This window comes from Lagopus muta, chromosome 2 (genome assembly GCF_023343835.1).
Source record: "Lagopus muta isolate bLagMut1 chromosome 2, bLagMut1 primary, whole genome shotgun sequence".
In the NCBI taxonomy this organism is placed as follows: Eukaryota; Metazoa; Chordata; class Aves; order Galliformes; family Phasianidae; genus Lagopus; species Lagopus muta.
In genome coordinates this window covers 88,520,662-88,809,019 of record NC_064434.1, presented here as the reverse complement: position 1 = coordinate 88,809,019, position 288,358 = coordinate 88,520,662, and the positions used below count along the sequence as shown (strand labels likewise).

Here is a 288,358-nt window from a genome sequence, read left to right as displayed (position 1 = left end):
ATTCTGTGATTCCATGATGAAGTAGACTATAAAGTGATAACAGACAAGATAAGATAAACAAATAACAAGGTAAGGATCCAGACAGGATTAAATAAAAGAGTTCATCTACAAAACAGCAAACTACAGATCCAGTAGGTTAGGATATCTGTGGCACTAGACACCAGAAAAATCTCGAGGGATACCTGATAGAAGATAAGGTAAGATACCAGATAGGGCACTGTCACCTTAGGAGGACTTTCGTTCACTACTTTTTTTTGCCTAAATAATATATTCAGTATGGTATGTGACATACTATCCCAGCTCTAATGAGATACATGTCTTCTACAGAGAGGACATAAAGGATGAGCTTCATGTCAGACCAGGACAGCTGCAGGGCAAAGTCCATGCTGGTCTTGCAATCTGATTTCCATTTCACACTGCCACAGATAATTTTTGTACGTTTGGAAACCAAAGGCTTTTTCTGTAAATGTATCCTATTCTAAAATGCAGCAACTTGATTCCTTAAGATGTTCAGGAGGCAACTCAATCACTCCTTCCATTGCTTTTCACAGTGGTAGTTGTCCTGCAGTTTAAGAGAGTGAACAGGCAGCTCATCAGAACTGAGACTTAACCACCTACAATTAAATTGCCATAGGAACCAAGCTGAGGAAATCATGTTGTTCATCTTTGTGCTTTTCTAGTACCTAAACAATTAAGTCATATCATGAATATAAAAATAGAGTGGAATGAAATATTCATCTTAATTATGCAGAAAGATGGAGAAATATTGTTTCTGCTGATCTAATTTTTCATTGGGTAATATTTAGTTTTCTTATGGCAAAACTAAATATCTAAAAGAGTTCATTGTGAGTCTTGGTTTATGAAAGCAAAGAATTATTCTGAGAAATAGACAGCGGAGTAAGTAAGGAAATGACTATTAGAGAAATGAAGAAGACTACTACTAACCTCAAATTGCTGTAAATGAATCCTTTACTGCCAGAGATTTGAAAGCCCACAAGCCATAGCATAAGTGTAGGCAGAGCAAACAGTGTTTATGAAAACTTTCCATTGCCTTTCTCCAACAGCGATTTATCTGATTTCTTTGCTTTAAGTTCTTTCCAGGCCTCTTTAGCCTCAGTAAATTGGTATTCTAACAGTTGTTTCAGGCACTTAGGCCTACAATAAAGTTATATTGATTTTTAACAGTCCCTCAGTAGACCTTTACAAGGGATTCTGTTATACTCCATGCAGTGAAATAGTCCTTGTCCATCTTCAGGTGTAAAGCAGCAGAGTCTGCATTTAATAAAGCTGCTAATTTGGGTACTGGCCACAGTAAAACGAAGTTTGCCCTGTGCTTCTCCATACAGCTGTAGATCAGTGTCTAATAAAATATTTCCTGAGTAAATAATGACAATGAGAGGAAGTCCTGAACAGACTGATCTAATACGTAAGCTAGAATTCTCTACAGAACAGGCATTCATTCCTCACCTTTTCTTTAAGCACTTTGGCTCTCTCTGTACAAATGAACTGGAATGGTACAACAGCATTTGCTTGGCAGGAACAGGGTTAACACCATGATACACCTTGATCACCAGCAGGTATCAAACTTTGTCAGGAGAGGAGATATCCTCCAAACAGGAAGAGACAAAGCAGTGCTAAGAATTCCTCATCAAATACAATAGAATATGAAGGTACAGCTCAGTTTTTCAGCTCTGGCATCCAATAACAAGTCAGAACCCTGAGGACATTGTCTTACTCAGAGATGTGAAATGCAAATGAAAAGTAACGTTGACAACTCTAGACCAAGCACAAAACAAAGGACTTAAAAGCTACCTGGAAAGGTCTTGCATGAACACACAGCCTTTTTTGTATTTTTGTGGAGCAGAAACATATTCATTTATGCGAAGAAGGTAGAGAGGTAATTTTACTGATCATTGGAGTCCCTGAGAACGTTGAAGCAAAGAAAAAACCTTGAGTTGGTAACATACAGAAGTTGTTTAACAGTGAAAGTCAACAGAAGCTCAGAAAAACTGGTTCAACTCAGAAAGTTATGGTGCGTGTAACAGAATGGATGAATTCACTTTCCTAAAACTCAGTCATGGGAAATTCCAAAATCCTTTCATTCTTGAAAATTTAGTCTTTAAAGTGAGAATAATCTAAGCTAAATCTTCCTGCCTGCCTCTAGTGCCCTGCCCTAGACTATGAAAGTCAGAGTAACACTGTTTCTGCCTAATTTTCCTTCAGATCATGTGCTTGTACTTTTCTACAGCAGAACTAAATGTCTGGAAAAAAAAGTCAATATGAATTTTGGTTTATGGAGGCCAAGTATTCTCAGTAAGCAGAGAAAAATACCAAAAAGTCATGCAGATAGAGACAGAAGTATTTTGATGACGCCTGCTCTGTTCACCCAGTGGGACCCTGGGGGATGCCATGCAGATGCTTCATCAGTGGGGTAGGCGAGCGTGCTGCTCCCATGCCTCACCCCCCGCCACATCATTGGCAAGGCTGAGCCAGGAGGGGGGACAGCCCCCAGCCCCGAGTCGTGATCCAGCCTGAAGAGACCTGTGCTGATTTCCCTCTTCAACTCCCAGGCACAGAGCAGTTTCTCAACAGCCCTCCTTGTCACCACCATATGAAGAAACCAGAAGGAATTCCACAGAGGGAATTCGCACGCACCCCACAGTGGCCTATCACAGAGCCACCAACCCACTGTGCATCAGTGGCCAAGAGGAGAAAGCAAGAGGATTGCAGAATGATAGAACTGCTTGAGTTGAAAGAGACCCTTAAATGTCACCTTGTCCAATTCCCCTGCGCTGAACAGGGACACCTACAGTTCAATCAGGTTGCTCAAAGCAACCCCAGCCTGACCTTGAGTGTCTCCAGGGATGAGACGTCTGACATCTCTGAGCAACCTCTGCCAGTACCTCGCCACTCTGACTGTAAAAATCTTCTTCCTTATAACCAGTCTCCCCTCTTTTAGTTTGAGACCACTTCCCCTTGTCGTATCACAACAGACTACTGAAAATGACCAACAGTCTCCTGCTTAGCACACTGCCGAACTGTAGTAGTCAACTTCTACACACATCACTACTGAAACCTGTGAGAAGTTTGCTACAGACCTAATAACAGGAGGCTCTGGGATGGAAGTTTGTTGCAGAATGAAATGCTTATAAACGCTCCAGCAAGGAGAGGCCAAATTTCAGTAATGAAATGTCAAGGCTGGATTTGACTTTCTTGGGGTAGGCTAGAGGGCAATGGGTGTCTTCGGACAGAAGCAGGATTAAACTCCTCATGAGTCAATACTGTCTGATCTAAGGTGAAGGATGCAAAAAATGAGTGCAGTGCACATGATTTCACCCCAGATATGACTTTTTTTCCAGCACTTTGGGGAAAAAGATGTTTTATTAGAAACTGAGACCAGGGTCATCCAAGCTTGGCCTATGTTATCTGAAACATGAATACAAAAACTTACAGCAAAACTCAGGAGACATAAGGCTAATAAAAGATACAGTCAAATCTTTTGTGAACCAAAGACAGGAGAGTGTGAGGAACAATAGCTTCAAAGCCAAGTGAAGGGTAATTATTTACTGCTAAACTGGTAGAAAATCTAGTGGGGGAAAGATGTCAAAGAGCAGTGAACTAATAAACATATGGAACAGAAATACCAAGTCCTTCCTGGACTGCAAGCACTCTCCTCTTTTCTTTTTCTCTTTTTTTTTCTGCAGCAGCTGGTACATTTCCTGCTTTCTTGTCCTTGCGTGCTTGTGCAGTAATATCTCTCAGGGGTTTCTTTCTTAGCTAGACCGCTTGGAGGTAAATTGGGAGGTTCAAACAAAGTGTCTCTTTGCTGAATGATGTAGGGACAAAAGAAAACAGAAAGTAGTTTTATGGCACAGCAGACAATTCAGCAGGGTAAAACACCTGGCATTTGGCATTCCAAATAGCTGCCTTGCATATGTCCTAAAACAAACATATGCTTATTCCATCAAAAGTTTTGTTGAAGTTTTTGCCTCTCTTGCTTCCTCCACCTTCCTCTGGTCCAAAGAGAGGAAACATCTTTGCTGGTACACAGGCCCTTGCATGAAGGCCAGAGACCCTGTCAGATGCCCACTCATGTCCCTGCAAGTGGCTATTCATTTTCCACTGATGTCCTCCTTCCCACAACAAGAGGGTTGAGTTGTGAGCTGCTGAAACTCTCATAGCTCAGTGTTCAGTTTGCACTTGAAGCCTACTGCTTCCTGCTGTTCGCACAGTGTCCAAAGAAAGTTGGCTGCCAAAGTCAGATACGTTAAGAACTTTGCGCTGGATACCTTGCCCCAAAAGCAAGTTTTAATTATTAGAAGTGTCTGACTGATGCCGCATGATGAATTGCTCTTTTGGCTGTGTTGATTATGGAGTGAGCATAGACACTTGGCTTAAGAGCTCTGCATCTCTTTGTGAGGGCCAGTCACTTACTTGCCTTGTACAGCAGGGGAAAAGTTAGACTCTAAACAGGGTAGTCTGAATCTAGCATTTACAGACAAGGAAATCTCCAAATACAATATGTGTTCCTATAGCTCTCTCAGGACCTGACTCTCAGAAAAGCATCCCACTGCTCAAACAATACATCTGAGCACTTCCATGTGTTCTGCCCACAGAACGTGCCTGAGAGTCCCTTGAGAACTACATGGGCAAAAGCATACACCGTTTAGCAGATACATCACTACACACAAATGTATTTCATTCCTTTCCCAATAAGGTCTTTTGAATTTGTTAAAAAGTATTTGTAGAGAAAATGAAAGGAGCCCCTGGCATCAGAAGTCCTTGGAGAGAGCGCTGTGCACTGGCTAAAGGCTCTGCTGATCACAGTTGGAAGGACAGCCTGACTTTATCAGGAAGATCAAGGAGAAGAAGAGATGGAATATGGGAAAGGTTGGAGGAAGATAAAAAGGAGGAATTTATCCATCAAGGTCAGCTAATTGGAAAAAAGTTTCTGCATTGGGGTAGCTGGAAGCAGTATTAATCCAAGCCAAAATTTTATCCTTTGGAACCTTGTGCATTCCTCATGCAAGGTTTTTTACATTGCCATAGAAAAGAAGGGTCTATTTTGGTACAGAATCATTCTGGGGCAGGTTTTACTCTCCATATGTTTGCATAAATCTATAGAGGGCAATGGAGTTACACCACTGCGTGTTGGTGTGAGATCAGAGGAAAGCTTAGTATCTCTCACCTTGTCTGACAGACTCTTTGACCCATTTCACTCTTTTTTACTCTGTCAGCGTTCCAAGGTCAAAGACCATGCCCAAATCTAAAGCAGATCATAACTCGGATGCAGCATTTTAAAGACATAGGCTCCCTTTTTTAAAATAATACAATTTAAAATATACTTTCCTTTGTGTTAGCTTTTTTACTGCATTCAAATGATCTTGACTTGGGCTAGGGGGCACACATGTTTCCGGGAGGAGGGATCCCATTTCCTTCACACCAGTTTCCGTGGCATCATCATCATCATCATCCGCTTGTTTCTGCCCTTGATCACATCCTCTGAAAAGCTGGCAGATGTGAAACCTGAGCTACCCATGGGCCTCCAAACATCCCATAGCAATAGGTAACCAAAATGGTTCGGATCATCTCTAATTTCTCTGTGGATCACATGTCTCCTTCAGAAAAAGGGTGGGGAGCAGATGTGCAAAACAGAAAGACAGAGACTACGGTAATCATATTTCTCCTTCACGGAAAGGAGGGGTGGGAGGGAGAAAGAGATATCACATGCAGAAGGACTGCAGAAATTTAAAACGCTGGTCAGACTGGATATGTTAACTGTGTGCAAAAGTTTCCTAGTGAGAATATTTCCTTTTGGATGATTTAACAAATGTAAGCTGGATCGAGTCTACATTATGCAAGAAATATGTTAGGTTTCCTCTCTAGCTATGCACAAATGGCTGGGAAAAGCTGGATATAGCCCCATCCTATAACTGGAATCAGAAATAAATTGAAAGATTTATAAATTGGAGGTGCAATTCTTCAGCTACATTGGTTTAAAGATGGTGAAATGAATGACTAAAACATTCCCTCACAGTGTTTTATGAAGCAGATCTAATGTGCAGGTTTTGTGACCTGCAGTGACTTTAACTTCTCAGTAAATCAAAAAGCTTAACAAATATTAAGATGGCAAAGATTACCTGTGTGTGCCAGATTTTATCTTTTATCCGTTATCATTTAGGAAATGAAAAGCTTGAGTCGGAAATCAGACAGCTGGTCACGTGGCTGCGGCGGTCTGGCAACCCCACAAGACAAGAACCTGCAGGAGACACAGAAACTACACATTCCCTGATTAGTTTTTAGATCTTAAGAAATGGCTCTTTTTATTGTTATTATTATTAGCAACCAGTGAGCTTTAGAATCAGAGCAATTCCTTCCTAAATTCCACTGCAATGAAAATTCATTATCACAAGCTCAAAGAAGCAGCTGGGCATACAGCTCAGCTCGTGGCCAGGCTTAGGGGCAGCTCCATGCATTTGTGAGCTTTGGAGGTGTGGAGATCTGGGATATGGAAAAACAGCACCCACTTGACAATGCAGAAGCCAAAGAAATCAGCTTTTGCAAATCAGTTTAGAGCAGCAGGAAACATGTGGCCAGACAGGATCCTGGCTAAGCTACGGGTGAGAGGTCCACAGAGCATGGGGAGATCAGCCCTTCTTCAGGTAGAGTGTGCCCTTGATACCAGCAGAGACTTGCAGTTCATTCCTGAGTGTGTGGGAGTTAGCTGCTATAGTACATGCACTTGCTTTTCATGGCTATAGAGCTCCAAATATGTCAAAGACCTTGAGGGTGAAACAGATGTCTGTATTTTACCCCAGTTCCCCACATTCTCCAAACTGGTGGTTGAGGAAATGTAAGATTATATCTAGTGCCTACACAGAGGCAGACTTCTTCAAAACATTTTAAAAACATGTGAGATCTATTAAATTAACATTGTGTGTACTGGTGGGATACTGAGGTGGAGTGGAGAAGGTCTGCTCCAAAGTCACAAAATATAGCAAAAATCAAATCACAACAAAAGTTTGAGCTTCTCTAAATTCTAGCCACAAACCCAAACACTTCATCAGTTCTATTAGCTTGCCAAACACACATGAAACTTTTCTTCCTTTCTTTAAAGAAATTAAGATAATCCCAAAGGTTAGACAACATCCTTAGCAAAATCAGGTCTGGAACACATCAACTGCAGATGAAACCCTGTGTTCTGGGTTCACAAATTCTTTGCTCCAAGAAGGTCATAGAAGCATGGAATCATTAAGGTTGGAAAAGACCACGAAGATCCAAACCCAACCCATCGCCGCCATGGTCACTAACCATGTCCCGCAGTGCCACATCTGCATGTTTCTTGAAACCCTTCAGGGATGACAACTCCATTGCTTCCCTGATGGCCTTCACTCTTCTCACCCCTGCAGTCCCTTTACCCACCTACCAAAGGCATTTGTGGCTATCCTCTCTCTCCTCTTCCATCTCACAGCTGTGATTGAACACATATTGAACATATATTGTAGTGCAATAGGAAAGAGAATGGAAAGTGAAAGTTTCATGAAATGGAAATTCTTTTCATCCTCAAAATAAGCAACACCAATTTAAAAATAGCTTTCTAAGAAAATGCTTTTCTTCAATTCTGAACCAATACTATAGGTATTTAACAGTAGGGAGGTGTTGGTTTAAAACAGAGCAGTGAAAAAACTATTTCTCCTTTCAGCTGATACACTGTTATTTCCAAAATAATTGGCCCTCTATCACAACCTGAAAAGGGCCATTGGCCAGAAGCCGATGAAATCCAAGTGCACCATTGCCACTTCTCCTTGTGCATGGTCAGAAAAAAAAGAAATGTCACCAAGAAACCCTGCAGCTGTTGTGAATCAGCTTCCTTCCAAAAGCTTAAGCAGAACATTATCAATCAATTAGGTTCAACGTGTAATGCAAAAATAATACTGTGTTGAAAATAAATTACGGAGTAGTTTAGAGGTAAACCAAGAGAGAAGCTTATATATTAATGGATAAAAGTGTGCAATTAAAGGAACAAAGCAGTTCAAGTGGGAATAGAATCAAATTTAATATAAACAAACTGCAGGACCATCTATGTTAAGACAACAACTTTGGTGCAAGTCTGAATATGTATTTTGCCTCCATTCCATCACATCTGTGTTAAACCGGGAGTGAAAAATAAGCATTAAAGACTAATATTCATCCTGAAAGTCAGGCCACCTCCCCTGGAAAGCATGCAAATGCAAGTTTCCAGGACTGTGCAGAGGCATATGTATTATAGTATCTTCTCATTTTATATTATATAATGGATATGTTTGATATAATTAATGAATAATAATATATTGACGAGATCCTTGCATCTGCCTCCTATTTTTAAACTTCTGGATTTAACATTAAAGGAAGTCATGAGCTAACGTCTCCATATTGCAGTGTGAACAGAATAAACTCTGTCAACAACTAGCAAAGGGCTAAAAGGTAAATGTACAATCTGCTCTGAGCAAGGGGTGCTGTGTATCTCTTTTCTGCCAAAAGCAGATTGCGACTCAGCAAGTCAGTTTTCTACCCTGCTCTCCCTGACTTTGGGAAGTAAGTTATTTGACTGCTTTTCACAGTACGCAGTCACCCCTGCCACATGCCAAGCCTGACACTTCTGGCCAATGGAAAGAGTATAGGGATAAGGGCATCTTGTTTTCCATATCCTGCTGCCTTCCATCTCAAACCTGCCTTGATTGCTGTGGGAGAAACCCTTGTTCTTCCCATCAGGAACATGGCATCTCCATCAAATTAAGACCAAAGGCATTACTGACAAGTCTTATTGCACTTACAAGACCTTTACTCCAAGGAAAGTTAAAAAAAATAAAACAATACAGTGCCCAGTCTCACTATCACTGCCTGCTCAACTTAATCCAAAGCCTAGAATTGCTTACTAAGGTAAGCTCACTATTAATATACTAGTGTTAGTCTGTGAACATAGCAGGATGGGGTGAAATTCTCTTTTGGCACGGGGGACAGCATTCCTTCAAGAAGCACAGCTGTTTCATCAGTACATATATCAGAGCCCTTATTTTCACAGCCCTTGTTTAAACTCACCTAAAAAAAGGACATCACCACATAGCTCTTCATTCCCATTCATCACCAGAATCAGTTTTAAATGGACTTTAAATCAGTTTAAATGGAGTTCACTGCTGGCCTTGTAGAAGCTAGGGAATTGCTGAGGAAAATCAGAAGCTGTGGTGTGAAAGCAGAGAACCTGAAGAAACAGAGGAAAAGAAGAAAATGGACAAGTCTGAGTAAAGGTACAACATATCCAAGAAGATTTGTATATAAACTGCATGTAGCAGGACTGTGTTCTTTCTAGCTGTGATACGAGTCACTTTATGAAAGTTCCTCTATTAAATGAGCTTTAATAACTAAATGCACTGCTATGTCTTCAGTTCTTATTAAGATTCAATTTACCTATTCATTTTTCTGTTCTTTGAGTTCTTAATAAAATGAATAGCTGGCATCTCCTAGGTCTGCTCCCCTTTGTATTCTTGCCAATAGAATAACCTCACAGCATTTTGCAGTAATGTTTTTTGGGTCATTTATAGATAGAAAATGTCAAGTACCATTTATATGCAATTTTAATATTTGTTTTACTCTCCATTGTTTCCAGTATCCCTTGAGAACCTTGAAAATAATGTTATTTCCTTAACAAGTTTGGCCTTTCTTCCTTCTACTTCATAAACTGTTTTCTTGAGGCCTTATTACTTGCCATTATAGACTATGAGCAACTTCCGCAATGTTCCACTAACATTATTGGTAATATATGTCTGGATAGAAAAAAGAATCAATCAATCAATCAATAAGTGTATATCTTGTTGTCTTCCTAGTTGATGCTCTGCAAAGAAGAACAATGGAGAAAAATTCCCTATCTCCTCAGCTGTTTCCCACTTGATTAAACTTTCATTACATGAGAGAAGCCCCTTAACAATTTGATTGTGCAGCTATAAATATAGGTCTGTGATGATAATCCTATCCCCCCTTATTATTTAAAATAAGAGGAGCAATAGCATTTACTGAAAAATTTCATTAAAACCTCCTCAAATTTTGAGAAAAGTTGCTAAACTGGAACATGGGAGCTCAGTTTGTGAGCTGGATACTACCAAGGATACTACCAAGGATACTACAGGGATATAACTTAGGTTGATCAAGTGGATCAAGTGGATGCCTGAGCTTTTGTTTTTCAGGTTGCAAAGCTCAATGCTTTAGCTTCGTTTTCTTCTGTATTTTTTCATTGCTGTCCTTTTGGTTTTGGTGGCTTTTGTTTTGTTTTGTTTTAAGAATATAAAGATTTTCACTTAGAAATATCTTTGTAGATGGCAAATGTCTTTTTGTTGTTGAGTGCCAGGGCTTACATCCCTCAGAGTGGAACAAAACAGAAACTCCCTAGGCAATGTCCCCTAGTATGTATCATGTGGGGTTTAGAATCTTTCCATGAAGCCTATGTGGGTTTAAAGTCTAATCATTAGGCCCATGAGATATTACAGAGCTAGTGATAAGGGGGCCTGGCTTCCACTGTACCAGCCTTTCCCTTCCTTTTAAACCTATTTGCAAAGCATTCGGGGGACTCGAATCCCCTGGATTCCCTCTGTCTATTCCCTGCTTTGTCTTCCAGCCTGCCAAAAAGAAGCTGTTTTCAAGCTTTCTCCTCTGCAATGTCAGTGACAAAACAGACAAAGGTAGTTAAAGGCAAGAATTTACTTGCGACAGCAAATCTGCACAAGTGTACTCCTGGACAATATTTTTTTTAGCACATTGTGATTTTTAAGACTGGCATATATTTAAGACCTGCACAGACTGGAAGCTCCCAGCAATTCCTTCATTCAAGGTTGTGGTGAGTGGGGGGAGGAAGAAGGCTGAGCTGAAGTGTTTATGAGAGGTAATGCATGTAATTGAATCTCACTGGAGTGCACACAAACTGTCCAGGATGCTACTTGCACAGACAGGGACAACAAAGAACAGCACACCCTGTTCACACTGCAGAGGTCTTTGTCGGTTTGCTTCAAATGCTGCGTTCTAAAGACAGGACATGGGATAATAACTCATCCAACAGGCCAAAGGAGTCACAATGGCTACTTAATTATGAAACTCTTCTAGGCACTTATATATTAATTCATGGTCTAATGTGGTGTCAAGCTGAGGCGAATAAAGGTTAACATATTCTATTAGTCCCAATTGTCACAAGAATTTCATTGAACAATATGGTTCATTAAATGCTGAATCTAATAATTGTGTTCACCATAATAGAAATTATTCATATGAACATGATCTGAATAGTTGTGATTTATTAATTTAGACATAAATTTAATTAGCAATTGATTTCAATTGAATCTCACTCTGAACAATAAGTTGTGTTGTAAGCCATGTACTGGAAACAATATCTGAAAAGAAATAAGGAACACTGAGGCAGGAAGCTTGTCAATATTTTTCGTTCCTACTGCTGCTTCCCACTGTGTAAGAACAGCACTCCTGTCAAGCCCAGAAGTCACACACATATACACACCTCAAAAAAGAAAAAAAAGGGGGAAAAATGTGTCTCTCACCAAATACCAATGGTTCGAGATCTCTTTTTGAGAGTATTCCTGGGTAGAAGTTAGAAGTGCTCCCTCGGGACAGAGCAGCATGAAGCAGTTCAACCTCTGTGGATGGGAAATGCCATACAAATTCCACACTGAGAAGCTTCAGTACAACACAAGGCAAGATAATGAGACAAAACATAAGCACTAAGCCATCGAGCCTCCTTGTCACCTGCTCCCAAATAACACAGCGGTATCGCTCCTTCCACAGGTATGCCCAGGCATCCCACGAAGCTGTACCACACATAGTACCACCATGCGTTGGCCCAGCAGGGCCACCTGAACTCTTCCTGACTCAGTTTTCCCCCTCCATGAAACAGGGATAAAACTGCAGTCTTGGCAGAGATCTGAGAACCTTAATTCACTAATGTCTCTAAACCCCTCTGAGGTTCTTATTTGGAAGGCGCTGTAAAAATGCAAAGTATTATCACTGATTCAAACTGACCTTCCCCTTGAAATATCACCATTTGAGCTATAATTCCAAATCCTGACTCTAACCAAGTGCTACGCTGTGGGATTAACCACATTAATGCTTAAAGCTGTTGCTCTTTTTTTTCCCCCCAATGTTCACAAGCTAATGCTTGTAGGGGTCTAATCTTGGACAATTCCTTAATGATACAGATTTTCAGATGAAAATTACTGCTGCATTTTCCTAACTTCTAACAAATTTTAATCTCGTTGCACCTACGATTTGTAACATTCTTTAATTATAATACAGCATTCTCTGGATACTCCTTCCTAATTTGAGTGTATATCTCTGTTGCTTACATACAAACTGTAAATCATTGTATTAAGAGTGATTACACACCCACTGACACAGAAAATTCATGATCGGGTTGTGAGACATAAGAGGTTTACCAGATTGAATGTGGCATGGCCACATACTCTACAGAATTTATTATTATTTCTAATCAATCCTCCTCCCCTAAACAAAGATCCCTTAACTCAGGCTCCCACTATACTCTAGAAGAGCATTTCAAATGGATACATTTTTAAAATACAGATGAATACCTACCTAGAGGAATGCCATGATGACATTTTAAAGCGCAGGGTTATAAGTGAATAGTTGCATTTCCATAGTTAGACCAAATCCAGCTTTACTTGTATAGGGCTAGGATCTGGTCTGATTATACATTAACTGTTTTATACAAGCAAAATATGCCAAATTTTGAGATGCAAGGTAGAAGCACTGTCAACTCTACTTTTGCAATGCATTCATCTGTTGAAGGGTTCTGCCCAGGCAGAGTCAGGCTTCTCCAACAAGTAGTCTTGAGTCTGCACAATTGAACAGCACTCCTGATCTCTGCCTGAAACGCAAAACTTCTCTAATTTAGTTAGTTGCCTAAAATGTAGCACAGGGAGATCATTATTACGATTATGATTAAAGGATTAAAGAGTTGTGAATCTTGTTAACCTGTGAGTCCCAACAAATAAGCAGATTAGACACCTGTGGTAAAAGACATAATGCTGATTTTAGCAGTGGCACACATAGTTGAGGCAAAAGGTGCTCCACATCCCCATCAGATGCCATAACAGCAGTAACATTGCTAAAAACAGCCCACTTACATTGTTTTACCACACAAAATGTTGGTCTGGCCAACAACACTGATCTCTGAGATGGACAGGCATGTGGAGAGCAGGACTGCATCCTTGCCTACATCCTGGTGAGCCAGTGGTGTGAAATGCTCTTCTCGCCACTGTCTGTGTGGCTGCTGTCAGTGACTGAAGACTGGCTGTTCCCAAGGGTTCTTGGGGATCCCTGCAGTGCACAGCAGCACTGCCAAATGAAGTTCTGTGGAATGCCATCCTGCCCCAGGCATGATTCCAACTTTAGGGCAGAAGAGGCAATTTGGCCCTTGTACCAAAGGAAGAAATCTCTACAGCTTACTATGTTCAGCTTTGGGGCATACCAAAATACCCACAATACCTTACAAAGCGGAATTTTCTCTCCTGAACTATGCTCTCTCTTTTTCACTCACCTAGTAAGCTTGCATCTTTCAGAGCATCCAGAAATACAGCATTTCAAGAAACAGCCAAAGGGCACAGACATCTACATATTTTGCTGCAGAGTCTTGGACTACAAAAGCCTGACAAAGGACAGACAGAGGATGAGTGAGATTAAGCAGGCCAAGTAGGTCAGGACCAGTAAAATTCTCAGGCCAGTACAACACAGCACATTGAGAAAGTATACAGAAATGGATGTTTGAGACAATGAATGCCCTAATTGGAAGTCCATTCTCACCGCTTCCCTCAATTAAGGAGAATCATGGATAATTCTGCCAAGATATTGATGGACAATGTAAGCATTGGCTTGAAAACTTTTGCTATTTAATGAACCAAACTCTACTCAGCTGTGAATTACAAGTGATCCAAAAATAAATACAGTTGAATACAGTCTAGTGATGATTAAGTCAAAAAGTTACAAAATGATCAATCACTGAATCGTAATAACTTCTCATAGGAGAGACTAGAATACAGAGCTTTTGATTTCATGTCTTGGCTTAATCAAGTTTTCTCAAATGTTGAAACACTGGTTATGTTCCAGAAGACAGAATAAGCAGCTGCATTCTCCCTTTAAATTAAGAAAAAGGAGAGCCAACATTTGCTCAAATTGTAGAGGAGTAATTCCACTGACAGTCACACAAAAGGACTTACAACTCAAACACTGAGCCAGTTGTAACTACATCTTAGCCCTGAAGTAAGAGCTAACTAATACGACTTCTCTATAAAATAACCCACAGTAACTAGTACATACACTTTGTGAAATAATAGCATAGTCATCTTGGTGTCCCGCTACACCATAACAGTGTAGAATCATAGAATCATTTCAGTTGGAATGGACCTTAAAGGTCACCTAGCTCAATTTCCCTGTAACAAACAGGGATACCTATAGCAGATCAGGCTGCTCAGAGCTCCCTTAGCCCGACTTTGAGCATCTCCAGGAATGGGGCATCCACTGCCTCTCTGGGCAATCTGTGCAAGTGCCTTACCATTCTGACTGTAAAAAACATATTCCTTATATTCAATCTAAATCTCTCCTCTTTTAATTTGAAGCCATTTCCCCTTGTCTGATCACAACAGACCCTACTAAAGTGTCTGTCCCCTTGTCTCTCATAGCTCTTCTTCATCATCATAAAATCCAGGCTTTGGCATTACCTCCAAATCCTATCTTCTTCTTGCAGCAGGAAATGGCAAAGGTAGATGTGAGCACAATACCAGGGCCTGGTGCAACTAATTTATTTAGCACCAAGACAGAGACAACCCAGGAACAGAGTAGACATGAGTCATATGTTTAGTGGAAAAAACTCCAATGTGAAGCTATCTAGAGCATCTGCATTGTGCACTGGATGTCAGCAGAATCTGCAGTGCACAGAGGGAAGTTCTTCCACTAGCGTTATTCAGTATTTCACATTCTAATGCCAAATGAGAAAGAAAAATACTTAAAATATAAATTGTCATCTTCAGAGGAACTCCAATATATTAAAAGAGGGAAGGGAAAATAGAGAGGCTCCAGCATCAAAAACGACAGCACACACTTCACTAAAAATCTGCTGCTCTGATTTCATTGCAGACCAGGTGGTATTTGGCTGTTCCCAGTGCAGAATGGTTTTATGCTAGTTGAGAGCAGTCAAACCCCTTGCTTCATAAAAGAAATGGGAAGATTGGCTCAGCAACATCATTTAAACTTGCTCTCAAATGTTTGCAGATAGACCTTGAGAAAAAGGATGCATAAATACATGACCTTGGATAACAGTCCCATTCCTCTGGCTTCTTTGCATATAAACACAGGCTCTCAGATTTATCAGTATTATATTAAATACATTTTTAAAGATTCTTTTCAGTCTACAGCAGCCTTTGACTCCCAAAACTTGGTGCACAGTACGTTACCATGAGATAAAAATGACAAGAAATGGAATGGTTTGGATTTCCCAAAGGGCAATAGTAACACTCCAATACCTATACTCTCAATTGCACCACTGTTTTATCTGATGTGCACATAGGAGCATTTAAAAAATACTGGAAAGTCATGACTGGCCTGGCGCCTGGGAAACATGACAAAACAGCACTGATAGGATTACAGACTGCTGACAGCAGCACTGAGAGATGCATTTTACTGAGTACACCAGGGTGATCAGAGCCGTGCGATTAGAACAACTGACCAGGAACATGGAGAGAGGGCACAATCATCGACCTAGAGAGCCCTTGCTCAAACAAGAACATCCAGAGAGCATTAATTAGCAAGTGAGCTAAAGGGCAGTGAGTAAGAGTCTTCAAGGTGGGGCACTGGCTGGGTGCACCAGTCGGCCTGGCCAGCAGCACAGCAGTCAGAACGAATTGCAGAAGACAAAGCTAGAGGACTCCCCAGGAACCACAGCTCAGGCAGCTGGTGCAAGGTCTAGGTCCATCTTTGCCCTGGGTGATGGAAAGAAGGAGATATCACACCGAGAGCGCCAGTGCTGCAGAGGCACAGACTGAATAGTCTGTAAACAAAGAGGAGGACAAAACAAGATGAGCTGCCTGACAAAAGATGCCACGAGGTATCAAAAAAAAAAAAAAAAAAAAAAAAAAAAAAGGGGGGGGGGGGGGGAGCGGCTTGAATTTTGCTAATATGAAAGACTTGAAATGTATATTTTGTATATTTTCATTTCATACAGCTACATACTTAGGACAGAACTGAGCACCATCAAGCATTTTAAACCATAAAAAATCACGTGTGTATGATCTAAGAAAAACTTTCTGAGAGAACTCAGAAAATAAATCACTTGTGGTAGTTATATCACCCACATTTTCCTCTGATTGCTAGCACTCAGATGTTCATGAATTGTTCATGATTTGGGAGGGGTGATATAGAATCATTAAGGTTGAAAAAGACCCTCAAGATCATCAAGTCCAACCACCAAACTGACCTACTGAGTACCATCACTAAGCCACGTTTCTTAACGTCTGCATCTCTTGAATACCTGTAGGGCTGAAGGCTCCACCACTTCCCTGGACAGCCTGTTCCAATGCCCCACCATCTTTTCTATGAAGAAATTCTTCCTGACATCCAGTCTAAACCTCCCCTGACACAACTTTAGGCTGTTTCCTTGAGTTCCATCCCATATCCCTTGTGAAAAGAGATCAACCCCCTCCTGGCTGCAGCCTCCTTTCAGGCAGTTGTAGAGCAATGAGGTCTCCCTTCAGACCCCCCTTCTCCAGGCCAAACACCCTCTGTTCCCTCAGCCTCTCCTGATAACTTGTCTTCTACTTCCTGCACCAGCTTAGTTGCTCTTCTCTGCACACAGTGTGTAAGTACATAGGTATTTGGGTGCATACATACACAGAGACATCATTGTGATCATTTTGTGTGGTTGTTTCCATTTTTTTTAAACAGTAAAAAATAGTCTGGTGTTTCCAGAAAATAAAAATGGTTACAGATAACAAAAGCTATTTTCATATTTTAAATTCAAATGAATATTCTTCCCTTGCCTAGCTCTGAGGTAGCGTTCTTATCATGTGATCACAGAAACGTTCTTGTTACTCATCATTGCTTTAAATTTCTTGAGTATCCCCATTGGTTTCTTTCAGTCCCTTACAAATTTTACAAAACTGCATACACTTAGCAGGGCTCCCTTTTCATGTCTCTCTTTCATAAAAGCTGCTCACTTATTTTAAATATAACTGCAAGCCAAGAGAAAATGATTACAAAGAGCATTATCATTAGTTTTGTACCATCAGGACAATGTTTATACGAATTTATACTACAGAGAAACTCATATTTGAATAACACATGCACATTGTCCTCAGACAAGGAAAAAATGTCCAACCAACCATGTAAGCCAGGGCAAGAAATTTAATTAGGAAGATAAGAGTTGGGTTTTTGTTTTTGTTTTTAGGTTACGGAAAAAAGATAATTTTAAGCATAGAATTAGCATCTTCTAATAATCTTAGACAAAAATGATTTTGTTTTGCTTTGGTTTGTAAATTAGCTCATGATTAAAGTATCTCTCTAGTTGAGCTCCATTGTCTTTTTGTGCTTATTTTCTGAATGCAACCCTGACCTGAATACTCTTGTAGCTCAAGTACAAGATTTGAGAGCATGAGAGGAACAATTACTATAAAGTGAAGTACTTACAGTTTTACTGCAAAATCAATGAACTTTCAAGTGATTTTTATCATATTTTGCAGCTGTTCTGTTTGCTTTGAATGATGTTTATCACATCAAAAACCATAGCACTTTTAAAGGATGCTTTCTCTGGAAACTTCCTCCACCTTTATTTCCTAGCATCTCCCAACACTGTAAATCTCCTTCCCAAGGATATTTTTACCCTGCAATTCTCCCATGCCTCAGAAAAGATCTTCCTCAATACTTAGGCCGTGACTTTGCTCGGTCTCTGCCCTGTTTTCTCTCATGGTTGCTTCAATGAGGAAATGTTTCAGGTTCCCAAGTGCCTAACTTAACTCACAGCTTTGCAGCAGTTCAGCTATATGTCACCATTCAAGGCTTCCTCTCTGACACTTTTACTGTCTGAAGGAACAGTTCCATGTGACCTAGGTGTGCAGGAACTCACAGTGTCCCACCAGTGAGAAGCAGGGAGGTGACACTCTCCCATGGCACCTGATCCATGAGGTCATTTGTGGACAATAGATGTAAACATTACACTGACTTCAGCACTACAGGGTTAGTGCCAGGCAGTATTCACTATATGCTGCTGCTGCTTCTCAGCAGCTATGGGTTGTGCTGGATATCAACAAGCTAATGCCACAAACCTTCCTTCCTGGGCAGAGCTCCATTAGCAGTCCCTTGGACTCCAACACGAGTGATATAATTACTGTGGTACTCCACTGTATCAGTCACTGCACACACACTTACTAAGCGGATGGCCTCTTACTTCAGATAATTTACAATCCAGGTTACAACCAGATGCAACAGGGGCAAAGCAAACATGCTGCGAGAGGAGAGCTGAGAGAGAATGAGGCGACAATAAAAGGCAAACAAACAAAATAAACCCAAAACATATCTATCAACTGGCATGTTCTTATGGGCATTGCAATGAGAGAGGGTTTATTCACGGTGTTATACCCAGCAGCACTGTATAATAAAATTATATTTTGTACATTTACCAGTACATAAAATTAATGCAGCTGTGTAATTCCTATTATTCTTCCTTATGTAATTCATATCATTCCTATCTCCTTTCTGTTTAAACCAACAGAAATTTAATTTTATTTAAATGCTTGCTTATCAGCAGTAAAACCGTTGCTTTTCTCTTTTTAACCTGAATTATTTGCTTTATCATAACACAAAGATGTACTCGTGTTGCTTCACAGGGCAAGCAAGCGGCACTCACATCTACTTTTAAATTACTTTTGACCTTCTAGACAATATTCTTTGATACTTTTGACCAAACTACAGAAGTCTTAAAGTGCACCGTTGTGCTGCTCAAAGACAGCTTAGAATAGGAGCAGTGAAGCCTTAGTGTTGCTGTACTGTGGTATCTGCACAGGCAGGTAGTGTCTTTGCTCAGTGAGGTAAAAACACATCAGCTAAGAACAAAATGAAGGCACTGACCACACAACTAATATGTGACAAATTGATCACGCATCTCAGTCCAAAGGGGAGGATGACACTGAGGGACTTTATAATCAGAAAGCACGAGGCCCCCTGTAAGTTACATGCAAGTCAAAATGGTGAAAATACTTTGAGGGATTGTACCAGCAGTGACACCATTACAGGGGTAGCCATGTGATGGGTCAGACCCTGGAGCACTAGAGCCATCTATTACATGTTTTCCCGTCAAGGAGGATGATACCTCCATTACAGCCCTCCCCTGGGGCTGCTTAACAGGCCTGCACTTAAATTTAACTGGTTATAGCCCTGTAATGACAGTTTCCAGTCTTTTGTTTTGTTTCATCTTTTTTTTCCTTCTTTTGCAAAACTGTTAATTAAGTCTAACAATTGACAGACATGAATATGAGACACCCAAGTGTGCTTATGCCTATGGTGTAAGTGACTTCAAGTGAGAAACAAAGATTTTTTAATCCTTGCAGTGCAAATCTCACTCTTCCAAGCACAAAAAAAAAGTCACAATTACAGCTCTTCCAAATCTCATTGATATTTCTACAAATAGCCCCATCTTGATGCAGGTAGAAAAAAAAATAGCGAAAATTTTATCAGAAAACAAAACGTAAAATAAAAATTCAACTTAGAATAGTTTTAATTTAGGATTTGTTTAATTTCAGGATGTTATTCCAAATCCTATTTATGTTACCTTAATCTATTAGTATTTACTCTAACATGTCAATATTTATAGTGCACTACGCAGACTAAATATAGTTATATTTGGTGTTTGTGTACATTACTATAAAAAGGCTGAGAGACCTGTTACTTAATCCTCCCCAAATAAAATCTCATTCTCTCCAGATTGGGTGTCTTAAAACTGTGTGGCACTAAAGCACTCCAAGTCTTTAATATTACGTTTTTTTAAAGTTCTGTTATTTTAGACTTGTAGAAACACCATGTGCGTCATAAAATAAATATAAGGATATCATGAAGAATGAAACATTGCTACTGACAAAAATTCTACAGGCAACGAATACAGATAATGCAAATCTGACGTGGTAGGACTTGATAAACATCATAGATTTTAACACTAGGCATGCACCAGGGTTATCGCTGATTTTCATTTCTTCCATACCATCTGAATGCCTATTATTTCCCATTTTGTATCCAAAAGCCATCATTAAACTGAAGCACATCTTACAGCACAACATGCAATATTTTTCAGTGACAGAGAAACCACTTCAGCCCTTAAGTTGTTGGAACAGGTAATTATCCTCCCTGGTAAAAAAAGTGCCTTATATCTAGTCTAAATTAGCCAAGCTTCACCTTCTAGCCCTGGGCTCTTGTATATCTTTTTACTAATGTTACTGCTTGTATTTTTTCTCCTGTAGATATTTTTATCATACTTTAACCTTCTCTTTGATGAACAAAATGTATTAAGATCCTTGACTCGTGCATTCCAAAACAGGTTTCCATTCAGATAATTGTTTCTGTCACTCTTTCCTGAACTACAACCTTTTTAACTTCATTTTGAAGCGTGGCCTCTCAGAGTGGACAGCACAGCAGCTGCTCTCAGAAAAGCCTTTCCCTCTCTCTAAGTCCAACAATTTGTTCTTCTGGCCACCGACAGCTATTTGCCCACCCGTAATCCAAAATTTCTTTGCTGGGACTTCAGCACATCCCAGTATCGTGTGACATTTCAGAGACAGGCAAAAAGAAAAAGAAGGAAAGTTGGTTTGTTTCTGCTGCTGTTCTGACCTCAGCTGTGCACAGGTATGCACAGGTACACCTCGGAAGCTGCTCTCTGCAGCTCTGAGGCTTATTTGATTGGCATTACCAGTGTTACAGGGGAGCCACGACATGAAAATACCAAAATGTGAGCATAGGCAGCATCTCATTAAGATGGCCAGCATCAGAAACCATTTTAAGGCTGTTTAAAGCAAAATCTGCAGGAACTCATTAGATGCACATAGTGTGTGGGTCCTCAAACATGAGCACTAAGTTTGGGAAAACCTGTTATCTGTCACAACTTCTAGAATGAAGTGCTTATCTGAGCTAGTTACAGTACAGAAGTTTGACAGAACATTAAGAAGAAAAATGACATTGAAAACGGTTCTCCTTGCATCATTGCCTGCTCTCAGCTGAGCTAAAACCCCTTGTGATTTCATAAAATATTATCAAAAACAAAATTAAAAAATAAAAACAGTTTAAAAAAAAAGATCTACAGCAAGTAAAGAGCCCTCAGGGTCTGGGCCAGAAATTCATGCTGAAATGGCACTAGTAGTGACTCTAAGCACTTACAGAAGCTTGCAGAAAACAGGAAGGTATTCACATTGCTTCCAGTTTTTAATGGATTGTTTGTCTTTCCCAAGAAATGACTTGCAGGGATGAAAGCAAGCACTGCCAAAGCTGCTTTCACAGGTCTCACTGCCTGGCTGCTCTGTGCAGTCCCCACAGACCCTCCTTAGTTTGTGTAAACTCAAAGCCATCGCGTGGTGCCAGGGGATGCTGCAACACAGTCTTCACAAGGATTTTTCAAAATCTAAAACCTCTCCCCCAAACCTTTCGTGTGAAGTATTAACAAGTCCTTTTTCTGAATAAGCGCCCTCATATAGATCAATGCTGTCAGTCATGAACTTTCAGATCTTGAATTAGGTTCCCTACAATTATCAGGTTGCCTTAAAAAGCTTTTACAGTTGACATACTTAAAGCTGAAGTAACATATTTGATGAAATTTTATTTAAATGATACATTCTCAGGTGCTGTATGACATCTTGTTCATTGCAGCAGAGTTGGACTAGGTGACCCTGAAGGGTCCCTGCAGGCTCAAACAATCCTATGATTCTGTGATCGTTATTGAAGTGTACCATGTAAAACTATTCTGGACCATAGAGACAGCATATAAATGAGCAGGGTCTCCATTACTCCATGTAGAAGATGGCGGTGGGTTGTGAGAGTGGCTGCTTGAGACATTAGGGAAGGCAGATTCCAGGTAATTAATAAATTTATTTTCTGTGTGTATTGCCTTCAGAGAAGGTTAGAAATTTCCCTTTTTCACTAGCATTTATAGCCCACTCAAAGGACAACATTTCTGGAAGCACAAAGTAACAAAATCACATCTTAAAACCCAAACCCCTGAGCTTCAGTGCTTAAAAAAGGTGGCAGCTTGACAGACCTGGAGACTGACAGCAGCAGTGTCAGCTTTCCTCACACTTCCCTGCCAAAGCACCTCAACCTTGACCTGAGGAGAAAACCATGGAGGGTTTGAGCGGGATTTCATGCCCATTCACTCTGGCATCTCTGCTGAGATTGCCAACAAGGGGGCCAATTAGTGCCTGCTTTGGAGGACTGTTTTTTCTCACCGTGTGGAAATGACACCTGGCTGCTGGAACTGGGCAGAAGACCACCAGTTCCCTGGATGCTGGTGACGGCACGGCCACTGCACAGGTTACCACTCTTAGTTACCCCACACACCCCAACACACAGCAGCTCCAAGTCATTGTCCAAGAGAAAGCAAACCTGTTTTTCTTTCCTAAGAATTAGCTCTTTCTTGATTGGAGATAGCAGCCTTTCGTTAAAGACTGAATTTGTAGGGGAATTGTTAATATTCAAGGTTCTAGGATCTCATTGCAGATGTAAAAGCTGGGTTTGCCATGCAGCCAAGTAAAACCCCATCGAGAAATTGCAGGAGGGCAGAAGGAGATGAAGAAAGAAGGCTCAACCTTTTTTATTAAAGAGAGAAAACACAACTTTCCTGTTGGATTATTCCCAACTTATTTGTACTCAGTTTCACAAGATTTAACTGGCAAATGTCTTGAGTATTTGTTTGCCTCTTAATACAATAGCAGCTGCCTTCTCTGCATACAGAAGAAAGTACTGCAGGAAAGCTGCCCCCTCAGCAGGAGGCGGACAGGCTCAAGCACACTGGTACCAAACAAAGGGATGTATCACAGACCGATGGGTTGGTCTAGCAACCATGAGGGGAATAGTTGCTACTGTAATATGTATAGACATAGGTCTCTTGAACTTAGGCACTATAGAAGTCATCACACTTTAATTAATGACCTATCAGTGAAGTTTGAATAAGAGCCCATTTGTAATGTAAGCTGTTAAAGTACTGCTTAATGGAATGGGTAACTTCATTACTAATTAAAATAACATTCTAAACATATTTGTCATAAATTCCAATTCATTTGACTTCATTTTGTCAGGAGACAAAAACTAAGAGCCATCCTCTTTGAAATCAGACATCACCCTTCAGTTCATCTGTCACCAAGTCAGGCTTGCTAACATCTCTAAGGATGTCATCTGACTAGAGTTTTCTATCACTCTGTCATTCCAGGTGCACTTCTTGACAATTTTTTTAGATCCTGGTCCAGAGTCTCCTTCAGAAATCTAGAAGGACCATGAAGATTGCATCAAGGACTTGATTAAACAACAGATAACATGCATAACCAGCACACTAACCTCATTTGCAAGCTCTCACAGTAGATGATTGACAGCTGATGCCCTAAGCAAAACTGCTGTTTATAAAGTCCTTTTCAGTCTAGCTACATTAGTCTCTCTGCATAGCAGCAGTCAGTACACTGCTATCAAAACCAAGACTGTGACTGATAATATTGAACTCTTCATTACCCCAAGTGTTGCTGCAAGTAATACCAGGAGTTTGTACACCACCGTTCAATAGAGGCTCATTATTATAAATATTCAGCTTATGTCATGATGAGAACAAACAGCTTTGCAGCCAAGGTGAAAGGGGTGAACTGCAAATAGGCCAAGGTTATGGTAGAGACAGTGCCCTATTTTTATGATGTGACCTTGGAGTCTAGCAATAGAACGCAAGTTCAGTGAAATACATGAATCCTGTGTATTCAAACAGAGCTGGTTGGTTGTTACCAGCTTTTAGAAAAAAATAAATCATAGAAGGAAGAAGCACTGTCAAATGCTGCAGAAGGGGATTCTTCTGCTGATTAAGTCTGGTATTTTAATACTTCAAGGTTCAAATCTTAGGGGTTTTTTGTTTGTTTGTTCTGTTTTTTTCAATCCTATAATTCTTGAATTAGATAAGATACACAGATACACAGATAAATTGTGTCTGGCATTACAGTTCGTGAGACTCGTAAGAACAGAGATTTGTCCTGGCCTCCTCTCCTAAATTCAATTTCCCTCCACTCCAAAGGTGGCTGCATGTGGCACAGGCTGTTTAGAGCTGGCTCAGCACCAGTATCTCTCAGCAAGAGAGCTGCTAATCTCTCCCTGGGAACAGCACCTAGATTGCTCTGCCTAAAGTCACAACACACCCTTCTGCTTCCTTTGTCCACTTGGTATTTCAGCCTAATTAACAACAAGTTTCCAATGATAAAAGAATGAAATTACTTCCCAGCACTGTGAATATATTGATTCACATGAGCCATGCAGTACCTCTGACAGCTTTATTGTAGAAGGAAAGAGGAATAATGAAGGAGTTTTATTTAACCGAGTTTCTTATTGCACTTGCATGCTGTGTGAGTCAAACTAATCAAGAACCTCCATTGGATCTGCTGCTGGCTTGTTCCTTGAAAATTCAGAGTCAATCAGATACTTGATCTTCTGTACAGGATTACTGCTGTACTACCACAATGTTTACCAAAGTGCTCAAATCCCACAGAGCCTTTCAGAACACAGCAGAGATGAGTGACTCCAGGAATACACACGCCATACTCCCATTCCTTTCAGATTGTTCCCTTTACATTAATTACTTCATCAGAGAGCACACTTACCCCTGCCACAGGCTTTCTAAGGCCCTTCTCACAATGACTGACATGCTCACAACTACGCAAATCATGTCCAGCCTAACAAAGTACAAAAGTGTTGTGACGATGCACAAAGACTTGTGTGGGGAACCAAGACAACAGTGAAACACTGTGGTCAAACAGGAAACTGAATCATACCACTAGTGGTCAGTGTTTGCAGAGCCATAAGAACAGGTTGTACGTACATTCCTGAAATACTGATAGCCAACAGGACCAGAAGTAATATGGAATGCAGTGCAGGAACAGAGGATGAGCCTTTGCCTCACCTTGCTAAGAAACAATTAGAAAAGCCAGTCCAATCTTATTCATCCATAGAAAAAAAAATAGTATACTCAAGACAGGAAAAAAGGAGAAATAATCACTTATTTATTAAGGAACAGCAAACTCTTGAGTAGGAGTGCAATGAATATCCACTAATAACCAGACAGAATGGAGTGACTCAATCACACTCTACGAAGAAAGTCTTGTTAAAAAAATTCCAATATTTTTGAGGTAATGAAACTGAAATCTTAACTGCTTAGAGAAGTTCTCGAAAAATCACAGAATCACAGAATTGTAGGGTTGGAAGGGACCTCCAGAGATCATCGAGTCCAACCCCCCTGCCAAAGCAGGTTCCCTACAGCAGGTCACACAGGTAGGCATCCAGGCAGGAAAAACCTCATAGCATCTTTCTCACTAAGAAGGAAAGAAAGTGTGTGCTGAGGATCTTTCAATACTCTTTTTACAAATTAAATCACTAGAATATTTTCCTTTCCGCATCATTAAAAAGCTGCAATACAGTTTCTTTAATATTGAGGTCATAGTGAGAGTGTTGAAATTGTAGTGCCTTCATCACCTACAGCTGGTCTTGCACATGGTTCCCAAAGTCAAGCCAGTTGTGCAAACTGTCCTTCTGGTCTGAAATCATGCTAATTTTCCTTTAGGTATTGGGTGTCTTCTAATAGGCTCATAACAAACAGAAGTGACTTCTGGAAGATCTGTGTAGTTTAGACAAGAGCTGCGATTGGTTATATCAAACCGGTATGTCAACATAAATCTGACTGAAGAGAGTTGCTGAAATTAACCCCAAGCAGTAGTTAAATTAGCAGCAAGGGTTCAAAAAATATCACTGTCCCCTGGGCTCCCCAGTACAAAAAAGTCAGGGATCTCTTGGAAAGAGTCCAGCGGAGGGCCACAGAGATGGTGAGGGACCTGGAGCATCTCTCCTATGAAGAAAGGCTGAGTGAACTGAACTGGGTCTTTGATTCTCCCTGACTGACTCCTTCCACCAAAGTTACTGATCTCAAAAGACATCAGAACAACCTAATTGCCATACCTTTGTGGCTGCAATTCAGTATGGGATCTCAGATGGAAAGAGGTGCTCATATGGTCAAAGTGGCAGATGAAGGACACATATATGTTTTAAGTGAGTTACAACACAGGTGTGGACTTGAAGAATGATAGCTCCAACTTTTTAACCCAGTGCAACTTAACTGACTCAAGCTGAGTCAGAATCCAAAGTCAGCAGTCATTTAAAACTAATTAGTTTAGTCTGACAAACATACAACTCCTGGGTAAATACAAAGCCTGATCTCACAAGACTTTTCTTTTGTGATAAATTTTCCAAGCCAGGGGGGAACCTAAAAGGGAGGGGTGCTTTCCCATCAAGTTATCAGAATAAACCATGGAATCAAGACCTGTTTTCCTCAGCCCAATTCAGTACAGCTTCTGAAGTCTTTCATAACCACTAGTCTGCTTTGACCACCTTACATTACCCAGTTGAGAACCCTCTGGTCTGACAGACATTGTAAAAAGACATGGTGTGTCCTATCCAGAAAGTTTACCTCCTCATTCGTGTACCAAGTTCACTTCCCTCAGCACAGGGGCACAAGTCAGAGTTCAGCAATAACATAGGTCATTCCTGCAGCTCAAGCCACCTGAGAGAGCTTTCCCACCAAATTAGTGCCAGTTAATGTGCACATATGCATGAAGAGGAGAGTCATATTCAGCAGCAATACCTAAGGAGTGTCAGAAAAAACTTTTCAGCCCAGCAGTGTGGTTTTGTGTCATTCTCAACTTACTTCTGAGCCTTTCCAAATAACAGGCCCACACGTGGCCAGCACAAATCCCTGCTGTATCTGGCAGAGGCTTAGCAAAGCCCTGCAGCACCAAACAAAGCAATCCTTGAATAGCATTTGCTGATCCTGTAAGCAGGGGTGGCAGTGATTCCTGTGTAGGATTGCTGTAGGATACCTGACTCTTGGTCCAGGATCACCCAGTCTGAGATTGGGAATAATAATCTCAGTGCAGAGGAGGACCAGCTCTTGAACTACTGCAATTTTCAGGCCAAAGCATGAAAGAAAACCAGAACCAGTGCCAGTTTACTGTAATATGCTGGGTTATAAATGGTAACAGTTCAAGAGCTGCTCAGCCATTCCAGGTCTGAAGTCAGCAATGTCAGGAGAAGGAAGTGTAGGGGAGGGTGGGTGGTGGGCAGCAATGACACTTCAGCCATACAAGTTTAATCTGAAGCCATAAGTGAGTCAACACCTCCGCTAAAGTGATGTGTCTGGCCAGAGATTGCATAGCCTTTCCCCCAAAGAGGTCACTAGAGAGAAGGTGAAGATAAAACACACGGAACACAAGCATGTGAAATAACAGCCCCGCAGTCCTTATTCATTCAAGCCATACCCTGAAGAATGCCACTTGAGTGAGGACAGCATGCATGAGTAGAGAGCCTGAGTTATTTAAGGCCCTGTATTCATCTCGATAAACAGGTAAACACTCAGACAGTTGACAGGGCTACATTACTATACAGCACTGCCTAAAATCTTGCTCTGGTTTTGCTGTCAGTAAAAAGGAGACACAATTTTAGAAATGCAGCTGAGAATCCATTGAAGGTATTTGGTGAAGGATTTGGAGAACCTAAAATGCTAGGTTCCATTAGGCTGCAGAATATTATTTAATAACGCAATGAGCAAGAAGCAAAAAATACAAGACCTTTCTGTGCAAACGCAACACAGGAAATTGCCAGTGGCAACAAACTGCCAGGGTCAGCTAAACAGCCAAACAAAGGTAAAACAGGCTTGGCTGTGTCCATCCTCCGGTAGCATTGGGCTCATAGCCACAACCTGCACTGATGCGTCTCCTCCTCCCTCCCCCTGGGACAGGGTGGCCTCTTCTGGCTGTTCACACGATGAGTGTCAGCATTCAGCATTGCCTACACTGTGGAGAAACCTCCAACCCAGCCTGTATGTAATCATTTCCTATGTTAAGAATAATTCACATGACAAAGAGACACTACCTTGAGTAAGCCATAAAGGACTAGGTTCACAGCTTATCTGTTATGTCCAAAATAGTATTTACACAGTACCAGAAATGAGCATGAGAAGAATCTGCAAGTTGGGGCCTTTGTCCAGCAATCAATGCTGGCAGACCTGTAAAAGGGTTTGGACATAGTACAGAGAGTGATATCAGTAAACACTAAGAGAGAAGAGAGTGAGGGTCATAACTGCAAGACCATCTGGTTGCTTACATTTGCTGTGTACACATCTCGTTACTCCTGCAAGCTAGTAAGACAGAGTTGTGAGAGTATCGAGTTACTAATGAATAGCTGTACTTGCATCTTCTACACTGTAACTGACATCAATAGTTGTGGCAGCATTTAAAATACTGGCTTCTGAAGGTCAAGGTGTTAATATTCCTGACTGACAATATATCAGTATGCAAAAAACCATTTGGTTCATAGACAGGTCTAAGAATTCTTATTTTGTGGTGGATGTTTTTCCTCATTCATTAACGTTTTCTTTAGAAGTCCTTAATTCCTTTGCTGGGATCATTTGCACTTGGATGGTCAAGCCTATGAGCAGCGTTCTAGGTACTGAGACAAAAGAATAAACTACAATAAAATGAAGAATGCTGTACGTTGTTTACAAGGATGCATGAAGGAAATTGGTTTATTTGCAATTAGTTAACATAGATTAATATTAGATTTATCTGTAATGAATCTCCTTTAAGCTTCCAAATCAATGAAAAGAGAAGAGATTGTGCAGCTGCATCTTGCTCTGTTCTCTACCTGCAGCCAGATGTGGACTTTACTAAACCACATGCGGGAGCGAAAACAGAGCCAAGGGCCCTTCTCAGAGAATCACCTGCCACTTGACCATATGGTTTCAACCTTGGAGTCAGGTAGCAAGGGCATTCCAGCCTTCTGCAATCTGCAAGAATCAGAAATATTGTGAACTATCCAGGAAGGGCAGAACCAGGGCTGGAAGAGGAAATGGCACCTCTCACTGCTGAAGAGAAAATTTGAGGAATTTGAGTACCTTCTTTCTTAAATTAGACTAGCTTGGCAATAGCTCCATAAAGCCCCAGAGCACAAACCTACAGGAAATAGAAGATTTAAGCCTGAGGTTTGGTTTGAACATCCTCCATCTGATTTCTGACAAGGATGCTCCTCATCTTAGATATCCAGAAAATTCCCTCCAATCTGGAAGAAGAACTCTCAGCTTCTCAGGAGATAAATCCCACTTTCCACACCACTATTTTAATAGATAGGATGATGTAAAGCAGACTGCCAGGGGGCTCAAAGGGCTTCGTTTCCTTCCACACATTTTTCTTCACCAATCCTGAACAGACCCCAAAACTCAGACTAATTAAAGACAAATAATTAAGCACATTCAGACCAGCAAGGTTGGCAGACTCCCACTGTATTGTGAGACCACCTTGGCACTTAAATGGTTAGGGACTATATCCCACAACATCATGCTCATCTCATTGTGGTAGAGAGCTCTTGAGAATGTTATTAGCTGGGTGTTCGCCTTGCCGTTTTTCCACATGAGGCAGATGGGTAATTACGAAGCTAATAGTCTGATTGAGAGAAATCAGATGCAGTGGTTTGCCCAATTAGATGATACATTAGCTTCCTTCTTTGTAAGCAGCTAATGTGTGAAGCAAAGTGGTATTTTTGAGGGTCAGAATCCTTAAACAAGTGCCGAGTTGCAGATTATTGTGTCTCTCTTTTTTTTTCTAATGGAGGAAAAGTGCTAAGTCTTCATTACTAAAAGCATAGAAAATGCAAATCAGGCTCTGAAACAAAAGAGTGAAGGGACAGGCGAGAATATTTGGTGTCCAATGTGTCAACCTACAACATCAATTACATTGAAATGCAATGCATGGGAGCCTAATCAAGGATAGTATAATTGTAATAATTGCATGCTTTTGTTGGAGAGCTGCTGCCATTGTTATTGTCAACCATTTGTTTTTCTCTATTGTTTAAAGGGGAGAGTATTTAAAATATATATATGTGTGTGCATATATAACTGTGTGTAAATGACTGAAGAACATCACAGGTAAAGGTTGTGTCTTTCCAAGGAAGTCTTCTCAACCCCACTCTTCAGATGGCAGAAGATCAAGAGGCTGAACTCTGTGAAGGCAGGTAATGCCCAAAACTGAGAAACAGACATTGACTTACAATCTGTGCCAAACACTGAGAGTTACTCTTCTTTTAGTTGACATGTCCCCTGATCCAGGGAAGCGAGTTATTCCTGGTGACTGGCAAGTCATGAAGAGAGCCACTAGTAAATCATCCAAGCAGTCCCCAAGAAACCTCCAGTCTGCCTTCTTACTTAAGGAAAAAAAAGGTAGAGGTCAAAATAGACAGTTTCTGCCTTGTTATATTTCTTCCAGAGCTGCAGTCTGTTTCTGCCATTTGAAAAGATATTTAAAAATCTACATTGTTGACAAAAATGTTCAACGTTCAAAACAAAAGGACAGCATGAGTTTCATCAAGATCTTATTAAGAGAGAAAAAGGGAGCAAGAGCTTCCCATAAATAAATAAGTGGTACTTTCTGTATCCTGAAGTTGGGCTGGAAATTCTTATGGCAAAGTGCTCAGCATTCAGATCAAATGAGAGGTTTATTTTCTCTCATCACTTGGGCTTGCCAATAGGTTGAAATGGAGGCACAATAGAAATGGGCTAAAACATTTAACATAGCTGTTAAATCTCATTCTCCATAGCTAAAAAAGAACAATGCTGTACTGTCTTTACTGAGAATACACTCTCCTGCCATAGGAGGTTTTTCATGTATTTCTAACAATCCTGTACATACTCCAAAACTCACACTAATTAAAAGCAAATAATCAAATACATTCAATTTGAAAAGTTGGCAAACTCGCTCGTATTATTGTGTTAGCACCTTGGCACCAAAATGATCACATTGTGCTAATCTCATTGTGCAGGAGAGCTCTTGAGCATGTTATTCAGTAGGTCTGCTTCCCACCTCCCACCCCCCAGACCCATCCCATCATCCTTCACCACCAACACTCCCTTTCTTTAACTGGATAAAGAAATGAAAACATAAGCAGAGATAAGCAAACCCAGGACTATGTTTTCATTGTATTACACTCAGGCAAACTTGTGCTACCTTTTGCAAAGATCTTTCACCCTGGTTTCAGTTCATCTCTACTGATACAGCTGATAAACCTAAAAGCTGCTTTAAAATTAACTAAGTATTCTGCATTTCTTTCTCATTAGCTCTCAATTATAATATTATACTATTGTACATAGTGCTTAGCTACTACAGCAATGTGTAGAGTATAAATGAAATAAATTAGAGCTTTTACAAGACTTGGCAGCATAAGACTGACCAGATGAAGAAACACAGAAGTAAGTATCTTGGGATTCCTTCTCTTTGGAAGCCTTATTTTACAGGTAAGATTTCTTTTCATTTGCTCTGGGATAACAGCAAAGCTGTCCTTGCTAACAACCGTAAAATACAAACTGAAAAATAATGTTTGTTGTAGTTGTTTTGTTTTGTTTTTCATACACTGTGCAGAAGAAAACTTCTTTTTCTTGTCAGGTCTGATTTATACAGACAAAGCTTTGTAGTGAGGCTTATAAAATCAGACATGCCTACCCCCTTGGTAAGAGGCCACCACTTGTATGTTTAGAATGGATTATATTACTGAAAGGCTGCTAGTTTTTATGGCTGAAAAAAGTTGCATAGGACAGCTTACGCAGCATTGCAGAATGGACGAGGCTGGCAGGGACTTCTGGTGTGCATCTGATCCAACCTCTGCTCACACAGGGACACTCATAGCAGGCTGCACAGGTCCACATCAAGGTAGCTTCTGAAGTTCCCCAAGGAGGAGACCCCACAGTCTCTGGGCAGCCTGTACAAGTGCTGTCACTTGCACAGCCCATAGGTGCTGCCTGATGGTTAGGAGGGAACAATCCGTGTTCCAGTTTGTGGTCATCACCTCTCCCCTTGGCACCGGGCACCACAGAAAATAGCTCAGCATTTGTGATCTCTTTTAGGTTGTGAAGTCTTGCGCATGCAGGCCTTACTGTGTATGCACCTGAAGCTCACAACTGACCTCCTACAAATGCATATTTGTGTGCTATGAAATAGAATCAGTTCAATTTTCTGGGAGGAATTTTCCCCAAAAAGTCCAACAAATCAAGACTGAACAAATGGCCATAAATAAAAATGTATTCACTCCAGTGTTTCTAGCTGCCATGTCTTTTACAAATGCAATGTTCACAAAAGTACCTATGAACAAAGGGTGGGTATGATCATGAGCCAGAGTAGGTATGACCACTCAGCACTACATTTTCTTCTTTGATGGAAAGACAGGCTGATTTTTTCTCCAAACATAGTCCTGTTCTGAGCTAAGGAGGGTGTAATCCGTTAATTTTTTAAGTGAGGTCTTGTACTTCAGTATGTACTTGATTATTAAACATGTGACCTGCATCTACCATCCACTGCTTGCTATAGCCTTTGCCTGAGTTCCAGAACTTCTCCTGAGAAAGTACTCTATGTAAAGAACAGTGAGTTGAAGATCTATGTCAGGAGACACGTATTTTTTCTTAAGATTTATTAAATAAAAGAATAACAAAAAAGAGCATATTTCATGCTGCAGAACTGCAATGCAAAAGACCATTGTATTTCATAAAAAAAGATGTGGTGTCACTGAAGGTTCTCCTGAGAAAACTAGGAAGGGTAGCACTCAGCTTTTAGCACAGAGACTCTAGTACTTCCTTAAACTGAGAAGCTACATAGTCCAAGCAATTTGTTACCTCCAGGACAGTTAGCTCCTAGCTGCACATTTGCTCTTCAGGATAGAATAATAACGGAAGCCAACCTGACAGAACCTCTTACAAAACGAAAGATTTTTTTTTTTTTTTTAAATCAGTCTCACTGAATAGTCCCTGAAGTTCACAGAGGTTATTCTGTCCTGCACTGCACCACCTAACATGCTCCATTCCTGTTCACAGAGACTGAGGGCTGCCCAAGAGCCCGCAGACAGGCCCATGTCTGGCAGGGCCACTCAAGTAAAACCAGAGTGAAGTAGCACAGGGTGCCCAAATTGTCCCAGGGTAGCACTGTAAAGAAACACACCTCCCATATATCCACTTCTAACTAGAGGTTTTAAATAGCTATAAGCCTGACATCTTAAAATGTACATGAATCTTTCTGTTGATTTCAACAGACACCACAAAGACAGGCCAAAAGACGTGTTGGCGATACTTACATCAACTGCTGTTACATATTCATAGTACAATGTTTCAACCATAATGTTTGCAGTTAAAGCTTGCTTAAAAGGAAAACCATGATACTCAACAAATAAATAGTTATTGGATTGAGCAAGTTTTAGTTTGCTGTTGAATTTCTGTGTCATAAAGAAAAATTGATCAGCCAACACAGTAAGTATCAACAACAGTACCCAAGCTTGAAAAGTCCTCAGTCTCCACAGGGAGTACTCCCATTGATACTACCAGGAGAAATGCTTGTAGACATCAGGATAGCATATGGCCTCTGAAATCAATATTGGTTTGCAGCCTGACATATGGATGGATAGATACCACAGAGAGATTGAAATAAATATGACAAACTAAGTCATACAAAGAAAAACATGTATACACAATCACACTCTAACAGATGCTTTGGCTGAAATAGGTGATTTAGAGGAACACATTGTAGATCTGAGAAATGGAAAAAATCATCTAAAACCTACAGTAGCATAATGCAGTTTTGCAAGTAAAAATTGAAGGATGTAGGGGAATTCCTTGGGGACAGGGCTAAGGGAAGATGCTGGTGAATAACTTGTTTAAGAACCTGTTGTAGATTTAACAGCAAATCTAACAAATATTTCCCCCTCCAGCTTCCACAGAAAGAGGTTTTTAAAAACAGCCCCATATCATAAAAGAGAAGGAGAAGATGGATTTCTCCCAGGCATTAAAACAGACTGATGCAAACACTTCAGTCTTGTTTGTGGTTTAACGCATTACCCCAGAGATCTGAATGTGAAATCTGGACTTCAGGAAGAAAATCCTCATTTAGCAGACAGCAGTGTGATAGCTATGTGTGAAAGCTCTTCCAACACTGTTTTCTGCTTGCCATATGGCCAACTTCACCCACATTAATAGCAACTACTGAGCACAGGCTCAGCAGTTTGAAAGAACGAGACAGTGAGAAATGCAGAAGTCTCATCAGCAAGCACAATGTAAAGAACATCCAGTTGCCTATTTATGCTGATACTTTAACTTTGCCTGATGCTACTAAGGCATTGATTTAGGGTATTCAGTTTACTCCTCCAAATAAAAACATCAGGAACCATCAGTTCCTAAATGTTTGTGACTTATGTACTTCAAAATTTATGCCACCTCATTCTTTGCTTCAAACCACTCCAGCAATTCCATTGCCTGGTGTTCCAGGTTCAGTGACTGTTAGAAATGCTTTGGTCTTTCCATAGGCTCATAAGGCTCAAGAACTAGTGGAAACATCCTCTTTCTGTTACATACATGCACAAACAACCATAAACATATCTCGGTCCTGAGCTGCAGGAATCAACTATAATGCTTCCATACTACTGAGATTTTCCCTACAAAACTTCCCATTGCTGTTACTGCCAATTGGAGTTCTCTTGTAGACAAGCAGTTCATCACTAACGATATTTTTATGACTGTGTCTTCTGGTCTTTCTGGCTTCCAGGTCGGATGACACTGCTTTGATTATTCATCATTTTTACTTCTGAGACCTGTGCTTGGACCTATTTAGCAACAGTACAAAATTTTAATGGAGAAAAAAGCTGTGCTGTTGTAATACCTGCTTAGCCCTTGCCCTCTCTGTTGGGAGAAAAGATGGCAGCTAAAGTAACATAGAGCTTGAAAAACAGAGCAGAGTGCACCCATTCATTCACCTGCTTCGAAGAATAACTTTCATTCAGTGTAACTAATGTCAGGTGTGCAAGAAGGTTAGAGCATCTGTGGTATCATAATCCATTCTCTAATTGTCCATGTCCTGAGTAAAGTGAACAAAATTTCTTTGCAAAAGTGTAAATGTTCCCTTTTGAACACTAAGTAAAATTGTTAAACTTGTGATGAAAATCAATAGGAAGCAGCACTAGTGCCATTCAAATCCAGACTGTAATTATATTTTGTGTAGAATTTGAGAATTTTTTCAGTTTGGGAAAAGGATTACCAAGGTAAAGAACAACAGCTATGTTCAGCGAGTATTGAAGCCCAGTAAATATTCAGTTTTTAATGGCATCCACTTCTATTTTGTGCACTGAATTATTGTGCTGACCTTAAATTAGAGATCTGGATGAAGCTGAATTGAGTACTCTGAAGATGAGCATAATTACTTTGCTTCCCTTTATTCCAATTCATTTTTATTTTTTAAAATTCTGTGACAAACTGAATGTCAGAGCTCTCGTGGATTTATACTTACAGTAACGGAGAGCAGTAATGATAGGCCAGACAGTGCCACACAGGAAGATATATCTGCACTGCTGTCAGAAGTGTGACTGCAGAGCCTTCCTGCCTTCCTCACTCTGAAATAATTGTAGTTACACCTACTGTCCAGATCTCATCATACACCAAATAAGGGTTCTGGCATCTGCAAACAGAGCCCCCGCCTTCCCAGTTAATCTGAAGGCTAGCTTGGGTGTATCTGCCCACCTCAGCCCACATCCTGGGCACAGACCTGGGCAGCTTTTGGTCTGAGGACTCTTCAGTGGCTGCGGAAAAAATACTTGGAAGCAAACAGATAGACTCTTGTCACCCACTGTTCCTTTGAGCCAACCTGTCATGAAGTCTCTGTAAGGAGGAAGCCACCTCTGCTCAGCTTTGCAGGACTCATACCACAGCTCACCTTAGTTCTGTCACCAGTTTGGTAGGCAGAACTAATGGATTTGGAGATCAGGACAAATAATTCCATAACAGACCTCAGTGTTCTTATCATTCTGCTCTTGAGCCTCCCTTTCATTATTTATTGTCAGCAACTCTTTACATCTTCTTCTTTATTTCCAAAACTTTATAAGGTATAGCTTTCCTAAGCTCCCCTTACAATTTAATACTGCTTGACCTCTACACATTTTTTGCCAACATCTTTCACAAATGCTTTTCTTCATTCTTCACCTCATTTTGTGAAGTTATTCCTCAATATCCTCTGTTAAGTCATCAAATAATAGTAACCCTCTCCACTTAGTTGGGGAAGCTGAGATTCCCCAGCAGATATACAAAAGCCTAGCAGAAGGATATGTAGAAGCAGAGAGACTCCAACTGGTTCATGAGAATCAATGCAGCAGGCAAAGGGGAAGAAACCAACATGAGCTCTTGATAGCCCTAAGAATGTGTGCGATAGCCCTCTCTGGGTTTGATGATAAATGTCACATCTCATGTCAGAGATTTATCCATGCCTGGATAAATAACCCCTGAAGACCATATTGCCTCAAAAGCTAAGTATTAGCAGCTGCATGCATGCCATTAACCCCTCACCTGCCACACAACTTTGAATTTGCCCAGAGCCAAACACTTTAAAGAAGGGTTGACTGACTTCAGAGTGTGGGGTAAGAAAGCTGCAGGACATATAATGTATAACAAAGAGTGCCCATGTACGTGTGCCCTTTTGTAGGACATTTGTGATGAGGGCACTGAGTATTCCAGTAATTTCAGCTGATTTGAAGGACAGTACTATTCATCTGCTCGGCTGAGATACAGACTGTATTCTATGTTCTCTCAACTATTTTTTGCAATTATATTTCTATATGTTTCCTTAATTTAATATTAAAGGTACAGGAGGTGACTAAATTTTCTAAATTCTTTTCTAGCTATGTGTATTTCCTGTTAAGTAAATCTGAAAAACATAGCTTGACCTGTAGAATTAAGGTAAGCATATGGAGACAGCACCAATAGAAGACTCATTTACAATACAAAGGGTAAATCTGCAAACTCTATTGCACTGTCCACAAAGACACACCTGGAAAACAAAATGCATCATTATCATAACCCTCAGCACAAACCAAGACTTAGTCTGCAGATTGCAAATGCACTCAGTGGTAAAAGCAGCCAGGAGAAGGGCATCACGATGCCTAACAAAAAGCTGTGGAAATACCCATGTCAAATCTAACCTGAGAAAATGTTCTCATAATTTTGTGCTGGCATAACAACAATGCCCAGGATTTTGTTTTAATCTTTCTCGTGATGTGTGAGATTTCACAATAATATTTTTAAAAGCATAATATTTTCCCTTTTACCTACAGAAACTTTAAAAACATTTTGCTAAGGCACTTGGCCATAAACTTCAACCCACAAATAAATTCACCATGAATGTGAAACAGTATGGAGGGATTTGCCCTAACCTAAAAAAAAAAAAAAAAATTTAGCTTCATGGACTCACACCAGAAGATCATTAAAAGGAGTGAACTCCAATGTTCCACAATTTCCTCTATTTCTTGTTGTGTTTCTTTTTGCTTTGTTTTGTTTTTAATCTTGGTTCCATTCTTCCTCTTGCCATTTGAAACACTTCAAAAACTGAGAAATTCATAAATTAAAAAAATAAATAAAAAATAAAAATAAAAAAATAAAAATAAAAAATAAAAAATAAAAAATAAAAAACAATCCCTGGCGTAATTTATCTAGGAAAAAAATATCAAACAGGTGAAGAGAAAAAGAGCAAATGGCAATCTATGAAAAATGTACCTTTTCAACTGAAAAGAAATTTTTAATTCTAAGAAAAATCAAAGAGTAACAACAATTAACACTGAAAAATAATTCCTTAAAAGTACTTTTTTGTTTAGAAATGTCAGACTTTTGTAAATATATAAACATACATATATGCATATACATTTATATATATGTGTATTTATATAGCTAAGACTTAATACAGCTTCAAGTAACACAGAAGACTTTCAAGGAATTGATTAAAATTCTCAGTCTTACCACATAAAACAATCAGGGCAGCTGGTCCAAAAGGGACCCCAAAAGGGAGATTTGTCAGTAAGAATAAGACAGAATTTTCAGCTGCGTTAAGAAGAAAAATAATGGAAAACCCCAAATCATGTTGTAACGGAACAATAAAAAAGGCAGAAAGCCAAAGGTCATTATAACTATGTAACAAAGCAGAAGTTGTATCTGAGAACACTAATGGCATCAGTACTTCATTTCTGAAATGCTACGAAAGCTTAACTTTCCACAGATCCTACCAGGTTGTCTGTACCTGAAAGCACAGGCCCAAGTACGTGCTGTGCAATACATAACGTTTAATAACTCCCAACTTATATGAGCAATCATGAAGGTTTAGTTTGATACTTCAAGAGTTCATGTTTTCAGGACAGCAGTCTCAGGCTGCCCAGTTCACACATACTGTCTTTTATACTACCTCATACAAAGTCTGTGTATTTCTTCCAAATTAAACAGCCTAGCACAGAACCATTTTGGCATAGTGAAGCAGTACAGTTAGGTAAAGATGAGCTCAGTGTGTTATTTGTTTCATTCCTTCCTAAAATTCCATTTAAATAATACCACAGCCTGATCTAAGCAAGGAAAAATAAACCATTAGAGACAGAATAAATTCTACTGTCAGTGGAGAAAGAAGATAATCGGATCTCTATCAATTCCAGAATACCCAAGACAACAGCAAGCTTCAGGACACTGCTGCAGAGAGGAGGTGGAGGAACTGTCTGTACAAACTCTAGGCATAGAGCTGGGCCCCACTGTTACAGTGTGAAGCTAATCACTGAAACACTCTGTTAATACCCAAGATAGAAATACACCTGCTAGCAAAATGTCTAGGGAACACACTGCACAAGACAATACAAAAAGCACAGATTGAGCTATGGTGGGAAGGGAAAGAGCAGAGGAGAAAGGAAAGGACAAGGAAAGTAGTATAAGCCAATCTATTTTTGAAAATCCTAAACATGCAAGCCCACATCAGTAATTTATTTACCTAAACCAGAGAGCATTCAGCAGACATACGGCCTCTCTTCAGGGACACATCCGTATCTGCTGAGGTAAGGAAAGGCGTTGGTCCCAGTGAGGCTGGTGGGACAGTTAGAGGTGCACACTCACACAGGCTATGCACACTGCTTCTCTGTGCATAGAAACCAGGGGAGTTTGGAAAATGCAACACACAGAAGTGTCTCCCTAGGCAGATACAGCGTCTGAGTCAAAGCTTTGGTTCATAGGAAAGTAGCCCCAGGTCCAACAGGAGAAAGCTTGGCAACAGCACTATAAACCTACAACCCATTGGTAGGGTGAGCTTTGGGAGATTACATCAGCACTAACATTCTTTGTGCATCTGTAGTACATCCCAGTATGGCATGGCAACAATAGTCTGACCAGAAGATTGTGGCCTTCATTTTCCATATTCTATTTCCTAGGCAAGCGCAGAAAGGAGTATGGAGGTACTGCCTTACTCTGCTCTGTTCTGGAAGCACTTGGAAGCTGGAATTCTTCTTGGGCTGCCCTAATTAAATTAAAGCACTGCTGGATGGATTTGCAGAGGGCTCACGGAACAGAAGAGTCAAAGCAAACCCAACCAACAGCAAATACTCAAAATTCATGTCAGAATGTCAAAGGCAAATGCAACTCAAAGAACACAAATGAAAATCATGCATAAAGCCTTGTCATTTTGCACCATTATTTCCCTCAATCTACTACAAGCTTTCAAAACATAAGATTACGCCATTTAACATAATAAAACTGCTCCATACTCAATGCTATTATTATTAATGGATCTGAACATGCTCAGCTATGGCAGATCTCTGAGCACTCAGTGGAGAAATACTCATTTTCACCAAGCCCCACAAACAAGAAAATAGTGTCAGATCTAATTCCTCTATCTCAAAGAAGCAATTGCAGTTTATCATCTTTTCTAATTCTCATTTAGAAGTTAATAGAGAGGCTTTTAATAGATTCTTTTTTTTTTTTTTTTTTTTTTTTTTTTTTTGCTCTTTCTAGAGCAAAACAGGAAATGACTAATAAACTAGAATGATTAACAAAATCATGAAGGAATATGCTAGAAAAGCTGTATTTCATATTCTAAATATTTCTTGACTGGTAGACTCAAGTATAAGGAAAAGAACTAATTCATTCTGGATGAACAGCATTCACCAAAACAGAAAGAAATTATTACCTGCAGCTTGACCACAAGATGATGTGCAAATCTGCAGTCTTGACATGCTCTGATATCCAAACTCAGGAATGTACCTTAAGTATCTGACCCAAAGTGATCATTCCATAATGCCAGATCCTACCAAGCACAGAATCCAGATTTTATAGCAGGAAGATGTGGTCTTGGCTGAAAAGTCATCCTTCTGAATCCAGGGTACAGCAGTCTTCTCCAAGACAGTGCATTTTATCTGAGCCCTTCCTACAGTACATCTGGCCCACCAGTAGCTTCATTTAAAGATTCCTGGGAGAAGGTTTTGGTAGATATGGGCTTAAACTGCAAAGTCTGGATTCTCAATTAAGAGGGCAGGTTTGTAACCATGGAAGCAATGGAAGAGCCAAATTGTAATGAAGTTTGTTCTGCAAATCCCTATGAAATGCAGCCACAAATGCTCTGATGTGTCTGTAGTTACCTCCACTTCATGCTGCTAGTAAACTCTGAAAAAGGAGATGATTCTTCAAAGGAGATGGCTCATTTAGACAGTGCATCAGTTTGTCTCACTAACCTCAGGATTTCCTTCTGCCTAGCAGTAAGACTTTATTACCAAGCAGCAGGTTTTGGTTTCATTTTTTAAATAAAAGGAAAGAAAGGAAAAAAGGTAGTATGTGATACTTTGCTAGCAGATTTTAATAGCAGCAGCTAAAAGGTGGTTGACCGCTAACCAAATTAGACAACTTAGAGTGTTTCTGACACTCTAGTACCTGTACCCACTCACACCGCTGTCACACAGCTGTACCTGCGTTGCAAACATCTAAGCCAGATATCCTGTGGCCCCCAAAATGTCCCAAGAAGACAAAGTTCCTCCCCAAAGCCAAACTGAAACTTTGCAGTATGAAATACAGGCATTTGCAAAGCTGCCTACAGCCTGTATTTCCCTTCCCTCTTCTATTGCCAGCTACACTGAACATACAGGAACATAGGTTGAGGATTTGTATGAGAAACCAATTTATTAATCGGACAAATTTCTGTTGCAACTATAGATTAAGAGGTGTTTTTCTGACTTCTTAAAATACATCAGGATAAACTGAAATGCTTGTAAAATACCTGCTATAGCCTGGTAGAGTCACATAGTGACCTGAATTATTTTCAGCATTAACCTGTGTTATAACTGTGGAATTATTGGGGTGAGATTGAGTTCACACTTCGCGTTGCCTTTGTTTCCAGTGGTCATTGATATCAAAAGCCATCCTACCCCTGCTGTGAAAATAAATAGTGTCATCATTGTTGTAGCCATTTTAAAGATATCTAAATACATATTTTCCCTAATAGACTGAATCAAAGCCCAAGTTCTAAAGAGAGCTTTTCACTGATTTGGTCAAATAGCAACTTCTATGTGCCTGAAACCTTGCCTATTATTTTCTATTATATCAGCTCATCCAATAAAAGCAGGACCTCTCTCCACCAATCTCTTAGTCCTCTCAAATATTCTTAGACTATCGTGGCTTTAACATTATACTTCATGTCTTTTAAACTAATATATTCCTTCCATTTCAAATAAAAACTAAAGAAATAGTAGAAAATAAGTACACTTGTTCTACTATTTGACCACATTCTGAGCTTGTTAACAGTTCAATATGAACAAAACTGTAGAAAAGTTAGATCAGAGCAAAAGAGAGGGGAACGCACTGTTTTCAACCAAACTCAAGCCATCAAAACCAGTAAATACATAAATCTTATGAACAGCATAGATAAATAAAAGGGTCAGCTTTAACTTCCTGATGTTAATGGAAAGATGACCTTTGTATCCAGGGATGGTAACTCAGACCACTGAAGCAATGGGAAGAGGTGCAGTACATTAAAGATGCCTCACTAGAATCCATTACATTAGAGGGCAGAAAGCTGATGCTGATAAGCAAAACGTATTATGTAAAAGTCAGGTATTTCCACTATTGGATTTGCACCAGTATAGACTCGAGCTAGGGATTCATTTTGCTTGTACATCTAAATTTACATTTAGATACATTTAAATTTAAATTTAGCCATTCTGCTTCTCTGATTCGTAAATTTGTTAAAGAAATAGTTGAATCTGTACCTCTGTAAAAAAGACTTTACTAATGTTTCAAGACATTTTGCATTAAGATGACAGACAAGGTTATCTGTATAGGGCTGAACTCAAGGTGCTCTCAATCACATCTCCTCGTACATCAGATTATTTCTGCCAAGCTGGCCATATTTTTTCCAAGCAAACCCTAACTATCAGGGAGGTCTAGCACACTGTTCCTTTACCATCAGCTTTGTTTTCAAACACACAATGGTTTGGCATGACTCCAGTCACCACCAGGTGATTTTTGGCCCTTGCCCTTTTTATTATCTGGTATCTCTTAGGGAACCACAGATGAAACCAATAGAAAAGGAGAGAAAAAGGAAAAGCAGGAAAAAAGAAAGGGCTTCTTCTTTGCTTTCCTGGTAATGTGACATCTTGCCCTCTTTGCATTATATATTTTTGTCCAGCTGATGCTTTGTCCTAGTGGAATCATGGTCCTAGTATTAGCTCCAAATGGTAGGCAGGCATTTTCATTAAAAACAATTACTATTTCCAAACAGGAGCCGGTTCCTCAGTTCCAGCCATTCTTGCTGTAAAACGTTCAGCTGAGAGGAGCAGATTGTTCCTGCTGAAAATGAATGGAATCTGGCAGGAAAACCTCATGTTTTTCCAATCCTAGTTTTTTACAAAGAAAACACTGGGATCTTGTTGAAAAATTGCAATTGTTTTGGTGGGCACATTATTTTTCTCAGCTGATCCATTTCCAGCTACAGAAGGCAAGTTTTATACATATATATTTGAGCCTGTATGAATATATATGTGTACATCTACAGACAGGCTCAAGTTTTTATATATAATTGCTATGTAGAAAATTATTAATCAGTCAAGGAAGAGTAAACACATTTTTGTTATTAAAAAGCATTTATGTAAATTGATTTTTTTAAAACAGCTTCCACATTATGAACCTTCAAAAGAAAGTCAATGAGTAAAATACTATATCATAATAACAGCTAGCTTAACTTTTAATACCAGGAAAAGAAAGAGGCCAAGGTGACTGAACTGTTTATCCTTTGGTTGTTCTCAGTAACTTACAAACATTGTCAGACTAAATTATTCTGATAAAAATATCAAAGGAGAGAAAACAGAAGACGCTATTACAGTCATCAAAGGAACAAGACACAGAGGTCCCCCGTATCGATTACCCGTATGGATGCTGCCATTTTGTAACAAGTGATTTTATTTACCGAGGATAGAAACAGATAATGGATCAGGGTGACCTTGCCTTCACATGGAGGTAGAATTGCCTCCTATTAGTTGTTTTCCCTTCCATATGAAGCCCTCACTTCAGGGCAAGAAATCAGTGAGTAGTGCGGGATGCTGGCAAGCCACATGCCTGCTGTACCTTTAGAGTTTAAGGGTGCTCCCCAGAGAAAGTTTAGCCACACATTACCAGCAACTCATTGCCACCTTCAAGTCCATCTCCTTTGTCAGCTCCCAAATCCTAGGGCCAACAAAGGGATGAGAGCCAGACATTGTGCTATCTCCACTCATAGAATCACAGAATCACATAATGGCCCAGGTTGGAAGGGACTTCAAAGATCATGAATCTCCAACTCTCCTGCCACAGGCAGGGCCACCAAAAACCAACCTCCCCTTTAATACTAGACCAGGTTGTCCAGGGCCCTATCTAACATGGCCTTGAACACCTCCAGAGATGGGACAACCTCTCTGGGCAGCCTGTTCCAGCATTTCACCACTCTCTCTGTAAAGAATTTCCCTCTGACATCCAACTTAAATCTTCCCTCCCTCAATTTAAAACCATTTCCCCTTGTCCTGCTGTTATCTAATCTTTCAAAGAGTTGACTCCCCTCCTGTTTATAGGCTTCCTTTAGGTACTGAAAGGCTGCAATTAGGTCACCCCGCAGCCTTACAATCTTCAAGATAATACAACTGCCTTGATTTGTACCTCTCAACCATGGCCAGAATGGGGCAGAGAAGGAACAGGGATTAATGTCTAGTTGTGCCAGGGGAAGTTCAGGTTGGATGTTAGGAAAAACTCCAAATGACTGGTTGGGCTCTGGAACAGGCTGTCCAGGGAGGTGGTGGAGTCACCCTCCCTGGAGAAGCTCAAGAAACATACAGATGTAGTACTTCAGGACATGGTTTAGTGCACAATATTTTTGATAGGTGGACAGTTGGACTAGATGCTCGTAAGGGTTTTTTCCAACATTAACGTTTCTGTAATACTACGAATAAATCTTCCCCTTCCAGAAGCATTCAGTAACCTAGTATTGGAGCATACATCAGCTCAAAAGCTGTTCACCCTTAGAATGTGCCACCCAACTCTCTTTCACAGCTGCACAAATATAACAAGCAAGGCAAAACCCACTTTAATTTCTTGAGGCTGAAGAACTGAGACCTCAGTGAAGCCATGCCTTCTGAGGTCATCTTGGAACCCAACACTAATATGTAACAAAGGAAAATTTAATAGAAAGAATGACAAATATTAGGATAACTGCTCATTTTAAGAGTTCCCAAGCCCTCAGCACACTGCTCTGCCTAAATCCCAAGACCTCTCTTAGATGCACAATGCTCTGCCACCGTCCCACCCTTAAGAACCCAGCTGCTATGCATTGCCCGAGAGTCACTCTCAGAATTTGAATGGCCCAAAATACTTCTAACAAGTTCACTCTTCTTCTCATTTCTTAACATAATTTAAAATCAGACACTAAATGAGGTGCTAGCAGGCTTCCCTCCAGGACCCAGCTGTTAAGTCTTTATTGTTGTGTTTGCTTTGAAGTTAAAAAAATGCCAGAAGAACCCTCTCACAAATAAACAAGTTGCAAAATAAATGCTGGATCCAAAGTGGCACAATCTGAATTATGAAATTCTGGAATAATTTTGAAATTTAATGTGTAAGATACACAAACATTCATAGACTACTTTCTGTAAATAAGATTAGATTTCTCCCACAGTCAGGGAGACAGATCAGAGGTTCAAAATGCCATTTGTTGTCAGCCACAAGGACTGTTCATTTTGTACATAGGTATGCAGCGTCAAAGAATGAGGACATTCTATTGTTGAGGAACTACACTGTGATTTCAGGACGGCACAGCTTAACTACTTCAGCCACTCGTGAGTTAAGAAGCCTGTGTTTGCCAGGCACTTGCACGTAGCACAGATAAAGTGCTCAAACAAAAAAAATAGTATTTTTCTGAAATAAATTCAGACTCGGATCATTGTTGAAGGTGCTCCCGTGTTGTTCCAACAACTTATTTATATTTTCGGTTTGTCTCAAGTTTGCCCAGTTTGTATCATTCTCCAGTTATTTATCCCAGCAGTGCCCATTTCACAGAAAAACGAAATACAGCAGGAACAGTAAAATAGCAGGTACGTGATATCAGCCCAACAGTTTTGTTACATGCACCCCAGCATTCATCAGCACCTGAACCCAGCTACTTCCATTAGAGCCTTGCTGTCACATGTGGAAGACACCTCATTTGCACTGTCTCTGTTTTTGGATGCAAGTACACACATTTTTTTGTAGGCACCTAGTAGGGCTGAAGGTAGCTCTTCAATGTACATGGGGAAAGCCTGCTCTCAGGTTGCTGTTTTAAATGTCCTTTTGGAACACTGCTGAAAAGAAGCAGAAGGTACAGTGAAGATAAGCTGTTGTATCACTGAGTGACCAGACAGAAGGGAACATAAGGAAATGGTTTTCCAACATGAACATTGGAAATAGTGATCAAACATTTTCAGTTAGACTCAAAACAAAAATTTTGTTGAGGCAAGCTTTCACAGCCCACACAGCGCTCTGTCCTTGTAAGGTTCATCCTGAGAAGGATTAGACCACCACAGTTCTACACACACATGCAGGCCTGGTAAGTACTGTCCACACTGATCACACTGAGAAGCCATGAGGTAAAGGTACTCTTCCAACTACCTAAACCATGGGCATAATGTTGTTTTCCTGACCCAGAGTTTAATGCTTACAGCAACTCTGCATCTCCAAGTTTTCACCTTATCTTGATCTTCAAGATACACAGCTCATGTGAGCACCTACTAATTCACTCCACATCAAATATCCCAGCTAAAAACACAATGTCTATTTCTATATACTAACCCAGATAATTTATCCTTAAAACAACTTAAGAAGTCAGAAGCACTGAGCTCTGAGAAGGACAGTAGTTTCTTCTATAGGCACATCTGGATCCAGAAGAGGACGAGCCCTCTTTGGTCATAAAGGTGAAAGAGCTGCGAATGCACTGAGCTATTCCATCCCCTGGGTAAAAAGTCACATTTGTTTTCCTGCAAGATATCTCCAAGCCTAAGCTCAAATGGAAGTCAGACTTCACCAATTCTGACTCTGTTGAAGTCAAAGGCAGTTTTGTCATTGACTTAAACAAAACTAGGATTCACCCTACGGTAAGGGGCATTGTGTTTTTCAGCAGCCACCCATGTGGAAATTTTGCTTAGATGACTGACTGCCTGGAAGGTAGCAATGTTAGGCCACAACGTACCAGAAATGTTTGTTAACCCATGTACTCCAGCATTTGAAACTGCAGAGATCTGAGTACAGTCATGTCCTTTAGAAAAAGGATGTTCCTATACCCTTGGCTTCTTTACTCCACCTGAAGCTGGTTATGCATCTGATGTACCTAGCCTGTTGTTCAGCTGTGCTACTGGGTCTGACTGTTTATCAGGCAACATCAGAGAGGTTTTATGTTCACACATTGTAAATAATGTGACAGACCTTGAAAATATAATGTCTTTTTATAGCTACTGTATGCATTGTGAACTCAAAAGAAAACATCTCCTGAAAGTAGAGTTGAAAATAGGTTATTACATTCATGTTTCATGTTCACTCACATTCTGATTTTAAAAAATCCACTCAGTGTATGTTCAGACTGTGGGGAAATACATAAAAATACAGGAAGTAGGAAGCTAAAGAAGAATTCAAAAGCCAAGAAAGCTAAGAAATTCCTAAACTCATCCCAGGAATTTATCTGGTACTCAGAATCTGGGCAAAATACTTTTATGTATGTTCAAATGAACATACATATGATGCAGAGGTATTCTAAAAATGCATCTTTGAACTATGAGTCTGAACCAAAGTTCCTGTTATTACAAAAATGCAACAAAACTCCTTGGTAATATTGCTTGCTTATGCATTGGCTTTTCAGTATTAGGAGCCCTATATTTGGCAACAGATGCATTTAAATTTATACATACACAGATTTAGTGTGCTATTAAAACTGCAGTGCAAAGCATGCCATGAAACGTATAAAATATACTGCAATATAGTTAAGCTTGTGCTTAGCTGAGCTGTTTTCACCTGCTCTAATTAGAGAAGGCCTCACACAAAACCATCAAATCAGAGATGGAAGCAAAGCATCAGAAAATGCAGAAAGGCTGTAAAAAAAGAAAAAGGAGGAAAGGCGTAGAGAGATCAAATTTCAGCCTTTGCATCTTGGGTTTCTTTCTAGTTCAGAAGCCTCCACAAAAGCTTTCCTGAGGTGGGTTGCTTCTTTCAGTTTCTTCAGTCTAGAAATTAAAGCAGGTACGTATCCACAGGCACCTTTTCACCATTCCTGTTTCTCCCATCTGCAATGAGCTTCTTAACAGTACTTCTGTGCTTCCACTTTTGGGCCAAGCTGCAGTGAGGTACTTCAGCCATCCAAAAAAACTAATTTTATTGTAGCAGCTAGAGGTGAACAGCTCTCCCTTATAAGATGAAGTAGGTGCTAAATTTTATGGTTCTGAAGTGAGGCAAAAAAAAAAAAAAAAATTGGGAACAGAAAATGAGTCAGCCTCCTATCTGCATCTGCCTGCAGGCACTGTTCTGAGGGACAGAATTTATGACCATGAATGCCCCTGTGCAATTCGCATGAAAAGAAGAACAAACTTTCCACAGCTACATGCAGGCCAGTCACGATCTTGCTCTGTGGAAGTATCACTGGCACCAATAGTACCAACACCTTGCATTCCTCCAGCATCATCCATCAATGGGTCTCAGAGCGCATTAGAGATCCCAGAGGATGAAGGGATGGAGAATGACTTAATGCCTTTCCAAACAGCGAACTGTTATTTTCATTTTGCAGATGGGATGCTGAGGGTAAAGGAAACAAAGTCACTTTGGCCCATATGACAAGGCCAGAAGTAACCTCAAATTTCCTGAACACCATTTCTAAAAAGTAGAAAGGGCCACTTGGCACTTTCACTTTCTTCACCCCAACAAAGACTTTTTCCACCACTAGAGAAATGAGGGAAGATATACTAATATGTTCCTAACCTCACCTTGAAATTGCTTCTCCTTGAGATATATTTTATTTCCACCCTCCTTCTTTCACTGCCAGAGGTCTTTCTACATCAGTACTCGAGCATTACAGAGGAACTGCAAAATCTTGCAGTACAGCAGAGCAGAGGTTATATGGCCAAGACAACTGCTATTTTCATCAATTCTTCAGCAGTCCAGCTGATCATAACAGCTATTCTTGACTAGCTTGCCTTCCTAATACCAGTCGCCAGGAGAACACAGCACATACTATTGGCTGTGGCCCTCACTAAAAATACAGTGCATTCTTGCACAACAACAAAAGCTCCCAGTAGAGCCAATGGACAGCAGACTAAAAACAGTAACCAAAGGCTTTAAATTGCACAAATTACAAAGGTAGAAGAACTGAAAGCAGCATGCCACTAAAAGCCATCTGCCATCTTGGCCCGCCCATGTGTCCCTTCTCCCCAGCAGTGTTTTATATTAGTAATGATGTCTCTGTATTATGTATGACAGAGTCTCTGCTGCTTTGAGCAAGCAATAATATAGATGCTCCTTCAGTCCACTGCTTTGCATATCCACACTAGCTGGGGGAGCAAAGGATCTGCCTCCCAGTCTCTCTTTCTGGACATAGTTCAATTGGAAGGCAATATGCACATGCAGATATTCTCCAATGCATGTACACGTTGTATTATCAGGACTCTCATGCACATTAATAATACACAGAAGTACATAGAAATAAGCATGGATTCAGACATGGTGCAGATTAGATGAGATAAGAATGGATCAGCAAATGGCTAGCCTGACTCCAGGCCCATCTCCAGGATATAAAAACATTGGTGTGCTTTTTTAATTTGTTTTAACTACTTCACTGGTAGGTTAATAATTTTACCTGTCATCAAAGCTGCCATTTACATAAGTCTTTGGAGTGAAGTCTCAGAAGATTTTTTGAAGGAAGATGAAGTCAACCACTGGATTATTCTAAAAGATGCCACAGAGATGGATGTGGAGTCAAGGCTGAGGCACAGCAGTTCAGTGCAGAGAAATAGCTGAGAACTCTCCATGATCAACCTCAGCTACTAGAAACAGCCTTTGTGGGTTTACATGCACTATGAGTAAAACAAAAATTAAAAAAATAAAAAATAAAGAAGAATTAGCCTGAGGAAACAAAGACTGCTTTCACTACTTGAGCTAACGGGCTAACTCATGTGGTCTTCACACAGTCCTGCCAATAACACCTGAGCCAACAGCCTGAACTAAGAAAAGAGGAATAACACCTGAGCCAACAGCCTGAAATAAGAAAAGAGGATTAATAGAAATGAGACAGAAGATGGAGGAGAAGGTGAAAACAAAGCATGTGAGTTTATATTGACAGATCCTTCTATGAATCAAAGAAAACAGTAGCTGATTCAAGAGAAATGACTACTTCCGCAGCTGACCTCAGAAACTATGGTGGGTTATCAGAAAGTTGGTGGAAGAATTCATTACAAGCTCATTTATTCAGATAATTTTGCAAAATACACTGTGTAGCCCACTTTCAGCTGATGCACGTTGAAGTCCACGAAAACAAAACATATTAGGCAGTTTGTGTATGGGAACCCCATTACCACAGCTCAGCTCACCTCAAGAGTTAGATGGAAGGCAAGGGATATAGAAGCACACAGACAGGGTGAAGGCAGGGAGGACTGAAGAAGTGAAAAGAGATAAAAACAAGGGAAGGAGGAGACAAGGAAACTGTGCAGAGAGAAAGGTGGAGGGAGAAAAACTAGCAGAGAAGAAGGAAAACAAGGGGGAAAAAAAAGACAGGTAAGTCAGAAGTAATTGTGGATAGCCAACAGGGTGGGGAAGAACAGAGTCTGCCAATAACTGGAGGCAGCTTGAGGCAGCTGAGCCTATAAGAAATGGGAAAGTGAAATGTGCTGTCCAGGTCAGAAAGACAGCAGCAAAGGACATGTAGTAAATGCATTTTTCTTTCTCCCTGTTAGAGCATTTATCACCGTTAGAGCAGAGAGATGGTAGCACATGTGAATCATTCCACAGCTGAGTTTTGGATCCGAAGCCAGCACATTCTGTATTTCAGCACAGGATGTTATATATTAGCAGAGGTTCTGATTTCCAGAGGTCCTGAGCTCCCAATCTGAAGTCTCACACATATCAAAGGCAGCTGCTTTCCCCTGAAAAGCTGCAACACTGCAGCTGAAAGTTATTTTGCTGGACTTCTACTAATGATTTTGACAAATTAGGCCTCAGCTTAGAGCACCACGGTCCAAGAACAGCCATTTGGCAAGCACATACAATGGGAATAAGGAGGAGTGAATCTGTTCTTAGAGGTAATGTACTTCAGGTATGCTTCCAGTCAAGCTCCTCAACTGTGTGATGCTCTATGCGTGTGCAGAGAGAGCATCTGATTCCCTAATTTCTAGGAATAGTGGTCTGGATTTGTAACATGCATTGAGATGCTCAGAAGAAAGGTCTAATTTTAAGTCCAGAGAGTTGACATTTACTTGATTTTTCCCAATCTGCTGTTTCTTAGAACTCCAAATCTAAAGGGATGGGATGGTGCAGGCAACTGGCGATATCGCTGTCATAATAGCTACATCATGGCACAGACAGCCCCAGCTCATAAGGCGGTAGGAAGCACACGAGTTGGTATATAAAAAAGGACTGGCAGCACAATGCAGTATGTGGATGCCAGATTCATTGCTCACTGAAAGCTACATTTTTAAATCCAGCATTTGCCTCGTGTCTGAGCTGCAGCTGATTGTTACAAAGAAAAAATACTGAAAAAGAATTTTAGCCCTGAGACTTTGTGTTGCTCTTGGTTCTTACGGCACCAGGAAGAAAGTAGGGTTTCTGTACTGAAATACTAGTGAAGTCTTTGTCTGAACTGAGGTTTCTGTTGGCATTCTGGCTGTTCCTGTCTTTGTAAAAACTATAAGGTAGGATTTTTTTCAGTGTGAAAGATTTAGCAAAGCTGCAGACATCCATTTTAGCCAAAGTGATTTCATCTCTTTTTCCTCCACGGCTGCCCAACTGAAGAATTATCAGACTTTTTTTTCTACTTATTGCATTCTCTAATGCCACTGGTTTGTACCAACCTTCTATTTTTTTCTATCAGCCCCTCCCCAAACTAGCAATCATCAAACAGTTCAGATGTTGACTAGGAAGAAAAATAGTACAACTTAAAATAAACAAAGAAAATAAAAACACAAGTTATTCTTCAGGGATCTGAATACATTCTGCTTCACACTGAATGTGTTTAAGAAAGAACAGACAACCTACTTCTCAGTGTCTGGGAACACAAGATTCAGATTCATGCTTTGGCCTCATTTTGAGCTAAGATAGCACAACTACAGGACAGAAAAAGAATTGCGTAAGGATCTGATTACAGGACTGAGAGCCAGGAAACCATGAGCATTGGTGCTGTCATCAGAATTTTCCTGTGTAAATCACTTGATTTCAATTCCTCTGTCTGTATGAAGACAGGCATATTTGCCTACTCTTAAATAAGTCTCAGAGTTACTGGTAGGTTATTGGCAGAGAAATCCCAAGGCCCAAGTGCAGATCTGATGGTGCTTGAGTGCTCATCAGGAGCTCCATCTGTAAATACTGAGATTGAAAAGAGAAATTGCAAGCAAAACGGGCACATCCTCCATCTCTGAAGATGGCAGCCTGAACAAGGTCAGATTTGATCTTGTAGGCAAGGAAGTTGTCCTCTTTCCAGTTTGACATTTGTGCTCTTTTCTTGTATCGCTGGAACAAAGCCAGAAGCATTTATTTTCTGCCACTTGGTTTTGCAAAAAAGGTTCAACGGAAAATTGTTCGCTCAACAACCAAAACATTTTTTCTTGCTCTTAAAAAAAAAAAACATTAAAACATCTTTTGTGAAAAAGTTCTAGAGAAACAAAGATATTTCACTTCTTTGCACAGAACCTAACAGATAATCTGAAGGAATTCATATCCCCGTTGGACAATATACTCTTATTCTATACATCTCATGGGGTGTTATAAAGGAGTTAGCACATGGACTGTGAAAGCTTAATTTGAGATTGAAAGCCTGCAGAATAAAACAAACACACACAAAGCTTCTGCAAAGTTTGTCAGCCATCTTCTTCGTCTCACCAAAGACTGGCTCAACAGATGCTTATTTTATCTGACATACTAAGCATAGACTAATAATCAAAATAAGTTAAAATCAGAGGGAATCTATATAAATTAATCATAGCATGAACTATTTATCAAGATTCATCACTTTTTTAAGGATATGCCACAAAGTAATTTTGTCTGATACATGGCACAACTATAAGTAGATATTTGAATGGTATAAAAACATAGATCATCAATCCATCAGGTACAAAGACATCATGCCACAAATCAGTCTTCAAAATGCGGATTATTAGGTTCTGTCCATATAGTAGAAAACCACCCAGCTGCAATTTCTATAAGATACCTAAATAAAATGAGAGGACTGAACTCAAGTGCTTAGGTAACAGACAAAACATCACTTGGTGGTACATGTTGTCGCTCCTGAAAAGCACAAGCAGAAGGTGAGGTTATGAAATCCCCCCAGATATACAGAAAGACGCTAAGTGAGACTTTGCTAAGTAGTAGTTACTGCAAATACTTTATTGCACTCTCAGAGCATAGATGTCTGGAAATGGTCTAAGACATTCTCATTTTACTGAGGAGAACATCTCCTGTTCTCTGTGCCTTCAGAGAGGGGCCCCACAATATCTGCTACATCAGGCTAAACTCATGTGAAAAACAAAAGTGAAAAGTGAGCTGAAGATGTTTCTGAACAAATTGATAAATGAAGAGTAACTAGTCACTAGTATCAGAAGTTACATATCCAGTGATTCTAAATCAAAGACATTACTAAGTTATTAATAGAAGTCTGTAACTAAGTCCTGAGTTCAACCCCAGTATCTTGAGGAAGTGGAAAAAATTTTTGCCACATAAGGACTCCACAGAAATCTTGGGTAACTACAAAACAGTGTATCTGATCTCTGCAGTGGATGAATTTCTAGAAACAACAGTAATGAATAAAATTGGTAGACACGTATAAATCAGATATGCGAGGGAAGAATCCAACAGTTTCTTTCAAAAAGTCATGTCCCAGAAATTTGATGAAATCTTCAATAAGCATATGGCCTAGGATGCTCTCTAGCCAATACAGCATAAGAAATCCCTCCTTGCACTGAACTGAACGTTCATAGATCAAGAAGTTAATAACTGGAAACAAACTGTACTATTAGTTCTCCCAGTGGAAAAAGGTTTTGAATGTGTTTACAACCACTATAACCACTATGTTTGTAACCAACCTGGGAAAGCACTACAAGAGAGGTGACAGGTTGCTGATGATACAGCACTGCTCAGAACAGGCAAAATTGTAGCTAATCGTGAAGAGCTGCAGAAGAACGTAATGAACTTAGAAGAAATTCAGTGGTGGTGGATGCAAAAAAAATAATACTAGTTGTAGACACACAGTGATCAGCAGCAATCTTGGGAAAGAAATCTTAGACTTAATTCAAATAATTAGAAAAGGTTCAGTGTTCAGCTGCTGTCAGAAATGCCCAGAGCAGCTTTTAGAAACTGCTAGGAAATAAGTTGAGAAAACAACAGAATGAATGAACAAATAAATAAATTCTGTCTTTCTGGATGAATCCACATGCACCTGCATCTTGAACACTCCTGTTCTCAATTTTAGAGCATATCATTGCTTGAAACGTTTTAAGGAAGCATGGAAAAGCACTAGAAATGCACTGCCACTGGCACTAGCTGACTCAAGGCTGCTGGTATGATAAAATAGGGGGAATGAGGAAGATGTCTGGTGTTGGGACCTATCTTACTGGCAGCTTGTCATGGGAGGAGAATGATTCACAGTACTTAAGACCACCATGTCAGAGTTTTACTCCTCATTCATGGAGACAGTTGGTGCACATCTAGAGGATGTTATGTTCCTCTCCACAATAAAGGACTCTCTGGCTTTGTAGCCAGGAGTGAGAACATCAGCATGTTTCAAACAGAGCACAGGTGATAGGTGGAGAAATGAGCAACTTAGGAACGATCTGAAAGGAATCTAAACTATAAGCTGCCCAATGACAGATAGGGAAAAAAAAGAAGGACCCTCCTGTTTTGTCACATCTCTTGCCACCTCTTGCCCTCCCCTATTAATCATTTCCCATGCACGTCATCTTCTTACTTCCTTGCTCAGTATCTGATATCACTTCTCCCTTTCTGACAGGTAAAAACCCACCACCTTGGATTTTCCAGGGTGGATTCCTAATGATCCACAGAAAAAAAACTATAAGGCTTTTAAAAATGTCCTAAACTACTTTGCCCTTCCTCTATTTAACTGATTTACATTGAAGAGCAGTACTTGCTCTATTCTCAAACACAGGGATCATTAAAGGCAACAAACATAAGTCATGATAAAAGAATACAGAGAATTCAAATACTTAATTCTCTGGATCATTTCCTTTTTCAATGGAAACTTGAGTTCTCCGTGGATAAAAAACAGTGCTTTGAGATAAATCTAAAATAGAGAACTGAGCAGAAGGAGGAATTGTACTGGACTTGATTGGGAGGTACCTGTACTGTACACCTTTCCTGTGCATGAACACAGCATTTCAAAAACATACATACAGAACCCATCTAGGACTACTCAGAATACAGCTTGAAATATGGGCATAGATATTGTCCTGCATTTTAGAAGAGATTCATCCAGACAGCCACTGTAAACACCTGAAGGTTTTGGTTGGCAGCAGCATTTTGGAGGTGCACACTGGAGTTGCAGAAGTGTGTAGTCAAATCACAGACACTACAGGTACATCGCAGCAGAGAACAGGCAAGAGCCCCAGCTGTAGGAGAGCAACTAGAGATGGATGGAGTCCAGCCATAAGTATTTCTGCCATAAGATTTTTGAACCTTGCATTTTTGCACCCTCTGGATTCACCACCTCCGTGAAATGTACTGAAAAAAGTGACATTTTGGCAAAGAAAAATTAGTTAGGTTTTGAGTGTTATGTTTCAAAACCACATTTCATATCAGAATAAATCTGCTTCTATTAGTGAAGAGGAACACGTTTTACAAGGAAAAGCTCCAAGCCAAGCTAGTACATGCAGTAGAAAAAAAAGGAGGCCTATTTTCAAGTTTCAAGTTCAAAACATCATACAAAAGCAAAGTCACGTCTCCGGCAGTTTTGTTGGGGTTGGGTTACATCCAGTTCCAACAACGCTATACAAGGCGTATGAGCCGTTACAATGGTACCTCACTTGATCTTACACGATAGAAAAGGCAGATTGCATGAAACAGGTGCTATGCAGTAATGCAGCTTCCTCAGTTATCTGCTTCACAAACAGCAAACTCTTTAGCCCTATTATTGCTTTTCTCATTTGCCACATTCCAGCTCCAAAAGCAACTCTAGTTCTCTAAATTGTCAGCAGCTTTTATAGCCAAAGATAAGTATCCATCACTTTTAATTTTCATCGTTGCATCTGTTTTGTCATTTAGCTGCAGCAGGTTGTATCACAATGAGACGATTAATGAGAAAATGGATACAAACATTTTTATTTCAAATAGCAGCTCCTGGACAAGGTCTGTAGAACAGAACCAAGCCATGTGACTGTAAAAAAAATAATAATAATTAAAATAAAAATTGAAAAACCCATGCATATATTTGTACACACACCTAAAGTGGGAGTTGTGCCAATGTCTATGAACACCTTAGAAATGCAACAAAGATAAAGGCATATTTTTCACATTTGCCTGGTTGGATTTTTTGTTTGTCTTTTACAATTAATTTGGCCTTTTTTATTTCACATAAATGCCCAGCTCAAGTGTGGTACATCAACAAATGGCATCATTTATTTTCCAGGGAAAAGCCAAACATTGTGCTTCCATTTAGAAAAGGCAGCATATACAAAGCGTACTGCTAATATCAAAGGTTTTGGGAATGAGAAACAGTAACTTCTATTGCTGTCTCTAGGAGATTTGCTGTAAAAACTGTTCATTTATAATTATATTGGAACAAGAATATTCTTCAATATAATTGTTACCTATAAACATAGAAGTCCTCCAAAATATTTTACAGTTTCTGCTGGATGGGAAGAAGAGTGTGATCTGTGAATACTATCTACAGAAAGCAGATAAGCTGTTTGATTTACCCACCCTCACCCACCCAAATAATCCTTCAGATTGAAAGAATTAGTTAAATTTCATTAATATTAACATTGTAGTCAGTTAAGATTTTGCTAGGAAAACAAAAAATATTCATAAAAATACAATCCCATGAAGCAACTATTTATCTAACAAACAGCATATTATAGTGAACAGCATATAAAAGTGAAGACTTCAATATTAGATTGAGATAAATATTCTAGCTGGAGACCTATTAGATTCTGCACTTTCATGTCAATGAAACATTTGGCCTACCGATGCATTTTTGCCTACTCTGCCAGGCAGGGCTCAGGCTCTGCAGGAGGATACAGCCGCAGATCTCTGCAGGAAGAGAAGACCTTTTTTTCCCCAAGTAAAATGTTCCCTAACTCTGCAAGGGATGTTGGCAGTAGATCTCAAACTCCGGCCTGTCTTTTTAATACCCCTACAATAGCTCAGTTGGATTGGGACCAGCTGTTGGTGCATTACCATTTGTAAATGCTTAAAGCAACTACTCCTTGTTTTCTTGGCAACATGTACTGTGGAAGGAGAAAAAAAAAAAAAAAAAAAAAAAAAAGCACTTTCATTCAGACATTAAGAATTACTGGATGCCAGCTTTGGCTTACACAAGCTATTGTTTGCACAGCTCTCTTCAACAAGTTTTCACAAAAAAAAAAAAAAAATCCTGTAGGGATAAATTAAGCCCCTAAAATTCTGATTTGCACCATCCACTCAGCCTTCATTGGAAACAAGATTCCTTTTCCAACCATTTCAGGCCACAGGTCTTTCTGAGTTTCAATTTCTGCAACATCCCCACAAAATCATCACCCAGATTGTCTTAGGAATGATAATTATAACTTCCTTACTCGCTGTTTTAAAATAACAGTGATTTTTTTGCCTCTTAATATGAGCATAAGAAAGAGATCTGAGCTGTCATTACCCGTGTTCTGAAATCAGATTCAGCACTGAAAGCTCGGGAAAAAAAAAAAGAAAACATTATACTTAAGCATTTGAGAAATACTGAAAGAGTCAAAATACCAGAAAGATCCCCGATTTGGCTGCCACGACAAAAAGAGCCCAGTCATAGTAGGGAACATACACCAACATTTTTGCTATTCAGATGAAAACAGCTCCAGTGACCTTTCACTGCCTCATCTCTTCCAACCACCCCTACTAGAGCATGGTGTACTGGAAGTGTCTAAGCACGAATGCTAGCATCTCGGTGGTTGCAGCTGCTAGTACAATAGGATTAATTTGCCATCTACCAACTCTAATGCCCTTCTGTTTCATCTTCTTTCCCCACCAGGGGCAGTGGTGACAGCATCTGTTCCACTGTTATTTTAGTGGCGCCTTTCGTGCTGTTATAGTTAAAGGTCTGTCAGCATTTCCATTACACACACTCATGCACACATTTCTTGAGGGGAGGGACAGCTCAAATCCCTCTCTGGGAAAAAAAAAAAAAATACTAAGAACACTGGGGCTGAAAATGGTATGAGAGTCTTAGAAGAAAACATTTATCTAATTTATTGTTAGAGAGAAAAAAATGGAGATACAAGAGGTTCCTAGTAAACTATTTTGCATTTATTAATGGAAAACAATGGTGAAAGTTTTATATGTGTTGTTTTATGGATTGGTCTTAGAGAAATATATCATGTCAAAAAAAAAAAAACAAAAAAGAAAAAAATGACAAAGCAGATAATTTCTCCCTACCAACGACACTCTTTTGTTAGTTTTTAGATGACTAATTTAGATGATAGAATATTACAGGATATTATTGCAGACAAGATTTGATGAATGAGCTGTTGATTGTGGCTGACCAGCTCTTAATAAATAACGGGTACCCCAGATCTCTGAGCTGAGAGAGATAATGGGAGAGAAGCATTGATTTCTTCAGGAGGTCAAATGCACCAAGAGGTAAAGAATCTCTCTGCTGGGCATGGGAGCCTACAAGTTGGTACTCCCAGCCCTCCTGATACATGTGGCAGTGATGGTTGCTGCATCCGACAGGACAAGGGTTCATCCCACCATCGTTTTGTGGCAGCTGTTGCCCATGAACAACTCTGAGTCATGAGCTTTACTTTCTATCCAGTAGAGTGGATAGGAAAAAAAAGCAAGTGCTGAGGCAATTAGAGGACAGGTCAGCTTATCTCAGCAATGAAAATCCTCTGGAAAAGCAACAGGTAGCAGGTTAACCAGCTCAGGACTGCTTCACAGACCCCACAGGTGTTTTCTCTCACTGAGCTATGCAAGCCTTTCCATGCGAAATTGCTGGACATGTGCAGGTTCCCCCTGGTGAAAGAGAACTTTGAAACAGTATAACTTATCTAAAATCTCAAAACCCCTTTCACTTGGCATGCTTTAATACTGCAGAGAGGTATCTCTTCAACAATAGAAGGGGGGAATTCTTATTTTACAAAAATCTCTTCTTATAGAGAGAAAATCATTGGCAATTGACAGGGCCAGCACTAGCAGCAGTACAGTGCTTGCCATAGGATGATTGACATAATCTGAGTTTTATAAGGGCAAGTTCCAATTTGTCTCCAGTCTGATCAACACACTACCATCACTTACAACTTCACTTTCTGTAAACCTCATCCTCTTCCAAGTTCTGAAATAACAGTGAGGCATTTATCTTTCTGAAAAATACATAAATTAAAAAAAGAAATTGGGGATTTTTAAATTCTTAGTACCCTAAGGAAAAAAAAAAAAAAGCCTCACAAGAAACAGCTAAGCAACATAGTTGGAGGCAAGGCTCCAAAGCCATACAAATTTCGTTAGTCACATTGATTACCATCACAGTCCAGTCACCATGATGGGAAACATTAATAACATGCTGTTTCTTTCACAAGTTACATGATCAAATACCTGGGTGTCCTTTGTCATATCACTTAACTGCTCTGCATTTCAGCATCCTCATCTGTGAAATGGAATAGGTAATTAAACACTCATGAATGCTTTGGGACTCTTTGGAGGAAAGAATTATGGTGTCTTATTACTGTGAGACAACATGCAATTGTCTCAGGTCTCTGTAACAGCTGAGCCTAAATGGTAAAGGAAAAAAAAATCCAAAAGCTCAACTGAGATCTTCCACCCTATCCTCTGCAAGATGCTGCTACTACTTAAATCTGATTTTCACGTTGGGGAAATCAATCTGAGGCTGGATCACATTGAAAAATATTATCAGGTTACATGCAACCAGGTTGGGTTGGAAATGAGGAAGAGAAAGGAGAAATGAAGAAACATATCTCCCAGAAATATTACATTCATGAGCTGCAGGAATTATTTAAAAGATGACTGAGCAGAGGAAGCTCAAAAGAAGGGCATGGAATACGCAGCCTTCCTCTCACAAAAAAAAAACACCACCCTAAAACTACCCCCACTGTGTAGTCAATTTCCCAAAAGCACATGGCAATGAAAAGCATTTTATACTGCCCCAAATTTGCCAGCAGTGAGATCTAGGTGGCTACTGCCCACCTCACAGCACTGCAGAAGCAAGTGCCCAATGGGTATAATTCTCCATTATCTCTCAAACCTTTGCCACCAGTGTACAGATAGAAGCGACGGAAAAATGAAAAGTGTGTATATTGTAAGCGTTGGTTAAACAACCCCACAGTAATTCTTATTTGCTGGAGGTTTTAGAGAGCAGATGTAGGATTGGCAGGGGCCAGGAGCTGGCTATATTGTTCTAGCACATTTAGAGCCAACACGGAAAGAACACGGAAAGCTGCATTTTTGTGTGTGTGCATGCGAGTGTGTGCGCGTACGTGCGTGTGTCTGCCTTTTGCCATCAACTCAGCTAAGGTTTCTTGGATTCACACTGACACATACAGGAAAAAAAAACAGTGGGTTGGTTCTCTTCCAAAAGAAATATGACTTATATCAGCTGCTGCATGAGAGTCTCTCAGTTGCCACTACTAAGCTGCCTATTTTGCAGTAGCAAGTGGCCATGTGCTGTAACACACTGATTGCCTGCTTTGGTGGTATCGGTTGCTAGAATAAGGGCAAACAAATGGGGAACCAAATATAAAAAGCAGCCAGCAGCACTGAAGAAGCATTACAGCTGCCAGGCAATAACTTAGATAGTTACAGCTGCCATCACCTAGTTCACGCAAGCTTTTTAATATCTTTTGGCAGCGCTTGGTGTCACAGCACAAAAGGAAAGTTGGCACTTCCTAGCATACTTTGTTTGACATAACTGTAGGCAGAACCCAGCTGATACCTTCATCAATGTGTATGTGTTTGCTCTTAAGGTACATTTTAGCAGATCAAACATTGTTTTTCTCTTTCTGTTGCACAAACCGCTGCTAAATCATAGGTTGGGAACCACACCAGATAAATGGGAAGCAAGCTGGAGCACACGGCCAGTCCCAGCAGCACCTCCGATAAGGAACACAAAAAAAATCCTACAAAAATATAGTACGGCAGGAGGGGTTGTGGAGGGAGGTTTAAAAAAAATAAATATACTGCTTTGCCAAAATGTTCTCCCGCCTCGCCAGTAGCAGCAGCAGCCTCAGAGCCAGGCCAGATTCTCTCCTCCATTTACCGTACTTATAAAAAACCCACAAGCACAAACACATAGACCATCACATACACATAATTAAAGCATCGACATCCCTTACTGTGATTTACAATCCACACCACCAGAAGTACACAGGCGCTCCCAGGATTTCATCAATGTCTCATCTGGTGCTCTTGGCAAACCCAACCTCTTCCTTAGACACAGCGCATGCTGCACCTCATTCTCTCAGAAATGGGGATGCAGAGCTCTTCCCCTTATGTGAACTAGGGAAGACAAGCACTAAATGTGTCAGCACTGTGTGATTTGCTGCCATGGGACCTCATTTTGCAGGAGATTAATAAAAGACTAGCCTGCAGCATTGACTCTTGAGACTGCTTTCTATCATCGTGAGCCTTCTATGTGGCCCACAGATTCGGGTTATAATATTGTACAAGGAACTGGACAGCCTCTGCATAATGATACTATTTTACAGCACTTACAAGCAAATATATAGAGAGAGAAGGCTCTGCCCCCAGGAGCCTCCATTGGCTTAAAACACAGCAAGCCAGTAAACCTCCGCTTGAAAGCATCCTGAGGTCCTAATAATGCATTGAGTTGATTTATTTGTATTTCATCCCATAAAACAAATGAATCCCTCTCTTAGGCCTCTGTTGCTTTAACAGGCATTAATAAACTACAGCACTGAGATGAAGAGCATTACAACGCTTTTCAGGTGTAACACTATCAGGAAGGCTAGCAATTAAACTTGACAAAAGGAAAAAAGGGAAGCAGAAAATATCATTATTTTAATTTTAAAACAGGAAACTGAGGCATGTGAAAGCAACGAGATTTCTCCAAGCTTAATCCAGGGCCGAGAACCAAAAGGCACATCTTCCCACTTTCTCGTTCAGCATCACACCCCACAGCCCTGAGTCAAGCAGGCTCCTCTCTGAGGAGCAGAAATGGCTCTGGATCCAACCTGCCCACTGCTGCACAAGAGCTAAAAACTCCAGTTGATCGTGGGTGGTAGAACAAGGCTCCAGAAGCACCACAGGGACATGAGGGAGGTGCTGAATATTTTCCTAACACTTTGCTTTGGGATCCAAAGCAACACTTTCAGAGTGGCAGAAAAGGAAAGCTGATCCATAGAAAGTCCATGTGGCTCCCAATTCGGTCCAGGCTACAAACACATTTTGGAAGCTCTTCATATGCTGTAGGAAGGGACAATCATTTAGGCACACGCATGCAAAAGGGCAGTCCCAGATTTACAGCCACATACCAAGGTAGAACAGGTGGCTGTAATACTGTAAAAATGTATTGTGAAGAACTTGTGAATTTTAAAAACAAGGATGCCTGCAGACATAATAAATTGATGCATCATTGTGTTAAAGCTAAAGCTTTTGCCTTATCTTAAAATGACAACGCAGGAGAATTCCAGGAAAGGGACTGCTCCATCATTACTCATATCACAGCAATTTACTCCATTCATGCAGGTCACCTCCTTGATCTCAACAGGACAACGCACAATGCCATGGCTTACATCTGCCACACAGGTAGGAAACCAAGACCAAAGACACCCAACAAAGTCAACCCCAGAGAATTCCTGGGGAAAATAAATGTTTCAAGGTCCTGGCAAAGAAACCCAAGCCCTTCCCTTCCTCTACCACAAGACATCTTTTCTTTGATTATTTTAAACATTTCAGTGGAGATGAGGCCATCTGTTAGCCAAGAATTGCTTCCTCTTTCCCTTGTGCTTTTAGTGACAGCATACAAACCTGGAAATACTACAGACTGTAGTCGCTTTTCAATAGTATGGGAGCAATAAAATAAACTGATAGAGTCCTCTGCTAGCCCCAAAAGCTAAAGAAAGAGAAAGAGTGAGCATCTAGATTTAACTTTGCAGGCAAGATGTATCCACCTCAATTAAGATGCAGATTAACAAGACAGTCAGCCTTATAGCATTTCACCAAACATTTTAACTGGGAAAATAAATAAATAAATAAGCTCAGGTGCAGTGGGATACTGAACAGAAAGAAACAGGGATAAATTGTCAATTATGATAAACTGGTTTCCTCGGTAACTATATTTATAACTGTAATGACATTGTTATTCTTTTAGTGATGAACAAGAAGGCTTGCTACAACAGTATATAATTCAGGTATACAACCAGCATCTGTTCCATTGGTAAAGCTGAATCTACATCTTAATGGAACATGGCAAACCTCTAAAAATTTTTAAATGCTTTAACATTTCTTCTAAATGTTTGTAGATTTCCTCCAATGGAGGGGAGAGCCCAAAGTGCTGAATTTCTCCCCCCACATCTGTGCCTGGCTTTATGAGGTTACTTCATTATCTTAGCCGGGCACTCCAGATCCAAGAGACAGTGGACAAAGGCACAAATGAGAGAAAGAGAAAAATAACAAATGAGAACAACTTGGGAGTGGTATTTGACTTGTTGAGCATACACGTAATCTTCATCATATGCACACACACAGGTGCTGTAATTGGACATTGCCTCCTACCTGCTTCCAAAAATGATTTCATCAATAAATCGTCCCATGTTTTTGAAAATGTGCTTGAATTTCCACTACTGATATCAGAAAATCAGTTCTCCTGATACCCTTTTAAGTGTCATTTTAACTATTTTCGTAAGTCAATTGAAATCCAGGCATCAATCACGCTCCTTCCCACAGTCTAGCCTTCAGCTGCCCAGCAAAGCTGTGGCACCCCATCCCTGCAGGCACTCAAGGCCAAGTTGGATGGGGCTCTGGGCAGCCTGAGTTGGGAGGAAAGGGGCGGGGGGGAGAGGAGAGCAGCCCTACCCATGGCCACGTGTGGTTCTGGGTTGGATATAAGGTCTCCTCTAACCCAAACCATTTTTTGGTTCTACAGCCTTTCATCACAAGTCACTGGTCCTGAAAGCAGGCCACAACCTGGAACAGCATCTGTCTTCTTCCCAGATTTTCCCCCAGTTAACACCAGCATTTAGGGATGAGAGGGTGTGAAGTCCTCTGGATTTCATCCAGACCTACCATCAGGAGGCAGTTGGATAACATGCATAGGTCTCCTAGCTAGACACATTTGTCAGTACCACAACTGGGCCCCATCAGTGACAGTCCCCACAGGGGCTTGTGATGGTGACAAACATGCTTCAGCATCACAGTACCCTTTCTCTCCAACATGCCCCAGAGCAGCTTATAGTACAGTCAGTCATCTGTAATCTGCCCACTTCTGCAATACTCTTAATCAGGCACTTGAGCAGTTGGTGTTGTTACTGCCCTCCACTCACAAGGAAGAGGAATGGAAATAGCAAAGCAAACCAAATCCTTTGGCAAAACAAAGACACTGTTCAGTTGCATCTGGAAGCAAATAAGCCTCCTGATGAACTACACTGTGGGCCGGGGGCTGCCTGTGTGCCTGATTGTGTGAAATATAAGCTTCCCCTGCCTAACTAGGCAGGCTTTTCAGTTAGATGCTCAGTACTGATTAATAGGAGTGCTAGAGCTAAAGCACTATAATGCTCACAGATTTTACCCTCCACTGTGTCTTTAGGCCATTGCCCCAAAGGCTTTCATGTTCCTAAAGCTGTCATTTAAAACATTTGTGAATCAGGATGTGTGGACAATGGAAGAAGCTGGTAGAGCCAGGGAGTGCAGATGTGAAATAATTCAATCAACGGCAATTTTTCCATTTACTTCAATGGGTTTTGGATCACCCGCCTCATGAGTGGAACACGTATTGAGGAGGAAGCAGCCCGAGCCAGATGAACAGCCAAGATACCAAAGTAACAGAGTTCCACCAAATAAGAGGATCCATAGCAGCTGCAGCTTGAGATGTATGATGCAAACAAGGACCTCGACTCAGCTAGCAGAATAGGAAAAGTGTACGAGAGAAAACTGAAAATAATCAAGGATTTAGCTATTTGAAATGCCACATGAGATGCTGAACAGAAAATTTTTGTAGGAGGAAACATACTACATAAAGGAATAATAATACTTGAAGGGCTGCACAGGATTTCTGAGGATGAAATGAAGGCACAAAGAAACAAAGTGAAAACTTCAGAACACTGAATTTATAATCAAATAAAAAACAACCAAAGAAAGAAATAAAAGAAAAGAAAGCCTGAAAGCTTTTTATTCCCTATATGGCATAAGCATCAGTCTGTGATGCTCACTGTAACAGTTATATCACACTGTGGTGCTGAGATCATTGTGTGCTAGATGACAAAGCTTGCCCTAATTGATGCCATTAAGTAATAAAATAATTATCGTACCTCAGACTATTGGCACTTCAGAAATGACCATTTCCACACACAAGCAGTGATGCGTTTCTGGCACACAGCTTGGTGCTGAAATGGTTAACACCATATAATATATGTCAGTAATGAAAACTAGCACTCAAGCAACGAAATTCAAAGCTAAGGCTGACACACCATCGTTAACGCAGCCCTTTGTGCTTAGCTACCACGGGAGTCTTGGAGCAGCACATGGTGTTGTACCCCACACAATATGTGCTACTACAATACCGCATTCACAACACAATGAATCGAGGTCAAGTGAGTGACCTTAAAAAGAGCTTTCTTTTAATTCTTTAAAGAAATGCCCCATGATATGTTGGAGCCCATTAAACAAAGCTGCAAGAAGATACGGTAAACTTTAATTAGCAGTGAAGGCAATAACCTCACTTTATACTTCATAATTTCTCCCACCATGTTTTATTACACGGAACAGTCATTTTAGTACCTTTGTACCTAAGGCAGCATCTGTGTGGTGTGGTAAGGGATGTGTTGTTGGATATTTATTGTAATGGGGCTTCATGTGGTTGGAGGTCAAAGTGTAGGACTTTCATTTGTACATCACTGCTCTACTATCTGCTCATGTCTCTGGGTAACCTGATGTTCAAACCTTTTGTAAGGCAATTGCTGAGGAGGTTGTTCTTATTGTTACAAGAACTTGGAGAAGGGATGCTGGGCCCTGGCTTCGGAACAAGCCTACTGTGTGACACAAGGTAGTCTGCCAAAATTTTTCTCACACTAATCCCAGATGCTTCCATTTTTAAGGGACTCAAGTGCAGCTCCTACATTCTGGTCTCAGCCTGAGAATCAGCAACTGGGCTTCTCTGAAACACTCAGAAGCAATTTCAGAAAAATCGCAAATTTTTACCCCCCACAAATCACCTGCGATTCTGAAATGCTGGCCTCTTGCCACTGACCTTTGAAATATCCCACATTAAATCGGGATGGTAATCACCTACCTCTTAGAGCAGATTGCAAACTGCAAGGGACACTTCTTTTTGTTCTTTTTATATTAGACATTTACCCAATAACAGGGCATAATATCTGAACTTGTGTATACAAGGGCACTCTCTGCATTTTACTGGTGGAAAACTCCAATACAAAGGGGTTCTGGACCAGATCCACAGCAGGGCTCGAGCAGCTGTATCCAGCCTGTGTGGAAAAGATATAATCCTCAGAACACCCAGGAGTCTTTTGGCACATCAATCAATTGCATTACATATTCCTCAGTTTGTACAATTCAGCTTCTGTGCATGCTTAGAAAATGCTGTCTTGAAAAGACTCAGTCACTCTGTGGTGATCAAGTATTTATGCCCCAGCAGGCATCCACACACCTCCATCTATCTCAGCATAACAGCCTGGTCTTACAGGTGCCTTTGGAACATGTCTACTGAAAGAGACTCGATACAAAAACATCACTGCTCTCAATTTCCTAGGCACCATGGCTAGAAGAGGAAGGCATGCCTAGCGGTAATGGCAGCACTTGATTTCCATTACATGCTTCACAGTTTCTGCTACAAAACCTTTCTTTCCCAAACAAGCACAGCTAACCACTGTGCTAGAGTTGGGCTATTTTTACATCCTTTTTCTGCCCCAATTAACCTCAAATTTCATGACAAGAATCACTTTCAGAAGCAGCATGAAGAAGATCTCTTCTGTCATCCTACCCAAGACTAGATGGTAGTTTGACGTGCAGGATCCAGTTCCTCCAGAAAACAGAATTATAGAATCACAGAAAAACCTGAGTTGGAAGGAACCCATAAGAATGAAGTCCAACTCCTAGGCAGGAATTAAGGCAGGAGAAATGGAAAATGAACTCAAAAATCCTAGATGAATGTACTAACCAGTAAAGCACCAGCTATAAATACTGCAGTTTCCTTATTATTTAGTTCTTCAGAGGAAAGTCAGACACCAATCTTAAGAAGAGATTTTGAGGCTGAAAATCCCATGTAGACAGAGGTAGAAAACATTAAAGAGTCTATGCCTGGGGGAAACACCTTGCAATGTTCTTCCACCAACCAGTTTCCAAAGTGCACATACATTTCACAAAAAATGACTGCACCTAACTCCAGGCTGCTGTCCTCACTGTGATATGAGGACACTGAGGATAAGTATTGTGACACCTGCCATTGCAACTGTCACTGTTGTATCTCCACAGTAGGACCAAAAGAACTTGCCAGTCCCTGTGCACAAGGGATGAGGCACCCTGTGTAAGATAAGAACTTGTCCTATGACATCCAGAATCACAGCAATCAAGTACAGCATTTCTTTTGGATCTGAAGCTACAGTTAAGGATTCACAGGGGTTGGAAGGGACCTCAAGAAATCATCAAGTCCAACCCCCCAGCTGAAGCAGGTACCCTACAAGAGTAGGGTACAGGTAGGCATCCAGACAGGTCTTAAGTATCTCCACAGAAAGAGACTCCAAAACCTCTCTGGGCAACCTGTTCCAGCACTCCATCACACTAACTGTAAAGATGCTCTTCAGCTAACATGCTGAAGAATGGAATTTCCTATGTTTAAGTTTTAGCCATTACTCCTTGTACTACTGCTACACACCACTAAGAGCCTGGCCTCATCTGTTTGCCTCCCACATCCATTTAGATATTTATCAGATTCCGTCTAAACTTCTTTTCCCCAGACTGAACAGACCCAGGTTATTCAGCCTTTCCTTGTACAGGAGGCAATCCAGACCCTTACTCATTTTTGTGGCCCTCTGCTGGACTCCTTTTCTGAACAAAGGAGCCCAGAACTAGATACAGTGCTCCAGATGTGGCCTCTCACCAGGGCAGAGCAGAGGAGGAGTTTAGCAGAACACAACCCTCATGACAGGAGATGGATATACCTGTGCATTTCATACATCAAAAATCTTCACCAACAGCTGTATCTACAGTGTTTGAAGGCCAGATTTTTCAGAATTCAGGGTATATAATTCTGCACAGGAACATGTTGGGAGCGTCAACTTGCTGGTAGGCATGCACCTAGCCAGCCTGAAGAATATCCAGAAATACGATGCAGATGGCTGGGAGCGGGATGCAGAGGCTGCTGGATCTGTAGATCTAAAAGCTGCTTGCTCTTAGTAGGACTGGAATAATCACTGAATCCACTCACAGGTCTAGCACAAATGCTTGAGAGATACTTTGCAATCTCAGGTGTCTGCATAAGTGAAAAATTGTGTTTTTAGGACAATATTGTAATGTGCAAGAAAAGCAAAAATATTTTAAAATGTGCTAACCACAAGGGCTGCACTGTTGTTTGGCTTCAGCAGAAACACTGCAAGCAGCACTTCAAACACAGCTAGAAGATTTATACAATCTCTCTCAACCGAGTCTTTCGAGAACAGGCGTCTTCACCTTCCTTCACCTTAGAAAAAAGAAGTTCTGAGCATCTGGAAGGCTGCACTGCACACACTGCAGCAAGTATGTCAACAGCAGGTGGACCTGCACTGAGAGCAAGTGCAGAACACAGGAGCTGCACGCTCTTAGCAGCAAGCCCTCAGTGAACACTGGGCAGGATGCTCTGCTCCAGCCCAGGCTACTAAATTGCCTTTAGAAGTAGTTCTTGATTGAGCACATTGCAGCAGTCTCTACAGGGGGACAAACGTAGAAATAATTGTCACAAGAGGAAAGGGCAGAATATAGACAACTCAATACAGACTGAACAGGCGCTTTAATAGGGAAGCAAATGAGAAAATTCAAGACAATTAATAGAAGATGGTTTAATTCTCTTTTTCTTTAAAGTCTGTCAAATGGGACAGTAATGACTACTGGTAATTAATTTTTCCCATTTTGTGAAAGCACAGCAATGACTCACTAGGTATCAAGCAAGGACCATGTCATGGAGGCCTTTTCCAAACCTGCATTGCAGACATAGATCTTTGTAGGGCCCCACCTGGCCAAGTGCCCTCTCAGCACCTTTATATCTCACTGTCTGAAAAACTGCTGTAGAACTTCAAGAATTCCTGAAACACTAAATTCCACTAGAAAGCAACTCTGCCAACAATTCCCTTTCACGCAACACATTTATTCCTAGAAAATATTAAAATATATTCATTTAGATTCACCCTTGATGCAATGCTACCAAGTTTAGCTGTGGCAAAATCAAATTAGGTGTGATTTTGTCTACATTTGAGAAACTTCCAGCGCACTGAGGCTAAAACACAGCAAGAAAAGAAACAACTAATCAGCTTCAGAAGTTCCAGGAATGCCTTCATCTCTGTGTTTTCCCTGTGTTTTTATAGTATATTGTTGCTTATGAGTTAAAATTTGTGAAAACATTAAAGCTGAGCCAACTACAAAATAAGCTAATATCTTGTGTTTTCTGAAAAATGCAAGTCTAATTAGAGTTTAGGTAATTAAAGCTTTCACAGTTATAAAAAATACAATACATTCATTTATGCAAATCTGCCACAGAGTGTGATTTCAGTAAAATACCATGTAATGTGCGTAACATCAGAATTTTGCTTACAATTGAAACGTCTGCAAAGCAAGTTCTCTTCCTAAATTTCAGGCACACGCACTGTAATTCTCTTGCATTATGGATTTAAAACTCAGATTGCTTTGTCTTCATTTAAAAATGATTAGTAGTTTACATCGGATTTATGTGCTGGCATAGCCTTTGTATCACTGAACGACTACAAGCTGATTTACAAAAGCCCAGATACACTATGTGTATATCTACGTAACTACAAAGTAATATGTGATGGCAAGCATAACCAGCACATAATTTATAATTATGTGATTAGCAATATAAGCCACTATTATTAATTAACGTTTAATGCTGACATTGTGCTTGGGGCTGTATAAACTACAGGTGTAAGGCAATTTCTGCCTTGGAGTGGCAAGGAGCTGCAGTAACACATCTCCCAGTCCTGCACCTTTTGAGGACCCCAGAGGAGCAAGCACACAGCAGGAGTCCTGCAGCTCTGCACAGCCAGAGCAGCACAGGCTGCTGCAGCTGCCTACCCCTCTGAAATAGCAGCAGTAGGGAAAGCTAAGCACCCTTCTCTATTAAAAAAAAAAAAAAAAAAAAAAAAAAAAAAAAAAAAAAAAGAATAGTCAAGTCTTACCAAAAAAAGTTCTCCAGCTTCTGTAACCCTGAGGCAGACTCAACAGATCTATTTAACACAGAGAAACATAGACCTAGAAACTCACCCATCTCACTAGCGAACAAGGAGGGACAGACAACTCTGGGGGCTGCACAGATTATTTTTGGTCCATTCTGTCACTGAAGAGCTGAGAACCGCTTTTCAGTAGCTCCAGGAGCCCTGACACAAAACCTTACTGAGCAGCTCTAGTCTATAGGGTACAACACACCCAACAACTCGGAGCAAGTTCTCATGGAACAGCACCCGAGACACATTTGGACAGCAAAACACGAGTGAGAACAGTGGTTCAGAAACATTCGCCTGGAACTGAGACACCAAAACCAAAATTAGATGATCAAGATATGCAAAACTGCAAGAACAGCCACTGTATGTTTAAGGGAAAAATATTTTCTAGATAGTGCGCGCAATTGAGTTTGTGGTTAGATTGAGATTTTCACAAAAGTCATGTGTAAAAGAGGTGGTGCTGCCTCACAGCACTCAAATGTTGCTCTATCTGTAGACACATTTCTTGACTATGCAGAAGGATAAGAGATATGAAATATCTTGCCATGAAGCCATTGCATCTCCACCAGCCCCCAAGAAGGAATAACTGTCCACTATGCAATAAAGAGAAGTGAGGAGAATTTTCAGTACCCTATGATGTGAAGCTAGCAGTAATTAAAACTGGGTTTAAAACATTTCTTTAAGTGGTGATTAGGCATTGAAAAACACCTCTAACAGATATTGTCAGTTTTGAAAATCCTCTGCTTCTTTCATGCTCAGTAGTCTAAATGGGAAATAATCCAACCTGGAAGTGTCCTTCATTATTATTTACATAGAGCCTTACCTGCTCTTTTGTTGATAAATTGAAAAGCTGTATTTGCAGCAAAATAATGATAATATACAGCTGCACAGACAGATTACAAAAAGCAAAGCAATCAGACAATTATTTACTGTGCTACTAGAAGACAGGTACAAACTTTCTTTACATCAAGTTTTAAAACTGTCACGCAGCTTTTAATTGCCATTAATAAGGTGGAGATAAAGCCCTCTGGGTCTTAATCCCATCATCATGGTGTCGCAAGTTAATGATACATTAGCCAGTGCTGTATATCACCAGCTTACAGAAGGGTCAGAAGGAACATTTCATCCTAGGCCATCAAGGCTGTATTCCATGGGTAACCTCTAACCTATTGGGACTGTCAATCAACAAGCAATATGCATGAATACCATGGTTCTGGTCTGTCATCATCCATTATTAACATTTCTTTCAGTTGTTACAACTAAACTGAGTTGTCAGATCTTCTCACGATAGAGATGGGTGATTTGCTATTGATCTTATCTCAGAGAATTAGTGATCTACTGCACGGCTCTGGCTAGCTGATAGCACTGCAAGAGGCACAAGATTGTTTGGCTTGCTGTAAAGGACCTCTGAAGATTACAAGAATACAGAAACCATAAGAATCCTATAAAATTAAAGGTGCTATCAAGGAAACAGTCCTTCAGATGGATTTAACTGAGAGATGAACTGAGATCATAGAAGTCAAGTAATGGAAACTAGCTGGGCCCCAATAATGAGCAGGACCTCAGAGGGGTATTGTCATACAGATAATAGAGATCTGCATCCAACCTACCACAAGATTCATTGGCACTTTGATCAGATTAATGCCACCAGTATAGATAAGGGCAAAAAAGAATCCAAAGCAAAGGACTTTTTCTATTCCTCACTATTGAAGTCTTTTTTACAGAAAAAGTACTCTGGAGACCAGGGGCTCTATTGAATAGTTTTACATAGGAAATATGACTAGAAGTGTCCTCCCAGGTCATCCCCTGCTATGTCTGACACATCATATCTCATTGATATCACAACATCACAATCTCATTGATAGATTTCCCAATTTTTTTTTCTTGAATCCAGGTAGTATTCTTGCCCCTGTGACTCCTACTGGAAGGCTGCCCCAAAACTTCATATTATTCAAAATCCTTATTCAACTTCCAAAGAACATGTGTTCAGAATTGGCTCCTATCAGTCATTCCTACAGCATTCAGTGTATATTTAATTTAAAGTGTTCTCTCTCATCATTTATCCCGATATTATATTTATAGGAGCAGTATACTCCTACTCAGTTTTAGTTTAACAGGCTTCATCCTCTTTGCTCCCTTCCTTCAGGTACATAGTTTAAGATCTCCTAAGCCTTCTTTTCTCCAGGCTTACCAGTCCAAACTCTCTAAGCCTTATCACATAGGAGAGATGCTCCAGCCCCTTAATTATTTGTGACCTTTTGTTGGACTCTCCAGCATCTTTTTCTCTCTTACACTAGAAAGCACAGAACTCAATGCAGTTCTCCAGGTGTGGCCTCAACAATACTAAGCAGAGAATAAGGATCAGCATCTTGACTTAATGCAATGGTTTGCCTAATGCAGTCTGAGATACATATAGCTGCTGTGGTTTTCTTTGCAGCACGGGCACGCTGCTGGTTTGTACTCAACTCTTTGTCCACAAGGACCTCTGGGTCCTTTACTGCCAGGCCGCTTTCCAGCTGCATATCCCCCAGCATGTCCTGGTCCATGGGGCTGTTCCTCTCCAGGTGCAGGACTTTGTACTTCTCCTTGTTGAACTTGATGAGGATCTCCCCAGTGCCTTGTACAAAAATGTTCAGGAATCCCACATGTTTCCTGGATATGCTTCCCCTCATGCAACATCCAGGGAAACATCTCAGGGAATATTTCCCTTCCCTGCTGTTGAAGAGCTCCAACAGTTGTCAGTCATTGTGAGATTCAGAAAAACTCTTTGCTGTTACTTCCAGCTGATGAGCCTCCTGCTCACAGCAAAAAAGGAAAACATCTGCATGACCTTGTGCTTTATTAGTACTTAATTTTATCTGTTTTCCATTTCTGCTGTTGTCAGGGTCAGTCCTCTGAACTGTCAAGGCCTTTCAGCTTTCTGTCACTTACAAACTTTTTAAGTGCTCGCAAACAAAAATGTTAAGATAGGTTACAAGACTGATCATTAATAAGCTGCTAGTTGCTGTTCTCGTCCCTTGGCAGTTCTTTCAACTATGTTCTCAGCAATCATCCTACAGCCATTTCTTTACACTTTCAGCAAAACTCACATTCTCCAGCCCAAATTATTTTCTTTCACATAGCATCCATTGAATATTTTACAGAAGCCTTGATTGAATTCGAGCTACCGTAGCTTTTGGTCACAAACTCAAAGAAAGATACCAAAGGAATGGGAGGCAATTTACCCATGCACTATTACAGTATTTGCAAATTATGTTTTCTTCCAACAGATACGCACACTTCCCCCAGTCTCACTCCACTAGAAATAAAGAGCTTTAAAAGTTACTGGAATTACTTTTACTAGTATTTTTAGCATTTAGTATTTTATTAGTATTTTTTAGTATTACAGTACATATAATTTTTTTAAAAAGATTTGAGACCTCACATGACTTGGAACAGGACAGAGTGTAAGCCCATAACTGTAATATCATGCATAACTATGGAAAGGATTAATTATCTCAAAATTATGACATCTCAAATGAAAATAACTTGAAAGATCCTACTGGCCTCCAACAGGTTTTAAAGCTTATGGCAGGCAGCTTCATTGGTCGGTGCTGATCTGAGAAAATACAGATCAATTGCAGAGAGCTGCTAGCTCTGGAGTCCACAGTGAGAGTATGATATGGTGTCCTAAGTTAGCTTTACCTTTGCCCCATCATTAATACATTAGTGTTGGTATCATCACGGGAACTTTTGGAAGGAAATAGAAGGAAATAACTGCCATCACTGTTCCTTTAGCAAGCCTAAAGAACTCCCAGGTGCCATCCCAGCTCTATGACCTTGTTCTGCATGATGGTGACTTCAATATTAAAAACATGCACAGTGCTCATGCTGCTGTGGGCCCTTTCAGACAGCTACTCACCCTGTCTGATGGAAAAGTAATATACACAAATCGCTGAAAATAACATTCCTTTGTGAACTCCACTGCTTCACCAGGTCAATTTAATTACTCAGAGAAGATTAACAAAGAAAGGAGTAGTATCACTAGACCCTAAACCATGTGCCATGTCCTTGCTGCAGAAGAAAGGATGATTTTGTGACTAAAACACAGCTGAGAGACTTACGGTAGGACTTCAGTGTTCTTTATAATGTTGCACAAGTCACTTGATAACTTGATTCATGACAGTTAATCAAGTCATGACAGTTAATCAAGTCATGACAGTTAATCAAGTCATGACACCAATAAAGTCTCCAATAAATAGTTCACAAAAAAATCAGACTCATTTTGAGATCTTACTTATTAGAGCTTTTGAGACACCTTTAGATCCTTAGTTGGTAGAAACTGTCATTTCAGTAAGTTTATTTGGATACAACAATTTCCCTATTTCAGCTGAATCAGTAGGACTGCTCCCCATAAAAAGCTCCCAGCTTAGAAGCTGCTCACATGGGTTTACAGGGCCCGAATTTCAATCTTGCTGAGGTAGCATGAGGAAAGTGTGCATAGCACGTGGAATGTTGCCACATTCACTTCTCACTGGAAGCTGATAGATTTAGAAAAAGATCGTGCAAGTGATTACAGACAGATACCCAGATACCCCAAACTTTGATAGAAGTAAATGGAAAGTTTTAGCAAGGTTCGTGCATTTATTCATTGGTCTAACACGATGAAGTACAGAGACCAGGTTGCACAAGAGCCATTCACCTGACCCTCGTTATTGAATTACTCAAAGCTGATTAAACAGTCTAAATCATCATCTTTACAATTATACAATTTATTTACTAAGCTCGTCAGACCCAGGCTTGTGTGAGATTCCAGGGCAGTCACCAAAGACTCCGTATGTATCTGCAGTATTCTTAACTGTCTTTCTGCTAGGTGAGCATAACTGCAGTTGTCTGGACTTCTCTAGAGAAAGAGAGCAAGAGGAAAGTTCATTGTCTCCCCGACAATTTGCAAGAATATGCGAATTAAAAATGGAAGTTTTGTCATTTGCATGGCAAAGAGAGCGAGGAAAGAGAGGAAGTATTGTTAGGTATTGGTAATGTAAAAACATAAGTATGCTGTTATTTATGTAATTAGTTATTGCTTTCATTATGGGTGCAGTCTTAATGGTTATAGTATTTATGTATAATTACCTTAATATTCACTGAAATTTCCAAGTAGCTCCCTAATTAACTGTCTCAAATATATAATTACATTGCATCTTTACGCAAGACTTGCCTAATTAATGTAGTTACACCACTTCTTTGTGAATGTGCATTATTAAATGCTCTTCGCATCATTCTTCTGACTTCTTGTAATTCACGCTTTACAAAAATTAAGACCCTGAATTAGAAACCTTCATGAGCAACCAGCTCCAAAAGCAAGCACCAGATGAGCTTTTCTTAACAAAAAAGAAGTCTTACTGAGCCTCATTACCACCGCCTTCAACAAAAGCTTTCCATCTGGATCTCAAAGAAATCTCAGGTACCATTGTTTTTTTAAGAGGGCATAGAAAACATGTTGTAATAGAAATACATAGTTGTAAAGAGAAAATTTTGCTGCCATCAAGGGTACAAACTCCAGACTCCTTAACTCATCTATCAACAAGCACATCTGGCAAAGGAATCAGACGAGTGCATGAGAGCATCCCAACCACTTAGCAATTGTCAGGTGGCATTTCCAAAATGCAGGAGGTAACAAGAAGTTTAAGACAACTCCAGAATCCTCCAAAATCAAATAGGCTGTGGTTTTAAATCAGGAGCTTTGACACTTTCTTGCTAATACCCTCACCAACTTCTACACTTTACACACTGCCTGCTGCTCTGAAGTGCCTACCGTGACACTGCCTGCCAGTATTACAGCTTGGAGGTCTTTCCTTAACCCTTAGCTCCACGGGATTGGTTATACAGTGGCTCCCTGGGGAAAGGAGTGCATTCCACCCTTAGTCAGCAACATGTGTGAAGTTCAGAAGAATTTAGATGCACTTATAGATTGAAATCTTCTGATCCCCAGCATCCTGGACTGCTCTGTTAGGCACTTGAGAAGAAAGAGACAAGAAAGAAGTTCTGGCATACTGTCCAGTGACAAGTGTCTTCTGAGTTCATTATGCCCACAGTCATCTGACAGAGAGGACATTAGAAAGGGACTGAAGGGACAGAAAGGCCAGAGGCAGTTCTTTAAAGCGGAGGTACACTGAAAAGTGGAGGAGCTAAAGAAATCTTGTCAGAGTTCTTACAAAATAGAACTAAGTCTGAAATTGCCAAAATGCAAAGACAGTACAGACACAAGGAATTTGATTCTGTCAGTTTCATAGGACTGATGTAGCTTATACTGTACTCAGCAAATGCTGTTGGCCATACAGGCATGATAACTGTGATAGTGCACTCCAGCAGCACAGAACTCCCTGCCCACATCTGGTCAGTATGTTTTTCACACACTGGATTTGTTTGAAACAATTGGGTATGCTCCACAGACATTTTATAAGGATTAATCTACCGGTTAAATAGTTTCTCCAAATCCTAATTATTTGGGTAAACTTTGCCAAATGTAAACTGTAGAACTGTTGTAGCAAGTGACACCCACCCACGTGGCAAGTGAAGTGAGGGAAGAAACACACTTTGAGGACTTTTACTGAGCACTCATCACTTGGAGAACAGAGGTAAAGATCCCTGACAGAGCTGTAATGAAGACAAATCACTGTCTGTTCCAGGTAGCCTGCTCCTTACATTAATTTCCCATTTCCATGTGAAATTTCACTTGGTATTTTTGCACAGCAACCAGGTCTCAGAGGTAAAAGGACAAAACCTTCAGAGCTTAGGACTCAGCTTTGTTTGTATCTACAAAGATTTCACCAACCAGCTGACACAGGTAGGCAACGTAGGTACATAGGACTGAGTAGACCATTCCATTTCAGCTACTATAGTAATCACTAAGTACTAGTACACAGGTGTATACTGCATATAAACCACACTACACTAGAAAAGAACCTACCCTTGATAAATCTGTGTGGATACAAATAGAACTACTTTGGTAGACAAAGAGTTGGCATTGCTGAGCTTTACAACACAGGCCAAAAGGTACAGTTAGGCACAGAAATAAACAGCTTGTCTTTCAGAAGTGCCAAAGGTCAGGAAGCCAGAATAAGAACTACTGCATACATCTTCAAGTATCCTGCCCTACATCCATATATTCTGGCCATTTCATAAGTACATCATAGGTTTTTTTCCATAGTTCTGAACTGGTTCAAGCACTGGAAAAAAAAAAAAAAAAAAACTTAAACTCCTCATTGCTAACAAATCAGTACCATTTTAAAAGAGCCTCTTTCTTTTTGAAATAACAGATACCAACTCATACACTGAATGGATACACTAATTAAGCACTACGTACTGCAGTATTTAGATAGATGTTCAACCTGTCAGTTGAGCATGTTTCAGTTGACATGTGACACGCAGGTGGAAAATAGAGTATCATTTCACCATGGGTTTTTTCCATTTCTATTTTTTTTCAAGCTTGTACGCAAAGAGTTACTGAAATAGCCAGTCATGCAACATCTGGGAGACAAAAAACACACACAGGAAAATACAGCAGAAGGGGAAGATTCATGAAAACAGGAAACATTAAGAGGAGAGTGAAAATATGTCAAAACAAAGGAGGCAATAGACCATCAGGACGAATGAGTTCACTGATCAGCAGAAGTTCCTCAAGAGCCTTTAGAGACCAGCGTGGTAACATAGGCCCCTCCTGACACAAAAAGGCCAGCAACCTTTTAAACCTCAGTTTTACACACACGAAGTTTGGTGGCCCGCTCACAGACACGCTCATTGAGAGAACAGTTCCATTTTCAAAGCCTGTGTTCATTCTAATGGGAAACATCAGCACTTAAAGAACACCACTAATAACAAATGCAGATGTTTACAGCCACAGGTGGCCAGAGTAGGTGCTTGGACCTACTCTGTTAAGTTAAAGCATCACTGGCAAACATGCATATTCAGAGGACTTTCTGCTCCAACTGCAACCAGGGCCTTTACACCAATGCTTGCACTAACACCCTTTTACTTGCCCAAAGCTTTGCCAGCACTCCTGTATTTCCAGTCATAAAATAGGATTCATTTGCATCTCTTGTCGTCCCTCACATTTCCACTCTGAACAGTTTAGTCACCCAATCTGATGCTACCAATACTATTCCAAGCACTGGAATAACTAGTTTCACAGCAGAATAAAAAACTGTAAGTACCTGAAGTGAGCAGTCCTCAGACTGAGCACTGCTCAGGCAATGTTTCAGTGACAAGTGTGAGTGCAAAAACCAGGACGTTGTGCAACATGAGGAGCTGTGAAAGCAAAGGCCATTCTGCAAGAGATTACACAGGCTGTAAAGCCAGCCTGTCAAAGTAGCTTTCCCCCGCCTTTCTGAGGGAGGCCTAAGATAGAGAGAGCCTTTGTAAGACATCATCAGCTCTTGAATCACTATAACATTAGACAGAAAAGCAGCCAGGTATCATCTGCACAGAGAGAAGTTCCTTGTGTAGACTTTCTCAGTCTTCTTATCACAAAACAATCTAGGAGGATTTTGACTGAGGAGATGAGGTATCTCAATTCTTTGCAACAAACCAAGCCCGAGCCTGTAAGAAATGAAAGATCTGAGGACAATTTAAAAAAAAAAAAAAAAAAGACTTCAGTGTAGCCTCACCCACTGACTTTTTGCACTTGCACCAAATGTGGGCTCTTCCCATTTCACAGCACGTACTTTCCTCAGACACAAAAGCCATTTAGATACACAACTCTTACTGACTTTCAGAGGAAAGGTAAGCACTTAAATGCACTTGTGCCTTCACAAATCTCCCCCTAGTGACACAGCAGTAAAATTAATTCTCCAATAGTTGCAATAAAATGTATTCACCGATGCCCTACGAAACATCCCAAATAAAAAAATCAGGCTTATGGGAACAAAAAAAAATGCACAGGGTAAATGCTCCTCTTCCCCCACCTGGAGAGAGGAGTGGAGAAACCTTTGGGACCAAGGTCAAAGGGGGCTGTGAACCCCATGCATGGGCTGAGGGGAGGCAAGAACTGAAGGCTGCGCATTGGGTTTGTAGCCAAAAGTTGCCATCAACTTCAATTCCAAAAGTAAAGATGACATCTGAAGGACATACCTTCATGAATCCATTCCAACATGTGACCTTAAAAAAACACTCTACTGGAAGTACCTTAAGCTCTCTGGAATAGCTACCCCAAAGGTGATTCATAAATGGCTGTCAGATGCCAGTCTTGGTGAGAGGTGGGTTCCAGCATTTCTCCTCCTCATCTCACCAGTCTCTGAAAGACAGGATGTTCAGGGATTCACAGCTATGACATTGGAAATCATGAGCTTGAGCTCACTGTCTGGGGTTGGGACTGATCTGCCACACCCATGGGTGTTTCATTTTACTTTGAAAATATATTAAAGCCTTTTACAAACCCCAGTTTAGGCTGAAACAGACCAAAAAGCCTGTATTGTACACCCAAGATCTAAACATCATCACAGAATAAAGCAGCACGTTGGGTATTTGTCAGACAACAGATGTGGGGCCAAAGCAGAAACTAGTACAAGGTTGCAATGAACTTCTAGGATCTGTAACATATCACATCATACACCGACCTGTCCATCACCAAACACAGACCCCCCCAGTTTCCAGGCACACAAGCAACACCTCATCTCCCCCAGCTGTAAACACACACACACGACATGCACTCCAGATCCAGCAATCAGAAGTGCACACGCCTGCTCCAGTCCCAGTGAGCACACAGCACTGTGCTCAGCAGGACTCCCACAAAGTGAATCCCTAACCACACATCTCAGTTTTAAAAAGTTAATTTTAACCATTACCTGAAAGGCAGCTCATCCACAAAGCGTAGATCATTCGCAACAACAACGACATCAGGAGAGAGAGAGGAGTTTGGAAGGGGGGAAGCCTCTTAATTACATACAGTGCTGCATGACTTCACAGAGCAAAGCTTTTCTTTAAGATCTTAAGACCACCCACAAGCATAACACATGGCCTGGAACCTGAAGAGAATATCTGAACAGGGGTCTCAGCATAAGGATGGGAGGCAGGCAGTTTTGCCTGGGCATATGCAAATGTTTGTTTCTATGGGATCAAATAAAAATTAACTATTTGTTGTGTCTGGTCAGCATTTGTCTGAGCTGGGGGGCTGCTTGGTAAAACATGGAGAAATAAACCTCAAAAACCTGAGACACGGGAGGATTATTTGTCTGTGCAAGGCTTTAGTCACGGTTTTTGGTGTTTTATGTATGGATGTTGCGCAGGAATAGGACAACAAGGGCTTTGTTCAACTTGATCATCTCATCAAACAAGGCTAAAAGAATAAAAGTTGGGATGCAAGACTAAATGGATATGATCTGAATGCATATTTGTGTTACATCTAATACAACCAGCATCATAGATGAACAAGATCAAATAAATGGTAAAACCTGACAAAGAGAAGAATAGATGGTGTGTGGAGCCATCTGTTTTGGAGGACACCCAAATCTGTCTGAATCAGGAAGGCCAAACTACCAGCTATTCTAAGATCCTCCATTCCAAGAGTGGCCTAATACGCAACTACACAATCAGCTTCTCTCACCATCACTTTGGCTGCAACTTTTTTGTGCAATTAAGTAATTTATTCCTTTCTTCATCCTCCTGATTCTAATGAATCCAAGCCACAAACAAGCCCCAGTTGCTCCTATTCAAGGAGTCTGATTGCATCTGGCAGTAATTGCTGAAAATCCTGAAGAGGAAACAGGGAAGGAAAGCATATTGTTTGTGGGGGTAATAGGTGAAGACCTGCCTCTCTTGACCTATAATACATTAGTGTCAGTGAACATTTGGCAGCCTTCAGATGATTAGCAATGAAGATGAATCAAGCAAAAAAAGAGGTAGAAATCTGCCTCATCTGAATCGCCAGAACTGCATAAATTTGCATGTTGATTAGCTGTTCTTTTGTCTGTGTTCCTAATTATTATGACACATTATGTCTTCATCATGCAAGATTCTGATCTGTCTTGTTCAAAATGCATGTAGAAAAAAGTGCTGTTTATTGATTCAACATGTAACTTTAATTTTTATGTTTGCTTTAATTAAATACATATTTGATTGCTTTTGACTGGTGTCTCAGATATTTTTTTTTTTTTTAACTCTTATTTACTTCATCCTGTTGACAAACAAACAGGTAACCTTTCTTTATTCTCAGATCACTTGCTGATTAAAATCCTCCCTACCCCCATCCTCTTCTTCACACACAACCACCTTTGCTTCCATGTTAGAGCAAAGATTATTTAAAAAAAGGGTCCTTAAGTAATGAGTGGTATCCACAGTTCTGAGCAGGACTGCAAGGACTTCAACAACATTAACAGTAGCAAAGAAGTTCATGTACAACACGGTCAAGTTAATTTTCTTACACCATAAACTCATTAGCATTACCACCAATAAAGTGTCTGGAAATGCAGACCTTCTGATCCACAGCATTAGTTACAGCAGGCTAGATACTACCCATGAATTCTTCCATTGACTTTCACAGTAGCAAGATTAAACTGTAGAGTTCCCAACACCAGAGGAAGCAAAGTCCCCACCATTCCACTGACTCTTGCGTGATTCCAACAACCACAACACTCTACCTGCCTCTGGTAACTGGGAAACTGTTTCTTCTTACAAGACTTTCTTGGTTAAGCAGCCAAAGAATCAAAGCCAAACAATAAAAAAAAACCAAAATAAGTAAACATCCATTGCTTTGACCTAAAACAAGCTTCCAGTATTCTTAGCATTTAAAAAAAGCAACATAAGATTAAATTTCAGTGAAAGATTTCATAGTATACTTCAACTTACATTTTATCTTTTTCAAGTTTTGAGATAAAATTGAACTCATTATGAAAGTTAGCAGCATGTTAAAAGGAAAACTGGGGAAACGTATTTCATTGTAGAGCACACTGAAATGTATAGAAATGTTGAAATGAAACATGAGGGTTTTTGGGGCTTTTTTCCCCAAATTGAAACAATTCTCTGAAAGTGGCACAAATTCACAATTTGTTTGACAGAAGTCTGCATGTCTTAACCAGAACCTCAGTTTCAGATTAAACATTTGACCTCTTCCCTGCCCACTAATTAGTCTACCTTCACATGTGTATTCATTTTGGAAATTGATCTGTACTGAGGTAAAAAATATTTCTCTGGATTTTTTGTTCCCAATAAAGAAAAATAAACAATCACTGTTGTAATTAGGAAAACTAAGTAGCCCACTGAACTTGGCAACAACTCCTCATACTGTGGGCCAAATATGAGTGTCAAGACTTTGGTTAACTTCCTTTAAGCATAAAAATTATGTGCTTTATTATTATTCTTTTCTAAAATCCACTCTTTCAAGGAAAGCAGCAAACAGCCTATTAGATTTTCTTTAACAGCAATAGGAATATGCTAGTCTGTGTACAGATATTAATCAAAACTGTACTGATAAAGATGCCTGTGGGTGATAAAAGCTGTATATACAAACAGTTGATTTAGCTGTTGGTTTTTTTTGTTTGTTTGTTTGTTTTTTACTGTTGTATCTCTGCCAAATCAAACAAGATTTAAAACAATGTTTACCATTTTTCACTGTTAATGGCACATGATTGGCTGCAAGGGTAATCGGTTGCTTGGTACCCAATAATCATCGTGAAACACAGGTAAATACAAATCCATATTTTTAAGAATATGGACACATAATTAACACATTGTTACAGCGTAATGACTTAAAGTCTTCGACATCAACCCACAAGGCAAGGAGGAAAAACTTGTTGCATTTTCAGGCTATCCATCTTCATTTTCCTTAAGTGCCAAGAGTATCTGATCCCAATCTAGAGGCAAGCAGTAACTACCACCCTGGACATCCATTGCAGTACCCAGAAGTAACAAAAGAGCTAAAGGAAATCTCACATGTGGACAATAAATAATAGAGATAAATCAAGTCAGCTAATAGACTCTTTTCTGCACTTTCCTTCCCAAAGCACTTCAGCACATGGCCCACACAGAGGCACAACAGTTCTGGGCTCACCCAGCCTCTACAGTAGCCAAGCACAGCCAGAGACAGGCAAGTGTACTGCAAACTAGAGCAAAGCACAATGGAAAAGGGTGCCCTGCTGGCATGACTGTCATGGGGCAAGTCAGTACTCCTCATCTCTGTCCTGGTAGCACTGACCTGAACACAAAGCAGCCACATGATTACCAGTACTACCCTACGTCCAAGACCACCGCAACCATCAGTACATCAAGGCACTGCAGGTATCAAAGAGGACACATGATTTTCATTCACCACACAAGAAATCATGCTGATGAACGGATGCAGTGCCCTCTCCGTGCTTTATAGTACCTTGGGAAACACCAGACATCCTCCAGTTCTCCTTTCCCAGTAGCATCCTCAGCTGAGGAGGGAGGCAGAATGCAAGGAACTCGGCAAGCAGAAGCTTATTCCTGTAGTACAGCCTCATTTCTTCCAGCAAAAGCTGTTCACACTATCCACTGACTTCCATCCCCTCCCATCATCCTTTCCTCCAACTTACTTAATCAACAGGAAGGACCCAGCCCTTCCTCACACCTGGAAATCAACCCAGCTGCATTACAAGAACCAAAGACCAAATAATTAGATCTTTTGTAAAAGCTTCCCATTCCCTCCTCCTCAGCCCATGAAAAAATAAGAGCCTTATTTTACATCTGGTCAAGTTTATATTAACATTAAAATCCCAGAAAATGCACAGTTGAATTGGGCTTCTAACTACAATGAATGCACCAAAAAGCTCCCTCCATTTCAGTATCCATTTGCCCTAGATTACACCTCACAGTACTGCTTTCTGTCCAGGATTGCTGCAGAGCCCAACCATAAGGCTAAAGTCTTGGAGGGAAGCTGGAGACACCAACCAAGAATTACCAACACACTGTGTTACAGTTGGTGTTAGAGCTGGAAAGATTGTCGTGTTGAAAATGGGACAAGAAACAAACAGGGAAGGAATGCTCACCTATATCCAAAGATCTAGGTTCACAGGAAAGACTCCACTGAAGAGGGATCTCCAGAAAGAAAACCTTCCCCAGCAGCAGTCAGCCTTAAATAGGGTCTAGCAGGAGGGGTGTAGCCAGGCTGCTGGTCACACAGCTGAATTGCCTTCACCTGTGCTTTCGTGGCTGAATCAGTCCTTTCCCCAGGTGATCAATCAGTGGTTCAGGCCATGACTGAACAGTTCCCATACACACTGGAAATTGACTGTGACTCAGCCTTGTGGAAATTCACTCTGCAGACATGAGTTCTTCCTAACTAACATCCAACAGGCTTCCCAGCTCCCAAGAAAGCTCTTACAGCTACTAGCCCAAGAGTGGCTGGAACTAAATCTCCTAAAAGTAAATCTTTTAGATCTGGGATGGTTTGGATTCAAGCTAGGATGTAGAAATGAAATAACTTGAGTTGCATTGATGTATGAGAGTCTCCTGTCAGTGGGGAGAGGGCATAAATCCATCTTCACCCTCCTTGACTTTAGCATTAACAATGAGATATTGCTGTCTCACCTGATGGGTGGCAGAAGTCTAGGATAAGGTACTAAAATTATTTTCAGTCTTTTCTGCTGAGACTTATCCCATGACTCCTGAAAAAAACCATTATCTTCAGCATTAAATTCCTCTCTCCTGTGGACTTCTGATCTGCATTCTTTGCAGCACTTCCCCATGTCTACACAGAGCCACTATGTGACATGACATGAATTGAATTGTCAGAAGTAGACAGGTGAAATATGTCTATACCTACATCTTGGCGAATATAAACACCCTGCTACCTCCAACATGACAGTGGAAGAAAAGCAGCTGGTTACATTCAAGCAAGACAGAGGTAAGACAGATGGGAGTCAGGAAAGCATCTTTAAGAGCTTCTCACTTGTGTGCAGTATGCCTGGCATGAGGTTGCATTTCCAGAATCGGGTGTTTGTTTCATAATTTAGGAACTGCTCTTGGATTTGCTACTGATGCTAAGATTTCCCACAGCAACCTATGCAAATAACACTTCTGTTCTCTTCCATTGGCTAGCAGGCTCTCTCCCATCCTGGCAGGTGATGACCTTGTCTCAGTTATTCATGGCTGTGTCACTTCTCAGCTGGACTGTAGTCATTTGAAATATGCAAGCATGCAGCATTCACGCTTAGAAAACTTCATTTACTGCTGCAATGCATCTCTTCAGTGACAATGGCATATCAAACCTGGCATTGGGCCTGGCATCAGCTTCCCATGGAATTCCTAATTGAGTTCATGGTCTTCATTCTTATCATCCTCGTCACATCTAACAAGCTGTACAAAGCTGCAATGAAGGGGCTGTTTGACAGATTTGCTCCTCTAGACCTATGAGCTTGCTGCAGATACACATCTGTCCAGAGCCTTCAGCCCGTGGATCAAACATCTTCACCTCTATGATAAGGCATAATTCTCTGACTTGCATAAATAATAACAGCAGAAACAAGGTTCTCCATTACACCCACTTTTCCCTTGGCAGAAAGGTTGGAGAGGCAATCCCATCAGAAAACCCTGATAAACTGTGTAGGGTCCTTTCCTATACAGCCTTTCCCACAATGCTTGTTCCCCACGACAGATCCTCACTCCACAGGCAGCACCAGTGTCACCAGCAAAGCTAAGGCCTCCATCCACACGGCACAGTTGGGTTAGCATGGCCCTGGCACCAGTTGCGCTTTGCTCAGTAGGTGCAGGGGCTGCCTGCAGGGAGCTGACCTGCCAAGCACACACTAAGGGCGGGGGCCCACACTGCATCCACCATGTCTTTCAGTCTGTGGAACCAACTGGAAGTACACCACATAGGTGGCACTCAGGTACTAAAGTGCATTATTGTCTCTATTTTTATTGTATACGTTGTTCCTGAACAGATAATGAATTTGCAGGAATTCTGTATCATGCCAGCTCTTCAGTATGAATATTATTTTAATTGTTTAAATTGTGAGTTTATACATTTCTCTCAGCTTGGCATACACAGTTTTAGAGGATGTTGACAGGTCACTTGGCCTTTAAGATCACATGTTCTCCGCTAGAATATGAATCTTAATCCAAATAGGACTTTTTATTTAATTGAATTTTCAAGTGCTGCAGTATTTTAAAGGAGCCTTGTTGTAAATCCCATCTTCCAAGTCTTGCAAGTGCAAAAGATCACATCTGATGATGGTAAGAAAGCAGGCCAAATTACCAGCAAGCACATGAAAATTATTTGCCATATGAAGGCCATGAAATATAATGAATATCTGCATAAAGGATGAAAATACTTTGCCTAAGAGCAATGTTTGCTGAAATCCACACTGATTAAACTACTGCAGTAAGAGCTGCCTACTGGAGGCTTCCTTTCCCATAGCTTACTTACAAGTCACTGATAGTGGAGCTATTACTAGATATGTTTATATCTATGGAATTGTACGCTGCATTGCACTTTTCTTGGGGGGAGTGGAGGGAGGCTGTAATTACTGTTTGTTCTGAGGAAAGAGTGAAGCTTGGTTTATACTCAGATTTCTAATGTATTCAGACAAATGCAATTCCTCAGTGTCCATCAAAATACAAGTATTTACATTACAATACAAGTATTTACACTGTACAGCTCTACTTGCTTTGACTCTATGCTTGCAATAAGAAATTACTAACATGCAGCAAATATCTATCAGCAGAATTACAACCAAGCAATGCAGGTTTTGCTAATTTAACTGAGTCTGCGTGGTCTAAGACCAAGATTAGATAAAGCCTGCTTAAACTGATGGCAGTTACGTGCTTGTGACCTTCCCAGTGGAGAGGGATTTCCAAAGCCACCAGTGTCACTGGTGGTACAGGTCTCTGCTGTGAAAACTGAAGCAGCAGCAGATACACTTTGAACAGACTCAGCAGAAGGAGCTGGCAGAGAAGCTAGCAGGAACAACAGCTTTGATTCTACCACATATATTTTCCAATCCTGAAAGCCTTTCTGTTATTTTGGTGTGGATTTTAGGGATAGGGGGTGAGGTTTTTTTTGTTTTGGTTTGGTTTGGTTTTTTTGGTGGTGGTGGGTTTTTTTGGAATTTCAGGTTACTTTGGCCATTTTCAACTATTTTCATTAGTGTGACTTGCTGAAATTTTAAAATCATGTGAGAGAACCAAACCTTTCCTCACTATGGTGGCAAAACTGAGGTTGGAACTTAAAAGCAGTAGTTGGCCATACAATTTTCCAGACATGATCCACCCACTCAACAGAAAAACCCACCAGACAGGGGAGATGGCATTTCCAAACCTTACCACATTCCTGCAGAAGAACCTTTCCTTTATCTTCCACCAGCCTGCAGAAGTCATGCCACCTCTTGCTTCTCCGGTTTTCCAAAGGCTGGAACAGATCAGAGAATATGTGGCTGCTGCTTTTTGCTATAATTGGTATGATTTTGGCTCTGAGGCATGGAGAACCCTCCAAAAAATGCTGTGAGCGGTCCACTCCTTGCTGCCTCCAGCCCTGAGGTCGCACAGCGCAGCCTGGCCATGTCCCCCTGGTGGTGAGGACGAGCAGGCAAGTTCACCTGCAGCTTCAACCATGGACTCTGGCAGGAGTGGTTAAATCGCTCTGAGGGATATTAGGGACAGTAGTACCTACCGATAAGTGTTGTCCAGTTCCTTCAAAGTGGAGAATTTGTGGGTGCTTCAGCTTCCCTCCTGTGGCGGGCCCCGTGTCCTCAGCAGGAGGGTTACCTGTGGCCCACACAGGCAGGAGAGGCGTAGCCATGCTGCTGCCATCAGCGCTGGGCTGCCACTGAGACAACAGCGCTTTTCGGCACAGATTATTGTTCCTCATATTCCTTTGTTTGCCATTGTAATCTCCGCAGTCATTCTCGTTGATAAACAAACAAGTGAAAAGATGCAATGAGGTGTAAGAATAGATTTGCACAGGGCAGACAACTGAACATTTAATTTATTTACCTCTCCTAACAGATACCTGGGGTGACATTTATTAATAAACGGCATTATCAGGTGTCTGATATGTAGCTCACAGAAATTAATTACCCAGCCCATGGTAAAACCATAACAAGCCTGCAGTGCTGTAACATTTGTGCTAATTGAAAATGAGATAAGTGCTGTGGGTGCAATTTGCATTCAATGCAGTGTATTAATTATCTTCAGTTCTCTTCATGATAAATATACCTGACTGAACCGCTCTGCTAATTTACTGGGTAATAGAGTCATAAGTGGATTCCCTTAGGTGACCAACCACCGGCACTGGGCTCTCCACAACATCAAGGCCTTCGTCTCTTCCACGCACTGACGCTGGTTAGCAGGCATGATATGATTTTCTTGCAGACTGAGTTGAAAGTACACAGCAGCAAACTCCTTTTGTGACCTCTCCGCTGCTCCATACGAAATTAGAAAACACATCTCCACACACAAGACTTTGTACTTCATCATAAAGCAAAACAGGACATATTTCATTTCCATTAATGACACGCCGCGAAGTTTGATGGCGGCTCCGTGAGGAAAGGCCTTTCCCTCCATGCTCCCCGTCCCTCCCCAAGCATTTCACAGTCATGTTGTTGTGAGATTTAATTAGATTTCTGTGTGAAATATAAATGAATTAACTCTTGCAATACCTGTAATGATCAGGACAATTCAGATTTAAAGGTACTGTGCAGTTCCAGCAGATTAAGGCATTAATTGTTGTGCTCACAGATGACGATTATATGGGGATCAAGTTACAAAACCAATATGTTCTTGAGTTAAAGCTCTGTGGCACCCTACAATTAGGACTAAAGGTTTTCATAAATGGGCCCAATAACGCAAAAAGCTCCATGCAAATCCCAGTCTTTCTACTTCAGAGGTCGCATACTAAGGCAACTGCTAGTACTATACGCGACCACCGTCCTTTATTCACCCTCCTCCTCTGTGACTTGGGCATCTGAACTTGCTGCTAACCTTGGAAGCACTGTTGCTAATTTCAGGGTAGGTGATGGCAATGCAAAGAGATCAGGGCCAGCGCCTCACTGCGCTGCCCCTGGAGCAGCCCGGGCACGCTGTGACTGAGCGGTGATATCTGCCTCCCCCAGCTCCCCTTCGGTTTGCAGGCTGCAGATGGGGTCAGCTTTTGGGCTCGGCTGTCAAATAAGCAGACACGTAGGGCAGCAGACGGATGGAGGTGACAGTCACACATGCAGCTGATGGTGCCAGAGGTGGTGAGCACAAATCTCAGCCCCAGAAGCACATAACGGAGGCCTTGTTGCCCAGAGGCAGCCCTGCAGGCAGGGAGACAGAGCAAGGAGGACACGTTCTGCTCTCCTTCATCCCTATACGCCACCGTCTCAGCAACAACTAAAGGATGAGAAATATCAATTCAGTGCCAGCAGAATCATTTAGCTATCTCAGAAGAACATCCTAGTGCAAAAGAGCTGGAGAGACAATACACTTCTGCCTGAGATATGTTCACAATGTTCCCTTTTTAAACAGAGGAGTCTCTCCAAACTGTTAGCTATCATCTGTTTCTAAACATACTAACTGCAAATACAAGTTTGTTTCTCAAAGTATTTTGTGTACTTACCCAAATACTCTTTGCATCTTGAGCTTGTGTGGCTCACTAAAAAAGGCAATTTAATACCAAGGTATAACTATAAAATTTTAGAGCTATTTTTCACAAGCTGATATGATCTACACACAACTTAGCAGTGGCATCTACAAAGGCATCAATTATATCTCCCCAGCACTGTTATTCTTCTCTGTTAAGAAATTATTTGGAAAGATAAAACTGAAGAAAACTTTTTTTCTTAGAAAGCTGTAAGGGAGAGGGGGTAGATTTGCAGTATCTTTTGGTTCAGATGATAGCCAAAATCAGAGAGAATAGAACCTTGGCTGTGCAGAGGCATGCGAGTTCTCCCAACCCAAACCTCCACTGAAAAAATTTTATGTCACTACACAGATAGAGGGCATGGAAAGGGATGTGGTGGTGTATGGGGTGGCTCCTCAGCCCAGAGTGAGGGCAGTTATCCCACCCAGACCCATTTACAAGCTGAAAACAAGCAGGCCTAAGCCTTAATGCACTGAAGGCACCTTTGTATTACTATCCTCCCCGTACATTCCCAGACTGTCCTCCTCTCAGCTGCAATCCCCCACATGGGCTATGAATCCTTTTTCCAAAGGGGGAAAAAGCCCAGTGTGGCAGAGGAGTCCTGGCATATTCATAGTGCTCAAGGATTCCAAGTGTAGACAACTGGGTTGCTTCCCCACAGAAAGGTGCTTCACTCCTCACCTCTTGCCAACACACAGCCCATCAACAGCTTCAGCCGTGCTGCATGCAGCCCACCCTGGTTTAAGCAGACAGCTGTCACAGGGTGCTGCAGGCACACTGGTATCCCCATGTTGCAAGCAAGCAGGACAAATCATAGAATCATAGAACTGTAGAATGGCTGAGGTTGGAAGGGACCTTAAAGACCATCGAGCTCCTATCCCCAGCTGTGGGCAGGGCTGTCACCCTCCCAACTCAGGCTGCTCAGAGCCCCATCCAACTCGGCCTTGAGTGCCTCCAAGGATGGGACGCCACAGCTTCTCTGGGCAGCTGTGCCACAGCCTCACCACTCTCTGAGTAAAGAATTTTTTCAGAACATCAATAGAACACAGAAATGCAGCTTTTCTGGGATGCTGCAGCAGGACTAAAATGAAGCCCAGGTCTCCTGCATCCTAGTTGTCACACCAATGTCCCAGGCCTCACTGCCTTTGCACGCACACAGTGGCCAAAGCACTTTCCTGCTCTTGCAGGAGGGACAGAGCTGCATAGAAAAGTACGTGAGGTGCAACAGAAAGAGGTGGGGGGAAAAACATGAACAAAAAGTCTTAACTTTTCACATGAAGCACACATTTGCTAAATAGAATCCTAATGGCATTATTGTAGCTAAAAACAGAGACTTGAAAATGCTGTATACATTATTATGTTCATTATCTACGAACTGCAAGAATGCTGTGCTAAAACTAACTCAAAACACCTCAGGTAAGGTAATTGCTACTAATGGATTTGAAGTGTGTAAAATTGAGCGTTATTACACAGACATCACATTCTCGACTTGGTGAAGCTGTTGGATACTGTAGTTACCAGCTCACTCGTCTCTCAATCAGGGAGGGATTTGAGGAAAAGGGCAAGCTCTCTTTCAGTCAGCGCTGGAAGAAAAATTCAACAACATGGTATTAAGGGCAGCCTGCACACACTTCTGCAGCTCAGATGGGTCAGTGCTTGTTTTATAAACCACTGCTTCAGAAAAACATCTACAAAAGTTTGCTCCAGAAGTAAATCTCTCAGGGGAGATCTGAGAGTAAACTTTGCCTTTTGTTTATACTTGCAGGTCTAGAGGAAAGAATAGGAGAGCAGCCTGCAAAATTAGACCTGAATAAAGAACCACGAGTCCATATGATGTATTCTGATGCAAATTAAGGGCTGGCTCCTCAAGATATCTTAAACTACTGTAAAGCCCTGCTGTCTAAAGACATAAGACGATCTTAATAAACTTCCTCCTATTTAAGGGGATGCCCACAGGCCAAGGACTGTGAACCTGAACCTTGCCAAAACCTAGGTGTATTTGAAACATCCCAAGTAACAAAATGTGTTTAATAAATTTAATTGAGTATTTTTGCACTGAGGGAAGGCAGGATTTATTTGCTTAAATGAACAATTCCGGATGAATACATGAAATTCCAAACACCAATTTAGCTCTTTGCAGTCACATCACCAGTCCACAAATTAACCTCAAAACAACAGATTTTCCTCTCTTTCATAAACATGAAAAATAAGCTTTAGGAGAACAAATGCTTTTTTTAATCTTTGAGAAGTTAGATTAAGTCCATTTCTTATTTTAGTTATAGCATCAGAGTTGCAAAGTGGTGTTTGGACAAAATGATGTAGAGCGTTGCCATTTCAGTCAGTATGCAGAAAGAATGTGTGGCTGGTACTAGTAAGTTTCAGTTCTTTCTGATTGTGATGGAGGAAAGAAACTAAAAAGGCCGTGTACGAATGGGATTAAAGCAGTCTCTATCCAAGTAAAGAAAGCACAAAGAAATCCAAACTCACAGCTGCAACTGACAGCAATGGGAGCTGTGCTTTGAACAGATAACCAGCTGAAGTTCTCTGAAAAATCAGAGCGTGCATCTCAGATTTCTTAAAATTAGTGAACACTTTCCTACTTAATCTCTTTCTGCCTGAGTTCTTCATCATGAAATGGGAATAATACCACCACCCAATGCCTCACTGCAGCGCAGTGAAAATAAGTTCATTAATGTTTATGAAACATTCAGTTACCATAGCGATGAGTTCTATAGAAAAGCCCATGTGGAAATTAATATTTCGGTCTTCAGAGCAGGGTTTGAATAGAACACATTTAATAAGGCCCAGGGCCACACAGTGAGGAGAAAGGAGAACTGTAAATATCTTGCCATTGAAAAATAAAAACAATAATCAAATTAAAATAGCTTGTTACACCTATTTTTATAGAAATTTTTCATTTTGGTAAAAGTTATTTGGTGAGAAATCCAAGATTCTTTTCTTGTTGGCTTTCTCTCCTCTAGTTTTCCCCTTTGCTTAGTACAAGGTTGAGGATTTCTTAAAGAGAGCTTCTGATGGCAAAAATTTGAAATATTGGTGACATTTTTAGCTATTTGCAAAGTGTTTTGATTTGATAATGCATTACCTGCCAAGAAAAATATGACATCAGCCTTGCCCAACCCCAGAAGGTCAAGACTAGCAGGATCTCTGGAAGAGGCATCAGGTGTACGTAGCTCCGTTCCACACCTGTCATCGGCAATCACTAAAACCAAATACAGATATATTAAGGGAATCGATAAGAGGAAATTGCTGAGGGTGTGCAAAGTCTTTAAGACATAGATAATGAAAAATCATTTGCTCTGTGCTCTCTGGAAGCAAGAAATACAAGAGAGTGAACCTATGCCACATGTGTTTTTTGAAATTCATGCTTTCAAAAGTGATGTGTTGGAAACAGAAATTGCATAACCTAAGCAAGGCCATATATACATACATTGTAAGCTGCAATTTTCATACTGAAAATATCCACCATATAGCAAAAAATGTAATACATAAAAAAAAATACTGAAATACCAACATATGATTTGGGTATCTAATTACAGAGAAGACACTTAACTAACGAAAGCATTTTACTTATTGAGCAGCAAAATAAAAGAATGAAATAGAGAAATTTACTAGAGAAATAAGATATTAACAAAAATCTTCAAGATGTTTCTATACAACATATACTGCATCTTCATATTCCAAAATTTGAATTCTCCATTCAGAAACTAACAGGAAACCTTCAGAAGCTCTGAAAGATTTCCATTTTAGGTTCCTGAACAGTTCTGAACTGTTCCATCCGGCAATTCTTCTCACCGCACACTCAGTAGTCAGTATGAAGATGGAGTGATATGGTTTTCAGATTTTGAACTGTAATGCCTGGTGCTTGGCTTGAGCTGGCTGCTTTCATATCAGCTAGAGCTAGAGCTGATACCACCACAGCAGTCAGCACAACTAATCCCTGAAGTTGAGTCATTAACATCTTGGTAATGAATAAATCACAGGCAAAACCAAATGAATTGTTTTTAAGTAAAAAAAGATGCAGTCTTTCCTTTACAAGAGAATTTTTGCCAAAAAGCAAGCAATGAAAAACAAAATCTACACTCTGCATTAAAACTCACCTAGCTTTTGTTGAAAGTGATCATTCAAGTCTTTCTCTGCTTTAGCTTTCCTATGTATTTCTGCCATTTTATCTAATAGAAAACAGTGGTAGAGTCTTTTGAATAACCTTTATTTTCATTTGGCATCCACACTGCTGTCTGAAAAATTAAGCTTTGAAACACTACAGGACCACAGGATTCAGGTGGTGGAGAAAAAAAACTGCTGGCTTATATGCTGGAAGTAAGTTTTGTGTTCATTTATTGAATCCGATACCAAGCAGGGCAGCTTTTGTCTCTGATTTTGTCTTTGCGTGGTACTGTTGTCCTGTTAATCAGCTATTTATGTAGAATATGTCTCCATATATGTATTTACAGAATGTATCTCTACTGTCCTTACAACAGGTAACAGATGAACCTGTTCATTCATGCTGAAAACGTCCATGGAACAGGACTCCCAAGGCATGTGGCTACAAGTGCTGTAACCCTCTAGAGGTGGGTACCTCTACTCATTGCCCGCACGGGCTGCATCTCATAATGCATGAGGCCACAGCAGGCACGGTTCTATTATGGAGCTACAGCCAGGAGCCAGCACTCTCAGCAAAAGATAATATTTCTAGCTAAGTGTGGTGTTAAATGGGCTTGTGCAATCCACAGCCAAAAATCCTGTTAAAACTAAGACACTAACAGGATTTTAAAAACAATAATTCAAGTAGATCTGGTGAAAGCAGTTCAACTCAACAAAGATAAAACAGGCATAATCTTTACATTTCAAAGCAAAATCTGAAGCTAATTGAATTTTGCAGGAAACTCCACCTACAAGAAAATCATTTCAGTTATTTACTGAATCACAGTATCACAAATGTGATTCTCAGACAGGCCTGATAGTGAATAGCAGTGAACGACAGATACTCAGATCATAGAATGATAGAATCATTAAGGCTGGAAAGGCCACTGAGGTCATGTAGTCCAACCCCTAGCCCATCCCCACCATGCCCACTGACCACGTCCCTCAGTGCCACATCTATATGGTACTTCAACACCTCCAGGGACTCCACCACCTCCCTGGGCAGCCTGTGCCAGTGCCTCACTGCTCCTTCTGAGAGGAAATGTTTCCTAACATCCAACCTGAGCCTCTCCTGGTACAACTTGAGGCCATTCCCTTTTGTCCTGTATTCAGAGAATATTGCTGTCATTTCAGAACTCCTATATTTCCTTATGGGACCACAGACTAGGAAATGGCAGCACTGTTAGCACTGTGTGCTTGCTGAGGTGTGCTGAGAGAAAAGAGCAGCTATGCCTTGAGACTTCAGCATCCTACTGCAGGGACCCACTGCACAGACCAGCCAGCCCACAGCTATAATTTGCTCTTTTGCAACAGAAAATTGTGCTGGCCTTTTTAACTAACTTTCGGGAAACTTCTTCATCAGGACTTCAGAAGCTTTTGTTTTCATTTAAGAAAAGCTCTTCTAAGCTAGGGAAGCCTAATTATGAGAGCTGCAGTCTGCTACACAGCACTCTTGTACCCAGAAATGATGTGAGGGCCAATTGCCAGGACTAAACATTTAACGCATCAACAGGTGTTACATGTTATGCATCAATGAGGTGTACATCACTGAAACATAAAGACCCAGCAAGGCGGCAGCACAACTATCAACCAGAACAACACAGCCATAAAATCCTAATTAGCCTCATACACTTGTTATGGACATTTTTATTTATTGACACGGTCAAATTAACAGGCAGCAGCATTTTATTTTAATGATAGCCTAGAAATCAGCCCAGAAAGAAAGTTAGCATTAATGTTCAGATACTGCCTGCCATTCACATTTAGCCACGTGAACGCATTTTTTTAAATACATAAATACTGTCACTCTGATGGAGTTACCTTGAGCGGGTACAACCAAGCTTTAAATCGATGCCTATCTTGTATATTCTCTTCCCAAGCTGTGCAAAAGAACTGCTCAGCCGCAGGCAGGCCGCAAGCTTCATAGCTCTCCACACACGTTGCCACAGGCCTGATCCCTGCCTGCCGGATGGAGCAAGTTCAGGCAAGATGGAGTGAGGCACGAGGAATCTGCGGTCTTTTATTTGAACCCAACCAGCCAGGGAACTATGTAAAAAGATGTAAAAAGCATCTACAGGTTGGTTGTCCCTACAGGAGCACTGTACTGATTCACACACTTCCAAAAAGCAGGTGTCACTGAGCACTACGCTACTGCTATAAAGATTTATGTCCATTAGCAGAGTGGCAGATTCCCGTAAAGCAGACAAGACAGAACAGACACTAAGTACTGGGGTTAGCCGTCAGCAATGGTTTAGAAAGCAGGAGAGAATACCTCAGCTTATGGTTACTGCAGTGGGGAGTTTAGGTGGTCAGCCTGATCACTTCTCAAGACACATAAAGGGAAAGGAACTGAACAGCATTGGGGTTATCAACTGAGTTAGAGAAGACGAACAGCATAAAGGAGAATGAAGATTATTTTCCAAGGTAATTTAAGTAAAATCCTATTTTGCTGAGAGTAGTAGTAGTAGCTTGGAGGTGAGCACTTCTGGAAATGAGATTATTTCATGGAGTTCAAATGTACTGAGTACAGCTGCTTTCCCAAACCAGCTTCACCATTTTCAAGCTCCTGATTTACCCACCTCATCTAAGATTGTACCAGAAATTGCAAAGGAATACTGGGAAAGTATCTGTGTGCAATAGTTGAACAAAACAGACTACATATTTTGCATGAATTACATATTATACCGCGCTATGCTTGTTTGTAAATCCTGTTGTATACAAAGGATCAGTGCTTCAAAAAGAACCAACATCCCCACTCAAAAGTGATTTGAGAGTCTAATTTCATAGTCCAAAGTGCTGATGTCCTTTAAAAACACAGCCTGCATTCCTAACTCACTTCAGCAAAGTACAGGCTTTTATACCAAATCCTGTTCTGTGGCTGAGATGTGGGCAGAAAACTGGAGAAAAACACTCCTAAAGATTTCTTGGTTCATTTGACTTGGTGTTTATGCATATGCATGAGGACAAACCCACCCGCGTCTATTTTTTGTTAAAAAAGAACCAGAAAATCCATTTTCACTTCAATTTTCATGCACAGAGTATGTTGCTTCAGGGAAAAGCAGGCCTGCAAGCTTACCCGAGAAAAAGTTTCACACTGCATTTTTAGTAACGGTGGTCATGACATGCAGAGAAGGACAGGACAGGACAACAAATCCTGCTTGCTTGGGTGCAAGCTCAGGCTCCAGTTGCTGCTGTGGGACAAGAGCTTCCAGAGTGGTTGCATTATCATCTCCACACCTCCCAAGCCCAGCCAAACTGGGGTACACTTTATGGCCTTTCTTCAAGTGATAGCAATATCAAGAGAATGGCCAAAAATGAAGGGGGAAAAAAAAGGAGAAAAAAAAGCAGTTTCCAGTATTTGTCATTATTATAGGTTATATATACAGAAAGAAAGTTAATTAAGCTTTAAAAAATCCATCACACATCAATGGCTGCATTTTAATGAGTACAAAAAGTTGAGGTGTTTACTGCCAATTAAAGTGGTTTTTAAATAAGCATTAATTAACACAGAAATTCAGAAGAAAGTTATACCTTGTCAAAGAAAGGCCAGTGCAGGCTATGCCCACTTCTGCTCCCATTCATACTCAGATAGTAATTACCACCAACCCTATATTTTCCATAATAATGAGGAGAGGCTGTCATGGCTGTCAAACAAAAACAAAACAAAACAAAAAGTAGTGCACAAAAATATCCTTAAATTGAAGTAAACTTTCTTTTAAGAGCCAAAACTGAAGGAGACTCCAGTCTGTACCAGGACAGCAAGTGGGGCTACAGGACCACTGCCTCAGGAGAATCACAGAGTCATGGAATAGCCCGAGTTGGAAGGAATCAACACAGATCATGAAGACCAACTCTGGCTCCACACAGCACCACCCAGCATTCAAGCCAATGTCTGAGAGTCTTTTCCAAACGCTCCCTGAGCTCCAGCAGCTCAGGGCTGTGCCCACTGTCCTGGGCAGCCTCTTCCATGCCCACCGCCTCTGGTGCAGACCCTGTCCCTCACCCCCAGCTGCCCTCCCCTGACACAGCTCCATGCTGTTCCCTCGGATCCTGTCACTGTCACACAGAGCAGAGCTCAGTGCTGCCCTCTGCTCCCTGAGAAGAGCTGCAGCCGCCATGACAAGACCGTGCTCCCTGCTGAACAAGAAAAGGAACCTCACCCACCCCTCATACACTTTGCCCTCTAAAATGTTCTCCGCCTTTGTTACCCTCCTTTGGACACACTGATAGATTTATACATTACAGAAGCATCAGAGATGCTCAAGGCAGAGCCAGCACCAATTTGGGGGTTTTCCAATCCCAAACCAAAGTTACAACCTCCCACTGAGGGAATTCAAAAGAAAGGCCAAAAGAGGAGCAGTTTCATCCCTGGTGCCTTGGGTCCTGGAGGAGCCAATTCCTCATCCTTTAAGGCTTTCTGAACTCTCAGCAAGAGTTTTGTTCTCCCTCAAGTAGTCCTTCAGCAGGAAGCAAGGAAAACAAATTCTCCCATTTTTGTCAGGTATACATTCAAAAATTTTGGGAAAACCTTCCCTACCCCAAAGCACATGTTAGGCATCAGTGCCAAGGAAGCTGCCTTACTGAAAATGGTGTATCTTCTGAGCTGCGGTCATACAAGAATGTCACTGCTACCCCAGCTGACAGGAGAGACAAGTCCAATTTCTAGCACTGTAAGAAATTTTGGACAAATCTTCAATGTAATAATTTTAAAGAAAATAAAAAAAAGAGTGGATTTAGAGATGCACAGCTCCCATTCCCTGTGTCCCTTTCCCTTGGCACGCCTCCTGTACAAGTTATATCATTTAGACAACACGCAGCCTTGTTGTAAAGTGCATTGCTTGCTTCTATCAGGCAGTATCTGGGTGCCTTTTTCCTAGTCTATGTCCTCAGGCAGTATCTGCAGTAAAATAAAAGGAGTACATTAAAGCCTGTGGAAGTTTTGTTTAACTCAGCTGAACTGGGCCTTCAGATCTTTCACTAATCTTTCTAACATATCTGATGGGGCTAGAGAGGAACATTTTATTGCTAGGAATAGTTGGGCGATTACTTCAGAGAAAGGACGGACGTAACACAAAAGAGTTTCCAAGTACCGACAGGAAAGAGTGTTGCTCATTCTAAATTCCACATTAGGCACTACAATAATAATAAAAAAAAACACCGGTCCTTGTGATGTCTGAACTCCCCGACACTGATGTATGGAGAGGGGAACAGGGAGGAAAAAGACAGACAGAGCAAAGCAAATACGTGGGGATGCTTACGAGCAGAATACAGAAGCCAAGTGCCACGAGTTGACCCTTTGTGTTTGCTCTGAAATTTGACCACTCCAGGCCAAAGTCCTTTAGCATTTTTATACCTGTTTTGATTTTTGTTGATAAAGGGCATTTCACGCAGCATTATGATATTTAATGTTGATTAATCAAGATTTCAGAGAAGGAACTGATTTTAATTACTAAAAAATCCATTGTTCACATTTATGTTTTCTTTAGATGTATTTGCCCCAGCTCTGATTAAAGGCTGCAACACATAAGCATTGTGCATACAGGCACGTAATCAGAATACATCTTGCTTCATAAAAAATGGCCATACACACCCAAGGAAAATGCTCAGGAAAATGCAGGAAAGCCCTGTCCTCTGCTAGAAAACCTCACAGACCTCCAAATAGCCTAGCAGCAAGTAGCAGCGACCTCAGTGGAGCCCTCTGGGTGCCCTTGGCATGCAATTGACATGGGGTTTAGCTTGCAGCTGCAGACACCCATGTGTGAAGCTCCCATCAGAGAGACACCTGAACACCAGCAGTTCAGGGTTTTTTGTCCACAGTTCTTCATCACTGAGGATCGAGGGAAGTAAGTCAGAAAGTTGTGCTGCATATAAATTACGTTCACCTTATATGTTACAGTGAGCGTGGCACTGGGCTTAGAAGTACAAACCAAGAGCCTAAAGAAGGAACTGAAGTACCCAATCCCAGCATGATCAGCACATAAGAAGCATACATAGTGAGAGAGGATGAGGCCATTAATTTTGAAATAACATGGAAGCTGTCCACTCTCCAAAAGTTTCAGATGCAGTTGGTTGGCCTAGACCATAGACAGAGCTGGCCACACTCATAAGAATGCACATTTATATTTACGTTGGTTAAACTAGTGCAAAAAAGTAACTATTTGCCCTGACATCAATGGAGCCTGAATTCATCTGCAAGCTGCAGCTAACAAAACCACACTACCAAGGAGACAAAATTTTTCACAAGTGTGCACCACACATGTGCAAATCCTCATCACAACTGGCCTCACGCATCAACATCAGTGTTTAAAAATGGCAGAGAGAATCACAGAGAGAATCTATAGAATCATAGAACATCCCAAGCTGGAAGAGACCCTGAAAAGGCACTGAACTCAATTCCACACAGATAGATAGCATTGGCTTTCACTGCTAGGAAACCAAAAAAACTCAAACAGTAGAAGCACCGTCAGGCTCAAATCCATCAGTAGGTACAGCTATAGGATAGACAGCTTGTCACCAACATCTTCAAGCGCCTCGGCACTTACAGTCTCTCCTGAAGGAAATGTCTCTCTCAGGCACAGGCACACAAGCATGCAGTGACCATCTCTAAATCCTGAAGTGGCATTTTTGCTTTAAGTCTTTTTCTGACTAAAAAAAAGCGTACATTTCAGTGAAGCATCCTCTTTTGATCAGCCCTCAAAAATAAACCTTTTGATTAAAAAATTATCCACACACCAAAAGCACTTTGAAAGGGCCACTGAGATACTACAGAACGAAGAGGGTCTGCAGGAAGTCTCAGAAGGCACCTCCACTTTGTTTCCTATTGACAGCGTGAAAGAAGCCCTGACTTTCAACACTTTCTCTCTATTTAAGTGACAAAGGTCATTTCAAAATTTCCAAAACAGAAGCAAATCTTTAATTTTAGACACTATATTTCCAAAGATGAGGCCAACAATGTGACTAGATAATATACTGGCATGAAGGCGGATATTGTTGTGAAAACGGAGGGAGGTCAAAAAGCCGCCCCAAGCTATGGACAGGAGGCGACCAGTAGCACGAGTTCCACACCTCAGTGCCAGAAAAGCCAGCCCAAAACATACACACATCCTCACGTGCCTGTGTGCACGTGCTGTGTGGGGACCATGTATGGGGCCGTGCCGGTGCGGGGGCACATCGTGGGATCTTTGCTCTGCAAGGAGACCTGAGAGCAACATGGTAAAGCCAAGCTGCCAGGGTTTTATTGTGCAAACAACAAATAATACTATTTCTAGGAAAAGAAAAAAAAAAATATATATATTAAAAAATAATAATAATAACCATAGTAGTACATCTCTACAAGTCTTTGAATTAAATGGCATCCTGAAAGTCTCACATTTGCATCTTTCATACGCATCATATTGTGAAGCAGCAGCGTAATTGTTTCAGAGCCCTGGATGAAACAACACCAATGATTAAACAAGCAGGTTTAACTATCTCGCACTGACGAGGCATTTGTCAACACGGTCCCGGCATTTGTGCGTGCCGGCGGCACGTACTGTGCGGCTGCAGAGCCGAGCAGCTGCCTGTCAGCAGAAAGGTTCCCTGCGAGAACACTGCAGTGCAGACTCCATGCGACCCTCGGAGCCTCTTTCAGCTGCCTCCTCCTTCCCCATCCCTCTGGAGTCCTTCACCGGCATGTTCTGAATTAAAAGGGGGGAAAAAAAATCGTATCAGAATATTTCTGTGCATTTTCATATTAAAAGAGACTTAACCTTAGGCAAGTCTGCCTACACGTGCGAGCCAGAGCTAAAACAAAGTTGGGGAAAGGCGGCTTTGATTCACGGCTCGCGAACAGCTCCCGACAATCCCTTTAATAGAGCTCACCACATTAATGCAGCCCGAGCCACTTGTGACACCCATTAGGGCTAGGGAGAGCTCCCATACATGTATTTCAAGTAAGCGGCGCATTCCCAGGTCCCAGAAGCTGTCTTCATTACAAAAGTCTAATATATCAGAAGACAGAGGAAAGCTCAGCTTTTAGAATGCATTTTTTATTATTCAGCCTTCAGTGGAAATGTCACCTTTCTAAAGCAAGCTGTTATCATGCGTTTCCCATGCCAAACACATGGCCTCCAAGGAGAGGGTTTTATCTCTACATTTCTAGTGATTTGTATTTCTCTTTCAAAGAGCTCCATGCCTTAAGGCACCCGAAACGCTCTCAGCACAAGGAGGTAAGGTTACACGAGACACCGTGGAGCAGGACAAAAAGCAGGGCCGGGAGTCCAACGGTGGCCGGATGATCCCGGACCCTTTGGAGGCGTTGTTGCCACCCAAACCCCCCGTTGGAGCCCTCATGCCCACAGCAGCCATGGCAGCAGGGCCAGGCCAGGCAGCTGCCCCACGCCTGCCAAGCAGCCAGATGCTGCCACGCGCTGGCATCTGGGGCCTGGAAAAGCGGCCACCGCCTCCATTTGGCGGCGAATCCCGACCCCTCGACTGGAGACAAAAGGAGGAGAGCAGGAGGGGGAGAAGGGGCCTCTCCTGACAGTCTCACTGGTGACGATTTAGACAAAAACCTATTGTTTAAGGGCTAGCCAAATGAATAACTTTCGGAGGAGGAAAAAAAAAACCCACCAACCTTGTGCATTCTCAGTGCTGTCGGAGTCCAGGGTACAAGTACAAGGGATTATTTATGAAAAGAAATAACAAGGAAACCAGACGCCAGCCTTTCTCTGCCCCACTCTCTTTGGTCCCCCGAAGGGAAAGGAGCAGTACTGTTATGGCAGCCTCTCATCCTCACAGCTCAGGCCAGACACCAGCACCTGTCCTCTTAGAGGGCCCATAGCCGGTCCCAGCTCCTGCCACCCCCACATGGCTCCGCCTGGGCTGGGGTAGAAGAGTTCAGCCCAGTCCAGGGGCAGCAGCCGAGTGCCATGCTAAATGCACCCTTCAGAGAACGCTTCGGCTTATTTCTCTGGGCTGTGTATCCCTAAAGCTGGAAAGCAAATATAATCTCTATACCTCTTTTCAAGAACTTGGCTTCTAAATCAAGGGCAAACTCCTGACCCAGTGAAAACTCCCAGCAATGTGAAGAGGGCTGGGATTTCACACTGTGAGCTGCATTACCCTGCAGCAGTGTAACAAAGATAGTGAAGGGCCTGGAGGGCAAGGTGTGTGAAAGCGGCTGAGGTCCCTGGTTTGCTCAGCGCAGAGCAGAGGAGCTGAGGGGAGGCCTGATGGCAGCTGCAGCTCCTCACAGGGAGCAGAGAGCAGCGCTGAGCTCTGCTCTGTGTGACAGCGACAGGGCTGAGGGAATGGCATGGAGCTGCGTCAGGGGAGGGCAGCTGGGGGTGAGGGACAGGGCCTGCACCACAGGGCGGTGGGCATGGAACGGAGCTGTTTGAACAGCACTCAGACACAGGGTTTAAAAGTTGAGCAGTGCTGTGCGAATCCCAGAGATGTGTTAGATGTTCCTTGTGAGTCCCTTCCAACTCGGGATATTCCATGATTCTGAGGGGCCATTCCGTTCAGGATTGAGGAGCTCACATTTGCTTGGCTTGCAGGCCACTCTGAGGGACCATGGTCTGGGCTCAGAGGACTTCTCTTGAGATCAAACCAGGGCTGGGGCTGGAAATGAAGGAGGCAGAGCAGTAGGGAAGAAGGTTAAAAAAAGCCTGGAGAAAGGATATACACCACTTGGCTCCTGATCTTCTCCATGCCTGGTTCGTAAAGGAAGCTTATGAGCATGCAAATGTCAGAGCACAGTGCTCAAACAGGACCGCAGGCAGAGTGCAGCCAGCCGGCAGAAGGCCCTAAATCACAGTGCAGCGCTGTCCTCTCTCATGGAAGCTTCTTCTCTGCTGTTCCACCACTGTGCTGGGCACCATAAAACTTTCATTACTTACATGCTTCTGGGGTAAGCTATTTCCTAGCCCTTTTACAAGCCCAGCACTTTCATTCTGTGGGAGCAATCCTCTCTGTTTTCATCGTTACATGGGTATAACAGCTGCATCTAATAATCCACTCCCAGGTCCCAGCACTTTAGGACAGCATATCAGAAGCAGAGGCACAAAAAGAGCAAGAAAATCTGTGGCCAAGGCTGAAGGACACAATGCAGGAGATGAACAGAGGCAGCTAGGCAAATCTAGACAATACCCTAGAGATAAATGGCTCAGGGGTGTGAGAATCCAGCAGAATAGGGCACAGAGGAGTTTAGCTGGGAGGGGAAAACTACTAAGCAAGTGATCAGAATAAAACCAGAGCTTATTCTTCTTCACCTCACATTATGCTGGTGAGGCTCCAGGGATGCCTCCCACTATCTCCAGCTGCCCCTTCAGCCTCCATCCCTGCAGCACAGGAGGAGCCATCAGGTAATGCAGCCAGCAGAGACACTCCTTTTGTCCAGCTACACTGAACCTATTTTGGTTTGTGGCTTTGTCCTTTGCCACCACACAGCTCCTGCAGTGAGATGACACTGAGGCACAACAGCTGTCTCCAGGGCAGAGCAGAACAAGGCTAGCAAGGCTTTGCAGAGGACTGCTGATCAACATCTGCTCCTTCCCTGGCTGGCCCATCTTTATTCCACTTTGCCACTTGCCAATCAGCTTGCCTTACTGCATTGCCCCCAGAAGGACGTTTCCCAGACTTGCCAAACTTGTGATCTCGCAAAGCATCAAGGCACCTGCCTGCAGCCTTCCCAAGAGGTTGCCAATTCCCTGCTGCCCAGCAGTGTGCACATCTCCAGCCCTCCTGCCCATCATGGTGCCACCACAGCTTTCCGGCAGCAGCTCTAATCCCTCCTGACAGGTCCCTGGGCCAAGAAGATGGAGTCAGAGCTGCCTTTGGAGGAGGAGAGCTTCTAGTCTGCCAAGAAGCCATGAGGTCCCATTGTGGCAGCACATGGAGCTATAGCCTGCTGCTGGAAGGCTGGACAATTCTCTGCTGTGCCTAGGTTCGCTTCTTCTGGCCCACAGCAGCAGTGCAAGGGATTTCACTGCACAGCACTAGCAGGTTGGACCAAATCCACCACTTCCTCCATCCACCAGAATTGAGGCTTTTCTTGGGGATGCCTCACATTTGGGTCTGGGCTCCCCAGCTCCACTCTTGCAGGTGGTCCAATAGTGCAAGAGATGGCTTCGTGCTGCCAGTGTGACACTGCAGCCAGTAGCAGCTGCACGGCCCCTTTGAGCAGGCACCATTCCTCTTCCAGGAGCTGGCTCTGCTCCCCCTCCCCAAAGCTTCCCTCTGCAGCAGAGCTGCACCAGGCCCCCACCCACATTTGGTGGAAGACATGGCCCAAACAACGGCCCAGAAAGGGCTGCATTCACCTCACAGCAAAATCCACGTGGAGAGCAGAGATGCCAAGAAATCAACAAGTGCACTTTTTCATTTTATTGCTTAAATCACTGCCATAAATCTCACCAGAGAGGAAGTTTCTGTTTCTCCGGCTTCCTACTTAGTGTCCTTGAAAAAAACAAATGACACCACACTCAAAAAAAGCCCTCAGAGGTTTACTTCGCACTTCCCTGTGCGTTGTTATGCTGAGTGCTTCATTTAGAGCAGGCTGACCTCCCAGCCTTCTTCATCCCGCTGCCCTTCTCTGCGGGGACGCACCAAGGAACAGGTTTAGAAATGGAGAAAAGAGCCGAGTCGATGTTCCAGAGCAGCTAACCCTGCCAACTCAGCATCCCAAAGGGGTGCGGGGAGTCAGCATGACAATAACTGCTGTCTGAGAGGTGATTTTCACAGGAGATAGAGGAGCTAGGCAACAAGCACAGAAGCTGTGAATACAGCCATATAAAGCAAACAGTGTTACATCCCCTACATTTCATGAGAGGCAGTTTCTCCCTCATGTTTTGAGGGGGCTCTGGTGTGCTTCGCAGCAACTCAGCTCAATGCCAAAGGTCAAAGATCAAGAGAAGCTCAAAGAATATTGAAAAAGCTCAAAGAGGGGGGAAAGAAGGTGGAAAGGGGACCATGAGCACTCAGAGGATGTCAAAGCAGGCCAGGGTCTGTCAGAAGAGCAGAGCAGAGATGAGCAGAGCAAAGATAAAGGTGTTTAAAAATGAAAATGGGAGAAGGGATGGTCCAAGGAAAGATACTCATGGGTGTCAGAAGTCCGCGAAGAGAACATTGGGCAACACAGGGAAAAAGAAGGTCAGAGACGAGCAGACAACCAGAGAAGGACAGAGAGAAGATCAAGAAGAGGAGGTGAGAAGGAAGCAGCGCAAGAAGACAAGAGAAGGTCAGAGAAGATCCAAGAAAAGCAGAGAAGGTCAAGGAGGGTCAAAAAAAAGGTGACAGCAGGCTGCAGACAGTCAAGAAGAGCAGGGAAGAGATTTAAAAGTGAAGACAGGAGCAGAGGGGAGAGGAAAAGGTCAGAGAAAAGATGGTCTTAGAAGGTCAAAGAAGGTCAGTGAACAAGAGGCTGGAGACGGAGCGATCAGAAGAAAGGAGGAGGTCACAGAAAACCAAAAAGAAAGAGAAGGTCACAGAGCCTTCATATATTTTCTCTTTGAGGTTTTTTCAGTAGGAGACGAAAACATAATGGAGTGGTTCAACGGGGTGCAAGGAATTATCACTTCCAGACGTCCAAAGCCCGTCATCTGCTTTGCCTAAGTAGATGAGGAAAATCTATATGTCTATTTTACTGTACGACATCGTCTCACAGGAATTTCTGTGAACAAACTGGCAGTAAAGTAACAAACGTTTGAAAAAGTAAAGTAACAAACGTTTACTTTGCTATCAGCTGTTAGGTGTAACAGAAGGTGAAATGGATGCTGCACTCCTCAGCAGTCAGCAAAACAGAGATGTGCACCACAGGGCCTCATAACAAGCACCAGAGAGAAGATAACTCGGAATATTTTCCCAAGTCATTTAAGCCATTGATTAGGTACAAAGGAAATATAATATGTAAATATCAACAAAAAAATAGAATCCACCACCTATCTACCTATATATAAAACCAAGATTTTTCATGTGCCATTAGCTCCAGACTGTGCTTTCTTTAGCAAAATCATTATCTGAAGCTGTGGTAAAGTTATGAATAACAGCAGCATCGCAAAGGCGCAGTTACAGCAAACTGTCCTATCAAATGTCCTGTTCCTTCTCATCTAGACTTCCTCGTAACTCAACGCTGCACTTGAAAAAGAAATATTTCATTGTGTCCTTACTTAAACCAAATCAGTGAGAGCCATTGGTCGTTTGGTTCCCGCTAGAGCAGCGTTTTCCTTCTGCTGCTTGTCCTGCTGTGCTTGCTCACACTGCTTTCACCTATAACCAACACTGGCACAATCTGAACAAGAAAATGTTTTAAGTTAACACAGAAAAACCCTTTACTTTTTTTTTTTTTTTGAAAATAGTTATTGCCAGGCAAACACAGTGGGACAGGCGAATGGAACCCACAGTACGACGAGGTGGCACCAGCAGGCAGAGCTGCCAGGATGGAGGCAGGTGGCAGAGGGATGGAGGCCTCCCCTGAGCAATGAGCCCTCCAGAGTCACAGCCGGGGCAGCACTGGAAGGAAGCTCTGCATCAGCTCGGATTCTGCATTAGAGATTTCCTACCCTGTCGGCGCAGGAAGTCGTTCCTGTGGCTCACCTGAGGGAGTTCCTGTTATGAAGCCAGAGGGTGGTAGGTTGAAGCACAGTTTCTGAGAGTGATGTAATCTTGGACAGTGCTCCGTAGGCGGTGATACCAATGACCTGGTTACAACCTGCAGTGTTGTTACAGCCCCTCTGCTGGCCTGGTGATCACAAGAAAGGGAAGAAACAAAAAAAGAGGGGAGTGGAATAATTTTAAAAGGAAAAAAAAGTTTCCAGATTTCCTTTGTTTAAGTGAAGCATTTTCCTTTTCCACTTTATTTCAATACACCAACCTGGTGTCTAACAGATGGAGACTGTGCAGATGCACTTTGGGGAATGCTCATAAAACGCGCTGCTAAAATACAAATGGAAGGATACAACTTCCCCCCCACTCCCCCCCCCCAAAAAAAAAGTCAATTCAAAAATCATTGCTGTCACCTCATTTTCCCAAAGGAGTCTGGTCTTTGTTCTCCGGATAAAGCTGGGGAGAAGTTTTATCCGAAGTTTAACAACAAGAGAGAGAGCAAAGGGAACATTTAGAAAAGAACACAGATCCATAATCTGTACAACATTACAGTGTGCAGTGTTTGTACATCGGGAACCTGTACAAGCATGGCTGATTAGCAGCAACCACAGCACACAGCACAATATTCTGCATCCCTTGTGTCCTTCTCCCATTCTCTGGACCTTACCAACAAGCAAACAGGTCAGCTAGCTGGCTCGCTCCAGGGTTTGCTCAGAGATGACACCAAGTCACTCAGTGCGAGCAAATCCCCACGCTCCTTCCTGCTCGAGCAGCAGAGTGGGTGAAGGCTTTCTTTGATTTATTCAGATCATTAACAAATAGAAAGTTCAGAAGCTTCCTCAAGCAGAAAACAAGAAGAAAGGGTTTTTCCTGAAGAAATAGTTAAAAATAGGACACTTAGAGGAAGTGAAGTTCATTAAGTGCTAAGTAGTGGCTACAATGACGAAGAGAAGAGCTTTTCCTTTTGTAATCTATACATTTATTTAGCACTGTGTCTTCTTGCTCCTTATCAAGTTGCAAAAGCAGTGTTTATCTGGCTGAGGGAAAGGTCTCCCTTTCTGTAGTGACGTTAACACGTAGCTCATCAAATATAACAGAGTCAAGAGTTTTAAACAGGCAGTGCCAGCCAACAAAGTACAACATTTGACAGCATTATTTGCCTTTTATATGCTCTTTCCACTGTTTGAAGTGATATGCCATTTTCAAGACACATTCCACAGTATTATGCAACAGCTTTCTTACTTTTTAATGGATATACTATTTTTAATGTGTCAAGTTTTGCAGAAAGCATTTTAGTATTTCATTCAGCATATACCATTAATAAATTATTTGTTCCCCTCCCTCCTCCAGCTGCACTTAGCATAGGGAAATGGTCTACTGACATACAGTATAAAAGATACTTTCAACTGGCACACTCTACAGACGCTTCCATCACCAGACAAAGCACCAGGAGGGCACTGTCACTTAGCTGACAGTCTGGCAGCGTGAAGCATGCTAGGCAGCAGTTTCATCACAAATCACCCTTTGGTGAAAAGACTTACACACACATAGCAGCCAGTTGCCATAAAAACAAGCTAGCACCCTGCACAATGGTGAGTCCTGTTAAAAGTGTTTGCTTTTGGCATGATTGGTCCAGCGTCCTTCAGTTAGAACGTCCAAGGATTTGGGACACCCGAAGGAAGAAAGTTGGTGTTGTTCTGTGCCAGAGAAAATTGTCCACTTGACCTGAGTTTGTTCCGAGGGCGAGCGCATCTCTCATTTCACCAGATCTGCCCATTCTATGAGGGCAAAAAATGGATGGGATTTGATGTCTTCAACACCAGCAACGCCAGCACCAAGACGCTCCACAGGATTAAACTGCAAAAGCTTGATATAAAAAAAAAAAAAAATATATATATATATATATGATTCAGTGAGTAAGAACAAAAACAACCGCTTAAAAGTTCCGTAAAGGTCTAAGGTAAAGGATATCCCACCGTTTTCCTGCTCTTTGAGTTACTTTCAAGAGTGTGAAGCACACTTGAAATTCCTAAAATGCAGTAAATGGAAGACTCTCTTTTCCTTGAGTCTCAGTGATACAGTCTTCAGAGAGTACTGATCACAGCATGCAATACCCTGAAGCACTGTACACTGGGACTTCATTTTAAGCATAACCTCGTTTTTAAAAAGAGAACAGCAGCCAGAGCCTACATCTGTAGAGCTCTGGCCACTGCATTTGCTTCATGTTAACCTTTGCTCACACCACTGCAATAAGGCTACATCAGGGACGCTGGTCTGTAACTTTCCATTTCATGAGTTGCCAGTTGTTCCTAAAATATGGCAGTCAGGTCTCTGTTTCTTTAAATAAAAAAAAAAAAGAAAAAGTTTTGAAGAGTTCTACAAATGCATTAAGATTGAATAATCAAAATCCCAGCGGTTAAAAAAGAAAACAAAACAAACAAAACAACAGCATAAGGGCTCCATGGAAATTTCCTGAGATTCAGCACCTCATTCCCTTTCTAGTTGTACATCACATGCTGAATTCATGTGCAAAGGAAATCACAATATTTACATCTGTTTAAAGATATCAATCCACATAAAAGGGAATGCAAAGGTAACACTCTGAAGATATTAATAAAGACACACAAAAATATTTTGCACTTCCAGAGAATTGTTTATCCTCTATTCAATTACACTCAGTACAAAGGCACGATTTCTTTCTTGCTCTTTCTGCAATAGCTAATAGGATAACTTCTCCCAGTTGTCTCCTGGAACAACATGTACTCATATCTTAATGCACTCAACATCTAAGTGAGTCTACTTCAATAAACACATGAATTTACACATTCTAAGATAGCTTTGCTATTTGCAATTGTAATGTCACATAGTAAAGGTAACTTGGTGACAGTGAATGGTGCTGCTCTGAGATCTTCCACAAGACAGCACAAGCTGCCACTGTCCCTCTGCCTTCTGCTGAACTGTAACTCTGTGTAGCTGAACACTGAGCCCAGAGAGTTATTCTGTGATGCTTTGACCTTGGCAGTGTAGGGAAGGAAAGTCGCAGTGACAAATTGCTATCCATGCCAAGAGAGCTTTCTTCCTTTTCCTGACAAGGCTTCCTCAACAAATGAATGGCAGCTTCCTTGGATAGTCACACAACAAAAATGTGATTTACTAGCTCATAGAGCTGAACCTCCACCTGACACGTCACCAGCCTGCATCAGAAGGCTTAACCTAACAGGCACTGGGGTGACTGTCCTCTGAACAGATTATGGTCTTGCAATATATCTGAAAGTGACAGATGTATCTCTTCCACTTACATTCCAAGTGGCAAAAAAGCCACTCTTTGGCATATATGAAAGCAGGCAACACATTAGTCTGCACAGAACAATCCCGTATTGACAGGGAAAAGTGAACTGGATGACTTCGTTTGTCTTCATTTTCAGTATTAGAAGGGAAGAATTCCCTTCATTGAGCTGGTATTGCTTTTCTTTATCCATTTAAGTCACGTTGCACTTGTAGGTGAGGGCAAAAGTTTGCCACCATCTAACAAAATAAATGCAGGTTCAACAAAAATGGGATTTTTCTTTCATCACTCCCCTTCCTATCCTTGCCAGAAACACAGAAATGCATATGAAAGCACTTTCAAATCTGGAGGTTCAAACTTCGGGTTGCCTGTCCACTCATCATTCAACACTAACAGTGCAGAAATCAGTCACAAGGGCTTTTGACTTGCTGAATATTCAAAAAGTCCTTCCTTCATTTTCTTCAGAAACTATTTTTTCATTTTCTTCCGTTCAGATCTTCATCTAGGAGATGTTATTTTGTACATATTCACTAGCCAGATACTCTCCACTCAAAGCTGAACACCACTGCTCACGTCTATTATTTATTCAGCTCAAATGGAATAGGTCTGATCTAGGCCCCACTTGCACAGATAGGTCAAAATTAACTACAGGGAGGAAGACAGTGTTACCTGAAATTCAAGACTCTACACAGACAAGTTATTTATTTTCCTCAGTTGTGACAACTTAAATCTAATTAGTTTGAAAATATGTGGTATAGCACTCTGGAAGTTTGTCTGTATTTTAAAGTTTCCCATTTAGCTTTTTGCCTAACCTAACAGTTATCTTCCTCTTACAGAAGTCAGACTATTCACATTTGGAAGTCCTTCATCCAGGATTTCCTGAAGCACAGCAAATTTTCAACCAGATTTTCAACAAGTGGTTGACACTTCAAATCATTGTCTTACGAGTTTCATGGCACTTTGAGCCATCTTGTTTGATTGGCTTCAATATTTTCCAGTTTAATTCATTTCATCACAAACGTTTCCAATAACAGCTAGGACAGAATTCCTAAAATGGCCACGTATCACCAATAGGTGTTGCCAAAGCACCCAATATTGACCAAACTTGTTCTTTGGAGAAACAGCAGAGCGCTCTGTTTTCTACAGATGCACCAGGAAACAGAAGTCAGTTTCCAGATGCAACAAACCAGTCAGGCAAAAATCATCAGTTGCTGACAAAAGACCCATCCACATTCCTATCAGCAGCTTTTTCTTTTTACAATAATTTCCACAAGAACAGCTCAGGTATATAAGTATTCATCTAGACTGCACATGTACCCATAGAAAATAATTTTTCCCCCGCAGTCACCTGCTGAATCAGCGACCTGGCTTCCTTTGATACATGGTCTGGTATACTTAAAGAAGTATGAGTGTTTATTCCTGATGGATGGCACTCGACCAGGGTCTGGAAAAAAAGTCAGATACATTTATTAACTCAAAAAAATGTAGTGCTGGACTATCTTCTAGTGTACATGTCAATTAACACACACGGCTAAAATGTCAGTGCTTCCTAGTTTGAAATATTGGTTCTGAAGGGAACCACTACAGATACTGAAGTACCCCTAGAGATTTGCCATTAGAACATTTACATCATAATGCTCTTGCTCTATTGCTCAAACTTGAAAAGTTTTGGAGTTTGGTGAATTTCGCTTTCTTCACATGGAACTGCCAAATAGCCACTATTTTTCAATTTGGCTGAGCACCCTGTCTTCACATACTGAAATCAGCATTCCTTAGAGGTGCTGGTATCTTCCTGTCTCAATGTAAGATAATTCTGCATCACCACACCAGTGTGAGACCTCCCAGTGCAGGCAACAAGAGAGTCTGCTCAGGCTTGAATTAATATGTCACTGCAACACACAACATTTAGACTATCCCAGAGAATAGTGCTGAAACAAAGATATCTGTCAGGGCAAAAAACGTACTAAATGTTCAGGAGGGATATTAGAGAGCTTCGATTTTACTGTGGTTGAGAGAACAGCATTGGTTTTGGCTATTTTTTCAGTCCTGAGCTTGATGTAACTTTATGAAGTTATTCTGAAGCTTGAGCGTGCTTAATTTCTCTGGCCATGAAGACATAGCAGATCAAGGATACTTTATAATGCAGCTTGTCCCCTACCTTCCCTGTGAGCAGTTCAAAAAGAATGGCACCCAGGCTCCACCAGTCACAGGCTTCTGTCTCTTCTAGGATAGCTCCAACCTCTGAACATGAGACATTTCAATTAATATTAAAAAGGTCAGTTACACCTTCAGAATTAACATATATTTACAAGGTGACTGTTTAATGCTGACAGAACATATACTAAATACCACAGAGCTTTCATTACGCCTGCAATTTAGTTAGCCCTTTAGCCACCTACAGATTGCATTGTTCAAACACAGCAACACTACACATTTCATGCATAATTTGCTTTTTCCTTGCACACACAGGCATTTTCAAGACTTTTAGGAATTATGGTTAGGATTCTGCTACACTGAAACTGGACAGTGACAGATGGTAAAGCAAAACACATTTACAGAATTTACTCTGGTTAGAAGAGCTAGACTGGCAAGTTTGACCTGAGGCATCCATAAAAGCAATACAAGAGAGTTTATAATCGCCAACTGCACACTTTAATTTTGTCTTGGAGGGCAGGATTCATCTCATGGCCAACCCATAGTCTGTGCTGTGAACACCATAGCAGGCTGTTCACAACAGCCTCCTGTCCGCTGAGAACTAGATGGAGACGCTAAATCTACTCCGCATAGCCTAGACATGGGCAGTAATTGCACTGCTACAGCTCAGCCCGAGCTCACCTTAGCTACCTAGGAATAAAAAGTTTTCCCTAGCAACCAGCAAGAATCCAGTGCCATCTTTTGCTGTCCACGATCCAGCAGTAGCGGAGAGGTGAGGTGGGACTTGTGTCAGCCATTGTGTGTATAAGAGCACGATGCACGCAGCAAACTTGGCCTTCAATGACTCAGGCTTTAAACTGCAGAAAATATTAAATACAAACACACCACACAGTCTGCTCTGTATCAGTCAGAAAAACAGATTGTAACGAAGATGAAATCTTCATTTTGACTGTCAAAGATGCAGAAGCTGTACTAAAACAGATTTGGTGGCAAAAGGCACACCAGATTCCCAACAAAGGACACCAATTAGCATACAATCACACAGCCATTCCTGTGAAAAGCATAAAGGCTCTTTAGAAAAATCCTGCTCATCACTTTATGGAGCTTACTGTGAACGTGGCCAAGGAGAGCTACAGATGAGTCAGACTCCAGCATCAGGGAAAGGAACATCATCATCCCAGAGCTTCCCTAGTGGTGTACACACTGAGCAGGGGGTGTGCAGAAAGCTCCCTTTGGGGGAGATGCTCAGGACCTCAAAGGATGAGCCTGAGGTCACTGCTGCAAGAGGCCAGAAGGATGGATCACACGTGCTTCTTTAGGCAGGACATCACTCACGGCGAAGTTTTTTGTACAGTTAATAGCATTTACCTCTCCAGTATATCACTGTAAGGGTGCCATATGTTGGCATTTATCCCACTCCTTACAGACTAATACTTCTATCAGTATTGAGGAACACTTACAAAGATATAACGGCAGTCACATGACAAACTTATTGGTTTAACTGTATTTCATACATGTTTTAAGATCCCAGGCATGCATCTAAAGAATCTCAATGTAAGTTGAGACAACTTATACGAAAATCAAAATCTGCTCCTACAAGTTAATTTTATTTTAGAAAGAGAAATCTTCATGACATTTGTCGTGTGAAAAAAGAAGGGAAAAAAACCCCTCAGGCCTTTCTATGTTAAATGCGTGGTAAAAGGTTTTTATAGCATCTCCCAGTAACACCTATACGGTAGAAATGCCTTTCCAGTCTGGCTGTGATTTCCTAGTGCTAAATGATCCAATGCTGTACATTCAAAAATAGCATTATATGTAAACTAAAATCTGAAGACAAACACTTCAGGCAGCTTTAGAGTTTTCTTTTCTTTATGTCTTCTAAACAAATGGATGTTTTTATTATAAGTTCAATTCCGGAATCATTTGAGGATAAGGACAGCTAAGCCAAGAGTTACTTACAACTGATTACTACTTCCTCAACTCCCATACTGCCAGTAACTTCCCCATATCGACATACCTTAAATTTTAGCATAATGCCCCAAAAGGAGGCAGTCTATTCCTCCCTAGTGACACTGAAGGAACCTCAGAACTAACATTTAAAGGGGATGGACCTCTTGAAAAACAGTCTAAAATAAACACATAAATAAATAAATAAGCCTCAGCCACAAGTGAAAAAAATTGTCCTTCTGATCACAGAGAAGAAATATTATAGAAAATTCATTTCTAATTTTTGGTCTTATATCCTTTCATGTTGGCAGTTGCAGGTGCTGAAGGTTCTTTGAAGCATCAAACTTACAGGTCACTTTTCACAGAAACACACTGTGTGTCACAAGAAGTTGATGTAACCCTACTTCACTGATCAAGCAAATGGACACAGAGCAAGTGTCAAGAAGTAAACTAGAGTCTGTTTCTCCAAAATCCAAACTCATACTTTTACAGAAGCATTTCCACTATCCACCAAGCCAAAATAAACATCACTACAGAACTCTTGCAAGAAGAGCACTGAATTCTTCCATCCCTCTTATCTGTGACAAAACAACAGAATTGGGATAAAAAGAGAATGGCCAAACTGTGCAGGCTGAGATGTATGGAAAGTCTCTGGCTGGGTTCTCATACACAGAACAGAAATGGGTCTGTGATAAGTCATCTAAACCAACACAGGAGAGAACATGGAAAATTCAGCTGAGAGGAACATCTAAATACCCTTTTTACAAAAACTAAACGTTAGCTCCTCTTTTCTCCCACTGTCTGCTGTCCCGCTGCTTTCCCTAGGTCCCACAGTTTCCTTACTTTGGACTAACATGAATGTTTTCCTTAAAAATAAAAACACAAAAATCAATGTGAATACTACAGATAAACATGTGTTGTTTACATTCCCTTACTTTGAACAGGTCACATTACTTCTGATGCAGTACACCGATCGTAACTTCAGGATATCACATCAATATTACTGCATTTTATCTCAACTGCACATCATGGGAAAATTTAGAAACTATAGATTATGAAGTGCTTTCAAGTGATAGAGTAGCCAGCTAATGTAATATACCACACAGGGCATATGCTTTTTTTAAAGCTCTAATGTCGCAATAAATCTGAACTACAATATCTGCCTTCACTAAGAAAACATTTTCATCTCAATCCATCAGCAAAGTAATTTAAACAATAAATGGTGGTGACCCATAAGCCTAAGTGAAGAACATGGGGATATTTGTGCCAATTCTTTACTTCATGAACCTTGAAATCAAGGACCTTGTCCACATTTGTACAAACATAAACATGCGCGCACACATGCATAGCGTTGGTGTTTCTAGGACTAACATCACAATATCTGCAGAAAAAAAAATATTCTTATTTTCAAATACAAGATCCTTTTGAACTGAATAAACAAAAAGCAAGGTGAGAAAATAAAACCAGTAGCTTTATCAATTTTATTCAACTTCATTAAAAACTTCCTTCTCTTCTTTTCCCAGCATATGTCCATACAGTAGCTAGCACCAACTAGCACACTTGCTCAATTCCAGCACAGAAACAACAGTAACAGCAGTAGTTCGGCTAAACTGAAGGGAAGAAGATTTGTAAGATGCTAACAGATTCAGACTGAGGCAGATGGTTCAGGTAAACAGCTTCTCTACCCAGCACTGTCCCTCTAGAGAACTGGCAAACTCAACTGAAAGGCTTTTTTTTTTTTTTAGTGTTTCCATACTTATCTCAGTATTTGCACCTCACTTCCTAATACGGGATCTGTAGCTGACAACGTGCTGTGCTTTCAAACAGAAGTGCCAATTCCAAAGCAGAAGAGCAGAACTTCACATCTTTTGAACACACACACCGCTGATAACATTATTAACAGTGATGCTGATATTCTTTATACTGGACCTTAATCCAAAATACATCCTTTCATTCTGAAGGATTTCAAAGGCTTTTACAACTATCCCTCAAATATATTCTCCTGAGAATTGTTTCTTCCAGGGCTCCTGATGAGCTCACACAGACACTAAAAAAAAAGAAGCCAGGCTTAAAGCTAGTCAAGTGGACTTGGAAATTCACTGTGCAACTGAGGCCCAGTCACTTGCAAACGATAAGGAGCATAAAGTCAATCAAACTTTTCAGGATAAACTGTAACATCCAAAGACGCATCCGAATTAGGAACAAGACCTGAAATCAGTTCATGACAAAACAGGGTCTACACGGAGAAACTGCTTATCCAAACACCTGAGAGTCAGGATTAGCATTGCACTGAGATGGAATTAAGAGGGCAGCATTTGAATCTCGATGGATTGATAAGATTTTCAAAAGCCATGGGATCCCTTTCCCTTATTCCGCATTTCAAGCAGAAACAGCATACCTTCAAGTACTGCTTCTGCACTGATAGGAAAACAAGGGCATCCATCTGAACTGCCATCAGGTGTCTAGAACAGTTAAGGAGGAAATGGACTTGTCCAACACTCTGAAAACACCAGACACAAAATTTTCCCTTCCGCTGCCATTAAGATAAACAGCATTGCATGAAAATCCATTAGAGTCGCTTCAGAAATTCTATTTACCTTACACTCATTTAATTTTAAAAGCTTACTTTTTTATCTTATTTTAATATCTATAAATGTAAAGAAGCATTTGCAGAGAACCAAGGAAAATGAACCCAAGCTAATTTACTCTATGTAGATTCAGTCAGCCAAGATATAAGATACACTCACTAAATAACATATCACGCAAGCAGTCATAATGCTTTGCCTAAAATGCTTCAGCAATTTATAAAGCACAGTACTGAACCATCTACTCTTAAATATAAAAAGTTTATCATGGCCTTTAAACAATAAAGTAGTGAAGCAAGTGCAATGAACATCTGCTAAGATCAAATGAAGTATGAAAATAGGAAGTTTCAGCTTAAAGGTATCAATAACATACGAGCTTCTACATTCCTCTTTGGAAGAAATTTCCTCACGTCATTAACAGAAAAAAAAAAAAAATTAGAAGCAACTCCTTTTTTTATTTTTTGTCCTCTTAGCAACCCAAGATGGAATTAAAACTTCCTTTAAAATAATCAGGTGGCCATAGAGACAAAGAAACCTTTTACCGCTCCGTTAACAAAAGAAAGCAAACACTGTTTAACCCTTCAGCTATCTCTACTTATTTTCGAAAGGCATCTTCAAGTTTCAGCTCCATTATTAAAACATAACAGCAACAGAAAACAATTGCAGGTAAATTACAGTTTCTTCCAGAGTTGTTAGATGCCCTTTATGTCAGCCAGATAAGAAAACTATAAATCAACAGCCTCAGTACATCTCACTGCTTACTAGTTAAAGTCTGCAAAAGCTGAAGGAGAAGGTATTTCAGCTACAACACACAGTGTACTTGCAGCACGCCTGAGTGCCCAGCCACATCGTGTTGTTTTCAGAAAATACCTGCTGCCCTCTCCAAACCTTTGCTTTCAACTACTTTCTCCAGGCTTACGACAGCTTGCTATTTTGGGAGCAGTCAGCTGTTATTGTTCTCTTTGGGACACTCCGGTGTCTTTGGAGAGCTGGACACCCCCAAAGGGTTGCACAGTCGTTACTCCCAGCTTCACAACCATCACTGCTTTTTCTGCAGCTTCAGACTTTTCCTCGTTATTCACAACAGCCACATAGTCGTCACGTTAATGTTCAGTCCCATTTCCTATCGTCAGAGCTTTTAAAATCAAGAGAGCCTGTCCTTTTACACTTGCTGCTCTAAATCCATTCATCTGCCCCGTTCCCCGACCCTTTTTTTCTTTAGGATCATCCTGAAACATTAACGTCACACAAAAAGCTACAACAGAGTCAGAGATAACATCGAGGAAGTCCAGTCTCGCACTAACCGTGAGACCAACCCACCCCTCGACACCTCTCGGGGTCAATGGCACTTTAATCCACCACCGCTATTTTGCTTCTTAAACAGTCTACTCCAAATTAAACCACTGTAATAGAGAACAGCAGAATTTAATGAGTGCTTGCAAATTCCTACTGCAAAACACATACACATACCGTGCAGGTTTTCCAACATCAGATATCTATTTGGTAAATAGAGGCAGACCATTTTTTGCTTTCTTCAGTAAATAAAAATTATAGCATTCACTCTGATAATAGCACGCTGGCAATTTTTATTTTAATGCCATATGTTTTAGGTTATCAGCTGCACTTCGCATCTGTATTTTCAATTGTCTACAAGTACATTGTTTGGGAGTATGAAAATCAGGTTGCACACTGAAACACACTGGTCTGCTTGGGGCAAAATCATTTACCTGCAAAGCCTTCCTTTTTCAGCTAGGTTTCCCATTGTGTACAATTAGTACCAGTTTCGATCTAACCAAATACATCACAGATTTCTGTGCAGGCTTCTGCGAAGGCTAGTTTGTGTAAATAAGGCTTGATTATAGCACACAGCTTGTGAAAGCATCTGACTGCATTACTGATGGCCAGTTTTCTACTTACATTTTCAATGACTCTAAGCTTACTTTTCCTACTTGCATTTTCAATGAATCTAAGCTCACTTTGACTTTACAATTTCAACAAATCTCCAGTTTTTAGTAAAAACAATCCAGACAAAACTAATGGTTTGGATAAGAAAGAAAGAAAAAAGACTCCAAAGAAAACACAGCTCTGAAATCTCATCCTCTAATAACTCTACAGGGATAAGACAGAACTCGCCTCACTGCTGGAAAGAGAACTTAGTGCAAATAAAACACCTCGTTCACAAATTGCATCCACGTGTTAGGTTAGACCAGCAAGCCACTGTAACATCCTGCTTTACAGGTTAGATTGAAAAAGTACCTAAAAGATTCCTCTTCATGAGTAAATCCTCAACACAATCTGCTTCAGCTGCAAACAGGCTCGACTAGTCTGTAGCTCTAGGCAATTCTGTCTTTCTCACAGGTATCAAGCATACTAGGAAGGGGCTCTCTGGGAAAAAAAAAAGTTACCAATTTTATTTTAAAACTCACAACTATCAAAAACGGAATATAATTACTACTCTTTTTAAAAGGTAACAACACTTTATATTTAAGATCACAAAGATGACAAAACCAATACTTAAGTAACAGAAGGTAATCATTTGCATTTCAAAATTCATCTCTTTTGCTTTTCCCTCAATTAGACCAAAACACGTTGATTCACAGGTTTGTGTGCGCGTTTGTTTCTTTTTTAAACTTATTTACAGCGCAGAATAATGGCCCCCCTGCTAGGCTGGCATTTGCTCAAGTTTCTGTCCCTGTAAATTGAATCTGTTACTGGAATTTTCCCCCTTCAGAATACCTAGGCACATTAACCAAGAGATAAAGAGATACACGCTGCTGATACTATCAGCCACCGGGTAGGTGGATAATGTGAGGGATTTTCTGTTAGTTTTTCTGGGTGGTTTTTTTTTTTTTTTGAACAAATACATGATAAGAGTTCTCAGGGGGCGCAGAGAGCAAAGGGCTGTTTAAACAGAAGTGAATCATTCTCATCTGATCTGCTAATAACTTTGTATTCAGACATCAGCACACTTTAAAACATTCAGAAAACAAAAGTACTTAAAAGAAGAGGAAGGGGAAAAGAAAAAAAAAAAAAAAAAAAAAAGCCAACCAAAAAAACCCAGGTGGATCTCACATCTGTCACCTTAACCGCGAGTGCAGCAGAACAGCTCACTTATGAGCACCTAATTTCTTCTTTAAAAGCAAATGCATTATTTTTGGCCAACTCCCCCTCAGATTTACTTGAAGCGGTGCGGAGTTTACAGGGATGATTTATAAGCCATCATTTCCCTCGTGGGTTAGAGAAACAACATCTGACTTATCATAGGTGAACAGCGAAGCTTTAGTTTGGCCATCCATCAAAGCAGAGCGCGGGCGCTACTTCCAGGCATCTGCAGATAGCCCCGTTGTCCCGGAGCGGCTCCGGCCCCAGCTCTTAGGCTGAGTACAACCACGCAGCGGCGAGCCTTGTGCAGTCGCACAACAGCAGCGCAACGCAGCCCGGCTCCGAGCTCCAAGTGCAACTCCGGAGGTGCGAGTCGCTGCAAAGAAACCTCGCCTTCGGCCTGCAGCGCCGTCCTCCAATGGCACAATGCCACCTGCCGCCCCCGGAGGAGAAGTGCAACTTCTCGCAAGACAGCCGGCCCCGCTTGTAATTTATGCACGATGAAAACTGACAATTGCTCTTGCAAACAAAATTAAGTACACTGGCAGCAGGAAATGGAGTGCGGCTATTTAAACTATTTCTTCTCCTATCCTTCTGACACTTCTACGCTTACAATGTTTGCATTTGTTCTGTTAATTTATACCTACGTCGCATAATCTCTTTTATACACACGCCGTTAACAATTCCTCTCTGCTTTTCATAGGATAACAAGAGCTGAGCGAGCCCCGGCTACTCGCCGCAGAAAGGCTCTGGCCGCTGCCTCTGAACCAGGAGCCCTTCCTTGGCTTTAGCAGAGCCCCATCCTCGAGGACCGAAAACCTCCACCACCACCTGCAGACCCATGCAGGGGCACTTCTCTCCTCAAGTCTGAAGAGCTTCAGCATTAATACATATATCCTGACTCCCTCCAGAAACTAGATTCTGACATAGAAGTTGTAGGATTTAGGTTCCACATTTTCCTTCAACCAATAAAGCAACTTAAAACCTAAATATGCCCTCAGGAACTTTGCTGCTCAGTACTATTTACATATCATGTAAAAGAGTAACACCTGAAACCTTAGCAATTAAAATGATTTCAGACACACTTTTGTGCCTTTCACATAACTCTGCAACACAACTTCCTACCTTTTTTAAATTGAAGATACCACGTAATCTATTTAACTTCCACGTTCTTTTTTTTTTTTTTTTCCTGCCTGTGAAATTTGTTTCTCAACAATTATTGCAGAAAAACTGCATCTCAAAAAGGGTCATCATCTGTACTCAGTCTGTAACACCAGACCCTAAAGGACAGCGTTTTAACAAAGAGGTCTTCCCTTCCTTGCCTGCTTTTAATGAGACCTTTTAAATAACAAAAAGTCAAAAGTCTGTTAAATACAGGCTTTCCACACCCAAATCCTACTATCCTGAATTCAGATGAAAACAGACACCAAACTAAACACACAAAGGTAAAATTTTCCAAGCTGAGTTTCACTTAGAGGTGAAATGAGATGTCAGGTACCCGGAGGCACAGCACCACAGCCCACCGAGCTGCTCGATGCATCAAAACGAGATGGAGATTCACTTGGAGTTATTTCATTATTCACCGTGTTGCAGTGATGATAAAAATCATAGGGCCTGGTTAAGTTTTGTGAAGATCACTTGTTCATCTGTTCCTTCAGCAGGAAAAAGCAAGCTATGAGAAATATTTACAAACAATTTGAAAGGGCAACTGAAGAAGAATAGTATAAAATCCAATTTTCTCAATTTACCTAAGCACTCTGCACTGAGGCACAACTAACTTCAAAGTGGTTAACCCAAGAAGCAGCTTAGGGGCAATGCTGCCATGATCAGGAGGAGACGTGGGTTCCAAGTCATAGGACATTTCCTAAAAGGAAAAATGACCATCCACATAAGGCTTATTTTCCTGTAACATAGCAGTGGTGCTGAAGAAAGCCCACTAAGGGGAGCTTTTTAAATTACAGTTGGATGTTTTGCAGCAGCCATAAGAGAGCTACTTTCACCTCAGTTGCACACATTACCTAAGAGCACATACTAAACCTTAACTCAGAATAGAAGGTGTACACAGGTAACAGTAAGATCAAATGTGAAAGGCTAACATGGCAATATCAATCCTGCCATCCTGCATCTATCTAACACTTGCACTTGCAGATCTTTGTCTTGCAGCTCACCAGTTACACATGGAACAAACTTAACCAAAAAATCCAGATGGATACCACACCTGTGCTGGGACGTGGAAATAAAGATGGCACAGAAAACTTTATTCTTGTATCTGGAGACTTCTAAATATTATTTTGCCTGCTTCCTGAACAATTAATTACAGCAGTTGGCTGGTTAAAGATCAGGGGGCAAAAAAACCACCTCTCTTTGGATTCTCATTAAAATATGGAAAAATTAGGCTCTGACTTTTACAGATTATTAATGGTGACAAGGTGGGAAAAGGCTGTGCTTCCATCTTAAAAGCAGCACAACTGGGGAGAGCTTTGTACAGGCCTGGGTTGTGGAGGCAGGAAAACGTCTCTTTCTAATGCAACAGAGCAACTGTACTGGCAAGCAGGACATGTTTCTGTTCCACAGCCACAAGAATTGCTGGGGTTCTCAAATCAAGGGTTCCTCAGTTTCGCTGCTCTTGAACTAAAGTGGGGTGAGGGTAGAACAATAGTAATATCTATAATTCTATATATATAAAATCTATAATTCTGTAATATCTGCCCCTTCCCTTTTGACTTGCACCTGGAGAGCAAAAATTTTATTTACTGTTAATCTCAAGAGCTGGAATTCATTTTTTTGTTGCCACACCTGTATTCACAAAGAGCAGTTTCACACTGTATTTGAGTGGGGGGGAACCAAGTCACAGAACAAACATCTGCCAAACTAAGTTCACAACTTTTGCCTTGAGTCGTTCACTCAGCTTCAGCTAATTTTTTTCAAGCCCATCTGCAGACTCAGTTTGAGGACTATCTGCACACCAAGTTGCAAAGCCTAGCCAGGCCACGCACTCAGCAGAACGTGTACATTGGCATTTCAAATTCAGAACCAAAAGACGAACTGAAAATCTGAGTAGCATCACTGTAGTTACTTCAACTCTAAAAGCCGTTTCTTTAAGCTACCTATAAAATGTTTAAAATGCAAAGTTATAAGTAACGTATCTGATTATAATTGTCACTACCATTAGACAACTATAATAGCAGAAAATAAATTGGAAAGAGTAAAAGAGGGAGGGATCAGTTTCAAGTGCCATCCTTGCTACAAAAACCCAAGAGATATTGATTTTATCACCCTCGTGATTGATGAAAGCAGTTCTAAGAAAAGAGCTCTCTAAACTATTTCAAAGCCCACTGTAGCTCATCAAAAATGTCAGAGGCATCTCTGAGCCTATTAGGGTTGTGTGTTTCAAACAGCGATATGTTTTTTTTCTATGTTCTTTGCATGTATAAATTGTTGTGCTTTTAAAGCCCACGGTGTCATCTTTTCACTCTGCCCTTTCCCTGTTTGCTCATTCCAGTTATCAGGATGTACTCACACATAACAAACTACTGAAAGAACACACAACATTTTTAAAATTTCCTTAAACAAGGCATTCAATGCAATTACACTTTATGGAAACGCTCTAACAACAACACAGTCAGCAATACAGCAGTTACAAACTCTCTTGCTTTTTAAGATATTCAGGAAAAGAAAATGCTATTGATATTGCATGTTCTTGAGCTCTGTGTTACAAAGGCTCCGTGAGAAAATGAAAGCTGCTTATCTACTTTCCAAGTGAAACATTGTAGGTGATTGTTCTAACCTGGGGCACAGTACATTCTCTCTATGGCATCGCTGTCACAGGAATCTTCAACCTCCCTCCACCTGCTAAAATACGTTAGCTGAATGTGTCCTAAAAACAAAACGACAGGAGAAATCAAAACATTTTTCCCTTCCATTTTCTGCAGAAGTGAACTGTAATTACTCCTTTTGTAGCTAAAAACAGTATCATTAAGAATAATGGCATCATTAAGTACTAGAAGCTATTACTGGGGGTGAATTTGCTGCACTGATAATGAAGCTCTAGACAGGAAATGAAGATACTAATTACAAGATAAAACGCCTACTCAGTTAATTGGAAGCAACAGCGAATAAAAAGAAATGCATTTGCAAAAGTTCCTGACCTCTATCATTCAATAAGATGTTGTTTGGGTTCAAATCGCGGCACACAATTCCTTCTCTATGTAAAGCATCAAGGGCTACAACCATTTCAGCTGCCCATCTTTGAATGCAGTCCTCTGGGATATAAAACCTGGAGGTTATCGCTAATCTTTCATCAAGGTCCTGAAAAATTTGGTGTATATCCTTCTCCCCTGCTACTGCTACTTTGTCTTCCCTCTTTGGTGCTGTCTGTTCACTTTCAGCTGCTGGTAACAAAGACAGGTTTGTTTCCTCTTTCCCAAAGTCTTCAGTTTGATCAGAAAACAGCAACACTGCTTCGTTTCTTATCGTGTCTCTGTCCAAGCTAACATCTTGAGCACCTGAGAGCAGGTTGGAAACAAACACACTTTCTTCTTTGCTTGTCACATTTACGGAGCAGGCTGCAGGCCCCTGAAACAGAGCCCCGTCTTCTGAACTACCTACCTCTGGTTCAGAAGTAAAAAGGGTCCCGAGAGCTCCCTGAGTGACACCGCTTTGTCCATTCACTTCCTTGGGGGAAGGATCACCCAGTTCTGGTGTCACGCGATTTGGCTCTTGATTAAATGCTTTGCATTGCTCTGCAGAACTATTTAATTGTAAGACATCAGGTGTTTCTAGTAATTTTACTTCTAAAACATCCATATCAGTTTTTGTAAACTTGGCAGGCCTTGACACTGCTGCCTCCTCAGTGGTATCAGACATACCAGGTAAGTTTATCAGGAGATCAGGCCTTCCTTCATCAATACTACTCACATCATCGAATGCAGCATCCTTAAACGAGATAACTGGCACGGAGTCGTTTGAACCCCTGCTTACGGTGTCTTGAGCTCTCACACCCATTTTGTTCTCCAGGGCATCCAAGCTTCTGTCATGACCTGGCATAGAGAACAATGGCTTCAAAGGTTCTGATTTCAGATTATACAATTTTTCTCCCAAATCCAGTCCCAGAAGCTCACTAGCGCTATCTTTGCTGTCAATTCTGAAGAGTTCCATGGGGCTCTTCTTTGATTTGGTTAGTGAGTCCAATATTCTAGTAGGACTGGCTATTTCTGATTCACCATCATCAATGAAAAGCTTTAGCTCCTGAGATGGAACATGAGAGCTGAAACTATCACTGCTAACAACAGTGCACTTCTGTAAAGAACTTTTCTCTTTAATATTCAGACTTTGACTCTCCACTTTAACCATAGGCTCCTCATTGAGAGAGCCAGAATCAATTTTTTCTTGCCCATATTCATTACATAACGTTAAGTAACTCGTAGTGCACTCTTCTTCTGAGCTGGATGCTGAGTCCATCCATTTTGAACTCTCTTGTCCATCTTCCTGGTTGCTGCTGTCATCCTGAGAGCTCGGCGTCAGGCTGCTCCTCAGAGGGACCACCTTCAGCATGTTCTCCCCACAGCTTTCTCTGGAATCCGTGCTGCTACCAATGTCTTTAGGGCTGGGCGTCGGCCGCTCAAGAAGAATTTTAGTTGAACTGAATGTTTTGGTTTCGGGAATTTCAAAGCTCTGTTCAGGACTTGTGTTTAAGAATTTACTGACATATGACCACAGTTTTCCTCCTGCAAGAAAAGAAGAGATAGAAGTCTCTTAACATCACTCAGAACAGAATCAGTTTAATGGTGATATAGGAAAATGTCAATATTGACAGAACACACTATCTCCTTAAGCCCATAAAGCAAGTTGGATCTGCTTCCTCAGGAGGAAGTAATTACAGGGACCACAACTTGCTTTCAAGCGGATTTGTATTAATACATAAATATTTAAATAGCTGCATCTGAGATTAAGCTTTTTTTAAAAAATAAAAAAATAAAACCTTCAGTAAAGTCTCATTTCAGAGTCTGTCTCAAGTTGCATGGTGGTGACTGCTCTCTCCATCTGCTGTCTCCAAAGAAAGCAAAAACTAGGAAAGATCAAATGGTTTAGGGGTAGCCATCACCAGTTCTGCCTGTTCTGAATCACAGCTTCAAGCTCATAAGCAACATTGGGGAACACAAGACTGAAAACTACTGATCAGCGAGTTCAGTGAGGGGAAGGGAAATACCTCATATTAGTAGGGTATTTTAAGGATATGCTTCTCTTTGAAGAAATTGATTTTCTTTTAGTGAAATACAGATGAATTTCTCCCTTAATGTCAGGCCTTAAGAAAATTCTTTATGCCTTGCTGCACTAAGCAAACATTTTCAATATTTTAAGCTATACGGGCAAAACCCGTTTATTCATATCAAAAAAGTTTACTCATATCAAAAACTCCAAAAAAAAAAAAAAAAATACAGCTCCAAAAGTAATCATGAAATTTTAAAAAATACACTCTAAAACTCATTTTCTAAATACCACACATTTATAAGATTACAGTTTACAAACAGAAGTTGGAAAAAAAATGAATCAAGAAGTTACTGCTGCATCTCTTGCATGTGGCAGAGAATTTGTCTTTGAAAAGCTAGAGAGCCACCTTTACTAACTTAAGGAAAAATGCAAAGACAAGATATTTCAGTTTAAAAATTTTATAAAAATTCTAGAAACAGTTCAAACAATCTTTGTAGAAGAAAAGAATAAATATTCAGCCCGCTGGGCACCTGAAAAGTTTTTGGTGTGGTTTTTTTCTTTTTTTACTTCTTTGGGTAAAACAGAGATTTATATTATGTTTTTCCAAAATAGAGTCTTTAATGGTTATTTTTAAGCACTCTCCTTATCAGGCAAAATTCCTTTAAAAAGAACAATGAAAGAAGAAAGTATTTTTCACTGCCTAGGAACAGGTTTTATATATTTCCAGGTATTTCAAAACTAAGTTATCAAAGGCAGAAAACCCTTGATACTTTAAAAATGAATTTGAATAATATAATGTGGAGTTTTCTTGCTCTTCATCCCCCTGGCTAAGACAAGACTTCTTTTTAAGGGAAAAAAAAATATCTCAGTGGTTGTGGTGAAACTAAATATATAAAAAATACTAAGAGGGAATTCTAACAGCTTGAGTGTAGTTGTAAATATGACAATTTAAATTTATTAGTTCTGCCTGCAAGCTACAAATTGATGTAGTGGGTCAGAATGACTCTTGCCACTTTCTAAAGCAAGAAAGTATGTCAGGAACAAATGGAAGTGATGCTCATATAGAAGGGAACAAGACTTGCTGTATTCGCTGCTGTATTACACAAGCATCTCAGATTCACCCAAAGATGTAGAATCACCGAATGAATCTTGAGTTGGAAGGGACCAACAAGGTCAGTGAATCCAACTCTGGGCTCCACACAAACCATCCAGTGTTCAAATCCCATGCCTTGAAAGTGTTATTCAAATACTCCTCAAACTCCTGCAGCTTCATGCATTCCCTTGGGCCCTGTCGCTGTCACACACAGCAGAGCTCAGCGCTGCCCTCTGCTCCCTGCGATCCACCACGAGGCCTCCCCTCAGCTCCTCTGCCCTGGGCTGAGCAAACCCAGGGACCTCAGCCACTCCTCCTCATACCCCTTGTCCTCCAGACCTTTCACCACCTTCACAGTGCTCAAAGTGAGGCCATATCACGTCTTCAAATACCTATGTATCATGCCACAACAGCCAGACAAGGTGCAATGTTGTGTCCCAGCAAAGCCAGAGAATCAACTCCTGCCAGTGTCACCAAGCAAGCTGCCTCCTGGGACAGCAACGTACTCCCAGCCTGCTTGGGTACAAGCAAAATAGCTGTGTGCATTGGCAAGAACCGAGCATCCCAGTCCTGCCAGCAGTACCACACAATCAGGACACTGTTTGTCCCTGTGTGAGGGTGGAGTTCACGTGCATCCTTAAGATGAAGAGACTTGCCTCAAATATGACAGCACTGCCGTGCCTTCTGAACACTGCAGTCTCCCTGAGCCTTCTGAATTGTTATTCTTAAAGCCTTTTGGTGCAAAAGAAAGGAGAAAACATTTTTATTTTGTCTGAAAGATTTTCTCCTCTTTTTCACACTTCCAACCAAGACAAAAGCAACAGCACAAAAGTTTAATTATACTAGAAGATTCTGATGAAACAGTATTTTTACAACAATTTTTTTATTCATTATTTCAATTAGATTATTTTAAGTAGACAGTCTTCACAAAATGATTTTTCCCTATGTATTAATTAGGCAAGGAATTACTAAGGGTCTTTTCATACTGAACAATAAAATCTCATTTGAAACTATCCTCCTGCATTATATTCATTAATACAAGCAAATACGATTTCCATCTTCATATTACTAGTATTTATTATCCCAGTACTTTTTGTAAGAAAGCACAAATCTCAGCTTTCAAAAGGTGCTCACAGAATATGACCGACGAAGACTCACTTTGCATTTTCACAGCATTGCACAGTGCCTGGCGCAACGGCATCTCAGCTTCCAGGAATGGCTTTAAATACAGATATTGTCATGATCAGTCCTTTGTCTATACAAAAATCATTTTTTAATAGAGGTCTGGGTTGAGCTTAGACCCAGGGATTCAGAAAGCTCAATACATTGTTGCTATGGTCTATAGTCGCATTCTTTTCCTGCATCGTTACTGGACACCAGGTATGCTTTTGCATGTCACATCTGAAGGTCTCTCACCAAACTAAACACTTCATATCCTATGCTAAGACAGAAAGGAGCTGGACTGTCTGGCAGCATGGAATTCTCCTCAGCGCTATCTCATTTTTCAAGCACATGCCAAGCTCTTGGTGCAGTTCTTGTCTTCTGCTCCCTCCACCTCACTTAATGCAAGATTTCATTCAGTCTCCACTACATCTTGGCCTCTGCTCAAAGTCTTAGTACAGCTTAAGAAAGGAATCAACTCAAGAAGGATTAAGGAAGGAAAACAGATATGTTGAGATCAGCCCTTCAAAGTCTAACAGAAAGCTCAATGGAAGAGTCAAGAAGTTCAAACTGTTTTCTTAAAAATATTTCATTTCGAATGCTTTCAGCAAGAATAGGTTTTGCACAAGACAAAAAATATTCTCTCTTTATCATTATAGCTTTAAGAAATTCACAAATGTCTACCTGTGAAAAGAGAACTACGACTCATTTTCCATTAGTGAACGTGTTATTATCTTACCTTCTTAAGAAAGAAGTTGCTTATTAATAATCACTTGGACTGAGAAATCATAGTGGAAATAACTACTTCCTCCAACTCCAATTTGTAGTTAAATGCAAGTAAATATTAAAAAAAAAAAAATGTTATGTCCAAATATGTTTACACACAAATATTTCAAGACTGGCCTCCTGGTCAAATGGAACTATGTAAATAAATGCTATTCAATAATTGTGTTCTATATGAAAAACAACAATTTTATTCCTTTTTGAAAATGTCCAATCCAGGGTCAAACAAGAGTGATATTTGTATCTGGGTATATAATTATGCCTTTATGAATGACATACTAATAATCTTTCCCCCTCTCCCCATGTGTTGTGTAAGATCAAGAAAACCCATTAGCAAGCCATGCTAATATAGTATCAGGAATCTATAAAAACTAAAATTACAGAAATCAATCCAAACAAGAAAGCTTTGGTCACTGTCAAATAGTCTAATATACTAAATAACTATAAAAGCTATGATTTTAAGCTAAAGTTTATTAGTATTTAATACGATTTCATAAGTACAGTATTAACATCATTAAGATTTTTTTGGTTTTTTTTTAAACCATAAATAGACACTATAACCAGTCTAGCTTATTCTTTCTAGTTTTACTAGCACACAAAAATCAAAGCTCCTTCTGCAGGTATTAAATATAAAATTACTTGTCAGAAGTGCTTTGTTTCACCATATTTTCAATACTCTGAAGGTGATATTTGTGCTTCAAGAGGTGGAATCGAAGAAGTTAGTGTTAAAAAAAAACAACAGAATTTCAAAATAAAGTGATCAAGTGATGAAGCTGGATAGGAATACTGTTAGTTCCATATTTTTTTTTAATATTCTATCAAACACTTCTACAGGTTTTGTTATTAATAGGACTTTGAAGCAGGCACATCAAACAGAAGATACAGAGACTATACTGTACACACCACAGGATAAAAGGAAACCTAACAGATCAGCAAATTTATTCTCCTAACCATGTTTTTGCTCTAGCTGACATGAAAAAAATCATAACCTGATGGTCTTTTCCTCAGCAGGTACTCGGTCACTTACTATTTCAGTTCCACAGCCTGAAAGACTGCCTAAGTGGATGTAATTCAAAAGATTTCATTGGCTTTTGCTATCTTAGCCCATGAGTTTGCTCTGAAGGACAATACTGTACATCAATTTCTACAAAACCAGAATGCATTTTGGAGTGTGGTAATCGTTGTATTTAGGAAAGTCTACAAAAAGTGAAAGTAAACAGCCTGAGCCTTCAAATAATTGTGATTATAAAAAAAAAAAAAATTTAAAAATTTAGAAAAAAAGCACTGTCAGACATCTTTTTGAACAATTCTGCAAAATCGGGCTAAATTCTCTACTTCACTGCATAAAAATTTGTTTACGGCCAGGACTGCCATTCACAAGTTATGTACTTCATGTGAAGTAATATTCCAGGAAAAAGAACAACCTTACGGTTTTCTTAGAATTACTGTCCTTCTTTTCAGTAAAGACATGGCTGCAGCTAAACTTCATCATGTTAATATACAATGACAACATAATTATCTTTGCATAGTTTCTAGACCAAAAGGGAGCCAGACATGCAGACATTATCATGATAAAATAACAATATTTCACAGCAGTCACAATAGCACTGCAGCACACACAGGAACTGGAAGCTAATCTCAACCTAATCTCTAACACGACAATAGTTACAAACTCCAGAGCCTCACACACACAACTGCTTCCACTGCTGCTGGTGAATCTCTGCTACGAAGTTTGCTAGTTTAGGCAAAGCTCCCACTTCCCAAAGCACTTCAAGCAAAAGCTATTATTTCAAAGCAGCCTTCTGAAAGAGTCCCTTGCCAATGACTACATCACCTTTCCTACCCTTTCTGATCTCTGCCAAGTCCTTACAGCTAGAACTGCCTCCTTTCCTAACAACAAGTCCAAGCTTTGCAAACCAAAATGCTACCACCCTGTTGTCTACCAATTCCTGCATGCAGCAAGCCTCTTCAGCGTGAAGTTTCTTGAGTGCTCTCCAGATTGACAGGAACTCCACCTTATTTATGCTTAAAGAGATTTGACAGCTTCTAACAGCCACTTAAACTTTGATGTCCCATGGAAGCCCCCCAGCCTATTTTTGAAGCATCTGTTTCTAAAATTTCTGCAGTTCTTAGTGCCAAGAAGAAGCGAGGCCTTGTTAATATCAGATTGGCTCTCTACCACAATAGAACTTGCCAAGTGCCTTCCAACAAAGCTACAAGATAACTTTACTGACTTTTGTGATTCCAAGGCCCTCTTCAAGCCTCCGACTGCAGTTATGAGAAAAGCCTGTTAGAGGACCCAAGAGCTCACTCACCAATCTGAGTGTGTAACAGCATTATGACTCACTGAAAAAAAAAAAAGTCTTCATCTGGAGCAAGAGTTTGGGGTCGAGCTTTCAGAATTCCATACAAAAGCCAACAGTGCTGAACTTACTAATGCAGTTAAGGTGCACTGTAAGAGCTAGCAAGCTCCTTACCAAATACATAATACCTAACATAACATTTAAACACCCTCTGAATTAGCTGTAATTCAAGCCATCGCCCACTAAAATTAATATTTTACCTGTGAACCACTCAGTGATACTGATAGCATGGCTAACATGAAAGATCACCACAAAACAATATACTTATAAATTAGACAGGCAGTATTTTCCATTGGAACAGAACTACTTTGAGTATGAATGTAAAGAACATTCACAAAGTGATGGAATAAAGTTTCAGAGATTATCACTTTAAAAGCATTGTCCTAGAAATCTTCATACTTTTTCAAACTTCCCTACAAGCACATTTTCTATTTATATTTGGTGTGAGATGGACAAATTTTTTTAAGAGAATATCTTTAGATATTCCTAGTGTTTTTATCCCTGTTTAAAGGATGAGTTCTTCTAACAAAGGACTGATGTGTTCGAGACAATCATCAGTGGGTTATTTTTTTTTCCATGTTCTCTCCAGCACTAGGAAAATCCACAAGACAACTTCAGCATTTCTGCTGAATTGCTTTCCAGCACCGGTCTCCTGGGACATGGTGAGGTACACAGGTCACGCAGTTCCAAAGCAACACAAAATTATTGCTCAATAGGGATTTGGGATCAGGGCCTACACCTGCAATATAATTTTTGTACGTGTTCTTGAGCAATTTACTCATCGATTTTTGCCCCAGTTCTCCCTCTTTAGAACAGAAAACACCACTTATCTTCCTCTCCCCCTTTGTATGTTCAGAGGCCAGTCAATAATTTCATGAATGCAGGGGACTATCCTTGAAGACATTAACCTTGATAATTCCCTGGCCATTAGGAAAAAATACTTACAGCAGTGGGAAAAAAACAGAGGTGAATCCATTTCCAAACAACTTGTTTTTTCAGAAAATGAGGGGAAACTCTTTGCAGTTTATTAGCTTATATTCGAAAGCACCGTCAGTAACAGCCCTAACCCACATGAAATCCCTTTCTGCCAGCTCACCCAGCCCCCCCCAGTACAGTCTAACAGTCCTGTATCCCTGTAATGCTCCCCGGTTCCTCCCATGTCCCCTTCTCACTGTTCCCCCTTCAGAACTCTCTTCAGAAAGTACTCCTATCTCACCATCTCACCTGCACGCTCTCTCCCAGCTCCACCTCAAAATAATTTATCTCTCTCCTATATTCCCTGTTTGCATGCATGACCCACAGCCAGAGAAAGGCATATGAGCTCTGGCTGCTTCCAAGTATTTGTTTGCTGACTGCCCAGGCAAAATGACAATGCCTGACAGACACCACCTTCACCGCTGGCAAAACCAAGCAGATATCACAGGGTGCCACACAAGACTCTAAGCTGCACAAATAGGATTTAGCAGGCATTTGGTAAATTGAAGATCTTCTCACCACAGAACTCTAAACTTTTGTTACAGACAGCATTGGTAAGAGCAACACATTCAGGCCAAGAACACTTAACTGGACTCATGATCAGGTCAAAGATGACTAGAAGAGAGTTACTCTTTTTTAACGAATATACTCCATATACTCTATCCAAGCATTAAGCTGAGGCTTCTGCTCTTAAATGGAAGAGCTCTAATCATACAACATCTCCATTTTTATCACTGTCATCACACAAAAAAAATTATCACTTTGGGGAGATTATCTTTGTCAACCAATCAAATTAAATTAAGCCTGCCTTTACATTTTTGTTCTCTCCATGTGATCACTATTCCCCCAAATTCCTCTGGTAATACATCCGGTTTTCCATCTGTCTTGTGAAGGGACATTCTTCCCAGGAGAACAGGTCTTCAAATAGTGAAGAACTATTAGAAACAGTTGCATTATTGCGGTATCTGGTCTCTAATTCTTTCATTCTGCTAGCCTTAAGGTCAGCTGGTATCTGCCTAGGCTTTGTTGTGCTTTGTTGTTGTTTGAATATTATTACTTCTCAAACTGTACCAGCTTACATGTAAATTACAGTTCAGATGATGGCTTCTAACTTATTTGGCTGAATCATACAGACCTCAAAAAAGTAGCACTGTACAGAGTCCCAGCATCACCACCAGTAGTACAACAGCGTGAGGTCTTTCTTCATGCAACACTCGTAGTGACAAAACCTTGTCACACATAGCTTAAAAAGTTATTCATGTTTTAAAGCCAACTTTAGCTGGCCTCACGTGACATAAATTGCTCATAAAAATGCTAAAATGTAAGTTATTAGGAGTAAAAACAATAATATTCAATGCAATAAAATCATCTTCTCTCTGCTACATATCCTTCAAGTCATTGTGTCTAAATTGTTAACATTTCCTAAAAAGAGAACTATTAGCAAACCCAAAATTTATATTCTGCACTCATTCTAAATAAATGTGGGTAATTACATTTGAGGAATATTTAAATCCAGGTGTTAGAGGAAAAAAATCAAGATGTAATTATTTTTTGCCACCTGTTCCCCGTACATTTAACAGAAATTTCATAAATAGTTTGAAGGCACTGCTCTGTGGTTCTGCTTTGAACTCCTATGTGATGCCACTAGCTATTTTCTTAAAAATCCAGATCAGAGTAACTATGTAATATTAACTACTAGGCAAATATTTATGGCTTTTTAGCAGACAGTTATTCAACTCTTAGGGGAATGCTTGTCACTTAACCACAAATGTACTTGCCAAAGTTTACAAAAGTAGCCAAAGACTTGGTTTCTTAAAGATGACTGTAAATACTACAGATACTTGTTGCAGTTAAAAGCACTTGCTCTCTGGTAGAAATTAATTGTTGGACACTTTCAATAATGCTACAGTGCAACAGACCCATCAGGATTAGAGGCTGTTTGAAAAAGGAATCAGATCTACCAGAGAATGAAGGGAAAGAAGAGGAGGGAGGATGTGAGATGTCTTACATGACATCTCTAAGGCACGGAAAAATATTTTAATTAGATATACATAAGAGATTGATTTGACACTGAAATGTATGATTGATTAAAACCTACACCTCTGACTTTTTCAGCAATATACTTAAATGAGAGACAAACCTTCTGCATGCTGTAATATGAGAAAGACAGACTCCTCGGAGATGATGTACTTGTGCAGGCACACCATGTTGGGCACACAGCGGGGGATGATGGTCGTTCTGCTCCTGCTGTACTCACTACTTTTCCTTAGACCCTGACAGAGAACAAAAAGGTCAGTTGTACCCTCAGTTGCCTTTGGAGCCTGCTGTGCTCTGTGTTTATCAACCAAACTAATCTATCCGAGTTACTCTGGGCTTCAGAGAAACCACTCATCTGCTGCTCTATGCCCCTCGGTCCCCCGAGGCTGTGCTGATGGCATCTGGCACATTTCCAGAGAACAGAAGATGGCACAAAGCTGCCATTAAAATCAATTACATGGGTCAATGTTTTTATTAGAATCTCTCTCAAACTAAGTCATCAGGATGACACTCAGTTATTTCCCTGTGACCTTTTTTAAAAATTTATTTTTGTGCATGACCAAAAGACACTATTAAAAAATTCAATTCAAGTTCTAAAGACAAAAGAATGCCCTAGCCTTACAGGTAATCCTCACATTTCCATTGTACTTTAGTAAAGACAACCGCAGTAACCACAACAAAAAGGAAAGGAAAGGATTAATCTCCTTGAGAGGTAATGATTTTTGGGAGGTAGCACAGAGATGAAGTTGCCAGAAGTGAAAAAATTGATGTGAGAGGGAGAAAGGGAGGGAATAGGGAAAGGAAAAAAAAATTATGTCAATAATGTGACCTATTACAGTATTGATAAACATAAGCAGTGAAATGGGAAATTCAATGTTTCCCTATCTGCCAGCAGATAAAGTGAGGTTCTAATATACAATATTCACAAATAATATTTTCTGAGGAACAAAAAAGGTTTTCTGTACCCTGCATAAACTTAAGACAACTCACTTCAATAACCAAATGCACTAAGTTAAGATAGGGTCGTAAACCAGTCCTGAAGCCACATTATAAAATGTTAGCTAATTATAGCTCCATGTCTGGGACATCCTTTTTCAGCCCTTCCTCCCATCAGTCATGTCATTAATTTCAATGGGAGTCTGAAATAATAGCCACAAAGACAAGACTCAGACTAAATCAACTCTCAGCAACACAGATGCTCAAAGTATGTTGGGATCTTCATCTGAGCACTTTCTGAAACACAAAAGAGTAATATAAAAAAAATATCCTCAACCTTTAACTATTTGGCAGTTCAATGGCTTAGTAACATTAAATTCAGTTTTCAGAGTCTATTGATGTAAACCATAAAACAGCAATTTTGAATAAGACCAGTCATCCACTTCATCCAGAATCCCTTTTGGTCAATACAATACTCTTCAACTAAGGGCAACCCAGCCATGACGATGAGCTGTGGGTATACTTGGGCTAAGGAGAATTTTCATCTTAACTTCCTTAATCAGAAGCACACGTATGGCTTGAGTCAGTAGAGTCTGATGGCTCTTTTACAAAGCATGTTGAAACAGTGATTCTTTACCAAAGCCCACTGAAGTATTAACATCAATAACAAGTGGCAAATCAAGTGAGTAAACCAGCACCTATGAGAAGTTACACAGAGAAAGGAATGGAAAAGATCGAATACTGAGAAAAATGATTCCAGTGCACTTAATATGGATATATATAACTTGGCACATTAGATGCAAAGTGATCTTGTATGGTTGTATAAACTAGGAAGCCAGTCTGTTCAGAGAAGTAAGAAGACTTTACTTACCTTCAGTATAAAAGTCTGCTGTGTTCTAGTGTCCATTACAAGTAAAACCTAAGCAAAAAGTGTTCAGAGAAACATTTAAAATTCACATGAGTAAGATGACAATACTCGATTCTCAAACTTAATATTGAAATATTCTTGCAAACAAAGTGAAATATGTCACGATGAAAACAAAAATTAATGCCCTGTAACACACATTTGTTAAACAACTTTTTTTTTTAAAGAAATAAATTTGATTGAGAATTGGATCTCTAGAGAGCTACTAGAATGTTGCCTGATTCCCAATCAGCTAATTTAAAGAACAAACCTTAAAAAGAAAACCACTACTTTATAATTGTAGAAATAATTTAGCAGAATACAAATTACAGAAATGCAATTGCAGCAACAAAATAAAACACACAAATAATGTCCACATTGTACTAGCCTCCTATGTTACATCACTTGTATTATTTTCTTTTCTCCTAATTCACTGCACCTACCTTCTTACTACAGTATTTCCACCTCCCCCCCGATCAAGCTTTCTATACACCAAATGCTTTTCCTTTTCCTGATAGTCAAGGAATGTTCTGTAACCAAAAGTTTGCAAACTGCATACCGCCACTCCTGTCTCATGCCTCAGCTGCCCTTTTATTTTGCCACGCTCATAAACCACAACAGGAATGGCTGTAAGGAAGTTCCTTTCATGTCCCTGCAAAACTAGTATTAAGGTAACAACAAAAATAAGGATTTCTTTTGGAAAAAAAAAAAAGTGGATGGGTTTGCTGCAGAAGTACACCTACAGCCACAGAGAAAATCTCTATTAGGACTGCATTACCTCTGCTGAAAGTACAATCCAGTGATGACAGGAGTACTAGACCATGTTCTGCCTCTTAGCAAGCTCTGTTATTTTACATGTTGAAAACAAAACAAACAAGAATTATGTACACATATATTTTGGGAAAAGTTTATCTTCAGGGAGCTGGAACTCTCTGCACCTCTTTCTTCAAATCACACACACTTAAGAATTGTTCGTAAACTCCAAGAACATGGATGTACTTGAAAAGCACCAGCTGCAAGACAGCCACAAAAACAATGACAAGCATGAGATCAACTCTCCTTTAGGAACAAGAGTACACACTCACTGCTTATTTACAGTAGACACTGTAAATACCTGATGTAAATAGTAAGATTTGGTTACACTAAAAATTAAAATCCTGAAGGGCTGAAAATGTCAGCACTGGGGTTACCAAACTCAGCGTTCAGTGGACGAGATGCAGCAACTGCACTTAGAGATTCACCAAGAAAGACTCCTTGTAGAGGAACAATGTGTTGGAGCAACACATTCTGGGTTTGCCAGGTGACAGGATAAGCACAATACAGCATTCAGCCTCCCCGTCTCTACTCTGTGGGGCAATGGTGGGCTCACTGGCCCTTGCAAGGTAAAGCCTACCAAGTTCACAACTGACTTTCTCTGCACCTTCTGACTTCCTCTTCTGCCAGAAGAGCCACCACGTGCAGTGCCTGCAATAAGGTGAAGATGTAAGTAGCATGAGGGGAAGTTTCAGGGCAGCACTGCGCAGACTTTCCCAAACCTGTGGCTGCAGCAAGACAAGCACTGCTTTTTGAGATGCCACTTTCCAAACACTGCCCTCGTTCCCTCCGCATTTCACTCTAGTAAGAGAAAGAGAGTTGGAGTTTTTCCACATCATTGCTCTCACCAAATTTCACTGAAAGAAATAAAGGGAGAGCCGCTTTTCCTTCTCAAAGACTTCCTCTTTTACTAGGGTTGCACCCAGTATTCACAGCCTTTCTTTGTCTTCTAGTGAAAAAAATATCATCAGACATTGCTATTACTGACAATTTTTGAGAAAGAAAAGACATGTCATTTCCATGCCAATGGCACATGTCCCTACATCATGGAGTTTCTCCAAACAATCTTTCAGGTCTCTTGATTGAATCTTCCAGAAACCAGCTGAAGAAATGGTAACCATAAAACTGATTTACTTATCCTTGCCTAACTACAAAGGCAAAGAATTCAAACGATATACAAACAGTGAAGAAAACCAAAGAGCAAGAGAAAAATAAAAGCCACTTGCAAGAGGTGCCAGACGAAGACAGATAAAGAACAGTTGAAAACGATCATGTGTTTACCGTCACTTTCTTCTTATCCCAAGTTTATTTGTAACTAGACACTGTTCACACTGAGGCAATAAATACAAGAACATATGTGATTTTTTTTTAAAATGTGCCCTTTGACTGTCAATATCTCCCAAACAGGTGTTGGCTAAATGATTATAAATTGGCCTCTGGATACACCTCTTCAACTGAGCCGTACCAGGAGTGGCGATAATATAATTAGACCTAAAAACATCAGGCTGGTGAATGCTTTCCATCTGTTTGGCAATAATGTTTAGTTAACAATAGTCTTTAAAAGAAGCACCTTCAACTTCAGTTCTTAAAGTTATTTATAGGGCCATTCTTAACACACCAGCACTCTTGCTAACAAGAGCTTTAGCCACTTGGAAATTATTAGCCATACAGCTGTGTAGGAAAAGGAATGGCAGCATTTAACATCTGTATCTCTCCAGATTTACAAGCATCAACCTCATTTAAAGTCATATCTCAATGAACAGTTCTGTGGTCTGTATTAATATTTTAGTTGCATGCACGAAGATCATAAGGAGCCAAACATTTTTTTAATATCAACAGTAGGCCTATCAGTAATGAAGCTGTCAGCATAAAGGACAGAATAATAGCTTCTTTAACCCTCAGACAGGATTCATTCATTTGTAGAGTAGGAGACACCAATTTAAAAACTGCTCATGGGTTTGCTCACCTTTATAAAGGCAAAAATCTAATTTGGTACTAATTTGATACAATTGTCTTTCCAATAAAAGTCTCCTAAAGCCATCCTTTATTTTATGATAAAACAACTGCTATAACTAAAACTGTCATGAAATAATTACCTTTGATAGCATACCTTATTGCACAAATACAATTAATGTATTCCTCCCTTTCATTTTTCACACTTGCTTATCAGCACTGTATTAGCATATGGTGAAACAGAACAGAACACTGAGCCCTCACCCTATAAGATGACATATAGAATGACTACGACTAACGGGAATAAAGCAGACAACGGGTCCCTTTAGGGCTGCCGTCATCTGCTGCTATATTACAACATCAAATTGAAAGGAGCAGCTATGGTTTTATAACTGTAATAACAAATAATGTTTGTGCACTTTTGAGGTTAACTGCCTAGGTGGACTAACCAGTCTTACTAACCAGCTTCCCCATCAAGCATCGTAACTTGCCCCCAGTGATGATGAGCTACAGCTCCACTTTATTTAATGGAAAATTATTTGTTTGCTGATTCAATGCTTACTTTTCCACAAGATTATTAGCTTCACAGGAGATCAATCCCAAGCAGCCCAACAAGAACCATGCAAGGAACTTTTTGCCCACTGATACTGCATTTGACCCTGGCTGACCAGAGAATTTACAGGGGCCCATAAAGACCAAAAATCTATTTCTAAGAGAGGCAGCTGCATGCATATTACAAAAAGGTGGTTTAACCAGACTCACCCAAATAATTTAACAAATACAAGAATAATTAAATCACTCACCAGGAAACTGCTATTTTAGGAAGGGGAAAGACCAGAAAAGAGACTGTCGCAAGCACATTTGCTTGACTTTGTATCAGATGAACAGAGCAGAGAAAGGGGAGCAGCTCTTAGATGCATTATCGAGGCTGCCGACCAACAGTAACATCATCATTGACCCAAGTGCCAACTTAACTTCTTCACTTTGCTTTTCATAGCCAGGTTCTGGACAGCCATGTACCCCAACAAGTCTTTACTATCTGCACACCATCACATTTTCCTCCCATTGCAAAAGGAAAATGTTTGCAAGTTCATCAGCAATTGTTTTTCTAAGAGTCCTTTTTCAAATATGAAACGACAAACCTCCACCAGAATGACACAGCAGGACAAAACAGGATTCCACAAAACATTCCCCATTGCATAACTCTGTCCTTCCCTGAGCAGACCACACTGAGATGCCTGTACTAGAAACTGCTCCTGGCTTGCAGTAAGCTGATGGAACCTGTTTTGCTGATGACAACTACTGTGTAAGGTGTAATATTTAATACCTCATAACAACGAGCTGTCAGCTGTAGCATGCAGCATCCTATCTCAGGGGGGAGGGAGAAAAATGCACAGCAGGGCATTCCTGGGCACTGAGCAACTAGACTGTGACACAAAAGGAGACCAGGCAAAATCCTATTTGTAATACTAATGTACTAACACAGTCAAGGTCTACACATCACGCTGGCTTTCACAGCACTGTTGCTTACCCATTTTTCCCTTATTTTTGTGTGTTGATGACAAACTCCAAATGGTAAAAAAAAAATTAAAAAACTGACAGCAAAATAGCAATTGCCATAAATGTATATTGTAAATAAGTGTCTACACCACTCATCCCTATTTTGTGTAAGCAGTTAAGTTCTCAGGCACATACTAAAACACATGCGAACACAGCAACCTTGCATGGCAGCAATGTTTTGACTTTTCTACTTGTGATTTTAAGATTTTTGTTTGTTTGGGTTTTTGTTGTTTGGTTTGCTCTCCTGAGGATGGAGGTTAAGTCAAGGCTTAATACCGCAATGCTTAATACTGATGCTGACAACAGCTACTTAAAAAATTTAGCTTCTTAGATTTAATTTACAGTGTATCCAACAGCTTAGTAGAAAATAAATTAAAATAAATTCAGTGCAGAAGGTACAATTAATTGGAGAAAAACATAATAAAACCTGCTTGGTAAATAACGATAGTCTGGCTTTAAGAAAACAGTTAATTTTAGGATTTTTAAATGCACGGAAATTAGCAAATGTTTCAGTATGCTAATTTTTTTTAATTAAAAGATATTTCTGCAGTAAAAGCTCTTTCATATGCATTACTGATTCTTCATCAAACGTTAAGTTTCCAACTTAACACCAGTATAGCCGGTGGCAGCCTGAAGGTTTACCATCTGCTGCCACCCAAAGTCACTGTGGCCACCTTCAGAACATATGCATCAAAGCCCAGAGATAAGAGACCGAAGGAATACTGCAGAAGTCAGCATAAGGGGAATCACAGACCCAGAGGCAGGCAACAGGCAAGTCACCAGGAAAAAAGAGTGCGGTGAGCCATCAGTCACCTCACCAAGCACCCAGCCAAGGTCGCGTGGGACACTACTGCAAGAACTAAGGACTGCTAAATGCACTGCCCTCCTGCAGCTGGCTTTAATATAAATGCAGCCCTCTAACATACTGCTGTTATTTGCTTTCCCAGACCTCCTTTCTTTTCTGTTTTTGTTTCTCCCCCTCCCCCCAGTATATAATATTAATGTTTTTCCAGAATCCCCACTTACAGAACATGGCACAGAACATATTTGTCCTGCTCGATTTACTTGAGCAAGGTTTAACATTGATCAAAATAAACACCTCAAAACATTCACTTACACAAACGTGACTAAGTTCACTAACATAGGTTGAAAAATAGCTGTTGCCTGATCAAATAAAAAAGAACAGAATTCCTTACTGTGGTATCAGATACCTAAAGGGTTTTGAAGATACACTACAGCTGAGGAGCTACTTTAAAAGCTACTCATTTTTGTTTTTTAAATTGTGGCTCTACACTGAAGACACCCCACATAACAATGTTGCTAGTGGGTCACATAATGATTCTGGTCCTTACCTCCTAAACAACTGCAATCTCATCAGAGGACAGGTCCTCCGGCAGAAGTCCAACAAACTCACAGGTATCAGATGCTCACCTAGGATTTTTTCCTTGCATTTATACCACCAGTGGACAGGAAAATCCCATTACAGGTAGTGACAGACAACTAGGAAGGAGACAAGTTGGTGACTTGATCCTAGGACAAGCACTTGGGACTTCATAAAAGCCTCAGCAGGGCGGACAAAAGGCCGACTGCCATGCTCAGCACAGCAGTAGTGATGAGACAGAAACAGGCATGCAATTCCCCCTGCTCTCCTCAGCTGTGCTGGCTGTCAAGGCTACCAGGATTAAAAAATCTGCTTAATACAGATTTATTCTTGTCACTTTTCAGATTACATCACTCAGACTCTCACTCATCTTCCTCTGCTGTTGCAAAAAGAGATTACATTTGGCTAATATGTATGGAAAATGTGATTACTGCTTATCCTTGTACCTGTGCAACATGAATTATCTTCTGTTTGCAATTATTCCTCCCTTCACACCATTATTCCAAGGAACTTAAGGTTTGTATATTCTGTGACTTGCTGTAATAGTGTACTTAAAAGACAAAAGGTGCAGCTTTAAATAATGCAAATACTTAGAAAGCAGCGTATATTCAAATTTAAGTTTTTTAATACTTTCAGTTGGCTGTAACAGAAAGAAAAGTTCATCTTTTTGCAAGCTAAAACCTGGTCAATTCCTTGTAATGCTTTCAGCCAGTTTCTCTTTCTAAGCATAATTATGAAACAAAAACAAATGTCTGAACTTGTTCACACTGTTTATTACAGTTTCTTCCCTCTCCCCCCACCACCTCTCCTTCAGACCCCCAAGATGGTTGAAAGAAGCTTGGCAATGTGCACCCAAGAGCCAAGTGAGAGCAAAGACCTGCTGCAGTCAATTCAGTTTCACAGCCGCAGCATTCTTGAAACTCACCTCCACATAAAGTGCTGAATGTTGAAGTTTCTAATAGACACTAAATGGTCACAGCCACAACAACATGACACATTCATGCAGTGCACACACACTGCCATAAAAGAGGCCACTTCTCCTACTTTCTGACTGAACTCCATTAAAACTAACCACAATCTGTTTGAATTCATCTATAGGTCTGCAGACCATACATGTGAACTCCAGATTCTTTATGTGTGTGCTTTTTTGTACTTTTGCTCATCAAGTAGACAGGTAGTAATCACATTTTCTGAATAATTACCCCTGATTTGGTTCTTCTACACATTCCTAAGGTCAACTCATCACCGTATATTAAATCAGTTACAACTTCTCACAGCAGCACAACAGTCACAAACATAATCTCTACTACAGATTAAGATAACCACTTCCAGTTCTTCAGGAAAAAAAATAATAATAATAATTCTGGAATCCCCTTCAGAAGGTCCCAAAATAATGTTAGCAAGGCCCTGATGAGAGTGATTTTATTTGATAAGGTTTCAGGTTGTATAAGGAAGCTTAACAAACAGCGTATTGAACAACAAGCTCAAACATACAGACATTCATCAAAAACTGATCACAGCACACCACTGCAACATGGACAATATGGCTTGACGAGAGTCTAGGGGAGGGGACAGGAAAGACATAAAAGACAGTCATTGGTTACAGAGGCATAGTTATTACTTAATGTACTCTGCTTTCAAGATGAATCTTTAAATGGAGTGACTCTAAATAACAGGGTTCTAAAGAATAAGAAATTGGGCTTGAAACAGCATTGTTAAGGTATCCAGCAGCACTGTAACAAAGTAGTTTCTTCAGGGGCCAGTTGTAGCTTCAAAGGAAAGATTTGCCTAGGGCAGAAACTCAGCACAGAATCTGCAACTCGTATTTTTAATTAGTCAAATTTTGCAAGCAAAAATCCTTGGTACTCCAGAAAGAGGTTTTGTACTTTAAGGTACATGAACCAGTAAAATGATTGATCATTCCTGGTTGGTGATAACAGCAGCTAAAATATTTATATATTAGCCTGTTTTCAATGTGGTACCCCTGTAACATTAATAAGAGCTGCGCTTGCCAATCAGCAACAGAGCTGAGAGCCTACAACAGTTGCAGGACAAGAGCAATATCCAGAATTAGATTAAACCTCTATTTTCAGAAAGCCATCTACAGGTAGACTCTTCCCATAAAATACTTGCAAACACCATCTAGTTAACCTTTGGCACCACGAAGCAAGCACAGCAGCAGCAGAATTTAAGAAACGTGGTTTCCTCAAACGCTAGCACAGATCCTCTCAAGTCTACCAAAACAGTTGTATTTATATCCACAGCCTCTGTACGAGAGCAAAAGCAAAGGGTGAGAGGCGAGGCACTGCTATGGGTGCTCTACTATGAATTTTCACAGCACTTTCAGGATTTTAATAATGCTAAAATCCCTAACTCTCTCAGTTTCAGCAGAAAAGGGATCAACGCTGCAAAAATTATTCAAGCAACAAGGAAAGTGAAAAGGCAGATAGAGAGGGAAAGAAGGCACATCACTAAACCAGACCAGAATGAAATGCCCAGTGTTTTGCCCAGTCTAAAAAAAAAATTGAAATATCCAGCATTTCAGGTAGCAGAAAGCATTTTATCTGTGAACAAGAAGCCAATTCCAAATACTTCAAGGGGCTTCAAAAGAAGAACAAGGACAGACATCATGCTAAGGTGAGGTGCTGAACCTTTCAGCATTTGATGAGTGAAGATTAACTGCTGGTTTGCTCCAGTCGGCACTGCCAAGACACCAGCCTGGGCCTCAAGCAGCAGTGGAAGAACAGCTCTGGAAGCCACTCACCACCACGTTCCATTCAGTGTGCTTAGTCTCAGTCAGATCTAAGGAAGACAGCAGTAAAATGTCAGTGGCTTGTTACTATCCACATATCCATTTTCTGCTGAAACCAGTGAAGTTACCTCAGGGTTAGAAATAGCAGAATACTATTTGCAGGCATAACTCGGGCATATGCTGAACCAGCTATAGACTTGAGTCCAGAAGCACAGCATCTTCAACGCCAGCCCTGAAAATCAGAATTGATTTTCAAGAACAAACACACCACGCCTCAGCAAGGATACTAAACTTGCCCATCAATTTAGATTTCTCTAGACATGAGCTTTATAGAGTATATGCAAGCAGAGAAGGAGGCAAAAAAAAGCAATGGTGAGGAAGGAAAGGAGATGGTGGTTTAAATCGAAGGCAGGGGCATAATTTCCAGCACACATACAAACACACATCTTTGCTTCACTGATCACTCAATGAACGTTTGGACTTAGAGTGCCTTTTCATTTGCCTCACGACTGGATGAACACTTAGAAACAAAAGATAAAAGACAAGACTAAGTGTAATAAGGATAATTTGGAAGCATGTATGCAGAGTACAAAGACAGCTGAAGGAGTATTGCTCCTTTTTCCACCCAGTAATTAAACATTAACTCTGACCCCTATAGTACTGTTTACACACAAGCATACAGCTGTATACACAGGCCTGTTTCCTTGAACCACTCTTCACATGCATCTCCAGCACTAAGATCTTGTATTTCTGTCATCTTCGAACCCTAATTCTCCCCAGCACTGCCTCAAAGATCGGGGTACATTCATTTAACACCTGAGAAATGTTCTGAGAGGGATCTAGGAGACCTCACAATGCTAAGGACTCTAAAACCTCAACTGCGAGAACCAGCATTTTCTCCAGTCACTGCTCCTTTTTCCTACACGAGAAGATGGAAAAGGCTTTTCTCAGTTCCTTTCCAACACTTCTTCAGCCTTATACTCTCAGACTAATTCACAAAGTCCATGACTGGCATGGGCATTTAGTTGGAGGCTACCAATCAAACAGTTGTTCTTTCAAAGCCATCTCTGACATGTATACAGGGAGAAACACTTTACGGGGTAAAGTCTGTACTTAAAAAACAGAACAAAGATGATAAATGAAGTTGAGGATCAGAAATCCTTATGTGTGACAAAAATAACCATAACACCCAATGTATATAGCCCTCTGAGGAGTTATCAGCTTATCCACACAATTACAACAGTACAAGCCAAGAAAAACAAAGATTTGTAGCTAGGTTCAGTCTAACAAGAAAGAAGAAATACAGATCTTAAAGCAATGGGATAGCTTTTCTGATACGAGTTAGAAATGCATAAATTGGTCATGCATCAAGTACACCAGGCACAAACCACGGGTTATACGAGGAACTCAAAAGACACAAGGGAATTGGAATAGAAGGAGGAAATGAACCTTTGCAGTCTTACATTAGCCACTGTCACACCACTGATTAATGCGTCATCCTAGAAATATTTGGTAAGGTGACAACTAATCAGCATTATCAAAACAAAGCAGAAATTCTTCTGGTCTCTTAATCAGGCTTGCAAAAAAATCTGTATGGTCCTTCACTGTTTATAGAGGAACATGGCCCTGGGATTTTGGGTGACATTACTTGCAGGTGACAAGAAGAAGCTTGGCTTCACTGATCAATCTGTGTCTTTGCTGGGGATTTCAATTCCAAATTCTCAGGAATGGAGATCAAACATTTGTCATCCTTCTAACACCATTTTAAACAATAGCTCCAAAGTGGGAATTTCTACCTGTCTGTATTTCAAATGTCCACCAGCTTATTCAACTGAAAACACATCAACTTGTCCTTACCCCAGTACTGTAACCATGATTCATTTTTAAAAAAACAGGCCTCATCCTACTGAATGCCACCAAACATGTGTCTTATCCTTTAGCTCAAATATATTTTGCATGGCCTTACATGAATTGCTCAGATAAAAGCCTTTTTTCTTCTACTTTTGTTATTTTAAAGTGCAGATGCATTTGAGTCATTTTCCCCTTTTGTTTCATATCCTTAAGATCCACAGCTTCAAAGACAAAATGTCAGCATGCAGTCGATTTATGACTGAACTCTTGAAGAGACACTGAAGAATTACCTTGTCAATCACCCCAAGGACTCTGAAGGCCTTCAGTTCCTCGGCAGGGCTCCTTAGGTTCCAAGAGGGCCTTGAACTTAGTGATCCTGGAGGCTAATGGAAGATATCAAAGATTACACATCAATCAGGGTGGTACTTGAAGGAAGACTGCCTGCTGAAGCAAATGCCAGGCCGAAGGAAACTAAATTTATCATAAATCAGAGAGAGTGAAGATGAAAGGAGAAGTTTTCTGTTTGTCCTTAGTGGGGGGAAAAAAAACAACTTGCAAGTAAATAAAACCAAGATAACATCGAAAACAAAATTTTGAAAAGAAAAAATAATGACTTTTTATGCTTTCTATGCTTAGCAGAACCTGGTTGAATCAATTGCTGAATTCTTAACCCATCCCAATAATCAAAGCCTTATAGCTATTACAGATACAAAATAATTCAGAGATCACTGAAGAGGAGAAAGTAAATTAGAGGCTTTTTAAGTTTGAAGCACATAAAATACAGGATTATAAACAGAATTCTCTTGTTCTCTGATGAGCTTTATGAAATCCTTTTAATAGCAAGGTGTACAATAATTTCTAATACTGCCTTAGGAAAAGGAAGCTAGCTACATCATATTAATCTAGAAATTAACAAGAAAATCAGCAGGTGCTAACTGTTCAAGTATTTAATACACAGAGACTTTTGTCCATTTTGTACTTCGTAATTTCTCAGGGCAGACTCCAAGTTTGCATGGCAGAGGTGGGAACAGTGTTTAAAGCAGAAGTCTTTCAAGACAAAGTTCAACCTCTAAGCATCACATTTTACCTCTGGCACATTAACAATTTAATTTTCAGAAGTTTCTAGTTGCAAACTGAGTGAATTCATTAGATCCTCCTCTAAAAATTCAACATGCAGCTTCCACTAAAACCACAGACCAGAGTCCCTTCCTCCCAAATCTGATAAATTCATTTGGAAAGCTGAACACAAAAAGTCTTTTTTAGCCTAACCCAGCCTCCCCAAGTCTCTCCTTCTAACATACAAAGATAAAGGAAGAGAAAGGTGAAACTCTTTGATTTTTAAATTTCTGAAAGTCAGAAGTTCATCTCACATTTGTCAGTGTCTGGAGACATTGTTAATAAATACGTCACAAAGGAAAATGATCAGAAACTTGCAGAAAAACTGGAGACATTAAGCCAGTTAATTCTATTTCCTCCCCACATAGTGTTTGCCCTCCTATATATTCACTGTGCTATTGTCAAGGACCAGAGCACCTCTTCATATCTCTCCCCAAAATCAGTTTCCCTTCACGTTGTCAATCGCCTTATTTCCTTCCAAATTATTTCCTGAAAGCAGCTCCTATTTTAGCATAGCCTGTGAAATTCAACAGAAAGTGCCAAAAACACACATTCCAAAAGCCTGGAACATGTTCCAAAGGTGTAATTTTCCTTTTGTCAATCTACTGGGCTTTCGGTTTAAAAGAGTTTATTATTTATCTTCATTTAACTGATTGGCTCTTGTGATTTTCCTTGTCATGCAGATACTGCTGAGTACCAACAGCACTTAGAAGAAAACAGCCCAGATTCTACAAATCACTAAAGCTTTTGGTACAAAGAAGAAAATAATTCTGCATGAAGTTTGTTCTCCAGACCTACCTTAGGTCCTTCATGCTAGTAAGCTACCAGGAAGGTCAAGGTGGCTTTCTTTTTCTGTCTTGTATTTACAAGTGTGTGCTATTTTTTTGCATTAAAAAAACAGATGCTTTGAAACGGAGTTCTGCTAATGCAGAGTTTAATCATGACACAATTTCAAAAGCATTCTAAGGAATATGTGTTATGAAAGAAAATATTTCAAAATCCTCAGGACTACTATAAAAGATTTCAATTTACAAGCTATTACTTTTTTATAACACTGCTTGATAATCATGCTTTCAAAACTTTCTCTTATGCACAATGTTCCAACCATGAATTAAGTTCATGCGTCTGTTCAGAAGTTCACAGTTGTGTTAACAGTGCTACAGAACTGGACTTCTGCACCCATCATGTCCATAGAGTCTGAAGTAAACAGTACACATTCTTGGGTTCTTCTCTAAAGTATCACTAACAATGGCACAGTCAGTAACAGTACATACACACTGTTCTCCATATGTGCATTTTATAGTTGCTTCCTTAAAATGACTAATTTTTTAATTTTTTTTTAATTAACTTCAATGATTAAGTTGCTACCTTTAAATGATTAATAACATTAATGTCTCTACAGTTCTCAGTAGCTTTTCTACAAGTTTCAGGCTATTTTTCTTCTTTGCTCTTTAAAGTGGTGTGGTTTCACCATTGCAATGTCTAGTAGATGACCCCAGAGTTGGAAAGACGTCATACTCTGTTGCAAGAGCAAGCTCTAAATACTCAATTTCCAGAAGTAAGGCAATTAAGCATTATATGTCTGCTCCTCTGAACAGGTGAAAAACCCAAGCTCAGCATCTTGCCAGCAATAAGAAAAATAACTAAAGGACAGCTTGCTTGTGAAAACTAGAGGAATAAAGAAGGAAAAAAAAAAAACCAGGAAAGAGGCTAACAGAAAATCAAAGACTTAATCTGTTTTTAGAAATAAGGCATTCATATTCTAAAGAAAGTGTCAGACTACCTATACCCACACAACTATCTGAAGATTAACTTCAGCAACCTGTCCAAATGCTCAGTATACTGCTCAGGTATTCTAGGACTTTCTCTGCTGCTGCCTTATGTACCATTTCTAGACTACACTCTGAGCTTCACAGCAGAAGCCAGCTGGGATTACCTGACTAGGGACCAGCATCCAAAGTCTTGCAGTTCCTTTCCTACCATCACCTTTTGTTAAGCCGGAGCTAACTTCAAGTGGAAAAGGATGATGTGATTGTGATTTCAAAGATGCAACAATTTGTGTCCATCACAAGTCTTCAATAGGCTCTAACTTTGCAACCTACACAATGAAGCATAGCTCTTGATTTAACTTCAGCATCGCTGTTGGCCATTACAAGAGCCTCTCATGTTAATCTCACTGAAGACAAGAGTTCTATCCCTAGCCACAAACACCATGTGACAGAAGGTAATTCTACTGCTGATTCCACAACCTCTGACAGCAGTCTTCACAGAATTTCAGGATTAAAAAAGAGCACTTTCAGAAACATCAGTGCAGAGCTCAGCTCCAAGCTGCACATCAAAATTAAATCCCCTCACCATGCAGAGGTCAGTGTTTGATGACTTCAGTCACCACCCTTCATAGCATGGCCAAAACCCTCACTTCAGCAAAGAGATTCTTCATTTTGAAGCAGATTCTGCTGGCCTGAGATGCAAAGTTTCACATGATGGCTGTGAAACAGTTTCCAGTTCTCCTGGTCCAGTAGGGCACCCTGAATCTGCATCAAGCAAAAAACATGCTGCATCTCTGCATGCATCTGAACAGAGACTAAGTTAAGGTGTGCTTCACAAGGTCCCCAGTGACCACCAATTTGAAATGGTATCTTCCACAAAGCTGAGACACAGCTGGGGTCATGTACATCTAGAATCAACAGCTGATTGGTATGCAGAATGATCTGGAAAACCTTGAGACTGAATTTCTATTTTATGTTAAACTTGCATAACATAAAACTAAAACAGTGTATTTTCTTTACACTTTCTGCAGTTTTTATGCACACTGAATGAGAAATTTAGGAAGTACAATATCTTATTAAATAACTGCAAAGAACAGAGATGACTTTTCCTGTTTAGGCATTGAGTTTGCCTGTAATACACAATACTAAACTGCTCTGAAAATTGAAAATATCTGACATTTTAGAGTACAACAGCTTTTGTAAAGTTGCAAAAAGAGACAATCCAAATATAAAATAAGTGGCGTAAGTGGAACTAGAAATAGTTTCAAAGAGTGAAGAAGATATGCATTACAAAAATACCTTCAGCGTTAAAACAGACCATAGCCTGTATGTATATTTGTGCTGGGTCTCCCATTCGACAGCTATGCTAGGCTGAAGCTTTCTATTGGTCAGTCCAATGCAATTCAGAGGCTGCTGAGGCAGGCTATCTCTCTCACTCAGGCTTGGAGGTGACTCCCTTAAAGCTTGCTAGTCGTAAGTAGGCAAAAGAGAAAAACAAAGCTTGAGAACCTGCAAAATGGCCTGCTGCTGCCAGCATTCTTGAGTATTTATTGTCAAGAAGGCTCTTGAGGCTGCCATGCTGTGCTGAGGAAGAGCAGGAAAGTGTTTGCTGAAGCATGTTTTTCCATAAGGTCTGTATGCCTGTTTACAATCTTCAGAAGGTCCCTCCACATCTCCCACTCCAACAGATCTACAGCAGGGCTTTTCTCAATGTTTACCATACCTTGTCAAGTAGGTTCCCAGTTCATGGTCAGTCACAGTTGCATCTGTTCCCTGCGCTGCTTCTCAGCCTTAAGAAATCTTCTATCCATCCTTAAGACCTCTACTTGTAACCTTTTTCAACAGTGCCAAGAGTTCTTCAAAAACACGTCCTCTTGTGTTTCTCTCTTCACTACTCAGACTTGCCAGCAGCAGGGTGGTTGCTAAGGATGCTATCCTTGAGGGCTACACTGATGGCTTTTTGCCGAGGCAAGAGAAGTAGCAAACTATTATCATTCTTTGTTTGGTTTCCATGGCATCAAAGAATCTTTTTCTTTGCAGTTCTGAAACACCAGGCTATTGCCTCTAAAGAAATCTGGTCTTCACTGAGGCAGGAGCATGGCATTTCAGGCCTGGAAGAATAGCTTGCTTCCTTCAGGAGAAGCCCCTCTGCCTTACTGCCACTTAGAGTTCAGACGGTAAACACATGGCTTGGGTTACATTTGTAACACACAGCCTTTTTCATGTGGCTCAGCATAAGCCTGACAGATTTTGGGAGTCATGAGGAGCAGAGACGTGCAAGACAAATACTAATCCCATACTTCAGAGCTTACCTCTTCCCTTGCTGGATATTTCTCTGGCCTGGTGGATGAGAAAGAAGCAAAATATCACATCTATGAAGGCCAGATAAGCCTGGTTTTGAAGCTGCTCACCCTGTTCCTTGTAAGGGCACAAAAGAAACACAAGACTACCTACACTGGTCATGAGTGACAAAGTAGTTCTGCCTTTTAACATCAGGTGGTGAACAGAAACACTGAAATATTTACTCTTGCTATTTAACCAAGCCTCCTCCTCCAATGCGCTTAAAGTTTCAGCGCTTTCATATTCCATGAAGTTCCCTGCATTGAATCATGTTTTCCTTGCCAGAAATGCATCCTGCCCATCATAATACAGGCACAGGCAATTCCAGGAGTCTATTACACTTGGAAGTGTGACAAAACTTGACCATGCTTCTATTAAAGGCATCATATATATACTAAAGCAATGGTTCCTCGCAAACACTTTAGCATCACTCTAGCAAGGACAAAGAGATGAAATATCTCTTTGCTGACCCATGTGGGCAAATAAAGATTTGTATAGTCTTATTTGCCTATGTATCCTGTCTAAGCACCAATATTTGAACAAGAGATGGGATCAGTCTGCAGGACTTACAACAGTAGGGGATGCTACCAGTAACAAACTAGCCTTGCCCCAGACTTGACCAAAGCCATGCTTACAGCACTTCAGAAGCTAGCTAGTTAGAAGGAATGTGCACACTAATCTTCAAAACTATAGACTTAATTTCTATAGGGGACACATGCAAAATATCTGCATGTTTCCACTAGTGAACATCACCCCACAGACAGATGCAGGTAATTTCAGTACACTTTATCACTGCCTGCATGGGATGGAATACTTCACACACACATACGCACACACAAATCTACCTTGGGGACTAAAAAGGATAAGTAGTAATTTAGTAATTTAGTAGTAATTAAGGTGAAAGAATTCAGGTCTGATCTGCAAACACCATACAGGGAGTCACATTCTTCTTTTTGTAAGATCCTCTCCTGTCCTGAAAGCCAAAGTAAAGAACATGCCAATTCCTCACCTTTAAAACAATTTAGGCAAGTCCTACTTCCCATAAATTTTCAGCTATAAAATCAGAGACAAGCTATTCTCCACCACAACCCAACAGCACTGTCTGCATCTGATGCCAGAAAACTACAAAAACTCTAAGACAAAAGTAAGGCTTCCATGTTATAAAGAGTAGCAAATAAATGGAACTAAAATACAAAGGGAAAACAGTGCCACAGGGAAGACAAAGCCACAGCCTAGAAAAACATTTTTATCGTAGAAAGGAGAGTAGAACATTCAGATTTGCCCTATCTTGTCAATTCAGAGTTTCAAGAAGACTGAATTTCTAGTCTCATTACTTTTTTTATTTTTCCTTTTGTCTTACTCCAATTAGTTTCACTTTCTTTGGATCTACGAAGAAGACATTTGCCTTACTCAGTACAGCAAAAGAGGAAATATTTCTCAAGCCCACATAACAAAAACGCAACCTATTTCTTCCTCCTTTCCAACTGCAATTAGTTTTTAAACTTATAAAAGGGTAAAAATAGGTTGTTCTTGGGTTTTTTTTCCTTGTTCTGTGGTTTCCAAACATACTGAGATTTCCATTCAATACAGATTCTTCCCCACTTTCAGGGGCACCTGACCCAAAGAAAGACTACCTAGTAGGAGTTCATATCAGTCCAAAATACTAAATTGTTCAAAGTACAATTCACAGCAGCAGCAAGACTGCAAATCTCACAAAATATATCTCATTTGGAACATTCTCAAAAAAATGTACTTGAGGGCTCTCAACACAGAAAAAGTTACCTTTAAAAATCACTGGTTTTGCTTTTTAAATTACTTGTTATGCAGTAAGATTTTTATAACACTTCACATTTAGATAGCTGTAGTCTCCTTAGAGCGTTTTTGGATCTGTGCAACCTAAGAAGCAATAATCTCTGTGTTTTTTGCCCTTAACTGATACACACGCAAAGAGATGGGAAGTTGGTAAATTTTATATTTACGATAGAGCAGTCACCTACACGCAGTTTCACATGAGTGCAGTAAAGATCTAAAGTAAGAATAGATAAGTCCTGATGGAAATGGTTGGGGAAGGGCAAAGTAGAAATTTATTGAGGGCGTCTTGGAACGAGCTTTGTTTATCTTTTGCACAAGTACAGATAAGGGTGTTTTTGCTTAAGACAGTCCTGAAACTCCACACCAATAAAGAATCTGCTGATCACTCAAACACAACCAGGAGAGACATCTAAAGAAAGCAAAAAGAGCCTTAGCTCAATTAAGTATTTATTTCTAACCATCCCCCACCCCTCCCAGCTCTACAAGCTTAACTCAGTTGTGATACATCCATATGTGCTAGGCTAAAGAAACCAACAGACTTTCTGCTCCATCCAGGAGTGAGTAATATTTTCATTGAAAAGTCAAAAAAAAAAAAGTTTTAGTGGTGGCTTCTGGTTTTTTGGTTTTTTTTTTTGCTTTAACTTGAAATCTTTAGCACAATCAAAATGTCCACCTCATCAACTGTGGAGCAGAAGGAAAGTGTGCTAAATTAAGCATAGTCTCTAATGAAATGAAACCAAAAAGAATAGGAAAATAAGAGCAAGTTAATAGAAATATAATGTCAAAATACTCCTTAGTCCTCCTGAGATAAATTCCAAAGATTTTGATCCTCAAGCTTGAATACACTTTACTATGAGACAGAACAATTCAATTAGACCAAATTTTAAAAAATAATAATAACAAAAAATAAACCCTACCATAGAAACATCTTCAGAGGATTTATGGTACAGACTGGAAATCTTTTCAGCTCGCATGAGGTATTCCGCAGTCTTCCTTTTCACTGCTTCTCGACGAGTTGGACTTGATTCACCTCAAAGGAAAAGAAAGTAAGGTTATTTTTTCTACACAGAGAGAGGTGCTAAGTAATCAAAGCACATGACTGCTTTGATTCTACCTTTTTGATTTACTTTGGGTTACTAATAATCAAAACTACAAATATGCATCTCATAAAACGCAAGTACTATGATATCAGAGTTCTACAAAAAAAAAAAAAAATTAAACCTTGTAATAGACTGAGGTGAATAAAAATTCTTAGCTAATTTTTCTGTGATCTGGCAGATGTTCCTATTGTAACTTGAACTGTAACAAACTGCCAGTCTGAACACTGTACCTCCCAAAATCTCAATTACAGAAAACAAGATAAGAGCTTACATAGAAACAATAGAGAAATTTTTGGAGCTGTTTTTCCCCCCTGTTTCTAACATGAGATTCCTTAAGTATAAAGGGAATACAGAAATGCTATCAATAGTCAAATGACAACATGGGAGACGTCAACAACTCCTGCTCACAACGTTCTGATGCTTGCTGTTCCTTTGCTGTTGACTTGGGGGTGACACAGTAAGAGAGGAAAAACCACTCATATCAACTATTTCAATTTCCAGATGGCTGAATATTCATTGTGTTGGGCCTAGTCTATCCAAACTTTTGCAAGAGGTGATAGTCCTGTGGTACTGCAAAAAATCTATGTTCACTCTAAATCCTTATGTTCAGGCACTCTCGTCACAAGCAGTGCATTGCTACAAGAGACTCGATTTTTACTAAAGAAAAAAAAAAGAATTCAACTACCAACCAAAGAGAAAAAAACTGCGCACCATAATTGCTATAGCAGAAAAATGAAAATACTGTGGCTGCTGAAATACTGAAATGTCTGCCCTGGAAGTTCTCAGAGTAACAGCAGAAATTTCATTTGGCCATGACAGTTGCTTCCAGCCACAACTGAAGCTGCCCAAGACTTGCATAAACACAGCCTTGGCTACAGAAGGCTTCAGAATCACCAGGTGTAAGTCAGCACAGTTCTCAAACAGGGCAAGGAACTGCAAGGTTATCTAACAGCTACTCAAGATAAAAGACAAGGCAAGGAACAGGAGAGGTAATAAATTAAGCATGCAAACACCAAACCCTGACAAACAGCAGATAGCAGAGAATAACAAAGACTAGAACTCATAAGAAAGAGATCAATGGGCCATTTGACATGCCCACCAAGTGCAACCTTGAAGAAGTTCAACCAGAAACTTGGTGACTGATAAGAAAGGAACCAGATTATTGTGGGTTATTAAGAACAAGTCTCATAAAAAAAAAAAAGGCAAAATTATTACAGGATGTCTGAGGGAAACCAAGGAAAAACTTACTGAGTAAAAGTTTGTTAAAACTTAATATGGAATGCTTTATAAGAAGAATTGTGGGAAGGTTGAAGCCTCATCTGAGATGTTTAGGGCCGAGATTAAAGGTGAGGGACAAGGTAGAGTCCCAGGGGACAAGTGTGAGAAAATAGGGATGGGAATTACATCAGTTGATTGTGTGTAAGTAGGCTGTTAGTCAGCACAACTTAGTCTAAGATCCTGTACCTGATCATCATTGTCTTACCTTCTCACTCAACTCTATTCTTCCTCATTTTCTGCATGTGTGAGCTCATTGTTCTCTGTGCATATGATGCAATACCAACCTTCACACAAGACTAGCAGACAAGTCTTCTGAGAGTCAGACAATGGGCCTGGGCCCAGTCTTTCCCGGAACAGCGATAGTTCAAAAAAAAATTGAGCTGCACACTTTGTCTGTGGTTATGTAGGTGCCTACAAAGGCAATGCCCTCTGTCTGTGCCCATCTGTTTGTGGCCAGCCGTGTGCCTACAGAATATGCAGTCACATGCATAAGCCTCTCAGAAATTTGCAGCACAACTGGCAGGACCCGAAGGAGAGGTGAACTGCCTACACTGATCTCCAGCAGGTCAGGGCAGCAGGAGTCACTTTGATGTCTGAGTCTTTCAGTTGCACAGACCTGGTTAGCTTTAACATCTGATTCCTTAATAAAGAAGGATGAGAAGGTTGTCTGACCGCTCATATTTCTCAAAACATTTTCAAGATTGGAGAGAAAAGTGAAAAGCCAAGTAGCAGGTTTCTTTAGAAAATTCCTCTACCGTAGAAGCTCTCAGTTATTTTCCCTCTGCCTTATACAAGAAGAAACAAATCACAGAATGGTTTGGCTTGAAAGTGACCTGAAAAGTCTATCCAGTTCCAATCCCACTGCAATAGATAGTGTCACCTCTCCCTAGACTGGGCTGCCCAAAGCCCCATCCAACCTGGCTCAGAACATCTCCAGTGATGGGACATCCACATCTTCTCTGGGCAGCCTGTTCCACTGCCTCACCACCTTCTGAGTAAAGAATTTCCTCTTTATATCTCATCTACATCTATCCTCTTTGAGTTTAAAGACATTACCCCCTCACCCTTTGATAAAGAGTTTTTCATCTTCCCCACAGGTACTGAAAGGTTGCTATAAGGTCAACCTAGAGTCTTCTCCAGTCTGAACAATCGCAGATCTCCAAGCCTGACACCATAGGAGAGGTGCTCCAGGCCTCTGATCATCTTCATGGCCTCCTCTGGACCCATTTTAACAAATCCTTGTGTTGGGGGCCACAGAGCTAAATACCGTACTCCAGATGGAATCATTGCCCTTGCTTTAAATAACCCTTTGACCAAGAGAGTGAACAAGGCAGAGGGGTCTTTATCACACTGTTTTTGTTCTACCAGTCATTTTGACCTTGTTAAAGATTCCCCCTCACTTTTGTATTGTGACTACCAACTACCTAAATGCACTGAACTGCCACACACACTCCATCAAGAACAGAGCAGAAGAGACTCATGTTCTACTCCAAGCTCTGCTGAAAGTGATCTATTGTAACTATTACTATCCATCTCCCACCAGGTGGAAAAGTGATTGTTAACTCCTTGGACAAAGATACAGAGCCTTTCTCCATAAATACCTTGGACTGCACGTGGCTTAGGAGGAAGCCAGACAGTCAGAAATGTAGCACACTTTTAGGTTACAATGTAATGGATATGCACAAATTTCTGAGTTAACTCCTCTCATTCTAAAGAGAGAGCAAACTCAGGTCTAGCTCCTCTTAGATCAGTCTCTACTAATACTCTTCTGGCGAAATTCCCTTAGACCAGACTACCAGTACTACTCTCATGTTGAAGAAGAAATAAAACTCAATTGTTTGAGCTTGGGATTGGCTGTATCAGCATGGAATAGACACACAGGGTTTTGTTTGCTTTTAAATAAACGTGTTGCAATTTCTTGAAATATGACCAACACTGCTGCGTTCATCTTTAATCTCAGAGCACCATAAAACTTTGTAATGATCACTGGTGATTGTCAACATTCTCAAAGGCACACAGAAGTGGTAGTTGCACAGGGAAAACAAATCATCCACATGGCAACATTAAACTCTTCAGCCAGCATTTTCTTCAAACAAACTGGTAGAAAACTGCTAGGCTAGTGTCTAAGGCTATCATAAAAGTCAAGCTTACTGCTTAATTGTTAGTTATGCGTATTTAGTTTGGATGTTTATTGCCTTTTTTCAATGCTTCAGTAATTTTACAGTAATTAACGCAAACAAGATAGGCTGTCCCCTTAGAGCTGTCTTTGTTCTCCCTACTTTCACAAGACATTAATTTCAGTTTTCCTTCTAGCTTCCCTTCCTGAGTAATTTGTTAAAAAACATTCACGAACTGTTCAGTCATTAAAATCTTCAGCCATTAAGAGGGTGCAGATTCACAAACTCCACGAGTTCTTGTATCTTATTCATGATCAAGATCATTATCAGTTCCATCCCTAGGAATCCTGTAATAAGGTGTATGTTTGAGTGGGATTTGGGGAATTGGATTCTCAGAACAGGATTTTTATCTATATTAGTTTAACGAAGCAAATGAAAAGGAAAAAAAGAAAAGCCACATTCCAATGTAATTTCCCATTTAGCCAGTCAATGCTTCATGGAAATCTGTAACGAAGTAGAGGATACAAATTCTACAGGAGTAGAAAAAATATTACTTCAAAAAGTCTTAGCACAGGGTGATGCCTAATAATAAAAATCTCATTAAACTAAAAATAATCTTTACCATTTATTTAATTTCATCGATTTCAATTTATCAAACACTTCATTTAAATAAAGCATTAGAACACAGTGCTAGAAAAAATCTCTGCCTCTGATAGATGCTTCAGCTGTGTGACAGACTATGCATATTTTTTCAAAATGGCAATATTACATTTTGTTATAATATTTTGTAAAGTGAAACAAATGCGTGTTCTTCAAAGAATCAACGCATTTATTTCGAGTGAAGATCTTTTGATTTCATCACTGCATGAACACACTGAGTTCCTATTTTCATTCTGCGGTTAGCCTGCAATAATCTAAAGAAGTATCTCTCTTTAATTACAATTTATAACTTGAAAGGCGTTTTTCTTTAAATGGCAGCAAACAGGAAATGTTTAAACTGTGTCAAAGCCTTTGATGAATCTTTACAACTGCTCATAAAAGATCATCCTGCTTAAAATAATATTGATTTTTCATTTATTTTCCTAGATACTAGAAGATTTATGTTTCATCTGATCAGGATCAAAGCTTTTCCCCGCTCCTGATCACTGGGATTAAATCAGCAATGTCATTTTACATGTTTAAAAACTACACTGCTAAAGCACAATATAAAGTGTAGCGATGCTGATCACAGAGACCTGAATAAAAACCCCCTCAAGATTCCTCCCTCTCTCTCCCTCTGCATTTGCTACGGAGCAGCTGTGCCTCACACAGATTCACATGAATGAAAATATTAAGGCGAGAAACCACCCACTTAGTTTATTTTCCATATGACTTTCCTGTAATTATTTTGTAAACTGTTCACACAACAATATATAAAAACATCTGCAAAAACAGGTAATTAATGTGTCAAGCCAAACTAATGCATTTTTTATGGTGTCCATGCTTCGTCAACTGTAATTATAACTCTTTTTAAGCAAATGATGATGTGTTTGTTGCAATGTGCAAGTGGTTATTTTAGATGCTCTGTTTACTATTACTGCAAACAGAATATAAAAACTCTACAGCTACTTTGTTGCACATATAAGCCTTCATCTACACAAGCGCGAGCAGGCTGCTCCCTCATTTTCCAAAGGCTTTGCCTATTTCAAAGAAATAAAAATATCTTAAAATGAAAATTGGCTTTGGAAAGGCTGACCGGGCCACCCGCTGACCAAACTAACAGTAGCCAGGACATTAGGACAGCAGCCAACACATTAAAATTTGTTCTTTAATTTTTATTTCTAAGGACAGCTCAGCTATAACATATTTACAAAAACAGACGTTCCTAACAACATTCAAATGATCTTGAGGGTTTGATAGAGGAAAACCACAAATATCAGAATAATCGTGCCACCAAGTTCATCTGTGACTTGCAGGCTTGTTTTCCTATAGACCATTGATCTGAATGCAAAATACAGAGAAGCAACATTTCCACCGAATATGCACCCTGCGGTAGCATCTGGGAAGCTAGCAATATTACAAGCAGCTTTCTTGCTCAGAAGAGCTAACTTTCTTGCTCTGAATGATCCGCTAATTTAATGGTGAAGCACTGGGTGTTCAGGTGAGCTAGCTGTTTTTTCTCAGGTATCAGATCTCCTGCGATATTATCATATAGGTAAATGCCTAATGTTCAGGTGTCAGGAAAAAAAGCTACGGAGAGGGGATTATAACTTGTAAATACAAAGTGAAAAATAAAAATCTCTGGTAGATATCAAGAGGTGGTGGATGCCCCTTCCCTGGAGACATTCGCGGTCAGGCGGGGGGGCTCTGAGCACCTGATTGAGCTGCAGTTGTCCCTGTTCCTTGCAGGGGAGTCGGTCTGGATGGCCTCTAAAAGTCCCTTTCAACTCAAATGATTCTACGATTAGCACCGTGGAGAAATCTGTCCCCTTTTCCCCCCAGGTAATCTAGAGTATTAACAGAGCACGTCATGGATGCGTAGAAGTGCCTTCAAACTTGCTCTGATCCTTAACTAGTCTTCTCCACAGATCCAGGATGGATGCTTATCTTACAGATGGTAACAAACAAAAATAGCACTGCACGTTACTTGCCCTTAACGTATACTACATCACACATCTACTAAATCACAGTATATATTACCCACCTAGGAATTCCAGATATTCCTTCCGTCACGTCTGACCTCCTCCAAACCACTCCCCAGCCCAAACAGCAAGTTCCCTACCTAACCAGCTGCTTGCCCACGATGTGCATATTTCCACAGAAGAGGTAAAAAGTTAGCATCACTCGTCCCGATCCTTTGTAACCTCCATATTCCAAATCTTCCTGCTTTTTTCTCAGACTTACTAAAAATACATGTGGGCTGCCTTTGTTTAAGAGGGTATCAGAAGCGATTTGCTCCAGGAAGGAATGTCCTCTTGCAGGCTACAAGGAACTTGTGGAAGACTGCCTGTTGTGCTAACCCCAAACTCGATGTACTTAACAATTTAAACGGTAAAACTTTCTCTAAATACTGAAATCTTCAATGAAACATTTATAATTGCCAAATCTAATAGCTATAATACCATTTTTTATTTTTAAAAGTTTCTTTATCTTCTTCACAGTCTTCCTGCACATATCACCCAGCTGGATCGCTGAATTTTTCAAAGAATTGCTCTCTATAAAAATGCAAGGGAGTAAGCCTTAAAAGATTTATTTCTTCTCACAATGAAAAGAGGTTTAGCAGCACCTTCCTTATTAGTGGGTAGCCCAGCTGTTATTTTTGCCTAATTGGTTCAAGAGGACCTCTGTTCTTCTTAGGGCAAACACTTCTTACATCATGTGAAGCTGACTCCTTTGTCCATATTAGCCAAACAAAAGCTCAGGCCCACTGTAAGTGACAATGCAAGTCATAATCCAGCACAGATTTGTGACCACTTTGGACATACTTTTATAACCCTAACATTTATTTCAGGAATGGGAAGAGCTGCGGATTTAGGAACAAGTCTCCAAACTTTCACAGGAAAGTGGGTAACCTTTAATTTTCAAACAATTACTTAAGTGAAACGTGGCAGGTGCTGGAGTAGATGGACACCTCAGCATCAAGGAAAGATGCTACAGATTTTAGCAGCAGGTGGCAATTCGGATTTGCAAAATAAGCCCACTGGCTCCTCATCTCCAGTATGCTAAATAATAAATTCATGGTGATTATCTTTGGGGTGGAGGCTAAATTCCACTGCTGAAAAAAAGACAGTAAATATTAAAAAATAAATAAAGCTAAAGTTAAGCCCTATTATGGTAAAAACAGTTTGAAGTTATTTTTTTTCCTCCTAAAAAAGGTTAGGATGCACCATATTTCTCAGACTTATTCTTTCTCCCTCCCTGAAGGCACCAGAGAGTACCCCACTGTCCTTTAAAACCACACAAGCTAAAGCACAACTGTGTGACAGTGAATAAACGTGTAAGAATTCTTCTTCCAATTTTCTGGTATGCTCTGTATATTTTGTACATTCACTTTATTGCACATTGCTCAAAACACTCACAGATCTTCAATCCCTGCAAGGTTACCAATTCCATTTGCTGTCACGAATGTAAGGTTACAAGCCAGTGGTGTGAATATTTAGGTAAATACTTTCCTGGAAAGAAAATACCGGCATATGTGCAAAAGTTAAGATTACACAGAATAACAGTGTAGACAAAATGCGTTTGAATGACCAGTCACCAGGAGACAGTAACACTCGACATCATAAAAAAGCAGCTTTCCAGAAATGCTAACCAACAAACATCTGTTTATTCATACAACTTCACGTTAAACACACAAGATGGTAGCCTTCCTCATGCATGTGTGACTAACTGGAAAAAAAAAAAACCTAAAAGGAATGGTCATACAGTGCTACAGGGAAGAAAAGATTAATTTCCCATCCATCTGCTAAAACTTTCAGACTTCAGCTGCAAGGCATTTCACCAAAGTAAGACCTCACAACATGAGAAATAACCTTGAACACTTTCCTGTAAAACTACAGAGGAAAAAAGAAAATAAACCTGTGACTGCTGTAAGACAGAAGGATAAGCAATGGCATCCTAGCATAGAGGGGAAACAAAATGGTGACAGCAGCAGCTCCTCCAACACATGGGCCACAGAAATAGAAAAGCACTTCGAAAGCCACAGCAGTGAAAGAATTTACACAGACCACCACCATGAAAGAGAGGAAAAGACTTTCAAACTTCTCTATGCTCTTCTTTCTTAGCTAAAGGAATTGACCCTTAATTCACCTACATGGCCTGAGGCATTTAATTCTGCAGTCAGAGACTTCAGTTAGTTTTCTCACCTGGACAGACCTACCACCACCTAGGAGAGCCTGATGTGTTTATATTGTGCTGGAAGAAGCATGGCAACCACTAGGGGTCTTCTGATAGGAGGTTAAAAACAACGCAAAGCAGAAGTAAAGATTAAGACACATTGCTGCAGCTAAGTGCTGCCTAATGACAGCCCAGACAGAAGGCTGCGCGGGCAGGGAGGTCTATCAGGGAGGCTGGGCATGATCAGCAACCTGGTGAGGAACTGCCATGAGGACAAACTCAGAAATCTTGGAAAGGCTGGATTAACACCAAGCCGACACTGCCCTCCAGAAGAGAGAAGAAAGTACAGATGCTTATGTTCTACCTTCAGACATGTTTATTCACTCCATTACAATCAAATGCTATGGGACTGCATTCAATGTCACCTCTGCAACATGCCCCACACACTGGCTTAGTTAGCACCACAATTTATCCACACATATTGTATGGGTACCAACCTGCAGAAGGTAAACCCCGGATCTTTCTCAGCATTTTGTGCAAAGAAGTCTCGAAGTTTAAAATGGACCCCTGTCTTGAGTATTCCTTTACATACCTCAATCTGGTTGCATTTACATACTAGACTTCACCATACTTTACTAGCAGATGCCATATTTTACTGCTTAGCCGTGATGGTGTGTCTAAACCCAGTATGTGTGCATACGGAATGACTTTACTCAGGGTGATCTATCCAACATCTGCCCTGCAGTTACAAATCCTGTAGCACTAATCTTCTCTGAGGCTCTATATGGTCTGCAACAGGCTTGGAAGTCAGCACATTTCAGTTATGAATAGCTCAGGGCCCACATTAGCAAGAATTTCAGCATCACTGAAAGCACGCTGGAATTAGCTGACATTTTTTAAGCAAACCATAATATTTTTAATATTCCTTCTTAATCCAGCTGCTTACCAGTAGACAAGTACTGCTAAAACAACTAGTCTGTTTTAGAACAGAAGTTGTAATGTCAAGAGGTAACATTTTGCACTGTTGCTTAAAAAGCTAAATCCAAATGGACCTATAGCATCCTCCAAGTCTACTAGGATATAATGGCTTTCCAGCTCCTTTGGAAGGACTTAGGGCAGGAAGTTTTTGTCTTGACTGGTTCCAAGCTCAGTGGAAGTCACAACAAGGAATAAGGAGACAGTCATGATGCATCATCTGAGCACAGAGGTCTGAGATTGGCTGGGGGAAAACCTCAATTCTGCCACTAACGCTGCCATTAATCTTCCCTGGCAGAACCCAGCACAACCTTCTCTTCCTGCAGACATCATCATCTCCATCATCTCACAGCCCAAGGTGTCCTGATGTCCTCAAGGGCTCTGTCTTGCAAAAATTAACTGTTCCTCATCTCTTCAACAGGATCTCAAATATGTAGCATTAGCATAAATAATCCTGCAATTGGAATGCAAGGATCCTCATTTGCATTTGCTTGATGCCAACAAACTCACACTGATACCTCTCAGAAAACAGGTCTATTGTTTCCTCAAAGATGCTCTCATCTGGCACAATCACTGTGTAGCTCAAAAACTGCATAGAGATTGCCACTCTCAACAAGAAATACTACTCATAAGACTTCACAAGTTATATTCCTTTAACATAGCTACTGCTTTGTACGGAAGTTGGTTTCATAAGTATTATTCAACAAACAAGCAAAGGTTCTTTTTAATCTGGAAGCCAGAAGCATGGCTCATGGAAAAGCCACAGCTTTTCTCCTCTCTTCACAAAGCACTGTCTGGCATTCTGTTAGTCATGCTCCTGTTTGCATTCCTGGCTCCATCACAAGCTCAGATCATAGTCCATCATAATTCCAGTAATTAGAAACAAGTCGGTTTGTTTTCAGTATATCCAGAAATATCACCTAGCTGTCTAAAGTATTCCCAGTATTTCACTGTATATGCATTTCTGGGTTAAAAGTCAAAGTCATTGTATCAAGGTTCCAACAATTTGTGTAATTTCTGTTCCAGCTCTGTTTACTGGATAAACATGAAAATAGCACGGAGCAGTGAGAAATCGACATTCACAGCCTGCTTTCAAAGACACCAACAGCTTATCTAGGAGCTGTAGATAACCAGCAAAAACAGAAATACCTGGGAAATATACTTGTGGCTGCAAAGCTGACTTACGTACCACGCACTTCATGCAACAATGTCCACACTGCCTAGCTGAACCAGCCTCACACAGTAAATAACTATTAATTGTGCTTAGCCACAGCTGCTAACACAAACACCCTAGATCTATGACAAAGCAAATGGATCATACACCTTCAGATGTTAATATGTAACAAAGAGCCTCATATGTAGCAGTCTAGGAATGGACAAGTTTGTATTCTAAGCCACAGGGAACAGAGTCTGTACTTTTCTACACAGTACCACAATATTGCTGTGGCTGTTCTTGCTCCATCACATGCTTGAAGTGATTTAAATGCAGCAACATGCAACAGCATTAACTATGTTTTTACAGCCAAGATCCATAATGGATACAACTAGAGAATGGTGGGAGTTGAAGAAAGAGGAGCAATTCACACCAGAAGGAGCAGAACTCCCTTCTTTATTCCAAATATCCTTTTCCATAATTTCAGGCCCCTAATCAATTTTTTCCTAACACAAATTACTTCCTGCATCGAAGTCAGGAAAGCACTAACTTTGCACAAAACACAGTTGATTTCCAGCCTAGAAGTTGGTGGCTTGCAATCGATAAGTGCATTTTTTCCACCACTGGGCCTGAAGCAATGCATTGACCTCAAAGTACTCTGACATGCTAATAAAACAAATGAGCAGCTATAACTGTGAACCCAAGTTTCTATCAATTAGTGTATTTATTTTCTAGTATGGTTAAAAAGTATGAAAATTTGAAATTCTCAAGCAAGTCAGGAATACTCACTCCCAGCTTGAATTTCTGAAGGTTTCAGCTCAACCAGCTACACAACCTTTACAAACCTGCTTTGTGAAAGTGCCAAAAATCCTGCACACAGTAGGTCCCAGAAAACACAAGAGGGGATCAGGATCTGCGTATTTCAAGGAAACAGAAAATGATGGCAATCATTCCCTTTGTGTGAATGTGAGGGAGCTCTGGCAGCGAGGAAATGGGAAGTTACAAGAGGTGCAGGTAGTTCAGGAGCAGCAGAGCCCTCAGATGCCATTCCAGGAATTTGTTCTCCTTCCCACTGGCAAATATGTTCAACATTGAATATGTATATGGAGCAGAACCAGGCCCAAGACATTTGTAGGGCAGATGTCCAGAGACCAAGCTATACTACAGCCTCTCAGAGCATAAACTGCCTTCATCTCCCAAGTGGCACACATCCAGTCTTGCAGCAGGACTGTAAAACAGGACATGGAAGGATTCTGTACTAAAAGTCCAAAAGAGACTAGCAGAGGAAAATGCACATACAGCACGCACAGTGTAAGTGACAACACTATGCTTCTGAGAGCACAGATAGTTGAAAATGAACTCAAGATGGACACTTCTTTGGTGTAAGCCTGTGCAATACCTCGTCTCACCCTGCAGAAGTACACTAACTCAGAGACCTGAGGTCACTGGGAGCATGACAGATGAGCTGCCCCAGCTGCCTTTATGGAAGCATGCTACTCCTAACTAAACAATAAGTCTGTAAACTCACAGTAATAAACTTACTCATACGTGATTTTGAAGACATAGATTTAAGAAGTAAGAACTTCTCGTGCCAAGCCTAAAGGAGGCGGCAGGTAACAGAGAGATCTTTATCTTTTAGATATGCCTAATCAGTGCGTGGAGGCATTTCACTTCCACAGTAATTCTCAGACAAGTTTCAAACAAGGGATGAATGACGGTTCTTTTTTCCTCTGGTACATTAGTTACATTTTCCAATGGTAAGTGTCAATTCCTATTTCCTTGGTGCCACCATGTGGCAAAAGCATGTACTGCCATTTTACATGCAAAAGCCACTTTCAGTTCGATCTAAAGAAAGGCTGCATTTGCAGACAATACATGTCTGCTTTGAAAGGTACAGTCACTTTAGACTGGTGTGCAAGTATGTATGAATGCTGTGTTTCACTTTCAAAAAATACATAGGCTAATTTAGACAAAAAAGGATAAAAATACCAAATGGCAAAAGACAAGAGGCATTTGGCAACAGCTGCACCACCCTCATCTTCAAAACAGGCACATTATTATCCACATGAACTACATAACCAGTATTGCTGAAATGATGGGGACTTTTTATTGCAACACACAGTGAATATTCACAAATCAGTGTTAAACATACCACCCACTAATTAAATGTACAAGAGCTAACTCCTGGATTGGGCTTTTCTGTTATTTCAGTTTTTTGTGTGGGGTTTTTTAAACTGTCTTTATAGACGATTAAGCACACTTTTTAAGCTCAGAAGCGAGCACAAGATGAGCTGGATTCATGCAAATCTAAGCTAAGTGCCCAGCAGAGGATGACCATCAACTTCCCCACTATCTCCACATCCATGCAGAGTGACAGAGAAAGGAAAATGATGAGATGCCTACCTAGAACCAGTCTGTACACATTTCTATTCCCAAGGGAAGGCATTTTGATTACACCGACAAGCCATGACAAGCAGCAAAGCAGGAGCCCTACTGACAACCACTGGGACAGCACAAAAAAAGAGGTGGATTCCCTTTTGCCAGAAAGTTAACTGATATTTTACGTAAAGTGCACACCTTCAGCCTTCACTGTTAACTTATCCACTATTTTCTTCCAGCCTCCATTAAAGCAGCTCAGTAGGTTAAGTTCCATTCCTACAATTGTTCACAGGGCTTAGACCACTGCTGAGCTCTGTACTCAGATGGAGAACAGGATTCTACTTGTACATGCTTTGGTACATTAGCATTTAAGTTCAGCTCTGGAGCAACAAAATATTCATGTGCTGTATGCTGTTAAACAATGCCACAATTCTAATCTCACTCATTTGATCTGTGTCAAACAGAAGCACAATACACAGACCTTGAATTCACTCCAGGAAACAACAGATCTCTTCCTGTGGTCATTTTATTCTGTCGTTGAACAAAATGCAAATACATGAGGTTATCCCTCTAGATTCTCAAGAACTAGAGATGGAAAGGGATAAAACTGTCCCTTGACTGACAGGGTACAAGGAGACTCTACAGAAGTTTACATGGAGTTGCACTTCATCAGTTAACAATGGTTTTTGCAGATATACTGATGCATCAAAGTCTTCTGAAAAAAATCCTGTTCTCCTCCAGCAGCATAAGCATGTAAATTTCTATGCATCTTTTAGCTAGAAAAAGGAGAACAGTTAAATGAAAGAAGCAAGAGGCTGTGAGCCAAGAATACTTCTAATCCTGTTGTGATTGAAAAGTTAACCTGAGTCTGCCTCTACCCATGTGTAAAATGGGGATAATTAATCCTCACTTAACCATGTAAATTAAATAATGTTTCAACAGTGCTGCAAGTGCCACACATTAATTAATGCCTAGGTAATAAAAAGGAAAGAGACAAAAGTGGAGCACTTTGCTACTTACCTGCAAGTCAGAGGTTGTGCTGCAATTTTGAGTAGGAGATATTTGGCACTTGGAAGATTAGACCCTAGCATATTATTCAAGTCTTAAAGAGAAAGATTTCTCTCTGTCTTGCAAGCACAACAGCTATTAAGCAGATGAAAGCCAGGCACACATTTTTCTGCATTTCATATCACCTCCTTGCAACACAATAAGCATATGTAACTAAGGAAATACCATAATCAAATACCCATAACCAAAGGTAAAACAAACAATATGGGAAGATCCATACCTTGAACACCTTCCAGAAGTAAATCAACACCCTTTCTATAAAAGCTGAAAGCAGCTTCGTAGTCTTCTTCTTCCTCCTTTTTCAAGGCCAGCTTTATCAACTCGCCTGCTTTCTCTAAGTAATCTTGTTTGCCAGGCTTGGGTTTTAAGCTTCCAGAAAACAGACCATGGCTCTCCCTTTCTCCTTCAGGTTTGCTCCACTCCTGCTCAGATGCCACAGCGCTTTGTACTGGGGGCTCAGAAGTATGGCAAAGGCCAACAGCTCTGCTGGGAGAACTGTGGTTGGATGCCATTCCATCATCTAATTCAGCAAGAGAGTCTACATCAACTGTCAAAGAGATCAGGTCGCTGTCACTGGAGAAGCCTGAAAGCACGACAAGACAGACATTTATCAGTCTACATCATATACCGCAGGAATATTCAACATTCTTTGTCGCATTCAAATATTTTAGCCTGCTTTTCACCTTTCCAACTTCCTAAGACTTTGCGCACAAAAATTTTCCAACTTAAAAATGGCTTTTGAGTAACCAGAGATATGGTTTTTTAAAAAGTTAGCTACAAACTCTGCAGAGCAATTCTTCATTTTAATACAGGGAATGAAGAGACAAACATCTAACACCCAACTTTAACCTTCAAAGCCTGCTCACTGCTGGAGCCCAGGAAGCTAAACCTCCCTGTGTGAGTGCTGTTAGAATAGCAGAAGCCAGATCATTGTTGCAAGATCTCTCTGTATATACTGTTTTAAATCAGTGAAATGAAACATCCCAAAATGATTCAATTAGGACTTCGAATTCACAGTTTGTCAGCTTCTGCATCACACAGCACTCTAATTCATGACTACCATATATACTATTCTTCCATTGTTAAGATGTGGTAAAAAATGGATTATACCTCTTTCACTGGAATTTCACAGCTTTTATTTTATTTTACATTTGCCACAAGCATACACACTTACTTCAAACTGATCTTCAGTAATTTCAAACTACAGAAACCTAGAAGAGTTATTTGGGAATAAGTGGCAAAGATATTTTACATGCACACCATTCTGTGTGAATCATCATCCACATAAGGTGTCCATCCATAATTATGACTCTTTAATAATTCAAACTCCACAAAACTAATTGAAACTTCAGAGCTCACCTCCACATTCCGACTGGCTTGTAAGCGTCACATCATCAAGTCCACTTAAGTCTTTCCGAACTGAAAAAGACAAGAACAATAAAAATGGTTCTGATACCCTTTTGCATGACAGATTAGATGTTCACTTGCCATCAAAAATGAAAGATATGGCCCTGCTGCAGGTAAAAGTATGTAATGTGAAACTGCTCTTGAACTGGCTATCAGAGATATCCATTTGGTAGCACACCATTAAAACTGACAGCAAAGTCAGACTTGCCACTTCTGGCTGCCACCAAGGTTAAAATCAGAACACAGTCATTTGCTTAGGATGGCTAACTCAAACCTCAGCACTCCAACTCACCTAATTTCAACAACAATAGGACTTCAATCCCTATCTCACACCATTCCAATGATTTACAGTTAACAAGACTTACAACAGAAGAGTCTTCAAAGCTGGGACCTACATCTACAAACTACAAAGAAAAAAATGCCAGGTTTCAGTCTCAAAAAATGTCATTCCAGAATAGTACTCTGCATGAGACATATGGAGCGAGCAATGAATTTGGCAGTGCCACCTGGATATCACGTAGCAGTTTGTTTTATCACCTTGGCACATGTACCTACTGAAGCAATAAAACAAGCAAGAAGGTCAAGGCATTTAGCTGTTTGTACAAGCAACAAAAGTAAATTTTGAGCTAAAACCGGCTGTCTTGTTTTCTTCTGTATTATCAACAGAGTCAAGAGTTTATGCACGTTACCAGGAAAAGTATTCTGTCTTCTTCAAAAAGAATGTGTAGCAGCAAGGAGGTGACTCAAAGGCACCTAGCTTAAACTTTCATTTTGATTTTGCAGCTCCAGAGGTCAGAAGGGAAGGGGAGACAGGGAGGTTTACAATTTATGGAAGAGTAGAGAGAAAGCACACACATTTGCTAAGCACTGTAGAAATGTTGCTTCTCCAGAGCTAGCAAATCATTTAACCTAAGTGAGAGGGAAAAAAAAAAAAGGCAGGAAGAAAAACAGATTACCAGTCATTACTTGGTCTAAAATCAAGCCATGACAATATTCAGTGACACAAGACTACTGGAGAATACAGGAGTGCACAGGTGCTCTCAAGACACTGCTCCAGATCTTTTCAGGGGAGGAAAACACAGCAGTGTTTACAATGAGAAGAAAACTGTAGCTTCATGAATACATAAAGAAGGCAACCTCACAACAGACCAGTTGGCGGAAGACAGAAGATTAATTAGGATATGAGTGATTAGGTATCACCTGCTGAAGTTAAACTTAAATTTGGCTGTTCATGACTAAATTTACGAAATAACATTCAGAGGCGCCAAATGTTCTTCTTCAGTGGAAAAAAAAAAAAAAAAAAAAAAATCACAAGTTAGGGAATCTGCACATGCAAACAGAGCTGACTGATGGAGAAAGGTGAACGAATGGAAGAGAGTGAATGAATGGAAACAAGACCCCTGAAGGCCATCCAGTTCCAACCCTCCACCATGAACAGGGACCGCTCCCACTAGACCATGTTCCTCAAAGCTGCATCTAACACCTTGAATGCCTCCAGGGATGGAGCACCCACAGCCTCTCTAGGCAAGCTATTCCAACACCTCACCACTCTATGAGTAAAGAATTTCCTCCTACTATCCAATCTAAATGTACTCTCTATTAGCTTAAAACCATTACCCCTTGCCCTACCACTATCAGGCTGTGTTTTGTAGAAAGGGTGCACTGATCTCCCAGACTATATGAATCAGGACACATCTACACAGAATATTTCAAACAGAGCTGTCTCTTGCAGCCGACTTGACCAGAAGCTGCACTAACAGAGCTAGCATGGCACAGAGCCTGAGATAATAAACTCTGCTTAGGGGAGTGGTATAAAACCCAGTTTCATCACCACACAAATTGCAGTCATAGGGCTTCCAACCAGCATGAGGGGTAGGAAAAGTCTGAACTGCGTCTGCTTATTTCTGGAAGGAAAGCATGAATGTGGTAAAACCAGAAGGAAGAAAAAAAGGGAAAAAAAAAAGATGATGTTCCAAGGGGATTTATCTAAAGAATGTGGCAACTGGTATAGAAAAACTTTGGAGAGGGGGTTCGACAGATGAACATTGTCTCACATATCTAGAGAGGAAGATGAGTGACAGTCAGCAAGATTAGAAAGTACTGTGATGCTCTGAGATCTGCCCTCTTGAAAAGCACAGAGATCCTTGTAGAAGTATTTAAAGCATGAACTGTCAAACTGTTAGAGAAGCAGGATATTTATTGTTCATCTTGGTTCAAAAAAAAAAAGCCCATCAGTTTGATCCTTCTACCATTAACACACATGTATTCTGCAGGGTGAACTTTGTCTTAAAAGAACAGGCAAAACGGAGAAAACATAACAGAACCTTATTAGCAAACACCAACTTCTGTTAAGCAAACACAATCCCCTTCTCAGTAGGACAGTTTGGAGGAACAGTGCTCATGGGGAGGCTGTGTCAGCCCACAAAAACAGAGAACTAACTAGTCCAAACTAGCTATGATAATCAGACTAGAAGAATTATATGCAAACAGGGAGAGGACTCAGAGCCGAGTATTGCCACTGCCATCTAGAGGCCTTAAAGACAGCTGTTACTTTCTCTCCCAAATCCCACTCGCCATCGTTTGGTTTCAAACTTAAGAAAGTATGAGTCACAAGACGTTACTATACTTAATATCTGAAGTATACATGTATTACTTACAAATTTAAGTATATCTGTTATAATAATATATACTTACATGCTGTTACTCTCTTTAACAAATCCTATTTGCCAACATTAGGTTTCATACACAAGAAACTGTGAGCATAATTTTTAAGTATATCTTCTGGGTTCTACTCAGCAGTTAAACCCTGGTGGCATCCAGGGCACGAACAGCTAAATAAGAACCCTCTGAAATGAATACAGCTATTCAAATCTTAGACCTATTTTTCATGCTCTGGGCAAATTCAAAGTTACCTAAATATTTATTGATCAATCTCAAAATGATTTTAAAGTTCCCTGCAAATTTTTACTACCAGAGACTTAAGTCACAATTCATCATGAATGCTACCAGATCACTTACCCAACCTTTTGGAATCAGGTGGGACTGCATACATTTACACCAGAGAGGTCAGTTCCCACTGATACCTGAAGAAGTTCTTTGGAACAACAGAGCAACAGGACATTTAAAGTGGACAAGACAAACTCCCAGAAAATGTCCTGTTATAAGCAAACTTCTAGCAGAGCAGACAGAGTTCTGCTGAGCCGAACTTTTCTTTTTTTAAATCCCAGTTTCAACTTATCTGTCATATCAAGCAAACAGAAACGTACAAATGCAGCACTTGTCATTTACACTTGTCATTTATGTGCTCTTTTAAAAGAGATCAAGGTATAAAGCCACATGACAGAAAGAAGCAAACCTTCAGAGCTGCAGTCAGATAGGTTGTCAGTCAGTGAGTCAGACAGAGGCTCAACAGGACCGATCAGTTCAGATCCATCATGTACCTCTCCACCCTGAAGAGAGGGAAAGAAATTATTTAGTTGCTGAGCTCTATGGAAATCTCTTTATATAGCAGTGATATTCAAAATCAACTTTTCTAACCAGTAAATGTTCTGTGACTTTCAGTTAATGCACTTAATCAATCTATACATATCTATAAAATTAGCTTGAAGTTTAATCCTAGTATCATTCTAACCTATTCAACAATTGTGTAAAATAGCTGGTATAATTTCTCACAGACTTCAATAGGCATAACGCTGTAACGCAATAGAAAGCACAGCAATGACAGTGTAGCAGCAAAGCCCCATGCTGCAGCAAGTGAGGATATGCTCAAATGCAGCAGCCACAGACAGAGAAACAAAGGAAAGAAGCTGCTTACCATCAGGAGGCCTCAGGTACACAGGGATCTCCTGCAAGATACCTTTGCCTCCACTGCCAACCCTTAAATGAGATCTGGAAAGGGGTGGATCATGGTTCTACCCCTTGCAGTCACCCAGGTGCACTGCATGCACCTGAGCTCTCCTGAGTTGGCCCTGCCTTCCCACCAGGTGCTCAATCACTGCTTCAAGGCCTGACTTTCCATTTCCACTATAAATGAGTGACAGTAAGCCTGACCAAATCCTTCTAGCTAAACTCCACGCATTGCGCAACATAAAACTAGGAAAAACTCCTCTGAAAGAGTGTTCAGGAGCTGGAACAGGCTACCCAGGGAGGTGGTTGAGACACCATTTCTGAAGATGTTCAAGAAACATTTAGATGTTATAACAAGGAACACAGTTTAGTGGGGAAAATATTGGTGGCAGGTGGACAGTTGGACTTGATGATCTTAGAGATCTTCTCCAACCTTGGGGATTTTATGACTCTATAAAAATTCAGAATGCACTCCTTCTAAAGAGCCAAAGCAAAACAAGGGTTTTTGCTCAGGCCACAGATGCTTGCCACAGACCACTTAGGTATCAACTTCAGTTTCTGTGGTGAGTAACACAAGTCCTGAACCACACAGGCTGCAGCAGGTCTACCTACAGGATCTAGAGTTTTACATGGAGAGAACAGTGATGCTCCAGCTTTGAGTCTGTGCCATTTCATGGTATTCCCTAGGTCAGCAGGGCCCTCACACAGAAGTGTCTGTGGATCAGATTAATAGCCTAACCAGGATCTAATATCCTGAGTTTTGGACAAAAGAAGATAAGGCCAGGGCCAGTATATAAGGACAGTGTTATACCCTTCTAAACCTGGAAAGCATTATAGGTAAAGTATCAAAAGAAACAGTTAATTGCATGAGGAAACAGAATCACAGAATCACAGAATTGTAGGGGTTGGAAGGGACCTCCAGAGATCGAGTCCAACCCCCCTGCCAAAGCAGGTTCCCTACACCTTGGGTTTGTTGTTTTTTTTTGCTGTTGCTTTATGTTTTATGTTTATATTGATGTCATTTTGTCACTGTTTTATTAATTTTCTGCTTCGCATTTCAAGTTCATCCCTTCCATGCACTTTTATTATAAATGCACCACCTCCAAAGGCATTTCTAATCTGTCTTGAACTATTCCAGCACATTTCCACATCGGTAGTCTGTTTTCCTGGAGTCAGCAGTACATAGGTAGACACAGCATCTCCCTCAGTTCCTTCTAAGACTTCAGTGACCAACTCTATTTCTCCATGATTATATGCACAGAAATCTGACAAGCAACAAAACCACTCACACATGGAGCTGAAGCACTGAGCTGGTGACTGATCAAACCATGAGGCTTTCTTACAGAAAAACATAACATAGCATCAGCTACTGTGAGTTCAAGCTTGCATAAATCTGCTTGTAGACATATTTACTCCTATAAAAATGAATGCCATTTTAGGTTTGTTCATTGCCTTATAAAGTCAGAAAAGCCTTCACTTTTAGCCTTTTAGCTTTCACTGGAAGGCTAAAACCAATACCTTTGTTAAGCAAAAGATGAAAGCAGTTCTGAACAAATATCCAAAAGCATGGAAGTATTTAAAAATAAATTTTAAAAAGTTTAAATGGAAATAAACTAAAAAATATTTAAATTCATTCTCCTATTTAGCATTACTTCCAATGCTTAACAAAAAATATCTTTATTATGCAATAACTGTTCCATGAACTTGAGTTGTAATTTGTAAGCCTTGCTGTAATCTTGCTTTTGCATGTATCATTTAAAGAGACTAAACATGTCAATACACTTTTAACCCAATCTAAACCAAATGAGCATTTATTTAATTTCAGAGAGTTACTATCATCTTTACATGTAAATTGATGCTTATCTGCCTGTGGAATATTGGAATTAGCTAAGTACTGAAAATAAAGAGGTTTGAAGAAACTATTGAAAGTGAACTGCTTCAGATGTAATAAAAAGAAAGTCTCAACTTACTGTCCTAAACTGTATTCTGGTGAGTGGTTCTCATAACGCTGTGCAAGTAGCATATTTAACTAGTTACATGCCATATTTGTTTTTGTGGAACTGAACCCAGAACAGGCCAAGAAAAGTTTCCTAAGTCTTCATTCTTTTAGTTTGATGGTAGAATTTTTATTGCTTCCCCACATCATCCAGATTTAACATCACTGGTTTTGCTCATCATTTGGTAAGCAAGAATTCCAAATCCCTTCACCTAAAGTTCCTGTAGACCTTTCCACCTTAGAGGCATGATACACCTTTTTGATTTTTTCCTCAAAGCTACATTTTGAGAGTAAATGGAAAACTGCCAGTTGCTTCAGAAAGCATGTCAGATCAGCTGGTTGGCATTCTGTTGTTATAAACAAAGCAGAATCAGCAGTATACTTTATTCCTATCAATAAGGAAAATGCTCTTGCAAATACTAACAAACCTTAAAAAACTCTTCAAGCTGTTTGCTGTTGTAGAGAGCAGGGATATTAGCAGAAAACTGCAATAGGTCTTCAGCACATTGCCTTCTTTCTTCAATCACGGTTTCATCAAATCGCCCTGGAACAGACACGTGGATTGACAGTTTTAGAAATAACTAGATATTTATTCTGCAATAATAACCACCACAGAGTAAATAAATATTTATTTAAAAATAAGTAAATGAATAAATAAATAAAGCAATGTTCTGGAGACAATGCCCTGAGCCAATGGAAGTCATTCCAGTGCTTCAGAAGAACACAGCAAATCTTCAATCTTCCTATTCTCAATTATCCCTAGAGTACCACCTTCTGCAATCCACTTGCATGATGAAAGCTGGCAGCTACAACAAGAATCCTTCACACTCCCATCGTAAGAATATGTGAGGCAACACTCTTCATTAGCCAAGAGACACTAACGGATGTCCAGTGTTGTCTAACAGTAAATGATACGTGTGCAATTTGACAATATGCCAGTCAGTGTCAGCCTTGATTACAGCCCAAATCCTGTAAGGAGCTGAGCATTCTTCACGTGTTCTCAAGAACGATGCATGACATGAGCAGAAAGCAGAAATACTGCTAAAAGCCCCCCAAACAGATAATTGATTCCAAGGTGCTATTTACGGAGACAAATCGCAGTGAGACAGGGAAGTTACAGCTCCAAGCAGACAGGGCCTCATCTGCCCTGGATTCAGGAGGTAATCAGAGCTGGGAGGCAGCTCATTTACCAAAATGTACAGTCCTTTCCTTTTTCCCTTCCCAGCACCCAAGACGTTCCAATTAGGAAAAAATAAAAAAAGTGTTTAAAAACCAATCCCACAGCTCACCTCAGAGATTTGCTTCTCAGGAGAAAGGACCCTTGCATTACTACCTTAAAACCACATTCTTCACAATTGCACACAACTTCTTTTAGCTTTTCATATCAACATCACTTTGTTGTTGAAATAGTTATAAGTTTACAAAAGGAACAGGGCAGAGGTGAACAGTAATAATTGGAGGAGAATAGAAAAGATAGTTGAAACAGCTATACAGAGGGAAAAAAAAGGACTGGGAAGACAAGTTCAAGAAATAGTATTGCTATAACAGCATGACCATAAAAATAAGAGCCACCTATAACAGCTCTGTGGCATTAACCTTTGAAGAGGACAAAAGATGCATTGAATACAAAAGCAAAATTCATTTATACTCAGAACAAGCAAAAAAAAAAAATCCCAGAAGAAAATATCAAAGCAGGACTCTTTCTAGAAATTCTTCAAGTAAATAGCTCCTGCCCATGTGGTAACAGAAAAAAGAAAATAAAACTAGAAAGACATGTACATACTCAGAAGATCACAAACACAGCTTTTGGGGATTATTTTTTCCACGAAAAGAAAGAAAAGACATTGCTGGGCTAATTTTCAGCTGGATCAGCCCCATGATTTGTTCACCCCGGCCATTCAGCTGTACAAACATTAGCAGACATACAAAAGAGTGGGCAACAAGTAAGCAGAAAGAAGGCAAAGGCAATGCTATCACATTCAGTGGCAATGCTGAAATCAGGCCATATCAAACTGCTCATCAAACTTCAGAGGCCTTCAGAGCAACACTGTAGGAGCATTATGGTTTTTGCCTCACACCAAGAAAAACAGGATATCATGAAAAAAGAATTTCCCTCAATAAAGCGTAACAGCATGAAATAAATTAATCTACAAAGTAACACAGATGCTAATGCAATGCATCAGAAAATTGATTACAAAGAAATTAGCAGCTAACAAAGTCAGAAATGTACAATCTGCACAAAAAAGTGATTCTGTAAGACACCATTCCTAGTTTCCCAGGGATCCTTCTCTCTCCATTATAGGTCTTCATCAAAACAGTTAAGAAGTGGTTTTCTTCTTCCTCACCTTCTCCAAGCTTCCATCAGGCACAGGCAACATGCACTCAGGCCTACAGGTTGAACATGCTCATGCTCATGTGCAAGTCCAACAGGCAGCAGCTGGCTCCTCCTTCCCTTAGGAAGACACAGCATGGGCACACTACTCACTGGGATGCTGTTTCACACACTTCACAGAAACATCATTAGGCACCTCATCTCTCAAATTCAGCTGATCCATGTGAGCAAGAGATTTGACTTTCTGACAGTGCAATTATGTAAGCCTTATTTTCTTATGGAGCTGAGCAAGAACAAAATTCACTAAGATGTATGTTGGAATAAAGCCGCTGAAACATTAAAGTCACTGCCACATTTCCTGGCTCATCAGCACCACGATACACTAACAGAACAACCAGTTTCAGAATTACAGGACTTCTTGGGATGGAAAAATATTATTTGGCACTGGTTTGTTCCCAGACTGTCATCTTTGCAGCAGTTCCATGCCCAGACACCCTTACTGAACTCCTTCCCACTCCCCTAGTTTTCCTGTTGCTCCCGTTTTCCTGTTTTTCCCTGTTTTTTCTGTTTGTCCTGTTGTGCTTTGGCTGGTCTCTCCATTCTCAGTAAGACTTTCAGAAGTACTCAGATACCTGATCTGACTCTTCAGACACAGTCTAAATGATATCTTCCTGCACCTATGTCAATGTAATTTCCACTGCTCTTCACGTCTCTTAGACAAATGAAAACTTGATGACAGAGATCATAGCTTTCCAGAGTTTTAGGAAATCTCAAGCTCAGTTTCATCGTACAACAAATGCATTAACATCATTGGGCTACTCCTCCAGCAACTGATGCTTTCAGAATTTCCTATGAGCATGGAAATCAAATGCAAATTTCTGTTAAAAGACTTCACCATTCTGTTTCTGGAGCAGATCTGAAAAACAAAGTACCTACCAAAATTTCTGCTCACAGTGCAGTTTCTCACAGCACTTCAGACCACACATGACACCTAATCCTTAAACAGGTTCCTTCATTTGGTATCATTACCTGAGTTTACCTTGGTCTGAACGATCACCCATAACACGGGTGGAAAAGTTCATTCTACTTTTTCTATCCTTCACTGGATTTATTTTTCCCTCACCCATACCAAGTTTCATATTTGGAAGCGAGCAGCTTAAAAAAAAAACCACACACTTGCAGATCATAATTTTCAAAAGCTGTGCTGCAGAATGTGCAAGGCAGTTCAATTCTGCAAGTGTGACACATCTTCAGTTATCCCAAATACAACAGCACAGCGTGGCTGATCCATTTCTAAATCCTTTCCAGCACTCCACATCAGCTCCTGAAACTCCGAATGCTACACTTGAGGTTCTGCTGAGGTTTAACGCTTTCAGAACAAATAAGCTCAACTGTCTGATTCAACAGTGCCCACTTGTAAAGTATACTCTCCACAAAACAACATGAACCGTTACTTAAAGTATGTGCATTTAAAAAAAAAATGAAACTATGCCATTGGCAGCTATTGGCAATGCTTATAAATAACTAATTTAAAACTGCAACAAAGTAAACATCATCACAGTGAAAAAATGTTTCAGAAATGCTTCGAAAAAGCAGCCTGAAAAGGGAAGCTCTTAACAGAGATGTGCTTTGCAGCTCACCTTTAACTGAACAAGACTGAAAAGAAGTTTGTCAAAAACTCAGCATCCACAAAGGCTACATGTTTCTCTAATACAAAAAGCACTAGGACTGAAGATACATGCTTTAGGTGGCAATAAGACACACAGCACCAATTATGAAGTAGAAGAAGCATGGAAGGAGCTGTTGTAAAATTTTATGCTTTAAATGAAGATAAATCTTAAATTGGAAAAAATAGGACATTTCTGTTCCTTTCTGCTATCTATGAATTATTTAAAACTTGTTTTTACTTCATTTTTTCTTTCCTGTATTTTTCATTCAAACTTAGTGAGTTTCACTTAGTTTGGTTTTTAACTTCAAAGAGCGTTTTGTCAACAACTACACTGAGTCCTTCTGTAGATTTCCCTCCCTTTGAATGTATGCTGCAGTTACGTTTGTTTGTTCCATACAAAAGATGTATTTTAAAGATCTTAGATGCCATTCCATTTGTCCCATGTTTATAGACAGTAAAAGCTCCCAAATCTGTGTTTCTGACAATTAAATTACTTACGACATTAGGAGTTTGTACTCTTTTCAACCTCCACTTTAATTTCTCTTCCCCCTCCCTTGTGAATAGATACCGTATCTTCTACCTAACATTACATTACAGATTGCAAATGTTGGCTCTGTGAATAACTTGCCCGGCAAGCACTCTAGTTTGTAAATGAGACATAAAAATAATCTCAAGATGAAACTAATACGGCACTCTCTTTTTAAACATCAGTGCACAAGTTCTGACAGAACAGTGAAGCTTACTCCTCTTCCAACTTCATAAATAAGCCATAAAAAGACCCAAGAGCTGAGTGTAATGTACCTGTTGTGAAAGACAACCTAGGAATTTTACACAGCTCTGCACAGAGACCCATGAAGTCTACACCAGAGCTCAGCCTCCTTGCCCATCACTTGAACATTTCTAACAATAGCAGGCTAAGTCACTGCCTCCCCGAGAGTAGTTTGCACACAGCCTGCAAGCCAACTTCCACTTGTTTATGTTCATATATTCTTTAAAACATTCCAGCACCATCCCTACATGCAGCACAGTGAACAAGAATAAGCATGGTAGCACTAGGTAGCAAAAACTCTACGTCTGGCAGAATTTGGTCCTGAAACTAAGGGAAAAGTTGTGCTTTGAAGGTGGAGGTTTTGTCTCCACGGGAGTTTCCTACTGTTTCTCTGACACTGGAGGAAAAAGAGGGCCGCCAGCAAATACTGCTACAGTGCCACAGCCCAGAGCTGCACAACAGCACTGCTGAATGAAGGGTGACTGAACCACCTCTACTATGGCACTCCGTGAACTGGCAGGTCTGCCTATCTCAAAGTCACAGGGGGTTGGGGCTTTTTGTTATTTTCTTTTCACACTTACCCCAAGAAATCATAATTTAAAATAAAAAATGCACCAACAAAAAACACTGTGCAATATAAAAAGAATAAAAAATGCAGATAAAGTATGCAAAGAACAGCAAGGTGCAAGAAAGGGGAAAAAAGTCTTAAATGCATGCAAAAATGCCATACATGGAAAAAAACAAGCAAAAACACACACTGGATGCACATCAAAACATAGCACATGTGAAAAGATGAGCAGTGAATGGTAAAAATGTCAAATGCATGCTAGAGGCTGAAACACACTAGCAAGGGACAAGGAAAAAATGTGCAAAAGCTTATGCCACATGCATGCCTACAAACAGTGCATGAGGAAAACGTGGAAACATGCAGCACCTGCACGTTGGCTGCTTAAAAAGACACGTGAAAAATAAACACAAAAAAAGAGCACACCTAAGGCCCACCCAGCTGAGAAATGCACCACATCCAAAGATGCACAAAAAACCACACACATAGATGCCAAAAAATGGAGAAAAGGTGCAAAACTGAACACGAGAGGCGCGCCATGAAACTTGAAAAACAGTCAACACACAAACATTAAATTTCAAGGAAAAAAATATGAAAAATGCTGTGAGAAGTGCAACATGCACAGTAGGCACACAACTTGTTAAAAATACAATATGATACACTACACAATAAAAAGGCTTAAAGCTCAAGATATTGCACATCCAGCAAGATAAGGTTCAAAATACAATGTTACACAACAGGACATTACATTTTAATGTTCAAGTTATTTTGAGCCTTAACACTCGGGAGGATTGGATGGCCTTTTTGGTTGGTTGGTTGGTTTTTCCTTGAGAGGCACAGAATGTTTTTTTCTTTAGTAGCTGACAGTACAATTGGTTCTGTATGGAGTTCTATACAGAGCCATACTGCTTCAGTGAAAATCCATCTATGGCTACTCTTGATGATTTCCATCTGGATTAAGATAAAACCCTTTTTGGCTAAGTAGCTTTTGCCACATATTTCTCACGTAGAGTCACAGCCCTCTTATGTATAATTAATAGCTTTATGTAATACTGACCTCAAAGGAGTATACAACTGATAGTTATAATTAAATATAACATATATTTTCTCCAACATTGTACTTCTCTGTAACTCATCAATAAACAGACAGTTTATATATGATAGTCTTGTACATTGTTCAAGCACTGTTCACAAAGCTAATACAAACAACGTGCTCCTGAAAACAGGGAACTAATGTTTAACAGATAAAGAATCCTTAGAGTTGGAAGGGGCCTTCAAAGGCCATCTAGTCCAACTGAACAGGGACACCACAGCTAGATCAGGTTGCTCAGGGCCTTATCCAGCCTCGCCTTGAAAGTCTCCAGGGACAGGGCATCAACCTCATGTCGAGGTAATCTGTTCCAGTGCCACACCACCCTCACTGCAAGAGACTTTTATAGAACATATTACATCAACAAACATAAGTGCTTATTTCTCTAAAATGCACAAGCACATAAGTAATTCCATTTTAAAATAATAATAAAAATACCAAATTGTGAAAGCAGTCTCACCTATCAGTAAGACATTCACAACAAACCAAAAACACTGAGCTCAAAAGCACATAGGAAAGACTTCTCCACGCAGCTGCAAAACAAAATGTACTCATGGATTCTGAGTTATCAATACATTTCAGCAATTCAGGAAGAAATCATGCTTACCAAACACTATTGCTTTGGCAAAAGGTGGAAAGAGTTCTGTATGCCTGCAGAGGTTCTTATGAATTTGCCAGAGATCTTTGTGCAGCTTCTTAAAGTCGCTGTATCTCTTCCAAACGACTATCTGAAGCACAGAAAGAGGTGGGGAGTATTAGTAGGGTTGTTGTTCAAAGCACAAATACATTTTCAAGCAAATCAGATCACTACCTTCAGCAAACACATTTAGCAAAAATATACAATCTGAACTGACAAACGTAACAATCATAAAAAATAGTGATTAGGTACCTGTCCCCAACCCCATTTTGGCTAACAAGACTGCAGTGTACAGACTAAACATTAAGGAAAAGGTGAAAAAAGGACACAGAGGGTGAAAGCAGCAATGTTTCAGCCACGATGCAGACCAGTTACACAAGGAGCCACTAAGAGAAGGAAAAAAAAAAAAGCTAAATGGGAGCATTTCACTATCCAAAACTCAACAGCATGCTGTGCTTGGCGCAGGTATGGGGAAGAGACAACAGCAAGAAAAAACTAGGAAAAATAAATCAGTACAAGTAAAGGATTCTTACGGAATCTTATAGACAGAGGATTTTTTATGGACAGAGCATTAAGCACCAAGGACTACAAACTAGCTGATAATTTATGCATCTACATAAAATGCTGACCGTGTGCAAATGCAAGCCCCAATTTTTTATTACTAATAATCATGGTAAAAAAATTGAACAATTCTTTTTGTACTCTAGACTTCAGAAATGCAAGGACAGCATTCATTACAATGGATTTTCCTGATCTGCCCTTTTCAGAAAGAAGCAGCCATCTTGCAGCCAGGTATCTACATTATCCTTCTTCCATCCCATTCTTTGTATCCTGCCATTTGAGAAAGAAGGAAACCCAGTAGGAAGATCAGGAGAAAAATCAAGCAACAGAATTTGCATTTGACTGCTAACGAGTTTGGTAACTCGTTTCCTAAGATTTAGGAAAATAAATTAAGAAAAAGAACAAAGGCATTTTTTGCTAGACTCATTAAGCCATGGTAATAAAACTCAACACTAATGCAAAGAGACTAGTATAGAACAAAGAAAAACAAAGAGGGTGTAATAAATGCATAAATTGATTCCAGTGTTCCTTCAGTCACAAATCTCAATCAAGTGAACACAACTAAACACCATTTTAAATATTCCATATATTTATGGTTTAACCAGTTGCATTCTCATGAGCAATCGTAATTGAAAAAAATTTACTTTTCTCAAGGAGATCAGATTTAGAGAGAAGTAAAAGGTTTGATTTTAGAGTAATTCTTTTTTTCTTTTTAAGCACCAGGTCAGAGGCCTTCCAATTGTCAGTGGATCCAAGTCATACCTACAGAACAGTGCAGATATAAGGCAATAGGACCGTTAGGAGTGTATATGTAAAGCTTTACCATGGCAACACTCTATTCACCTCATCAATTTAATTATGTGTAAAGTAGCTGTCCTGACTCAGCCCCACCTACCTACCACACACATGCATCCAGAACTCAGCTGCAATTAGTATTTGATGGAGTTCAACAGGCAAGGCAATTAAAAACAGAATCTCTCAAGAAAGTTAACTAGTGATTTGACTTCCAGAAACAATAATTCTCTACTGCTGTACTTCCATTTAATCTAATATCCAGAAAGTGGGTGATCAGCACTTATTGAGTTTCTTAAGAAAGCAAAGTCACAAAACATCAAGCTGCAATATAGTCAGTATTTGGAGACACTGAGAAATGTTGCCAAAAATTAAGAGGATTAAATTCTGTTCCACTACAGAGTATTTTTTTTTGCTGCTGCAAGTGTTCTCCCAGTAGCCAGGAGGTGAAAACATAAAAGGCCTGTAAAGCAAATGAGTGAAGGTCATCCTAAACTCTTTCACAAGCTCATGGAAATCATGCCTTTGCATGCACACAGCTCAGCAAAGTTAGCAAAGCTCCCACTGTAATATACTCTTCAGAAATTAGATTTGGAGGAAGGACGTGTTATACTTTGGGGCCCAACAAAGCACACCAAGTATATCATAAAACAGGAATTAGACTTGTAAGGGAATAATGTGTGTGCTCATAATAGCTAGAGCCACTGTATTTCTATTAACTCATCTGATCTCTGCCTTCCACAAAAAATAACCCTTTCTCCTCAGCAAATAAGGGATGAAAAAAAGGAAAATCAACCATGGACTGCCCTAACTAGAATGAATTCATATGCCATGTTGCCATCATCAACACAAAGAAGCAAGGAAACTGAAATGAATGCCACAAGCCCTTCAGTATCTGTTAACTCCTCCACATACAATTTTGCATTAACGTCATTCTTCTGAGAAGAAATCCCTTACAAAGTTACCTTCCCTCCTGTCCCAGCAATAACAGGTGAGGACATCCTGAACTCTAGTTGGCTGCAGCGGGAGAGACTGTGCACTAAAGGTATTCCAAAGTGCAGTTAGAAGAGCTGACAGAAAGCAGAATTGAGACGACTGTACATGGCCTTACATACAGCTGCACATATGTTACTCATTTACTAGCATCACAGCAATGCCATTAAAAGACTTCTGAAAATGTAGGCAGGCATGGCCAAGTGGGAAGTGGTTGCACAGGGAGGCCATAAAGTAAGAGGGTTGCTGAATATACAAAATTCTGTCTGTTGGATTTCTAAACAAGTATTCCAGAAAACTGAGATAATTTATTTTCAGCAGGAGCAGATTAGAAGCATCTTTTTTTTTCTTTCAAACACTGCCCACAGGTCTTTCACTTCACAGGAGATCACTACAACAGCAAAGCTCCCAATGTATGTTGTTTTCCCACTATAATTCTAGCAACTACAGTCTGCAGTCTTGCTTTTAGTAACTAGGAAGTTTCAGATGCTTGCTTATAACAAAACTGCATCACACTACCACACTATCACATGCAAAATAATTACTTTGATATAGTACAAAGTGGAAAAATTATCAACTAGTTCATGGCACATTTATGTTCCCATGTTGACTAGAGTATGTGGAATCCTGCAAGGCTAGCCTGCATCTATAAAGTAAAGCAAGGACTGAAGGATATGGTTTTGCTGTTTTTTTCAAAATTATTTAAAATATATTCATGCAGTACACTAGCTGAAAGGCACTCAATGTATTTTACTGATGAACAGCTCATCAACAGCTGCTATAAAGTGTTTATCCCACAGATGAAGATTAATGTACTGGCAGAGGGTGCACACGTGTAGGCTCAACTCAGGAGTCTCTCTGGAAGAGGAGACTGAGCTACAAGCTACAGTCACACAGGTCTACCACTAGCTCCGTGATCACTCTGATTCTGATAGACTATTTTAATCTTCTATAGCTTAAGAAAAAGAAAAAAAAAAAAGCCAGAAGCATGAATGCTCATGCTTGTCTCATCCTCAAGAATTCAAAGAAAGATGCAACAAAAGGGTATTGGGTGTAGCAGGCAAGTCTCACCTCTGCCAAGCCACTAATCAGTAACTCATGTCTGACCATACAGATGCAATGAATTCATCTATGGGCTCTTCTTTCATCAACTATCCAGGCTCTCCTCAACTGTGGTAAGAGACTGCACCAGAAATTCAACATATGCATGTTACTCAATGTCTGAAAAGCCATAAGGTTGTGCTTTTGAAGGAAGATACTGCATGTACATCATAATAGTATCAGCAATGTCAAGTCATTAGTCTAGAAGAAATCAAGAATGAAACAAAAAACAGATTTTCCAAGGCATTAAAGTGATACAAGGCTTATTCAGAGCCTTTTTGGAAGAGGCAAAGAGCAAGCAATTCAAAAGTTTTATCAAAGTACATCATGGGAAAATACTTAAGGATCCTCAAAGGGAGACGCATAATATATGACTTGTAGTCTGATCTCCCTCAATTACTCCCACGTGCCTCCATTTTCCCTGCTCACTAATAGCCAGTAATGATGTAGGCTTTTCCATGAAGTATTGGTTAAAGAGGACTATAATACCTACAGCTGAGACCTAAGACTTGGATTGCAGACTGATCTCTAATTTTACCAGTAGGAGTTAAGTAACCATCAATTTGCCAATTCCAGCCCTGAGAAAAGAGCTTGCAAAGTTATCAAAGCCTTCTTGTCATCAAAAGACACTTTACTTCCTAAGACTTTGTTTCAAGTCACATTCATCACTGAGGGCAGAATTGCAACATGTTACACCAGCGACTGTTTTCAAGTATGAAAGCAAAAAACAGATGGAAACATACAAAAAAAGAGTTTGCACAATTACGATGACAAAATACACAGAAATTGCTAAATTACATCAAAGATACTTCAAAAGGCATAATGCGATATGTAAAGACATTTGTACAAGTTTAAACTGTTACCTCCTGGACATCCTCTGGATTTTTTCTCGAAACAATCTGAAAAGGAAAACAAAAACATTAAGCGCTCAGCTTTACTATTCCAAATGGAAACACACAGTGATTTGTTGCTGACAACTAAAACCTGGAAAAAGGCAGGCACTTGTATATTTCTCCTTGCACTTAGAACTGTTTTCATTAGTTTCACAGAAGTCTAATATCCAAACACAACACAGTAGGGAGTTCCAGCAGCAGAGATGGTTGCTGGGATGAGAAATCAAGACGGACATTCCAGGCAAAATGGCACAGAAGGCATCTCACAGAACAAAGCTGCACAGAGTGCACCCCCCTCATCCTTCCCATCTTCTTCTATTATTTCATATTTGGGTCACATTACTCCCACTAAGCAGAGCTAATTAAGGCTATGCTTAGCGTAATACAAGTCACTCACTGCCTTGCTGTGAATGTAAGGCTTTGTATTCATTAAGACAGTATTTTCACTTCACTTACAGCCATCAACGTGCACACACAACTAATTCCATCCTTCTGTATTTGTTTCTGCTTAAACGCTCTTTCTCTAATTAATTATAAATGACTTTGTCCAGAGGAAAACCGCAGTGAAAATGAGGCTTGACTGCACACCATCAAGAAGCCTGTGTTTTGTCAGGATTTCTTTCCATAAATAAACATTGACTGCAAAAAAGCCTTCGTAATCCAAGTTCTGCATTGGTCACACCAGTAAGAGCACATCCACACAATCAAACACATCGAAACCAGGTATCTTTATTTCATAACTGCAATTACCTTGTGTCAGTCAGTATATCCTTCATTATAACTCAGACAAAGCCATTTAGCACAATAATTAGCCCAGTGTTAAATAAACAGGGCACTCTCACCCCAAACTCAGACTATCCGCACACTGGCACACCCCAAAACAATTAGCACTGTGAACTGGTGACATACAGGGGCAAGTTGAAGGAGTTACATGACTCATGTTCCACAGCATAGAACACCATCTCACTGGCCTCGGGCATCACTCAGTTGTCAGTCCCTTGTAACAGCCTGTACTGACAAACCTTTCCTCAGCTTTTCCTCAATCCAAGGAAATCTGTGACTGATGTCACATTTGGCAACTTGACCAAACTTTAACCTTGTGGCTGTGCTACCTCATTCACTACCAGCCAGTTCCTGTGTACCACTTGTGAACAATTCCGACCCTTCTTTTCCAGCAGCTGGCGTACTTGATGTAGGGAAGCTGTAGAGCTGAGGAAGGAAGGTACCACAGGTACGGCTATGCATGAAAAAGGAGACCAAAGGGCGTGCACCAGCTGTTTGGCTTTGCAGTTCACCTTTAGTTAAAGTCTTACACCAGTTCTGGCAGCTAGGAAAGTCACCAGATGGGCAGAAGGAGACCCAGAGAGATGAGTAATTACCAGCCAGTTAGTAAGAATCTGGAATAAAACCCAGAGGCCCTGTTCCACACTTGTTATAATGTTACATTGCCTTCTATATCTACCAGTCCTGCCAACTTTAAGTCAGTATGTAATAATTAATGTGTCTTCCTACTTTGTTCTTCATATCCTTTCCTGAAGGTCAACCCCAAAAGTGGTCTTCCCCTTCAACCAAACCTACAATCAATCCAAAGACTTGCCAAAAAAAACTAACCCCCAAGTTTTCAATGCACATTTTTAGCTCTCCCACAAGGATCAATGCAATTGGCTCCTTCTGCAAATTTTTAATGCAAGCAACTTCCATCTGTTTTAAAAATATCATTGTGATACCCATCAATGAGCTGAGCAATGCATAACTACTGCATTATGATCTGAAAAGAGAAACTCTAAAAGGATCTCATACCTCACCTTTGAGCTACGTATTTCAGAACAGCCCATTCCTGCAGATAGCCAATGCAACTCAGTTGAATTTTAATTAGTAACTGTAATCTGCTCGATTTTCTGAACTTTTATGAGTAGCCTACATTTTCAGATATCATATAAGCAATTCTCTTGCTATCATCATTTCCTGATACTTCTCTCTGTGCTTATGGTTAACTTATCAAATCTACTTTATAAATACGTGGCCTCAGTGTAGTTTCAGAAAGGATTCACTCACGCACCATTGAAAGGCATCTCCACTAGCACACTTAGTGCCCCGGGTTTGTCAGAAAGGAATTCAATGCAAGGGGAAGACCCACCCCACTTTTTTCCTGCTGGTCCCCCAGAGCTGCTGAGCATCAGCTCAGCCAATACAGCTGTAGTGCTGTGATATCAACCATGGAGCCAGAGCACTGCAGGAACAGGAGGGAGGAATAGGAGGGGAGAAAAAGGGACTGCAGCAGATATGTTCACTGAATTATTTTTAAATCATTTGTCCAACATCTAACACTTCAAATCCTCACTTCAAGTACTACATAATAGATTACCAGATAGAGACCCACTGAGGTGAGACAAATGCTACTTGTATTTCTACATTTGTTCGTACAGAACATGCTTTGCTGCATAAATTAAATAATTTTGTATTTTGAGGACTTTCAACATCCAAACGCAGCAAAGAATGAAATATCTCTGGTTAACAGCTTAGTTTGGAGAGATCAAAGGCTGACCAACTCCTTGTTCTGCAGGAAAACCACGGCAGCCCGCATACTCCCCAATTCTGAACTGCATCTCCTGGAAAACCACACCACCAGCATGGCTCCAACTTACAGGACACAGAGACACACTGTCATTTCTTGCTAGTTAACCACAGCCTGTTCCTGAACAAGTCTGCAAGTACCAAAACATCACTTACTTTGACATCTCCCATTCTGCACTGTGCCCACCATTACTCTGCCCCCAGCGTAGCACCCATCGCTCTCCTTAGTCGAACACCACCAGCCAGGTGACCAGCCACCAGCCAGCCCCATTCACTGCAACCCTTTGAGCTGCCCCACTTGCTTGACTTACAGCATAGCAGGACTGCCCACTGCTGGACTTTAAAAGGTGGTGCTTGTAGAGTGACCAACTTGCATGGAATCCCCCCAAGCCTTCCAAAATTGATTCCCAGGGAACACTGCTAGCTCAGGTAGGATAAGGTTTCCTCTCCTGAAGTCCAGAGTGGTAATGCTGACCTTTCTTCTCTTCCCTCCAAAACATTTGAACATAACCACTGCAAAAGTGCTGTGGCCAAAACATTTCTCCCACAGGGCCTTCCCTGTTCTCAAACAGCTCTAGGAGGACACTTTTCCCCCTTAGCTGTCTCACTTATTTCTTGCAACAGGAAATTATCTTCAACTTGCTTTGGGAATTCCCTAGACTCAGCTGTCACAGCAGTTTGTGTCTGAATAGTTGAAGCTTCCCATAGGGATGAGTTCAGCTGATGCTACGATTCCCCCTAACTGCCTACAGAATAGCTCATCTGTACTACCATCATGGAGGGGACACCCAATAGCAGACACCCATGACAACATCTGCTTTGCGATTCATCCCCTTAATCCTCATCCAGAGGCTCTCTGACTGCAAGCACAACCTAATCTTTCTCTTTTAGATTAAAATCTCTGAGGGAAAAACAAACAAACAAACAAAAAAAAACCCACAACCTTTATCTGGCTCCTAATAAAAAGTAGTTTATTTGACTAAAAAGTATCTAGCACATCCCATATCTGTGTTTGCATTAATACACATCTGTAGATTGCTCCCAAAGTAATGCCTACAATTTATTTCCATAGAAAATACAACAAAGAGCACAACAACACTCTTTGACAGTGCAAATTCTCAGCTACAAACCACTATTTTTCAAACCAGTCACCACCATTAACTATGTATATTCACCAGCAATGAACAAGAGCCTGCGTAAGCATGGCTGTCCAGAATGTTGCTTGTCTTTCACATCGTTTTCATCTGTTCTGAAACACATCACCCACCGCCTCACATGCTTACACCCACTGTTTGATCTCCATCAACGTTCAACAAGTGTTGGTGACCATTAGTGGGTGCTAATTTTTCCATATGGAGGAATTAAATTCCATACCTTTGCCTCATGCACTCCCATGTCAGACACCATTTTGTCAGAGTGCCCCTCTGCTGCCATCTGTCACACAGCAACAACATGTAATGGGATACTGGTGGAAAGGTTCACCCTCTGCTGCCGTACCACCAACATATGCCTCTGACATTGTGTGCCAACACATCAGAATAGGAGACACTACTTTTGGAGCCCTCATTTGGGGTGGGGGAGTGGGGCAGGGAATAAGATTAAAAATAGGTTTTTAGTTGTACAAAATGATTTCATGCAGTGTGATCGTGCTCAAAAAAACTGAGTGCTACAGCATAAAGACAGGTACAAAATGCCAAGGTTAGGGGGATACACGCAGACACATTGTTTTCCCAGGCAGAACACCTACAGCCACAGCACCCGCACGACCACAGCCATCCGAACACACCCTGTCCTTCCTGGTGGTCTCAATACACCCACCAACCTGTGACCTGAACTCCCACTCCTCTCACAGCTTTCTCCACGTATTTACATACTCCTTCTCCCTATTGGGCTTCAATGGGAAGATGGAGGCGACAAGCATCCAGCACCGTCACAGGGCAGAGGCCCGAGCCAACGCAGCCCTGCAGACAGGGGTCCCTGCACAACTATTCCGGCCCGGCGGCCCCCCAGCCGGCCGGGAAAGGCGAAAGGAAAGGCTGCGGCCGCCGCCTGGGAGCGGGCAGCGGGCCGAGGCTGAGGCCCGGGCGGTGGCGGCGCGGCCCCGGGCGGCGCTGACTCACCCGCGCCGTGACCTTGTAGACGGTGTGCCCGCGGGGGTGCCGCCGCGGCTCCGTCACCGTGTAGAAGCGGGCCAGCTCCCCGCCGCGCTCCCGCGGGCTCAGCATGCTGCCCGCCGCCGCAACGGGCCCCGACCGCGGCGGAAGCGGAGCCCCGGAACGCCCCGCCCCGCCCGGGCGGTACCGGGCCCGGCCGCGCCCTCCCGCCCGCCGCCTCGGGGAGCCCCGCCCGAGGGGCGTAAGGGAGGTTGTGCGGACTTCCGCGGGCAGGGGAGGAGGCGCGACGGAGCGGGACGTTCCCCTCCCGGGACTGATCTGACTGTGAAAGCCCGGAGAGCTCAGCAAGATCGGGTCGGAGGAGCTCAGTGCCTCCAAATGGAACGCTGTAGCATCCACGCACAGCTGCTGCTCTGAGCAGTGCAATCCCAATAGGAGTCATCCTGTGTGGGGATATACACCTCATAGGGCAGAAATGGCCGAAAGGGACTTTCACAGCACCCTTTCTCTTGGATCTATCTGGATTACTTTGGCGTTCCAAGCTATCACTGGTCCCTCACTACAAGAAACACATTGAGGCCCTCGAGCACATCCAGAGAAGGCAAGAAATTTGTAAAGGATCTGGAACACAGATCTTATGGGGTGTTGATGGAGAGAACATTGTAGAGGAAGCTCAGGAGATACTCCATTGCTCTCTACAACTTCCTGAAAGGAGGTGCTGGCAAGGTGGGTTCAGCCTCTTCTCCTGGGTTACAGTGATGGATGAGAGGGAATGGCCTTAAGTTACATCAGGGGAGGTTCAGGTTGGATATTAGGAAACATCTCTTCTCAGCAATAGCAGTGAGGCAGTGGCACAGGCTGCCCAGGGAGGTGGTGAAGTCACTGTCCCTGGAGGCGTTTGGGGAACGTGGAGATGTGGCACTGAGAGATGGGGTCATTGGGCATGGTGGGGGTGGGTTGGCATTGGACTAGATGATCTTAGTGGTCTTGTCCAACCTTAATGATTTTATGATTCTATCAAGTTGCTAGGAAGATTCTTTATACTTTTATTTTCTAAGAACTGTCTGGTCTACCCTGCTTTGGGTAGACAATTTCTTAAGAGATGAGGAAGAGAAGGTGACATGGATAGAACCTCACCTGCCACACCCACTTATCTTTAGAGAGAAGCATGTCTTTTATGTCTTTGACAAGGTGGTTATATCCAACCTCATGCAAGTAAATATCAAAAGAATTACTTCAGAGATAAATTGGTATTGATCACCATCCTTCCAAAGTAAGTTTCCAAGTCCCAAAGCTAAAGACAAGCAATGAAATCCATTGGATAGTGAATGATTTCTTATACCAATGATAATGTGGCTGAAGTTTCATTAAAGGAAAAATTCCAATACAAGATCTTCTGGTTGGAGTAATTTTAACGTACATACAAACTCTAAGGTTTTGTTTAAATTTGAAAGGAAGGTGTTAGAATGACCTCAGGATACTTTATTATTCTCATCTTCTGTAATATTAGCTGTGAGAAGTTTGCAGCTGCTCCGATTGCATTGGTGGTAGCATAAATCCAGAGGACACACTTGCTCAAGGAAACAAGGAAATGTTTTCCAGTATGGCATACTGAGTATTTATAACATGCAGCTCATACAACCTTCCAGTGCAAAAACATGATTAAACAACCACTTCCAACATGAACTTGCTTATGAAGTGGTCCTTACTAATTACATCTTATAAGATGTGGAAGTTCTGAGGTTTTAATGGTACCACCAGAAATCAGTGGTACTGAAGGCATCACTGATTAATCTCTAGTGAATGACATAGCAGGACATACATAATTTCAAAAGCTAACTCCTCTGCACCTTCTGAGAAAAACATGCCAATTTTAAATCTGCCTTATTCAAAAGTTAGTTTGGTGGGAAGAGGAGCAGAGAAGCAGCAGTAGGAGTTCAGTAGATAGAGAGGGATGTGTTGCAACACTACAGTTCTATGGCTGGACTAAGCTTTAGATATTTTGTATAGTCAGAGAATATATAAATATTAGAACTAGGAAACATCAGAAGGAGGAAAATAAAAATAATCAGAGACACGGAATAGTTTTTTGTTTGTTTGTTTTTCATTTAGAACAACAAAACAGTCTGGGGGGGGTTGGCAGGGAAGAAAAAATAACACAAAAGGATATGTTAATGGTCCACAGAATCATGAGTTGTATGGAGAAGATGGATGGGAGTGCACTGCTTAATGTCTCTTTCAACACAGCCAGAGGCTGGTAGGAATTAGATAAATAGATAAACAAGTTTTCCCATGATGAATGCTAGCTAGCCTTGCACAACTTTTCTCAAATTATGTTGATTTAAAAAAAAAAAAAAAAAAAAAAAAAAAAAAAAAAAAACAGCAGCTTGCTCTTGTGAGTAAGAAGGGTAATGGCATCCTGGAGCACGTTAAAAAAAATAAAATAAAATGTGCTGAGGCCACATCTGGAGCACTGTGCTGAGTTCTGGGCTCACCAGTTCAAGAAAGACAAGGAAGTTCTAGAGAGTTCAGTGGGGGGGCACCAAAGATGATTAAAGGCCTGGAGCATTTCCCTTATGAATAAAGGCTGAGAGACCTGTGGCTGTTTGGTCTGGAGGAGACGGAGAGGGGACCTTATCAACACTTATAAATATACAAATGGCAGAAGTCAAGTAGATGGGGCCAGGCTTTTTTCAGTGGTACCCAGCAATAAGACAAGGGGCTGTGGGCACAGACTGGAACTCAGGACATTCTATACAAACATGAGAGAAAAATTCTGTGCTTCGAGGGGGACAGAGCACTGAAACAAACTGCCCAGGGAGGGAGTCTTTTTCTCTGGAAATATTCACAACTCACCTGGATGCCTTCCTGTGTGACCTGCTGTAGGAAGCCTGCTTTATCAGCAGGAATGGACTAGATGATCCCCAGAAGTCCCTTCCAACTCCTACGATTCCGTGATTCTGTGAAAAAGTTCACAAGTTCAAGTATTTGGGGAGAGAGCCACTAAGATTTGCTGAAAAGACAACTGCATCAGGCTCAGGAAATCTACACTCAAAGCAGCTAGAGGCAGGGAAAGCATTCAGCTGCAGTTTGCTTGGTCCCTGCACATCTTGAGGCACCTTTTGCCAACCCCTTCTAGCAGGCAGGAAACTGAGTTCTGGACCATTTTGCTGAAGCACCACGGCTGTTCTCGTGTTCAGCATAATCAATCAAAGCATTCCTCAGTGAGCCAGTAGCCTCAGATCACTGGGGAGTTTCCAGAGCTCAAATGATTCGTGAAATACTTGGCTGCTAGTTACAAACCAGTATTTGGGGGTACCTATTTCAAAGAATCTCTCTTTACATAGGTAGTATAGCTTAGATATACAAAATAATAATTAGAAGAGATTACATGTAATTAAATGTTACTGGGCTATTAAAATTTACTTGGGGCAAAGTAAGAAATAATAACAAAATACAGAAGTGAAAAGATTTTCAATGTATGATTAAATTAATCTCTTACTTCCATTTTTTTGTTTACAGTTTCTGTGTTCACCAACATATGTTTCTTTTCTTAAAGGCTTACCTTAAAAAAAAAACTGTCCTCACAGCTACTGCATATCAGAATAAAGAAAATAATCACATGCTATGGGAAAATTCTCTCTGCTCCAGAAAATAACTGCCGTTGATGCTGCTGCCTACGGGTGTCTTTCCTGTCTCCAAAATATGCCTAGCACGTAAGAACAGCAGCATTTCATTTCTCTGAGAGCCGAAGGTGACGCACAAGCTCCCACCCGCTCGAATTCCTCACAGCAGGGCAGGCCGCCCACAACCAAGATGGCGCCTGCCGCCTCACCCCGCCCTGGGCCCAACGTGGCGGCGCGGCTTGGCACCGGCCCTCCCGGAACCAAGATGGCGGCGGGACGGCAGGGCGGCCTTCGGACTACAAGTCCCACGGGCGAGCGGGCGTGGCCTAGCTAGCGCCCTCGCGAGGTAAGCGGCAGGCAGGGATTGTGGCGGCGGCGGGCGGAGCTGGCGCTGCCCTGGAATGACCCCTTCTGGGGGAGCCAGGGCTCGGCGGAGCAGCTAGCGGGGCTCCGCAGGGCCGGGCCCGGCCCTGGGCCCGCCGTGAGGTAAAGAGCGGCGGGCGAGGATCAGGGTCTCGGAGTGCCGGGCCTGAGGGTGCCGTGAGGCCTCCGCCGGGCCTGGGTGTCGCGTCGGCCTCCCTTGGGCGGTGGGGCAGCTGCTGGGGGAACAGGCCCGGAACCCGGGGGCGCCGCGCGCGGCTGCGGGAGGCCTGGCCGTGCCGGCCGGTTGCTTTAAGCGCCTTTGCGGTGCCCAGCGGAAGTCGGCGCAGGCGTGAGATTTCTTTGCTGTCTGTGGCGCCTGAAAGGAAGTGAGCATCCGTACCGTCTGTTTCCTTGTCGTCATGGCACGGTCCTTGTCAGCGCCTCTTTCAGCAAATTCCCGACTTCTTGCAAGTCGGTGCTTTTCTGACTCCTTTCTAATAGCCTTTTAAAGAAGCTCAAGCAGCACGCCGAGTGACTTTTTGTAAAAGTTGTCCTGCTGAGCGCTTGGAAGATGTGGCGTTGAATTCAACAAGGCAGAATTATTGATAGTTACTAAGAGGGAGAGTGTGAAAATTAAATGGCGCTTGTATCCTTTTCCCTCTTCCGCCTCAGTTCCTGAGGTCTCGCTTTGCGAGTCACCCTCCAGGTTAAGGTTTACATTTCTACATGTGCCAACTACATTTGAAATTCCAAGTAAGAGGTTGTAATGTGTAAGCGGTATCTAAAAATCTGATTCTTCTCTCGTGTAGTTGAACTAAAACTAATAGAAAAATGAATATCCTGTGTGTGTTAACTTGTAGAGAGGGGCTTTTATATTGCATTTGCAGCCTTCTATAGGCACATTTTGTTGGATTTAAGTAACAAAATGTACACTTTCATTGGTAGACACCCCATGCTGCCCCGTCATGTGCAGAGGCTGGGCCGAGACTGGATCGCCCATGTCAACGGTTCTCAGGTATTTGCCTTTGGCAGCCCAGTTCCCACCTGTATGAGATGGGCTGGACACTGCCCATGGGCCTCGTTCCCTCTGCCTGTTCCGGTTGATTTCTCAACAAACTGGAGGCTCCCACCATTTTTTGGACCTTGGAGGCAATTTCAGAATTCTAATTGGCAGCTCGATAACTTCGCACAAAATTCTTGCTTTTACCTGCCTAACCCCACTATGAAATCTGAGGGAGAAGAACCACTGACAAAGAAGAGGAGGCTCAGCACCCAGCCGGATTCTCCAGCCCCAGAAGAACCAAACTTCTCTGAGCAGAAAGAAGCTTTATGTGTTTCTGTCTCACAAGATGAAAAAAGTGAGAGTAGTAAGAAAGGTAAAAGATGTTTTTTTGCTTCTTTGCCTTGTTTGTTCTTTTTATTAAGAACATAGAACTTGTAACAAGTCAGATGCAACATTGCCCACCTCTTTTGAGTTACTGTTTTTCTTGGCACCTCTCCCAGAAAACATCTGTTTTAAAAATGTGTCACAAAGGTGCAGCATGACTTCTCTCCCACTATGAAAGTAATATTTGAAGCCTTGCTGAATTCATTGCAGATACACTGCATTTAGGATGTAGGGGCAGGCAGTGATATAAGCCTGTCAGAGACTGGATTTGACTTCCTGGGCCAGCAGCCTTCCTGCAAGGAAGAAGGAGCAAAGTGGGGTGGTATGGTATGACAGCAGCAATCTCCTTAGAACATGCCAGTTTCCTGTTTTCAAAGTAATTAGAAATGCAGGGCATATAACTGTTTTCTGCTGTGCTGTTTACAGATGCTTATATAAAGATCATCTTCAATGGAGATTCTAAATCGCTGCTAATCAGATGAGCTTTTAGAATTGGTTAAGCAATTTCCAAGGCAAGTAGTTGCTAGTAGAATGATTTGTAAGAGCAGTAAGAAGTCATGTGGTTTTCTGCTGCGTGTGTTTTTAACAGGAAATATCAAAAGACACTGGGAATATTTCTGTCAGCACAGCAGGACAATGAAAATCTTGGAAAGTGCAGAAACTGACCAAAGTAATAGAGAATGTGAAGCCAAATTTGATTTCACAGTCATGTCCTACAACATCCTCTCACAGAATTTGTTAGAAGATAACTCCCACCTGTACAAACACTGCAGACAACGTTTGTTAATCTGGACATACAGATTTCCCAACATTCTACAAGAAATCAAACAGCTGGACGCAGATGTGAGTAGAAAACAAGCACATGGCTATTAATTAGAACGGATGAAATGAAATATTTATTAGAACTGATGAAATGGGGTAGCCAATCCTTGATGGTTTTTAGTTTAGTGGATGGGCTGTCTTGTGAATCCAGCTGAGCTGTTGGTTATGTCATGCACTATGATGCATGATTTGCATGATGTGCATGACATGCACATGATTTATAATGCACTACTTATGGTCCAAACTTAGAGGAAAAGTAAACTGTACAGTATGCAATACTCATGGTTGCCTTTTGTCCCTGACTTCCTGGTCTTTTTGAAATGACTCCAATGTTCTGCTGACATGCAGCAAAATTATTTTTCAATATTAGAACCTTCTCTTCACAGAAATCTCCTTTTGTCTTTAATGCATGCTTTAATAGTGTGCAGTAAAGAAGGCACTGAATGTAAGAATAGTTTATGCAAGTATAGCTGAAGATCCACTCAGTGCAGCCTTGTGTCTACAGCACATCTGATGATAGATGTAGACTGGGAAAATAGGGCACCTTTCTCTATGGCAGTGTCAGATTCTGAACCTCTAGAGCTGAAGTCTGTGTCTTCAACTGTGCCAGAAATTATTTCATGCGAAGGACATGCAAGACTGAACGGCTGGTTTTCATTGGCAAATATTTCATTTTAAGGTTTTGTTTTTGTTTTTAATGGGAGACTGAATCCTTTTGTAGGATTATGGGGCAAAGAAAAAAATCTAACATCTTGGTTTTGTCTGAACCTACAGAGGCTGCCAACAGAGAGACAAAGTAATACTTTTGTTGTAAACTTTTTTTTGCCTCAGGTACTTTGTTTACAAGAAGTCCAAGAAGACCACTATAGGAAAGAGATCAAGTCAAGTTTGGAATCCTTGGGTATGATGAAAATCTTATGGCCAGTACGGTTGGTTTTTTTTTAATCACTGATATGCTTCACAGGTAATATCCAGAAAAAAAGCCTTTGTTATGCAAGTCTACTTCCATTGATGTGACTTGTGGTTTATATTTTGGGTTGTTTGGTTTATTATTTTTTTTTTCTCTAACATGAATAGAGAAGAAGGTGCTTGGTATCTTAAACTATTTAAATGCTTATACACTGTGAAAGGTATTGGACCAAATTTCCTGCAGTATTTAAACTGAAGTTGGGACAGAATGCTTCTTGTGTTCACTCTCCTTACTGAACCATATTTTGAAGCCTTCATTAGTGAAGTCTAATGATTGCTAGTGATTCTTGATTACTTATGTATCGTTAGTTATGTTAAATAATTTCTTGCTTAAAGAATACTGGATAAATACAGTACTAAAAACTTACATGTTTACATTTCTAGCTGAAATTTATTTGGGGCGGTTAATACTGAACTATTTCCTGACTTGAGATGGCAGCTCAATGCCATCTTAAAACGATTATTTTTGAAAAACAAGATACTGGGGATAATCCCCATCAACTTGAAAGATAAACAGGAACTAAGTTTTACATAAGTTTCTTTTTATCGGGACCCAGTTGTTTTGGTATTTCTGTCAGAAGCCATTCAGGTCTGAGTTTCTCTTAGGGAGTTTGTGATGGATATTGTTTAGAAACTCTGCTCTTAGCTTTGTATTTAGTGACACCAAATAATTCCCATTGAAGTCATCTGTCCTCCAAAATAACATAAGCATCAGAAAATTTAACCTCAAAAGATGCAGAGTTCAATGATGAACATTAAAGAAAGGAATGTAAAGAGTGCAGTGAACTTCCCTTAGGCTTCCTTACTTCAGACAGAGTCTTTACTGCTGTGGGAGGGACAAAAGTAGTGTGAAGTGTAACTTTTTTTTTGTAATGAATCTGTATTTTTTTAATAGTATTCTGTTTTTAATTACCTTTCCTGCAGGGTATCACTGTGAGTACAAAATGCGGACAGGAAGAAAACCCGATGGCTGTGCTATTTGCTTCAAAACTTCTAAGTTTAGCCTGATGTCATCAAATCCCGTGGAGTTTTTTCGCCGTGATATTCCACTCTTGGACAGAGACAACGTTGGACTAGTCTTACTTTTGCAGCCTAAATTTCCATGTAAAACTAACACTGCCATCTGTATAGCTAACACGCATCTGCTGTATAACCCGAGGAGAGGGGATATCAAACTGACCCAACTTGCAATGCTCCTGGCAGAGATTGCTAGCGTCGCCCCTCAGAAGAATGGTATCTTCTGCCCAATTATCATCTGTGGTGACTTCAATTCTGTTCCTGGTTCTCCGCTGTACAGATTTATAAAGGAAGGGAAGTTAAATTATGAAGGACTTGCTATAGGGAAGGTAAGCTTTTCATTTCTTACCTGGAAAAAAGTTGATTCTGATTAAAGAGAATTGCTAGAAATTTGCTGTGGAGTTAAGCCTGGGTTTGTTAGCTGTGCCTTACAGGATGTTGTATCTGCCTCTATCACTCTAAAATGAAAAATCTGCCGAACAAATTAATTGTTCTTAAAATGCAGTTATCCACAGGATGATTGTGTCACTGTTTGTCAGTGCTCTGGTCTTTAAGCAGGAGAAAACAACCACTTAATCAATTGCATATTGTTCTCTCTGAGAAGATGACTTTTGTTTTAGATGAGCCTTGAATTACAGTGGTTAGAATAATTGTAAAAATCAAATATGGGATTGGGTGCTGAGGCTAAACTGTTTCAGGTTAGATGGTTTTCTTTGTAAATTCTTGTGTGCCGTAGCTCTTGGATATGTCAAAAGCTATTTAATAGGAAGCACAGAACTGTGTACAATGAGAAAATAGGAAAACAGCCCCAGTGGTGTTTGTTGCCAGTGGGTAGTTGTTTTTAGCCCGTCTTTGTCCTTACTTGATCCCAGAATAAGCATAAAAAAGATAAAATAAGATTCTGCTAGGGAGATGTCTAAACTCAATCCTATTACATTGCAAACAGTGTTCTCAGTAATCTCTCAGCTTCGTGTCACAACACCTATCTTGGAAAATTAGGTAGCTGCAAAATATCTTGATAGGAGTAAACAGAGGGAATGATGAGACTCCACTGGAGTACTGTGTTCGGCTCTGGGCCCCCAGCACAGGAAGGATGTGCACCTGTTTTAGTGGTCCAGTGGAGAGCATGAGGATGCTCAGAGGGCTGGAACACCTCTCTTGTGAAGAAAGGCTGAGGGAGTTGGGCTGGTCAGCCTGGAAAAGGCTGCAGAGAGACCTCACTGTGGCCCTTCACTGTTTACAGGGGTTCAACAAGAAAGATGGGGAGAAACACTTTATCAGGGAGTGTAGTGGTAGAACAAGAGGTAATGATTTCAACTGAAAGAAGTTAGGTTTAGATAAAAGCTTTTCACAGAGAGGTGGCAAGGCAGTGGCACAGCTGCCCAGAGAAGCTGAGGTGCCCTATCCCTGCAGGCAGTCATTGCTGGGTTGTGTGGGCCCTGGGCAGCTGAGCTGGGGGCAGCCCTGCCCATGGCTGAGGGCTGGGGCTGGGTGATTTTTAAGGTCCCTTCCAACCCAGGCTGTTCTATGATCGGGAGAATTCACTGTTTTTTATAATGGCTTGTTAAGTTTCTATAAAATGCTTATTCTAAGGGGCTGTTTTTTGCTTACATTTTTAATGTGCAGAAAATGTGTGGTCACATCAGGGTTTTTTTTTTAATCAAATTTCTTCTGAAAAAGCATGTTGTCTTTCTTAGGTCTCTGGACAAGAACAGTTTCCAAGGGGACAAAGAATCTTATCTATTCCAATTTGGCCCAAAAAATTAGGTATTTCACAAAACTGTGTGTATGAAATAAAACAGCAGCAAAAAGAAGATGATGCAGGTCAGTTTCGGGATTGATGGATTTTGTGGTCCTTTGAAAGCATCCTTCAGAAAGCACTGAAAAACAGATAATCTTTTATAGTAAAAGGGGAAAAATAGCCTTGAGTTTGCACAAACTTATTGTTGGGCTTGTTTGAGTGTAAGGTTGTTTGTTCACGTGTGAATTTGAATATTGTACAAGATAAGCATTTCCAGATTTAAATCTTTGAGAAGACACAGAATTTGCCATTCAGGAGCTGACAGATAATCACATCAGGATTACTGTGTTTGCATCAGGAAAACTGCTTGTGCTGTAACAGGGAGAAGAGAGAGGAATGCAGCATGTAGCATCAGCCTACGTTCTGCTCCAGTGTTCATGTATTACAGTAAGAGTATCTCACAAGACAAATGGGAAAAGAAAGTGATTCCTTGTTGAGTGGTATTGCATCTTTCATCCACCTTTTGTGTGCGTCAGACAGAATGATTTGAAATAATGTGAAATATTATGTGTAGGGAATCTAAATAATGGAACAGAGTAATGCAGTCCAGTTTTGTGAATTGTACCTTGCTTGCCGCAAGAAATAAACATACTTACAGATATTCAGATATTCTGTTGTAGCTTTTCAGTATTATAGTCTCACCTACATCCTACTCTTTGAATGTAAACTGAATGTATTTTTATTTGACAGGAGAAAAAACAGAGGAAGCAACATCAGATAACGCCAAAGAGATTGTAATAGCATCTGAAAAGTACGTGTTGTTGGGGAGAAGGTGCATTCCTTTGACTGGATCTTGGATATTTGGGGGGGGAGAGAGGGGGCTGCATTGGTTTTGTTTTTAGACCAGACTTGCATTTGATTTCAGACATGGATATAAGATGCACACTGATCCCAATCTGCCCATCTGGCAAAATAATCAGTAGACTGCTGTGAAGAAACAGGTGTTTGTTTGTTTGTTTGTTTTTAGAGGAAGAATATACTTGCCTTTACCAAACTGGGAAAAGCATGTAAAATAAAGCAAAAGAGAAGGAAGCTCCTTTAATGGTCTGTGTGTGATATCAGGCTCTAAGTTAGCCATGTCTTATCAGAATTGAGATCTTGGTATCACTGCTAATAGATTGAAACCTCTAGTAATCAAAAAGGCAAGGAATAACTGTTCTGAGGAAGGGAGTTGATAACAGTACAGAAAATGGAATGTTACAGTGTAAATAAATCTGTATCATGCCACATGTTGAAGACTGCTTGCAGGTTTTTGCTTCATCTTATAAGGGAAATGAAGTAACAAGGACGATCAAAGTCACTGGAATAGCTTTGATCTGAAGAGTGACTAAATAGACTTGGGTCTCTTGATTTAGGAAAAAAAAAAAAAAGGTGGGAGGGAATTAACTGGAAAATCATTTAGGGCTAGCAGAACATGAGCAAATATTGAAGGGTTAAGTAGAGAATATACTCACTGTGACAAATTTCCAGGCAGTAGATATAAAACAGACAAACTCTTTGCTTTCAGCAGAAGTAAAACCAACTGCTGAACAACACCGCACAAGTACTTGAGCAATGGTAAGGAAAAGTCAGGGAAGAAAAAGCTGTTGTACACGACTTAATTGGTGTAGATGCAATGATTGTTGGCTAGGCTGTGAGTCACAGGACTGCTGAATGTTTAACCAGATCTCACTCCCTGCTTAACCATTTGGCACTGGCTGGTGTCAGGCTGTTAGGGCAGGCTGCACTGTCTCAGGAAAGCTGCGCTTCTGCTAAACATAGATGGAAAAGGTCATCAAAACACAGGATGCAGAAGTCCACAGAAGCTGCATCGTATAACTGTTGGCAGTAGAGTCAGTTGAAAAGAGGAACTTATTCCCCATCCATTTCTAGAGCAGGAATTGTTACTTTCTTGTATTGTACCCACTGCCATCCAGGCTGATTTAATTGTAAAAACAATAGCAAAGCATTTTATTTTAAGAACATATTGCAGATCAGGTTTAAAATGCAGCCATGCAGGGCGAGGCGGTACAGCTGACGAAAGGGTGATTTGCTGAGCCGATGGGAGCAAATGGCTGGGATAGAGAGAAGAGCTCTTCTGCTGAAAGGTGCAATTGTGCCTTTTTCTTTCAGAATTGAATACATACATGAGATGAGATGAACTGAAGAGGAACAGACAGGCTGCTGATGAGGAAAGGCAGAACAGGAGCCTGAATAGAGGAAAGTTTAGGTATAGCCTAACTTGAAAACACTCAAGTTTTAGTTCAGGAAAAAAAAAAAAAAACCAACATTGATTTCTTTACATACAGTAAGGCACGGGTAGAGATGAGTTTCACAGCCAGTCCCTTTCTCATAAGCTATTCTTATATAAACATTTCTAGCACAAAAAGTGATGAGACTGATTGCTTGAGGAAAACACCAGTTTGCTTGCATATCCAGATGTTTATTTTGTTTGAACAAGAAACATTTGATGGCTTTTTCTAGGAAATGCAAGAAAATAAAATGTTTTTCTTTTGATTCCATCTAGATTATCCTCAAAATTGCAGCACCGTTTTAAGTTGTCTTCAGTCTATTCTCACTACTTCCCTGAAAATGGGCTGCCAGAAGTAACAACTTGTCACTCCCGAAGCGCAGTCACTGTGGATTATATTTTCTATTCTGCAGCAAATGATGATTCTGTTGCCCAACCAGGTAAAGAAACCAACTTTTAATTATTTTTCAGAGGTGCTAAAAGGGAATTTCCGGATCTGGTTGTAAGGGAAACGTGATAATTTGATCCATATCGAGTACCTCAGAGGTATGGCTGCCTTGTCAACCTACCACAGCTGGAATGGGCAAACTCTTTCACCTAGAGAAACATTCTTGTAGTTCTCATCTCAGCATGGAAACCAAGAGCTAAGGCTACAGAAAATCAGTGATGTAAGTAGTACTTGGAAAATACTGTTGACTCCTGGAGGATCTGAGTGGCCAGACCTACAACAAAGTCGTTTTTCCAATCATTCAGTCAATAAAATGGCAATTTTATTAACACGTGCCAAAGCTGCTAAATGAGCTGCTTCCTAGAAAAGTACTTTTCAGATAGTCTTGGTGTAATTAATGTCAAGTGAATGGCCTTTCCTCTGAGAGGAGGCACAGGCAGGAGCCCAGTTCTCACTCTCCTGATTGCAGTTGCAGCTAAAACTCACCAGATGGTGCAAGAAAGATGCAGTGCCTCTGTGGGTGCTTTTCCTGGTGGGGAACTGCACTGCTTTGATCGTAGTTGTGTGTTAGTGTGGTGCTCCTGAGCAGAAGACTTTTCACGTTACAGTTAGCTGCGTGTCTTATGCCATTACCAGCCATGAGTGCACAGCGCAGTGCCATCAGATAAATGGCTCTGCAGAACTCTGAGTAAAGAAACCTGGATTCTAATCCTGCTCCCAGTGCAGATTGCCACTGATTTTAGTGGATTGATGTTGTTCTTGGTAACTGAAATGAAAATTGCACCTTCATCTCTCATGCTTTGGGTCTAGATCATTAACATTCATTGAGTGAATGTACCAAAGTCTTGTTAGTCGTAACGCATACAGCAAATGAAAAGCTTCTCTAGAAAAGAGTCTCTAAATTCCTCCCGAGTTCTGTGCAGTCTGAGTGCTCTGTAACTTAAAAATGTATGGTATGCTTACCCAAGAACTTAGTTTGGTGTTCTGGAAATGCTTCTGTGAAAAGGGAGTTAGTACTTACCTGGGTGCTGCAGGATTTGATTTGGTTGCTTCCAAAGTGGCATGCCCTGAGCTGGCATGAATCACTGCATACAGACCACGCTCTCTGTAGCAATGAACTGCTGCTTTGTAGAAGTGCAGGTGCTGCCAAATAATACATTTGGCTCAAGAGCTGAGCAGACATGTGCTCTAAAGACACTGAGATATTTTTACAGCAAGAAGGATTTCCTTCAAGGCAGCAGAAAGCAGCTGCTGGGTTGTGAGAGGCCTGGTAAGCTAGCAGTTTGCAAAGGGGGTGAAGATCCTGAACTCTGCAAGGAGTTTAGCAGTTGCTGGGCGATCCTTTACATAGTTCTACTTGTAAGCCAGCCCTTAAAACATTCAGCTGGAATTTCTGAAATCAGCTGATCATACACATTCATTACATGCACATTTTTGTCAAAAGTTGCAGCTGCTGTTTTGGGCCATTCCTGAAAAGCTCTCAGCTCTCTCTGTAGTATCTCTGTGCAACAAACAGGTAGGGGTGCAGAATAGTCTGCTCTCTCATTTTACCCATGAGATGTTTGATGCATCACAAAGGATCTCGTTCTCAATAGAATTTCTTAATGCAAAAAAAACTTCTTGCTGCTGCTCATTGCTTTGTGGTTTGTTTATTTGTTTGTTTTTAATGAGGACACATTTTAAATATAGTGTAATAATAATAATAAAGTTGTAAAAAAGCTATCATTCGTCTTCCCCTCTACCATGACCAATGCGATGCTTTTACTCTAGGGGAGAGGGGGAGGAGGTTTGGTACTTCTAAGATTTCTTTCAAGGCTATGATGAAAAGTTAGCAGGAAACACTGGGTAAGATCCATTTCTTATGACAAGCAATTAGGAATGAAGATGCCAAAATGCTTTCATCCTCAGCAGAGAGAGTATTGTCTGCCTGCTGGAGAACTGCATGCTTGAGGATATAGAAATGTTTTGTGTCCCAGTAAATCTCATGAGATTCTTAATTTTGCAAATGTCAGTTCTGTACAGCCATGCTGCTGTGCTAAGGAATAAGACTGGATTGTATCAGGGTTTTTTCAGGGAAGGTACAATGGACAAATAAATCCCTTTCCCTTCTTACCTCAGCTCCCCCTCCTGCAAAGTGCAGGGGCTGTGTCCTGAGTACTGCAGCTCTTGTGGGAGCAAGCCCTTCTGTGTGGGAACAATAATAAATTGAAAAAATTCCAAACCATCTTGTTTGGTTATTGTTCCATACAAAACCACAGACTGTCATGTTCTGTTCTTTCTGAAAATGTATGAATGCCATCCATTACTTTATTTTTACTTTAGTCTACAGTGAATGTTTTTTGTCTGTTTGTTTTCACTTAGGAACAGAGGATTCTCTTCACGGAGGTCTGAAGCTCCTCGGAAGGCTGGCACTTGTAACAGAGAAAGATCTCTGGACTGTTAATGGTCTTCCCAATGAAAATAACTCCTCTGACCACCTGCCCTTGCTCGCAGAGTTCAGGCTCGTTGAACGGTAACACCCAAAGGACCTCCCATGTAGCTACAGTTACTCCCACCTTCTCTCTTAATGTGATTTTTATTTTTTAAAGTTAGTTTGAGCACTGCCGGTTCGGTTTAAATGTTTTGCTTGCATGCTGATTTGGTAGTGCTGGGTAAAGTAGACTTTTTAAAGAGACTTTTTTTAAGAGTTTGAATTACTTCATGAAGTCTTTGAGGCAAAAAAAAAAGAAAGTTTACATGAGCTTCCTCTTTGATAATGGAAAACATCTGCCAGTCTTAAAATGGCATTATTTTTCACAGAAATGCTGTAAATGGTCTTTGTTGTAAATCTGAGTAAAACTGATTATTCTGAGAACTGTGCATTTCTTCAAGTAAAGGGGAGAGTTTGTGTGCACGTCAAATTTTGTAATGAGCTGGAAATAATATTTTATTGTGGAGTTACTTTTGAGCACCTCTGCAAAGGGATTTAACAGGAAGAGAGAGGTAAAGTAGGTCTTAAGCAGCCCTTGTCTGGCACTCAGAGAAGTATCTGCTTAAAGCCTCAGCTCCTTCACAGGACAGGTTTCATGTCAGTTCCAGTCTCTTTTCCAATCTCTTCTATGGCAGGAAGTACTTCCATAGGCCATTCCAAACATGCTGCAGGGTGGGTCTGAATCTCAAATTTTACACGAATTTAAAAGCAAATGCTTTGGATGTGCTCAACTCTGACCTTCTCTATTTGTCTTGTATTTAAATACTGTGTCAGTGTGACATTTTAAAATGACTTGGGTATTCTCTGGAATATCACAACCTGGACACTTACCAATAATAGCCAGTGTTAGACAAGACAAAAAGTAACCCTAAGTCACTACAAAGACTACCATGATATTTTATTGAAGTCTCACACTGTGCGTAAGCATACAAGTAATGAAAAAAAACAAAGAACAGCATGCATGTTTTCTACATTATTTGACCATTTTGCAGTAAGGTAACAAAACAGCCACTAGAACCACCATTAAGACAAATGCCATCATAAGCAAGTTTCAAGAGAAATTTTCAGTTGAACAAGAACCACCTCAGAACAGCTCTGTAGCATAAAAGAGCTTCAATATAAGTTAGAGGCTAAGAAGAAATAACTCAGATTGCTCTGGACCCTGGTAATAGATATATACCAACCACTGATTCTTGAGTTAAAGAGTAGTAAACTGTGGTTCCATAGAAAAAGCTAGAAACATACCAGATACCCTCATGCTATATGATACAGCTGATCACCATGTCAGTTTTTCTACAGTATTTTACCCATGAGAAATCTAAAAGACACAAGAAGAAAACTGTCACAAGACACTGAGCAGCACAAAGTGTAAACCAAAGTCTGTAGCTGATGTCAAATTACACAAGAATTTCTACCAAAAAAAATTCTTCCGTCTCTTCCAACTTCACCCCTGAACCAAAATTCCTATTGTGAACAGAGGAGTGAAAAAGGGTGGGGAAAGAGGGATGAGAAAGGCCTCCCTGTAACTGATCAAGTCATCTTGTATAAGGAAGTATAATACATTTGAAAAGCCTTTTTTCCAGGCCTCGTGAAGAATGATTACCGAAGAGCGTTTTGCTGTTTGTAGAAGCTTGCTGGGTCTCTGTTGGCTTTCTATCCTAGGGAGATGAGTTCACTGACTCTTCTGAGCAAGCCGTGACGTTTGGGTATATGCACTCATTTCCTTCTGTTTTCATTCGTTTCCTGGCTGATGCAGGAAGGGTTCTAGGAGCTTACATCATTCCATTTCATTCAGTATTACTGTCACTGTGTTAGAATGTCCTGTCTTCTACGAGATTCCGAAACAAGTGCGTGCCCAGAAGAGGAGGTACACAAGGACCACGGCAGTATAATCCATAAGCACAGCACAAAGGGTAGAGGCTGGATGTTTGGAATAATCCAGTTTCTACTTAGGCACCTAATGAAATATTTTCATGAACGCAGCGCTCAAATGCTTCCAGAGAACTTCATTCATGTGAAAGGCATGAAAGTCTCTTACCACGTCACTTGTGAACACTGCAATCCATCACAGGTCCTTAGCCAAGTCTCACAGCGGAAGGGCAGAGAGGGAAGAAGCAGACAAGCCTGGTTCTTGGTTATTTCAGACACACCATGTATTTTATTGCTGAACTTGTTCCAATACAAGCTTCCTTATTCAGGTCTGACTAAGCAGTTGTGATTACGATGCATACAAGAGAAGTTCCCTTGGCAGCACAGTGGAAGCTTAACTTCAGCCTGTGATGTCTGATCTTAATATAAGATGTCAAGGCATCACCATCTGAGAGCACTTGGCCTTTCAACGACGAGGTTCAAAGCTGCACACAAATCTTGAAAGAGTTGTGTGAAGACTCAGCAATTTGGACGTTTTTTCCATGATTGCAATAACATACACAAGCAACAAACCATTATTGTGGACACTTGTCTCTACAAAAACAGCAATCTCTTCTTCTTGTGCTTCAGCAGTGTAGTCAAGAAAGACAAAAAGCTTGTGACAAAGTATAAAAAATTATGAAATATTAGAAATTCATTATTAATCAGTTATTATTTTTTTAAAAAACTCATTTTCCCCCCAAGAAAACGTGTTTTTAAGAATACAACTTGCATATTACTATTAATGTCTTTCAGCAACATGCACAGAACAACAATAGAGGTGGCAGGGCACGTCCAGTGCCATTTTAATACTACCAGGAACGCTGGGAAACAGTACAAACTTGTTACAAAACAGTAATACTGACAGTTTTGCATATCTATTCAGTTTTGTGAGGTAATGTTGACACTTCAAAAAATCATGCCACTGCTGCACTGGTTGTTTTTATTGCTGAACTGACTATTAATACTGAATGTGATTTTATTTTTTTTTAAACACTGCACCCAGCACATCTTAATACTAAGAGTAAGAGTTGTAGCCCACCCAAAGGTACCAGCCAGCACAATGTCCAAATTCCATTAATGCTCACATAGCAAAACTCTACTTGCAGAAATTCACATACAACTGCTGTTATGTCCTACATGATAGAGTGAAGGTTCTCTTCACTAATGCCTTTTCGTGAACTGAATGAAAATAAATACAGCCACCAAGAAAATTCTCTGTTCTATTTTCTAGATAAAACCTTTACTGTAAGTGTCCACAAGTTAATAAATAGTCCCGTTCCTTTTTCCTTCCAGTGGAGTGAGGGTAAAGTGCAGTGGGAAGCACCGAGGAAGCCCTCTGTCCAGCCTATGGCTTTGTTAGATGCGGAGCTGGTAGCCCACCTCGTTGAGTGTAGCCAGGTCTCCCTTCTTGTCCACCACCGCAGGCCTACAAGGAGAGGAGGGGAGAGCGATCTGGCACTGCCGCACAGGAGCAGAGAGCACCAGCAGAGCCAGGTACAGCTTACTCCAAACTAAGGCCGTCTACATCCAGTTTTCTCGCTGCAAGCACGAGCGTGCTGAATTTCTTACATAAACGAGCATAACCTGAGCTACTCAAGTAAGCTCCCATTAAGGCCCACCACCAGCAAAGAAAAGCTGTCCATCCTCTGGCTTTTGCAGCAACATGAAAACTGCTGAGGGTCAATGGGCAAGGACTCTCACATGGTAACGTAAGTCTCAGACTACTCCTTCCCACTGCCTAAGTCTGCATGAAATTCTAGAGTCAGCCAAACAGAAAGCCTGAGATGAACACCTTACACTTCCCAGGCATCTTACAGATTGGTACTATCAAGCCATTCACTTCAGTTATCTCACTTAAACACGTGCTGTTACTATATTCACAATTCCAAATAAATTAAACTTCAAGACTGAGCAATCAGTCTCTCCCTACTTAGCATGCAATGGAAAAGCTCCTGCAGCAACATTCTTAAACCTAAATAATCCTGGCAGTGTATAGTTTATAGAAGCATTTGATTTGCTAGTTCATTCCAGGTTCTCAGCTATTCTCACAACAGAAAAGCAAACACGTCTCAGTTTGTAAGTACTTAACAGAAGAGAATTATAGAAGCCTAACCATCCAGACTGGCTTTAATCAAAGAGAGGGAGGAAGAAAGGACACTGGGAACTTCATATAGTGCATCTCTTGCTGTTCTTAGACTCCCGCTCTCAGCACCAGCACTAAGATCCCCATGAGATAAGATGGAGGGTTTGGCTCAGAATACCATACAACATAGATAAAGCTGCAATGCCTGCGCTGCACTTCTGCACTGCATTAGGAGAAACCCAGAGAGAACCTCATCCCTCCAAAAGAACCCAGTAGTTGAGGCTGGGGGGGGAGCAGGGCCTGCCATGACTGTAATTACTCACGCACTAAGCAAGGAGCACGCAGTGATGACATCTAGAGCACAGCACCGTGGACCAAGTATGAATTCACAAGTTAAAATAAAAGCCTGCTGTGAAATCATCTGCTGCTAAACTATCTGGAAGTTATCTTTAGAAAGTTAGCCTCATGTCTTTGTTAGCCACTTTAAAATAAATAAATAAGTGCTGAGACAGTAGTCCGGGAGCCTATTTAAAAAGAGGTGATCATAAATGTGTGACTAATGCGGGTGACGTGTGGGCTTTCGCAGTTGTCAGCTTCCTGGCACGAAGCAGTGCAGCTCGAGCGTGACTCTTCCGCATCTAAGGTATGGAGTGTGCTGGTGGCTGTAAAAGGCCTGGCAGCTCACTCCTGTCCATTTAGAGGTATCGCTTGCAGCCACAGTCCATTCCTCCCCAGTCACTCGCAGAAAAACAAATAGCTACGAAGCATGAATGAAGTAGCCTGGCTTTTTAAACCGATTAGAATCAAAAGTTTACAATGGGAGGGCTAGTCCTGCTTTGGCAAGAAGACAAAGACTGACTTCTTCCACAATCCTCTAAGCTGGATAGCAGCCCAACACCAGTGCTGCTCACAGGAAATGCAACTTCTTTTGGAGCGGTGATAGCTGAGCACCCCACACCACTGGGAGATCTTCTGTTTCTAAAATGTATGTCTGAACACCCCAAAATATGATCAAACTGCTTTCCTCCCTGCAAAGGCCTTCTGCACCCTAAGATATGTTCTTCATTTCTCCCAAAAATGTACTGTATAAAAACTGAAAAAAAAAATAAAAGGTGGAACCCATACCTCCACTGTCACAGCCATCCAACACCCAGTAGAGCTGAACCAAACAAGCGTCACCAGGGCTCCCAGTGACACCGTACAGAGGAGCCATCAGGGGCCAGTAACCACAGCAGCGCCGGGACAAGCAGCACTGCTGGACTGGAGAGCCTCTTAGGCAGTCAAGATCCTGGTACAGTTTTCCTATAAATGCCAGCGTCTACATTTTGTACACTGTCAAATAACTTCGTACGCCAGCGATGGCAGCAGTGACAGCACAGGAGTACTCACGATTTGTCTCTTCTGAACGGCCGTCTCGGAGGGCTGGCCTGCCTTCGGTGAGGGGACAGCGACTTACCCCGCGACCTCTCCTTCATGGGAGAATGGGCACTTGAGGGCTTCAGAATCTGCAGGAGATGGGAAGGAAAGGGAGAAGCGTTCTGTGATGGCAACAATCCATAAAAAAATAAAGCTTAAATGAAGGGCCTCAGGCAGTAGCACAGATGGCACACACAAAGCCCTCGGTCCCTTGGGGTTCATTCAAATGTTGCCCAGGTTAAGAGGAACTTCAGGCTGTTTTCAAGACTCAATCCTCCAAATCAGACCTCTTGCTATGTAAGTGTTCTGAATTAAATGGCTCAAGCCCTGAATTAAGTAATCTTGTGGCTGACTAAGAGGAGGTCAAGGTGGCATTAGGCACAGCCATACTCACGAGGGCAGAGCTCAGTGCAGGGTTTTCAGCCCTCAATTTTGACTTTTTTGACTGAATGCAAGTGTACAGGGCTGTGGTCTGGGCCTTGAGGACAGGACACAATATCATGGCTTGGTACAAACACTGAGCTGGTGCCTCTGTCAGAAGCAAGCACTAAGTTCAGGAAGCTGTCTACCTGCATGGACTTCTTTAACTGGAGCCCACTTCAAGTGATTTGCTCTCCAGGTGGTATTAGAAGTGTATGAATAGAGAAGAAGGGAAAAAAAAAACTTCATTACAATGTAACCAAGCATATTTGCCTAAGATGACATCAGGGTACAAGCTGGCATGGCATCTTATCTGCGCCACTGCCCCACACACTGTCTCTCTGAAGCCCAGTACAAGACCATTTTGGCTTCAGCGTTTTTCATTGCTGCCTCCTCCTCTTGTGCCCCAGGCAGCAAGTGACAGAGATAGCAGCGATGCTCACTGGGCCCACCTGGCTGCAGCACAGCTGAAGGACACGGGACCAGTGGGAACCTCAGGGGACTCCCGAAGATAGATGTGCAGCAGAGGCAGAGGGAGGGCACCGCTCACCCCTCTCGCCCTACTTGGCAGCACAGGAGAGGGCTCTCCTGCTGCCACCAACGTCAGCAGCGGTATTCCATCGGGGCAGGGAGGCTGCCGCAGCCCCTACCAAAAAGGCACATAGCTTCCATGTATGAGCCACTCCTCAGCAGGGAAGGGTATGGGAACCCAGAATAACCTGCATACCACTCCAAAAGAGCCAGCCCCATACTTAGCAATGCACCTGCTCAGCTCCTGCTGCCAGCAGAAGGCTGGAGAGGCCCCAGCTCCCCTTCTGCCCTAGCTGTGACCGGCTTCTTGCCCACAGCAATGCTGGCAGCGTGCTCAGGGACACCCCTCACCCCAAGGGCAGCCAAACCCTGCAGCCCTCTGGCAGCCAGCCCTCTCTCCCTGTGCTTCCCTTGATCTTGCCAAGGGTTTGCTTTCCTTCCCTCCCCACCTCACCTACCTCGTGACTGAAGCACGGGTAGTGGGAAGCATGCCCTACATGGAGAAGCGACTCTCCTCAACATGTGCTCGCATACCTCGGGGATTGCCATCATGCTCCTCTACAGACTTGCACCTCTCAGCAGAAAAGAAGGAAAGAGGAAAGGCCCATTTCCCTGTGTTGCAGGCATCTGCCCTTATGTAACACCAAACCTGCCTGATTTGGAGCTGTACAGAAACCCCATAGCTTCAGCCTCAATGGCCACCTCTGGCGACCCTCATCCAGAGCTAGAAAACACCAATAGAAATTGTGATCCAATCTGTTCTTCAGCTGGAGTGCCTTAAAGCTTAATAACATGCAGAAAACAATCTGAGTGCTGACTCCTTGACAGCCAGGGGAGAATGTGGGGTTCCAGTGTTTCCCAGGCTGAAGGAGAGATCCTGTAACTAAAACCAGGCACCAGACCTACCTTCATCCTCATATCCCTGGCAAACTTCTCCAGCTCCTTCCTGACTTCTGTGCGCATCATTTTTGATACGTTGAGGACCAGCTGTTTCCACTCAATGGGCTGAAAGCTGTGTGGCTCATGCGGAACATATAATCCGATTTTGACTTTTTTGACTGAATGCAAGTACTTCTTATAGGAGTCTTCAAATTCAAAGATGAGGTCGCTCAGAGTTCGGTAAGTCAGAGGTTTGTCCATTAGGTCCGAGCGCCTGCTCATGCCCAGTGATCCATACCGGCCATTGCAGTAAATCCCAAGCACCACATGATGAAAATAGTTCCCTGAGAAGTGGGTTTTAAAGCTGATGGGGAATCGTTCCACAGAGGGCTGCCCATTTGTTAGGTATCTGTGCAGTGAGTCAAGGCGAAAACGGGGTTGAGAAGGGAGCACCACATTACAGCTGTGAGACCTCCAACAGTTTTCACTGCCAGAACCCACGTAAACACAAGTGTATTCTCAGAGTGCCCCAGCAACTGTCAATATTACTAAAGCCCGTTTTACTGTTTGGAGAATAAGACTCAATTGTTGAGGCAGGAAAGGGCCTGTCTCTACCACGCCTGTGGGGAAGAACAGAAAAACAAAGCAACAGTGACAGCGCTCAGCACAGTATGCTGGAGGAGAGCATCCACCCCAAATCCCTGGGAGCTCCTTTATCTGACACCAAAACCAAAAGGGAACCACTGACACTTGGTAAGACTCAGGTTGTTTATTCTCATTTTCGCACATCACTGCAGCCGTTAAGCAGTACAAACAGATCAGAATCCTTTCTACGGTTACAGATCTGTCTTTCAATATGACCCTCAGTCTGGCCACTCCTGATACAAGACCAGTTTTATATATGTAACACGCTGCTGAGATAAAGACAAGCTCTTGAGTTGACAATTACTGTTTCCAGTTCAGCACAGACACATATGGCCACGAACAAACCTTTATAAAGCAGAATTTGTCCCTGAACTGCTGGCTGGCCGTTCCAAATGCACCAGTGGAAATGGCTGAGGGCCAAGCTTTCTGACAGCAATGTGTGATCTCAGACGGGAGCTGCGTGCTGGCCCAGCTGGTTTCCTCAGGACATCAGTGACCCTCACAGAGGGGGAAGGACAGAGAGAATCCCTCACACAAGCAGGTCCTCATCAGTGCTGAGTCTGCACTGCTCCCTGCTGCTAATCCTGGACAGCTGAGCCCCAGCTCCAGGCACTGAGGCCCACAAGGCCTCCTGGCCCAGGCAAGGCAGGTGCAGTGACGAGGAACAGCTGCAGCACACTTCAGCACATTTGGGGCAGATCATCCTCCCAACACTTGCTGAATTTCACATACTCAAACATTTTTACCACAGCAATTGTGACAACTGGAAAACTCGGCCCACTGTCATCTCATTGAGGTCACCTTGCTCCAGGCCTTAAAAGGAGCATCCTGCATCTATCAAAGTCACGTTACAGTAACTCGTCCTACAGACAGTTTCTTACAGAAGCCCATTGTATTTATCAATCTGTGTAACTGAAAAAGCAGTATCTTTTATTAACACATATGAAGCATTCAAACATCGCCACTATTTTCCCTTCATGATGAAAGGGTTTTCTCTCACTCCCCAGCGCCCTTCTATTGAGCCCACACAAAGCGTGGCACCCGCCTGCCACACATACACACTTCTGCCACCAGGCCTTGCAGAAGTTGCAATTTAATCTCATTAAATGCTAGGTAGGAGTAAAAGGCTCCTTTGAGGATGGAAATTACCCGCCATCAAACAACCCAGCAACAACTGCTGTGGAAATTAACCTTTAGATACAGGTTGCTTCTGCCAAGGGACTGCTTAATGAGAGTCCCCACCCGAGATGAAATACACAGCAAACGGGCTTCCCCTCCGCCTGTGTGTCATTATTAGTTCTTTTCCTTTCTGCTCTGCCCAAGTAGAGCTGTATTGTAGCAAACAAAAGGCAATGACACGCTGCCACCATGGCTGCAATCACACTTCTGAGCTGGGCCTGTTGCTGCAGGATGGGGAGCAAATTGCACAGCATGATGCTGACACAGCACGGAGCAGGAGAGGGCACAGGCAGCTGAGAGGAAAGCTCGGTACCCTCCACATCTGGTCCTGGTGCAAGTCAAAGCAGCTTCCCAGGGCCCAGCCATGCGGCTATACAGCCAAAAATCAGTATTGAGGGATGCTGATCTCCTCAGATGATCACCCAGGAAACCTATCTGTCACCTTCTAGGTAACCACCTCCTGCCCCTGCTGCAAAAATGCACACGGACAACATCTGGAGCCCCACCAGAGAACGTAGATAGGACAAGGGGGAACGGCTTTAAACTAAGAGGGGAAATTTAGATAGAAATTCTTTATTTGGAGGGCAGTGAGGCCCTGGCACAGCTGCCCAGAGAAGCTGTGGTACCCCATCCCTGCAGGCACTCAGAGTCAGGTTGGATGGGTTCCTGGGCAGCTGAGCTGGGGGGCAGCCCTGCCCATGGCTGGGTGTTGGAACTGGGTGGACTTTAAGGTCCCTTCCAACCCAAACCATTCTTTGGTTCTGTGAACATTCTGAGCTAGGGCATGATCTGAGTCAGACTCTGTTTTAAAACTCTGGTGTGAAACTAGATTCTGGATGTTTGTGTTTTGTTTTTAAATCTATATACCCACATGATGACTCCAGCAATGCTTTATAGTCGGCCCTTCCACGTTTTAATTTGTTCCCTAGTAAACTCTACTACCAAAAAAGTCCCACAGAAATCCCAGCATTCTTCCTCTCTGTTACAGACCATTCCCTAAATAGGTGATCCCCGCCGAGGAGTGCAGAGCAGCTCCTCGCCAGAAGAGGAACTCTCCTTCATCTGCCAGGAGCAAATTTAGAAAGGGTTTTCTCTAATGCTTTTTTTATTTTTTTTTTTTTATTTTTAAATACATAATCTGAGTGGGATCTTTCCATGTGCTAGCACCGTGGCTCCAGGCTTTGGACACTGACATTTCTGGAAATAGGCCTTAGCAGCTGATGCCATCTACGCAGCAGCTGGCTTCCTATGGCTACCCGAGCTTGTGTTGCCTATGACCAACAGCCTCCCAAAGCCGCTGGGAACCGCAGCCAGCTCAACAGGTGGCGAGGGAACAGTCTGCGGGGTGCCAGCCCACTGGTGTCCAAACCAAGGGAGTGACTGTCATGCACCATGTGACTGCAGGCAGGGAGGCTCAGACAGTAAGCACAGGCCAGGGCAGCCAGGTGCCAGGGAGGAGGGCAGGGCTGCCTGGCTGGCCAGACATGGCTGCTCATGGGAACCTGCAGCTGATGCAGCACTGAAATCCCTGGTCTGCATGACCCTGCTGACTGAGCAGGAAGCCAGCTCTCTAATGCCCAGGTGCAGCCTGAGCTGACTAGTTCAAGGTTAGGCCATGAAGATGGAAGTCATGACAAGCTCTCTGAGCTCCTCCCAGCTACCAGAGGGGCTGCAGCTCTTCAGCAGGCCTTCCCTGCTTCTATTCCAGTTAGAAAACATGTCAGGCTGCAGACAAGCTTGCAGAAAGCAGCCAGGGGACAGAGAGGATGTCATTATCCCAAGGCACCCTGCAGTGACGGCAGGAAGAAAATCTGCCCCTAACTGAAGCACTCACTCCCAGCCAGGACCTTGCCTGCAAGGCAAGAGGGACTCCAGCAGAGATAAACATCACCCAATGATTAAATGGGCAGGGTGTAAAGCCATTAAATCATCTCTCCTCCTGGGGCACCTCTGCCCTCCCCATTAATGACATTATCAGACAGCAGGAGGTCTCATACACTGCACAGGTCTGCTGGTTACCTCGCATGAACCACGACAGGGACACTGCAGTCAGTGGGAATAAGTTAGATTCACCTGTCACAGACAGCACTCTGTGGACCACTGAGAATCTGTACTCACTTTCCACTATTTTGCTCTCCACATTTTAATACTACAACTGGATACAATTCCCTTGGCACCTTTTGGTTTACTACTCCCTTTTCTGAGCACAAGTAGTTTTGATCCTTGCTCATAATGAATGTAGTGAACACACAATTACTCAGCTGATCTACAGCTAAACTCAGAAGGATCCTGGAGAGGGCAGCAGGAGGAATGCCTCCAGCCAGGCACTGCTGAGCAGTCCATGAAAGCAACAAGACACAAAGCCAGTTCAGACAGCTATGCGGAGGAGATCTGTACAGACTGCTGCAATTGTTATAACGCTGGAAGATCTGTATGAGCTTCTGGTAATCTCACAGCAGCTGCTCCCTTGCTGTTTGTGTTTAGAATAGCTCAGTATTTTACTTGCTGCCAGATAAAAAAAGCTTCAATATTCAGTGCGAAGATAATTATGCAAAACTTAATTCTGCACCAAGAGGGACTGCTGAAGTATTTTATAAGAAGCCATACTGCAAAAGGCAACTGCACAAGCCACCAAGCAGTTCAGTTAAATGACACCTTGCTAAGCTGCTCTGCGCAAGCTGTGCTCTGAATGGAGGCTCACACTGAGGGCTCACTGTCAGCAAAGCCGGGCTTTGCTCCTTTTGGTAGCCAAGCAACGGGACAAGGCCTGTCAGCACAGCATTACCCTATTTCTAGAGACAGAGAAGAGAACCAGAGGTTAACACACATACACACACACCAGGATGCTCAGCTCAGAAGGATGCAAGTCAGTGATGTGGCACTCAAAAAAGGGAACAGAGGGCAACAGCATCTCTCATTTGGAAGCTGCTTGACCCTGGAAAGCATGCCACAGCTGCTGCCTAACCGAGTACACATCCAGAGGGTGACACTGAAGATTAAAGTCTCACAGCTGAGGAAAAAATCAGCCAAGGTCATGTTGTTACAGAGATCTGCTCCAGAAACACATCTGGAGCACACCATGAGGTTCTGCAGGGACCCATGCTTTGTAAGGGCCACTTCCAAAAGTCACACACTCAGGAAGCCCATCTACTTGTTACTGATATTCTGTGTGCCCACACCTCACCTTTAATATAAAATCTAAATATTTTTCTGGTATCTTTTAACTTCCATCAACGAACACGTTACTAGACAACCACCCCAGAAGGCAGCCCCTGTTCTTACGCAATGGACTTCCAGTGCAGGAACTGGAAACCAAAGGAAATGAGAGCCCTGTCCCACTCTCCCTGCTAAGCCTTCTCATGAGGCAACCTCAACTAAAAGCCTTCCATACACATTTTGGAAGTATTGTCTTGACACAGAAGCATTTATTTGAATGTTTGATATATTTGAAGCTTTGAAATCCATCCCCAAAGAAACTTCAAATGATACAAAATAGCATAATCAGAGCTTTCAACTGTTTTGCCCCCACAAAAAAGAGATCAGACTTGAGGAAAGCAGGTAAAATACTTTGGAAAAAAAGGCTTTTTCAGAAATCAAAAATAAAATGGTCAAAACTTTTCAACTATCAAACACACTCTTAGGTTACCATGACTCGTAGGTCATCTTTATGTCACCAGTGTTCTCACTCTCTGTTTGAATGCTATGTGGTTCAGTACTAGAAATACAGCAACAGAAGACACACAGACACTTACCAGTACTGCAGAGCAGCACCATCTCCTCCTGGGGATTTCCTCCCCACTCCCCACTGTTCTCCAAATAATACAAAATAGAGTCCTGACACATGGGTAAACACAACAGGCCTACACACATTGGTGTCAGTGCGAGCCACCTGCTGCCACCAAGCACTCAGGACTCCCAAGCCGCCAGCAGGCCCTGCCAAGGCAGGAGGAAGCAGCAGCACACAGGGGGGCAGCTCTCAGACACCCCCTCGCCAGCACCGGGCACTACAACACATGCCAATTTCTTCTGCCACGAGAGGGGGCAGCAGCAGCAAGCAGAACGCAGCAAAGACAAGCCAGGAGCCGCTCTGCATTGGGATTCGGTTTTCTTTGTTTGAAATCAAATTTGATCAGCTGTGCTGAGGTTTATCCAGTGCACAGCTGTACCTGTAGGCCTGTCTTGCTCTTTTCCAGCATCTGGGGACAAACAAGTTAGTTTATTAGTGAGAGAACAAGGGAGTTAGAAAGCGAGTCAGTCTCCAAATAAAAATACCCTTGTTATTTTCTGAACCTAAGTAGGAAATATCCATTACATTAAGGTAGAGCATAAACATTTAACTATAGTATACACCTGTTTCTGTACAAACCACAGCTGTGGACCGAGAAACAAGAAGTGAACACAACTTCAGTATGTAAACATTACACAAACACAGTGCAGAACCTATGTTTCTCATGTGTTAACAAGCTTCAACAGCAACAGGCAACAAACGACTAAACAAAGCAAGGATTGTACAGACAGACACTTGTGGGCACTGTGGGTCAGATCCTGATGTTACACAAATTACTGGGGCAGGAGGCAAAGGCAGCATGGCTGCTGTAACACCAGCTGATGCTTGTGAACAGCACACAGCCTCCCCAGTTCTTCCTGTCTCTCATCAGCTCAACAGCTCACCGATCTACAGCACAGACAGCCCTTGAAATGTGTACACTCACCTTTGGCTGTGCACATCTCAGACACCCTCCAGGACAGCTGATAATTTCAACAGCGCTGCAGAGTAAGAAGTGACAGACACATGAAAGGATACATCCCCAGGATGACTGCTTCAAGGCATTTGATAGGTAAGGACTCCCTGGTCATTTCTCTTGCTGTTTCCATCAACCTAGAACAGAGACAAAAAGCTTTTAGTCGTTATGATTGGAACAAAGTTCTCTCTTACTCTTGGAACCAGACATCCCCATTTCTCATCTCTGCAGGCTGGATGTGCTCTGATGTTCCTGGGGAGCTCTGTCTGGGCCACTGCACGGGTCCCTGGGGCTGGAGGGGCCTCAGGGGATGCAGAGGACATGACTTCCTGCTGGGTGGATGCAATGACCACAGCAGCACCTTGTGAGCAGATGACAGCTGTCGTTGGAAGTGCTGGAAGAACAGCAGCCTCCTGCACTGCACCAGGTCATCCCACACATAGGGCTGCCTATCAGGAGCTCCCTGTGCACCACAATCCCCTCTGCACTGCAGAACATGCCTGCAACCAAGCTGATCCCCTCAGTGATTATGTCCTTTTTTGAGCTGATGGCTATAGATGCAGGCTGGAATTTCAGGTGTTTTATTGAATCTGCTCTGCAGCTCTGCCAGCACAGATAACTCACACTGCAAGCCAAGTTACCTTCCTACTGCTCCCCAGCTCCTCTGGGCTGCCCCAAATGCAGGATTTCCTTACAGGAGCGCAAGAAACAATACATCCCAGGGATGGCAAGCCCATGAAATTTAGTTACAATCTGGACTCTTTAAAAAAATTACCAGGAGGGAGAAAAGTGATATTCAATTGCAGCAAGACAATGCTAAAAGCCAAAACAAAGGATGACTTCTATTTTGAAGTCTCCTCTAATCCTCTCTGAGGAGAGCTTCATAAAAAGAGAAATATTTCTACCAGAGAAGATGATGAGAATATGCATCTCAAGCCATTAATCTATTTTCCCACTTCCCAATTCAGCCATCTCATGCATTCTAAACCTTGTATTCAGTGTAAATGGTAGCGCAGCTTCCACTGCTATTACTGCCTGTCACGGGGATTCCAGGCTAGAAATTATCTCCTCATTTGTAAACAACTGCTCTTTACGTGCTGCCTGCCGTACAGCGGGCACAGCAGGGCCAGCCTGCCTGCCTCCACCACGCTCACAATCAGTGACAGGAGCCCCAGCACCAAGCAGCAGGTCTGGCAGGGACACAATGGGGCCCCTTCATCCTCCCACAGCAACGCAAGGCAATTCCTGCGGCTGCTGGGCTTGGGGTCACCGCCTCACCACAGCACGCAGCACTGGCTCTCCTAACAGCTGCCTGCACAAGCTCCCTGCCATCAAGTCAAGTTGTCAGCTTATATATATATATAATGTTAATGATTCCCCAGCCAGGGAGGGAGGCTTCAAAGTAATCGGCCTAAATAAGCAGCCAAATTAGCCCCAATGTATCTGTCACAGCAATATCCATGGTACTCAAATACTGAGTTCTATTTTACATATGCTCTGCTTGCAAGTACAGCCCTTCAAGATGCTATGCAATTATTAAAATAGATTTAAATTGACCAGCAGAGGCATTTTGCTTGCTTAAAAAAAAACCAAAAACAAAGTCACACTGCTATATTTTGGCTGCCCACTCAGGCTAGCAGCTGCTCTCCCATTCCTTTACATAGCATCTACGGAGGCTAATTCAGCTTGGTAGGGAGCATGGCAAGCCCTCTTGTCCAGCTCCTGCTTTCAGCATCAGGACACAGGAACCACAGCCATCCCTGCAAGGACAAGCCCAGGTGGGAAGCCCAGGGCCAGCTGTTGGCTGGTGGGCCCAGGGGCCATGCTGCAGACGTGGCTCTCCAAACTCATGGGCTCAGCCTTGCTCCACCAGGCAGCTCCTGGGCAGAACGAGCCCAAGTCTCACCTGAGTGTGGAACAAGAGGGTGCTCAGTACTCCTGTGAGTTCGTGGAGCACAGAAAGCCAGCTGAACAGAGTCCTGAGCATCTCCACATCCAACAACACCACCCTGTCGTGCCCAATCCTGGGCAGTACTCAAAGGTTTTTTTTTCCTTCACATTTGCAACACAGGCCACAGAGTTTGTGGATGACCCAGTTCAACAACCACCCAGAGCCTCTCTGCCTCTCTTAACAAGCCTAAGTTAAACCACAGCCTCAGAAACTGCATTTGCATTGGAGACAGTCTTCAGAAAATCCCTAAGCCACCACTCTGCCCCAAGGTAGCACAAGCCAAACCCAAATCGCTCCTCACTGATAATTTTCCAACCTACTTTGAACTGGGTTCTCAAAGGCTTGGGAAGCCACCAGTAAATCCATCCTATGCTTAACCTCACATCTGAGAAGCTCCCCTAATGTTTAAACTAAATCTTTATTTTTGCAATTTAAATGAGAAGCTATTTCTGCTATCCACAGTGGACATGGAGACCATTTATTAACTCTCCTTTTGCAACAGACATTTATACATACATAAGGCTGTAATCAACCTCTCCTTTGCAAACATGACGAAGTAAACCCACATTTACTATTATTATTATAGCCCTCCCTCCCCAAGCTTTGCCATAAGTCATGTTTTCTAGACCTTGGGCAACGTTTCTTGCTTTCCTTTTGTTCTCTTTCCACTTGTAGCCCTTTACTTGATCCCACCACTCCAATACAAACACTAATTATCTTTTCAATCCAACTATATTTTTGCAACCCAACTCAGTGTGTTGTTGGCCCTGCTGACTCACATTGAATGTCTTTAAAAATAAATACCTAAAATCGGATCCTTCTCTGCAAAACCAGCCTCTCCTTCTCCATCATGTATCCTCACAGTTGAAGATTCCCAAAACCACACTGCAACTGTCCTTACTAAAATATCACCTGTTTGTTCCAATCCACTCCTACTCTCCAAAACCACTCTGAATCCCAGTTCAATCTTACAAAGTCTTGTCACTCTGTTCAGCTTGAAGTGCAAAGCACATTAATTAGCAAACAATTAGTCTTATCCACACCATTAATGAAAAAAACAATTGACCTAGGACAGTTACTGCACACCTCAACTGACAAGCTCTGCCAGACCAAGAACAAGCTGTTGTCCACATGCCACTTCCCGAGTGCAGCTTTTCACCAGCTTGGGTCCCTGTGTCAGAATTGTTTTATTTAGGCTGGATGCCCCTGCCTTACCTGGAAGCGACCAACAGCCATACTAAAGCGATCACTTCTGCAACTCCTCCCTTACGCACAAAAGCCTTTACAATCTCATAGAGATAAAATGTGTCAAATTAAATTCATGTTGCCTTACAGCTTTATCATGTCCCAGACACTTTTAAATCCTTCCAGTCATCTCAACAGATTCCACGTCCACAATTCTCCAGTGCGGTACTTGCAATCTCATATTGTGCTAGTTCCCAGCTGCCCAATATAACTTCCCTCTTTGCTGTGTTTACACCATTACCTAAAATCTGCCAGGCAGGTATCTGTCCCAGACCACAGTTAACACTTCTGCCCCTGATAAGCACAGCTAACACGAACAGGCTGCATGCTTCTCCCTCCAGGTCCACGGCAATATCTCCTTGTAAATTGACTCCAATCTATTTCAGTGTTTTTAGGTGCCCATTCGAATTATCACCCTTGGTTTCTGCACTGAGGACTAGTGCCTGCCATTTTAGAATGCTTTCCATTGACATGACTGCAGGCACGTCACGTGAAACACAAATGCCTTTTGCTCCCTGGTTCTTAACCACCCTTTCTATCTCACATACAGGTTAGAAAAAGCTTCAAACCTGTTAGCACACCCAGTGCTAGAGGATCTCACCAGCAGGGGCCCACCACACTCATTCAAAGATGAACATGCTAAGGAGCACTGAACCATTTTTCCTCGCCAAGGTTTCTACAGATGTCAGTAAATCTCATAATAAAATCCTCCCACATATTTCCTACTAAATTCTCCAGGCATCAGGACTTGCACAAGGCCCACTGAACCTCCCTCTTCTTGGCTTCTCAGAGGCTCCTGACAGGTTTACTCTTCCCAAACAAAGCAAAAAGAGAAGTGAAAAGTACGAACAGGAGTAAACAGATATAAAGCAGTGCAGCCACCATTCTCAAGGATCTTCTCACCACCAGTTTGTGTCAGTGGCGAAAGGACTTCTCCCACATGCTGACTATAGCAGTGTGAGAAAGAAGCAGATGTTTAAAAGCCTTTGCAGTCTATTGTTTGGAAATGGGATGAGCCCATTTTCCCTTGCAGCCCCATCAGGGTTTCTTAATAATATGGTGTGTTGAAACAGTATTGTGGTTTTTCTCCTCCTTACTATTTGGTTACATAGATTCCATGTGTCTGCTCCTATTGCACTCCTCTTGCCATCGACTGTCTGCTGCCTCAGAATGGCTCTACCTTCACATCCCAGAGGCATCTCTGTCATTTCTCAAAGCACCCACAATCCATTGCTTTTTTATTTTATTTTATCTTACTGCTTCAGCTGGAGTTACAGTGACCAACAGGACACTGAATGAAGGGAATACTGCAATATCATACCTCCCTACACTGTCCCCATTACTCTGTGCAGAGCAGAGATGCCTGCTCCACATTGTGGCTCACATCTGTATCCTAGAACAGAAGCCTGCAGAGGGTTTATCGCCTGTTGTACAGCCAGTAATAAAAGTGTGTTAGCACTGAATTAACATTCATAGACTTCATTAAATATCTGGAAATTTTGTTTTTCTGGAGCTCTTACATGATCCGTTCTTGGGAGCTTTAAAGAGTGATGACTAAAGAACAACCAATTTTCAAATCAGAGTTGTACAAACAGAAGCTGTAATGTAAGTTCTGCCAGTATAATCCTGGATGAAAAAAAGAAAACCAGTCCTATCAGTAAGTGCCTGAAACACAAATATCCCAGCCTCACTCTCACACCTACCAGATATCAGCAGAACTCCACTGAGTGTCCTTTACTTCCCCAGTATAAAAGGGCACACCACAAAACCTAAACCAAGGACATGGCCCTGGGTCAGGACATCCATGCTACACCTGTAAATCTGGGTTCTGTACAAGTACAGCAAACCCAGGCAAGGTAAGGTCCAGTTTCACACACACGCTGCCAATACAATAGGAACAACACACAGCTTTCAGGATCACATCTCTCCCACCCCTTACAAAGCCATACCAGCACAATCTAACATTTTCAGAAGCGTCGTTTGAGTCCAGACAAATTCACAGGGCGCCAGGCAGTCTAGATGCAAGTTGATAGCTAACTGACTTCTTCATAAAAGGGATTATAAAGGCAGAGCTGTATCAAGCCTGCATTGCTTAATGTTATGTGTTCCTATGGATAATTTATGCTCTCCTTCCTAATCCCAGCCAGACATTTTTATTCTCTCATGTACTGCATTGATGCTGACAGTAAATCTCCATAATAGTCCTCCCTCCATAACAGAAATACTCATTAATATGCTCCAGCTGCTTTAGGACACTTTCACGTGAATTTATGAATATTCATCATTTCTACCTAGCGCTCTACTTCTTTGTGTCCAGCCACCACTCTCATGAAGTCAGGCTGCCAGAGGTCTCGTAATACTTTCATTAGCCTGAGCCTTTACAATAGGAAATAAACAATATGCTCAGCAGCAATAAATCACGACTCTGGTAACAGTCTCAGCTTCCAAGAGTTGGTAGAAATGGATAGTGCAGCATCTTGCCAGATCCACTTGCAAATACAAACCTTGCTTTGTCAGCAGGCTCCTGCCTTATTTCAAAAGCAAGTGAGGGATCCTACACACATCCTGTGCCAGGCCTACTCCTGTCCACTATGTCAAGGAGCAAACCAGTGCAGGCTTAGCAGCTCACACTGTGCAAGTCTAATGGAAGAGAAAGGAAGACAACTGTGCCTGGCAAACCAGCCCCTACTAGCCAGACCATTTCCAGAGGCCCTCGCTGTAGCTCTTCTGAAATCCTGTCACCACAAATTAGATTGCTCAGAAGTCACTGCAACAAGGACAGAAGCCAAACATGAGTACCCAAGCCCACAAACATTAAAGGCAGACAAATGGAGGAAATAAGACCACTTAGAAGAGGATCCAGAGCCCTGATTACGCCTCCACGCTGATTCACTTTAAAGAAAAAGCACCATCCTCATAAGCCAGACTATCATCAAGCCCAAGAGAACACAGCCATTTAAAGTAGTGAGTTCATCTCGTTCTCCACTTCCTTGGATAAAAGTAATGGGACAACTTTAAAAATGAATGACCAGCCTGAAAACTGGTTTAAGAGTCTATAAACCCATTCATCATTCAAAGCACAAGATTTCTTCTAAACAAGTTCCACCAGTACAGTAAAATTACATAGAGAAAGGAAGTGGGAAAGATTGCTGTCAGCAAGATGAAAACTTGAAGTCTAGAGCTGTGATGGGAAAAGAAATTTACAGCAACACACTATTAGTGACAGACAGCTGAGGAGAGCTAGACGGGACAGCCTACAGGAGTCATTACATTCTGCTTGTCTAAATTTTGCCCTATTAAAAAGGCATAATGTTGTCAACATCACCACCCACCCCAATCTGCGAAGTTACTGGGTCCTTTCAAAGATCTGTCCTAACCGTGATACAGCTCTTACATGCAAGAGGTCCCAACTCCGTTGCCACACTCCCTGCACACATGTTCATATTTGTATTATGCAACTCACTGTCATCCACACCAGGTGGAAGGAACGACAAGAGGACCAGCAAAGGGAGAACCAAGACCATGACTTGAGCTATTCCTTGTGATCCTCAAAGGTGAAATAACTGAGCCCACAACAACATTAAGATTTCTGCAGCAGTGTGCAGTCGATCTCTTCCTACCATCAGCAATGGTATTACAGTGCAAACCAGAATAACAAGACTTATATATTTTCCATAAAAACAGCCCAGCCCTCCCAGCCCAACACCAACAAACAAGAATTGAATTTTCCCAGCCCTGCACATTCAAGCTTGGCCAGCTACAGCATGGATACTGAGCAAGTTCAGCCCTCCCCCTTGCTGGCTTGCTACGGATCCTTGTCCCAGGAGGCAGCAAGCTGGGACTCTCCTTGCAAAGGTAGTGACACACAGCCATGGCTGTGCCAGGACAGACAGTGGCACTAGAGAGCTCCCACACCACTACATTGCTCTGCATCAGCTGAGTGCCCTCAGTATGTATGGGGGAGCATGACAGTATACCAGCTCCAAAGACACTTACCCACTTAGAGGTCTGGATTTTCTGATCTCGAAGAACTGAGTTCCCGTGTGATTGTATCTGAATTTTGTATGTTAAGGAAAGCAACTTAAACAGACAAACAATAAAATCACAATTCATGACATATTAATCAGCATTAGATGGAAAATTGAGCAAAAAGGTCACTTGTCTAATATGACACACTTGGCATTTGGGAGATGTGAATTCTCTTTTCCTCTAGCTCCCATTTGCCGCTGGGTTGCATTTGAAAAAAACTGGGTTATAGTTTGAAAAAAGTCTCCCCTTCAAGCAAGAGCCCAAACCAAACAACATAATCCACTGTTTCAAAGAACTAATTTCCTTTTGTAAGTTTTAACTCAGTCAGCCTGTAAATCAACTGCATGGCAATACATCTATTTACACTTAGGAAATATAAATCATTCCCTAAAATACACAATGCACTTAGAATGGAACTAGCCACCTAAGTGCAACTCAAGAACAAAAGTTAACACCATGAGCACATGAGAGCTCATCATGAAGGATGCCAGAGGACAGCCACCCACCAACCAAACCCCGGCACGGTACAACCAGCACAGCTGCTGGCTGTGTGACCATGGCTATACAAATCTTCAGCTTGCATCAGGATGCTCAGAACTGACATTAATTAGAGTTCAGAGACTTCCAGGAAAACAAACATAAAAAAAAAACTTTCTTCCCTCCCACCCACTTTTGAAACTTAATTCATGAGACCCTTTCACAGAGTGCTCTGAAAACATACAGCCTCCTTCAGCCCTCAAAGGAAGCCAGGATCCTGCTCCCCAGTCCCAGCACACTTTGAAGCCTTTTTGAACGCAGAGCCAAACCCAACCTCTGAGACTTGTTCCTCCTCCATAGCAAAGTGCAGCACTTCAAAACCACTGGAGGAAAAGATGGTGTTTTTTTGAGCTGTGTGACATGGCCTCCCCTTCTGTGCAGCCCTCCTCCCTGTAGCTCTCTCTGCCCAAGAGGGGCTGCACAGCAGTGCCTGCCCTGCAGCTGCTGCCCAGGCTTTGATCCCAACCTCTGCCCTGCTATTTTTGGATGCTCCTCCAGCTGCCACCCAGATCCCTTCCTAATCCTTACCAGGACTTCACGTTCATTCCTCATCTTCGCTGCTTCCCCCAGAGCGCACACACACACAGAGGGAGAGTTTAGAAAAAAAGCAAACAGAAAAGAGCAGCCAAGTCAGCATCCAGGCCAGCAGCTTCCCCCAGCATTATCTGTCAGTGTGGGGAAGGGTTGGCTATCAGGCACAGGGCAGTGACAAAGCAGCAGGGAGGCCAGGTTGATGTATGCCGCTCCAAAGAAAACTCCAAGCAGTTGAGACATGTGGACAGGGCCCTTCCTTGTTACCCCTCTCTTAATACAGCTGTCCCAGGGGCAGGCTGCAAGGCTAGAATGCAGATGCATGCTGCAAAATCTCTCCCTCCTTCCCATGGCTCCTGCTTTGCTGTGGCTCATTACGCTCCTCAGAAAAGGCTCAAGAAGTCTGTAGCAGTGCTGAGAGTTGTCCCTTCACCCCCGATGATCCTCAGCCCTTGTGACCAGCTCCAGTAAACCCTGCTAACCCATGAGGCAGTGCTCCATGCTGGACACATCAGCCTTCTTTGCAAGAGTACACACTGTGCAGAGGATACTGCAGCATCTTCATGTAGGTCTGTATTGCCTGCAGCCATTCTGGGATGGACATGGAGAGCTTGTAATTGGGCACGGGCGGAACCGAGGGCTGGGCACAGAAAGAAGAAGAAGAGGTCAGCCAGCTACCACTCCTCACAGGAGGCTGACTAAGACAGATGAAGGCACTTAACACCGTGCAGCTTTGCAGCACATGACTCCCACCTTAGTGAACTCGGGCACAGGACAAAGCCATCCCACTTGTGACAGGGACTGCCCACACCCTGCAGCGTGGGGACAGGACAGGACCTGTCAGCCCGCACACACAGGCTCCTCACAGAAACACAATCCCAGCACTTGCCAGGCAGGGATCGGTAGGGCCAAAAGGCCATCTGAGGGCACCAGACAGCTAATGGTATTAAGACACTTAGAGATAGAGACTGCACCATAATGGGATTTTTTCAGAAATCCCCTAAGGCATCAGCTGGTGCCAAAGCACCATCAGAAGCCAGGCCCTCAATCCACATCTAATCCCCACAGCTATGAGGCTCCTCAGCCCACAGCAACACAGGGAAGGGGCAGCTCCTGGTCATCTCCCAGCTAATGCAGGGGGCAAGGCTGCAAAACAAGGGGTCAGCATCTATAAAAACAGGTGGAGCCTCCCTCTCATGGACCTGGCTGCCCAGGCTCCCACCTCCGCTCTGAGTGAGCTGCTCACTGTTTGCTTTGTGACAAGCACCTGCCAAGGAAATCAGCACCCACATTCAGCTCGCTACTACTGTCAGACAGTACACAGGCCTTGGAAAAGGGATAGGAAAAGACTCACACTACTGACACACAAAAATGTGTTTTAAGTGGGAAGCAGACAGACGGCTGTGGCTCCAGTGTGCTGCTAGCTTCCTCAGTGCAGCAAGAGATATGGTAACCACGCAGACAGCTCTGCTGCCACAACAAGTCATGAGTGGGGATGGTGAGCATTTCTTAGTACAAATTTCCAGGCATACACTCTTCATTAGAGGTAGTTCTTCAGTTTCACAAATTCCTTCCACCCCCTACCCCTTTGGCTTGGATGAATCACTGAGACAGGGCTCAAGTTTCAAAAGCAGAAATAGTATATAAAAAAAAAAAAAAAGTGAATGAAGGTTTCCAGATGTAACTGCTGCTGCTCTCAATCCCATACAGACTCTCTTTTAAGATAAAAACCTGCCTGCACTGCACATGCACAACACATCGAGGCAGTGGGGTGGCCCTCACCAAAACTACCGGAGCTGGACTGCTGGAGAGCCTTTAGGCCCCCAGCTGCTGGGGACAGGATGGGTGCTGGGACTCACAGCCTTCGCTACACGCAGTGCAGGCATCCCAATTATCAGCGCTGGGCTGGCCTGGGCCAGGCCTGAGCTTTTGGTGCTGAAACCTTCCATGTCAATGTCTTTCACACATATGCGTGAGGTACATGTGGAACAAGATCACCACAGCACCATAAGAGCTTGCAGCACAAAGGGCTCTGGACTGCTCTGCATCTTGGGCCAGTCCCAGGCACAAATGTGGCTATGCAGGCACCTGGCCCACATTGGTCACACCACAGCCAGGCAAGCTGATCTGGGCCAGCTGTGTCCTAGGTCAGTGGGCAGAGCTCCACCTGCTTAGAGCTCAATCCCTGCATGTTTCTGAGCAGCATGCAGCTCCTGCTTAACGCCACTGGAAGCACAAAGGACCGAGCACACCCCAGAAGGTGCCATACACTCTCAAGGATCAGGCAGCATGAAAGATTCCACAGTTCCCAGCTTCCTAACCACAGGTTCATCCCTGGTTTCTAGAAGTACCTACAGAGATGGGGCACAGGCAGTGGTGGAAAACGAGAGGGGACAGAAGAAGAGCTGTAGCTCCCATCCCTACTCTTGTCTATCTGCAAAGAGCCCCTCCGTTTCCTCTGGTCACACTTTACACCAGGCTCAGGCCAGGGAAACTCCTGCCAGGACTGTCATTATGTCACACATTTGCTGCCTGGCATTGTCCTACTCCTCAAAGCACAGCCCTGCAGAGGACCGGTCCCAGCCCGCCAGCAGAGCAGCAGCCAGCTCTGTGCGTACAAGTGGGGAAGTCAGGGCTGCCGAGCGGAGACACAGCGCTGTGGATCGCGCATTTATAAAGCAAGTAGGATTCGGGAGTAGAGCAACGGGAAACCTTGACCCTGCATCGCTATTTCTAAGCAGCGACGCCTCCACAGACAGCACGGCCGCTGCAGCGCGAGGGCCGATGCTCCGAACGGCGCAGCGCGGCCAGCGACCGCCCCATGCCCGGAACGCCAGGTCCCGGCTCGCTGCGGGCAGCCCGCGTGGAACTGCCTTCCCTCGCCTCACCGCACCCCATTAGGAGCAGGAGGCCGCCGTGCACAGAACGAGCGCTCCGTTACCCAGCGCGGACAAAGCCGGCGGACTCGATCCCGGGGCTTGTCAATCATTACATTCCACCGGGCGCCGAGGCAGCTCGGCAGCGGGCACGGACCCGCCGCAGAGGGTCGCAGGAGGTCCGCGCAGTCCCTTCCCACCGCCCCGCAGCCTTACCCGGGCCAGGCAGGCGGCGCTGCGGATGGCAGCGGCCACGGCGCTGCCGTCGGGGTGCACCCGCTCCACGTGCCCCCACATCCGCTCCCAGGTCTGCCCGTCCAGCGGGAAGCCGCTCTTGTTGACAAGGAACAGCACCCCGCCGTCCCGCTGCTCCTCCTCCTCCGAGCCGCCGCCGCTGCTGCCCACCGCCCGCGGCTGAGCGCTCCGGGAGCGGCCCCCGCCCTTGGCCGCAGCCGACGCCCGGCGGGGGCCGCCGCCGCCCGCCGCTCCCGTCATGGCCCCGCCGCCATGCCCCGGGCGGGGGGCGACCGGGCCCCGCCGCCCCCCTCTATCAATACAGATGGGTATAAACGTGCACTCGCGCGCGCCGAGACCCCAACCCTAACGGCGGCTACCCACCCCCCGCGCGATACCCTGAACCCCACGGCGCGGGAGCCCCGGCCGCTCTGCGGGCTCGCCGCTCCATGCCGCCCCGCCGTTACCACGCTACGGGCCTGCCGCCCGCCTTCAGCGTGCTCCTATTGGCGGCCGCAACAAAGAAGGGCGGAGCCAGGAGACGGGCGAAGAAACAATTGGCGGAGATGCTGCCCGGCGCGGCCGCGACGATGGCGCCCCCCGGCGGTCCGGGTACCGTGCCCGGGGGCTGCGACAGGATTGGCACCCGAGCCTCCCGCCCCAGGGCTGCCTGGCCCCGCGGCCCTTCAGAGAGCCGTGCCCAGCCCGATTGCGCCCCAAACTAGCTGCCTAATAACAGAAATCCCACGCGCCCACTAGCCCAGTAGGTGGCGCCAAGCGAGCGAGGAGAGCTGTCCCCTCAGCCACCCAGAGGCTGGGGTGAGCCGTGCCGCGCCCTGTCCACTCCACGAAGGCTCTCAGCAGCCCTGGGTGTATGCCAGCCTTCTGCTAACGGCCTCCCGCAGGAGCTGGCGTCCCCTGTGACCCCTGTGAGCCCTGCCTTTCTGTCAGCATCTTAGCTGGAGGCTGGTGTCAGGAAGACTGGAGAAAGGCTGTCAGCCAGAGCCAAACAGGACCCTGCCTAACAGGGGCATCCACGCCTCAGAGCCTCTCAGAGGGCACTGCGGTCCCTTCTTCAAGTAACAGGGCTGAACAGCACTCTTAACCTGTGGTCCTTTTCCTAACACAGAGCTTGGTGCCACCGCAGTTGCTTTCTGGGTCAAACGAACTAATTTGATCATTAAGTCATGCAAGAAGGTTCTAACCTTCATTATTTCCAATTGCAGACTCATTCACACACAGCATTCAGAACACCCTGCAGTGCTATTACACAACCAACAGAAGGAAAATTAATGGCTCTTAATTGCACCATAGCAGCAAGGTGATATTGGGATCGGCACTGCTTCCTGGAAGTTTTCCCACAAGCGTGCAGGGAGCCCTAAACTAAGAAAAGGGGGAGCTGCTCTCTCTGCTAAGAACATGAACCCCTGTTGCCCACTGCACCCACAAAGCCCATTGCAGTTGCTGGGAGAGGAGTGGTCAGGTGCTGGAACAGGCTGCCCAGGGAGGTGGTGGAGTCACCCTCACTGGAAGTGCTCAAGAAACATTCAGATGTTGTACAAAGGGACATGGTTTTAGGGTTAGCAGTGGTAGATGGACAGTTGGACTAGATAATTTTGGAGGTTTTTTCCAAACTTGGTGATACTGTGATTCTATGGAAACAAAAGAATGGGGTCTGGAAAGTTTGCCTGACATAACTGCATGATGGATGTGCAAAACTCAGGCCATTTCCTGGAAAAACACACTGAAAAGGAAGATGAGACTCATTTGTTTGGGCTTTTTGTCCTGACCTGGAAATCACACTGGAATGGGATTTGCTTAGTAATGAACTGCAAGGTTAAATGGTGATAAGGATGTCACCATGGTAATATGTTAATGGCAAGTTTGCAGGAGTGGTTTGCATAACCACTAAGAGTGATAACTTTATGTATAAATCACTGTGATCATAAAAGCTGGTAAAATAAAAATGTAAAGTAGATCTTAAAAAAAAAAAAAAAAAAAAAAAAAAAAAAAAAAAAAAGCAAGCTATGAAAGGAAGATTTAAGGGTATGCTGCTTTGGAGTATTCCCCCAAACAACCCTTTCTGGAAACTCTTGTTTGTTTTGCACTGCACCAGCACGGCACAACAGCATCAAACTGCTTCAGCTTTAGCAATGAAGAACATCAGCAATGCCTTTTGATTTCCACCTGACCAGGTCCAGGGCCTCCTGCACTAACTCTACCACAACACATCATTAGTGCTAATTTAGTCGGGTTTGTTTAATGAGGCTCTACCTGATCTCAGTCTAATGCAACGTGCAAGGTTTCCAGCACAGGAAACCAAAGCGGCAGGAAAATACAACACATCAGGACTAGCATATAATTTCACTCCAGCACGCTCCCCATAAACCTTTGCTAGCCCTGCCAACAGCAGCACAGCCCTGCCCACCCTGTTCCCATTACGGTCACCTTGTTGACTGACAGCTAATAGCACTAGGTACAGTGGAGACCTCTGCTACTGAGCAGCACCCCACCATGTCCTGGCCAGCCTGCATTGCTGTCTTGCTCTAAGGCTTTGCTCCCAGTCTGGGGAAATGTCTGCATTAACACAACTTGTTGTGAAGGTCTCACTTGCCAGCATATGATTCACTCTCTACAGTATCTGCTCATAAAAAACAAGGAAACACTACAGTAACCTTCCATAAATCTACAAAAGCCATCTTTTTTGGACTGCTCACTTCCTTCATAACCTTCAGGTGCAGGGTGAACCACTCCACACCACCACTTTGCTCAGGGAAACTGCATAATAGCAGTACAGGTAGCAAAGAAAGGCAGTTGCTAAAAAACAAACAAACAAAAAAAAGACCTGGTCCTCTGACACCAGATCACTTCCATCTCTTCAGCAATTGGCAGCACCCCAGTCCTTGTCACAAGGGAACTGGAGTGGTTGAGCTGAGGTGAGAGATGGGACAGGCTCCCTGCCAAAGTAAGCCTCTGTGTTTGAGTACTGAGTCACTGCTTCCTGTACCAGGGGAGAAGTGGATCCCATTCAAACACTGCCTGCTCAAGATCAGGAGTACTTGAGAGTGGAGTGAAAAAGTAATCAAGTTTAGCAATAAAACTTGTCATAAGCCCTAGCTTCAAGCACTAGGACCAAAGTGCTCTGTGAAATCTGCAAAGAAATGTGTGATTCACTGTTCTCATTCCACTATATGACAAAATATCACCGCAACACTGATGATTTCATCAAGCAGCTTTTGATCTGGAACAGCACTTCAAGCTTCATTGGATGCCAGTGCTCTGCAGATTAAAACTCCTCCTTCTCAAGAAAGCAATGACTGAACAGTAGACAAAACACTGCAGAAGTGTCTGCAGATGAGGATAAAGTTCAAATGCTGTGGTCAAATTTCAAAAGTTAAAGGTCTTAAAGGAAATACAGTCATCTGGAGCAAAATGATTTTTTTTCATACATCTGCATTACACCCCATCACATGAATCATACTCATTCTGCTACTCTAGCAAGACCCTCACAGTCCATGGCAGAGCAGATGAAGTATGTTGGAGCAAAGTCACCCCAGACTCTTCGCTTCCCAAAAGCTGCTGGATCTCCGTATCTCTACTATCAGCTGTCAGGGCTGGGAGGCTTTGTCAAGCTCAGCCTCTGAGGGCTCCTCTACCCTTTTGATACTTTTTTTGAGCAAATATAAGAGGAAAAAGCATGGAAACTTTAGGCTTTAAGCATTAGCTTCCATGTGAATTGAAGGCTTTTAGCAATAGACCCCTAAGTGAATTTCAGCTGCACTCTAGGAGCACAAGATATACAAACTGAAGTGCATGGAGCTGGTTAGTAAGCCAAGGGCAAGCCATTCTCACCTCAGCAGGTTTCTTCCTGCACCTGGAAGTTGTTGTGAATTAGCTGATGAATTATTCTGAGGAAACCAAGCTATTTTCCAAGGAAATAACGGAGAATAGCAGTATGTACAAACATAGGAAGGGGAGCATAACATTTTAATGTCTTTTCTCTTGACACCAGAACCAGTAAAAGAATAAGGACCACATGTGTGGTGCAGTCCCTATTATACCTGATCCAACAATTTCAGGATTCTCCCCTCTGATTAAAAGTCAGCACCCTAGAGGCTAAATACTGACGTTACCTGATATTCAGCAGGCACTATCTCATTAATCAGAAACCATGTCTAAACATTGCCCACATTTCACCTATTTTTTACTGATATGACTGCTGAAGTACTTTATTATACAAAGTCCAGGATATTATTGCTTTGACTTCTGAAAGATGTTGTCTAAGCAAAGACAGAAATAATAATTCAGAACAGGGTCAGATGAGGTAAGTCCATTGTCAAAGGCAGAAAGGAGGAAATCCAGCAAGCCCTAAGAAGCCTTCTTAGCATAGGAAACGGAGTATTCATTACCTGTGATTTTAACCATGCAAAGTCCAGTTTCTGAAAGTGTATCCCACTTGTTAGTTTTGGATACATACAGCACCCCTCAGCTATAGAAACAAAGAAAGCATTTTCTCTGGAGAATGGCTTTGACTCACAGTCACGATGCCTTCACATCTCCCACATACCTGGTAAAGTTTCTTTTCTTTCAAGAAAAACCAAGTGTCTGCCAAAGAATGAACTTTAGGGCAATAATAATTTGCTGATTGTTCCCTTCCAGCTGTGGGAGTGTTTAAATTGCAACACTAATTGGGAATATAAGCCTACAGTTTCATAGAGGAATACAGTTCTAACCAAATACAAGTGAAACTTAGCATTGACTTACCACACGAGGCTGGTGCATCTGATGCTCTGCATGAACTGCAGCCTCCTTCTAGGATTAATCTCTTTTGAGAAAGTAGCTCAGAGCTGTGTGGAGAAGGAAGGTGAAAATTAAAATCACTTTCTTACAGCAACTCTACTTTCTTTGAAGTTGGATCCTTCAGACTTGCTTGGCCCCCAGCTCGTGTCCTGGGAATCAATACTAATCATCTGAGAATAAAATAATTAATCTTTGCACCACCCTGGAGGAGCTGACTTTTTGGACAGCCCTGCTTCAGGTCTCAGCCATACTTTTTCTCCATAGACCTCCTTCAAACCAAAAGGAGAAACCACTACATCAGAATAGTGCAACTCAGCTATCGGTGCTAACACTTTAATTTCATATGCTGACAAGATTTCACTGTAAGCCAATAGTCTTGTGTATAATGCTTGGGTAATGTGAAAACATCCAGTCTGTATATGAATGCATGCATGTTTATTAAGTGCAGAGTACAAAATTCACATATAAAGCTTAGCTTTCCTACATTAAATGACAGCTTTGGAGGGGGGCAAAATGAATCTAACACACCAGCTGTACCAGCAGCTTTGCTCCAATCAAGTTGTACACTGTAAGCTTTATAAGTGACATGTAATGGTAAAGAATGATTTCACCCACATGTATACATATGTACAATACTGCATTCAGAGAATATTCATAGGGATTTTTTTTAAACTTTATTTTGAAACAAAGAATAGGACAATAACAAAAATTACAGCAAAAATCTTCACAATCTCCAAGAGAACAAAGACAAGCAGTATATAACACAGGTCTTACAAGAAAATGCATTTCTCTTAAGCATATTTTTGCTTATTCCACCCTATTCTGTGTATTAACAATTTCTCTTCACAGATTTCAGGCAGCACATTGCATGTAGGGGGGATAAAACATGGATACAACAGCTTAGCTTGTGGGCTATGAATTGTCTGTAGTCTCTAATGCTCCAGAAAGTGTTACAAGTACAGCAAGATAAAAGCCAACACCACATTCCCATTCACAAAGTAAAACTATTGAATTCACGGAATGGAAAATGAGAGGCGATACATACGACTTAACCCAATTTCACTCAGTCATACACACAGCAGTCCAAAGCTTTTTCAAAAAGCATTTTTTCCACTAGGAATCGTAAGTTGGTAACAGCAGACACACGCTCCTGTGATACGCAGAAGAGCATACTTAAAGCACAAATTAATGCATGGAATTGGGATGGCTCCCTCACATGGTTTCTGATTGTGTCCTCTCACAGCTGGCACACACGATCCCATTTCTGGACTGATTACTCTTTAAGCAGTTTTGATTCTTAGTCTCTGCCAGAAGAGGGCTGAGCCACCATCAGACTGCTCAGAAAGTCAGAAACACTATTTCCAATTCCAGACACATTTGATTGATATTATTTAAAAAAAAAACAAACAGAAAGCAAAAAATAAAGCCCCAGCTACCCCAAACCAGTTTCTGCCACAAGCTAGAACCTTTTTTTTTTTTTCTTTTTGTGAAAAGATGAGAAGAGTATTGGTTTATTTGTTCCTCATTTTGCCACTTAGCCTTTTATTTCTATACTTAGTTCTTGCCCAGAAATAGCTTTCAAATAAATACATACTCACAGGTTTCCGACTTTCAAGTTCCTTCTGATCTGCATTAAATCTAGGATGTAATTAAGTCTTCATTATTAGGAATATTTTCTTTTCAGGAACCCTGCAGGCTTTTTAGCATGCCAAAAATCTTGTTTGGACAATTTCAGAGGGCAGCCAAGTAATTTGGCAGAAGATGAAAAACACAAGGAGCCAGTAGGGCTAGAATAGTTTTCAATAATCAACTGAAAACAACTAAACAAACTGGAATCTAGTAGGGAAAGGAATTTCCAAAATAAATTAAGAGCTCAACTTTAGAGTGTTTAGCAGACATGTAGAAAGTATTCTGGATGCTGCCAAAGACTCTATGGGACGTCTGAAAGCACATCCATTCTGTATACCTGTATTCTGTGGAAGAGTTATATATATGTATGCATGTATCATAGTGTCACCACTTCTCTAAAGGCAAAAATCATTCAGAAAGCAAAAGGAAGGAACTTTCACTTTGCTCACTCAGGCTGAAAATGTGTACACCCTTGAACGGGGCAGCTGGTATCAGTCGCTCCATGTAAGAACTGAGATAAACAAGGTACCTCTACTTCCACTCCTATCCTCTTGCCTGCCATTTGAACATCTCTTTTCAGCTATCTCACACAGGACTCCTCTCATAGAGCTTGCCTCTCCAGGAGCCACAAAGCATGCCCACTTTCCCTCTAGTGCTGGCTCCAGCAGAGGCATGGGCTTGTTTTGGAAAGACCAATGTTCAGATATGCCTGGCTTCTTCAGATACATACACTGCCACTCAGCCTACTCAGGTCTAAAGCATTTATCACACAAAACACTAACTTAAGAGGAAAGCTTAGAGGCTAGGTTAAGAAAGCTACAAATACAGGTTCTGTTTATATATTAAAAAAAAAATCTCTAAATCTTTAGAGAAACAAGGCAGAAGAAAAGCATTTAATTATACTTAACACCTTGAAAGACTATCTTGGGAGTTGCAAAGTTCTCCATATCAATTTGTAACCCACAGAAAAACTTCAAGCAGGATTCAACCTGCTGGATGGCACTACAGCTGTAGGAACACAGAGACTGCATCACTAATGGCACTGAAACTGCAGGCTCACCTGAAAGGCTGCTAAAGCCTCAATGCTGCTAACTCTGGCTGGACTTTTCAGTAGAAGAGCCTCAGTATTACTGTAGGGATGTCAGTTCTGGAGCTGGGTAGATAGTACACGGGGTGAAGAATAATATCAGTAGCACTGCAGTGAGAAATAATACAAACAATTATAATACAAAAGCAAAGAAGCGTACTTAGTAGCTAAGACTCATTATTTAAACAGCAAGTATTTCATCAGACAAAGAGAAACATCACTATTTTCCTTTCAGTCACCCTTACAGCTCTTGACTGTGAGGAACAAGACATTATTTACTGTTAAGTTACACAGTGAGCACAAAAATTTTACAGGAGACAAATGATACAACGTAACACAGAGAAATAAATGGAGGGGAAAGAAAAAAACAATACAACAGATAAAGCACATTTTTGAATACTCCACAAACATTCAGGAGGTTTAACAAGCAAAATGGAATTTCTTCAGCAGCACTGGCCAAACTCAAGATGAGGCAAGGATCTTCTTTACTTTGTAAAGGCACCATCTCTTTGTAAACACATGTTCCTCTCATTTGAACTGAGAAAGCACTCAAAATATTCAGGAGGCAACCTGTGCAATCATATTCCATTGCCTGTGAATACTTCACCATAGATAGATAGATAAATCAATGGTCTTTCTTCTTCTTTTTTTTCTATTTAATAAGAAATGTATTTTCTTCAACATACCTAGTAGGAAGCTCTTTAAATCTCCCCAGAAATGCTTGATGAACCTACAAAAAAAAGCATTTTCTCTCATCTTCCACTATCTATCAAGAAGTTTCACGGCAAAAGAAACTCAACACACATAATTGCAGTTATCACGTTTTCAGAATTGTGCTATAGACAGTTTCCCAGAAGGAAATACTGTCTTACATCAGAGACATTAAAAAGAAGTATGAATACCCTCCAGTCATGCAGCTATCTACTGCGACTTGGTAAAAGCACTAGAAAGAACTGAACAAGAAATTAACTAACTTCTGATTTCCTGGGGAGAAGATACTTCTGATCATGACTATACTTCAGGATTCCAAATGCACATTTTGGTGTGCATCCTGAACATACAGTTCTTCCCAAAATGGAGAGCATTAGGGGGTTGGACTCGATGATCCCCAGAAGTCCCTTCCAACCCCTATGACTCTGTGATTCATTAACGAAACAGCAAAACTTGTAGTCTGTTACAATAAATATTCCATACAAAGTCCTATTGTTTATATCTTGGGCAAAATGAAGTCAGCATCTTCATAGCTGTCCACATAACTGTCACCAAAATCACCAAACATTTTACTACTCATACACATAAATCCAGTGACTATACTAGTTTTGCTAAGCATTCAACAGAAATTGTGCGTTTCTAAGCCGTCTTCTTTCAGGCTTACAAATCTGACTGAATTTTTAATGCAGTACAAGTTTCACGTTCTGGATTGTCAACTGGTACCTGTGGGAAAAAGAAAGCAGTAATCAAGAATTGAGCTGTAATACAGCCAAAGCCACTTTCAACCTCAGTACTCTTAGGTAACTATTGAGTTAGACTACAGTATGTTAGACCACAATAGTACATGTAGTTTATCAACTAGAAGAGACATTTACAGAAAGCTCTATTTTCCATTCTCTTTTTGATTAAATAAAAAAAAAAAAGAACCCCAAAAAAATCCATGGAATTGAGCTTCCTTAGTTTACAGCATATAGATATTTATCACATGGAAATTAACTTCCATTTTTTTTCCTCCATCAGGTTTAAATATGGGAGAATCTTAATCAAGGTTTAGAATTGGTATTATTTTAGATTTATTCACACAGGCAGCTGTTCTACATTTATTAACACAGGCAGCACTCCCCTATGATAATGCTGCAGTGAGAACACTACACTTCTGTGTTACTGGGGTTAATATTCATGAAGTTGTGTGACAATCTAGCTAATTAACAAGGTAATGAGTGTAAGTGGAACAGTCAGGGACTGCTATGTACAAGTCACCACGTCCATCTCCATGATAACCCTAACCCAAGCTGATAAACACACAGTCATACCGTGCAGGCATGACCACACAGGTTTCAGGTAAAAAAAAAGTCTGCTTGCGTGGCATTGACTTGCAAGTTTCTGAACCTTAAGTCCTAAAGCTGCTTGCAGATGACCAGAGCTGTTGTATATGCAAGACATCTTTATAATACAAAGATGCATATGAAGGACCTTAAAACATCTGACTTCAGAAAGCTGATTTCCTTAACTGAATCAAAAGGGTCAAGAAAATAACAGCACTGAAAAAAGTTTCAGGTGTTGGTTTTAGTTCAACTCGTGACTGTGTTTAGTTGTAAAAGCTGCTGAACCATGGTCTTGGAACCTCATAAACAGCAGGAAGCACAGTGTTCATTCTCCCATAGCTCGATAGGGTGCTCAGACAAGAACAACCTGGCTCTTCATGAAAGCACAGAATAAGAATGCAGCGTGACTTCAGTTCATCAGACACAGACTTCACTTACAGGAACGGCAGGTGTTTAAAATAAAACGTGTCATCTATAGCATGACCTCCTAAAGCAATATGCAAAAAAAGCCCCACAATTTACAAAACTACTTACAAACATGGAAAAATAAATAAACCCTACACTCAAGAAGAGATGAATACCAGCCATATAAAATTCAGGAAAATCTGAGAGCAGAGACTTCTCATGGAAGCTAAGGAGAGAAACATTATCTGATGGCAGCATCCCACACGGCTCCATCCTTACAAAGCAGCACCAAAACTGTCACACAGGAAGTTTTTGTCAATCGCTCTTTTCTGCCAATATTAATTCAGTAGAAGCCAGCCATTCAAGTGTAATAATATCACAGTGTAAAAGAGTCACCACTTACAGCTTTCACATCCATATTCATAATCCCTGAATTCACATTGTGTCTTCGCAGATCTGATTTTATTAAGGCTGGGGAAAAAAAGAAAAAAAAAAAAAAAGAGAAAGTTGATTTCCAGCTTTGTAATGACATGCATTTCATGGGCACGTGCAAACACTAAGAAGCTGCTTTCAGCACTGACTCAAAATACATCATTGACTTTTGTAATTTGAAGTGGTGACAATTGGAACTTGCTCCTCACAAGTCACATGGAAAAAAATGACAATAAAAGCTTTTAAAACATAAGTACCTAAAGCAAAGCTTAGTGGTTTTGTCATTTCCAGCATACTTCCAAATGCTGGCTTGTCTAAACCACATCACATTAAAAAAAAAAAAAACAAAAAAAAAAACCACAGAACATCTTTTACATTTGAAACTGTCTACATTTACCAATTTGCTTATGTTCACTAACCTACTTTGAAGGCAAGCATCTGCCACAAATTCAGGACAAGGCTCAAGAAATGGGTGATGACTGGTTGTTCACCTATTAGCAACACCATCCTTAAAACAAAGTGTGTGGACACAGCAAGTATGTAAAACTTAGAACGTACCCTGCACTTCCTAGTCATTTTGGTCCTCAGCCCAGACAGAAAGTCATATACTATACACATACATCCTAAGTCTTTGAAACATCTCAACTCCACATTTTTCCCCATTTAAAAATATATCATTACTTACATTTCTGCTTAATTACCTGTCAAGATAATGCCCACGAACAGCCAAGCACAAAGAAAGAGGTTTCCTGCACGAGGACTGTAGTCTGTTGTAAGCTTTCCTTGAACAAGCGTAAAGACAATTCCAAATATCTACAAACAAGTCAATCCATCAGTACCACATCAAGAAGAGTCAAACTCACACCATATCATACTGAACCAAATAATAATTTTAAAATATATATATTTTAAAAGGACAACACCACCACAACGGAGATCAGCAGCCAAATCTAAGGAAGACTTAGACTCTAGCAGAGCAGCCTTCCTGAACTTTACACCAGTTGAATAAATAAGGTGAAGTAACCTGTGCTGATGCATTGAGGAGACCTGAGGAAGTGCCTTCAGACTCTGGGTATGTAATTTCCACTGCAAATTCAAACCCGAGTGGCAGATAGCCGGTCATGAAGAACCTGTTGAAGAAGAAAACAAGAAAATGGTGGATATGGCTTTCATCTGTTACTATGGCTATGAAAATCAAGCATCAACACCTGGTACCCTATTATCTGCTACTCTGAACTGTTTGTTTTCAAGATCTAATATGATTCAATGCTTGCTTTGCCTGCCAAATAAACCACATTAGCTACACAGACATAGGTTGAGAGCATGGTGACAGAACACACAGTAGAAACACTGAGTTAAAGCAGTCAAATGCTATCTCTGAGCAGAACTGCAATCAGCCTTCTAGCCTCCTTTCATCACTCACCCAAGCACTCCTCCAGTCACAAACACCACTATAAGGTATCCGAGGTCCAGCGTGAAGGTGAATACCACCATCCCAATGAAGGAGAGAATGTAAACAATCAAAATAGTTTGCCTGCAACGCAACAACAATAAAAACATATTAACATTTTAAACATAAGGTCATAGCACATTGTTGAAGTACAGAAGAATAATATAAACATTATTTACTCTCTTGTTAACAACTGACTTTCTACAATAATTAAATTAGCTTCCTGTAACTCTAACTTAACCATATAATGCATTTTAGTGAGAAGACATTCGTACCCCAGCTCCTTATTGCCTTAGTTACACGGCTGCTTCATTCAAGGCCAAGAGAACTACTCAGACTCTCAAAGAACAAATAATTGTACAGGAAACCATTACCTCAAGACTATTTTAGTTCTCCTTTAGTTCTGTGCTGCACCTCTTGGCCATTCTGCAGCACAATCCATTATATAAAGATCAAAACAGCAGCAGCCAAATCAATATCAGTGTTTAAAAATTAAAAAAAAAAAAAAAAAAAATCAGTCTAAGAAGTCAGAAAAATAAATAAAACATTTTAAATCTGGAATGAGGGATGTAACCCAAAACATTAAAGCATGCACCACACATTTATAAGCCAAATTCACAGCGCTAGCATCCTGTAGGTTTCTACAGCGCTCACATGTGAGAATCACCAAAGGAGAACTCTTCTGCTGTCAGCAGAGGAAGCACTGCCCACTCCTGGAGGGGCACCACAGCACAGGTGATGGACCCAAGAGCTCTTACACCAAAACAGAGTTCTGCTGCATGATCATCCACTGAACAAAAGCCAATGTTGTGCTTCTTAACAGGTCCAGAAGTCATATAAGAACTGGGAATCCCTCAACTGGGTGCTTCACACAACAAGGGAGGGTAAGTTTTGAGCCTTTATGGTTTCCACAAAGAAGGAACCTACTGGGTTCCTTCTGGCCACTACACGTAGGACACACACTTTTCTTGATAGCATTACATTCCCTGCAGAGACAGGAGTAGACGGAAAACCCTTCACGTCTTTGCATTCTCCACAACTCCCTCTCATTTCTTTTGGTCAAGAACCAGTAACAGAGCGTCAGACTTCTGCTGAAGCCTCTGAAACTCATCTTCATCAAGGCTGCTAGAAGATCAGGGATGTGCTGCATTTTATCATCAGCTCACCTCCACACTAGCAGTATTTTTCTAACATAATTGCACCAGACTCCTACCCTTAGCCCCATACATGCCTACCCACACTTACTTGTACGTTTTAGTGTAATCCAGCCACAAACCACAAATAATCGAACCCACCATTCCTGCCACCACCAGTGTCAAGCCAATTCTCCCAGCGTTCACTTCTTCTCCCTTTCAACAAATATTTATATGGTGCTCATTAATAACTTGTTTCCACTCAGAGTCAAGTTCAGACCTCTTGGCAGTCATAAGGCAAACATTCCTATGACTCCCACAGCTGTATGATGCAAGAAACTGTATGGGGGGGTACAAAGGAAACCAAACCAAATCACCTCTGCAAATATAAAATTAAAAAACAAAAACAAAACAATACTTACCTCATAATGAGTTACTATCATCTGGTTTAACAATGTGGAAACAGAATAAAATGTTCCAGTCATAATTCCTGCAACAGCAAAAGAGCAGCTTCAGTCACCCCACATCTAGCAACACAGATCTACTACCACAGAGTTAATCTTTTGGCATCCAAGACTCAGACCAGAGGAATAACCTTTCATCTACCATACGCATCTCTTCTCCAGACCTATAAATGGCATCTCAAATACTGCAGGGTTTTCCATAGGCTTCTTAATATGTTTGACATCCCTCCCTCAGCCAAAAAAAACACAATTAAACCTCACCATGCTTCTGGCACACATTGGAACTGCTCTGCCAGACAACAGCAAGACAGAACCACTTACCATAGCTGATCAGTAGAAGTACAAACGGGACATTTTTGATCAAATTAATAATTGACTGCTTGTAGGAGTAATCCTCAGGAGGCATAGCTTGCAGGAGTGCTTGAGAGTGACTGGGAGGGTATTTGGGCTTCTCTTCAAACACTAGGGGAAAAAAAAGATTTTCATCTGTATTTACCAGAGTCATGCCTGTTTCTTTCTTGAAAGATGAAGTCTTCTAGTTCAGTACATTTAACAGGATTAATTTGTCTTTTCAATGCTTCCAAATATACATTCTAGATTTTCCTCATGCAAGAAACAAGTCACAGCCAGAATAGATGCGTTAATTAACTTGTTCACATCTCACTGCTGCCAGCATATAGTTAGAGCCTGACTTCACATGCAGCATCCCTAGCCCTTCACATCTAAATTGTAAGAATAACAGAAAGAATTTCCATTACATCATAGTGTCCTCATGGGTTCTAGCAAAAAACCTGTGTCCTGATATTGCTCCACGTGAAGCATGACACACAGTAACGTCTGTCTCTTAGCCCTGATACCACAGTGAGCACAAGTAACCTGAGAAGAGGTAAACTCAACTGCGGAGGGCTAAGTCAGATGCCCGAAGTACAACAGCATAAACACCCCCTATGGCCACAGCACTTTCACACTGTAAGAACAAAACACTTACCAACTCCTGTTAAGAAGAACAAAAGTGTGGATACTATTGCTGTTCCATAGAACATTATGCTTATATTATGTGCCATTAGATCAATATCATCAGGGGTATTTGGAACCAAGACAGGTGGCAACAAAAAGCCAATGGCAGTGCCAAGCTGTAAAAGCAAGAAAAGAAACAAAAAAATCATTTTCCTGACATTTTGGGTATATGTATAAAGCATTAAGAAATGTCAAGAAACAACAGCCTTAAATTACTCTGCAACTTGTCTCAACCACTCATACAAAACTAGGCTGTATTCTTAAGTGCAAGAACAAATTCTTAGACTTAAAAAAAAAAAAAAAAAGCTGCATCTATTTCAGGTTAAAATAAATAAAATGTCAATGACTGTCAGAATGGCAAATTCACAACTCAGAGCACTCACACCAGAGATGTGCCAGTAGGCTCTCAAAGCAGCCTTTGTGCATTTATTTGCCTTGTAAGTCTTTCCCTACTTTCCCTCCCCCAAAGGCCATCAGATTTAAGCAGCATTCAGTGTTCACCTGAAGAACTCATTTCTTTTTACCCTCACCCTTCAGTGTATGAAGCTCATAAACAGAGTACACTATTATGCTTTCTCTTAATATGTAGGACTTTTATTCGCCATCAGAGCAGTGCTATGTAGTTACCCACAATCGTCCTGTGCCACCATTTTTTTTATTTTTTATTTTTTAACCTTCTTCATACAGAGAACTGCAGTAGAGAATTATGGTCAGAAGGATCAAGAAAGAACCTGCTATACCCAACTGAGAAACTACTTTTGAAAACATGGTGCTCAAAACAACCCTTGACAAGCAAACAGCCGCACTCTCAGATATATGTTTCAGCTGCAAGTAAGCAGCACTTCAACAGATAATGTGTGTGATCCAGGACAATCCTTGCACTGCTGTTCCTCTCCTTCCCCAGCATCAGAACTATGCACAGCCCCACACCCAGTTTCTGCACTAGTTGAGGAAGCCTTGGCCACTGTCCTGCCAAATGGAGGCCCTAGCAGCTCCTTGCCACTGGAAGGACAGGTGAGCGTCTGAAGTGCAGAGATGTAGCTGACAAAGAAATCTTAAACCTGATTGTGGATAGCAAAAAGGCACAGGATTAATTGTAGTGGGAAAGCAATAGAACAGCTGTTAATACAGAAGTAGAATATAGCAAGAACCTTAACCTAAATATTACCAATAATCCAAAGTGCACAGTCATAAATCATCAGACTCATGAGACAAGAAACATAACCTCTATTATCTTAACGAAACCACACCTAAGACCTAAGCCTGCACCAGCGACCTTGGTGGGAGTTTCACCATTTTGCTGCCACAGATGAGCAGGGACAGGGCTGAGAATAAGGTGATGGGGGAAGAACAGGGAGCAGCGCTCATCTCCACCTGTGCTTCCAGAGGTGCCCGGTCCAGCTCTGATAAACCAGCAGGGGACGTGAGGAGATCGGACTCAGTTACACCGTCACCTCACACCGCCTATGGGGGAACATTACTCCTCAGAAACAGCGGCGAGGCAGTTGGCACAGGTGCCCAGGGACGTGTGGAGGCACCGTCTTTCGGAGGCGTTCAGGAAACCGGAGATGCGGCACTGAGGGACGCGGTCAGCGGGCAAAGCGGCGATGGGTCGGGGTTGGACGGGATGACCTCAGAGGTCTCTCCGACCTTAATTCCCCGTGACTCGTGGCACTTCACTCCGCCTCAGCCCACCTCCCCGGCACGCAGGCTCGAAGCCGGCGCCAGCCCCTCACCTGATTGCCCAGCACGGCCACGGAGCAGGCGGTGGAGACCTCGGCGGGGCCGAACCAGACGGAAGCGATGCGGGAGGGCAGCCCCAGGATGAAGACCTGCGCGACGGCGCACACGGCCTGCGCCGCCATGGTGAGCGCGTAGCGGCTGGGCGCCAGGCTGGCGCACTTGAGCCACGCGCCCAGCGCGTTCAGCCCCGCGCCCAGCAGCGCCGTGAGGCGCAGGCCGCGGGCGTCCAGCAGCCAGGTGGCGGGCAGGATGAGCGGCACGTAGGCCACCATGTACACCATGGAGAGCCAGTCTATCTCCGTGAAGGACACGCCGTAGAAGTGGACGAAGACGTTGCTAAGGATGCTGTACTGGATCCACTGGAAAGCGTTCACCAGCGAGTAGCAGCTGAACACGGCCAGCACCGCCAGCCGCCGCCGCGACAGCCGCGTCTCCGCCCGCCCGCCCGCCCCGGTCCCGGCCGCCGCGCATCCTCCGGGGCCGCCGTTCTCCGCTTCCTTGCCGGGGAGGAAGCCGTTGTGCTGCGAGGCTCCCAGCATCTCCCCTCTCTCTCCCTCCGCCTCCCCCTCCTCTTCCTCGCTGCCGTCCTCCACCATCTCGGCCGTCTCCCCGCCCAGCTTCCCGGCAGCGGCGGCCTCAGCCTGGCTCCGCCGGCGCTCACCGCCCCGCGAAGTCAGCGCTCCGCCGCCGGGCGCAAAGCAACCTCGGGCGCCCGGCGCGGGCAATGGAAGCCGAGAGGCGGGGCGCGGCGCGGTGGGAGGCGGAGCCGGGCGCGGCTGCCTCCAGCTGCGGGCGGCGGCGCTGAGGGCGTTCCCCGCGTCGCTAGCTCGAGCGCCGGGTGCGCGCTGCTTCCAGAGCACGGCGGGAAGGTGCTGTTTCTGCACAGAACGGTCCCTGTTTATTCCTGGTGCTGAGTTGCGTTATGAGTGGTGTCGCTTGCCGACAGGCTGCCCTTGTATTCTCCATTTACAGTCTTTTACCTGAACCTCGGAAGTGTTTCAGTGCAGACGATGGGAAGCATATGGAGACAGAAATGACGTAAATAATCCCCACAGCGTCCCCGAGGGAGCAGCAGCATAATCTCATTCCCGTAAAGTCTCTCTCAGTTTACGCACCCTGTGCCGCAGGGCCGGGTGGCTGCAGGTCTGTGTGTGGCACCCTCCCATCAAGCACCCTGCAGGCGGCATCCGCTGCAGCCCCGCCGCAGACAGCTCCAAGGAAACGGCCGGTGCTCTCCTCAGCCCACAGCTTTGTCTCTTTGCAGCTGCGGTGCGAAGGAATGCACTGATGGGTTAACATGCAGAGGGCAAAGATGGAGGTCTGACTGGAGGCAAAGGACACCCAGGACTGGCACTAGGGAACGTGCCTCTGCCCTGGTCTTTCACTGCATCAAGTGCCATAGGCATTCCTTGTTTCCACCCAACCTCTGCAGTTTGATGTGATGTACCTCCCAGAAATCAGGCTGTGTGGCTCACACATAGCACGTGTAGGCCGTCACTTGTCACCTCAGTAAGCGATACTCCCTCAAACCTTGCCCGGTATGTGTTTGTGTAGGAGTGGTATCTGGCAACACTACCGTGATTTATAATTCTGCCGCTCTGGACAATGTGCCGTTATAAAAATGGATTGTTCTCCAAAGAGCATTAGGAAAATACCACAATATTTAAGTTTGTTACTGGCTTCTGTGGGAAATCATTTTGCGTGTGCTCAGCAAATAACGTACTGCACATTGTTGGTGCATATGTTTGAGCCTAATCAGATTTGTGTATGAGTGGTAGATGGGCTTAGCCACCAGCCTTAATTTTCCTCGCTAATTATGATTTGGTATTTTAGTTAACATCAGGTGATCTATTTAAGCCACAGTTCCTGATCTAATTTAGAGCATGAATTTAGAGCTATGAATAAATTCTTCAAAATTCTAACTTGGCTATATCTGCTTTCCCTGAGCACTTAGCTAAGACACGGTAGTGATGACTGCAGGCACTGCGGATTTTTAGAGGCTACTGGAAGCAAATCTTGAATTCACAGATCACAGATAAGCAAACTGCTTTTTTTGCAATTAAGTTATCTATATCAGATTCAGGCCCTCTTTGCCTCCTTCATTCATTCCAAGAAAAAGCCTGGTCTAGCTGTACTTCTCTTGTACCAGATCAGGTGCTGGGTAAATTCATTTATTCTGGCTGACTTCAGAGTTGAAGTGCTATTTGCTGCAGAAGCACAGCTTTGTTAAAAATAGGACTTTGTTTTGGTTCCTCTTCTTCTTAGACATCAAAGCAACAGAAGAGACTGCTTTCACTTTAGGTGTGTCAGTGCAACAGGTCAGTAGATGTGCTGAAAAAATATCTTGAGGCCACATCTTGATACTTCCAACAGTATCTGTTTGTGGTCACTGGAGCCTGGCCATCTACACTGCTTCTAAAGCAGTTCTTAGCACAAGGTTGGCCTGGTATAGTCAATGTTCAGTATTTAGGATGAGCTGGGAGCTCTCCCACCTGTCCAGCTCATTCCGACATAGGAGAATTTCACCCTGTAGTAGGCCTTGCAGCTGAGGAAAGGACCACAATTTTTGGGGAACACAGGTATAGTTCTTGTTCTTTCCAAAGAAGGTGTAAACAGTGATCTAATTTCATTTAACTTTTTTTTTCCATTGTATTTTAGATGACCTTGCAGTTCATCCAACGATAACATTTACCCCTACAGACATAGGAAATGAGGCTTTGTTCTTCTCTCATTCTTCTTTTTCCTACTGTTACACTGCTGACTGTGCAGCAGGCAGATTTAGTGCTGGTGAATATGCTCTGAGTAAGATTCAAGTTCAACCTGCTCTAGAGCTGCAGATGTGTCTGAGCTTTCACTTTCACAGCAGACAGACAGCATCCTCTTTGCATCACAACACACAAAGCTTCTTTTGCTTTTAACACAGGAATCTCGCACAGAAGAAATAACTGAACACCTTTCTCAAAATGATGTCTGAGGCAGTGAAAAAAGCACCTGGTTGCAATGGACATAACAAGGCAGTGCAGATGCTTGGTATGAGGGAGAAGAGGCACAGCCTGGCTTGCACCTCAGAGGATATGTTGCCCTCAAAGCAGTGGAGATCAGGAGACTTTAGAGAAGATCCTAAGCCTGGCAGTAGAATGAGCACCTGGATGAAAGTTAGCTCCCATAAGGAAAGTGGATTTTTTCCAGAAAGAAGTAAGTTTCTTCATAACTCATCAACTTGAAGTTAAGTACATCACTGCCACAGCTACACTGATGTTAGTAAAGTAAAACCAGGCTGACTTTGATGTGGTAAAGTCAATGCAATTTCATCTCTCGGACATGTGATTTATCTCCAGAATTACCTTTCTAAACAGGAAAGGAAAAGGCAGAACAAATTAACAGCAGTAGGAAAAATCTTTGATACTTGCATACCAGCTTTTTACACTGCTGTATTTCATAGGCTACACAACCATTACTTCTGATTTACATCTGTTTGCGTGAGAAGCAGGGCCAAGGACATTGTTGAACAGCAGGAGAAAGTTCTCCTCTGAGAAACAGCCACTGGAAGAGCTCACTTAAAATGTGCATCCTTGGAGTTCTATGTTTCATGGATAATTTATGAAGCAAAAAACAGAAGACTGGTGTCAAGGTTTGCAGGACAAATTTAGCTTAGAACTGCTGCTAACCTTTTTCAATCTAGCCTCTCATCCAAAATCTGACCCTGTTACTGTAATATATTGTCAATTGAAAAAGTGATGTATTTTCATAACTATTTCCAAACTTTAATCTTTCAGATTATGCCTTCTTTGGATGAAACACCATAAAGAAGTTGCCTTTTTATTTCATTCAGAGCATATAACAAAACAAAGGAAAGTCAGCTATGCAGTGCTGCTTTCAAGGTGTAATTAGCTTCCTAACACTCTTAGTCGCATTCTTCTTCCAAACCTCACAACAGCATCTAAGCCCTCCACCTAGAAATCCATAAGTGTGTGTATCTTGGTGAAACTTGAGCCTGAGGGTAGGAATCTGAACTGAACATTTCATTGGGACTGGCACTGTAGAACACTGCCAGAACACCAACACTTGTTCAGAAATAAAATTGGAATTTTCCAATATTTTACTGTGTGCTCCTGGCACACAATTCAGTTTTCCAGGATTTTCTGTTTGTAATGTTTCAAACCGTGTCAGTCTTTACTGTCAAGAATTTAAATGTTATTTTACAAAGCACTCGACTCCCAGTTACACTGATCGCAGTGCAGGGACAACCTCCATTGAAGAAATGCACTGCGTACTTGTCTTTAGACAAAAAATAATAATCATAATAAAAATCTAACAGCAGCTTAAGAAAGTGATTTCAGAACAAAAGATCTGAAGTTCCAACTGAGCTGGAAATGAACTATTTTAGCAAGATATCAAACAAACCTCAGTAAGCTGGACTTGAAATAAAGCGGTTAAAGAGTTGCGTGTTTAAATTTCTTCATTGAAAGCTGTTAAGAGAATACAGGGAAAATGTAAACATCCTCTTCCTCCTATGCAGTCCTCATTTCAGCAACATTCGCCTGCTCTCCCCACAACATAAAGCCTTAATCTCTCTCACAGAATGAGCATCTGCAATACAAAGCACTTAACTGAAGTTTGCTGGTAGATGAACTCCAGGTGCTTGTCTGGGCACCTTAATTTTGGAACATAATTGCCCATAGCAGGGATGTTTGTCTGTGACCTGTACGCAAATTTTTTATACTGGCAGGCACACAGAAATATACCCTTACTTAAGCATCAGAGAAAAGTTCTCAATTTTGAAACATGGGGAGTGATAAGTGAGCAGGGTACTCTTCTGTAAATAATATTAGAAATTAGCATTCTGAGATGTCTCCATCCACACAAAAGATGGAGAAATGTACATCTGGTGCTTCTGTTGTGCTGCCATCTGGTTTTCCTTTTGTAGTCTCAGCTGTCAGTCTGTTATACGTAACAGAATTTTTCTCCTGAGTTTCCAAGCAAAGCAAGTGGGGAAAAATGTTACATACACAGAATTTGTGTTTAAAATAGATAGATAGATAGATAGATAGATAGATAGATAGATAGATAGATAGATAGACAGATGGATAGATAGATGGATGGATAGATAAAAAGTGAACAAATCCAGTAGGTAAAATGTGTTGGGTTCTTATTCAGCATGGATAAGAGCTTCTTCATCTGTCACAAAAAGTGTAACCTCCATCTGAATCCTTTATAAACTGTAAACAACAACAACAGTGCCCATCTTCATAACAATTAATAAAAATCATGAGATGCAGAGGGTTGCCTCTAAGGAACATTCTCATTTTCAGCAAGTACTCATTCATCCAAACAGTGGTTAACTTTTGAGAAGAGCTTCAAAGCATTTTTTGTTGTTACTGCACAAACTCTTCCCCTAATACTCTGTTCTCTGCAGCAACGCACAATGGCAGACAGTCTCAATCTCAAATTCTTTTGTGAGAGAGATCAAATGACATCAGCCTCAGTTAACAAAGCACTGTGGGACAGAAGTGATTAGAAAAGCCATGTTAACATTAAGAAAAAAATGCCATGTGTCTGACAGCTTTGGTAGAATGCTGAATAACTGGCCAATGAAAGCATCATTCAAAGGAATAAGGATAAAACATCACCTTCGCTTCTAGGAGGTCTCAGATAACTTGAGAGCTGCAGCAATTTAATGCAGTACACTTGTGACAAAACACCATAACAGGACTTCAGTTTCACCACTCTCTTTTACTACCTGCTTCATCACAACCACGTGCACACTCTTTAAAAATCAGATGGAAGAGAAATGTGGATTTGGATCTACTGAGAGCCAAGTATGGAAATGTACTTGTATTATAAAGACAGATTGCTCACCCAATCTTGAGAAATGTCGTTACTCTTACTACTGAGGAAACCCAAATATTTACTAACAGCTTGAAGTTCCCAATTGCTCTCTGAAGAAGTTATCAGCAGGAAGAGAGCCATGTTTCTTAACGGCCTACATCTATTCCATAGGGAAGATGTTGGCTGACCTCAGCATAACTAAAAATCAGAGGGATTTTTTTTGTGTAGACTTGAATTAAAACAAAACAATGCCTGCCCCGGCCCCTGGCTGCGATAGCACATTATGGAAAATGCAATAACATTCCTGCAGCCTACATCACTTGAACAGGAACTCAGCCATCCAGACACCAAAAGGGACTTTTTCTGCTCCTTTGTTGGGAAAGCACTGCAAGCATTCTTCAAAGACCCCTTTAGACAGCTCTCTTTATAGTACGCCCAGCAAGATTCAGACTGTTTCAGATTAGCTGCAAAGCCAGAACATCGCAGGGAATGTTCTCCCTTTCACTACAGGGAAAATCATTTGGTGTTCTCCAAGGTGTCGATGAATGCATTCACTGGCATGCTTTACTGAAGCAGCTATCACATAATCTCAGCCTGAAAGCTGACATGCTGATTTACAAATTATTTATCTTTTCAAATCCTTGTGGCTCTTCTCATACGAAATAATAAGGCCAGTAAAAAAGAAAATATCGTGTTACATTATACTAAGGCTTTTCAGTGCATTAAGTTTAGAGAGAGCTCAGGAAGAGAGTTTTAAAGCGGCATACGTAAGGGGACTGATCTACCTGTTTTTGACTGAACCTATTTGTTTGGACCAAGAGAAGCAACCACTCTTTGGATCCATTCTCCTACATGGAATCTGTTTAATTAATTTCTGGTGCCGCTAAGAAAACAAAACAAGGCAGAATAGCACATGACAAGGTCAATCTCACTACAGAAATCAACATAGCAATATTCAAAACAGGAACCAGATCTGCCAGAGTGGCATTCAGACTGTTTAAGCTTCTGGAGATAATCCTGTATTTCCAATGAACTGCAAATACAGGCTAAACAGAGCATTTATGTTCCTTAAGACCTCAGATGGCACAAATGGCTGGCAGCTTTTAGAAACCCTAGGAGAGGAATGAAGAGGAATAACTTCAGTCCAAAGAATAACTTTTGATTGCTTACTTCTCTTCACAGGCAGTAAGATCTTGAGCCCCTTGGAGCTATGCACAAGACAAAAGCTGTGTTGGACAGCTATGCACGGGACAAAAGCAAGCAGACTCACAGAGCTCATGAAAAGCCATAGGTTACTTGAACATACTGGTGAAACAACACCCTGCTCAGCCCCAGCTGGGCTGGTGGCTTGGGTGCACCATGCTCAGCAACATCCCCAGGTGCCTGCTCACTGTCACCTCCTTTTCTTCTTCACTGCACAGTCAGTAACTCTCATGGTAGTGCAGCTTTTCCCAGGGTAAATGGGTGCTAGAAGCAGCAGTATTTCAGTGGGTAGCAGTGAAGGTGAAGAAGTTCAGCCTCTCAATTCAAAGCACTTAAAAACAACAGCCTATGGAAGGCTGAGCTCCAAGCTGCTACGTGAAGCCTTGATCAAATCCCAGCATCTCATTTTCACTCCAAAGGAAAAACAGGTCTGCAGGGAGCACTGACATCACCGATACTTGCCATGGCATGTAAGCCACCCTTGGTCACCCACAGTCTCCCCATCAATCACTTCTCCTTCTGCATTGATTCAGATATTGGAGAACGATAGCGGGAAGATAAAGCAGAAGGCCGAGCCTCATGCAATCTAATTATAGCATGCTTCCAGGAACTCTGCAAGGACAGATACCCTGATCGTGCCTTGTAATGTAAAGATAACAGCTGGGTAGGTCCCCTTCCAGGAAAGTACTAAAGGTTCACACATCGTGATTACATTGGTACCAGACCAACACCAAACAGCACCAGCAGCCCAATGCTGGAGAGCTTCCTGAGCACAAAGCCACGTGTCTATGCAGAGATGCAGGCACCAGTCTGTCAGCAGAGGCAGTGGGTACACAGACATCTTGGTGATCAGCTCCAAAGTTGTGCCTAAGTCTGTGTCCTACACACACTGCTAAATAAAATGAGGAGCAATACTGACCTTCCCCCTCAAGGGAAGCAATCATTTGCTGGCTGAACGAGAACACACATTTTTGCTCAATGTAAACCCATACCTTCAAAAAGCAGAGTGTCTCACTGAGCAAGTTCATTGTTCTTATCTTAATTACCGAATTACTCCAGAAGAGCATTATCCTGTAGTGATTTCCCAGACCACGGACAGCTGTACCTTTCCACAGATCCTGATCTCTATTTTTTTAACAATTTTATCAGCATAAGTCACATCAGAAGTCAGGTGTAAAGGTATTTTCACATCTCCCATTATACTGACTCACTCCTGATGCTGCTCTGATCAGGCTCCTCTGGCTGGATGGCTATTATCCAGCCTCACTTTTGCAGCAGTAATGCCAGGTCCAAAGGGTATACATGTAATAGCTGGCAGTAAGCTGTACGAGGACACCTCCATCCCAAACCACCCTCTCTCGATCACTCAGAGTGGCTTTGTGGGCAGATCACGTGGACAGCACATGGCAAAGCAATTGTGAGCTCTGATTTTTTCCAAATATTTATTTTCTGCTCATCACCACAGACAAAATGCTATTTCCTTCTTGCTCCTATTTGCACCTATCTGAAGTTTAAGAAAATCTTTGGAAACGCTGTACTAGATTCGTTTGTTTTTATTGTTAGTGCTCTGGGCACCCGTGTAGATTTAGCTGTGACCCTTCCCCACGTGTATGAACTGCACACAGCATGCTTATTTACAGGAACACAGTTGCATATAAAAACAAGAGAAATTTGATCTTGATGTTCCTGAGGTTCATATTTATGAAACTGACCTTTTTGTTGGTGGTGGTAACTGGTGTTTTTTCCTAAATATTGACCCACTGGGTAGAGAACTGCTATCTGCAACAGAAAGGGGGCTTTCAAACAGATACAGATCTTCCTTACAACAATCTGTTTCTAAAGGTTTGTCAGTCTACACAAAAATAACACAACTAAGCTATGGGTGTTAACGCACTAAGATATCTACACAAGAACAAGATTTGTACCTCTCTCTCATCCTCCATTCTAAGTCATCTATAAAGGGCTACAAGCTGGAGTCCAGATGGGGTTTTCTAAGAACAAGTAGCCCAGAGGCATGCTGGGTGGTGCAGCCATGCATTAGGAGATCACTGGCAAAGTCCCATAGAGAGAAAGCAGCCCTCTATCTTTTCTCTCCACTTGCTTCAGTGAGGACCTTTCCTCTGCTGTGTCATGCAGCTTGGGACAAAGCTGGGACTATCACATGTATAAACCCTGAGAGGTCCCATCAGATAAGTATAACCTGGTTACCATCAAGAGGACAGTACGGGTACTAATGAAAAACAGTTAAGAACCATAACATGGGGTCTCCATGGGGAGACAGGGTGGAAAGCCCATAAAGTACCTTACAGCCAATCTGAGATGTGCTGGCTAACTGTCCTTCTTGGATCTCTTAGTGGATCATTGTGTATGCAGTAAAATACTTCAGTGCTTGCTTTGGCTTACTGTGTGTGAAAGTGTTTTGTGCGGATGCCTCATTGCAGATTCTGAACATCCTGATACAAGGAGCCTCTTCAGATAAAGTCCCACATACATACATGGATTGGCAGTGGATGTTTTAGGAGGGTACTGACATCCACAGGTGCAGGTTACATGGTGCTAGCACAAAGCTCAGCTTCCACTCGGAGCTCCCCAGGCAGGAACAGTCCCACAAAACAGAAGGGGAGTTATCCAGGGGTGCTTTGATGGGAGCTCCCCACATGGTGCTCCATTTAACTTCTTCCTACTGTGCTCTGTTCGCTTCCTCCTTCTTTGTTGTGTGTCCAGAAAAACTCTGAGCTCAAAGTGCTCTCTCTCTGTATTTATAGCAACAAGCCTGGGCCAACTGAAACTTCAAAGCCTCCCTTTCCAGCAGTGCACATCACAAGGACAGGCCTTCCTGCCAGATAACCCCCAGCCCTCCAGTTTCCCAGCCATGGCAGTGTAGTGCAAGGAGGTCTGGTCCCACAGGGTAGTACCACAATAGGGATGAGGAAAATGCATGGGGAGCTGGGAATGAAGCAGCTGGGAGTGGGCTGGGACTGCAGGGCCGTACTGGGAGCATCACAGGGCACACACAGGAGAGTGGGACTGCTATAGTGTAGAGGTCCCAGATCCCTTGGAAAGAAAATCTCTGTGCTACTCGTGCAGTGTGTTCTCTTCTGTTAACACAGAGACAGTCTGATCTGTGCTGAGGGTGGGCTGATAAGAAGCCAAGCATCAGCTTTAACTACTCAGAACATACAGCCCTGGCACAGCCAAAATAAACCCAAGATCCTAACATGCCCTCCTAACATTAATGGAGACAAAACCCAAGTGTAACCCATTACGGTGCCACAAGGAACAGCTCTGGACAGAGTGGGCTGCATGTCCTAGTGCCTCAGTGTTTTTTTCTCTCCACCACTATTTTTCCACAGTTCCATGACTCACAGGAGCACGGACACAAAAGATGGCTAGCACTCAGGGCAGGAAGGGAGCTCATGTCCATTGAAAACCAGTCTTGGGGCACAAAGGCAGGGTAACCACCTGCTGGAAAGGAAAGCACTGAGACAATGAGGTGCTGTGGCAGCCTGTAACTTTTCTTTGATCCCAACTGTCTTTTTTAATTCTATATAGAAAGCAAAGAGAAGGTAACAAACCTTTCTGCTAAGCCAGTAACTTTCTTAAATTCATTTTCCTGCTTTGTAGTGGAAACAAAGGCCCCAGTCAGCATTAATGAAAAAAAAAAACAAACAAAAGCAGAAACTCATTAGTGATAAAACTTGCATTTCCAGCCAATTATTTACTGTTTCTGCTTCTAAAGAGCCTACCTATGCACTGCATAGGAGCCAGCTGAAAACACTTCCAGCAAACGCCTTTGGTCAATTTGTTCAAACTCTTATCACAGTGACTAACAGGATAACACATATTATCTGCTTAGCCTTATTGTCACCTCCTCACTTGTTCCCACATTAAAATCTTGAAAAACTACTTAGCCTCACAGCTTGCCCCAGTATTTGGCAGAAGCACACCTTCAAGGGAAGTTTCAGAAGGGCCCTGCGAGGTTGCTGCATCTGCAGCCCTCCAGAAATGAACGGCAAGCTCACTCTGTGGAAAGTACATTCACATCACTGTCACCCTGCATCCTCCTCATGATGTGTGGAGCGATGCATTCACTGTAATCCTGTACACATGGGAGTTCCTCATGCCCATCTGTGTGCTGCCTTTTAAACTTGGAAAGCACCAAGTGACATGGGGCTTTTCCTCCAGCAGGAGCTGTACCCACCAGAGCTGCACCAAAGACTGAGCACTGAGTAATGAATGAGGCACCCTGAAAGCACTACTTTTTACAAAAAAAAAAAAAAATCACAAACCTGCCTTCATTTTTCTATCACTCCACGTAGAGTCTTCAAGACAGACAAGAAAAGCCATACTACCAGGTCTGCTGTTGGGAGTATCCAAGGGGAGAATGATTGTTGAGGGTAGAGCTCAGACATGACCATTCTTCATGTTGCTGGGAACCTCAGGAGCCACTGGGCGGCTCATTTAATATTTCTGTGGCCTGATTTTCACAGACACAAAGCTGGGGACACGCAAGCACTGCTCTGCTCCTGGAGTGCTGTGAGAGCTCAGCAGCGCTGCCACTGGCCCAGCAAGCCAAAGGCATGACAGAACAGGAAGGCTGCATCTCCACTGGTTCTGAGCTTTCTCTCTCGTTTCCCCTCAGGATTCCTGAAAGCTCAACTTGACACTCAGCTGAACTTCCATTGAATCTCTCCCTCAGCACATTCCTGGCTACTCCAGTAGCCCATGCTACACAGGAAGGGGACAGGATTCATCCCAACAACCACACTGGCTGCAATAGCATTCAGCACACATGTGCTTAACCTCTTTGCCACACACAGAAAAGTTGTTCTCCTGTGAAAGAAACAAACTTATTTCCAGAGCCTGCTGCCCTCAGTGCCAGCTGCAGGTGCAGGGCTAGCAAAGCCAACCAAATAGCACCCCAGAGCTGGTACAGCTTCTCATCCTTTTCCATACATGATTGCATTCCCATGCTTCACAGTCAGAATGAAGCACATGTAAGGTAGCCTGTTATCACCTGTTTAGCATCTCCTGTGACATCATTAATATCATATAATTCTATGGCACACCTGTTCCCTAGCACCACCTGGAGGCAAACTGCATCATTCACTAATTCAGTGGAACTGGTGCCTGTAGACCCAGGATAACAAATGGCCCTAACTACTCTGGGTCAAAGCTAGAGGAGACTCAAGCTGTGCTGATCTACATGCACCCTGTAACATAGACTAATTCTTCAAGTTTTGTTGTGTGCTGCAAGACTGCTTAGAAACAAATATTTAAAGTCGATAAAGTAATTCTGGGTAGACCAGAATTGCATTTACCACAGTGCAGAATGCAGAATACCACAGTGTGGGTATGCCTTATATCACAAGGTTTTGCTCCCATTTCTATTTTACTGGATGGCCGACACCTTCTCCATCTTAATCCTCAAAACAGCAAATAAAAAACAAAACAAAACCTTCTTGACCTATAAGGCAGAAGTACTCAGCTCTAAGCTATTTACTGCAAGCAACCTGATATGCCAATCAAGACAATATTCTGTCTCCTCCTCATCCAACCCACAGAAAGGCAGACATCTGATGAATTCAGAATAGGGCATTACAAACCATTTTCCAAAGGGGCATTCAGGAAGATGCTTAAGCAAGAAGACAAGAAGAAGCCTAACCTGGAAAATGGTCTGTGTGCCCAATCTTAAAGCCAAATACTCTTGCTCTTGGATTTTCTACCGAAAGTGGTCATGGACTGAACCCCCTGGGAGACAAAGCCTGTACCTCCCTACTTGGCCCTCAGAACAAGTGTCACTTGTAATTCACCTCTTCACTGTTTAAGTCAATACAAATTTCAGCCCAGTATTTCAGCACATTTCAGTTCATGCAAGGTACTGTGAGACAACACAATATCCAGTTTTTAGAACACTGGCAATCGTAGCCAAATCCACAGCAGACAAGTCCCTCTAAGATCTCAGAACATTGGACTTGTTGCCCTTTCACATCCTGATACAGGGCAGACAGAAGAGTAGGCCTGCAGATAAGACCAAATCCTAAGTTCTTCCTTTGAGAGCGATTCAAAAACTAATAAAAGCACGCCCCTCTCAAAATAACCAAGATCTGAACAACTGTTAAGTTACTATAAGCAAGGGAAAAGGAGGGGGAAAGTAGAAGGACTGCCATTCTTTCCCTCCAGCTGCATATCAAAAAGAATTGGAGCTGCTACACCTGCCCTGCTCAGAGCCCTGCCTGACTGACACTCAGCACGTCCATCCTTCTGGGGTTTTCAAGCAGGTCCTAGCAGGGCCACAGACAAGTGACTTCCAGTCAGTGGAATGAAGAACAACGTATCTTTATCACATTGAAGAGCCAATAATGCTGTACACAGAAGACCTCTGATGAACTCAGTATATTTGTTGTAAATTGTATCTGTACAACACTGTGCTCACTTCTTGACCTCTCTGATAGCAAAACTCAAGGCCAAGATGTGTGTTGGTTTTATTTATTACATCATAACCAATAGTTTCAGCAACATCAGTTTCTAAGTCTATACCTGAAGGAAGTTACGAAGTTTGGGGAATACTTTCAGTGCATTCTGTGTCGTCGCTTCTATAACTTCTTCAACTGGAATTCCTTTAATTTTAGCAATATATTCTGCAGCAATGTAAACATTTTTTGGTTCATTTCTCACCTGGATTAAAAAAATAAAAATAAAAATCAAACAGAGCAAATAACAGATCCCTCCAGGTGGCAAGTGCTTCAGATTCACTTCCTGACACACCTTCAGTCACACTGTACCTATCTACGGTACAGAAATTACAGGTATTTATTGTCCTTGAATCGTTTTCCCCTTTGACCCTTTCTGGAATTTCTTTTCCTTTCCCAGCTTCAGGCTTGGACATTACCTCTATAGCTATTTCTCTGAATTGTATATTTCAAAATTTCCACCTGGCCATCTCCTTCATCCCCTGTCAATGCCTACACTCCTCCTCTCTCCCATGCTAGCAACTAACCTCCACAAGGACAAGGAGTCATTGTGGATATACAAACATAGAAATCCCCCCCACCATTTACCTGTTTTTCAGGCCCCAAAGCAGGGGAGTCGGTTTCCAAGCATATACTTTCAAGAGGTAACACTTTCACAAGTTTCTGCTTCTTGAAGACAATAAAGAGAATTATTAAATGTTTTATGCACTTACACTTGTGGGAAAAAAAATATAAGATATAAAGATAAGCTCTGCATTTAAAAGCAATGTTGAAAGACTCTGATGCCACTGTTAGTATACTATCAGCAAATTCAGAATGGCAGCAAGAATACCAGGAAATGCCCAAGATGTCCCTTTAAAAAAAGAATTATCTCATTTTTTGTGACTCTAAACATCTGAAGCACTTTTACCTGAATACTGGATCCTTCATTACTTTATCAAATTATGTGATTATATTCCACAGAATCAGATTGTCAATGCAGTTTTAGTCTACCACTTTTCTGTATATACAGCATTTTAATATCTTTATTCCCCTTTCTGCTTTTATCATTCAGCTCCACTTTGCTCTCCTTTCTGCAGCTTCCTGCCCTCATCCCCAACCATATCCACCCTCACAACCTTCCCACTTGACTGATGCCTTTTCTCGTCATATATTTCCTGAGCTTATCACAGAAAATGATGATGGTGCAGGATGGAAGCAGACTGCTGACTGATCTGAGAAGTCAGCATAGTTTGCAGCAGCCCACAGTAGAAACAGAAGCAGCATTTCACTGAGTCGAGGGCTGAAACTGGCCAGTGCTGATCTTAAGCAGCGTAGCTGATGCTTTGAGTGGCATGCCATGGACTAATCAGCATTTCTCAAAGACCTGTAACTTAGCCAACTGTAAGGGGATTTCCTTTTGAACAAGAAGTGCCATAGCAGTGAGATAGAAACTAGTGCTTTTCCATGTGTCACCTCCCTGCTCTAGAGCATTACAGGATCAAAAATGTCCAAAGAAAAGTTCATCAGAATACAATAAAATGAGGGAAAAAAAATGCTCATTTTCTTAATGATTGCTTCTCATGAATAGCCGAATTGTTTTAGCCAAAATTTCTGCCCCAAATGTCCAGCTATGGCAAAAGTCCCAGACAGAAACACAATCAAAGTAAAAAGGCAGTTTTAACTGAAAGCAGGATCTTCTATCAAAAAGCATCAAGTGACTATAATCACATGTCTGTGATAGCCTTTTATACTGTATAGACTTAACAAAAAACAACCAAACAACCAAGCATTCCTTCGAGCTGCACAGTAAAAATGTAGTTACGTTTGCCAACATGTTAAGCTGCCAACTACTGCCTGCAGTCCCCAAGCACCGAGCAGCAGTGATCCCCTTCAAGTGTTACCTGATCACTCCTTATAATGGAAGGAGGAATGGAGAAGAAGTATCCAGCTTTCACTCCTTCCATGGCTACAGATGGCTTCCCATCAAATGCGTGAAGCAACACCTTTGAAGCACCTTGGAGAAAAGAAACAAACCAATTTATTAGCAGGGTTTACAGCACGTTCACAGTGTCTGCTTCAAACTGGACCTCAACCCCACCAAAGAGTGGATACAGAATTTCCACACCACTCTTCACAAGTTTCTTGGGCACAACATGATAGGAAAGCATTACAAAACTGAAGAAATTCTACGAAATTCCGTTGGCAAAAAATAAGAAGGGAAAACATGCATTAGAAACATACCTTGCTCCTTTAAGAGATTAATGGTTGGTCTTCCAGCTGAGCGGGAGTGAACATTTCTGCAAAGGAAAGAGAGAGCCGTGGCATTAGGAAATTAAGCAACAGTACTTGTATTTATTTTTCAATAAACATACACCACAGAATCATAGGGGTTGGAAGGGACGCCTGTAGGTCATGTAGTCCAGTTCCTTGCTACAGGAGGCTCTCTAGAGGAGGCTGCAATGAACCAACAGCACGTTGGGAAGAAAACAATCTGTGTTAGCACTTTTACCAGGAAAAAAGTCTACAGATGTGTATTTAAATCATTTTAGCCACAGTGAATATTTAGCAACAACACTGTGAAGACAGGCTAGGGAACTCCACTGTATTCATGGGCAAAATTCAGTAATTACATCTCAAGCTGGAGACTGTCAGGACACTAGTACCAGTGTAAGCCATGTAAGTTCGGGAGGCTCTTAGTAATTATAAATCCTGGGAACAATTTACAGAGGTTACTGAGATCTGGAAAACTCTCCTATTAGTAAAACTTACAAAGGCAAATCCAGTTTTCTTGCCAACTCAACCTGCTTGATCAGAACCTGTCTTTGTCCTTCCTTCTGTTCATCTGTGCTGGCAAATCTAGGAGTGAAATCTAATCCAACCTACGGTACAAGAACAAAAGTGAGAAAGTTGTACAGGTCTAAGGCTTGACTAAATCACAATAGCACAGAGAGAAAAAGAAAAAAAAAAGTTTCAAACCTGTAAGGTATTACAAAACATATTTATGAAAGATGGCAATTAAGAAGGTTGTAGCCACACTGTAGCTTAATTCAGAAAGGAATTCATTCTCAAGACAAGACTTTCAATTATGAAAGCATTTGAAGGCAGCAACTGTATTTAGCATTTTAATCTGTAAGCAGTTTTCTGAGTTTTTTTATACTATTAAATATTATTTCAGATAAAATCTCAAAGCTGGATCTCCAATCTAAGTTGAATTTCCAACTTAAACCTGTAACTTAGTCCTATCTCTAGCAAAAAAATTACCCATTAATTTTATAGCTTTTTTATCTAAATACATTCAAACAGAATTTAAACCTCGTCAAAGAAGCCAAATTTACTGTTATACAAACCAAAAACCTGGTTAAAGTACAGGAACAAAACAGAACTACAGAACATCCTGAGTTGGAAAGGACCCACAAGGATCAACTCCAAGTTCAACTCCTGGCTCCACACACGACAAGTTTAGCCAAGTTCTCTCAACAATTGCCTTTCCTCCAGCAAGAACCAGCCACAAACCCCTCTGCTACCAACATACCAAAGGGACAGATTCTACCCTAAAGTTTTCAAGCTTTGGTTTGTTTATAAGGAAATACAATGTAATAGACATTGTGTGGGTAGAGACAGACAAGGGATCATGAGAAAAAGGGACTTACGTAAGTCACCAAGGCATGCTGAAACCATAGGTTGGCCTAACTGTGTTGCAGAAGGGAGAAAGGACCTGAACCAAGGGTAACTATTTCCTAATAACAATATAATGAAGGAAAACAGGGATTTGGGCAAATCTATGAAGGAGAGCACGTTAAGAGAATTACTGATTAGTTGTGGGGTTTTTTCAGATGGCCAGCAATGTTTATCATATATACAAAGCCAAGCATTCGCTAAGATTTTGTAACTCTGGTGGCAGATGCTGCCAAAGCCATATACATTTGAACCCATCTTGGAATTCTACTTACTTCTCCAATTGCCACCAACTTATCTTTGTAGAGTTCTATAAGCGGCAATGCTGCATCCAGATCCTGCAAGAACAAAAGCAACCCTCACTGACTTTGAGGTGGAAGCTTTATAAATGCAAAGTTGTGATTAATTTGGATTTCTGGGCCACAGGGGCACACTGCTGACTCATGGCCTATCTGTTGACCCCCAGGTCTTTATCAGCAGAGCCGCCTTCCAACAGGTCAGCCCCTAACCCGATGCATACAGTTTTTCCCCCGTAGGCACAGGACCCTATACCTGCACTTGCTGAACCTCATCAGGTTTCCCTCTACCCTACTCTCTAGTATGCCGAGGTCTTGCTGAGCGGCTGCACAGCTTTCTGCTGTGTCAGCCACTTCTCCCAGCTTTGCACCATCAGCCCTTCCCTTCACTCCTCTTAAATTTTGTACCTTAAACGTGCTATCACTGGAAGTTGAGCTATCAGCAGTATTTCAAAGACCTGCAGGATTTTCCTGCTTTACTCAAAGACCCCTCCTTTCAAGGTGAACTTTTCATAGGACCAGAAGTAGTAACAAAGCCCATAGTCTGGTCATGTTACGTGGCTGCAGGCAGTTCTTCAAGCTCCCCAGGCTAAGGACAAAAACTGGTATTCTCCCAGTCCCATGCTAACAAAAGGCCATCTGCAAACAAGATGCATTCTGTTCACTGTAAGCAAACTGTTCACTTGGGATTTTTAGAACTGCTTTCCAGCAGCATCGCTTCCGGGGCCAGATGGCTCTCAGTGCTGCTGAAGTCACACAGGCAGATGCTATGCTGGAGGCCCTGGGGTTTGGTCTGCTGCATCCTCCACTTTACAGAAACACAACTAACTGGAAATCAGGCAGACCAGGGCAGCCCCCTGCATCTCCAGCACAGCCATAGCATAGAATCACAGAACTGTTTGAGTTGGAAGGAGCTCTCAAAGGTCATCCAGTCCTTCTTTACATCCAATCTCAACACGAAACTCCTCTCTTTTAGTTTAAAACCAAGTCCCCCTGTCCTAACACAACAGACCCTAATAAAGAGTCTGTACCCTTCTTTCTTACAGCACCCCTCTAGATACTGAAAAGTCGCTGTCAAGTCTCCTTGGAGCTTTCTCTTCTCTGTTCTGAACAGCCTCAGCTCTCTCACCCTGTCCTTGTAGGAAAGGTATTACATTCCTTGAATAATTCTTGTAGTCCTCCTCTGGATGCACTCCAACAGGTCCATGTCTCTCCTGTACTGAGAACTCTACATGTGGACACAGTACTCCAGGTGAGGCCTCACCAGTGCAGAGCAGAGGGGCAGGATCACCTCCCTCACACTGCTGGCTGTGCTTCTTTTGGTGCGGCCCAGGATCCAGTTGGCTTTCTGGGCTGTGAGGGCACATTGCCAGCTCCTGTGCAGCTTGCCATCCACCAGTGCCCCCAGGTCCTTTTTGGTAGGGCTGTGCTCCACTCTTACACCCCCCAGCTTGTACCAATAGTGGGGGTTGCTACGACCCAGGTACAAGACCTTACAACTTGGATTTGCTGAACCTCAAGAGGTTCTCCTGTGCCTCCTGCTCAGCCTGTCCCTCAGACATGTCCACACAGCAGCACATCACAGCTGCACCAGGCTACCCGCCACTAATTTACCTTTAAAGTAACGCTGCGTTGCTCTTCTGGAGAAACCTCCTGCACAGGGTGAACGCCCAGACACGGCAGCACGAACCCCGGGAACCTAGAACAGAGCGTCGGGCCGAGCCAGTCTGAGGCGGGACCGAAAGCCGACCGAGCAGCGGGGCGGGCAGCACGGTCACAGTCCCGCCGGGCCGCGGACGCCTGGCCGTCGGCTCGCACCTGTCGGACAGCTCCAGCACGTCGCGGAACTCCCCCGCCTGCTCGGTCACCGCCACCAGCGCCGCCACCGCCGCCTGTCACAGCCACAAACAGCGCTGAAGGCCGCGCTGCGCGCCGCACCTGCCGGGCCGCGGGGCGCGCCTCACCTGCCGGGCCGCCTGCACCACGGCCGCCACGTCCTGCAATAGACACGCAGCGCCTCAGCGCCGGGCCGCGCCGCTCCGGTCCCCATCCGCCCGCCCTCCCCGCGGCGCCTCACCGACTGGAAGCAGGGCGCGGAGAGGTGGCAGTGACAGTCCACCGGCCTCGCCGCCATGCCGTCGCGCTGCGCCCGGCCTCGGCCTCTAGAGGGAAGGGGCGGGGGAGTGGCGGGTTGTGCTTCCGGGCCGGCATTTTCGGTTCGGAGGAGGCGGGAAATGGCGGCCGGGCCGCCCGAGCGGCGGGACGCGCGGGTGCGCTGCTGCTCGCGGCGCGGCCTGGACGAGGTGGTGGGGCTGTGCGCGCCCTTCCTGCGGGGCCTGGCGCAGGGGCAGCCGGGCGGCGCCGCAGCCGCGGACGACGCGATCTGGGTACGGCACCGCGAACCCCGCGGCGCGGTTGGCGCTGACCGTTACGGCTGGGTCTGCTGCGTCGGGCGGTCGGCGAGCGGCATTGCGTGGGGTGGAGAGGCGGAGAGGCACGGGGGGCGGGGCTGTCGCTGCAAGAACGGTACGCGGTGTCCGGAACGCGCTCGAGGAGAGCACAGAAGCTGGTGAAGGGCCAGAAAACAGGGAATGGCTGAGGAAACTGGGGCTGTTTGGGCTGGGAGAAGTTTGGGTCTGCAGGAGGGGAGACTGGAGGGAGACCTCATTGCTCTACAGTTGCCTGAAAGGAGGCTGCAGCGAGGAGGGGAGTCGGTAACACCACGAGTAAGCATAGAATCACTTGGGTTGGAAAAGACCTTAAAGATCATCGAGTCCAAAGGGAGAAATGATAGTATGTAAGGAAACAGCCTCAAATTGTGCTGAGGAGGTTTAGTTCGGACGTCAGGAAGAATTTATTCATAGGAAGAGCTGTCACGCGTTGGCACAGGCCTTCCAGGGACATAGTGGAGTTCCCCTCCCTGGAGATATTTAAGAATCACATGGACGTGGCACTGAGGGATGTGGCGTAGTGCTGCACTTGGTTGGTAGTGCCAGGTTGATGGTTGGATCTTCACGATATTAAGGATTCCGTGATTCTTGTCTGCCAAGCCAGGCACTCATACGGGAAGGGTCCTCTGTGCTGATGTTGCACATGTGTGTCTAAAGCATAACTTTTCCAGCCTATGCATCTCTTGCAGAACTTTGAGGCAGCAGTGAGAGAGAATGTTACTATTAATGGGCAGCTCTGGGCAGAGACATCAGCTGACTCTGAACCAAGCAGTACGTATGGTCTTTCATTCATTTTACATGTGTTTATATATTTGGGGTTTTTTCAGATGTGGTATTTTTAATTGGGCACTTCTTCCTCTAGTAGAGTGGCAACAATGGCACTCATGAAGCAGATGAAATGGAACTCAAGCTTGGCTGCGTCTGTATAAAAAACTGAAGTACTGCACAGCAGGAACATGGTTCTTGCAGAGCACTGTTTGTAAGGGAAAAGCAACTAAAAGGTATAGCAAACAGTATCTGTGACAGAACAAAAGGGAAGACAGCTTTGTTAGAAGGAGCACTGTTCTGGTTGATGCCTATAGCAAGGTGCTTACAGATAGGCACAGTTTTAGCTGTCACTATTATGGTACCTAAATAACTTAAAAGGATCTGTTCTTTACTAGAGAAAAGTAGTTTAGAAACACCCACAACATCTGATACTGACATGGGAAAAAAAAATAAAGTTCAACTAATTTTAATAGTGGCTGTCTTGCTAGAAAATCTGCAGAAAGATTTTAGAAAGTTGCTATTCCAAAACATAATTTTTAATTCAGGTTGGGAAAGAGCATGTTCCACTTCAATAACTTTTCTCATAGGAATAAAGGGAGTATACAAAATCTGATGGACCAGGACCTGCTGATCTATTTTTAAAGCTAGAATGAAGCAGTAGGATGGATCCAACTGTGGAGGCTTCAGCTCCACACAGGGGAGTTAGTGGTTGATTGTTCAGATGGTGAAATTTTCTTCCTTGTGGCTACTGGAATTTCCTTTACTGCACCATATCTGTTGCCTCTTGTCCTTAAGCTGCACACCTTTGAGAAGAGCCTGCCTCCATCCTCTCTAGAACCACCCTTTAACTAGACAAGGATAACAGATTTCTCCTTTAGCTTTCTTTATGCTGAACAAATTCCTGTATGCTTCTCATACATCATGTACTCCAGATGCCAAGCCTCTTGGTGTCTTGGTGTTCTGCCGTTATCCAAGCAAAGATGAAATAGTTTAGGTAGGTGGAAATGCTGGCTGGATCACTGAGCTCAGAGGGTTACACTGAGGGTTACAATGGCTTTTTTAATGGCAAGTCTAAAAAAATAAAGAATCCCACCAACTCTCAAAACTTATTTTTAACTTTCTGAGGTTAATCATCACCTGATTCTGCACAGCTTGACCAAGAGAGGGTGCTCAAAATCCATTTCTTACCACTAGATTGACAATAATGCATGGCTTTGCAAGCTGTGTTTAACATTATTGGAAACTGTGAATGTAAATTCTAAGAAAATTTCAAAGTTCAGTGTAAAAATTATAAAACAAGACCACTGTTGGGGTTTTAAGCCTCCGCTGATGGAAAAAAGAAATATAGGTGTGCAAATGAACAAATGTAGAATTATGAATTCTCAGTTATGCAAGGTTAGAGTATAACATTGAGCTGTTAATTCTGTTTTCTTCCATAACTCATAATTTTTATGGTCTGTAATGATGGCTTGTGACATCAGAACAGTGCAGGCATTTATTTGTCCAAATGCTGAAGGCACTTATAAAACAGTGCATTAAGCTTTAAAAATTGTCAAGTTTAACTGCAGTCTTGGAGAAGCTGAGTACTTGTAGTACAGTAACAGAAGTCAAAATACTCATTTTCTACACATTTAACCTAATCTTGACTGGAAAAGAAGGCTGTGAAAGTTGGCTCCTGTCAGATGCAGTCTTTGGCATCAAAGTTTGAAAGCAGACTAAATTTTGCTTTTCTGTCTTCCCATGAAGTGCATCCCAGAGGAATATTTCTGGGAACAAGGTTTCGTTAAGGTGGTGGTACATGTTATCAAAAATGCATGGATTGATTTAATGATTACAATGTATGCCTGTGTTCTATATGATACAAAGTCAGTTAGCCTTCAGATTACTGCTTGGACAGCTGCATCGTGTTCAATGCTTGTAAATTACACAAAATTAAACGAATCAAATCACTTTTCTTGCAACAGCTTGCATTGTTTCTTTCAGTTGAGAAACAAGTTAGCTAAAAGGTAACCACTTCTTTGTGAGACTTTTGGCTTCGATTCACAATGCTTAGAGCATTGGCGATTTTTTACCCGCTAGAGATTCAGGACAGATGTATTTATCTTCATTGAGAATCATAGAATTGTTCAGGCCTCACAGAAAAGAAACATTGTAGGTAGGAGCATCGTTACAATAACTGTGTTGCAACTTTGTTAGGTGCCAACATCAAAATTCTTGAAGATCAGCTTGATGAACTGATAGTAGAGACAGCAACAAAGCGTAAGCAGTGGCCTAAGAAGATACTGGTGCATGCTATCCAGGCCATGAAAGCAGAGCAAGAGATGTTGGTGAGTAACACAGATGTTCAGAAAAGCTTTGCTTATAGTTGCTGATGTGTGTAATTTGAAGGAACAAATCATCAAATGTTGACCTTTAAGTTTCTTCCCACAGTTGCATTTGATTTTGTCATATAATGAAATTTTTTCCTTGCGTGAATTTGCATTAATTTGTTCTCCAGTAAAATAAGGGTTATTACAAACTGCTGTGACTACGAATGAATTAGGCCCATGTTACAGTTCAGCAAATTACTGAGGCACATTTTTCCCACATGATGATTTGTGCTTTACAAGTCGGTTTTACCCCTATTTATCTTGTAAAATTCAGGTTTCTAAAGTTCCTATCTGAAGGCTGGTTGAAGTACTGTTACAATACATGCAGGCATATATATTACTACATGCAGTATTTGGCTTTTTAAAAGATGTCTATGTTTTTCCTAAGTACTTCTGTTGAGCCAGTAACTACACTGAGTACTTTCACTAAAGAAAGAAAAAAGGTAGTGTGGATTATGAATAGGTTCATCAATTTCATTTTGTTGACACTGAGTGTAAAGTAATCATTGGCATTGGGCAACCCAGTCATGTTCTTAGTTGCTAAGTTTCTTTTCTGCAGTTACTTTAGGACTCCTTTTTGCTTACTTGCAGGTTAACTAGACATCAGTTTTCTTTCTCGTATTCACTTTGCTACCCTAAAGAGCTGTGAACTTCTCCCCATCTCCTGAAGTACGTTTTTTAAGTGTCCGACTTTTGAATACATTCTTAAACCATCTTGGTTTTCTGGCAGGTTAATGGCTTAATGATAGGTGCTTTATTATATGATTTTGCAGGAAAAAAAACATCTGAATCTTTAGGGGTAAAAGACAGGGGTTTCTGGACTATGGTACACTGTTTGAGCCATTTCTGTGTGAGCGTGTATGTGAACAGATGAAGAAAAAAGAAGAGGATTAGGGAAAATGCTCTTCCTTTCTGAATGGGACTGATGACAAAGCACATGGAAAAGGCCAAGAAACTTAGTCCCTTCTTTGCCTTTGTCTTTCCTGGTAAGATTTGCCTTCAGGAACCATAGGCTTCCAAAACCTGTGGGAAACAGTTGAACAAGGAAAACATAACTTGAGGGAATGGTAGAAGAGTGTCAAGTTAGGGACATGGTTGTGCTGCTATTCAGAGGGACCTGGATGTGCTGGGGAAATGGGCTCACAGGAAACTCATGAATTTTGGCAAAAGATAATGCTGGGAGGAGAAATAACCACATGCACCAGGCCAGGCTTCCCCACAGCTGGAAAGCAGCTTTGCCGAACAGGCCCTGAGTGACAAGCTGACCGTGAGCCAGAAACGCACCCTTGTGGCAAAGGAGGCCAACAGCCTCTTGAACCGCATGAGGAAGAGCACTACCAGCAGGCTGAGGGTGTGATTCTTTCACTCTTCTCAGCCCTGAGGAGACGCATCAGAAGTACCGAGTCCAACTCGGGGCTCCTCAGCATGAGGAAGATGTGCACAAGTTGAAGCAAGTCCAGTGATGAGTCATTGGTGTGACGGGATTGTTCAGCCTGGAAGAGAGAAGTCTTGGGTGTATCAGCACTGTGTACAAATATGCGTGCAGTAAGAAAGAAGCAGTGTGACCCATGCTCAGCTCAGTGTTCAGACAGTGCTCTCAGACACAGGGTTTGAATTTTGGGTGGTCCTGTGTGGAGCCAGGAGCTGGGCTCCGTGATCCATGTGGATCCCTTCCAACTCGGGATATTCTGAGATTCTATGAAAACTTGCTGTTGCAAAACACCAAGATTTAACAAGACCTTTTGATCATTTGGAAAAGGAGAGCTATGTTCCACCTGAATCCTAAAGTAGATGACTTACTTAGGTTGCTTCTCAGACTCCTTTATTCTGCAGCTGACCTTCTTCTTTTTTGTGAATGGTTCCTTCGGAGTCAGAGCTGTTGTTTGTCCTGAGTTGTTCAGCAGATGGTAATGGTTCTTCCAGAACATGTGGATTTTAATTTAGAAATTCTCATGCTTTAATAATTAGAATTCCATAAACTAAAGGAGATTCTGGAGACATGTTCTCAGGGAACTTATGTTAATCAGATCATTCTTTCTAGTAGTTGATTATCTATAAACTAAACATCTAGTGCAGTCTAAATAATTCCACCACCATCTCCTTCTATTAGCCTTTCTCCATTATTCTAGCTGCCATGTATATATTAGATATCTGTTAAAGCAAGGGACGTTTCAGATTTTTTCTGTTTTGAATTTGCAGAAGCTCTACCAGCCTGTCATAACGCCAGAAGAGATTAAATCACAGCCTTCTCAAGGTAATGATTTCTCAGGGGAGGGCAGCAGTATACCGAGGGAACACTGCCTTCCTTCCTGCCTAGCAACAAACGTTTAAGAAGTTTTATTTCTTTAAATTTATTTATCTTTATTGACTAAATTAACTAAATTAGCTAAAATAGCTGGAAGTTTTGTTATAATTGCAGTATTTCTGCATTAGCTTATTAATCTGTATGCATTTCTCTTGTTCTGAATGCTCTCTGCTGTTATATACTGTGCTTAAAGGCAGAAGATGCCACTATGAGGGCACGGAGAAGAAAATGTCAAATATTCACTTTCTCTTACCTCTGTTCACCTTCTGTTCTCACCTCTTTTCTTTACCATTGGTTGGAGGCAAGATGCAGAACTGGACGGACCGCTGACATTATACTTTGGCCAGTCTTGTCTTCCTTCCTATATAAATACTAGAAATACTTCAGTCTCTCTTCCTAATCAGGCGGCTTCCTCGGGGAATTGAAAGCTGTCCTGTGGTATCACTGCTGATAGGGTTGACTCTCCTCACTTGTAAAGCATGTTTCAAATTTTATTCTGCTTATGTAAAACTGTGAAAGATGTCCTAAGTTTGCTGCATGCTTTGGAAAGGTTATTCCTTGTTCTAGGCATTTGTACAAGGTGATGTGTACTTTGCAATAGTAGAATAGGAGGTGCTTTTTCTGTAGCTGGCCTAAAGAAATGCCTTGCCTGTTTTTATGTACTGAAAAATGACAGAACGTATGTAGGTTGCTCCATAAGTAATGCCTCATATTTTTTTTTTCCATGCAAATTATAACAGATACAAACTCTATTTGATAGAGCAAATTCTTAGCTACAAAACAGTATTTTTCAACAGTCACCACTGTTAGCTATGCATTTTAGCCAGTGACAAACAAGAGCCTGAATGTGCACTGGTAAAAATCTGCACCCATGGAAGTAACCCACTGTTTCACAGCTACTGTGACAGTGTCGTTGCTAGGAAAATGTTGCTCATGCAGACCATCTTTCATTGGCCCAAACAGATGGAAGTCAGAAGGCACCAAATCTGAACTATATGGTGTGTATGGTAGGACAGTCCAGCTAAGATTAGCAGTGTGCTCCATGGCTTCCAGACGGATATGGGGCCTGCTTTTATTGTATTGCAAGAGAAAGGTTGGTTTATTCCCTGGCCTGGCTCTGGAAGTTCAATCCTTTGGCTTAGTCGGCATCAGGATGTAGTGGTCAGAGTTGATGGTTTATCCAGGTTCCAGGAAATCTAGAAGGATCACTCCTTTCCTATCTCGAAAGACTGTGCTCATCACTTTACCTACTGAGGGCTGCATCTTTGATGGGGAAGTCACGTGTCACTGATCCATAGATTGATGTTTTGACTCCAACTCACAGTGATGACATGATGTCACTGGTAATGATGTGATCCTGGAAACTGTCACCTTCAGACCTGTACTGCAAATTCAGTAGGTTCTGACAAACTTGCATACAGGCATTCATGAGACATACTTGGTGCAGACTTTCCAATATTGCCACCATCATATCCAATGCTTTGAAGCCGATATTCAGCTCTGAACACAGTTCTCTGGTTATAATCTGCCAATTTGTGTGGATGAGCTGATCTAGGTGCTCTTCATTTCATGGTGTGACAGCTGTGCATGGCTGTCCAGAACAGGCTTGTATTTCATGTTGGTGTCACCACTGCTGAAATGCACCATCCACTTCCTCACTGTGCTCGCATCCACTGTCTGGTCTCCATCAACATTCAGCAAACACTGATGAATGTCAATGGATGCCAGTTTTTTCTGCATGGAGGAATTCAGTGACACACCTTTGCTTGATATGCACTGCCGTGTCAGATGCCATTTTGTCAGACTGCTCCTCTGCTGCCATCTGTCTCATAGCAATGACATGTAATGGGATGTCGGCAGGAAGGTTCAGTCTCTACTGCCACACCACCAACATCTGCCTCTGACATCACGGGCCAACATTGTAACATAAGAGACATTACTTTGGGAGCAGTCTTCCTACCAATGCTGTTTTAAGTGGACAAACATGGTCAGAGAACTCTCTATGGATTACTTCGCATGCTGTAAAGCTGGTGTAACAAGCAGAGGTGTTAAATTAAGTTTGAGAAGCAAGGCTCAGGCTTCCAGCTCTCACTCTGCTGATCTGGCTTCACTCTAGGCATCATTTCCTCTTTGTAAACAGGAGATGTTGCTTCCAGAAGTGCCAGCCTGTGCAGCAAAGCAGCTAACAGGATCAGCAGAGTGTCACTTCATGTCTGCATTTCTTTTGGTTTCTAGTGTGTAATTCTATGCTCTTCTCATATGAATTAAGTACTCACAAGCTAGTAAGAGCTTGCACTACAGTCTTACCTTTTCATGTTAGGTAACAGCAAAGCTTCAGTCAAGACAGCATAGAGTTTGTGCTGAATATTAGTATTATGTAGTATTTGGGAAGTTTATGTATCCCAGTTTAGCAAGTACAGTGGCCAGAAACAAAAAATGTTTAGATTACTCAATACCTTTCATTTCCTCTTTTCATTTCCCTATGTTTTGGAAAGCCTTGAACACTGAGGAATATACTGCTGTCCATGTAAAGCTGAACTCCTGCAGGCAAATTTCATTTAAATGTGTGTCAGTCTTTCTGTATAACTGGAATAATCACTGGAATTATTTTTACTTAGCTCCTTCCTTACAACTTCACAGCCTTCTACTCTGCATATTCTACTGTAAGAATTCATTTTTATGGACATGTTCTTTTAGAGAATGTCCATCATAAATGTCTGTGTTGCATTTGAAGAGGCTACTACTTGAATATTTTTTCTTCCAAATTCTGAATGATTGTGCTTTTTAGCATCCATATCCATATACAGACTATGTTTCCTAAGCCAAGTTTGATAAGCACTGGTGACACACAGCACACGCAATTTAACAAAACACTGTCTCTTGCTTCATACTACGTTTCAGCAGGAGGTCACTGTCACCCTGCACTAGAATGCAGTGATTGACTTAAATTATCTTCAGTAGCATTAATTAGATTGACTTCAAAGCAGATTGGTGTTTTGCTCTGCAATGATTTAGGACTGCATGCACCATCAGATGTGGTGTTCTTCTGCAGGCCCTGGTGACACCCTACAGACAAATACTGGTGGTAGGTGAGACAACTTAGTTCCCAGATGCACACTTACTTAGCTGCTGCTTTTAAGTTTTTCTTGATGGCATAGTGCCTCAAGCAGGACAGTGGCAGAGAGCATGCAAAATAATATGTAATAATTTTAAAACTTTATAATAACTTTAAAACCTTAACTCCTGAACAGAAGAATTGTTATTGTTTGTAAATCAGTCATCAAAAACGTGTATTATGTTGATGATCTTATTGCTACTGCAGTCAAATAATTTCCCCCAGTATTCTATACTGCTGTCTGCCTCAGTCTTCCTGAAAGCTTCTTTTTCTTCCTTTTGTTGTTAACCCAACAGAATTAGTGCCTTGGTTCTTTTTTACTCCTGCTTGGAAATTAAATCAGAATGAAAAGTAGCTTTTGTTTTGTTTTGTTTTGTTTTTTCTTTAATGAAAGCTGAGTTGTTGCTATCAGGCTGAAGTTGTAAGACTGAGGATTTTCCCCCCTCCATTAAATTATTTTCCTTCATGTAATTTTCTCCACAGTTATGTTTATCCTTTGGAAATTTTTTTCCACAATGTGATATGATGTTGAAAGATTGAAAAACAGATCTACTTATTTTTAACCTTCTCCTTTATACACATACTGTTTCTGTATCTCATGTTTTGGACAAGCTATAGGATTTCTAGCAAAGAACTCTGTGGCTTGCAGGAGTTGAGACCTCTATGCACTACTGCACTTTGCATGATTAGAAGTAATAAGAGTAAGATGAAGCACATCAGCTGTCATCACCAACACTAATTAAAGAGATATGTTGTACGCTTAATTTTACAGAGGGACTCCACTGCTTCTCATGCCCAGTGTTAAGAAGTCAGTAGCAAGTATCAGGGAAGGAGGGGAGGAGTTATGTATCAGAAGCTTATTGGAGCTTTGTGTTTTTCTCAGATGCTTACCTCACAGATCTGAAGCAGGTGACCGAAATGGCATCCGAGCAGATTGGTGAGGCAATGAAGGTGAGATCTATGTGCGCTCCAAGGGGATTTTTTTGTTTCATTCTGTTGTTTTGATAATGCCATGAAATGAGGGTTGTAATTTATCTTGGTTGTAGATTTGTACAAAAAAGCCTGCGTGTACTATTGAAGCAAGTACCTATTTTAGTTTGTATTACTGAAGTTACACCTATGAAGAATTCTCCCTCAATTTTAGTAGGAAGGAAGAATACCCTCTGACTTTAGCAAGTGTTTCTTACAGAGATTTTAAAATCTGCAGCATCCAAAAAATATCTTCTGAAGATCATCTCTGCAGACACTGAAGCTTTTGTGCCTCTCAGAATCTAATTAACATATCTCCCTCATTGTAACCATTGCTTTTCCCATGTAACTTGAGATACTTGATTTGTTTTCGCAGTCTCTCCCAGCCCTAATAGAAAGAGCAGAAGGTTTTTCCCAAGCGTTAACTTGGCAACCAACCTTGGAACTCTGCAAGCTGCGTCAAGAAGTCTTCACTGGTTGTAATGCAAAGGAGGAAAATAGTGTCCAAAACTTTGTATCACCAGCAGAAGTCACACCAACAGACGCTGATACCACTGACAATCCTTACACTTTGTTCAAAAGAAAAAAGGCTGCAGATACACCACAGAGAAGATACTATCCGCTTCGACGGAGGAAAATTACCCTCAGCATGTAGATTCCTCATGTAGAATTTCAGGATTGGAGATTCAGAAATATTCTCGTTCAGTGTATTCAGTTTAAAAAGAAAAAACACAAAAACAACAAAAAAAAACTTATTCTGCTCTCTAATTCAGTGCTATACAAGGGAGATTCCTTGATTATTTAGTCTTTTGATTCTTTTAAATATTTCTCTTCTTACTGATACACTGGTGGTATTATAAAAGCCTATATGAACCAGTCACTGCTGATACCCAGCAAGCATGTTTACTGATTAACTCTCTTCTTTGCCCATTTATTACAGCATTTATTACCCTCAGCCTTCGTGCTTCTCAGAGCTGTGCAAATGCTTTATATGTGTGGGCACTCCTTTGGTAAACTAGTAAGTGCTCATATACAGCAGGCACATCTCTGAAGATGTTGGAGAGTGTCTAATTCTCCTAACCATGCTTCATTTAAACTGAGCTTGGATATTTCATAAATAAATTTAAAATACTTTCAGACTGGGGCATGTGAAACCCACCAATTTTAGTGCAGTGTTTTAGTTTTTACAAAATCCATGTGCAAATCTAAAATTGATCCCTCCTGTTCTACCTCTCAGGTAATCTTCTAGATCAGCAGGGCTCATTAACAGTCATCTTGATTTGAACTTGGGATTTTAATAATTATATGCATTTCCCTGCAGAGTGCTCTACAGAACAATGATTTGACCATCTGCATTTTACCATCTGATATTTCAGTTTGTGTAAATAACCGATCTAAGCAATCTGGGGTTTTCCTGGACAATAGATGTACACATTACAGGATCTCGACTTGGCCATGCGTTTGTGGCATTTGACTAAACTTACCCAAAAAAATCTAAAACAGTAGAGATTAACAGTAAATGGGATTAAGTTGAGCTAGCATTTTTTATTATAAGCACAGTAGTACCTAGACATTTACATAGTAGTATTAAATTAAGCATTGTGCCTTAGCCACTGCAAACTTTTTCCAGCTTATGACTGCATACGCTTACAGTAAGTACTCGTGTCTAACCAATATGTCATGTATTCCCTCCTGCAGTACATAGAGGCTGATTTGGAAGCTTTGCTAACGGAATGTAATGTAGTGAGAAGGCAGGTGCAGCTTGATGTCTAGAGACTGACAGTTTTCAAGGAAGTGCGTGACAGATTGTAGCATCATTTATGTTGTGAAGGTGAGCACCTGTACCAAGGCTCTGTATATTTAATCGTATGTAAATATCTCCTATCACTTTTGTATATACAAACTTCTGTTTTTATACAAAGTAAATTAAATCAACTAAGAAAGATCAAAGATCTGGATGTCTGTCTTAGTCCCGCAATACATGTTGACTGAACAGTTAGTGTATTAGTGCTTTAGAAGACATCTGTGTTAAATTTTGGCTGGAGTAACTGAAGTAGTTCCATTTACTGCCTTTGAACTTACGACTGCTATTAATCACAAGGCTACAAAGCCTCTAACATAAGAGAGGACAGGATGTGAGAGGGACTGGAATTGCAAAGCTGCGGAACGTGTGACCGGGATGGTTTTTCACACAGTGAATTCTGGTTTGTTTGAATGTGTGTGTGTGTTCTGGTTGAAAATCCCCACTGTTGCACAAATGCATACATCTTCACCAAGCACTGCAGGATTTTGCATGTCTATTACAGTATTTAAATATTTTTATGTTAATAGAAATAGGTATATCTCTTTCAAGAGGTCCCATCTCAAATGACCAACATAAGACAAATGTCTTAGGAAATAAGGAGAGCAAGCAGTGTGGATTAAGGGCTAGTAAGTGAATCAATGACTTCATCCTACAGTGCCTGTTAGAGGTAAGAGAGTGCAGGGCAGCCGGTCTGCATGGGTTTTGAAAGAAGTGGGAATGGATGTCTGCTGCCTTGATCTAGAGCAGCCAGGCCTGGTTCTGTGGCCCTCCTTTAATCACAGCTGGGTAGAAAAAGAAAACTGCATCTGGGAATGCTGTCCAAATAACTGATATAAAGAAGAATAAAGAACACCAGTTGATGTCCAGTGCAGTGCCTCAGCTATGAATTTACAAATCTTTAGGGTTGCTTTTGGCCACGCAGCAGTGGAAGATGTCAGAGGACCTCCCTTGAAATGAAAGCTAAGTGATGAACTGAACTTCATGCTTGAACGTTCATCTGCTTTCCCAATGCTTATTAAAAATTTCTATAGCAATTGATATTTCCAACTAGCAGTGTCTGCAATCTGTGTTTCCACTAACAGAAATACATAAAATATTCCTCTTCTTCTCCCCACCCACCCCCCTCCCCTTCCGGTAGTCTTTTGTCCTTCAGCTAACTTCATAGAAATTAGCAGTGTTGTGCAAGAAGACTGTCTATTCAGGTTTCCACTGAAATGTCACAACGTCCAAGCTTCTTATTTTTAACTTGGGGTGAATTGGTATTGCATCAAGAAACGTCTGGTCATTTTTCTTTATATAGCCTTTGAATTTTGTAAGGCAGCTCAATGGTGAAGGATGCTTGGGAATATTTGCAAACTTAGTTTGAATTTTGTAGTTATTTTGGGTGAGATTAAACATCTTACCATTTTTAGGACGTGCTGCCAAAGGCGTGCATGTTGCCAGGTGAGCCATCTATACCCAGGGAATCTTGCAAATCGGCCTTGTATCCACACACTCTTACTGCATGTAGCTTTTAAACAGAGGCGATGACACCCCTCTTCCAGAAATCTTCATGCAAACACCAACATGTGTTTGTTTGAAAGTTTGGGCATGTGGTGCTCTGGGACCCAGTTGTGACATACGCCACGCTTCCAGAGAGCCATGCTAAATTAAAGTTAAAGACAGCAACTCCAGTGTGAAGGCGTGTGGGCTGCTTCAGTGCAGACAAATGTTACTGATATGCTGCGATTATAAAATGTAAGCTCAGCAGCTCAGACTGCTTTCTGGGCTCGTTTTCTCTCCTGCATAGCAATGCTCTGCCCTTACTGCTGTGTTACTTGGAACTACTGTGTAGGCATTTCTACAGATGTACCAGAGATAGCTTTAATACCAAGCAGAAATTTGTTCCCACAAGCAAATTTTGATTTTTCATTTCCTTTGTCACTATGAGCAGACTGTACCCAGGTCCAGGAGGAACTCCCTGTGACCTGTCATTCCTTGTGGGGTCCTGTAAACCTCACTTAACAAATACAGGATGAATTCATACCAATAAATTACATGTGTCAATAAATAAATTTGAAAACTTATTGTGACTTAGCTCTGTTAGATCACCTGCTTGTGCAGCTGCTTCCAGGGTACGTGTGTATGGTTCCTGTACCAGCATGAACACTTCACAGGGGATCATTTCAAAGCCCCACTTGTAGGAAGGGGGCTTTTTTCTTCTCCAGACACAAATCTGCAAGCCTTCCCCATGCTGAGGGCCACTGGGACCAGCAGCCCCAATGGACCCTTTGGCTCACTTTCTGAAGTGCCTGGACTTTGTGTGTGTCCTGCAACTGCACTGGATCCACCAAGTATCTCTGAAAACAGTTCTGAGGCTCAGTCCTCCGTGGTCCAAGGAGCTTTGGGAAAGGTGAAGGCAGTGCAGGAGACAGAGGCGGGAGGTGCTGTGAGACATAGTGGGGAGAAGAGTTTCCCCACAGGGCAGCCCTGGTCAGGCTTTCAGCGATGCTGACCTCAATCTGACTCCTGGACTCCAGGCAGGGCACTTCTCCCATCAACGTGAACTGTCAACCAGATCTTCCTGGAAGGATGATCTATATTTACTCCATTTGCAGCCTGCAACTTCATTTTCACCTAAGCTGAATGACTCAGACTTCGGGTGAAACGAGAAGAATAGGGAAGTGGCCGATTTATGAAGATACCTGGGGTTGATGACCGACTGTACGGCAGCGTAGAGGCACGTTCCCTAGTGGGGACGTGCGGTTATCCCCGGGAGTCGCGCGTTTGTGGTGCTGTACGCGCACACACCGTAGAAAGGATGTCGCTGGGTATCTGCGGGGGCACACGGCAATTCACTTCCTTCAGAGTACAGGGAGAAGATACGCTTCAGTTGCGACGTAGGACGAGTGTTTAGAAGGATAAAAGCAGCATTGTTCGGGCTGCTAAAATGTTCCCGGCAGCGCGTTCGAACAGAGAGAGTTCTGTCCCGGCAACTGCGTTCTCTGCACTCATTGTCTTGCTTCGCCTTTACAAGAAACGTGCGGCATTTCCTTATTATTTAAAGGAACCGGGCGAGTAGCGAAAGTGAAAATCGCTGTATCCCAGCCCCAGTGCCTCGTCCTCACTCCAATGAACCCCTCCTTGCGCTCCTGCCCATTCTCTGAGGTCGTGCCGCTTTGGAAAGCCGATGTCGCACGTGTTCCGCGGCCAGGAGTGCGCGGGGGTGAGTCAGCCGCGCACACCTCGGGCGGCTTTTGCGCGGCATCTGCGCGGGATTCGCGCAGATACCGCGCAAAAGCCCCTGGGAGGCAGCGCTCGGGCCAGGACGGCGTTTTAACCATCGGAGGGGCGGCAGGCGCGGCCAGCCCCGGGGCTCTCCGGGGGATTTTCGGGCGGCTCCTGCCCGGCAGCGCCGCGCCACGGGGGCCGCGGGCTTCCCCCTGGCTGCCGGCGACCGGTCGGGCCGGGGCGCGGACCCTGCGGGCGCCACGTGAGCTCCGGACGGCTCCGCCCCGGGGGCCGCGACCGGGGCCCCCAGGTGCCGGGGCGGGGCGAAGCGGGGGGACGGCTCCGTGCCGCGGGGCCGGGGGAGCCCAACGGCGCCGAGCGCGGCGCCCCGGGGCGGGCGGCAGCCGGCGGGATGTCGTGCGGCGCCCCGGCGGCGAGCAGCGCGGTGCCGCGGAGCGCCGAAGGCGGCCAGCAGGTAGGGTAGGGGCGGGTAAAGGGCGGGTAGGGCAGAGCGGGGCGGCCGGAGGGGCTCTGCCGAGATTGGGTGCGGGAGGTAGGGGCTGGCTCGGTGCGCCCGCCCGCACCTTGACACCTAGCGAGCTGCTTCTATCTTCCAGAGCCACGAAGAAGATGATAAGAAAGTAAGGAGGAGAGAGAAGAACCGAGTTGCTGCACAGAGAAGTCGGAAGAAGCAAACGCAAAAGGCAGACAAACTTCACGAGGTGAGCGGGTACGCGGTGCTCTTGGGCGTGGAGCCCGGGACGCTCCAATAACGGGACGCCTTCGGCACGCCTGGGCCTGCCCTCGTGCGATCCGCCCGGAGCCGTCGGTGCAGGAGAGGCGGGCGCTGCCGGCTGCCCGCTGCCCGCTCAGGAGCTTCCCGGCGCTCTGCTCAGGTGGGGTGAAGCATCTCCGCCATCTGTGACAGCGGGAAGGAGGGAGGCACGCGGTGGTGCCCGCTACTCCCATCCCTGTGACCACCTGCCGGCTGGATCCCAGGCTTCTCAGGACTAAAGCAAACTCGCTTTCTGATGCATTAGTGCTGAACCGGGAGAGCTGACGGTGGCATGTGTGAATGCCTCGCAGGGAAGGTGGCGGTGCTGTGCTGTGTCATGATGCTTAGTGGCACTGCTGGCTTAACTCAATTCTGAAGCTGTGGTCTGAGACAGAAATACCCCGTTGAAAAGGCTTCTTAGGAACTCCAAAACCTCCAAACAAGAGAGCTGGGTGCAGTTACTGCTGTACTCGTGTGCTCTGATAAATAGCAGTGGGTGTTTCCAAAAAACCATAAAAGTATCTGATTCTTCCAGAAACTCTTAACGCTTCTCAATATTACAGTGCAGTGGAGTTTTATCATGTCACCATTGCAAACGCTGGAGAAGAATTGCTGTTCTCTAGTTCAGGACGTTTCCTCACACAGCAGTACTTTAGTTGCAGCTAGGGCTCAGCAGGTAGGTGTTGGTTACGCTGCCACAGTGGTGGCTTTGTCGGTTGCTCAGCGCCGGAGGCTCAGCACAGCCTCTTCTCTCTCTTAGGGTGGAAGGATCAGGCAGCAGAGGCCGGGAGGTGTGAGATGGAGAGCCTGGGGTTTGGTTTTTCCCAGATCTCCTCTGAGTCAGCACCCGAGACAGCCAGGTGCTGGTGTTTCTGTACAGGGGTAACCCCTGGCTTTTTTGGAGTCACTGCTGGGCCCTGCGCTGTCCCACAGCCGCTCTGGTGTTCCTGCTGGACTTGAAGCTTTTCGTCACGTTGGGAATCCATATACTCAGATCTGCAGGCAGATCTGGTTGCAGGCATTCTTCCCTAGTAAGAACAGTTTGATATTTTCTCCCCTGAAAATGGAACAGAACAACTGGAGGGCAACGCTTGTTCCGTGGACTTGAGGCACCAAGAGCAGAGTCAGAGCTGGGGATGCTGAGCCCTACTGGAGTTTGGCTACAATGATGTGTTCTGAGGATCATGTCTATTTTACTCTGTGTGAGTGTGTGCTGAAAGAGTGTGAGGAAGAGCAAGGGGATACAAACTGCCACAGCAAGGAAGGGTGGCACACATAGCATGAGGCTGCCCAGAGGAGCAGTGCATGAGAGGCATTCCCCTCAGCCCTTTGATGGCACGTGTAGGCTTTGAAGTTTGCTCTGCAGCTTTCCCCAGGAGGTGAGATCGAGTGGGCGAGTGCTGAGCCCCAGGCCAACAGTGAGGTGAGGACACCTGTGGGTTTTCCGTGGGCTGGCTCTAAACCTCGAGCTCTCTTCTCTTGGAGAGAGAGATGGGATGAGAAGTCTTGGTGGCAGGGACACTTGAGACCTGCAGTCAGCAAAAAATGTGACATGTGAGTCTCACATCCGTCACAGGTGCTTGTTGCAGAGTATCTCAAAACTCTCCTGCAATTATCAAAAGCTCATTGTCAGTGAAACCCTGGCTCAGAAACATCTTGGGATCACAATAACCAAGGCGGTGGTTGAAATCGCTTGTGACAAAGTGGGGCTTGGTATCAAGCTGGCACGATGCTCAGCTCTTTGTGCTTCTAAGTTCCTGAGCATTTGAACAGGTGACTGCAAGACATGGGCTGGAGGAGAGCAGCTGGCACCAGGCATGTGGTGCCAAGTGTGACGCCCAGCTGGTGCTTTTCCCCACATTGGCTTGAAGCAGGGCACTTCTTTCCTACAGTTACATGAATATACTCAAGGTGGAGCACTGAAGAGAATGTTTTGCCTATGAGTAAGCTTTTTTTCCCCTCCTTTCAGGAATATGAGTCTCTTGAGCAAGAAAATACCTCCCTGAAAAAAGAAATCGGAAAGCTAACAGATGAAATGAAACACTTGAGTGAAGTTTTGAAGGATCACGAAAAGATCTGTCCTCTATTGCACTGCACCATGAACTTTGTGACCGTGCCAAGGCCTGATGCACTCAGCAGCTGCCTGCCCAGATGAGACATCTCCTCAACCTGTGTGATGTGTGAAAGTGCCAGTAAAATGGGAGATGTGAAGAACTGCCTGCTTAAGGTGCAGATCTACCCTTGAAGAGGGCTGGACTTGCCCACACAGCTGTTCTCCACGTGTTTCGGTTTTCTGAATCTTGGGAAAGCATCAGTATAGGAAAAAAGACAGCTTGAACTACGACTGCTTTCTGTGGTAGAATCTCCGAGCCATGGTTTTGCGTTCAGAAATATCATGGTGCAGTGCAGCCCACCATCACCCAATGGAATGTAGACCGGGAAAAGTACCAGCGTCGGGCCGAGATGCCTTTCTCCCACACGCTCACCACTAGCAACCCTTTGTCAGTTGTCATCCTTTTGTATCAGATTCTGGCTGCTGTTTTGGTTGTTTTTTGGTGTTGTTTTTTCCTCTAAACAGATTTGGCTAATAAAAAAATGATGGCATGTTCTGTCTTTATGGTGTTCTCCACCTTCATCAATATCCAGTGCCCTTACGGCATCTCTGCTCTTTGTTTGCTGGCCAAATCCAATGGTCTAATGGTAATAATCTTCCTGTCAGTTGTTTTATTGTTTGCTTATCACTACTTCATTAGTCCTCCTTTTCAAATGCATGTAACAAATAATTTTTCCCAGTCTTCATTTCTATACTCTTCCAAATCATCAGCTCTGCCAACGTCAATACTAAAAACTTTTTCTGTCTCAAAATATGGCTCAGCCAACTTCCAATAATGGCTGCCTGCTTTGTATGGAGGAAAAGCAAAACAGAGTTTGCTTGTTTTATACATTGTTTTAAAGAGCAGATTATAAAATTTATTGGTTTAATGCACCACAGCCACTGGAAATGAACTGGAGGGTTATTTGCAATTGAGGGAATTGTTTGGATTTTTTTGGTGATGCAGTATCTTTATCCTTCATCTTGAATATTGCTTCTGTTAATGATAAGTGATAGAACAAGACTCTTAGGCTGAATGATTAGTTCCATATCCACGTGGCATGATTTATTGCAAGAAAAACATTGTTTTATTTCATCTTCAACTTTTTTTTTTAACAAAAAGAATAATTATAACAACATTAGTGAGAAATATAGAGAAAAATGTGCTTACTTCCCCTGAAGTTTCATAGAAGTGCCAAGCTCTAGAAATGTAAATGCTCTAGCCTGGTGTCCAGCAAGGAGTTTTTTTCACAGTGCTTCCCAATGAAAGAGCGTCTTCAGGTAATAAAAGGCTCCATCCATTAGCCAGCTCTCTCACTTTGGCATTCCTATTTTTTCACCTTAGCTTAGGATATAAATTTCTTCACTCAGGTGGATCTGTGTATTTATCAGCAGAACATCATATG

General features: G+C 41.9%; 7 protein-coding genes and 1 long non-coding RNA gene across 23 annotated transcripts; 3 read left to right on the top strand and 5 right to left on the bottom strand.

The window, feature by feature from the left end:
- Positions 1–79,183: 79,183 nt before the first annotated feature.
- Positions 79,184–84,714, bottom strand: LOC125689190 (uncharacterized). The gene is made up of 3 exons (XR_007375111.1): positions 84,672–84,714; positions 79,801–79,963; positions 79,184–79,269 (listed from the first exon to the last, which is right to left on the bottom strand). It is a non-coding gene; the product is annotated as an uncharacterized LOC125689190 (long non-coding RNA).
- A 17,034-nt stretch (positions 84,715–101,748) lies between these two features.
- RPS6KC1 (ribosomal protein S6 kinase C1) lies at positions 101,749–196,662 on the bottom strand. 5 transcript variants are annotated; one of them, XR_007375106.1, is made up of 18 exons: positions 195,956–196,662; positions 188,382–188,417; positions 187,489–187,600; positions 184,042–184,162; positions 177,438–177,553; positions 174,523–174,616; positions 171,120–171,179; positions 169,981–170,343; positions 155,793–155,905; positions 148,129–148,221; positions 137,496–137,543; positions 135,792–135,924; positions 125,215–126,792; positions 124,854–124,943; positions 113,437–113,519; positions 112,627–112,722; positions 107,984–109,858; positions 101,749–102,084 (listed from the first exon to the last, which is right to left on the bottom strand). XR_007375106.1 is itself a non-coding variant. In XM_048936057.1 (16 exons), the coding sequence occupies exons 1-16, from the start codon at positions 193,208–193,210 to the stop codon at positions 109,748–109,750; spliced, it is 3,240 nt and encodes a 1,079-aa protein (XP_048792014.1). In that variant the 5' UTR covers positions 193,211–193,272; the 3' UTR covers positions 104,229–109,747. The 5 variants fall into 5 exon arrangements, 1 of the variants encoding a protein (XP_048792014.1); XR_007375105.1 differs by lacking the exons at positions 187,489–187,600; positions 195,956–196,662 and adding an exon at positions 193,106–193,272 and having other exon boundaries at positions 101,751–102,084; positions 107,984–108,128; positions 108,660–109,858; XR_007375104.1 differs by lacking the exons at positions 187,489–187,600; positions 195,956–196,662 and adding an exon at positions 193,106–193,272 and having other exon boundaries at positions 101,750–102,084.
- A 304-nt stretch (positions 196,663–196,966) lies between these two features.
- On the top strand, positions 196,967–208,492 carry ANGEL2 (angel homolog 2). Of its 3 annotated transcripts, none has more exons than XM_048936064.1 (9): positions 196,967–197,071; positions 198,034–198,464; positions 199,065–199,318; positions 200,129–200,198; positions 201,191–201,612; positions 202,981–203,107; positions 203,775–203,835; positions 205,591–205,754; positions 208,124–208,492. In XM_048936064.1, exons 2-9 carry the CDS (start codon positions 198,041–198,043, stop codon positions 208,276–208,278), a joined length of 1,677 nt encoding a protein of 558 aa, XP_048792021.1. In that variant the 5' UTR covers positions 196,967–197,071; positions 198,034–198,040; the 3' UTR covers positions 208,279–208,492. The 3 variants fall into 3 exon arrangements, with proteins under 3 accessions (XP_048792021.1, XP_048792020.1, XP_048792022.1); XM_048936063.1 differs by lacking the exon at positions 196,967–197,071 and adding an exon at positions 197,078–197,211; XM_048936065.1 differs by lacking the exon at positions 196,967–197,071 and adding an exon at positions 197,219–197,474.
- Positions 208,479–240,959, bottom strand: VASH2 (vasohibin 2). 3 transcript variants are annotated; one of them, XM_048936072.1, is made up of 8 exons: positions 240,931–240,959; positions 238,206–238,288; positions 230,883–230,971; positions 229,231–229,287; positions 222,101–222,175; positions 215,500–215,881; positions 213,616–213,731; positions 208,479–211,569 (listed from the first exon to the last, which is right to left on the bottom strand). In XM_048936072.1, exons 2-8 carry the CDS (start codon positions 238,221–238,223, stop codon positions 211,500–211,502), a joined length of 807 nt encoding a protein of 268 aa, XP_048792029.1. In that variant the 5' UTR covers positions 238,224–238,288; positions 240,931–240,959; the 3' UTR covers positions 208,479–211,499. The 3 variants fall into 3 exon arrangements, with proteins under 3 accessions (XP_048792029.1, XP_048792030.1, XP_048792028.1); XM_048936073.1 differs by lacking the exons at positions 238,206–238,288; positions 240,931–240,959 and adding an exon at positions 233,826–233,938; XM_048936071.1 differs by lacking the exons at positions 238,206–238,288; positions 240,931–240,959 and adding an exon at positions 233,424–233,649.
- On the bottom strand, positions 239,685–250,380 carry FLVCR1 (FLVCR heme transporter 1). 4 transcript variants are annotated; one of them, XR_007375108.1, is made up of 12 exons: positions 249,631–250,380; positions 247,866–248,010; positions 247,199–247,339; positions 246,836–246,903; positions 246,526–246,629; positions 245,254–245,364; positions 244,855–244,960; positions 244,532–244,643; positions 243,802–243,869; positions 241,932–242,391; positions 241,644–241,687; positions 239,685–241,023 (listed from the first exon to the last, which is right to left on the bottom strand). XR_007375108.1 is itself a non-coding variant. In XM_048936067.1 (12 exons), the coding sequence occupies exons 1-12, from the start codon at positions 250,231–250,233 to the stop codon at positions 240,998–241,000; spliced, it is 1,629 nt and encodes a 542-aa protein (XP_048792024.1). In that variant the 5' UTR covers positions 250,234–250,380; the 3' UTR covers positions 239,685–240,997. The 4 variants fall into 4 exon arrangements, 3 of the variants coding, with proteins under 3 accessions (XP_048792024.1, XP_048792025.1, XP_048792023.1); XM_048936067.1 differs by having other exon boundaries at positions 239,685–241,065; positions 242,333–242,391; XM_048936068.1 differs by having other exon boundaries at positions 242,333–242,391.
- Positions 250,381–263,144: 12,764 nt separating this feature from the next.
- Positions 263,145–269,266, bottom strand: TATDN3 (TatD DNase domain containing 3). Of its 3 annotated transcripts, none has more exons than XM_048936077.1 (10): positions 269,173–269,266; positions 269,060–269,092; positions 268,914–268,987; positions 268,710–268,794; positions 267,075–267,137; positions 265,894–266,003; positions 265,366–265,421; positions 265,026–265,138; positions 263,731–263,808; positions 263,145–263,347 (listed from the first exon to the last, which is right to left on the bottom strand). In XM_048936077.1, the coding sequence occupies exons 1-10, from the start codon at positions 269,227–269,229 to the stop codon at positions 263,204–263,206; spliced, it is 813 nt and encodes a 270-aa protein (XP_048792034.1). In that variant the 5' UTR covers positions 269,230–269,266; the 3' UTR covers positions 263,145–263,203. The 3 variants fall into 3 exon arrangements, with proteins under 3 accessions (XP_048792034.1, XP_048792033.1, XP_048792035.1); XM_048936076.1 differs by having other exon boundaries at positions 263,731–263,811; positions 269,173–269,265; XM_048936078.1 differs by lacking the exon at positions 269,060–269,092 and having other exon boundaries at positions 263,731–263,811; positions 269,173–269,249.
- On the top strand, positions 269,213–281,759 carry NSL1 (NSL1 component of MIS12 kinetochore complex). Of its 2 annotated transcripts, none has more exons than XM_048936074.1 (6): positions 269,213–269,482; positions 270,235–270,316; positions 272,510–272,640; positions 274,882–274,936; positions 278,986–279,053; positions 279,448–281,759. In XM_048936074.1, exons 1-6 carry the CDS (start codon positions 269,228–269,230, stop codon positions 279,724–279,726), a joined length of 870 nt encoding a protein of 289 aa, XP_048792031.1. In that variant the 5' UTR covers positions 269,213–269,227; the 3' UTR covers positions 279,727–281,759. The 2 variants fall into 2 exon arrangements, with proteins under 2 accessions (XP_048792031.1, XP_048792032.1); XM_048936075.1 differs by lacking the exon at positions 269,213–269,482 and adding an exon at positions 269,672–269,821 and having other exon boundaries at positions 279,448–281,757.
- Positions 281,760–283,932: 2,173 nt separating this feature from the next.
- BATF3 (basic leucine zipper ATF-like transcription factor 3) lies at positions 283,933–288,075 on the top strand. Of its 2 annotated transcripts, none has more exons than XM_048935888.1 (3): positions 283,933–284,080; positions 284,703–284,807; positions 286,830–288,075. In XM_048935888.1, exons 1-3 carry the CDS (start codon positions 284,045–284,047, stop codon positions 287,013–287,015), a joined length of 327 nt encoding a protein of 108 aa, XP_048791845.1. In that variant the 5' UTR covers positions 283,933–284,044; the 3' UTR covers positions 287,016–288,075. The 2 variants fall into 2 exon arrangements, with proteins under 2 accessions (XP_048791845.1, XP_048791844.1); XM_048935887.1 differs by lacking the exon at positions 283,933–284,080 and adding an exon at positions 284,464–284,560.
- Positions 288,076–288,358: the final 283 nt, after the last annotated feature.

Bases quoted from the DNA above. Each gene is read 5' to 3' on its own strand.
- VASH2 (XM_048936071.1), bottom strand. From the start codon at position 233,504: ATGTGGGGGCACGTGGAGCGGGTGCACCCCGACGGCAGCGCCGTGGCC. The intron at 215,882-222,100 runs GTATCCTTTCAT...CTCACTGCACAG, and splicing joins GAAGCAGTCATCCTGGGGAT to ATACCTAACAAATGGGCAGC. The intron at 211,570-213,615 runs GTGAGTACTCCT...CTCTCCTTGTAG, and splicing joins CCGTTCAGAAGAGACAAATC to GCCTGCGGTGGTGGACAAGA.
- TATDN3 (XM_048936076.1), bottom strand. From the start codon at position 269,229: ATGGCGGCGAGGCCGGTGGACTGTCACTGCCACCTCTCCGCGCCCTGC. The intron at 268,795-268,913 runs GTGCGAGCCGAC...GCTCTGTTCTAG, and splicing joins GTGCTGGAGCTGTCCGACAG to GTTCCCGGGGTTCGTGCTGC. The intron at 267,138-268,709 runs GTAAATTAGTGG...TTGTTCTTGCAG, and splicing joins AACGCAGCGTTACTTTAAAG to GATCTGGATGCAGCATTGCC.
- FLVCR1 (XM_048936066.1), bottom strand. From the start codon at position 250,233: ATGGTGGAGGACGGCAGCGAGGAAGAGGAGGGGGAGGCGGAGGGAGAG. The intron at 247,340-247,865 runs GTAAGTGTTTTG...TTTTTCCCCTAG, and splicing joins GTTCTTCTTAACAGGAGTTG to TGTTTGAAGAGAAGCCCAAA. The intron at 244,961-245,253 runs GTGAGTGATGAA...CTTCTTCAACAG, and splicing joins GTGACTGGAGGAGTGCTTGG to GTTCTTCATGACCGGCTATC.
- ANGEL2 (XM_048936064.1), top strand. From the start codon at position 198,041: ATGCTGCCCCGTCATGTGCAGAGGCTGGGCCGAGACTGGATCGCCCAT. The intron at 198,465-199,064 runs GTAAAAGATGTT...TGTTTTTAACAG, and splicing joins AAGTGAGAGTAGTAAGAAAG to GAAATATCAAAAGACACTGG. The intron at 203,836-205,590 runs GTACGTGTTGTT...GATTCCATCTAG, and splicing joins ATTGTAATAGCATCTGAAAA to ATTATCCTCAAAATTGCAGC.
- BATF3 (XM_048935887.1), top strand. From the start codon at position 284,498: ATGTCGTGCGGCGCCCCGGCGGCGAGCAGCGCGGTGCCGCGGAGCGCC. The intron at 284,561-284,702 runs GTAGGGTAGGGG...TCTATCTTCCAG, and splicing joins GCGCCGAAGGCGGCCAGCAG to AGCCACGAAGAAGATGATAA. The intron at 284,808-286,829 runs GTGAGCGGGTAC...CCCTCCTTTCAG, and splicing joins AGGCAGACAAACTTCACGAG to GAATATGAGTCTCTTGAGCA.
- RPS6KC1 (XM_048936057.1), bottom strand. From the start codon at position 193,210: ATGCTGAGCCCGCGGGAGCGCGGCGGGGAGCTGGCCCGCTTCTACACG. The intron at 188,418-193,105 runs GTGAGTCAGCGC...TTTCCTTTTCAG, and splicing joins TCTACAAGGTCACGGCGCGG to ATTGTTTCGAGAAAAAATCC. The intron at 148,222-155,792 runs GTAGGGTTTATT...ATCTTCCATTAG, and splicing joins CCTCTGAAGATGTTTCTATG to CCTCCAGGATCACTAAGTTC.
- NSL1 (XM_048936074.1), top strand. From the start codon at position 269,228: ATGCCGTCGCGCTGCGCCCGGCCTCGGCCTCTAGAGGGAAGGGGCGGG. The intron at 269,483-270,234 runs GTACGGCACCGC...CATCTCTTGCAG, and splicing joins CCGCGGACGACGCGATCTGG to AACTTTGAGGCAGCAGTGAG. The intron at 270,317-272,509 runs GTACGTATGGTC...CAACTTTGTTAG, and splicing joins AGCTGACTCTGAACCAAGCA to GTGCCAACATCAAAATTCTT.